This window comes from Melospiza georgiana, chromosome 3, assembly GCF_028018845.1.
Source record: "Melospiza georgiana isolate bMelGeo1 chromosome 3, bMelGeo1.pri, whole genome shotgun sequence".
NCBI classification, from domain to species: Eukaryota; Metazoa; Chordata; class Aves; order Passeriformes; family Passerellidae; genus Melospiza; species Melospiza georgiana.
The window spans coordinates 71,266,869-71,555,226 of NC_080432.1; the positions used below are offsets into that span (position 1 = coordinate 71,266,869).

General features: G+C 38.8%; 1 protein-coding gene across 1 annotated transcript; it reads right to left on the reverse strand.

Moving 5' to 3' along the window:
- Window positions 1-27,958: 27,958 nt before the first annotated feature.
- On the reverse strand, window positions 27,959-149,790 carry EYA4 (EYA transcriptional coactivator and phosphatase 4). The gene is made up of 19 exons (XM_058019787.1): window positions 149,736-149,790; window positions 92,752-92,801; window positions 72,328-72,452; window positions 71,129-71,197; window positions 66,043-66,135; window positions 60,274-60,340; window positions 58,217-58,359; window positions 57,931-58,074; window positions 56,925-57,004; window positions 56,377-56,539; window positions 50,721-50,857; window positions 49,567-49,650; window positions 41,497-41,586; window positions 35,364-35,422; window positions 35,097-35,257; window positions 32,934-33,048; window positions 31,057-31,178; window positions 29,808-29,908; window positions 27,959-28,039 (listed from the first exon to the last, which is right to left on the reverse strand). The coding sequence occupies exons 1-19, from the start codon at window positions 149,775-149,777 to the stop codon at window positions 27,959-27,961; spliced, it is 1,926 nt and encodes a 641-aa protein (XP_057875770.1). The 5' UTR covers window positions 149,778-149,790.
- Between the last annotated feature and the right edge of the window lie 138,568 nt (window positions 149,791-288,358).

The window sequence follows — 288,358 nt, forward strand, 5'->3', positions numbered from 1 at the left end:
CTTACTTAGAGGAAAGCAGAACTGCTAAAGAGAGCGGCTGGGCAGGATTCATTTCCTTACTCCCAAAACCTATGGAGAGGGGAAACACATGCTACTCCAAACACTAAAGCTCTCCTAACAATATGGATCATTTGAGACTGAGGAGTGGAGCTGAAATGACAGAGATAGTTTGTGCCAGAAGTGCATTTTTTGTGAATGCTGAAATCCTGACATTCCTGGCTAGCCCAATATAAATATGGCCACCCAAGTGCTGTGCCATTACTTGAGTTCATCTGCAGAGTAGCTGTTATGTGGTTTCTTTGGCAGTCCAGTGATTCCTTGAACTGAAAGAGAACCATGGCCTCGTTCTCTGTGGCTGCTGTGTGGGGGCCAGCATTATGAAAAAACCCAAACATGCCATGACCCTGTGAGAGCACACGGGCCTGCACATCCTTGTCAGCGTGTGGCAATTCAGTGCTTGAAGATTTCCTGCACTGGAGCTGGCCTCTGTCCTCCCTGCCTGCAGGGCTACAGTGAGACCTGACCTGGGAACTGATTTCCCTGTCCTCCCTTCTAAAAGACAAACAATTTCTCACAAGTGTAACGAGAGGAAGAGGCAGCACATTTATATTAAGCTTGCACTTGGCTGGGTGTGTTTATGCTTTGTTTCTAAAGACTGGACTGGGCACATTAGTAACTAGGGCAGGACAAAGTTCAGTTTGTATGATGCCAAGAGGGCTGTGGGGGAAGATGACCTGGAGGCTGATACTGAGGCTCCTCCCTGGGAATTTTATTTTTTTAATATTTGCAGTTTGTCGTAATCTTGTCCCTCCCAAGGGAAATAATTTGCTCCACTCAGGACATTTCATAAGACCCAAAGAGAAGTTCTTACTTCGCTGAGAGACAACAGAGAGGAATAAACACAATATCCCATAACAGCAAAGAAAATGTCATAAATTTCTGTTTGGATCCGAGGTAGGAATTTTTCCAGAGAAAGAGGAAGCCTCCTCTCTATTAAGATCTGGCAAAAGAAAATGGCAACCTCCTTCTTTGAAATGAAAAGAAAAAAGCGGCAGAAATGAAGTGGAACTCATGGGCTCTGGCCCTCCTTCAGGTGCTTGCCTAAGCTTTTCACACTACTTGGGAGTATTTTAGTCTCTTCTGCCATAATATAGGAGTCAAATATCAGCCCACACTGTTTTTATGGTTAATGGATTGTACTGCTGCACTGTCAAACCTCAGGGGTTTATTAAACACAAGCCAGTGTGGGAACAGGGGAGTGAAGGGAATTTCACTGTTTCAGCCTAGTGAAAAGGCAATATTTAAAGATTATCAAAAGTATTTAGAAATGTATTAATAATTTAGAAATTCATATTTTTAGACCCAAATTCATTAACCTGAAAGGCTCATTGTATCTTTGACACTAAACCCCTATAGGGATTTAAAAAAAAAAGGAATTAACTGTAGTTTAGGAGTCAGGACTGCAGCATGGCATTCAGAGGTACAATTCACCCTTTGTGATTAGGGCTGACACTTCTGAGCTGCTTCGGCACAAATTAACTCTGCTACTCAGCCAGCACGTACGTGGGGTGGAGGCAGATGACACCTCAACTTAAAGCCCCCACAGGCAAGATGAAATGCTAGCAGGGAGCCAGGGCTTCTGTCCATTCTCACAGCTTCCCTGGATGGAGCAGGGCCAGCTTTTCCAACCTCTGACTACCTTCTTCAGTCCAATCCCATGGCATTTTCTCTTTGTTCGGTGCTGTGCTGCAGCCTTGAGATAATGGAGAGGTTGCCAGAGAGAACAGGGCCAGCTCAGGACCTGCTTTGTTCTCCAGCACCAAAAAATTCACTGCCCAGGGTCCTTCCAGCACACTGATCTCCAAGAGGGCCATGTTGTCCAATGGCAGGGTGTCAGGACTTAACTGCAGGTTGCTTTTGGACTTCTGAGGCTCCTGCTCACCACCTAGTCATCAACAAAGTCTGGCCTAATCTGAGCCCCTCAGTGATGTTTTCACCTCCAAGATCCCAGTCAATGTAGAAAATGTTCTTGCCCCCAAAAGAGATGAACACGAGCATGTCAAAAATATCACATCTATGCAAGCAGGCATGCAGGTATGTAAGGATGTGTATAAACTTTCCCTTTGAGAGCTGTGCTGGGGATGGAAAAGTTTGCAGGCCCTGCAATGGAGCAGTGCCGTCAGGCGAGAGAAAAATAGGAAAGTACAGCAGCTGCAAATCCTCATACAACATCTCACTTAAAATGTCATGTGTGCTACTTGGTTTAAATTGTCACCCCTCCAGCAACCACAAACAATGCAGAAACAGCAGATGTGTTTTCTATTTAGAATTAAACAGTTTATTTCAACCACTGTCATTGTTACAGAGGGAAAATAAATAAATATCCATGTTAATGTAAACTTCAAAAGGTACTTTCTGGCATGAATGGCTATTCTGAATCCAGATTTCACTGAGAAAACTAGGATTTGACCATAGATTTATATTTAATTTTTTTAAATTATTTTTCTAATAGGGATGCTGGCAGCTCAGCACGTAGTAAAACTTAGACTGGTCAAAAAGATTTTTTGGCCAGATATAGCATCCAATAAGTCATGTCATTTGGACTTAATGGTCCAGAAAATTTAAGTAAACATCATAAATGTCTTTTGTTATTAAACTTTCCATTGAAACATTTTGTTTAACTCTTTCTTAATGGAGAGTAAAGATGACATTTGGGGCATATATTTACCCACATGATAATCCAAGAGTCACCTCATTGAAATTAAAAGATTGGCCATATTCTCAACCTAGTTAAGCACTCAGCAATTAAAATGATAGCTGGTGTGAGCATGTTTTCCAGAGAAGTTAAACTAATGATGAATTTGACCTTTAGAGGTCAAGGTCAATCTTAGTTTTATAGTTCTATCCCTACTTGTAGGGGCAAGAAGCATCTGAAGCAAGAGTGACCATATGAATATTATTACATTTTTGTTTTTAAGAGGAGACACTCTTTGTAAGGGCTGTTGCTGAGTAATGTGGTTGGGATAGGCGTTAGGAAAATACAGTCGTTTTGTACAAAAAGCAAAAGTACAGTTTCATTTAATCATCAATGCCCTCTTACATCAATGCTTACATTTAGGACACAAAAACAAAGCAGAACTCTGTCTAGTTGTGAATATATTTTGTCTAAATGAAGCTTGATTTGTTTCCACAACCCAAAGAAGGTTCCAAAGCTGAGTATCACTGTGTTCCTCTGTGTGTGACACGGCCTTCACCAATACCTTTCTTGTGTTTGATTTGCAGCCAATATTTTAGGACCTCACCAGCCAGCTTGTTTCCAGATTTTGTATTTTCACAAAGAGTTTTTTGTCTTTAGGCAACCAGAACCGCAAATGTTCCTGCTACTCCTCCCGACTGAAACGGGCAATAGAGGGGCACGTGTGACCAGCAGTCAGCTGCAAAGCTTTAACTTCCAGTAGTAGATTCGCTTCTCACTTCTCTGAGCAATTGCCCCTAAAATTGAGATTAAATTGCCTCCCTTTATTACTTGAATATACTAGTCAATAGAATTTCTGTGTATGAGGTACAAACACTTTATCTTCTCATCTGCCTCTGTTAGCTATCCTGAGGAGAGGTAACATGCATGTAGGCAAGGGCAGAGCTGATTTCAAGGAAGGAAGCACACTTCTGATCTCATCACTGCTCACTGAAGTTAAATCTGCAAAAATTAGTGAAATCTCTTGGAATTAAAACATCAAGGCTTGGCTGTGCTTTGGGCATCTCTGTTAGTGATTTTCTGTCAACCCAGCCAATTTGTCTGTCTTAAATCCTTTTCTGGTTTATGTGACCTGAATATAGATCAGAAAGAGTTTTCTGAACATGGTATTGCACCTGAACAGTTCTGCTGAAGCAAAAGATCTGGATCAAGATTCCTGAATAATCCATGGGCAGACAATTTCAATGTGCAATAACAGTATCTACGGGAGGAATTACACAGAAAAAGGTAATATTTAGTTTCTGCCTTGCATTTCTACCAAGCTAATTTTGAAGTGTAAATGATCCCACAGAGATTACGTATTTGCCCAGAGGACGAAATACACTCCTTTATTTTAAGACTGAACAGCACAATTGAAGAAACGTAATAAAAATGGAATGGATACAAATCTGTTACTAAATGGAACTGAGGAGCTTAATTAAGTGCATCACTGAACAACAAAGGCCTTTGGTTCTTAACACCACCTTAACTGTTCTTACTCATAAGCATCCATAAAATCTTCTAGCAGTTGTATTGTATGTTTGCACAGGTATCTGTTTGTTTCTATATTAATATTATTCTGCCTTCCAGCATTTACTGGGGTAAAGTTTGAGTGAAGGCTTGTGGGGAAAATTACGGTTAAAGAGGCAATGTATTTTTTATATGCTTCTGCACAATTTAAAATTGATTTGCAGCAGCCCAGACACTTGAGCAGATAAATCTGAAGCCAGTATAATTTCCTTATTCTTTGCTTTTTTTTTCATTAATCCTTATATGAGATCATTTTAGCTCTTCACTCTTTAGGGATCTTGAAGTCAGACCAAGGAAACTTCCAAAGCAATATGAAGTTCATACTAAAACAATTCTATCAGACAGAAAAGCCAAATGCTAATGTTATCTACATGTCAGAGAATATGGATAAGTTCTTACAGCATTTCTTTGGCAAAATGGATTTGCTTCCTTACTGCGGAAGTCATGCTATTGCTATTAGTCTCAACAGAAACAAAACCAGATTCTGACTCAACTGTTTCTGTTTCATAAAGGGAAAAAAATGCCTTTTAAGAGCTAGAGAATAAGGAAATGCAAATATCTGATTTGATTCTTTTCCTCTTTGTGAGCTGCCTGGGAAAACAGATTATTTGCTGAGACTATTTTATTTTCTTAGCTTGTTTGCTACATTGAATTCTGCAATTATTTATGCCTTTTCTAGAGATACTTTGGCATATTTAACTGTGCAACAACATTTATTCTAATGGAGATCTTGCCAAAGTTTGGCTGTCTTTATTCAATGAATAATTCTGAGAGTCCTATTTCCAAGGTCAACACAATTCAATATGCTGTACTTGAATATTCTGTGATATCAAATAAAACATTTAATATTGCTTTTACATCCTTTTCTCAGTGAACATGGATGGTGGCAAATTTATTCAGCAGAAGAAAAATCATGACTGTAAAACTGGCCAATCTGAAGTTTATTCAGTTTTTTTTTTTGGTGTGTGTAGTAAAGCAAACTAATTGGTAGTAGGTCTGTAGTTTCAGACTTACTGAGCTTCTGTCTCAATACAGGGTACTTGCCTCTATGCAAGTCAACCATAGTTTGTTGAAATCATGCCAAATAGATAAAGGTATCTGTGAGGCAGACTTAGGGGGTAAGACAACTTTATTCAATGTAATCTTTCTTTTTATTTTATTTTAATAACTTTATCATTATTTTAAGACAGATATAAGTATTAGGATCCCCCAAGTGCCTTCTTCAAAGTGTTTTTCTCTGTGAGTGACTGTATTAAAATAAGGGCAAGAACTGCTTTCACCACTGCAGTGTTATTTCTCAGGAATCAGAGGATGAAACCTTTACTTTCCACCTGGGAAGACAGGATCTTCACCCTCACACCAATACTGAAATAACTGCTTAAAATTCTGGTTTCTTCAGAATCCTGAACTTGGAATCTTGACTCATGTTGCCGCCTCATTCCTAATTTCAGCCTTCTGTATCTTCTTTTAGGGACTGTAAACATCCTTTCCTGGCAGAGCTGACAACAGCCATCACACCCCTCACTTGCTTCTCATATCAACAGGAACTCTGCTCAAGAACAGAAATTTCCCTTACATTGAAATGGGTGCCCAGACAAGGCAGAGAGAGCAGAGCCCTCTGCACCTCCTAGGAATGAGGCAAGATAGCAGGTGTTCAGAAGCAAAGGTCACAACTTATACTGAATATCTACTACCTCCTCTTAAAAAATAGAGAACATGATTTGGTTCTGATTTCTTTTATAGACAATTTTAAGTCAATTTAACCAGACATCTTAAGATATCTTTTTCTTCAGCTGATGATGGGAAACAAAAGTTTCATGATCATTTCTGTCTAGCCACATGCCCCTATCACAATAAAATATCGGCTTTGCAATGGAGGAAAATGCACCTTTGTGATACAAGAGAAGAAAAGTTAAAGGAGATGAAAGTAGGAATGAGGAGGAAAGAATGAAAAGACTTCAATGGTTAACATTTTAAAAATGTTCAGTGTAGGAGGTGAAAACAAGGGACGATGCATATGATGATGGCACTTGTCATCCTATAAATAAGGTTATGAAATGGTTTTGTTATCAAATGATCAAATTAATTAGACCCCAGTGTAATACAGTGATACTTTTGGGATGGTTGTATTCTGTGATTATGGCAGGTCAGGGTCATTAAGAACCCCAAGGCAACACCTATATTTTCCTGAGAATTTCTTTCACTAATGGGCAAACTGTATTATGGCTGCTTAAGTTGAAAATAAAAGAAGTATTGTCAAGACTGAACTATTGCATCTTTCAAAATAAGGCTTAGCCATGCTCCAATGTCTTTCAAAATATGAATGGGAAGGGAAGGAAGCTCTAGGTGTGAACAGTATAAAAAAAGCTGCCTCAGACAGATATCAGTCAAGAAAGAAGAATTGCCCTCTCGGTCTGTCTTTCTGGTGGCTGCTGTGGGTAATTGGGGTTTTTTTCTGACATTAACTTCTTGTAGTTTGCTCTAGGGCTTTCTCATTGATTTGTTGTACCCAAGCTTTTCAGTTATTTAGATATATATGTAAGTACTGCAGCAGGAGAGTTCTGTTTTACTCAGCTTACTCCATGGTCTGACTGAGCTTTGTTTCTCAGCACCTGGCAAGCCATCATCACTCCAGGAAACATTAGCAACATCCACATCAGTCATGACAGATTAGGCACAGTGTTAGGATGGTGTTCATTGTGTCTTGTTTTTCAGGAAGGTTGGCCTCAAACTGAGCTTAGAAATACATGCAATTAATGAGCATGACAACACAGTGAAGCATTTAGTCTGGCTGGCCTGACTGGATTATTTCCTTAATGAAATTAATATTTTGGGTTTTGTTGCCATTTTCACCCATTCCATTCAGACTATGACCATGTGACTTATTGTATTTTTGATTGGCATTGTGCAACAGACTGTGGGGGCACAGCTATCTCTGAACCAAGTCAAAGTAGGCAGTGACTTCTTTTGGACATTATCCAGGTATGAAAAATGCTGTCCTTGCTATTAGCATAAAGATGCTCTCATCAGAGCTAGTAAAATCTTGAAAGAGTGAAAGAAGTGTTAACTCCCAACTTGATACCTCTTCAGCTTTAAGATAGAGCACTCTATCTGGGGTGAAAGACCTGTTCAATGTCATGGCTTCAGAGCTTACTGGAACCTGTTTAGCTTTTTAAAAGCTCAGGGAAAAATACTGTTGCATTGCAAAGTAGACCACTGAGGGACAAAAAAATGATAAGATGAACCTCAGACTTGGAAGACTGATCTCCCACACATCAATTAATTTCCATATGTTATTTTTCATTTCATCGTTTCTTTATATACATAATGTTGAACACTAAGTAGAATCATTATTTAAAAATGAAGTAAACCAATTACATTTTTTACTTTGCACACAGTTATTTCTGCAAGAAAGACTTATTTCTCTGTGCATATGAAATACAAATAACCTTTCCATCTGGGTAAAACAGTCAGGGACAAGAGATCCTTGAGTTGGCATGTAAAACGAAAAGGAAGGGGAGAGAAGCCAGAGGAAGTAGTCCGGTATTGTTTAGTCACAGCAGCAGCAGCCATCCCACAGGAAGCATCTCTAGCCAAATGGGAGAGGGGTGGTCCCCCTTCCAATGCTCTGACCCTTGCAGTGCTGCAGACCTGTCTGCAAGGTGTTGGAGCCAAGGAATATGCTGCTCAGGAAAGCCTGAGACATTGGAGCAGAGCAGTGAATCACAAACTGCGACTGCATTTGCACGGGGCAGCGAAATCCGGCAGGCTTGGTGCTGTCTTGGAGGGGACTGACACGATGCAGATGGGCAGCAAGTAAACAGCTTCCAAAAGCCTGATCTCAGCCAGCACTGCAAATTTCACTGCTCCTTTAGCTCACAAGGACTTCTTCATTGCAGCCTTCCTTCTGATTCACTCAGATACCATATGCCAATCAAACAAAGAATCTCTGCTTGTCGCTTACTAACACAGCCCATGTTAGACACAACAGTCAGCCAGATACAGATGTGTGCTCCCAACAAAACTAGACCATGGGCTTTGCCCCGCACTCAGAAGGAGGAGGATTCTTCAGTAATGTAATAGGGACAAACTAAAACTGTGTTTGGTTTTTAAAAAGAAAGCAAAATTATGCAGATGTAGAATTTTGTGAGACCAGATGGATTATATCTGGAAGTGTTTATCATTTTTAATGTTTTGTAGCCAGATGTTGATGCACAGGCATTGCTGGTTGCAGCCATAGGAAGCTGTGTTAGAAGGACACTCTCTAACCTTTGTTAAGAAATTACAATGTTTTGATCCAGTTAAGATCAACTATTAGTACAGAATTAGCCAACCGCTGCTGTAAACTGTTAAAAAAATAGGAAACAGATGCACAATAGAAAGAAAGCTATCAGCCAGAGCATTCCTGATCTTTTTATAAAATGTAAACTTAAATACTTTGTGTCCTTTAATGAACTGCTATAGAACAACTTTAGTAGTCAAAACATTTCACAGGATTACACAAATGCAATTTGTCATTTATTAATATTTCCACAGAAGTGATATCCCTGGGGAAAAGGGCACAGAGGTGGCACATGCCAGGTGATAAATGTAAAGTGTTTCTGTGGCTAGAACTCTACACAGATCTGATACTGGTAAGACTGATGGAATTTTGATTGTAGGAAAGCAGCAGCTTTTATCCCTCAAGTAGACTGTGTCTGTGTCTGCGGGGCAAGGAGCAGCCATATCTACATTATGTGGCAAATCTACAAATGTTAACAAGTATAGGTTAATTGATCATGTTTGCAAGAAGGATGACTGAAGCAGTGCTCAGAAATTGCAAATAGAGTAGAGATTTTTCTGTGGAAGCCCACACTGCTGCTACATTGAAGAATTAACTCTGCTTTTCAATTTTTTTTTTCACTTGTTGCACAACTGAGTGATCTGATGCTGAGAATGGTGATGAGTGGCAGGCCTATGCTAGTGCAATGTCTGCTGTCCTCCTCAGAGCTGTGACTTCTGTGTCAGAGGAAGAATGGAGATGGATGAAGATCCTGAAGTAAGAAAATCATCTGAGTTCCCCAGGTCTTCCATTCTTTCTGTAAAAGGGGATTATAAAGCTGTTTATCTCCTGCATCTTTTTCAATTTAACATAAACAAATAACGATAATTATTTTCTAGATGTTTTGAAATTTAGTCTAGTCAAACCAGAATTCTTTCCTTCAAACCACTTCATGCAGATAGACTTGATACTTTGAGCGAATTGAACAGCTGGACCTTCATGGGGAAAACACAAGCAAGTTAAAAACGGAAAAAATGGAAAAAGAATGGAAGGTATTTCTTAATGTGTTCTGGAAACCAAGTCAGAAGGATCCCTACTTACAGCAGGGCTCTTTTGCAAAACATTTCTGCAGAGACATTCAAATTGCTGCCTGTCTTGCCCATTTTCTTGCATAGCTCTTGGAGCAAAGCAGTGAATCACAAACTGTGATTGCATTTGCACAGGGTAGCAATCCTGCAGGCTTGGTGCTGTCTTTGAGAGGACTGACACTGTTCTGCCCATGCTCTTGCAGACTGGGGAACAGCTGCAGACAAGGCAATCTGATCTACATAGGACCCCTAGGTGTCCTTCATCATCTGAATGGCTCTTGGAGAAAGGTAAACTCAACAGTCATAGGTATGACTGCACATGGTATAAAGTGATTTCAGATAGATTTAGAATAAATACCAGTAGAGGGAAGTTCAGAATAAGATTATTTGTTCTCTTTCTTGGCACATAGGCTCGGTTACCACACTCCTGGGTAATTTGCACCTTAGGCAAGTAGTCCCAAGGTAATTCAAGCCACCATCCCACAGCAGAACCATGGAAGGGACTGACCATCCATGGACCATACACGTAATGGAGGGGGTCTCACAATCATCCTCTTGTTGTGAATTGTCCCAGTTGATTCACATTTTAAAAATGCAGTTTCTCAAACAGAGTAGAAGTAGTTTGTTAAAAACATCAGACTCAATTACTGCCCAACAAAAATAACACTCTCCAAGCTCTCCTCCCCATTTAGCATGGTCTCCAATGTTTATCAAATGAATTTAGCACAACCACAAACTGGTTTTTTTTCCTTTGTCTTTTTCCCAGATTAAATGTGATTTTCACATGGAGCTAAGGGAAGGGATACCTCCTTTGCATATATTTTAGCAACCAAATAGTTTAGTCTTTTGTTCACAAACAAGCTGCTGCTTCTCTTCTCCCTGTCCTTGCTTTTGGAGGCTATCCCAGATCTCAGCTCATGCTAACCAGAGCTATATTACATCTGGCACTGTCCCTGTGATTGCTTAGGCAGCTGGAACAAGTTAGATTGCATTGTTTCCTATGACTTCCCCTTCCTTGCATATCAGTTGCCATTACTCCATCCCTGCTGGAGCACTTTTCCATGTATGTTCTCTCCTTCTGTTCTATGCAAACTGCCAGAAGTTTTCACAGTTTCTTCATTTCCACTGTGAAGCACAGCGAAGACCAAACACCCAAAAGCAGATGCTAAGGAAAATGTAGCATAGGCTTCTGACCAAAGCAATACAGATTGCAACTAATGCTGCTGTCCTATGGCATTTCCCTGTTCAAGAAGTTCCCTACACTTCTCTTCCCTGAGGGAGGACAACATGAGATGCTTTTCAATCATTCTTTTTTTTTTTTTTTAGTTTACAATTCTGGACACTTCCAGTGGCCTAAACCCCAGGTCATGTAAAACAGCAGTGATGTTAGCAGGAAGGTTTTGGCAGGCAATACTTTGCAAGGGGAAGCTCTGTGAGACTGTTACATACACAAGGTGCTTATTCTCTTGAGAGTGCTGATATGAAGCTGTATCCATGTAACTCCAGCCTGGGTAAGCCATCTTCTCTGTCCTCCTGGAGAGCTGGAATGAATCAGACATGGATCAATTTCCATGGTAAGACACAGTCACCAATTCATATTTCCCTTGTGCTGTCATTTACAGCTTGATCCCTCCCAGCCAGGTGTGGCTGCAGGTCAGAGACTGAGCCTCTGCCCAGGTGAGCTTTGTAGCTGGTGCTGCCATGGTTCAAGTTATTGTTTCTCTGTGACAATGTCATTGTCTAAAAGCCATTTCATCACTCCAAATCATATCTCTGGACTATCCTTCATGCCACATGTTGTTTTCTCCTAGTTGCCCCATGAGCTGTGGGTTGGAATTTATATTTTCTAATGGCAATCATGTATGGTTACAAAAGAAAGAAGGCATTGCATTTGACATAGCATGGGTAATGTGGAAGACATATACATTTTTATATAAAGTACAGATACAGTCTAGCCATTAATTTCTGGTCCAGCTCTGGATTACTATTGTTTATTTGTTAAGTGCCAACTATGTGCTCAGAGCTGTGGAAGACTCAAAATGAAGACAATCCCAGCCTTAAAAACTTGGATCTGACATTCTCCAAAAGTCAAAAGAGGGTTTAGATCAGGTGTTCCAGTTCAGGCTCATCCTCATTATGAAGTGGTGCTGAAAAAATCCAGATGCTTAATAAAGAATTACTGCATTTTCTTGTAAAAATGTAACATTTATTGTAAATGACTACTTCTTCTAATGAATATTTTGGAAGTGACGTTCATATAGAGAAACTATAAACTGCAATAAATTGCATAGGGGTTGCCTGATGTTTCTGGAGACTAAAAAAAAATGGAAACTCTTGGCCAAGATGATGAAAAACTTTCAGACAAGCAAGGGAGTGAGTGCCGACATGGTGTAATCTTAGGCATCCATTAAGGACTTTAGGCTATATTATCTGGGTAAGTGCTGGACAGACATGGAGTGAGGTACCAGAGCCTGTTACAGCAAATGAGTGTTAAGACTGTGAGAACAGCAAAACTCATATGTTGATATACACTGGTATGAACTGAGGATGCTTCTTTTTCTAGCCATTATTCCTGGGGGAAATAATATCTATGAGAAGGGTGACCTACCTTTTCTTGAAGTGGGTAGGTGGAGTGCAGAGGAAGGCCAGAGGAAGGAAGGGGTTAACTTTCTGGTGGGTATGGCTGGGTTAGCACTGAGTTCTTTGCCCGAAGCACATCAATCCTGTGTACTGCATTGCTCATGTGTGAGATGAAATACTGAGCCATAAAAAAGTGGCACAAAATGTGTTTGTGTGTGTGCATAGCTTTTACCTTCCCCTAAGCCTGCACCTCTGTTCCTGTGGGACTGTGGGCCTCAAACACCTTGCATTTAACATGGAAAACACTCTCAGTAGTTGACAGGAGGTACACACTTTTCACATGTGTAACCTGCTTTAACTAGAAGCAAAGCCCTAGGCATTCTAGCCTTAAACAATTTAGTCCTCATTACTACTCCCATGACAAATAAATCCAGCTAACACAATTTAAAGCCCAGGGAAAGTTCCAATTGATTATCAGAACTTTCAAATCAAACTATAACCAGCTAGAGAAATATTTAAAATTTTAAAAATAATTATTAATTTTAAAAAGCTTTCTTTTTTTATGTCAGGGAAGAAAGCAAACACCTGTTCTTGGTAATTTTATTCCATGTTTGGGTGAACATTTTGTTCAGATTATTTTTCCTCCTGTATTTCCTTCTCTCCTCATCTCCCCAAACTGGTCACCTCTGATGTTGCATTAACATAACTCTGTGTGGAAAAATCACATTCCACTGCAGATGTCTCTAGCCCGAAGCAGGGTGAGTGACACACCTGTGTACTGGACCTACTGCGTTGTTTAGCACGATAATAAATGAGTGGATGTGATTTGTTCAAGGAATGTGTACAATTACAGGCAAATACTGTAAACCATTGCAAAGCCTTTCCACCGGGATAGATCCTCCTGTCTTTACTCAGACAATATTCCCACCACTTTCCTGTCTAAACACAACCTTATTTGCAGTTCAGGTTTATCGTAGGCAGTCGGGAGGGAGAGGAAAAGGAGAGAGGTGTTTGCTAGGGTTTGTATGCTGGGAAGCGGCTCTAAGTGGAGCTAAAGAGTGGAATGACCCCTGGTGCTTTTGCTGGGAATTGCTGCCCTTAGGTTAGCGCGGAGCTGCATTTCCAGCGGCGTCCCGCAGACGGTCCCGTGCGCTGGAGCAGCGGCTCAGGGCACAGCGGCTGAACGCGTTTCCTTCCCCAGCTCTGTCTCCCAGGCTCGGCTTGCTTCAGTGGGAATGCTATTCGTAATAGCTGAACCTAAAGGTGCATGAATTTCTGCTGATTTCCAGCACGTTTTAGTGTCTTTTTGGAGTGGAAAATCACGCTGTTGCTTCCTTCAAGTGCATTCTCCTTCGGGAAGGTGGAACAGGTGCAGTGGGAGGATGGGCAGGGCACACGCGATTTACTGATGCCTGCCTACCATGCTGCTAATGACGGTGCCAGGAATGCCTGTGACAACCGCTCAGTTCCCAGCTCCAGGCACTTCTCCGCGCCTCCCCGGCTCCCGCTGCATTCGGGCTTATCCCGCTGTGCCGCCTCCGTCTCGCTTCCCTCGCTCCAGCTCCGCTCCCATGCCAGGGCCCGGAGCGGGGCTCCTGCTGCCGCCTGCGGACGGCTCTGCGAACCCGCCCTGGAGCAGAGCCTGAGCCAGCCCCGGGTCCCCGGGCAGCTCATCCCGCGCTGCTTTCCCCGCAGCATCCCCGGGGAGGCGGGGTCGGGGCGCTGCCTCAGCCGGCCCCGGGAGATGGCAGTGTCTCCCCGCCGGCTGCAGCCGGAGCCGACACGGCTGCGGCAGCACGAACCCGGCCGCGGCGAGCGATCGTCCGGTTCTGCCCCGCAACACCCTCAGCTCCGCGTTTGCACAACCCCTTCCAGGTAAGATGAAGGGGAAACTCGATGGCTGGAGGCTGGGGAGCAGCAGTGGGACCAGCCTGGGGCATCCTGAGTCGTGGCGATCCGCCTGCGCTTTGCCGGGCAATGGAGCATCTCTCCCGCTTCTCCAGCGCCAGACTGCCTGCACACCCCGTGCCGCTCCCGGCTCCTCACACTTCGGGAACGGGACCTACACAGGCCACAAAGTAGGCTGAAATGACTCTGTGCTGGTGACACAGAGGAATGAAAAGCTGCCTCAAAGCAGCAGCATCTGCTTGGGATCAACCCATGTAGAAAAAAATAAAAAGAAACTGCAAACATTAATAGGCTTCGCTATCCTAGGCAAGAAAATCACATCACTGTTCGCCTGCCACCTATGATGGTTCATCTCTGCTACCAGGGGCAGGGTGACAGGAGAAATAACTCATGTTTTTCTGGGGGGGTTCGGTGTGAAGCGGATGGATAAGGGAGGCTGACATTGTCCATCTCAGCACTAGCCCATGGCTGGAGAAGACAACTGATTTCAACGTCACAGAAATTCAGATACTAATACCCCTAGTACTCAGCTCATACCCCAAGGGCTGCTACAAAAAAATGACTGTAGGGATGTCAAGCTCTGATCTGTACCAACCCCTAGCCCTGTCCCAACTCCACTCTTTGCTTTTCCCATCCCAGTTTCATCTCCATAGCATTTTGTGCACCTGAATTCAATTTGGCAATAAAAGGGGGCCACATTTCCCAAAATCCTCTCCTCCATTAACTGGTCCATGTCACTTCTCCTCCCCTGCACACGCCCAAGGGTGAAAAGTGGGGACTCACAGGGTGCAAGTGAGTGGGTCCCTGGTTTATATTTTCTTGAAGAATGGTAACAACAACAGGTTTTTGAAAAGATTTTTCCTTCCTTCCTGAAATATGTTTCAAAGGCAAGAAACTAATCTCTGGATTTTTCTTCTTTTATCATGTCCTTTACTCCTCTGAAACATTTCTAGACTCTTAGTTGGTCAGAGCATGGTGCTGATAATGCCAAGGTTGTAGGTTTGATCCTTGTATGGGCCATGAACTGAGGAGCTTGACTCAGTGATCCTTCTGGGTCCCTCCCCACTCAGAATATTCTGTGATTCCACAGATAGTCCAAGTCACCTCTGAGAAACAGAATTGGCATTTTTCTGACTGATAACAGTAAGGTTCCTATCTGAAGCTACTAGTCCGCCCAGAAAGTGAGCGCGTGCATTAGTCTGTGCTTTCACTATTATTTGTTTGATGTCTGAGCAGGCAAAGCATTTCACAAAATTCTGTGCTGGAGCAACATGATAATAAGATCAATTCTCCTTCCAAAACAAAAAGTTATAATCTGTTTTCCATTTGTGTCAATGTGTTCGTGTCAGAGACTGCACAGTGGTGAGGCCAGAGGATCTAGGGACTTATAAAACATTTATCCAAAACTTTTATGGATGTCTTCTGTCAAGACATTTGTTTTATCATTTTATATTATTTGTCAAGAAATTTGCTTTATCCTACAAGTACAAATTTTATTCACCGTTTCAGAACACCTAGGTATCTGCTACTACCAATAATTTTCAGTCAACTTCCAGAATAAAATGGAAAGTGGAAAAATGTAGGAACAACTGTGAATTTTGTAAAGTAACCTCAGAAGTGTTGCTATTGAAACATTGCATCTGACTTGGTTTGCTATTCTTTCCACCAATTTTACCAAAATGATGAGTAGTAAAGACTTCAAGAAGTCACTATAGCTAGAAACCTTTGGAGAAGGAGGCATTCAGTACTATCCTATTTTTCAGGAAACACCTCAGTATATCTGTCCTCCCATGTCTCTTCAGCCCAACAGATGCTCTTGATCAATTGAATTGAAGATTGCTGAAAGATGCACTAGCACTGGCAAAGTCCTTTGGAGACCATCAGCTGCTGTGAATAATGCTATGAATAAGCATATTTAAATGGCTGAGGTCCAAGGAATTTGAGAATACCAGATACCTATGAGATTGTCCTGCCAGCTCTATTTCACGTGTTTCTTCTAGAATGAACCAATACAGAGAAAATGTGCGACCCCAAACAGGTGCATAAAAACAGGCAGGGCCACAGCTTCTTAAGGTTGCTGACAATCTGTTTTGCACAAAGTCTCTCTGCAGGAGGAGCATGGGAATGCTTGCTCTTTTTCTTAAGCCAGGGAGAGTGCAGGAACATTTTGCAGATAGCTGAATTACCCGCTCTCAGTATGCTATGACCTCAGTAGAAAGGAAACTCATTCATGGAAAATACTGTGTTTTAATCTTGGCTTCTTGAAAATCCGGTCCTGGCTCCAGGGAGATTATGGAATGTCTCCTGGCATTGTCTCTGTGGCCAACTCATTGCCTTGTTAAGCACAGGGTGCTAAAGTTGCAGAGATCCCAGTCTGCCCATCTATCTCTGCCTGTTCTAGCGCTGAGAGCTGGAAAAGCCACACACACTGCACTGCAAACTCTTTGGAGCACACTCCTGCCATCTCTGAAGGCTCTCTTCTGTAGGCAGCAACAGGTCTGGTCTGGTTTGCTGATAAATTATGCAATTTGTCTGAGACACAAATTTGGCTTACAGTGGAAGCATTTGCCTGGCCGAGAGGCATACTGTATCAACAAATGCACTTACTGGATTGTCTGCCATCCCTGAAGTCATCGTCTTGCAGCCGAGGCCAAATGTTACACTGCACGTCTTCCTCATCTCTCAAACAAATCACAAGACTGCTTACACAACTCTGAGAAACTTTCACTGCAGACAGCATGCTGTAGAGTTGACACTTGGGTAATGTTACATATGTGTAATCTCAGTTTATTGGATGACCAGCAGCTTTAGAGATAGCAATTCCAGGAGGTTTTCTCAAGTAACTCTCAGACACTTGCTACCTCTCAGTTAATGGGTCAAGCAGCACAATCTTCTTTCCAAATGGCCTCCAAAACATTACTGCCACATTCTAGGGTGATGTCTGAGTAGTCCTAAAGGTGTACTAATCCTGAGACTAAATTGATCTTTACTTGCTTGCCAAGCCCCATGCAGCCACACACTCACTCCCCTCCAGCTGGACTGGGGAGAGAATCAGAAGGGTTAAAGCTGGAGAACTCATGGGGTCAGATAAAGACTGGATAATATGATAAGCAAAAGCTATTTACACAAGCAAAGCAAAACAAAGCATCAATTCCCTGCTTCCCATGGGCAGGCAGGTGCTCAGCCATCTCCAGGAGAGCAGGGCCCCATCACCTGCAATGGTTACTTGGGAAGACAAACTCCATCACTCCAAATGTCCCTCCTTCCTCCTTCTTCTCCTAACATTATATACTGAGCATGATGTGATATGGTCTGGAATATCCCTGTGGTCAGTTTGGGTCCCCTGTCCTGGCTTTTTTACTTCCAATTTCCCATATATCTCCAGCCCCCTGGCCAGTTTGGCAGTACAAAGGAGAAAGAAAAGACCCTGGCTCTGTGTGAGCCCTGCTCAGCAATAGCAAAAACATCTCTGTATTATCAACCCTGTCTTCAGCACAAATCCAAACCAGCCCCATATCTGCTACTGAGAAAAAAAAAAATACCCCAACCAAAACCAGCACATCTCTTGACCAGTAAACTTGCTGAATCTTTTTGAAAAGATTATTCTTTGGCATCCCTCAATCTCAGACTGCAAGTGCCATCATAAGAAAGCTGAAAATCTGTCTAAATACCTGGACTCAATGTTCTGTGTTGACTGGAAGCAGCTAGCACACTCATCAATAGAATGAAACGTTTAACATTGGTTTTAAAGCAATAATCCCAAAATAATGCAAATATTTGATTATAATTAAGATAATTTTTAATGCACAATAGTTACAAAGCAGACTAGCAAGTGCATTAGGAACTAGTCTGAAAATCAATTCTAAAAATGCTGTATAAACAGAGATACTCCATCAGGAAATGTTGAGAAAGGGTGAAATATCTAAATGTTTATTTCCTCTATCTTAGGCATCTTTGCTGAATGCACAGCTATACACTACAGAATATTCAAGAAAATTAATCACATGAAAGGTGGGAGTAGGAAGAAGGGACCAGGAAAAATGCACTGCCATTGCCAAGTACGATTACCCTTTTCTGATATGCTGTTTGACACAAGTAGACAGTCTAGATCTCCAGGATGGTTGGTCTAATCAGATCTGATATGGACAATTGCAGGGGAGAGAGGGTTATCTGAAGAAATGATTGCAAGCAGGCAAGTGGAGAGCAACCTTTCCCACAGCTTTGGAACTCCTATTTGTGCTCCAAGCATCTGCTTACATCTGTAGAAAATAAGGCAGTTGTCTTTCCTTTGGTCAGCCTTATTACACTGAAGAAAGAAGTCAAACACAAATAATGGTATGTAGCTTTTCCAAACCAGGCATTAGTGTTACAGAGCACTAAGCTGCTGTGAAAGGGGAAGTAGCTGATCAGCCATGGAATTGTGAGCTGGACCATGAGAAAAGCTCTGCATTGGGGAGTAATCTACGTGCTGAAAACCACCGAGGAAATCTGGATTAAGTACAAAGGCGGAGAAACAGGAAAGAAACATATCAGCCAGGATTACATTAGAGAGTCTGCTGTGTTATTCAGTTTGATTTTCCCAACAAAGCAAATATCAACATGTTTGTTTTGTATTTTATTGTTCTAATAAATCCAACATTGTGACAAGAGTTCTGACTTCTTCTATTCATTATGCTATCCTGAAATCCACAATGATAAAAACTCTGAACACACCACCCACCCCTCTGGATGACAGAACATCATGGAGACAGATTGTCAGTTTACTGCTGTGAGAGTCAAGAAAGACTTCCAGTTACAAGGCTGGAAGTATAATGTGATGATTTATCAGGACAATATTTTTCTTGTAATGCATCCCAATATTGAAATCCATGGTTACCAGAGATAAAGAGGTTCACCCTCTCTTAATTCAGAAATACGCCAAAACAATGTCATCCACTTCTTTATGCACCTCATCTTATTAAAACCATTTAAAAGGAACTGTTGTCCCAGAGCCCAGTGGCTGCTTTCTATAGCCAGATGTTTTGTTCTGTGGTGTTATTGTATCACCACAGAGGTCACTGCTATTGCATCACTGCAGAGAGCACTACCACAGAGTCTACATAGCAGAGACAAGATTCCTTTACTAATCCCAGCGGTCAATTTGAGTGCTGAGTGTCTGTAGATTTGCATACTTGAATGAAGGACCTGCTGGCTCTGATATCTACAGGTGCAAGAAAATATGTTTAAACTCACAACTACCACTGGAATTACAGGGAAGATTGAAAATCAGTGAAGATAGCCAGCTGAAGAAAGTAAGGAACCACATGTTCTCCAGATATTTTCCAGCATAAAACCATACAGTAGTGTCTGATTGTTGTTCAACAGGGGTGGGGACAAAAGAAAGCTACAATTTAAAGATTTATATGCTCTACCCTCCTCTATGGAAGTGCTTGAAATAGTTAAAAATTCAGTATCTCCTTCTGCTTATATGTAAGGAGTGTTATTTCCTCTTAAAATCCAGAACCCTTTCATTATAGACTTACACCAATCTCTGCGCATGGAGCAGAATGGAAAATTTCAACAAGAATTAATGAAGTCTCACAGGGCACTGGCCAGAGAATAATAGATACAGGATTTATCAACAGCTAAGGACAAAGAGTTGAGATTCATTTCAGGTGTATGATTCATATCCTGCCATGATGTGTCAACAAAAATCGCTTAGTGCCCCAGTTACCTGTATGTTAGAACAAAGTAACAGCATCTTTCCACTCAATAGGCAAGTTGGGAACTGCTCCTGTCTCCCCCAGAGCTCTCAGCTGGGCTTGCTCAGTGCTAGAACATCGCAGCCCCCGGTGGGGTGTGGTGGGACAAGTGGCATGAATGGGATTTACCTGAGAAGCAGCAGGGGGATGCAGCAGGATTACCCACCTGCCACTGGGTTTCCTATGCTCCATCCCCACTGCCACATGCCCAGGGAATGACTCTTTCCCTTCACGTGCCCCACTGCAGCAGTTGCCAGCAGCCAAGGGGGAGGCTGTGCAATATGTGATTTATGGTGAATTTGCACTTACTCTTGCATGGCACTGAAGCACACAGACTCCACAGCGTTTTGTGAGGAGATTGCTGGGTGATGAATAGGCTGAGAAAGGCCAGGCAAACAGTATTATTGTAACACCACATAAATATGGGTTTTTTTCCTTTAACACTAAAACACCTGATTTCCTTTAGCATTGTAAACACATCACTTTATTAGGTCTAGGAGAGCTGATGAATTTAAAGTAATTTTCAGCAAAAAAGTGGCAGCCTCTCTACTTTTTAGATAGAGGTAAAGGAAAGAAATGTTTATAATGAAAACATTATGAAGCAACAAAAAGGACAGGAGAAATCTGTTGTCTGCACTGAAGTTTATTATGGACAAGAGCCACCCAGGTGGTATTAGTGGAAAATTGTTAGAAAAAAGGAGAAAGACAGGACATAATCTCCTTTAAACAGTTGGGACAGTCTCAGTGTTTTGTAGATAATAAATTTAGCTTTCAGGAGGAAGTTAAAATATGCTGCATTTACTAGTTTTCAAGAATGAAAATGAATACATTAATTATGTACAATGTTACCGTCTGCTAAATGAGGCAATTTTGGCCAGGGCTTGGCAATTTCTTTGCAGACACAAAGTTTAACCCAAGGCTTTTCAACCATAAAATTACTGCCCTGTAAAAGGACAGATAAATGTCTAAGCAAGTGCCTCATTACTGTCAGAGCAATGATTTATTGTTTCATTTTACTGTTGTGTTTTCCTGGTTATTAGAGTGAAGGTTGAGTCAGCCTTTCAATTATAAGTAAACTTCCTTTGAGGAACTGCAGTTGAACCATAGAAGAAAACTCACTTGTAAGCATTTAGGTAAGAGGAAAAACAAAAACACTGGCAAGTGCTTGGATACCTTTTGGGGTGAGCAGTTCTTGACCTCTTGAGGCCCCAAATTAGCTGTTTCTTTTCCTCTGTGAATAGATGCCTCCCAGCTAGGATACCTGCTCCACTAAGAACCATCTTGGTTTAGGGAGGATATAGAAGCAACTCAGAATCACCAAAGCCCTGGGAGCTGAACTCTTTGCTCCCTGGGGGCTACACCCAGATGTGAGGCTGCCTCTGGGGCCATTGCCTCTCCCCAGTGGGATGGTGGCAGGCAAGGTTGTGGGGGGCAAGGTGAGGGGCCAGGTGAGTGGAGTGAGTGTCTCCCTGAGAAGGGACCTGTGCAGAACTGGCTGCTTCCTCTTTCAGCTGGTTATGGGGGTCAGGCGGCTACAGTGCATCTCTTTTGGCCACCAGGCAGTTCCATGTTGAACATTAATTACTGTGCTCCTCACCAAGACTATCCAGAGCTTGCAATAAATTCATTTTAGCTCACAGTGAGTAACTGGAGAGGTTGGGCTTTTCCCTCCATCAGCTGCCATGCATCAGTGGTCTGTGGTGATTATTGAGACTTGGACTGCATTTCATAAATCAGTGTGTATATGCCATTTGACTGGAACAGCCCTCCACACTTGGCTCCATTTTTCTGCCTCTCCCATTATTTTTCCTCCCTGTTTTGTTTTGCTTTTAAACATGAGTGATCATGAGGCACAGCTCTCATTAAGGGTTTCTGGTTTGCATGAGCTGCAGAGGTATAACACATGCTCCAGTCATGGCTTGTACCATAAAACCAAACGAAACAAAAAACTTTGCATGTGAGAAAGATATTGAGTTTGCTCCATTATCCAGGAGGCTCACAATACTACACATGATCTCCTTATGCTTTTTAATTTTTTTCTTTTTTTCTCTTATCTTTCCTCTTCCCCCCCCCACCCTGATTTTAGAAACATTACTCTTCACGATTGGACCAAATTAGAACCGTTTTGAGTCAAAAAAAGCTAAAAACCAAGACCAAGTTGAAAGCACAGAATAGGAGCTTGATATGTCAGCTGAGAGTCACAGGCACCAGACTCCTGCAATGGCTCAGACTGTTTTTCTGGCTGATGTGGTGGGCCCTTGATTCACTCTTTCTCTAAATATGACTAGAAATGTTCCATTCATTGACATTGGTGTGTGCACTCCCAAAACACATTTTGGTTTCAATGAGTCAACAATTTCTAATATTTTCCAAATAGCTCCAGTTGTTTCTGTTTTTTTTATGTAGAAAAAGTGTGTGCTTCCTGGTGAAGAGCACAGTAGTGTAGTAGTGTAGGAAACATGAATCACTTTCCATTTGCCTCTCTGCTGCACTTCTCATAGACACTATGAGAAAGGCAGAAAAATGGAATCTAATAAAGCTCCATTCTAGCCCGACTCCTTCATATAATTCCTATCAATCCTGTCCTTCATACCCTTCTGCTCTCATGCTTCATGTTCACTGAATTATGTGAATTTCTAATAGCCTAATTTCTAATATGTAAATTTCTAAAATGTTTAGATAGACGTCTGATCTCTAAATTATCCACGAAATTTGAGAAACATTTTTTTTGTGTACCAAAGGAGTTTCTTTGCTTGTCCACTTAAAAAATTGATTTCTGAAAATTTCTGGTGTTTTCTTCTCTTCTATCATTACTTCCCAACCTGAAAAACAAATTCTTCATTTTTTTATTAGTTATTTCAAGTTAGATATTCAGTCCTTTGAAAATTAGATCTTGAAATTTGTAGAGAAACTAACATGGAAAAACAAACTCGTGATGTTTTGATTTTCTCAGAATTACTTCTACTCCCTGGGCTTTTGGAAAATCAAAAAAGTTCAACTTATAAACATTTCCAAAATGTTTCAGAATCCATTATTTGAGAAAATTAATCAAGCAAGTCAACCCTAAAGTGCATTTTTCTGGAGGAGTTTCATAGATAATGGATAATGATGAAGAATCATTTTTGCACCCAAATGAGGAAGAGTCCACCCATAAATGTTCTCAGTATGATATTTTTGCTTTAGTTCATCACTGTGAACATCATGTGCAGGGTACAATGATAGCCATTTGGAGCACTGAGTTTCTCAGCAACGAGAAATGAAGGTAATGTTGTGCTATCACCCAATTTCTGACTACCTTTTATCTCACTCTTCTCAAACGTTACTGAATGAATGGTTCTTCTCTGGAGTCACATGCAAACCCATTTGGGAGACACTGTAAAACTGCTTACTATGGGTTTGTCTGCTCAGTAGATGACATTTCTTTGTATTTTGTCCACTTGATTTTTGACAGATCTTCCTTTTTGTTCTTAAAACAGAAAAGGCAGCAGATGGACAGACAGAACAGCTGTGTTTGTAAGAGACATGCTTTAATCTCACCCCATGCAAAGAAGTCCACTACTTACAAGCTGCTTCTTGTGGCTGAATCACTGTGGCTACCAAGGTTCTGCCACATGGTTCCCAAGATTGCAATGTCACATCTAAGTGTGCTGGCAATTCTGTGATCCCACTTTGGCCTCTGCTAGCAGACTGTGGAGAGGCTGACTCAAAATGAAATACAGCAACTCACTAAAATAATAAAGTACTGCTCTCAAAAACATTTAGAGTTTCACGAGGGCGATCTTCAACTGGACAGGCTACTTGCTCCTCAGTAGCCCAGTCTGTCTCCTGAACAACCCATGACCATAAAGGTATTAGCATAACATTAGTGAGTGAATGACATGGGGATTTAGATGCATACACTGCATGTCTATATCATCAAATTGTTTTTTCCTGTGTTTGGTCTCAAGGACACTGCAAGAGCTGCTAATTGTCTCTCAGGCTGCATGTGGAGCAGCAAGGCACAACCCACAGGTGAGCCAGTGTCTACCAGACCCATACATGGGCTCAGAGCTTCTCCAGGCATGAGCGACAAGGGCAGCGTGGATGTCAGAGTCCCAGCTCACACTGGGCTCCTGTAAGAGACACTGCATCTTTCAACCACAAACCAAACAACTTACAACATTGTATAGTGCAGAAAATGACACTTCCATGTGTGTTTATTGAGAAATAGTAAAGATGTACATAATTTTACAAGCTTTTAATTTTAATTTACATTTTTTCTTAAATTAGGTAGGCCCTAATAAACTATAATCTGCTAATACATGACAGAGACCCTTGGCTTCAAATCTCCAAAATGCTGCTATTGCTGGGATTTTGGCTAATGTCGCTTCAGCTCCTCTTCAGAGATAATAAATACCATATTCATTTACAGCATATGCCAGGTGTCAATCCTATAAAGCAGAGATGACTTTTGAACTGAAACCCTGGATCTGGATACAACTTCACTGCTAAAACCTAGTCTTCCTATCGTGGGTCAAGCCTATATTCTCCACAAACTGTGCAGTTCTGATGGGATGCAAGATTTCATCTGCCCCAAGATGAAGAGTGCTTGTATAGAGGACTTTGATTTGGCCTCATCTCCCTTGTCAATGCTTACACAGGAACACACTCTGCATCTGCTTCAGAGGCAAACACTGCTGCTCACACTGGATTTGGATGGGAACAGATCTGGGAGCTAGCTGCTACCTATATCTTTGTGCACCATATCCACAGGCATCTAAAAATATGTGTAATTTTTAGGTTTTTCTGCCCTCTTTTACTGAACTGCACAGAGTTATGTCTAAGATACTATCCCATGACTGTAATCACACAATATTTGTATTTTGCAAGCTGACCACTCAAATGCCTAATGAACATTCAGGTTCTGTATTGAGAACTGCTAGAGGCATTTATTCTGTTTCATTTGCCCAAAATACTTGCAAATGGGGGCTTATGCTCAATCTTGTTGTTGAGGAGAGGCTGAAGGGAAGGTAGTTTCTGATTAATATGCTTCTGAATTAAAATGCACTCAATGTCAAAGTGACCAACCTTCAGTTTAATCTTCTTAGGCCCATCTGGAACAGTCTGGTGTGCCTGTTTCTGCCTTGGTTATTTTCTCCTCTGTATTGTTCATGCAGGAAAATATATCAGACTAATTTCTCTCTACAAGACAGGCATGTACTACACAATTTTATTTAAAGATAAATAGCAAATTTTGCTTAGCAAGAGGGTATTCATTCTCTGAAATTTTGTTTTAGGGTTTTGGTATTGCAAAGCCTTTTGAGCTACATCCTTGAATTTTTTTTGGATACGTGTTTGTGTGGATTACTTGTTTTAACAATTAACTCCTGCTATGGTGGCACATAGAACCTTGTCATGCTCTGTAAAAGTTCCATCCTTTTGCCTCCATCTCCTCTCTAGAAGTCCATATATTAATTGAGCCATATCTGCCACAGAAAGCTAAGCACAACTCCAAAGAAGGCACTGCAAACCTTTAATAAGAACCAACGGCTGTTGCTGGGCTACTTTTTGTTCTTTCATTTGATTAGGAAAAGAACACTGAAAAGCTGAACAAATAACTTGAGAAATAATATTACTTCATGCATTTAAATAACAATATGACATGTCAAAAAAAAAAAAAAAAAAAAAAGAAGAAGAGAAAAAAGCTAGTTAACCAAACAAATTTTTTGTTTCATCACATCTTTTACATTGAGATTTTTATGTAATGCTGGAACTTGAGAATAGGTTAAAATTCTTTTGCATTCCAGTAGAAACACTTTTTTTCCCACCTGAAAAACTGAAAAAGCTGTACTACACATTTTTATGAAATGTATTTCCAGGTACTGAAAATACAAAGAAGGTATGCATAATTATTTTTGTTTTGGACACACAAATCTATCACCCAAATATCTACCTAGTCTACAGTGATATGTGGTGAGTCTCATGTGATGGCTTTAAACAGCCCAGTGATAAAAAATTATTGTTAGTTTGTTGTGTGGTGACTTGTATATCCAGTTCCAACACAGCAATGAAATTTGTTTTTATGAATTTATAGAGGAGTTTCACCTTGGACTCATAGCGGCTCTGGGCTTTCACCTACCAAGTAACTTTGTTAAAAACCTCAACAAAGTTTAAATGAGCAAAGTTACTGCCTGGTAGCTATGGCCTGTGATGGCTTCAGAGCACAAAGACAGAGGATTTTCACCTCAGTGCTGACTAATGTGCTCGTGCAGGCATCCTGGAGTTTGCCTTTAACATCTTCTCTGGCAAATACCTCTTCACACAGTCAGTGCACATTCAGCCTCAGGTGTCTCCACATACAGCGTTAAAATTTGAAAAAGTAGTTTCCACCTTCTGCCATGAGAGATGAGCCACTTGCTGCTATTGCAGAGTGCTCAAGCTGCACATGGAACATTAAGGGCCCTATGTGCAATATGGATCTTGCTCATTTTCCATATGGCAGCACGTTCAAAACTTGCAAGGTAATTGCTGCTGTACAGACCATAACTTTCAATAGAAATTATGGAAGTTAAGGTGATATATTTCTCAATGTTTCTTCATGAAAATCACCTCCTTATCCTCTCCTCAGATGCCTGACATGCTATTGAAATTTCTGATACAAAAACATTTAGGGTTGTCCCTGTGTAATTGTGTCGAGCAATCAAAAATGTATGAGAAAAATCATGCTGACTCAAAACAAAATACACAAAAATGTGGAACAGAATGGAAAAGCTACCAAAGTGCTGTTTTCTTTACCAAAGTGGATTATTCTCCTGAAGTGGCCAATGCCATCAAGCCAGCAATTTCAGCAGCTTGTGTTGATCCTGAATATGCTAAATGTAGCATCATTTCCACATCTGACAAATAAGAGCTTCTTTAGTAATTTTTAATTCCTAATGAACTTGTGTTTTATTCCCCATCTGGGATTAACTCCACATTTTCACCTTCCAGTAATGCCACCTGAACATTTTGTCTGCTGGGTGGAACTTTGCTCTGCTATACACAGCAGATGCACTCACTATATGGCTTTCAGTGGACTCGGTAATTAATGAATATGGCTCTTAGTTCTCTTGCTGGAGAATCAAGAAATGATGCTGAAGGTGTTAAACACTATTTATTCTTTTACCTTTCCAAGTAGCGGTCCCCAGTATCAACCTCCCAATATTTTCTTAACTTTTCTCAAAAAATCAGTGGAATTATTCAGAATCCAAATAAAAACACAAACTTTCCTTTATTATTTTTTCTTACTGCAACAAATACTTAAATTCTTTGGTGCAGCCCTGCTCTTTGATTTCTTTGAATTTCAAATTTGGTCATGTCAAAAATTATCACAAAGGTTTTTTTGTTTATCTACAGAGTTTTTAACCAAAATTACATTATAACACACAAACACAGTCTTCTCTTTAAGGCACAACACATCATATGCACATTCTGTTTGCCAAACTTATAAAAGAGACAATATTATATAACCCTTTCCCTCCCCTACCCCCACCCCAAAAAAAAAAAGAAAGAAAAATTGCATCCACTTCCAAAATCAGCTGCTAATAAAGTCACAGTAAATTATTTTCATCAATAATTTACACAAATTACACGTCTAGACAGGATTGTCATTATACAGTCTGAGTGCATTCCAATTCAGATTTTTTGGGTTAGGTAGGCTAAAGTCTGGTTCAAACCTCAGTGCTGAGAATATATCCCATTTTGAGGAATGTTGTTGAACACCACCTTGTTGGCTGGAAAATGCGTTTTGGTGCTTTGCCAGTTCGAGTCCTTTGTTCACTCCTGTCAGGGCTCACTTGGTGTGTACCAGCAACCTCCACAGTTTCAATTCATTTAAAAACGTTGCATATATAAGACCATAGAGCTTTCTTACGTAGCACTAATGCTTTAACTCCATTCAGCAATCTGAATTCTTCAGTTTGGAATTTTGAATTCCAAATATTTCTTCCCTTCTTAAGACAATTCATATGTGTAAAGCCAGAGGCATTGAATCACACATAAAAATTCAGTGTACTTGAAATATGAATACATATATATATATATATGTATGTATATATATATATGTATATATATAAGGATCACCAGCTTTAGAACACAGTTACAAATACTCTAGTTCCAGTGCTTGATGGAGAGCCAAGAGGTCCGAATGACTGGATATCCTCCAGAAAGGCATGTTGTGCTGTGTTTGTTAGAGGAGGGAAAAGGTCAGGAAAGATGAACTCTGTGACACAGGGAGGCACACAACGATATGACACACAAGGACAATTAGATATTACCAGCTCCTATCTTACACCACTGTGTTTCTGGATTGATTTTTGCTGTTCAAGTACTGACGAAAGTCAGACCAAAATAGATCTGAGCTTAGCAGATCAAGTGAAGTTAAAATAATTAGATGATAGCCTTTCTTAATAGTTTCTTTGGAAAATGCCTGTTACTTAGTAAGAGCTACTTGCTTGTTGTTAGCACGCAAGCCCATACAAAGGAGCATCAACTGGAAGTCATTTGATGCTCCATTTATTTGACTGCAAAATACTGACTAATCATTTAAAGGACTATACCACTTCCATCAAAAGATGTTTCTCACTCAACACTTCAAAATAGAGCTGAATTAGATTTTTTTCTCCATCCAGGCAGAAAAAGAAATATCTTTGGATAAGAAAATAACACATTTCTAGTTTAAGAAAAGATAATTTGTATTGCAGAAAGCATCATTGTCTGTGAGAGATGCAGGTACACACAGTATTCTCTTTCAGTAATTCATCAGAACAGAGAAAAACAACATACCTCCATGGTGTGTTTAGATCTATTTGAAATGTGCTATATTCATCCATCTCTCTGAATTCTACATCTATCCATGCAATATAGCCAATGTTAAGGAAAAAGCATGCCCAATCAGAAAGCCCACAATCCAACCACCACTGTTTAGCAAAAATTATAAAGGACCCATCACCAGTACTGTACCTATATTAAGGAACCATTTGGAATGAGCATTTTGATTATTTCCATTTTGTTTCCACTCCAACTACAATGCTAAGATAGTGCTTAATTTTGCTACATCTAGCACAACAAAATTTACATAACTGGTCCTGTACAGACATTGTGAGGAAAAAATTCAATTTCTGCACACTTCCATGGGTTATATTGGGAAGTACAGCACAAATTACTAATTTGATGTTTCTGAACATTAAAAACTTCTTTGCTGAAATTAGACTTGAATCATCATGAGGAAACTAGGAAACAGTTCTTTTTTGGAAACACAGATTTGATGCACAATCTCTACATTGTGTTCTTTTTCCTTTAGCAGATATGTCTTTCTTGAAGCAAATTACATTTTTATTATATTTGCCCCAGTAAACTATGGATCTTTATCTATCTTAGCAAAAAAAATTGCACAGTCCTTTAGATGTTTCCACATTCTCTGTAACACTTCTCTTGAAACATTCCCAATTTCAGCATTTTAAGAAAAACACACCCCCAACCATAATATCATATCATAACCCTTTCTATCTGTTCTGTCTTTTAATTTGCTTGAAGTTTGTCAGACATTTTTTTTCTGCATTATTTTTCCATCTGTTTAAAAAATAATTTATTTGTTTTGGGTTTTTTTTTCTTTCCAAAGTGAAGCAAAGCAAATGCTAGAATCCAAATGGTTCATTTTACTCTAAATGCTGATCTCATCATGCTCTTGTTGGTTTGCATCTGTGGACTGAAATTATTTGTCATTTTGTGCAACACTGACAGAAATGCAAACAGAAAGGCTTGCATTAGTAGCTATGTATCACACCAACATTTCAGAAGACAGGTTACCTTTTTTGCTGCCTGTTCTTCTTCTACACCATCCCCAATTACAACATACACTACTTTTCTGCCAAACCTTTGCATTATTCGTTCAAAGCAACTTTCTTTTCCTGGAAGATAAATGAGATAAGAGTTCAGAGTGAAGTTACCTGATTAGCTGCATGTTCCTCATCTCGGCCATCTCCAATCACAACATAAGTTATGTTAGTGCCAAATCTGGACACTATACGCTCAAAACAGCTCTCTTTGCCTGAAAAACAATGCACTGTTTATTCAAACTATCAAGTGAGTTATGGTGAAGCCTTACAGAGGGTTTTTGCAGTGGTAAGACATTGCTACTACTACTTTTAAGTTCCCAACCTTGGGATTTAGAGCCAAATTTGGTAAGAAGCAATGTATTCCCTTAATAACACATTTCAGGTAAAACTAGGTCTCTTAATCATTACAGGAAAGCCACTAAGATGAAGGAATTAGCAGCACTGTAAAAATGAATAGGTTAGCAAATGAATAATTGAATTTAAATATTTCCTTATGATTGTAATAATATTCTTACAAGGAAAGTAGAAATTTTAATTCTAATGTATCTGCAACAATGAATGATGTAGTAATGAAAAAACGTAATTAAATGATGACTGAGGTAATAGTTCTGCCTGCCACTGCTAGAATATGCACTGCTTTTTCCCTTGTGAAAATAATTTATGAAACATATTGCAATGCTTTTGTCAATGAAGTGACGCATTCCATGCTATAAAGGTTGTCATGGATATAGATATGAAGCATTCCTGAACTGATGATTGGTAAAATTTGCAAAATTATCAGTCACTGTATGCTGCATCACATTTCACAGGGATGCCTGCTTTTCTTGGTTTACAGTTTTGCATGCAATTTCCGTAAGCCATACATTTCCAAGTCATAATGCACAAAAGGGACACAGCTGTGAACAGAATGGGGAAGAGCCCTTTTGTTATCCAGCAGCACAGGTTCTGTCAGAAACAGCTGCCATTCCCAGCACTGACATACCATGGCTCAGGAAAAGGTTTGTGAAGCTTGGCCTGGCTTGCATAGAGCTGAAGGTCAGAGCAGAGGCTAATTTAACAGAATATCTTCTCAGATTTGAATTCACAAAAAACTTATCTTCATTCTTTTCTGCAAGTTTTTTGTTTTCTGGACCATACTGAGGCTTTTAATCAGCATCTCTACTCCTTTAAGCATCACTGAAAATAAGGTGAATTTGGAATTCTTTGACATAAACACATCTGAACACATGCAACGCCTAAATCTTGTAACTAAAACTGCTAAGTGTCAGTGAAGTGTTTTGGAATACATCCATTACTGGGGGAAAAAAAAGGTAATGCATTGTAGTGGATGAAAGAATGGATGAAAGAATATCTTTCTTACCTATTTTGGTTGCACTGTATATATTTTCAATAGGAAAAGCTCCACCTAAGCTGTATAGTAGAACTTTTGCAAGTGCTGGGATAAGCTGGGTTGTTGTTACCAACACATTCACACAATTACTCCTAAAATGAGAGAAACAGTTTAAGTTTAAATAGTTTTAAAACAGGACCCAAATGTTGATGAGGTGAACCAGCTGTGGAGAGCATATTAAGGATCCCTCAATATTTACTTCCATTCACACAGTAGAGCTGCTCAGCACCATCACTTACAGAAAATGTACATAAAACCCCTAGTGAAAGCCTTTAAAATTATGTAGGCCCGATTTGTAGGAAATATTCCACACTGGCTTATAAAGAATCAGGTCTTTGAAGAGGGGTCTAGTAAAATACAGATATTTAATATAGATAAATACAGATATTTAAGACCATCAACAACCTCCAAAACAAGTTATTTGAATGCTTTGAAAGCGTAATTTTCATGCTGGCAATTAATTGTCAGCAGCTACCAGCAAAATAAAAGAGTCTAGATAATATAGAAACATAATTTGTTACTCTTTTATCTATCTTTTATCTAGACTTTTCTCCACAATGGCATTGCTTTCTTCAAGTTTCAAGAGTAAGAATATCTCTGAAGAGAGGGAGAGATAAGAATGATCATGTAAATAAGCTAGCACTGAGTGGTGAGGATGGAAACTTGAATGGAGAAGTTGTGCAGGCCAGAGAACTCAGAGCTGAGCTACTTCAGGCCCTCACAGGCTGGAACATGACCATGATGTGGACATGGAGCTGAAAGTAAATGCTTGTGAGCTTTCCTCCTGGCATTTCCACAAATTCCAAGCAAGACCCCAGGCTGCTAATTTCACCTTTATGTATCTCAATTTCCTGTTATAACATATCAGGAATGTTTAGCTGACTCACAGGTAGCTTCTGAAGGTTTACAGTTGTACAGTTACTTGAAGACATGACAAAAGACTATTGTTTAACAATCCTGAGTGAAGGATAACAGTCTTCCAGACTCGTCCACCAATGCTCAACTGCAAAAGTCTCTCTGAAGAGTAACAATTCAGAAAGAAATGCAGAGCTAAACACAACAGCTCACACAAATTTGTTACTTTTTTCCTCCTGAAGTGCTTCACACATTGTTAAATAAACAATTAAGAGATAAGCATATTGTAAAAGTTGTTATGTTGAAATTGTTTTTGTGTCTTTCCAAGTTTGTTCTTTCCACTTGACACTAAGTCTTTTTCCAGACATGATCAGAAAGCAAGATGACTTAATGTTGCTCTTTTTTGTGGTTTGAAACTAGGTTTTTTTAGGATTTCTGGTAAGATACACATTGCATTGCTTACTAAGCAGCAGCAGGGTTCACAGTTTTATTGTTTCAGAGGAACAATACGTTTTATGTTTCAATATTGGGAACTCAGACTTTTAGTCAAAAGTGATTTTTGCTCTTGTGAAAACTTAAGATTTATACTAAGATAAACTGGTTTGCTTGGAAGGACAGAAGAAAAATGTCCTTATGTTACGGTATCTGTACAGTATTTAGGTAGCACTGCAAATAGGCACAAACACTGAAGGACAGAACAGAGAGCTGTGGAGTTCAGAGAATGCTGTCCACAAGGCAATAAATTAAAAGCTGCTACAGAATTCTACAATACACTTTAAATGTACACACATTTGAGATGACATTTCATACTATCTTCAGTAAATGCTGGAATCAGGATAAATTAAACCACTTTCCACTTTTTCTGTGTCCTACTCAAAAGTCATAGTAGACCTGTTCTGTTCTTTAAAGGCACTAATTTATTGTAATCTAAAATGTAAAAAATATCCATTACATGTCTAGAAACTTTTTTTACAGCAGACTCAGATACATACCTTGTGCTGATAATTGATAACGATTTAAGTGCATTTGTAAGCCAGGAGTCTGTCAGAGCTTCAATCTCTGCTCTTAATTGCAACCATGCATCTCTTTTAGCGGGACCCAGGAGTCCTTTAATGTAAGAAAAATGAGAAAAAATAGAATTAAATTCTATATCAGATGGGGTTTATGGTCATTGTTTCTATTTTAAATTCCACTACAACTTGAAAAAAATATCACATAGAAAATCTATTGTCTTCAACGACCAGGAAATTGTAGATTTTATTTGTACTTCACCATAGTAAGGAATGTCAGATAGTATTTTAGATAATAATAATAATTAGTTGCATTTCTTTATGTATCAGGCTGCATATCAAAGTATTCCTTTCAGAAAGACATATTTTTAAACCAGCTCTTCCCACATACCTTATTCTGAAATTATCAGAGGCAGTGAAAAGGAGATCCATGTCATTGGGTGAAGATGGTCACCAAAGAAGATACTTTAGAATAAACTGTTTAAAACTGCCCTACTTATGACTCTGCAGATAGTACACATACAAAAATACATTTGTTTGCTGATGGCATGCTCTTTCTGTCCTGTTGTAATTGGCTCCTTTTACAGCATTTAGAGCCTGAAATGGCTGCACATCTTATGTTCTCATATCTCAGTTGGTTCTTAAAAGATGGTCCTCAAAAATCTCTTTTTGGGTATAAATTGTCAGACGTTGAAAAATACCCAGCCTATTGAATGTTGAGACATGAATTTGCTGGAACCAATGTATTTTAAATGTAGATTTGGAAGAGCAGGGAAATAGGCTTCCTGAACTTTAGTATCCCTCTTCTCTTTCACACCCTGCAAGTGATGATGACTGTCTTGAAAAATCAGAAGTGAAATAATCTAAAAATAAATGGATTGATCTTGCCTTCTGATAATTTCTAGCAGCTCTTTTGAAATAAACAAATACAGATAAGCTACAAAAATCATTAAAAAGGCTAAGATGTGGAGGATGACTGAAGAAACCTGCCCATTAAGGATGGCTTATATTTCAGATGCAGGATATGTGGGAGACAATAAAAACCTTAATCCAGTGCACCACATTTCTGCACTCTATTTGCAATGTTTTGTTCCTCTCAGTGTGTTTCCCTGTGCTATGCTCTTGGACTTGTTCTCTAATCACTGTTAAAGGTTTTATGAAATGCAGCAGCTTCAGAATCTTAGATGCATCAGGAGATAAAAGAAAACCCAGTAAACTTTTGGTTAACACTGTTTCAAGAATTATTAATATGTAACAACTCTATTCACAACACCAATGAAAGGCAAAGTAGGGCAAGTGAAAGTCAGCCCTCTACTACCACACTTTGGTCGTATCGCTTCACCCTGTGGTGAGGAAAGACCGAACTTCTGAGAGTGAAAATACGTGACTGTAGCAATTATTGAAGACTTTTAAGTATTCTCTGTTCCCACAGTCTATTGTTGAGGGGGTCAGCTGGCACATTTCCCTCCCCAGAAGAAGGTTGGCTGTCTCTGCAAGGCACACAGGACTATCCAGGACAGATTCTTTTGGCTCTGCTGCCTGATTGCCTACAATTTACTGGTGCAGACATATGTGAGTCCATGAATTAAAACAGTAACAGCAAAGTTCTTGTCCCAAATGAGATTTGGACTGATTGGAGACAAAATTGCATAAGCTCCAGAGTCAACAAAAGGGGCTATTGGCATGGCAGTGATAGAATTCTCTTGCATCCACTGGTGAAAACAGACTAGCAGGTACCCAGCAGAAATTTTAGGCAACAGTGTTGTTATCAACCAGATCATGAAAATGTAGGATGGAAATGGCCATCCACAACCAATTTGTGCTGTGAAACTATACAATATCTTTCTTAGAACAACAGCAAATCTGAAGTAGTCTAAGTGGTTCAACAAATCAGCTGGCTCTGAGGGAGGAAAATGGGCTCTGTGGAAGCTAACTGGGAGCTTGCTTTGTTTCCCCAACTGCATTTGGCCTGCAGAAGAGCATGTGGCTTTGCCTTTACAGTCAGTAGCTTTCAACAGCCATTGGTTCAGTCATATCACTCTCCATTCCCTCTGTGGCTTCCCAGGCTCCTTCCCTGGGTGCAGCTCATCACCATGCAGCTTAGACTGATCAGCATTCAAAGCTGGTTTTGCTAATTGAACTCACCTCCTATGTTGTTCTTGTAAGTATTATACAACTCTTTTACTCTTCTGTAACGGAAAGCCAGCTTCCTCATCCAGTCAACCCCTCCTCTTACACCTGTTGGCAGACAAAGGTTTGCACTACTTGCAGCTGCATGGAAGCCATCAGTTGCAAAACTGTAGGTACTGCAAACACCCAAAATACAGTAAAAATAAATACAATGTATTCCTGTAAATGCTCAAATTATTTCATCTTTAAAAAAGATAATAAAAAAATATTTCTGTATCTTACCTTAGGTCTTGTCCATTATCATCTGAAGAAACATCATCTATATGAACTTGATCACATTCCTGTTAGAAAGCAAACAAACCCAAATGACAAATCCATCTTATGAGAGAGTGCAATCACCCTTCCTGGAAGTGTCTAAAAGTTGTGTGGATGTGGCACTTGGGGACACGGTTTAGTGGCGAGCACGGTGGGCTGGGCTAAGGGTTGGACGAGGGGATATTAGAGGTATTTTCCAACCCGAACCACTCTGTGCTCACCGCAGGCTCAGTACAGAAGAAAGGAGCAGTGCAGGCACTGGCTGCACCAGGAGGTGGCAGCCTGTGCACACCCACAGTTTCCTACTGCCATCACTTTTAAACTTCTTCAACTTCTACCCAGTATGAATCACTAAACAGACCTTTAAAAAAAAAAAACAATATGCAATTTTTGGGGTGATTTTTAGGAGTAAAATTTTCTGAATTGTAAAGCCACCAAAATTATAAGTCTCATTTACAGCCTTCCTAGTATGCCAATACTTGAAAATCACATAAACCTTATTTTCCCACTCCCTCAAAGCAATTGATAGTGAACCTCAACAGGAGTAAAACTTATGTTAAGTAGTTTGGACACTTATCAGGTTCTTATTTTAATTTATGTGAGTGCCTTTGGCTGGAAAATCACATATAATCAGCAATCCTACAGAACTTGATTATTTCCTGGCTTTGGAAGGGATGGAAAGAATTTGAGGGAACTGAGGGACATTGGAAATATGAATTCCCCTCCAAGACAGCCTCATAATTGGGCAGCTATCAAATCTCCTTATCTGCACAGTGGTTAGAGCACAAAGATAAGAAACTGTGGTGATAAAAAGTACACATATAAGCTAAGCTATCATGCATTATATAATTGCTTTCAATAGTTGCTGGAACTAACATCTTAACCCAAAGACACACCTGAAATTCAGTGTCCATTTAAGTCAGCCCTTAATTCAGGCTCTCTGTGACATGCATGGGTATGTCCTTCTAGGTTTCCAGTCTTTGCCTCGTTACAGTGGTAAATTGTACAGATAAAGGATAAATCTGAACAGAGGAATGATTTCCAAATGTGTAAGACACAAGTTCCTAGAGTGTGAATTTAGGGAATTATCATTTCATCTTTCTACTTTGTTTGCTTTGCAATGAGCAAAAGCTTAAGAGACTTCTACTCGCATGAACTAGGCTGTTTCAAGAGGCAATTATGTATAAAACAAATACCTATAATTCAATTTTCAAATACATAATTTCATTGCATCATACAAGCAATCATAATCTAAAATATTGGGCCAAAGCTAAAAGAAAGAGTTACCAAGCTCTCCTTATGTGGCTTATTCCATTAAGATAGGATAATAGAGCTGTGTTCAAGGAACAGGAATGAAGCATTCTTTCCTTCACTGGAGGAATAAATTGTTTTAAGTCAGTCTGAGGAGATTATCTTGAGCTGTAGAATATTTTTAAGAAGCTATTTTTGGATGTAAATAGCAGATGAAGAGAGAAAATAAAGGGAATGTGGCAGCTGAAATAAAAGATTATTTTCTTTATCTTTATTCATCATTTATACTCCAGGAAAAAAATGGAACTATGCTTCACCCAGTGTAGGATAGGAACTCAAAAATCAGAAAAAAAGCCTATGGGAAAAATTCTGACTCTGTATTTTGCAACATCTGGGCGATATCTGGCTTCCTAATCACATTCACAGATTTCCTTGGAACTTGTAAAAGTATTAAGTTTAAAAGTTTAAAATCTTGTGGATATGAAGGTATACTAATTAAATGAAAAGCATACAAAAGCCTTGATGGATCAGGAGTGTCTGTTGATGTTTAGGTTTTGTTAAGCCTTTCAGCTACATTGTTCCAGCCTTGAAAATTCTAGGTAAATGTTCTGCTGATAATTTCATTATTAAGTTAAATATGAGTGGGCGGCAAAGGCTCAACTGTTTAATTTTTTTTTGTCTCACAGTTGGTTCATTGTGGTTCTGTGACTGACTCTGGAAACAGGATGAAGGGACCATGCAGTTTTCTGATTACTCATCCCCTTGTCTCTGCAAGAAGGTTGTTAGTATAGGAGTTAACTTAAAGTTATATAGGAGATCAAACCCAACAGCATTCTCCAACTTCCTCTTTATCCCCCTTCCTTTTCTCCTCTGGATCTATGGGTCATCTCCTCTGTACACGCTGACAATACACATTTTCTGACCATCAAACAAGCTCATGTGCCCATCACTCTTTTTTTTTTTTTTTACTTTGTTTTCTTGTTTACTTATCTACTTCAACTAAAATGTTTACCTTTTACAAATTCACTTACATTGTGTGGAAAAACCTTGCTATTAAAACAAAAAAAAAAAGCAGATCGTTTGAGCAGATTTGAGATAGTTCTCTACTTTTCTCAAAAGAAACAGGAAACTGGTGGCACAGCACTACATCTGAGTTTGCCTTTAAATGACACTAAAGAGTTATGGGAAAGAAAGCAAGCTCTTTGTCAACTTAAATATTAAGGTAAAATAATTTTCACATCAGCTACAGTACTGGTTAAGCTCAAGTCACAGTGGCTGTCAGTGCAATGTCAGAACTAAGAAACAGAAAAATACATTTCCTGTTAGAGCAAATGCAGGAAAGTAATCTAAGTACAGTATCTAGCTTTTGTTTGAAGCAATACTAATTAAAATTATATCTGAATGCAGCCAATTCTTTGCAGCAATTTTTAGAGCCTGAAAATTTAAGAGTAAAGAATAAATACATCATCCATAAAACTTATCGTCTTGGACCAGACAATTCCTTCATTATCCAGTAAAAGCACTGACTTACCAGGCTGAACACAAAACTGCACTATGCTTTCTTAGGCTATACCGAAAAGCCCTTTTAATATATATGCTTCAGTCTCTCTTAAAACTAGTCTTACCTGCCTCCCAAATTTTGAGAGTTACCTAAATCTTATTTTTAATTTCTAATTTCTATTTCTAGTGAGAAAAAAAAAAAAGGACAAAATCTCCTTTAAAGTATGATAGGATAATGATGAAAATTGAAATATAATTCAGTTTGTTTGAAATGAATACTCTTTCTATTCATTGACCTGAGAGTGGAGAGGAATAATTGGAAGATTCATGTCTGAATTACTACTTGCAATTTGGAGAAATTGTTTTTTTGGTGTGCATAATACGCCTTACCTAGTATGTATTTACCTATTATACATTTCTAAATGCTGTCTTAGAATTAATACTGAGATATGAAGAAAACCTCAGTTTTATTCCTTACCTGGCTGAAAAGAGAATGCCTTAGTTTGGCCATTATTATAAATCTGAGTCCCATCCCTAAGCATTGTTTAGGCACATGAACTTTCTGGAACACCAGACTCCTATTTTCATGGCAAAACACCAACTGCCCTCCCGAGTGGAACTTCTCAAGCTAACTAAAATTTATACCCTGAGAATGCAGTAGCTGGAGAAGAGCCTAGCCTGAAATAAAAGTGCAGCTTGGCTGATTAGAACATGGGTTACTGGGTCAGCAGGGAGTGTCTCAGCAGATCGGAATTCCTGCATCAGCAGTCGCTGCAGCGACACGGATTTGCATAGAAGAAGGAAAACTTTCTTTTTGCATGTGATAACTTCAATAACTTGGTTATTATTCCTAGAACCTGCCATGCAGTGTTTGTAAGCAAGAAAGACAGGAAAAAAAGAAAGTTTAGAGATGTAGGGACTGGAGTAAATATCACAGGTACACAGGTTCAGTAGTACTTCACAGTTGTCACGTCCAGAGCCACGAGGTTAACTGTGGGCTGAAGATGAAAGCAAGACAGAAGGCGTGGGACCTGAGGGCTCACCACTGAAAAAGTGACAAGATGAACGGATAAGCAATCTGTCTGCCTAGGAAATAAAGGCCTGTCTCATTTCCTCCAGTGAGAACTGAAGGTCTCATGTCTTGATGGCCACGATCATCAGCAACTCAGCACTCAATTCTGCTCCCCTGGGGGAGGACAGAGAGAGGAAGACAGAGAAAGAGAGATGGGGAGAGGAGGGGAGATGAGGGAGAGAACCAAGTCAGACTGTGGGAATTCTCAGAATTCATTACACTTTCATGCAGATGCACTTTAATATTCAGTAATGGCCATGTGCTCGGCAAACAGATTTAAAGAGACATGTTTATCCATCAGCATAATAAAGGCTGCCTCTACATGCTTGGGCACTTTATCTTTTTTGCTAAGAAGATAGAAAATTCCTGGTCTTCTCACACACAGAGAAATGTATGCGTACAACTCATTTCAGCACATGAACTTTGGAATTTTGGTAATTTTGTAAGAGAGTTGGTTTTGAGGCCAAGATGAATTCTGAGCCATAAAGTACAAAATTTCTTGTAGAAATTGAGATTATTAAATATATATATAAATTGCTTTTAATCAAATCAAACTGATTGATTTACGAGACTCTCTGAGACAGTTCCCAAGTACTATTTTTTTATTCATCTAAAGCTGGGAACTGTTCAAGCTCTGGAATGAGCTGGCATATGAGTTTTTGGACAGGGGTATTAAAACCATCCTATGAAGATTAGCCAAAGGGTAATGATCCACCTATGACAGCTGAACTTATGAATCTACAGACAAAATAAATAATGAGAGAAAGGAATGAAGTTTCAGTGGCCATAAGTAAGAATAAAGAAGTCTGGAAGGAGGGCAAAGCTCCATTTTGCTGAACTCTTCTGCTTGAACTCAGCACAACATTGAAGAACAGATTCTACAGAAAGGCTTAAATTTCATTCATGCCACATAAACTCTGAACATGCAGGAGCAAAGGTCTGCTAAAAAGAAATTTAAGAAATGTTTTGAAAAATTTATTTGGAATCTCTCCCTGGTACAGGGCACCAGGAGACATTCACTGAATGTACTTGCATTGTCAAGAGAGGCCTCGATAACTGCAATAAAGCACACACTGAGAAAGGCATGTCCAGGGCTTTACTTGCTTTGGTTTCTGCTGCTGCAAGGAGGAAGTGCAGGTCAGGTGTGGAGTGAAGTAGATTCCAGTTTCTTGACTTAAAAAGAGCTAAGAATCAATGAGATCTGCAGGGGATGATGAAGACAACCACAAACTGGTACCTTCTGGTTTTCTTACTACCTACTTGATGAAGGGACAAAAGACAAAATTTACATCCCAGTGGATGGAAAAATTTTACTTATCTTTATTTTGTCTATTCAGTCACCAGACACCTTTCTCTGGGATTCAAAATAAAACCTTGAAGTCTTCCAGCTCCCATTCGTGGCAAGTATCTGTCCATGGAAGGAAGTCTGGGATCTACTCTCAGTATGAAAACAACCATTTTAGACCAGCAGAACGTCTGAAAAACCCCTGGGTTAATTTGAAAACTGTTTTTCACCCCGTGCCTTGACACACATGGTTGTAGGCTGTCACTGTCTATGTTAATAGATCTGGGTTCTTAAGAGTGAAATAAGAAGCCTGTGAAGCTCAGCTACAAGCCTGCTCCCAGACCACTGTCCCTGTGAGAGTCCATCCATGTCCTTTGACAGGTGAGCTGCCCACCTGCCAGAGGGCACTTCCTAGGTCTCCTTCTGACCAATTGCCAAATTATATTCCCTGGGTAGATTGTGACAATACATTGATTGCCTGGTTACCTTGGGAAGAGAAATCACTGATCAGAACATCTATCACAGTCCCAGCTCTCTGATGCTGCTTTCTTTGAGGTAAATGAAGAATATTCTACATTTCAACAAGTAACACAGCCCTGTAGCCAAAAGGCTGCCTAAGAGAAGAACATCTCTTCTGGTCAGATGAGGGCACCCATTGAAAGCAAATGAACATGGAGAACTTCAAGAGAAGAACGTGAGGCATACATGTTGCCATCCTGGAGATGACAGCAGACAGCTTTTCACACATGGAAACCAAAAAAGACGGACAAAGAAAGGAATGGGTACTTTGCAGATTCTCTCTCACTGAGTTTCACAGAAGGACTCTGGGGGCACCAGAAGTCAGTGCCACTGGATAACCTCTCTCTGATCAGAGTATGACAAACCCAAAAACTACACAGGCAGAAATGTCGCACATAATAAACACTAATGCACAACAAAGCCACTAAGTTAAAAATCAGGAATACTGGTGCTAGCATTCCTTTGATTCTTACCTCTAAATCATTAAAAAATAAATGTGTGTCAGCAAGATTAAAAATCATTTCTTCCATTCGTAGTCCAAGGGTCACTGCCATGGGTGGATCCTTAAAAAACAAAAAAACAAGATCAGCTATTACATACTTCTAACTTATATAAGAATTACTTTAAAAAATTATGTATATAAAGTGTTTTGAAAAATTAACACTGTTAGAAATTTCCCTGAAATCCTTTCAGTAATAAGCTATTTTAATATAATGCTGCAATAAGACACTGCTAAACCTCTGTCTGTGAGAAAATTCAGAGAGCTGTGGATGTTGAAAAATCAAATGTTTTAAAGCTGAGCAATTTGCAAACTGGCTGAACTGACAGGAAAACATCTGGTGGCCATAAACGTACACATAAATATAAACATAAAGAAGTATAAAGAAGACTGGAAATAGGGATGGCACTTTTCATAAAACATGTATGCAGGAACATATTTTTCTGGGAAAAGCATATATAAGTTTGTTGTTTGCTACAGATCCCTTCATTGCTGGTGAAACACAGAAACACTGTCCCTGGATAAGATTAATTCAAATTGTTGCATTTGTTTGTAGGTCGTCTTTCACACTCTCAAATTGCTCTGCCTCCGCAAGACACCACAAATCTCCTGATCTGCAATAACACTGTCTGAGAGCATTAAGCATACAGCTAAGGCAAGGTAATGAATTCAAATTTTCTGGGTTTGCTAGGAGAGAGGTAAAGCAGATTTGTGTTACCTTCCAGTTGGTTTAGAGCAATGGTCCTGGTGCTTTGCTGACACCTAGTAATTAGTTTGATTGTTGCCCTAATCATCTGCCTGAGCTTGTGGGGTGCCGTTAACTTCTTAATGCTTAACACAACTGCAGTGGACTTTTAAAACACATGCGGTCCTCTTCTCATCAAAATATGATAAAAATATTTCATAATTAAATCTCTGACTGACATGAGCAAATTTTCAGAATCCCTTCTTAAATACTTTGAGATTTAAAGTCTAAATATTTACCAGCATGTAGCAACAAAATCTCACAAAACCTCAAATGATCATTTGTTAGCATTAGGATGAAAGACTTCCCAACCAGGATCAGACACTCACTATTCCAGGGCTTTGCAATGACGGAATAAAAGATGGCTTTTGCATTCAAGCACTTAATAACTAATGGTAAAATCTGAAACACTGACATACTTTGACTCTTTCTCATGGAAAAGGCATACTTGAAGGGGAGAATAGTGTTCAAGAAGTTGTAACGATCCAATGTTATACCCAATTCTCTGGCAGTGAAAGGAAATATTTTTATGTAGATCCTTGAACGTATCTAGAGTACCTTTCAGAAGCCAAAAACAAATGCAAGAACAGAATTTTATCCATTCTGTCTTCTGTAGTAATGATAAATGGATTTGAAAGTCACATGGTTGAAGTCAGCACCAAGTGCAAAGGTCAGATTTCCAAGAGGATGATTAAGGAACACCATTAAGAGATTAGCAAAATTCATGTTAGGCACTGACAACACAAATCTCTAAAATACCCAGGACTCACGAGATTCCTCATCAAGCCATACCACTTTTATCAAAATGTCATCACATATAAACACGTGTTTGTCTCTTTCATTTGCATTTTCTGTGCATTGTAAATAGAAATCTTTTCTCTCTAGATACAATATAACAGAGAGTATTTGCAATACACTTTTTTACTCCTATCCCACGAACACTAAAGTATGTGTAGAATTTTATGCACAGGTGGAAACTCATTATTATTTATATAAGCTATTCACTGGAGTGCTTCCAAAGCTGGAATCTCAGACATTTAATTCTCAGCCTCTTTTTTACCCCTTCCTGGGCAGAAGCAGACTTGAATGCAGAAATTTCCTATAACGTTTTCCGTTATAATTCAATTTGTTTTTACAGAAACTACCAGCTATGTATGACAATTTCCTGCCTTGCCTGGTATAGGCGAAAAATGTAAATGTGACAAAGCTCTTATGATTTTCTTATTAACAGTGCTTTAGTAACCAGTTATGCCTGACTATTACTATTAAAATTATATTTCCTACATTCCTGTTTTGACAAAGGCATGAGAAGGCTATTTCTAGGTATGGTATGTAAAATAAAATAAAGCAAAGCAAAGGGAATTCATTTCAGCTTAGCATAAAATCACTCTGGGATCTCCCTGTACAACCTCTGCTAGAGAGAATTGCTGGAATTGAATTCTCAAGATATGAAAAATTCTTCCCTTAATAAATTGGCCAAAATTTTACACTGCAACTGTTTAACAAGAATTAAAAATTATGTTCCATCCAGCTCTTGCCAGGTTAAGTTCTTTCCTTCACATAAAAAATAGACAAGAAAGCAGATTTTTAAGGGTCTTGTGGCTTTATAGTGTTTGCACAATATGGAGGAACATGGCAATCATAATTTTACTGTCTTTCAGCCTGAAGCAGAAGTTACAGACTGATTCAAGTGGCACAAAGGACTGTGTGTTGAAAAGAAAGCAAGAAACTTGCAGTTGGTACAGAACTTAGCACAGCAAACTGAAAAACTTAGTAAGAGGCAGACTGAAATTTCGTCAAAATTGTATTTTGTGCTACTCTGCACAAGCACACACAATAGAGGAAAAAAAGATTAATAAAAAATCTGGAAGTTTTCACCAGATAATTCACAGAACAAAGAACAACTCTTTGGCCCACAGAGGTATGATGTTAGCCAGATATCATTAGTGTGCAGAAGAATCAAGACCAGCTACAAAACTTTTATACACCTAAATACAAATTACTTTAGTTATGTTAAGATGAAGGCACTGAACTGGAGCCAGACTGTCTGTCTGTGGACTTCTGTACCAGACTGGTCCATCCATTGGAATGCCTCCTGGGAGACTAGATAAAAATATCCTGGGAGGACCAATACTTAAATGTTTTGATCAAGTGGAGAGTAACTGGAATAAAGCCCCAAAAGCTCAGTGTCCATTAGTGGAAGAAATGTATTTAATACTGTTTTGGAATGTCAGGTTTCAGCACATGCTCAAAATAATTTCATTTCTTAGGAAAAAATCTGCAAACACCAAAGTGACTTTAATAAAACCTTGGAAAATGAAGAGATAAACAGACTGCTAGGCAGATTCACTGTGACAGGAATTTGCATGCATGAAGCCTTAAAAATAAACAAGAAAACAAGCAAAATTTTAAGAAGTTATTTTCAATGGATGGCAGTCCTGCACAGACTTAAAACAAAACTGACCTTGGGAAAAAGCAGAAACGCTAACATTAAGTACCAATATTTTAGATTAAAGAGACTTCTCTATGTTATGTAGGTTCTTAGATCTAAGTTCAGCCCTCACTCTCTCATAGGGGACACTTGTCCCAGGAGAAATTCATGTGGGTGGTGATGGAGGAAGAGAACACATCTCTTCTTGGTAAGCGTAGCTGGCGGCTGATGAAGGAAAACTCACGTACTCCATAGGGAGTTTCTGTTCCATGCTCTCTAGAAGGCAGTAGGAAAATCAACTCAGAGGTCTCAGACAAGGAGGGAGTGAATGGAGAGGATAACTGGAGGTGATGAGAGATACACTATTAATACAAGTGGACAAGATAATATTTAGGAGTGAATTTGGGAATGCCATTATGGATGTTAATGGTGACAAAGCTTTTGTGTTTAATGAGCAGACAAGCAGACAGTGAGCAGTAAAAAGCTTCTGAGCCCTTTCCAGAGAAGTGCACAAGGTTAATGAGGCTTCCCTGACAACTTTCTGTCATTTGCAATGTTACAAAAAAATGGCCAAATATGATCATCAAGTGTGGATTTGTTTTGATTTTTGCATTTGGAAATCACATTCTCCATCTTCTAAGCTCACAAAGTAATTTTATTCTTCTTCTAAACAGTTGCACTTTGAGTCACAGCATTAATCTGGGAATCCTTGCCCTCTGGACTGACCTGGGAGAAATGAATAAAATATAAATGCTTGGAGCTAGAAAAAGTCCAGCTTAATCATCCTTCAATCAGCAAGAATAACTGGAATGTGATGGAGCAAAGAATACATACTGTTCACAGGGAATAAGAATGTACCTCATAAACTTTTAAGAGATGATGACATCTCCTAACAGATGTCCTGTCACATCCATAAATGCTCACTTAAGAGCTCAGCATTGTAGAAAACCTTATCTGTCAACTGGTGCTCAGCTGCAAAAACCATCATCATCCACACAAGTCATAATGTAACAGCTCCAATGCCAATGTTCACAATTTGCTACTGCAGTAAGTAATTTAAAATAGAAGTGTACTGGTTTAATAAAGTACAATGCAGATGAGCAAATGAATGGAAAAGTGAGAGGTGATCTTACTGCTGGAAGGCAGCACAGCTTTCCTGAAACCTAACACAGGTGTAGTGTAGTTTTTATTCTCCTTCTATGTTAGCCCAGTAGAATAACCAATATACCAAAAGCCAGAGAGAAACAGCCACAGGTAGACAACAGCAAGGCATGGAATATTCTCCTGGAAAAGCTCTATATTTTAAATGCAGAAGTGATACTTTGGCCAAATTCTGGACAAATCTCTCCCATTTCAGTTGAGTTTAAAGCAATACTCTACAGGCACTCAGATAAGCAGCAGCAATTTGTCCCATTTTTAAAGAGATGCTTACAGTAGCATCCTTCAGCAAATCACTAATTCTGTTTTAACATGGTTATTATAAAATTTTGACATCAAATAATTATCCTAGAAATTTTTGACATCATTCCATGCAAAGTGCTGAACAAGTATATACTAAGTAGAGTGTCCATTCTCAGCTTCATAAATCCTTAGGCATAAGTCAGAAATCTGCTATTCTCTTGACAAATACACAATCTGAAACTTGCCTACTGGATCCAGGCCTTCCAAATAATCTCTGCCAATGAAAGCCCTCCTTGCCTAAGGAGATGCTGGTTTGACTTGCCTTTTTCTCTTCTACTCCAACCACTAGTTAAGCTGTAGAAATCTTTTGAAAGTGTTTATTTCCAGGTACAACTGCAGCTCTCAAGTGCTCCTGCACTCACATGTGGATCCCTATGCCGGGCCATAATATGCTGCACCTCCTCTCACTGCATCCCTGTGCAGCCTGAACTGCAGCAAAACAGAGAGATTAAAAGACTAATTTCTGATTTTTTTTTTTTTCACCCAGTACTCAAAAAACCAGGAATAAGCTGGTGAAAACAAGGAATGAAAGTTTTTATGTCAATGAGTACATGAGAAAGAACTGAAGGCGAATATCCTTGCCTGTTTGTGTATGCCCACTAGCTCTAAACTCAGCATCTCACTCCTTCCAAGGATGAAGTGGAACACTTGGTATAAGAAGTTGCCTTTCCTTAAAGCAATGTTTGCTTTAACGACACATTATTCTCATGTAAAAAAATTAAAATGGGAGAAGGGGAAAATTTGGCTTGTCCTGCCAGGTTTTTTTTGGTGTAGTTTCTCTTTTTTTGTGAGTACCTTGACTATTTTATACAAAATGGGCTCATGAAATATATGTGGAAGAAAATGCTATTCACAGCTGAGCATCTGCGTGACTTTAGATGCCTTTACTTTTTAAAATCAGACAACAAATCATCACAGTTAAATAATTTACTATCTTCACCATTTTACACTACCCTGTTTCTTTTTTCATTGCTGGGCAACAATTTTATACCACCTTTCAGAGACAAACTGTTCCCTAAAAAATTTCAAATACTTATGTGATAACAAGACTTCTGCTGACAACCTCACAATTCTTGGGGCATTTACTCTCATAGCAACCCAATTCTCAAAACAATCCCATCTTCAGTCTGGATTAAGACCTTGTATACAGATGGAAATCATATGCAGAAAATATAAGGACTATGTGTGCTAAAAATGTCATGTACCAGAGCTTAGTGAAGTCTTTCTGTGAGATCTTTCACTTCTCCCATTTCTAACCTCTTAGGCACTTAGGCTGAGACACATCCCACCTTAAATTTAGGCAACTCTACAAGGACATGCAAAAGCTAAAGCCTATCCATTATAAACTCTTCCTGTATTCCCTTTCCTACTGCTCTAGCTCTCTTGCAGTCAACAATATTTATATTTGACTTGCACTGGTAATAACTCATCACACAAGTTCTATGTAAATATGGCAATGGCAGTCACTGGAGGAAGGAAAAAGTCTACTATTTTCATTTTATAGGGTCTGGAAATAACCTACTTGAGTGGATGTCACCTATCAGTATCAGAAAAAAAAAGAGAAAGAGAGAAAAAGAAAAAGAGGATTTTACTTAAGAATTCTGTAATTCTGCACCCTTTGCTTCATTGCCATCCATGGCATTTGACATTTGTTTACTGATGTTGATCTCAGCAGTATAACTACATTAATTTCACTAAGCCTTGAGACGCTTTTGGTTTATATAAGACTTTATCTGCTGTCAGTACTACTATCTGTTAGTATGCCATTACTAATTTACCCAGAGAAATTACATTTCTGTTGCTGTTTCCAAGACAGTTTTCAAAGTTATCCACAGATGTTTTGTGAACTACAAAATGTGCTCTGATTTTTAAAACTATGTGTTACAGTTGATTACAGAAACATCCAAAGGGCACAATCAAAAAAGACTGAAAGGAATAACTTCATCTGAAAAAAAACTTTATCACTGTGACAATTTAGCAAGTCCTGTGGTAGTCTATGGGCTACTCTCAAAGTGATACAAAAGTTCATGTTCAGCTAGGTTTCTCTCTTGTTTTGATAACTACTAATTGGAAATGGTTCTGACAAAGTCACTGTTGTTACAAGGTCTGAAAAAGAGCAGAAGAGGATTTTTTGACAGAGTACTGAAAAGTGCACAGATCTGGCACTGGGAAGCTGCAAAGCAAGGAAGGCTGACTTTTATAAGACATGAGTACCTATCATTATCTTAGCATTCCAGAAATTCAGATTTTGCGCTTGGCCTGTGGCTTTTCCTGTTAACTTTCTTTTTTAATAACCAAAAAAGGTTGATTGCATGGAAGACTGGCCCCTTTCTGGTTACAATGAACAGGTTCTGGCTTTGGACGTTTCTAACCCACTAGTAGGGGAGGGGGTTGTGAAAAGCCTTTCTGTAATGTACTGTTTCTCACATTCTTTTCTCAAACATCTGATTCTGGATGGAATAAAGATGCTGAAAACATGCTAAACAAGCCCCACATCTGAGACAACATGATTTTGTTCTTAAAAAGAAATACCTTTGCATTAATTTCACTTGAACAGCACAGCACAGAAAAAACAATATATGTACATACTGACATCCCCTCTGTCCATTCCTCCTTCCACATTTTTTTTAAATTTTTTTTGTTTTATCCAGGCCCTTAGCTCTACCTCTCCCATTAGTCTGCTCCTGTTGCTACACACCAGACCCTTCTCACCTTGTCCAAGCAGCCATTCCCTGGACTCCCAGCACCAGCTCCAGAGCTCCTGCAGTCTGACACTGCCTCTCCTCGCCTCCCTCACTCCTCTTCCTGCTCTCCCACTCACTGCTCTGTGACAGGAACTCCTTTTGGACTCATTGGAGGGGAGAGGATGCTTAAAACTACCTGGGAGAGGGTTTCACTCCCCAGCATTACTCACCCCAGAAGCAGCCAAGGGAACCAAAAATTCAGTGAAAAAGGTGGGGAGTCAAAGAAAAACATCTGCAGCTTGGCATTGAAGTAAGTCAGACTCTTACTCATCCTATTCATAAATTTCCTGGTAAATTCACCCACCAGCCCAGTTTATTCTTTCTTCCTCTACTGTTCCAGATATTGTCAGTTTTTTCCATTTGTTCACTTCATCTATTATCTCCCTGAAATGTCTCTTCCAGCACATGTCAGGAACCTCATCCTTGTTCCTCTATAAATTCTCCTCTTATTTGCAGCATCTGCTTCAGCCCTGCCTCATGTATTGCACTTAGGGGCTTTGTCTCATTCCTCTCCTAGACTTCTTCACATTAACCCTCTGAAAATGGGGTTTACTGTACACTTTACCTCTAACTTCATCCATAAAGAACACAGAGGTGAAAAACATGTACATAGTCAGGCCAGATAGCTGCAGTGAATTGCCACAAAATTCACAGCTCACATACCTTGCCATACTTCTGTGCATAGGATCCTGTAAGCAGCGAATGAAAAACTATGATTGTTTCATCCAAATCCCAAACAAATACACGCTGAAAGCAGAATAGAGGAAAATATTATTGAACAAATAACATCACAGTCCCACCACCACACCACCCAGGGAGACTAAAAGTCAACTGAGTCTAGAAGTTGAACTAAGTACTTATTAACTGAGCAGGTTGTCTCTGAAAATCAGCAATAACAGTGTATCATGCATTGTAAAAAGTCAAAAGGCAGTAACTTTTTAACTCTTCAACTATGTCTTATTTGTTCTCTAAAAAGCTTTTCACAAAAGCTCTGTAATACAGATTTCAGAAATGTGATTGGGGGTCAAACATAATTGTTATGGAAAACAGAACTCTCAGATATTTCTCTGCAAGTCTTACTGATTCAAGATTCTTCTTATTTCTACTGTGTAACTAAAATCTTGGGTAAAAGTGCTCTTTGCCACTGCCATATAGAATTTAAATAATACTGAAGGATAAACCAGTTTATTTTAACTCAGTTTCATTCACACAATTTTGCTTGTTTTGATTCTCACTGGTAAAAATAATGAAGAAAAAAGCCCAACCAACCAAAAGGAACCCTGAAATGTAAGAAGTGTAAGAAGTTAGTGTTTTCACTGGAAAAATTAAATCCACTCTGCTTCCTCCTGCTGCTCCTGCCACTGCAAGGCACAGCCATAACTTCACTGAGGTAAGCCGCCTCACTGAGATCTGCTGATAGAACTTACAAACACAAGCACAAACTGGTGCCTAAGTATTTCAAAGGCTATGGCCAGGTGATCCTGGATATTCCATTGTGTCCATAAATACATGTAATTAAGCGGAGAGATACAGTTGAGATTTCCTGTTTCAAAAACTAAAAGAAAATGTGACACTTTTGAGTACAGGCTTGTGGTTCTATTGCACAAGAAAGTGACAGATATGTAATGCAGAACAGTAAAGTCTCACTGTGCATGCAGATTAAAGCAGCTACTACTCTCTGTTACATTCAGTTAGCAAGACTGAGTCCATAATGTCTTTAAAATGCTTTAAGCTATTTTCACAGCTGCAGCATTCAGAATTTACACTTCATCAGAAGAAACTTCCACATTAACATTCATCAGTTACCACAGACATACCTCCAAGTCACTGTCCGGAGGGGGTGATGGATTATTCTTCCGCCCTCTACCCCGAGACTTTGACCCAGAACTCCTACATGTTCTCTCATCAAGATCTTTGATTGGCGTGGAGGGGCTCTGCACTGTGTCAAACTCTCCTGTAGAGGTAACCATTCATGCCAAAATTAGCGCTGGATTTTTAAATAATCAACTTTTTTCACTCAAAGTTCAACATGTCTGTATGCCAATGACAAGAGACATGTAAAAACATTGTATAAAAAGAATGATAATGGGGCTTGTCTTATGTAGATGGGATCAGTAGATGCCACACACACGCTTTTGGATTTACCCACAAAACACTATAAAACCTCAGCAGAACAAGACAAAAATTAAAATGACACATACACATGTGCATATACACAAATACATGAGCCTAGGCAAAATATCAATATATCCAAGACAGCGGTATTTTAGAAGTCATACTAATGGTTTCTCAAAACATGAAATGCTTTTTAATTAAAGCAGTTAATTTCCCATGTTTTCAGTTCAGCTAGACTTATTTCCAAGTCCTGCTTTACTTTTACCAGAACACACTTTGGCACTAATCCATGATCCAGAACAGCCAGGCAGCCTCCAGCTTCATGTCCTCCTTCCATGTCACTTGCTCATTAGTAAAGTTCACTTTTTCCCTTCACCATACCTCAGCCCATAAATTGTCAGAGGAAAGTCATAATATTAAATGCAATATTCCAGTTAGTACCTGAAAGAGCATGAAGTAGTACTTGCTGTGTTCTGATTGTCTTTCTCTAAGCATGAGGCACTGTGGGCTGTCACAGAGATGTGCTGGGAGGGCCTTTGGCCTGGTATGGCATAGCTCATCTTAACCGCACTCAAGTCCATCCCTGAATTACTCATTTAATGAAGCTTAGCATCTTCAGCTTTCAAAACTTCTAGCAGTAAATGCAGTTTGGCTAGGTTCCCAAGTGCTAAATGACAAAAAAACCTCCTTCTTAATTTATCCTATTAATAATGATTTGATTTTTCTCCAGAAGAGGAGGAAAGGGTACAGCTTTGATCTGACATTTAGTACAGATTTTGATTCAAGAGCATCCTTGAGCTGCCTGTAATTGAGCATTCCTGGGCCACAGGTAATATTTGTTAAAAGTGCTCATGATGGCAACTATGCAGAATAAATTAACACTTGGTACAAATATTTCCCAAAAGTCATCTATTTGCATCTGTTTTTGAGTTGGAATCTAATTTTTTTTTTTTTCATTTTTACTAAAGAGCATCACTGAGTGTCCAGCAGGTGAAGGAGACTGATTTTTCTTCTCTCTTCTGAACTTGCAAGACTACATCTGGAAAAATGTACAATTTTGGGTCCCCAAGTAGAAGAGTGATATTGTCAAACTGGAGTTAGTCCAGGTGAGGGTCACCATGACAGTGAAGGGGGCTGAGCATTAGTAAAAGAGGTTAAATGACTTTTCATAGAGATATGCAGAGAAAGGACAAGACACACGGGCAGAAATCCCTAAAGAATGGGGAGAGTAGACAGTTCTTGTTGACTACTCATTTCTATTCCTGGCATGGTGTTGATGTCAGCAAGGTCACAGCAGGCAGTGAAGCAATCAATAAGGATCACATTATCTTGGCTCTTCCCCATAAGAACAGCAAAATGTACTTGGGTAATTACAAATGTACAAGAAGCATCCAAATCAGAATCCCTGTGCAGCAAAAACCTACAATGGCTCCAAAATAAGTTCTGAGCGTGCAAGAGCTCTGTGCAAAAATAGTTCCCTAGGTTTTTCTGATCGAGTAGAAAAAATGTACAAAACCAAACCCCCAGGAAGAAAAAGCAAAAACTAAGAAAGTGAAGATGAATGTTTACATTCTTACCACAAAAATCTTCTTATTTATAACACTTCAACACATTACAACAAAATCAAGACTCATTTCCACAGTAATGTATTCAAACATCTGTTCTCAATGACTGTGTTTATTCTAATCTAGCAAAAATAAAATATAAAAAAAACCTCCTCTTCTAAATCTTCTCTGAAATTACCCAACAACTGAAGTAAATAAATCAAATTTTCATTTAGCATTAGCCATTACCAGTTGCTCTAGGCTTCTGCTTGGGACAATGCTGTACAGGATTGCATAATTATCTATTAATCAGTACTGTAACTAATCGCTGTTCCTTGTAAAATCTAGATATTTAAAGCCAACTTTATTTCATTACACTAATCTCTAAATCAGAATGAGCAGCTGTCTCTTACTTGAATGCAAGGTATGCATCTATTTTAGAACTGCAGAAGTCAGTGGTGCTTGTTTTTTTAAACAACTGTAGGCTTAATTGCTTGATTTGCTTTTTACCTACAGCAGTCTAAAGGAGAAACTGCACTTTTCTTATCCTCTGTTTGCTTTAGAAATGAGGTCAATGCTGACAAAATGAAAACTTATTAAAAATTCAGCTCTGTAACATAAAAGAATGTGAGAAATTCTGATACCAAAGAGTATTGAAAACATTAACATCATGAAGAGCTCCTACTGCAGCTTATGATAGACAGAATTTTCATTACAATGCTTGAAATTTTTTAGCTTTCTCAATATTCATCACATGCCTAATAAATATACCTCATAGCCTCTTCCCACTGGGACTGTGAGCAGTGCCAGTGATCCAAGAGAACAGGAGGAAAATGTTAAAACCAGAATATTGAATGACCTCTTTATCACAGATGTTCTTACACATCCAATACACTTGTCCAATATGAAGCTTTTCATGCTGTGGAGACCTTGCAGCAGCTCCCAATAGAGGACAAGGAATTACAGCACCAAGTTACAAAGGGAATTACACATTACAAATGGAGGTGGTCTTTCATATCTAGGACATTGTTTCCCACCTCCAGTTCAATGATGTGAACATCCCCTCCTCTTTGTCAAAACATGGTTCTATGACTTAAGAAGGAAAAAAAGAGTTTGTGCAGTCTGAATAAAAACCTAATGCTGTCTCCCAGAGAAGCTGTGAAGGGTGACTTCCATGTGGGTACCAAATTAAGCTTTGCTGCATCCCAGTAATGGAATGGAAGTTAATATCCTGTGGAGATTTGCCTCCCCTGACCCTGGATATAGGATAGCAAGGTCCCTTCACAGGAAGCTTTTATCCAGGTCTACATTATCTGCTAGAGTTTTATTTGCCCCAGATTAAATGTACTCATGTATTCATCAAATACACTCAAGTGTACTTACGTCCTGAGACCTCACCTCCCAGCCCATCTGAGCTATCCCTATCCTTGTTTGAGATGAAGTGCCCTGGGGGACACCTATTTATCTAACAAATAGTCTGTGGTAATGAGTGCATTTTGAAAAATCTTAATATAAGGCAGGCTCAATGCAAGCTCAGAAGAGAAGTCCCTGGTTTAAGGAGCTGAGCATTACACAAATGTGGAATGGATGAATTTCTGAGCCCCTTCATACTTTCCTTATGGATTGACTTTTGTTACATATCCTTACCAGACAGAGCAGCCAGAAGACAGGTCCAACATTACAGGCCTGCTTTTTCATTTTTTTCTGAATTGTAGTGTGTTATTGCTTGTCATGAATAGCAGAAAGAGTAAAGTTTATTTCAATTTTCATCTCACTTTCTTTACACAGTCAATAAATAAAATCGTAGCTGGTATTAACTCTTGATCCGATGGGGATTTATTATGCAAATGAGAAATCCTGTATGTGCAGATAGTACTAGAGGTTTTGATTAGATATTTGAATTAACAACTAGTAGAGATGCCAGAAGACTTAAGTGCCTTGCTGTGTTTAGTCTCAGGTTTTTGTTGGAGTAAGTCTTAAGGACTTGTTTGACAGCAAGTGGACATGGTGAGTGCTAAAGAACTGCAGTATGATCTATGATATCTGAAATTATCTCCCAGACACTGCCCCTCACCGATGGAAATTTATTTTTACTGTGACACAGAAGGGCACAGGCATGTCATGCATTCACAAAGTGGGTGTTTCACTCTCAGCAGAGGGACACGATTGCTGCAACCCTTCACAGACATAAGGAGCAGATGGGGGTGGATTTGTTAAACTCAGATGCTCAACCTACTTAACAAGAGAACAAGTTCATATGCTTAAACAATCCACAACCAAGAAAACCCTTTACTGTTTCACAGATGTGAAGCCTTCAATACTTTTCCAACATGTACAAACTATTTAAGATTCCTTTTTTTTTTGCCAATTCTATTTAATACTAATGGTACTCGTAAAAATACATGATACATTTACACAGTGTTTCTAGAAAACAGATACCTAGGGGAGAAACAACATGGGAAACTGTCTGATTTTTCTCAAAAAAGAATATGAAGGAATAACAAAGCAGCAAGTGAAAATGCATAGGACATACACAGTCATCATACATGTAACTTGTGAGTATACTCCATATTCTTCTAAAATTTCTTTGCATATGATTTGTGTCTATTATAGATATCCTCCACCTGTTGAAATTTCCCTTGATTTCACATTACCTTTAGGTTCTTCCTAGATTTGCATTCTGAAACTACTGAATAACATTGCACTTTTCATCAAAACTCATCGGAATATGTATCTCCAAGTCTTCCATATCCATATCCATATCCATATCCATATCCATATCCATATCCATATCCATATCCATATCCATATCCATATCCCATCCCAAACATACACCGACAAACATATGCACTGTTACATCTTAAAAATCAGCCTGAGGAAAACATCTGATAGGAAAACTTTCAACTAATTTAGTTAAAATTCCAGTATTTTTAGCAAATTTAAGCAATTCATATTATGTGCGAGCCCTTGCTTATACTTTTCTATGCAGTGTTACCTTTCCTTTGTACAAATTCATTACAATAATACATTAGTCTTTCTACTGTATTTTTCAATAAGTTGTTAGGAAGATCTATGCAATAAGGTGATTTTGTGACTAAAGCACAAATTCCTCCCCTATTCAGAGCCTAATCCAAAAGCCAGTTTCTTAGACTTTTTAGAAATGGCAGACACTGCCCACACTGCATGAGTGAAGCTGGTGCCCTTGAAAGAGACTGCTCTGAGAGTGCTGAAGAAAAATTAAAAACTGCCACTACCCTCCAGGGATGTCCTAGGAATGCAAGCAGCAGGCTACTGTGCTGTGGTGGCTGTGCACAAGAGGGCAGGGCTGGGCAGGCAAAGGGAGCTGCCTCATGTCTCCAGATAATGCTCTCCTTGCAAATTCAACTATTCCAATACAATTTTTCTTTGTGGTGCTAATAACTAATTTCTTTATTCTTGGTTACTTAAATTAGTGAATTAGCAAGCATGCCTTGTACAAATTTGAACACATGTGCTTTTAAGTGAAAAATGGTATCTTGCTTTAAATTCTTCCCAGCAATAATTCAGAATGTGTAGGTGGAAACAGCACTGTTCTACTACCAGTGATACAGACAACCATCTCAGTCTGCAAAAAGCTTTCTTTAATTAGCAAACAAACTGGACAGGTTTCCTAACTAACCAGTAAAATAGCTTATTTTGGGTGGTTTACATGACAAAGTTTTCTGAAAGGTGCGAACATAAATATCAATATCCATGCAAACTGAATATGGAAATCTTTATACAAACAGCAAATAAAATACAAAATAACTGTTTTCACCTGAATGTAGATCTGTACCTGGTTGACTAGTCAAGCCAGGGAGAGAGTCCTGTAATTGGTAAGTTGATGATGATGAAGTGCCATCAGCCGTGTTGTTTGAGGTCATATATGCACCATATGTTGATGCTGAGTAATACTGTGCATACTGATTTTGGCCAAAAGCTGTGTATGAAGAATAATCCTGAAACAGCAGATGCAGCAGAGCACTCCATTAAGTACAGTAATGAGTGAATTCTTTCCCATTAAATATTTCTAAGCGTACAGTCATGTGACTTTTGCTAGTGTTTTGAAGGCTTCATTTAGTATTTTTTTTTAATTCAAAAATATTTAGTGTATTTTAATTTAAAGATATTTACTGAAAGACTACAGGGAAGCTGCTGAAATATTTAAGTGCTAAAATAGGTAACTAGGCTTCCAGTAAGAGTTTGATCATTTTCCACAGAAAATAGCATTAAACCACAGTGAGTCTCATTGAACATAACAGATCTAAATTAAAGTAACATGCTATCTCTGGAGTTATAGAAGTAATTTTGTAACTGGCAAAATAAAAATGGTTATATTCATACCTGTTGTGAACTACTGAAGTTTGTAGAATTTGAAACAGAATTGTTTGAATAAATAGTGGACGATGGTGTGAAACTAGAACCTAAAATTAAGAAATATAATTAACTCTGAGGACTTGTTTGTGAATCAAAATAAAACTCTAATTAGAATATTCCATGTTAAGATATAGATTAAACAGAACAAAAAAGCCACTTGTATTTTCCACTAGAAGTATAAAGCATTGTAATGAAAGTTCAAAAGAAATTAAATACTACTTTCACACACACAGGCATACGTTCCTCTCCACACCATGCAAGAAAGGTATCAGCAGTAAGTCATCTCACCAATTTAGAAAGATTTTTCAGTTTATTGCATTCTCACCTCTCCTCAAATACTGTTTTTCTCTTTTGCCTTCATTTCTAATACTTTAGTGCTATGTTTGCAAAACCAGAACCTTTTCAAACCTTTTGCAAACCTTTTCTGGTTTGCAAAACCAGAACCGGGCATTTTTAATCAATCTGTAATGAGGCATGTCCTTGTTTTCAACATAAATCAGATGATTCATATTGCAGTTTGTAATATGCAGAAGATTACCCATTGTATAAGAAGTTTAAAAATGATTCAAATAAAATAGGTTATCAGTGACCAGAGGGTAATCAATGAATTATTAACTGAATAGCAAATGAAAGAATAAATATCAATTAAGGAGAAATTCTAAAAAATTATGTTAATCCAAGGAGAAACAAGTATCAAATTATGTCAGGAACATTATGCATCAAATTATACTCAGGAACATAAAAAAACAAGGAGAAGAGATTTTTATAGATTAGTAAATATAAAAAGTGCTTCCAGTCCTGCCACTAAAAAAATTAGTGCATTTCACTCCATTGAAAAATCCAAAAGAAGGCTCGAGTAGGGACTGCATTCCATGCCCCGATCTGAAGTAACAGATGATCAAAATGACAACACAGATGCCTATTAGCACTGGGAAGGAATAGTTAGCTTTAAATTTTAGAGGTGGCTACTCACCTGGCATCTGGTAGGAGTAGGGTGTTTGGCCTGGCTGTGGGGTGGAAAACCCTGGGCTGTAACTGAGGCACCCGCTCTGCAGAGGAGATTGGGTCTGCGAGAGCCCACTTTCCGTCTTGATGCCTGGCAACATTACACCCAAATCTGTGTAAGAAATTAATTTTCAACTGATTCTTTAAAATATTTTTGTTACGGTTGGGAAAACAAAAAAAGAGAAAGCAAAACTGGCATTGCAGTCGGCACTGCTTTTATTAGTAGGCAAGGTGAATAAGAAGTGGTTGAATACCGTAGGTGGGCAGGCTGTAGGGCTGTCCTGTCTGTGAGTAGGCCGTGTACACCGCGGGCTGCTGCATTCCCGAATACTGCGCTTGGCCGGCGTAGGCAGACATTGTTTGAGCTGCTGGTGTAGAAAGAATGTGCGGATAGGGCCTAAATATCAGGAAAAATAGCATTACTGTGGCAACAAATACTTTGTATGTTGATTCAAGCAATAAAGTAAAGAAAAAGGTTTAAAGATGTCCAAAGGCAGTTCATTATTCTGCCAACTGCTCCTCTTCTGGGATTTATTCCATCCCCCACTGGAATAAGCTGAAAGACACTCTGTCCCACATTGCCCAAGGAACAGTGAATATTTTATGCTGTCCCATCACTACAATTTAATTCTTAAGATACTGTGTCCACTTTTAGGTGGGCTGTGCCGTTGCTACGTGTCTTTATATGGATTTAACATCTTTCAGTCAAAATCAGAACGCTTCAATTAAAAAAGCCTCCCCAGGTTTTTAATTCAGTGGAGGGAAACTTGGACTAGAAGAATAGAGGAAAAACAGAGGTGAATGTTGAAGCTAGTACATTATATCATCTGTGTAGGTTCTGCTTCAACAGACATGTAGCCTCTAGCTTCAATGGGCGATGGATCCTACCCATGGAGAGCAGCATAAAAAATACTGACACCAGTACTTTGGTAACCAGATGGGCTTTAAATGTTTGGAAAATATGGGCTAGGAAAATAGAATGGAAATAAAAATGGTCTTTTATTTGTGAACACTGAGGTTTTATAGAGAGATTGAATAAAATCAAGTTTAAATTTTTTGCCCTCCAGAGTTGCAAAAATATACAGAGAAACATTTTTCTTGGATTGTTTTGTAAGTCAAGTAAGACTTTATGGACCAAGAGTTGAATAAACACACTCTGCAGAATTACGCTAACTGAAACCTGGCCATTAAAAGCCATGACTAAATTTCAGATTCCAATTTTTAATTTTTTTTCCTTCTAATTAATTCAGTAGAGTTGGCAGCATTTACTATCAGAAAAGGATTACTCATTAATTTAGATGCCAAAAAATTGTAACAGTAGATTGAAAATTCTATTAAACCTTGTAATATATTTGGCCAAAAGAACCTAATACAGTTTGCCAAAACCTGTTCAAATTGGAATGATGGTTCTTACTTCAGGCACCTACTTTCTGTATTAATAAATTTTGGCTACTATCATAAGATTGCAAATTTATTTTAAAAAAACTTGAAAGAGCTTAATTAGCTCTTGAATCTTTAGATTCAATGTTTTCTCTGTACCAAAGTCACACTGATAGCTGTATCAAATAAACGGAAACAAACAGATGGCATACTGGAATCAAGAACCCTTGTGCACAGGACGAGCAAACTAATATACTGCCAACTGCAGCAGTTTCATACATCTTTCGTGCTTCTTCCTAAAGTTCTCACTCCTACATTTGTGTGATTGCCCAAGAGTCAGTTTCCCCCATCAAAAAAAAAAAAGGCACGAAGAAATTTTTTATTTCTAACAACATCCGTTGGCTTAAAAATAATAAGATTAAAAGCTAATCCAATTTATTTGATTTTTAAATCTTATGATATCGGAGAGGGACAAGGAAAGGGTGGTTCATGATTGTGGAATGTTTGGAAGCGTTTGGCAATGCTGGCCTTGGACGGGTCAGGGACAGGGTTAACCCCCAGTATGCAACTTGTGGATGCAATTGTGATTTCTATATATAAACTGACTTCTCCAAAATATATCTGTATATATTCCCTGCACATGCTGTTAATATGCTGATGTCTGAGAATGCAACAGTCTGATTATTTTACTTCTGTTGAGCACTGATATTCAAGGGTGTTTCTTGTGCAGCAACACTGCACAAAGCAGAATCTTACTCTGTAGACACATGAGGAAAAAAAAGTTGGAGAGGGAGCCAGTACCGGAGCCAGTACCGTGGCTTAAGAATTTTCCTTTTTCTCTGTTTCTCCTGCTGAACACTTGTTTGCAACAAACCACAAAACTGCCCACAGCCAAGGTCTATGAAAGACTAGAAGAGGTGCAGACACTAACTTGGAGGGATATATCTGTGGAGAGTACTGGTGCGCTGATCTGGGACTGTAGCCACTACTTGTTATTACTGCAAAACAGAAAACAAGAGTACAGCAGTTAGAAACACCATGAGACCCACACAGCCACACAGTGTGAACTAAAGCAGGAACATTAACAGAGAAGCCTATTGAAATGGACAGCTTTTCAAGGAAGCAGATGTCACCAGTACCACAACATTAAAAAAAAGTAAAAATTAAAAACTTCCAAATCTTTTGCTGTTGTGCAGAACTCTTTAGTTAGCATGGGTGTGTCATGCTTTCTCAGCTTGACTAACATTTCTGAGTATATTGCAGAGGCATGTATTTCATACATCACCACACACTGTAGATCTTTCAAATTTGCAAGTTGTATTAAAAGGGGTAGTTAAAAACAATCTTGGGATCTAACATATTTCATGGGATTGAAGTAACATACACATACCTTTATAGTCTCACATTAACAAAAGTTCAATTTTGGAAAATCATGTTTTATATGGTTGTGACTAATGTTAGTTAGCTTAGGTGATGGAAGATACTGGATTGAGCACTGGAAAGCAACTACCATTCTTTAAAAAGAGCACAAGTAGAATATAACCCCTAAAACCAGCATTTTTATTTTAAAGTATGTATAAACAGTCCTGTTCAGTAGCCATCCAAATTGTGTGTATCTATACTATTCACAGCTGCATTCTCCAAGAAAGCTAACAGAACAATAGTCATAACCCATTAAAATATCATCCAGAAGCAGCGCTCACACTGGATTAATTCCAAGTGTTTGGAAGTTTCCCTTTCCTTTAGCCATCTGTCTTGACTAAGACAGATGTATTCCAAATATATGTACTCTAAAGTGTTGAACCAATCCCTTCAGAGCAAATCCATACTGGGCAAACATACTGAGTGTCTTTATTAGGCCATCTGCTGTTCATTCACTTTTCAAAAGATTAAAGTAGTACACAATGAAGCACTGGAATTTCTTTAGTCTAATCAATCATAGTTGTACTTCAAAGTGTACCCTCTTCCTGAGTTACTCATAATGGTAGTAGAAATGAACATTCTGAATTTTATAAGTGACAAATAGGTTTAGGTTCCTAACTATTCTATGAAACATGATACATTTCTACATCCAGCCCTAATTAATGTCTCTCAGATCTACTGCTTTGAACACACAGAGAACTTCATATTTTTAAAGATAGTTTAAATGCATTTAGAATGTATAGAACTTAAAAGGAAAATACAGTAGAAGAAAAACAATTAACTTCTTTTTAAAATGTTCAGTTAAATATGGCTTGAAAGTAAAGAATTGGACAATGACTTTTAAAATATGTGCCATTAGATTTCATAAAAGAGTTGCTGTTTGAAAAGATATTGAGGGTTTGCCTGTAATGGAGATCTGCTAAATTTCATTTTGTGCGGATATTATTTTTGAGGGTTTTTTTGAGAATGCTTTTCCCTGGTTTAGAGCAATCTGCTACATGTGCAGGCAGCTATTCCGAGAGTCAGACAAACCTATAGCTGTTTCTATCAATGTAACTGGTTCATAGAACTCCAAAGAATGCTCTTGGTTATTTCAGGGTTGATGAGTAATTAATCTTCCCTGTTGTAGCTCTGTGACCTTTCTAAAGACAAGCAATAGCAGCAGAGTGACCTTGGTGGTTCTCAGGGCAAGGAACTTTTGTGATCCATTATCGGCTTATCAGATCATTTTAGCCATACTGCTTCACTTTTTGTCTCATCATTTGCTGGATGAGAGCTCAATCAATTAATCACTTTGCTTAAAGCACATTAACCATGCCACTCCACCTTACGTAAACTACAAAAAAAAATTAATTACTATTAATTTAAATAATTTCAGCTATCAGAACCTAATCATTTTCAGCAAAAACTGTCCTGCCTGCCTTTTCATTCTTTCTGCATATACCTTATTTTTAAAATTCAGACAAGAAAATAAAATACTTTTGGAATGTCTCTGGTTTTAAATTTCCTTGTTTTTATTCCCAGTTTTCCCTGATTATCCAGTTGTAAGGAAGAGAAAGAGGCAAGACTAAAAAAATCCATTCTTTTCACTGTTTATGTGTAGCTTGTCCCTGCAATTTGTCCACTACAAACTGAGATGTTTGAGAAACATTTCAGGGTGTGAGGCCTATCAGAAGAGAACACTGTGACCGAGTGGAGCCTGCAGACCACACCTGTATCTCACAGATGAAACTGCTAATTCTAAGGGTTATCAAACTTCAACAGCTTTGGCTGCTAGATACCCTCCTGACATCCCTTGTCTGAGGACTGCTGGCAGTGGAGGAGATGATGGAGTCAGGTTCCCCTGGGTTTTGTGGTGCTTTATACAGGCATTATATGAACGGGGCTAAATGCTCTTTTGTGGTGCTTATATTAAAAACCAAACCAAAACAAAAGGAAACGAAATTGTTTCTTTGAAAAACTCAAATATTCTTAGGACTTCAGTACTTGAAATTACCAGAGGAATGCCCTTCAGGGCAGGTGTAAGACCCTTGATCTCTCCAGTTCCCATTAATGTTGTTTCACAGAGGGGGCAAGCTGACAGCCAGCTCTTACCAGTCACTCTCTTAGTTCAAATGGCCAAGGTGGTTGTGGAGGACTTAAATGACCACTAGCTGTTTTAATAGCATGTGTTGGGTTCAGTATATTAATATGGGCTGGAGTTTTGTACATTTTCATTACATATTTGGAAAATTCTGTGCAAAAAGGTTAGGTTAAAAGGACCTCATTTAAGTAACATCACAATCTCTATGCACAAGGGAACCAAATGTAGGTCAAACAGCAGTGACATTCCCTAAGTTCACCTTCACAGCCTTCAGAAATTGTTTTCTATACCTATAAACTGTATTCTATACCCTGTGTGCAATAAATACTAAGTAAAAACAATGAGAGCATCAAATACCTCTCTCTCCACTCCACTAAAATGATAAAACAGTTCTCAAATTAATCCACAGTTGTAAGCAATATATACACAGTATTACAGTACAGCAGCTGCAACAAATTCTCAGTGCATGAAACTCTCAGTTAAGGGCTGTGCACCTCTCCCAGTCCTGTGAATGCCCACCCCACTGGGAACGTGCTGCACAATCACAGGGCTGCAAACTGAGGACACTAATTACCAACAGCTGCTCTTTGAAGAACAAGGAGGAGGAGGAGGAAGAGGGGTGCACAATGGGACTGCTCACCTGGCTAACCCATGCCCAGAGGCACAGCATCTCCCAGGGGCAGCTCTCCAGCACAGGGGAACAGGGCCCTGAGCATGAGCTGCAACACATGGGCTGGAGCCCTGAACAGGGGCTTCCCAATCCCAGGAGAGCTGCCACTCTAAATTCAAGAGATCTATGTGCTTTATCTTTTCAATCAACAGTTCACAGAATCAGTTTTCTGTGGAGTCTAATCTGTCTCTCCTGTCCTGGACCTGACACAATCTGCTTGACCATCACTTACAGTGATCATTAGGGACAGAGATGGCTGCTTCACACCCCACATGGCTTATTGAGCCTTCTGCTCAGCTCCAGGACAGGTCACATGTTTTGACTGCTCTTGGAGCAGGGAAATCAATCTAAATGGGTAGAGTGTTTGAAGGAGAGGATTTCTGCATGGCAGACTCTCAAATGCATCTCAGCACCAGGAGTTCTCTTTTCACCGATGCCTCATTTCATAAAATACAGAGAAGTGCTGGCATCATGACTTTGCCATGGTTGGGAGTAACACATATATGTCCCTCATTTTCAGGAAAAAGACAAACTGTTCAGTGTTGGGCTTTGCTATGCATTCTTTCAGTCACAGGTGGCTCATTTGAAACATCATCTGTCTACTAGTCAGCATTTACTGGTTTTGGCAACCCACTAAACTTCCCAACTAATCAGTTAGGCTGAAAACTCAGAGAAATCCTGGTGTTGCTGAGTTTTTACCACTCTTTAGCACTTCTCCCATAAAATTAGAGGAAAAAAAAATTGTCTGATTTTGTAGTACAAGTAAAAGGCAAGCACAGAAGTAACACATTCAATCTTTAGGAAAGGCTGAGTGCATTATCAGGACAGCTCTGCATCTCACTCTGATGATGAAGACTGCACATCACCCAGACAGGCAGACTATTGATTTCCCACTGAGAATGACTGTACTCATTTACTGCTTGAGTTTGTGCACTAAACTGAGAATCAGGTTCGTATTTCTTTTGAGTACGCAGGTGGCTAACAGGCAAAAAAGGATTATGCAAGGCTCAAATTCCTGCCTTTTTTTTTAATCTTTTTTTTTTTTTGAGGCACCAACTTTCTAAACATGCAAAGTGTAGAGATCTCAAGACTTCTTTTGAAGTCAGTGGAAGCTGATGGGTGAGTGGCACCTGGGGAAATCAAGCTGTTACTCAGTTATCTAAACCTGAGCTGAAGGCTGCAATTCTTGGCACTCCGATGTTGCCTTAGCCATAGAATAAAACTCAACTGCCTTAAATACATGGCAGAAGCTGATAAAACTCCACCAACAATGAAAAAATCATATATAGAGTTGGATATTTTATGATTTGTAATCATTACTAATAAAATTTTAGCATTGAGTGAAAACAGAGCAAAAAAGAAAAGCTAAATTTTTGCCCAGACTATTTAATTTTTATGGAAGTTTTTAGTCTTTATGCTGAGGTTCCTGTCAGTATAATTATAATGAAAATAAAAATGAGGACATTTTTCTAATCAGAAATAGTAAATACTTTAAATCCCACAAAATACCTTTTCTTCAGACATTAAATTAGTTATAAATACTTTTCTGAATAATTAACTTTTGGTTTCAACTGATGGCTAAAAGACAATTCCAAAACCTGATTAAAAAAAATTAATTACACAGAAACATAGTGATTTCCAAAATATTTTATATAGGGCTTGACTACCTAAGTCTACCCAAGTAACAATAGCATCAGTGTGGCGTGTGATTCGTGGCTTTAGTGTTTCATTTCAGTCAGGCCATTACTGAACTCGTATTTCCAGATGCAAAACTTACCCTCCTTCCTCTCCTCTTTAATATTATTATTAGCAGGATGCAACTGAATTATTAGAAGGCTGATTATCTGTACCTTTCCACAGTTCATAACATTTTAATAATTTATAGGAATCGACTTAAATCACTGTTGGTTTGAATTTTTTGAGAAGTAATTGAAGCCTATGATTATTTAGAGTAAAACAATTTTCTTGGAAAGAAAGTAGCTCATCCCAGTGGAAAGAGACGGACATGGCAATCTGATCAGTGTTTAAAGTAACACACTGCTAATAGCAGTAAAAGGATTAGCACTGAGGCATAAACCTTAAGATTTGAAACTGCTCAAATTAGCATGGCTGTTACAAATACAATCCCATTTTTTTTCCTAATATAATACGAGACTAACGCTGAGAAAAAGGATCTACAGTACCATAATAACAGTATTATTTTGAGACTTTTGCAAACAGCAGTGGTCTAAGGCATCATCATTAGGCATTCTTTAAGATCACACCTCACATAAATTGCTGAGTTGCATTTACAAAAATGAAAAATCTATTATTATTATTATTATTATTATTATTATTATTATTATTAATAATAATAATAATAATAATAATAATAATAATAATAATAATAATAATAATAATAAAAATACTATAATATTTTATAGTAGCTTTGTAAAGATTGCTTCCATGCAAATGTTCACTAGTGATGGCAATTAAATGCTGCATTAATGTGCATCTAACAAAAAGTCATTTTATTATGGCTTTACCTGACCCAGTAAAAGTGTCAAGCGATGCATCTCCAGTTGTTGTTGCTGTTTCACTGTTGTTCATGGGTTCTGTTTTGACTGCAAGAAGAGACACTACATAGGAGAATAAGTAGACATGAGATTTTACTTCTAGATTCATACTGGAGTCCTCATGCCAGTCTCACTAGTGGTAGTCCAGCTCAAACAAGCCCACGTGCAACAGCTTCCACCTTTGCTCTGGCACCATACTGAGACAATTGACAGGAATCTGACAGGAATGCCCATTTATCTGCACAGCCCTGTACCTGTGCATTCATCCAGCTATTGGTTTTGGCAACTGGAATATCTCTGGGGGAGATTTCACCATAAATTTGATTGATTCTAACAATATCCTAAGAGTAGCATAGAGGAAGGAAACATTAACTGTCAAGGGATGTAGAAACATTAACTGTCAAGGGATGTAGCACATAATAGAAATAGTTTTGCAAGTAAAACAATTATAATATGGTTTCATGATAATACAAAAGGAAATTACTTTCACAGTGCCAGTATGTTGCCTTTTTCCTTCCCCTTTTACAGAGTCTGTGGGGGTCTTTTTGAGCTAGGCCACCAACAAGCAATTTTTCATAACTGAAGAGAGAAGTTTTAAAGGAAAAAAAGCCAAAGAATGAGAGTAGGACACAAATGACAGTCATGACAAGTCAGCTTCTTAATCAGAGGTTATCAAACAGTTTAGTCTACTCTGAACCCAAATTTATTTCTTGGGGATCATCGTGCAGTCTTACCATCCAAGCTGTAACTGAAAGCACAAAAAGCACCACCAAAGCAATACAGATTTCTGTAATTAAGTATGTTACCTGGACAGAACATTTGGCATGGATTTTTGTAATGGAATTTGGGAATCATCCATCCAGCTGGTGTTGTAAGAAACAGCAATAGAGAATGTGCTGCAGCTCCTATTAGCCTGTCTGACTGGCAAATGTGGAAGCCTCAAAATTTTAATGCAATTTCTTCATGAAGGGCTGTGAATGAACACTCATCACGTGTTTCTGGATATCACAGGTTGGTGCCCAGGGCCACAGAGTGAAGAGGCAATGAAGACCTGCACAAGCAACCACCACAGCTGCCTGCCAGGTGTCCAAACTGCGAGGGCACAGCCTGGGATTTGTGAAGAAGCCTTTGCTGTGACAGGCAGCCTGGCAGAGCCCCCCAGCAGGTCTAACACAGGCCAGGGAGAGGCGTTCTCTGCCAGCTCGTTACCTGACGCCTCTGAGAGGCCTCAGCTAAGCTGACCAAAGCTCTCATCTGTCAACATCACTGCCGCCACGTTTGACTGCACTGGCAACAGCACGGGAAAGGGGGGAATTTCATGTCCTGAGCTGGCAATGTATTTAAAAACTGTGGCACAGATTCAAGTCACCTAAATCAAGCGTATAAAAAGTGCCCACTAATCTCCCTTTATGTTTAGATGAGACAGAGAGGTATTTCCAGGGGTTGATTCCAAGTATGGCCTGAGCTGCCCTCAAGCTCGCCGTCCCTCATACAGTCTGCAGAGGAAAAGGCTGTGCAGGAGATAAATAAAGGACTTTGTTTCCTCACAGGTAAAATGTCCAGAACAACACCTACAGACCCACTCTGCTATTCTGCCAGGGGTCTGTGAGCACTGTGAATTGTTCATTAGAAATTGCACAGCTACCAGTAAAGCTGCCTGTGACAAGCCCTGTGTGAGCTACCTCTCCTACAAATTGAGATTCCATGTCCAGTCACACTGCCTAATGGATCTTATTCAGGAAGTCACATGGGATGCTGCTGATGCCTACAACTGTACAAGTGACCTGGGCTGAAGTCAGAGGGACACCAGTTTGGATCAAGCAGGACAAATTGGGATGCATTTTTCTCTGTGACTGCTGGAGTGCCCTGCAGCATTACTGGTGCACCAGTGCCAAACAAACCAAGTAGCCCCTTCTGGTTTCAGCCATACAGTTGCATCTTTCCATCTACTGTCTCAGATTAAAAAATTTTTGCATGTGTGTCTTTTGAATGTAAACTTCTTTTCATTATTGCTTCTCTTTCATAAAACTACCATAAATAGTAGTTAAAACTACTAAATAGTCTCCCTGCAAGCAGTGGGATATTAATTCAATATGGAATCATTAGGGAAGAATTTCAGCCACATTTTTGCAAGCTGTCATGCACTCCTCATTTTGCTAGCTATTATCTTTTCAATTAAAAAAAAAATAAGCTGTGACAAAACCAACCCAAAATGAAAAAAAGTAATTCTTAAGAGCAACAGAGTAATGAGTCATTCCCATTTCTATAATTATTTGAGAAGGATGTGATTTTATTTTCATCATATCAATAAAACACATATAAAGAGGGTTCAAGGGCCATTTGTCACAAAATTATGGTCTCCATTAAACTTCTCAGTCATGTGGAACATGAATGGTTGCCTGAAGTATCAAAAGTATGTAAATTAATTTATTTGCTGATTAGTACATACAGATACCTCTATGTACTTCTGCAAAGTCTGGACATCTACCTACATGAAAAAAAAAGTACTTTTTAGCACTTTTATCTCTTTCTGCTTAATAAGAAGGTATTTCACTATTGTACATAGTCAGCTACAAATGTTCAGTACTGCATCCAAGAAGACAGTATGTGTTTAACTGTTATATTTAACAAAAATGTCAGTCATGAATTGAAATGTTTACTTTAGAATTGTGTCTAGTTCTGGTTAATGCCAGCTGCGCTGCACTGCCATCAGCATGAATAGACACAATCTTTTTTCTTTCCCTGTCAAGAAAATAATCTAATACAAAAGAAACTCTCCTGTATTTAACTTGAGGAAAAACATTATATTGGCACTGAATTTTGCTGGAAAATACCTATAGAAGTTGTTTTTATATGTGCTTGACTTTAAACAGTTCTACTTTTTTGCATTCAGGTTTCATGACAGCCAGGAATTCATCAAGGTCCTTTCTCAGTGTAGCTGGAAATTTTTACTATTACCTATTTTTTTTATGCTTTATGTCATTAAATAAAGAAGGGAAAAAGCACAAAGCTAACTAAGGAAAAAGAAAATATTCTAACATCACTTTAAGAGTACTAATTTTTTTTGTTTGTTTTATGTATTGAAAGGGTGAAAATAAAATGAAAAGCAACCTCTAACTGGAAATACATTTGAGTGCTGCTAGCAGTGAAGACTGTCCATGTTCTGCTTTCAGATGGGATAGAGCAAGCAGCTGTGTGCTGCTTACTTACCAGCTGGGCTTAGACCATGACAACACAGGGACAGAGCAGAGCTACAAACATCATCAGGTGCTGGGGCACGTGGTGTACAAGGAGCCCCAAGAAGCTGGGCTTGTTCTGTCCTAGGAAGAGGAGGCTGAGGGGAGAGCTAATTGCTGCCTGCAGCTATCTGATGGGAAGGTGCAAAGATGACAAAGAACAAAGGCACGCTCACCTCAAAAGGTGCCCTGGGAAACAACAGGTGGGAACAGATACAAGCTGCACTAAGGGGAAAATGCAATTAGATGTAGGAGGAAAATTCAATGCTGCCTTGAGCGACACGATCTAACAGTGATGTTGGCTCTGCTCTGAGCAGTTCTTGGCCCAAATGGCCTCCAGGGATCTCATCCAAACTTCATTATTTTAAGGCTAACTCAGAATACAGCTCCCAACAAGCAAAAGCTTCTACAACAGACCTTGATGAAAGGACTTAGCAGATCAAAATGACTGCTATTCTGCCGACCCCTTTTTTTATTTTCTCTAAAGCATTCCTCTATGTTAAGAACTGAAAATGAATGCAGAGTTTTAGGGGCAAGAGGGGCTAATACTATGCATGAAGGAGGACAAGAAAGAATGTTGCAGTGTGATGAGAAGTTGCAGCAATCAAATCTGATTTTAAAAGCTCATGTAAAACAATAAACCACATAGCTCATCACAGGAATGATTTTCCTCTTTCTTTCAGCAGGCCTTAAGAGCTTCTTGGGAATATACTCAAGAACAAGTACAATTCTGAATATTCTACTGCCTATGGAAAATCAGATTTAATACAAGTAACACACTGTATTTCCTCGCTACTAATAATTAGCACTTAAATTGTTACCTTCCACATTTACCTGAACATGCTGAACAGCTAAAAGAGGAGACAGCCCAAGTTATCTCAGTCTTCCTTAAACTTAAAATCTTGTCATTCAGCAGCAGCATTCACATGGAACAACTTATTCTAGTGCAAATGATTTTTGTGCTCAAGAAAACTTTTTTTTGGTAAATTTTCTTTGCATATATGTTTTACAAATGGCAAGTTGATTCTGACGGATTTTTTAAAACAACAAGTTTTTTGAAATCTTCCTAACTTTAGTCCAAACCTGTACAATTTAAGCATTTTTGTAATGACTTGTAGAGAAACATAGTGATGCATGTTTACATCTATGATTAATCCCATATGTACTGTAATGATGTCACATATAGAGTTATTATTAATCCTTACAACTTCTGACAATTAATAATACATGTCAGGAAAACTCATAAGTGAAAACAACAGCTTGGAAAATTTGGCCAAAATTTTGCAAAGTGGCAAGTTACATGTGGCAGCACATTAGACATAAGCTTTGATTAATAATGAAAGCCTTAGTAGGAGTAAGAACAATACTGTCAACCTTGACTTGTGCTCAGGTAATCATGCAACGTTTTACTTAAAAACAAAAGAAAAGCAAATGGGCATTCTGTGAAAATTCCATCTGTCTGATTTCCACCAATGCTGACTACTGGCACTTCCCAGCAATGCTGAACACCACAAGGCAATCCCAGTCACTCAGAGCATGTAGACAGCTAAGCTAATTATAAGCGGGTTAAATTCTCCTTGCTCATCAAATGACTTTCAGAGCATTGTAAGATAACTGCTCATAGCAACTTCCTAACAGTTTTCTGGCTGTGGGAAAAGCCTTTGAGAAAGGGTAGGAAAAAATGCTCGGGGTGAGGGGGAACCCCATGAGAACTGAGTTCAAACTGCATAAGAGAAGACCAGAGAAAATGGAGAGAGATGTCACACAGCAGCCATGGGGACACACCACACACGCATGCACTGTACCAGGCTCTCTCATACTTGTTGCAGAGGAGGGAGTACTGCAACTCAGCAACCAGTCTGCAGTATTTAACACAGTCATGTTGTCTCCTGAGAACAGCAATGGTACAACAGTTCATTCTCCCAATGCCTGTTCAGTGTAAATGAATAGTCTTCAAGGCAAAGCAGTGTTTTGGCACTTTAAGTCAAGCCTTTTAACAGAACTGTATTGGTTTTATGGGTATTATTTTAACTGGTTTATTTATGCACATTGTATAATAGAGAGGCATCCAGTTACTAGTGTTCTTTAATAGCATGCTGGAAGTTTTCTCCTCTCTTTATGCTGGAATAAGGATTCTGTTTAAAAATATGGTTCAGCCCTTCTTTGCAGAGCTCAGTTGCCCTCCCAGGCACATCCACTTGTTATTGACATTGACAGACTTTTATTTAAATAGAGTAAGTGAATAAAATGCTGTACCTTGTGGCCAGAAAGAACAAGCCAAAAAATTTTTCTTAGTACCAAATGCTAAAACAGACAGTAATGTATAAACTGTAAAGAAGGAACTCTAGTTTGACTCATCTCCATGGTGTCATTTTCATGGACTGCACCTCAGAATGTGGCCCCCAGCCTCCCACTGCTATGGTAGAATTGGTTATCTGAAACCATTGGAATATCTGTATTGTAGCTGTATGGCAGTGTTACAGCATCACCTACAGCATTAATGACCAGTTGCTGCTGAGGAAAACAAACAATCCCTTTATTGCAAACTTTCATTACCTCCCAAGAAGTGAAATTCATCAGCAAAAAAACCCTCCATGTTTCCTAAGTCTAATTGTGATGCACTTCTCTTGATAATGATTTTAATTTAACATAAATGCAGTAACTCAGGGTATAAGAGTAAATTATTACTCATCAAGGAAATATGACACAGAAAATATAATTCATTTTTAAGTTACTAACAGGTATAAGCAAACACGAAACACTGTACTCAAATCAACCATTCAAAATTTTCCTTATTTCATCTTTGCACCTTGTTTCAGTTCTGCCTCTTACTTTAGCTGGTGCAAATCAAAGAAGTGATGAAGGAATTAGAAATTTACACTTGTATGACTGCCAATTTTTCATCATTCTTGCTGGATTTATAAATGGGTATACAGTAATTTTTGAAACTATGGTAAAAAATGCATATGACTATAAACTTGGCAAAACTTTCTGTGTGCCAGCTGTGTCTTATACTTACCTCCTGTTCCATTTGTTGTGACTGATGTGCTACTGAGATTAGATTTATCCAATTTGGAACTACCTGCTGCATCACTACTTCCAACAAGATTATGAGGACTGGCTAGATCCTGCATTTCCATAGACCTGTTAAAAAACAAGATGACAGTATTAATGCATTGTGACAGTATCTAAAATATTCTGCTTTTTCTATAATAACTTTTTTTTTTTTTTTTTTAATATGGAGGGTTTGCAAAGCATCCAGGCTAACAAATCAGTGCAGGTTCCTTTGACACCTTTGCTTTTTACCAAACCTAGGAAAGTAGTTAACAGCAACATTGCCACTATTTTCCACTTTTCCTTTAGATATTATGAAGTGACATGGGCTTATGAAACTTCCCCTGAAACACACCACAGAGTTTGTGCATAAGAAAGCCAAAACAGGAACTTCTGCCTCTCATTATCTTTATTCCAACCACCAGCAGTTACTGCATCCACACTGAATTACAGGAACAGCCCATATAAGTGAATGAACAGAACTTTTGTGCACATCTGGAAAATTCTTCACTCCTACATATATACATATTCTTCTTGGATCTCTTGATACTTGTTTTCTTGTGCGTAATTTCTGGGAAGCTTGCAAAATTTCAGGTGGATTTAGGCTGCCATGAATTGCAGCCTCACAGTTACACTGGGGGCCTGTAGATGGCTTTCATGCAGTGACAACAGATCTGCCTTTCTCAGACAAAGACAGAGCAGACAAGGAACACTTCTTGTTAGACCGGTAATTGCAATCCAATTTGCAGTCTGTGCTCGCCCACTCCTTCTTCATTTATATATTAATTACACAGATTTTTTTTCCCCCAGAGAAACAATTTTCCTATATATGTGCAAAGTTGCCAGCCCATGTGTAACAAGAGAATGATCTACCATATGTGTACTCCAAAGGCCAACAGAAAGATTGACTTACAGAGGATGTGAAAACCCTATTACATGGTAGAAGGCTGAGATGCAGAGGAAAGAGATCAACACTTGGAATGGTTCAGTAACAACAGCTCCCAGGCATTCATATTCTGACCAGGACAATCAATGGCAAATCATTAAGGGCAATACTCAATATCTTAAGAATTTATTTCAAGTTTCACTTTGAAACTGCCTATCTTCTGTGCTTCACAGATCCTGCTCTGTGGAAACCCAAACAAAACCCTACTACCTTTCCATCAAATACGGGTCTGCTGGCTGAAACTGGAATTTTTCCCCTCCAGAAAATGAAATTATCTGGCTTTTATACTCCAAATTCTGCTGATCTCCTGGATGATTTAATCCCTCACATTACATTAATTTAACCCACGACAGAGCTTTCATGTCTTGAATATATTTGAGAAAATGTAGGAAATACTATATCTCAACTGGGAAAATAAATGGAAGCTTTACCCAAAGCCACATGAAGCAAAGAATCCCATTTACTCAAGTAAATGAAGAATTCCATTTACTCAAGTAAAGGACTAAAAGTCAACAATGAGATGCTCTGGCTAAGTCATTGGTAGGGTAGCCTGCCCAGCAGCACTCTGGATGAGCAGGGAAACACTGGTATTGCTGCTGGCCATGCATCAGCAGGTAAGGATTTTACAGCCATATTCAAGGAAATGAAAAGGCACAAGCTGAGATTTGAACTGCACTGAACACAATTTCTTCATCTAATTGTATATACATTTCTACATCTCTGTCAGCAATGCATTTTATTTGTTGTCTACTGGAAATGTGATCAGTTAGATGAAATAAAATGAACTCAGGTTGTTTACAAGTCTGCCAGATTTTGTTTGGCGGTTTCTGTACAAGTAAAGCAGCTAAAGGTTAAAAAAAGTCTATGAGTTTCCATCTTGTATGTATTTAAGGGAGCAGAAGAATGCTACACAAAATAAACAATGCGTGTTTCATCCCATACACAGCGTAATGCTCCCCACGTGTTCACTCGGCAGTTTTAAATATCATGATTTCCTGTTGAAGTATGATCAGCACACAGATACCTAATGAGCAATTCTAGCTTAGAAAGTTCACACATGTGTTTTTCCCCTTGGTTTGCATGAAAGTTACAACAATTCCTTTTCTGACGGGCACACATCATTGCCACAGATGCAAACACTTCAGCAGCATTTTAGAAGCAAAATCACTGGTTCACCTACCTAGTCTTTTTAAGAAGTATCCATTTTCAGCACTTTTCACAGTCAAATGAATGAGGTTTTCTTAATCAAATCAGATCTTTTTTTATCAGAAAATTTTTCTTGGCAAAGAATATAAACAATCAAATTTTGTAAAATGAATACTTTTTGTTCCAAACAAGCACAAAAGCTTCTGTGCAGAGAAGTATTTTTATCATCCTAACTTATTTTCTGTAACAAAAAAGACATCCCATCCACAGACATGGCAAGTTAATTAACTAAAAGTATTTTTAAATAGTGCCTTCACAAATAGACATTTTTTCTGCTGGAGTAAAAGACATCTTGTACTTATTGGTACTCTATTCAGAATAAAAAGGATATCCAAACCAATAAAATTTTCACAAAACCATGTGTATACATTGTATTATCCTGGGTGCTCCATCCTGTGTGAACAAGTACAGGGATTACTTTAATATATCCCTATGTGATTTATTTACAGAAGTGCACATGTTGCCTTCTGTGTAACACATATAATTCAATTCTCTTTTCTGGATATATTTAGTTTACCTTTAGCCTAAAGACTTCTCAGGAAGATGTAACAGACTTAGTAAACTCTTATCTTCCAGTGAATGGAGGATTCAGGAAAAATGCTTAGTAAAATGGACAAAATAATTCCAACATCTTGAATTCATTTTGTCAAACTAAATGTTTATCAGAGTCCTGCTTTCACTGACTTAATCAGAAGCAGGTTCAGGTTCAGTATGTGCTTTCCTGCACTAAAAAAAAGTTTAAAAGAAATCTCTGAAGAAGTAATTAATACTTCTGAGTTTATGCAGCTATTTATTAAAGACTGCTTTGTAGTAAATGCACTGTGTTCCAGTTTAGGTGGAATAAAGTTTATTGTTAAAGGTGCTTAAAAAACTACACTGTACAATGTTATTTTATATATTTTGTTTCACTGCCACGCATATAACTGAGCTTCCATTTTATCCCTCCTGCAATATCTCAAACTGCTATTTTAGAATAATTAAGTAAAATTCTACATTTTATAAAAAGATGCATTTTGCCAGGAAATGGATTGGATAAGAATAAGTTTTAATTATCTCTTGACTGTTTGAAGAAGATTTGCATTATTCCCAGCTTCTGAGCAAAAACCTGAAACCTGGCAAGGCAGTTTTGTCTTTTATTCTGCTTTGGCTGTGCTTAAAGTCTTTGAAAGTTGGTATTTGCACATGCTTAGTGGATCATTTCAGAGGCTTACTGGAAAAGTCTCTAAAATATTCCATTTCACAGATCAGTCTCCCAGATCTCAGTGGGCTTTAACTCCAATCTGTAGACAATTCTACCCAACTGAAGAAGGTTTAAGAATCTGTGTGGGGATTCTGAGCCTTCCCCGTCAGAGCATATTCTGTTCCCCAGCTTGACGTTACATCTTTTCAAGGGTTTCAAGCCTATGCTCAGAAGTGGATAAAGGAACAGCATCCAAAGAGACAAATTCCACCCTCTTCTGTCCCGTTTTTACAAGTGTGGATGAACAGAACTTGTGCCCACCCCAGACCACCCAACCTTGCCCAGAAGGTGTAAGCAGGACTAATGATGATTGGGCCACGTGACAACTGCATCTCTCTATTTCTGTGCAACTTTCTCTTGTGTTGTTTTAAAGGCAAAAAGCCCAAGCCTTGCTTCTATAGTTGTTTTAAAAATTCCTCTTTTTTCCCTCCCTTCATTACAATCACATATTCATTTGCGCACTGCAGACATAAAATTTATTTTCAGAAAATGTGGGTTGGTATTACCATGTTATCCATCTGCATTTCCAGTTTAACTATTATTAAGGTGGACTTGGAGCTGGGTCCCTCCACAGCTTGTAACTCCATTAATTATTTTTTAATCCTACAAGTAGAACATATTTATATAATTTTCTTGAAAGAGGTGATGTTTTAAAATGTAAACTTTTTGCTTCATAATTGAGTTCAAACTTTTTTTACCAAAAAGATCAAAAGTATGAAATAATTTATCAAGGATTTATAAAAGAATAAATATTCTAACATGAAAACAAAGTACTTCAAATCCCGGCCCAACCAGAACATTTTACAAATACCATTTCCTTTGTGTAGAATTTGAAGCAAATCCAAATTAGAGGAGAACCGAAAGAAGGACTAGATGGAGCCTATTTAAAATTGAATAATTTAATTTAGTTTGTAAATAATCATAGCAAAAATTTTTAAAATATTTAAAATTCTTTGCTAGGAAATTCACCATATACATCTCTTTAGTAGAATCTCATGAAACTCCACAGAGGCAAAAATGCATATTATTGTTTTTATTACTACTACTACTACTATTATTATTACTATTATTTTTAGGTTAGCTTCACCCCTGTTTTTCTAGTATGCCTCCTGTTGTAACACAAATTCTTAAATACTCCATAGTTTCTCACAGAAACGTGGAATCTTGTCCATTTAAGTTATCAGCTACCCTGGAGGTTCTGAAATTAAGCAAACTTTCCCTTTATTTCAAACTAAATTTTAGTGCAATAGGAAAGTTGGATAACAGAACTGTTCAAACTTGGCTAAATCTGTTTCCTACTGGTATCAGCTCAGCTCTCAGAGCAACTACACTGTTTTGAAGACAAGTAGATTAATTTTTTTTCCATTTCCTACATGGATTCTTTTAGGCAGAGCTTTCAGCCATGTTCTGAACAGGACAAGTGAGCTCATCTCTCTTTAACAAGCAGTCTGAACTAGATAATAAAAGCCTTTATTCTGACAAAAACAATCAAAATGGATGCACATTCACAAATGTCATTTGTCCAATCTACATAAAATCCTCAACAAAGTTTAAAACAATCAATAATTTAGATAACACCACAATTATAAAGGCTTTTTTTTCCACTGTTTTGGGGTTTTGGTTTTGTTTGTTTGGTGTGTTTTTTTGGTTTTTGTTTTCTTTTAAATTACATTCATAATTAGACCAGATATTTTTCATGTTTACTTGCACCTACAAGAACTGTAAATAATGCAACTAAAAAGAAGTTACATCAACCCTTCAAAGGCTACAGAGGGCAACAAGAAGGAAGGTGAAGAGAGAAAGATTCTGGATGATGGACAGGTTTCCAGAGAATATACAGTTGTATACAAATTCACGTACACTGACACACAGACACATCCAACCTTATAATAATTCTTTGGTGCTCAATCTACACAAAAACATGTGTTTAAGTGTATACACAACAAAAAACTTCCCAACACCTTTCCACAGAAGATCTCCACCAATAATGCAGCACAACACACAGACAAAAAAGTCTCCTCAAGTGAGTAATATTTCCAATCATTTCATCAACCCCAAAATAAAAGTCAATATTTTCTTTTCCAGATGCTTTTGCACTGTTTAAGGCAGTATTTTTCAATTTTTTTGTCAGTGTAAAAGGTAAGGAAGGAAGAGCACAACCAATGAAATAAATCTATTCCATTGAGACAACTACCCCTCTTGTTTTCCCTGGCTCATCAAACCCATCTATAGATCTTAAGCTTAGTAGATGGTCAAAATAGCAGAACTTTTGCTATTTTAGGCACAATATCCCAAAAGCTGCTCCTCCAACACACAGGTTCTGAAAACCTGCCAGATTTAAAAACAAATAATAGTACTGGACACTAGCAAGACCTCCTTCTTGCTCTCCTTGAGGCCTCCTTTCTTAACTTGTAAAGCAATACAGTGCTAAGAAGCAGTAAAATAATGTCATGTTATATTGATAAAGCTAGCAAATGCTCCTCAGAGTTTTATTTTATTATTTTTTTTTTTTTTAGCAATACAGAAAACAAGTGCTTACCTTTCTGCAATCATTTGGGGATAGGAGGTGGATTACAGCTGTATAATTTCTGTTTCTTATGTGTTTGGAAGTACAGTGCCAACATTCTTATTAAAAAATAATGGAAAGAGGCAAAAGTAAAGTCACATTCATATTCCAAGAATAAAAATACTTCCATCAATCTACAACCAATGTCAGACAGAGGGTATCAAATAGAGGGAACCTTAGCAAAACAAAGAATTAAAACATCCAAGTCTTTCTACCATGTTAAGGAATACCACATAGGTAATAAAAAAATAAAAATATCACAAGGTTGAGCTTTGCAAAACTGTAAGTATGAAGTAAGAGCTGTACTAGACTCTCTGTGGACTACTCATTACAAGTTTGAATATCACCATGCAGCTTCCCAGCACACGAGTTCAAGCTCACAGGAAAAGAACCCATATCCAGATATTGCAATAACTGCACTGTGGAGAGGAACAATAATTTGAGAATTCAAAGTGCCTGATTTTGTTTAAGAGCTTTTTCAATCTCGAATAAACTGCCTGTCTTACAGAGGATGGGACTCCTTAGGTAATTCTTTGGGGTATAAAAGGGCACAAGTTGTGATTGTATCTCGGTTCTGCTTTCCTGCCTGTTGTTCTTCACCTGGCTATTCAAACCTCATACGAGGAGAAAAAACCCTCCTGCAGACAGTATTGCTTTACAGGAGCTGTCTGACAGGCAGGCAGTGTCAGTGCCTGGGATGCCCTTGATGCAGAGGGCTCAGCTGAGAAAGTGGGTGAGCAGGTTTCCTGACAAAGGCCGGCATTGTCGCTTGCCCCCTTGCACCATTCACAGCTAAAGAAAAAGACATTTCTTTTAACAGCACTGCAGCATCTTCCCCACCCCCCATTCCCATTTTCCCAGTTAAGCTTTTGCTATCACCCTCCCTTTTGTGACCCTGTGCCACCTTGAGCTTCTCCGTGCTTCCTAACGATTAAGTGTCAGATATTTTTTGTCTTTATTAAATCTATGCTTCCCTCTTTTCTCACCGTAGGAGCAATTGCCAAAGGTTGAAGATTTTGTTAATCTAGTTATGGCTATTGCTTTAGTAATAAGCTGATGATAATTTTTTTACTGAAAACGATATATGTATTTTTTCTTTCTGACTCTAGTGAGAAGATATGACTAAATACTGTGAAAGATAATTGCTTAAAAATTCAAGCTTATTTTAGTCAGAAAGAAAAACTGGTATTTTCTTCTTGTGCCTGAAAGTGAGAAGTTTAGCTTTTTCTCTTATGATGATTAAACACACCAATTAATTTAGACAGCTTGGATTGTTGTGCTACATAATTGCAGAAACTATTATTTGCTTAAAATCCAGTAACTGCATGGCTCCCCTTGTTTCTGATTGACTGAGACATTTTATTTCAGTTTAATGTCATTTAATGTGGTTTCCAGAAAACCACAGAAAACTGTCTATTCTAGTGCAGTTCAATCGGCCACAAATCCACATTACAATAATTTTTCACTGCTTTCTGACTTTTATTGGGAATGAATCTCATTTCCCTGTCACAATGTCATTTCCCTGTCACAATTAAAAGACAATGCAAAATTAATTTGGATTTCCACATTTTTGGATAAAACACAAAATACCTAGGAGTCATTTCTGGACTCTTCTATTGGACATGTAACTGACTTCTCCAAAGCCAACAACGATTAAAATAAATAAATAAAAATCAAGACATATCCGGGGGAGTGGAACTTATTAAGTTATTTACCACGGCATAAACTTCCAGCTCACATGCTCTATGCTCAGGAGATTGTTCAATTACAAAACACAGATTCAGAGTAGGGAAATAGGCAGGCTGACACCAAAAAAGTAAGTAACAGGAGGTGCTTTTTTTCCATATGCTCCTATTCCACATCATGTCTCCACTCTCAAGTTTAAAATAGGTTTGAGTTGATGAAAGCAAATGATAGTTTTATATGGGAAACTGTTCCATTCTGATATAATAGACTAATGTACACACAAAAGGCAAAGCTATGCTGAACAATACCTTCTGGCCAGCTGGATCCCAGCCTTTCAGATATCTTTTCTGGGCTATCCTAATGTGACAGCCACAGTTTTGATGGGATACAATTTTAGCTCAGGGTTTACACTCCAATCACTGGAGGAAGTATCTGGAAAGAGGCAATGTGGTGTCTGAATAGATAATTCCCATCTTCTCAAGGAAAAAGGCAGCTGGTTAGAGAAAACCACTCCTGGAGCCAGAGAGAGAACATCTAAACCAGTGAGTGTCAGGGGCCTGAAGGAATGGCAGAATGAGGGGCTGGGTGGTCAACTCTTTGATTCCATGTAGAGACCATCCCAAGCCTGAGCATGTGAACAGAAAACACACAAAGATACACAGGCAGCTGCTACTTAACAAAAACAAACCAACAAAAAACCACCCCAAACAAACAAAACAAAACATTAAAGTAGGTTTTGAAGTCCTTATATGAGTATTTAAGTAAATCAAAAGTGATAATGACAGCACAGTTCCATGGGGAGCTGTCAAGTATCCAACTTACATGAAATATAAACTACCAGTTTACAGATACATAAGATCTAAATGCAAGTCTTTGGATCCAGGGCCACATTTTCAAAGATTAATTCACCCAACAGCTTCTGATCACTTCCAGATGTGACAGGCACTTGGAAATGCTGTGGTTCTGACAACATGATGTGCTATGTCATAAACAAGTAACAAACACTTCTGTGGAGATGGCTGGAATGCAAACAGCAAGCCTGTGGCCTTCCCCCCTGTGCCACTACTTCTGTACAAGTGCTCAGAGTCACATCTGAAAAATCTGCTGGAAATTACAGACTCCCTTCCACATCTCTGACAGGTGGACATAAGGCACAGGTAACAAAGCCAGTGACTGAAGATCTCACCAAGTCCTTCTTTGGTGGTTTTGAGTCTGATTTGAGTCTGTTTCTCATATATACAGAGGAATGTGGAGATGATCAGCTCTGCCAATTACTCGTCTGTTGCTAATCTGTCCTTTGTAAAACACAGCCTTCAAAATGACACTGCTTATTGCAGTCATAATATTATGAATTTAAATATAATAATGTCAACTGTATTCATGTCAGACAATATTTAAGCAAATATAAAATTGGGAAATCAGAGATGAATGGCTGGGAATTTTGCTGTTGGCTTCAGTGGAGCCTGGACAGCATGATGTAAGTGTGAACTCATATTTTCATTAAAAAAAAGAGCAACAGGTGGGTTGTGTCTGACTCACCCTAAATTGAGATGTCTGTTATATTTCAAACTAGTTATTGTAACATGGTTCTTCTTCAGCAGGGAATGCCCAAAGAAAAAAAACGTCTTTCAGGTGTGCTGTATGAAGAGTGACCATACTGCACTTGAATGTAATTTCTTTAGCCACCAGTACAGGGGCCTGGCAAGAACTTCATCAGCTTCCAGAAAGGATGAGTTATGATGACAGATTAGGCAGAATACAGGGGTTGCCAAAAACTTGTAGTTTTCATGCTCTATTCATATTTTAATGCAAACATTCTGAAACTTCTCTTGGTAAATGCAATATACAGAGAATTACTGGCAAGCAGTCTTAACGTGGGAAACATTAACACATCTCACTTTTAACAGTGAAGTTCCCCTTATAAGTTAAACCTGATCTGAATCTTGGCTCCCAAGACAAATATTCTGTAGTTTACCTCATGTGGAGCACATTATGTTTGGCTCCAAAACAGTTTGTGTCAAAAGCAATTATTTCTGTTCTCTAATCGCAGTCCCAACAATGAGTTTGGTTTAGAATATAAAACAAATATATGCAACTTGCTGACTGCCTGATGCCTTAACTGCTTCAGCATCTGACCACTGTAAGGAGTAGCTGGGCACAGCCATTCTGGATGGCAAGGTACACTAGGTGTGCTGCACACACATCCCTGTCATTTTTCCCAGGATGACCCTATTAGGAAGAACCTAAAAGAATTTTACATAACTAATTACACTCAAAACAAATTCCATTATCTTAAGCAAGAGACAGAAAATGATGCTCTGTTAAATGCACCAATGCTGGCTGTTCTTTGCAACTGATATAAAATGACTACACTTCATTTTGCTTTGCTGTTTGATTTCCCCAAGTTATTTTATAATTTGAAACTTAAAGCATACACACCTTTTTCATTTGGGGTGAAGTAGGTGATTTTTCTAAGAGTCAATAAATACGTGTCGCTGAGAACTCTGGGGCACAGTTCCCTTCCCCTGAATTATCCCCTTGGGCCACAAGAAGGGGCAGGTAGCAGCTGCAAATCTGTAACACCTCCATTTCCAGCTCAGCCTGCATGCTGATAAGCCAGCTCCCAGGCCAGGGCATACCTGGAGTGGCACAGAGCCACAGGAGTGGGGCACTGGCAGAGGCACCACTGCAGCCCTCGCTGCCCCAGCGCACACACAGCAGCAACCCTGGGAACCAGCCTCTCTGCTGGCTACCTTCCCTTAGAGCTCCCTCTGTTCAAAACATGGCTTACACCAAATGGCTGGACCTCACCAAGGCTTCTGGCATAATGCTTAGCCTTTTAAAATCATTGGATGTCCACCTCTGTCCAGGTACTGAGGGAAAAACAAGGTAAAGGAAACAAGCCCTGCAGCGCTGTTGGTTATGTCCACCCACCTCCACACCTTGGATGCAAGATTGTAACTTTACTGCGTTTAGCACTGGTTCCCCAAGAACCTGGTTTGCGAGACAGGGCAGAGTGTGAGATGTTCATAATAACAGGACTGCTTTTTAGAATACATTTATTCTTGTTTCTCAGCAAATATTAAAATATTGCTGTTGGGAAACACGGTATAATAATGAAATGCTAAGAGGGATGAAAGTGCTTCTCTGGTACTATTTTGAGAAAGTCATGAAAAGCACTACATCTTTGAGAGCACAGGGGTTTATTTTCTATTTAATTTAATCTACATAATTAGAAGGAAAATAAGACATAAGCCTGAAATAACATAGGAATAAAACATGATCTTATGTCTAGTCACCTGCCAATTACTTCTACACTGAAAAGCAAATAAAATCCCAAAACCCTTAAAAATTAAAGTGACAGAGATTTAGTTGTAAATTGAAACAGAACTTAAACGGAATTCACCAAACAGGATGTCCTCCCTCTCTGCCCTCTTCTGCACTCGGGCCACACAATAAATAATTCTGTTAAAAAGTTGATCTGTGGAATTGCTTTATTTATTTGGGCACTGCATGTGCGTTTCTCCATAGCTCTGCCAAACATACCTTCCCACAGACTTGTTGCTACAGTCCTGGGCCTCTCTTAAATGGCAGACACAAATCCCCAGTGAATTAGATTGAGACCATCATGCTAATTTTCACATTTAACCAAAACCAGATTTAAACTTATGTTTTCAAAGGTGGATGGCTAGTGGAAGGCAAGTATATTTCATGCTTTTAAGAGGAGGTAAAGTTACTTCTGCACTACAAATGACATTAAGAAATTCCCAAAGAAATGTGACAATAATACAAACTCAGAACACAGTAAATTATATCACTTGGCAGCTAAACTGGAGAGCTAAGTCCAGAATTGCCAACAAAACTCAAGACACACATTTGGATATATGGAAAGCTTTGCAATGACTAACAGAAAGGAGCCTACACATGCATCTTGTGAGACCTATAAAGAACCTTATCAGTTTGGGGTTTTTTTTAATAAAAGTGTTCAAAAGGAGAAGATAGAACAGACAGACCATCTGCAATGTAACCACATAAAAGACCCCTGGGCAAATCCAAACCCATTAGCAGAAGTGCTTGACAAATCTGCCAAAGAGCCAGATGCTGCTTATGGAGGAGCCTCTTTCCCTCCTTGTCATCTGGGCCCTCTGACTTCTGTTCCCAGAGGAGAACAACACGACTGGGGCTCAGACTAAGCTGAGTGTGGAGGGAGCTGAGGTACAGAACTGCTCTCTGATAAGGCTGTCTTAACATAAGGAGGGGAAGCAAAGCCTAAAATATTACAGCAGGCTTAACATGCATTTGTGTAATGTGTGGAAGACGCAGATGGTAGGAAAAAAGAAAGCAAACTTGCAGTTACCTTATTTACATGTGGTCTCAATCAACTTATTTGCATGCGGTCTCTTTTTATCTGGATTTTTTTTGTTCATTCTTGTCCTTAGCTGTGATAGAGTTAATTTCTTCTCAGTAGCTGTTTCAGCGCTGTTTTGGATTCAGCATGAGAATGTTTTGGTTTGGGTAAGTCGCGTTTATCCTAAGTCAGGGACCTTTTTCTTTTGTGTCTCATGCTCTGCCAGTGAGCAGGTATGCAAAAAAGGCTGGGAGGGAGCATAGCTGGGTGACCTGAATGGGCCAAAGGGATATTCCACACATGGAATACCATGGAGGAGTTATCCAGAAGTGGGGATTATCTGGGTACTGGGACAGGATCTGGCATTAGTCAGCAAACAGTGAGGAACTCTATTGTGCATAATTTGTTTGGTGTTGTTGTTGTTATTATTATTATTATTATTATTATTTACTATGATTAGATATTTTACTTTCTTTCAATTAGTACACAGTTTTATCTCAAGCTACAAGTTTTACATTTGATTCTTCTCCCCATTCCACTGGGGTGGGTGCGTGGAGGGTGAAGTTGCGTGGAGCTTGGTTGCTTGCTGGGCATAAACCATGACAATTCTATTTTTATTTCCTACTTATTTTTTCTCTAATGACTGATCAGGGCCTAGTAGGATGGTAAAGAGGTAAATTCTGGTATGGTAAATATGAGCATGGCATAATAACTGAGTGGTGTTAGTTAACTGCTTACTGAGTACATGGGATGGCCGACAACATTTAAAATGGGAAACATCTAGCCAAGAAATTACACTTATAAATATCTGAGAAAAAATGTGATTCATGTAAAAAGCAAACCAATCTCAGAACAGGAGATTTAGATCTCAGTGGGCATTTTCTTTTTATTGTCTACATTCTTCTCAGAATTTTTTCAGCTATATTTGAAGTGCAAAGTAGGTGGAATCAAATACTTTTACTATTCAGGCTCAACAATGGTAAAATATATTTAGAGTATACAAGAGGTCAAAGAAGTTGGAACAGAGTCTGAATTAGCTCTTCTGTGTACTGCTGTAATGTGATACGACAGAGCAAAAAATAGACCACAGGAGAAAGAAACAGAGCTCCTTCTCATTGTTATTACATGTGCTACACACGTAAGAAGAACAAACACGCTTATTTTACGGCTCGAAATCCAGTTAAAATTTTAGGATAAGGCTCTAAGAGACTACTGGATCAAGCAAAAACATTTGTAGGTGTAATCCTAGGTTATCTTCTTTCACTCAAAACCAGTATTTACCCTAAGATATTCCTGCAGATTCAACAATTATAAAAGTTTGATGGATACATTAATTAATCCAGAAATCCTGCTCTCTTTAGCAAACTCAAAAATCACAAGGCACTTTGATCTTCAAAATCTCTACATTACTTCCACTAACATTTCTGTTAGAATCTTGTTTATCCATTTTTTCAATGTAGTGATAAAAACAAACAAACAAAATCCCCAAAACCAAACAATACCCCAAAACTAAACACAAACAGACAAAAAAATCCCTTAGGTTTTGTTTCCTTCCAAAGTCTGACCCATCACTGATTCAGGTTAATGGAGATCTTAACAGTGACATGATCTGGCTTGGGATCACAGGGATAAATTATTTTTAATATCACAGAAAACATGTTATGCCCAATATTAACAAAAAACCCCAGGAATTTTTAACACACATGAAATATAAAAAAATACATTACTTTTATTGTTATAAGCCACAGGGATCTGTTAATATAAACCATTAAAATACTTGCCTGTGATGTCATCAGTTACCATGTATTTGCACTCTAAATAGATTGTTGTAATTTCTGTAAACATATCATATACATTTTTAGAACTCCTTGGGGGTTTGATCCAGAGCCAACAAAACCTGATGGGCAGACAGTGACCAGCTTCAACAGGCCTTGGGTAATCAGAAGACTGATATTTTTAAATTTAAAGAATGAGAACATCAGTGCTCAGAAGGCAGAGAGACACCACACAGACTGATCTAAAACAAAAGGGAGACTTGCATTGCCTGAAAACTACATGCCTGAAAATAAAACTCACGTAGCAAGGCACTACTCCTTGCAGAAACTGTGGTGCAATTGTCATGGTTGCTGTGTATCGCTCGGTTACACGTATGTGAAGAACCATCTCCCAAACACTTTGATTGATTCCAACTGCCTAAGTGGCATGCAGACTAAATGAGTGCACAAAACTCTAATAAGTACCAGATTTGTATAAAACATTCTCCTCAAGCTAAGTCTGTGTGTCCCAGAATGTAGTCTTTATGAGAAATCTTATTCCACAATGAAGTTATTTTAAAATTGGAAAATTGTTGTATGTTTTTTGTCAGTCACTGTCTTGACTGAGTAGTTTGGACTTGATCCTGCCAAACATTTCTCTTAGGTGAAGTGCTTGTAACTGTAGTGGCCTCACTGACATGAATGTTATACTCTGGCATATACCATGCCTCTTGTTGACTAGATTTTCTTCTGGTCTCCAAAATTACTTGTGACAATCTTTCAATTTAATTATTCTCTCTTTTCATAGAAAATTTGTTTTGCTGTTTCTCCTTATAGCCTGCTCCAAGTCCAAGAAATACCAGAAGCCAGTCAAAAAGTCTTTTTTCCTGGCTGAAGATGAATCTTATTTTTGCAGGTATTCCCTTCTGGAACTGACCAGCTATGCAAAATGCTTAATCTGTAAAATTGAAAGAAGGCTTTCATTGCCTTTGGTCAAATTGTGTATCTAGCTGGTCTTACAATAAATCAGCAGAGCAACAGGTGATTGCTGGTGGAGTCTGCATGGTTTCCCAGGGGAAGAGGGATGCAGTAAGGTGTCAAAAGAAAGAAGTTCAAATAAATGACATTTCATAAGTGCCTACCTTACATGTCTACTTCAGGATGAGAGGAATCTCACCTTCAAAGTCTAAAACAGAGTTCTCTCAATAACTAATTTTCTCAAATTAAGCCCATTTATCATGTCATAATGATCTACAGATTATTCAATATGGGATACAGTGGAGCTACACTTCTGACTCACAAAAGCATTATCCTCTGGTCAAGACAAGCTACATATGGTTCACAAGACAACAAACACCTTCTAAAAAATCTTCTAAGACATGGATGGGAAGAAAATTAAGGACCCTAATGTATTTAAACAACACATATGAAATCTAGGTAGACTGGTTTGCTCATTTTTACTGTGCAACAAATACTATGTATTTTTTTAAATTATAATTGCTGAAACTTCAATCACAATTTCCATAGCTATTGCTGGCTTTTCTTGCTCAGCAGCTCAATTGCAACTCCTCTTTACTATGTAACAATAATGATATTCATCTCTTAAACTGCAAATGAATGAGAAGGTACTGCTAATCCCACTCTACTAGTAATGCGTATGCAGCTGGTCAGCTGCTTTCAAAGTCATGGAAAAGGCATGAAATCTTCATCACAGAAGGTGCCTGTAAAGCTTGGATTTGGGCTCAGGAGTTATAGGGTTAGATCTGGTAAATATGGGCCAGCCAATGCCTGACTGAAAGAATGAACTATCACTGTGATCATTCTGAGATAAGACTGTTAAGGTCTTGTTGAGGGAATTAGTTGGTGGAAGAAATTTCAGGTGTATTTTAGTTGAAACCAACGAGAATGAAACATGATGATCTGGTTGTTTGGAATAAGATACAGAAGATACGTGTTACTTTTATTTTTATGGGTATCTAAGTGTATGAATGGTTACAGAAACACTGTTTGGTAATGCACACATGCAGCATTAGCATAGCTCAGATCCAGTGATCATAGTGAACATTGAATCCACAACAGTGAGCCCAAACTGCACAGGAAATAAACTTTGGTCAAGAGAAGTGAATGGGAAAATTGTGGTAGTTCTCACTGACATTCAATATCATCTATTTACTGGTGAATGCATTAATGACAATAATTGTCTCTGGATGTGTATGTGCACTCTGTATCCTGAGCAATTAAAAACCATGAGTAGGTATCAAAATGAGACTAGTGAGAAAATGTGAAAGCCTACTTCTCATTCAAAAGTTTTAAAAAAGACTTTTAAGATGAAACAGAAACAGGAATTCATATCTTTTAAATCTTACTTTGTGGTGCACATAGAAGTGTGGGTGTTGAAAAACAGAACAGCAATCATCTGATGAACAGCTGCAATCCATGCTAGCAACCTCACTGAAGCCCATACTGAACTGAAATACTGGAGGCCTTTTTAAACACATAAAAATCCCCGTGCACTTTTTTGGATAACTGCTTTATCTGGCAACTTGATCTGTGCATATGATTCATAATTCATCAGTGATCATCAAAACCCCATCTAACTGGCATCAATGCAGTAACTGTAGTGCCCCTGATTTACACTCTTCTTACAGCATCTGATAAAGTTTTAAATGGAAGGATTTACTAAAGACTAGCTTAATTTCCTTTTACTTTGCTTTTAGATAATTTTTTTAAATGTGTAAAGGAAAAGCCAGGAAGAATGGATATTACTGGATATTACTGGAAATACTGGATACACAGATTTGTAGTAAAAATCAAGCAATAAAGTGGAGGGTTTCCTGCTCTATGGGGCTTAATTTTAACTTACTAATACAAAAATCCATTGCCCTTCTGTACATACACAAGTAATGTATTTTTGACACTATGTATCCTAATTATTCCTAAGTTGATTTGTCAGCTAACTTTTATCCCTAACTTACGAAACTACTCATCAAAACCTTCAAGTTTTCCCTTTCTTCCTACAGACAGCTTCATCAAAACATAAATATCATAGCTTAAAGAAGGAAAGTATGTGAAATATTCAGCCATTTTCCTTTACCCTTCCAGGAAAAAAAGAAACTGTGTTTAAATTGTCAGGAAAATCTTCATTCTGCTGCAGTCTTCCATCCTCCAGATGGTAAAAAACCATTATTTTTTTCCTACAATCAGTGAACTTTGAGGAAGCAATAGAAGACCCTGCTGATTTTCCATTTGCAATGACTTCCACTCCCTCATTTCATTTCTCTCCTCCCTATTTAATTTTATGGCCCAGAAAAAACAATACTTACTCTCATGCCTCAATTCCTGATGTGACTTTCATCTTACAGTGGAATCTCTGGCAGGCCTGGTGGTATCAGAAGGAGGATTTGGGGATAGAAGAGATGCATTCATCAAGCAGACTGCTATGTCAAAGAGAGATACTGCTGTGGGATGTGTGGCCAAATAGAATATGCTGTTGTTGAGTGTGAGCAGGAGTCTCAGACTTCATATTTAGCATTTTACCAGACTTCAGAATAACACATACTCTAGTATTTCCACAGGTCATATAGTATGAGGTTTTAAATGTAGCTTACAGGTTTCAGGGCAACAAAATTTTTCCTTATTAGAATTAAAATGCCTTTTTTATTGCTTAAGTAAAAAGGAAGGTTGTTGACAATTGCAAAGAAGTTAACTTTCAAGCACTGCACTAGACTTCAGCAATTTTTGTATGACATTGAATTTCACAAAGGAGCTGTTGAGCACACTCAGGATTGATACCATTTTAAAGTCACCTGTCAAAAAAGAAAATTAAGAGCAACGTATGTCTGTAGGCTCTGAAGACAGGAACTTCTCTCCCTAACCTTGCTAGTGAAATTGATACAGGGCCAGCATGTCAGAATTGTCCAACAAGCTGCTCTTGCCTGATCCAGACTTGTGGTGGAACAGTTGGCAAGTCCCAATTATTCACTGCCTCTGTGTCACACACCAAAATCCCTAGAAAGCATTGCATTTTGCATTACTAGATAACTATCCAGGGTTGCAGGGTGAATTTGACTTTTACTACAGAATTATAAAGAAAGAATGCCATAATATTGATACAGTCACAACACCACTACTGTAAGGTATAAAAGGTATATATATATATATATATTTACCACCACCTAGGTATAAAAGGAAGTATTCAGAACCCCTTCATAGGGACTTGATTAAAAAACTCACAAAAAACTATGACAGAATTTTTAAGACAAAGTTGTTTGTGAATTAAAATATCTGTCAATGATGAGTCATATGTTTCCTTTTGTGTTTACAGTTCACCTATTCACCATAACTTCAATTCTTAACTAAAGACCCCTCTCCCTCTGTGCAATTTACCTGTCTGTTAAGACAAGAAGCACTTTCTCTAAATAAATGCTGGGAAGGTTGATTTTTATTGCATGTATAGCTGGTCACTTGTGGAAAGCATTTTTTAACATGCTGCTTAGGTTAGTATATCCCTTAAAAATTTAGTAGTCACATCTGCAGTTTGACTGCTTCTTTCTAAAAGACAAACCCAGGCCAAGCAAGACAAAGAATCTGCTGATACACACATGTCACTCCAAGAATTCTCCTGACAAAGTTCCCACACCCAATTTAATTACTTCCCTACTGTAAAAACACTTTCCATCTGCATTTATTGTAATAGTTTCAAATCCAAAACTAACAGACTATAAAGCTAGCTAAATAAATGAATGATATTGGCCTTAGGTCCCAAGCCAGGAGCTATTCTGTAAGGCTGTGTGTCTCCAGCATTCATTTTTATGCTGATGTTTCATTTTATGTGCAGTGTTTTCACTTAAGCCTTGTTTAGAGAAGAATTACCTTGCTCCAGGCTCTGAAGTGTGATGTGCCACGCAGAGCCCTCTAGTGCTGCTCCAGCCCAAGGTCTGTCAGAGATTCCCCTCTAAGACCAAAAGTCACATTGCAACCAAAAAATCCCACTTCAGGCTGTATACACAGCACTGCATATGCTCAGGCTTGGAACATTAATTTCAACTCTGTCTGATATAATCTCCAACTGAGGCTGCAGAGCTCAAAATGAAAAGTGTTTCTGTTTGAAAACAGACGTCAAAAAATGAAACTACCAGATTAACTATTTGTAACATGGGTTCTCTTGCACATTCAGGAGGAAAAAAAAGTATCTTGTTCCTCAGACACAGCATAAAGAATTTAATTATAGCTTGTAAGAAATTTCCTGATATGCAGAGATAGTAACAGTACATTGCATTCAGGGTCCTCAGGTTTGTAGCAGTTTGTTTTCATCACTCTTTGATGAAATAACATCAGACTGGAATTCATAGATTTTAAAGGCTTGAGATACAATAGTCTCATTTGGCAATCACAACGCTTAAAACTACACACTTGTATATGAGTGTTATGCTATGCTGGGATTCTCCATGGTGTCAAAATAGTCAGAAAGAACTTGACTTTTATAACAAATTTTAATCCAAAGCACAGCAGATAAGTTTTTCACTTATAAGTTGTGAGTACTGAAGGGCAAAGCAGGTTTCCACTGAAGTCCTGGTCAAAACTGCTAGTGACTATGCTGAAAGTATATTTGGACATTGAAGTATCTCTTACCTTTTCAGCTCTAATCAAACTAAATGAAAATACATATTAATAACAGACATGAGCTAATCAAAGAAATTCAGATGGTGCACAGTGCAGCTCAAGGCACATACTATAATGGCCTTGGATGCTGCAGGTGACCCCCAGAGGATCCTCCTGCAATAATTAAGGAACATAGTTAAGATATAGGTAAGGATGGGTTTGGGGTACAAACCTTGAATTATTTAACTTTTCTGCAATGTTAGTGAAATGTCAGGTTTATTTTGTTGCTCTCCCCTCACAACGAAAGCTTCTGAGCTTTCATGACACTGAAATAGTCTTCTATACAGAAGCAAGGCAAAGACACGGAGTACTCACTAAATATTGAAGAAAACTATCCTCCAGTTTACTAACCACAGGAAGACACACATCTAAAACAGCTAGCTACTACTTCACTTGCTCAAAAATATCCATACAGGTACATGCATGTGTGAAGCATGGAAGTAAAATCTGTTTCCTTTTTCCCATGTACATGATATTGGAAACGACTGTGCTGGAAAGGAATGTATGGCTTTTTTCCAGCTTATGAACACAGCATGTTTTTCATATGTGAAAACAAAATGAAGTTTTGGTAAGGGCAAATCTTCCCAAATAAATAGTTAGTTTTCCACATTGGAAATAAAATATATTTTCAATAAACTTCAAGACTCAGATATGTAGAAATAGGATAACTGAAGAAAGTGAGATCTGTGCACACAGATTTCCCTACACTGTTTAATAGTTGGAATTTTTTTTTTTAGTTGAATGTGACCATTCAGTGCTACGCCATCATTTAAAGTCAACAACCCAGACTCTAGGCTGCATCTTTGACCGGGAAAAGGGAAAAATCCCTTTTCTAGAGTGAAAACCATTACAACTGATCCAACCACTCGTTCTTTGCAAAATAGAACTCCATGGCTCTGGTGCCACAAATCCACGGCACAGCTCAGCCTCGCTCTCCGCCACCGCACCGCAGTCAGTCGGCGTCGGCCCTCCAGCACCATACCTGGGATTCTGCGGCTCTGAACCATCGGACTCTGGACACGGCTTCTTCACCTGCAGGAGCAAAGCAGCGCTGGTTACTCTCACGTGAAACACAACTTCCTCTTGCTCCCCCCCCCATTCCAGCAGAACTTAAAGCGGATCCTGCTCTGCTCACCGGGATCTCTATAAAATATTTCCCGCACTTTACAGCAGCGGTTTGCTGTACTAAACAGTGTGTTTCATTATTATCCCATGAACAGCTGCCAACTGCACTTCCCCGGGCTCCATTAGTGGGTTAAATGTTCAGCTAAAATAGCTTGGGGAGTAGTCTTAACTAGGAACAAAGAAACCAAAGAACCAGGTTCCCCACTTTGAAATGAGAAAGCCATACTGTTCTCAGCTTGGCAAGAAATGTTTCCCCAATTGATACTGCTTCTGTTTCCTGCTAAAGCTCAAAATAATAAACACCAGGTTCTGGGGCAAAGCGCACCATTAGTTAAATAATTCATATGGTATTTTTAATTTTGTGAATCTGCTAACTGTGTGTTAACTATATTTTCCTTTTGTATCAATGAATACATGCACTGTTTTCACTCATATTTGCAATACATAAGTACATAAAAGGAATTTTAGCTTCCAATTTGATCTCCGCACTACACTGCTGTAGGCTGATTGGAGGTGATAAAATCCATCACTGTCAAAAAAACCTAGAATACTGTTCTCCTGCAGACTAGGTATCTCCTTGGGATCTTCATGATTTCCAGCAAAAATTTAATTGTACCTTCTGGTAATCTAAATTACTTGCATTTTCAGCAGAGGAAAAAACATTTTGCTCACTAGCTTGCTAATGTAAAATCCAGGGCTCTGTGGGAGGTTTCGAAGTTCCAGTTTTAAAGCCACCTAGAAATATCATTCACTGAGGCTCACTTGGTGTGAGAGACACAATAAAAATACCCACTCCCTTTACAACCAGCAAGTTCAATGACAAGTTTCAGGATACCTTGCATCAAGAAACTCTTCTATACTTTTTTGCTACTTTAAAAATATTTCAGGTGAAAAAAAAAATGACTTTGACTCACTTCTATTGAAGTTATTGACAAATGACAGAACACTCACCAGGCCCAACAGAAAAAAGGATTTGACTAATGCTAAATATTATATGTATATATAAGTTACGTCAGCTGAATGCCATGGAACATAACTCAAAGAGATGAGCCACTAATAGAGCATGAGACACAGTCAGGGCTCACACAAACCCAAACCTCACAGGCAGTATTTCATAAACATTCAGATGCAAACATCATTGCTATAGTTTTATGTTAACCACATTGTTATTAAAGTAGCGTAACATCTGAAGTACATTAAAATACTACAGATATATAAGCGTATGACCATCTGCCATGAAAAATGCCTTCAGAGTGCATTATATACAAACATGAGAAATAGTTATTCAGATTATTGTGTCTCCTGAGTGTGTCAGAGGGAACTGTTCAAAAAATATATTCAAAATCATTTAAGGACACTGAAATTACAACAGCCTCTCCTTGACAGGACGTGTTTAATTTCAGGAGCAGTTTGTCTCAACTGAGTTACAAAGGATTTGACCAGAAAAATAATATTTTCATTTAGCATATAAAATATAATTTAAAATTTTTGAAAACATAATGTATTTAGAGCTATAAAATACAATAATATAATTAAAATTATTAGAAAAAGAAGTATATGCCTAGTCGCTATATAGCATAAACCCTAGTAGATTTTCTTTTTCCATGTCCCTTTAGCATACTCACTGTCAGCATATTTTTATTATCTCCTTGCTCTTAAATTTACTGGATTTTATACATTCCTTTCCAATTTCTTTTCTGTTCTGTGATTGCCACCAGTAGCACTGTCTCTCACATTTGCACTGGGGCTCAGATCTCACTCCCCAAGACAGTTCAACCACTGACTTTAACCAGCTGCTGGAGAGTCTGTCACCCAGGCATCCCAACACCCTGTGGTGGGGAGTTACCACAGCAGCCCAAAGATAGCTCCAGCACACATTAACATAATCCAAGCACTTTTAATATACAGAATATATTAAGACCCCTGGTTTCCCTGGGCAGGGATGATGCAGTAATTCAGTACTCACAGATGAGTTTTCCTACCATAATTCACATGACTTCTACATTTTGTTTTGAACAACATTGCAAAGCAATCTAAATATCTGAAAGATTATGTTTTATCCATATAAATTAACATTAAATATTAAAAAAAAAAAAAAAACAAACAAAAAATTACCAACAAAAGCCCCAACTGATAAATTTCGATAAAAGTTGAAAGGTCACAGCAGAAAAGCCACTGATCAATTGTATCAAAAAGACTCACTTCCTGTGTGATGCAACAAACTTGGGGAGGAAAAAAAAAGTGAGTATTTTTTATTTAAGAATATTGCAATGAAAGCAAAATGCTTAAAAAGTGAGAGTATTTCAGATTTGTCACTTGGCATATAGATGATGCAGTTCATCCATGAACGCTATCTTAAGAAATGTGCAGAAGCACAGAGATTTGGCTTGTCCTCTGAGACTAAATGTAAACTTCATTGTGTATCTTTAGGTCCCTCCATGAGAAAAAAAAATTAATAAATAAAAATGTTATCTCTTAAAGGACGAACAGGCATGGGATTTTCTTTCAAGTGGCCATATGGAATCAACACTATTTCTGTTCAAGGCTACTCAAGTAGCAAAACAAATTCTGTTATTCATAAAATTATGCCACCCTTGAAGGTGAACAGAAAATCACTGTGAAAATGTCTGATCAAAGACTAAATATTGTTCCCTTTGTCTTCAGCTGCACTGTTTTACCTCTTAATCTGCCTTGCTGACTGTTTTCAAAATAATTAACTTTCACTAACACCACATTTATTTACATTCTCATGTGTTAAATGCTATAAAAAGAACCTTTTTCTTTACTCTTGCTCTGTTTTCCTTTCCCCCCTCTCTGTTTACACAGGTTTTCTCACCATTTTAGTTAAATGCATGTTGAGAATGATTCACAAGAGTAAGATTCCAGTTTCAGTTTGAATTCTGCTGAACTGCACTGAACTTTCCTACTCTGGTTGCCTGCTACAAAATGTTTGTAAAGTTTCAGCTAAAAACCTTCAAATACAAGTATTTGTGAAAACAGACTGCTGTGTTCATGTTTTGAATGTCACATCATTATGCTGCTGATTGGCTTCAGCACCTGAAAGTTGGAGGCAAAATCCCAAAACTGAAAGGGCAGGGAGAGAGTTACCAATACCCAGAAATGATAATTTCTGTGAAATGGTGTCCACATTTATTTCAGTTTGTAAGATTCTAAAAGGCCTGTTGGTGAACTCCTGCTGCAGTCCGGCTCCTCAATTTCTGAAGACTCTATCTGCATTGAATAATCTCCATCTCAAAGATGCTGGTGCTGAACAAGCCTTAGGATTACTTCAGAGTGCCAGGAGAACCCCATGCTGTCGGGAAATTTGACATTATCAAAACTCTCCCTCTTTGCTTAGCTCTACCCCCACTGTGCAGTGCCCTGGGTTCAGGGTGCCCAGGCAGTACCCTGAAAGAAAAAAACCCCTGTAGACTCAAATGAGGAGAAGAAAAACAGGGAGAAAAACCCCAAAAAACCAAACAGGGAGAGGGAACAGAAATCAGGGCACAAAAGAAGAATGGGCTCCCCATGGTGACAAAACTAGAGGAGAGCAGAAGCCAAGTGAAAAAAAAATGTGACAGATGTAGGGGTGTGGACAGCAGAAGAACACTGGGATTGGCTGAGATGGAACACCACAGTTTGCTCTCCTCTCTTCTAGATTTGGGCCTAACACTACAAATACAAGCCTAAGCACTCATCAGATACCTGTGAAACTCATTACAAAAGTCATGAGTGACCAGTCTGCCCAGAGCAATGGACTAGTTCTGCTACTCCAACTGTACAGAAGACCTAATTAATGATCCAAGCTGGGAAAATACACTTTGCACTTAGATGATTGTGTATAAATGTTACTTTTATGTAGAAAAATGAAAGTCTCACTTGGCTTAAACTTTTATTAAAAATCAAAGTTTTATTAAAAATCAAAATTGTATACAATTTCTACCTTCACCTGATTTGGTTCATCAGAATTCAAATATGAGCACTGTTAAAAGTGTCTGATAATCTGAGGTCACTGTGAAAAAGATATGCATTTATTAGGCAGCAAAAAACTGCAATAAAGGTATATGATAAATATTTACATGATGAAGGATTTTCTATTAATTGGGCTTTGGATGGTTCATGTTTAACAAAGATAGAGTGAGGAACATTAAAAGAAAAATCTAACTATGCATTCACTGGAAAAAAAGACACCCCCTGGAAAGCCTAGGATGTCAGGTAACAAGATCTGCACCATAACGTGCAAGAAGCTGAATTTCCACAGGCCATATTAATTCTGGCATTTCCTTGCTTCTGATGTTTTTCTTTGCAACATTAACATCTTTTAACATGGTTTTATTGGACCCCATTACACTAAATGTTAAACCATGAAATGGTCCTGCTCTATGAGGTGTTCTCACACACATACACACACTGGTGGTATTAAACTCGTAATGTAACACAGGTGAGAAATCCCTTCTAACACTTACAGCTGAAAAATCTTGCCACATCAGCACTAAATTATTCTGGCAATGAATTTGCTGAGTTCCCTCATCTACTGCACCAGTTATGGCCTTGTGGATCCCTCCTAAATCAGTAGGGATGTAACAGGGCTGAGTAGAGCCTGCAATACTTGGGAGGAAGCAGCTATGCATGGTGGAGCCGTGGAGATTCTAACATCAAGGAGACAAGAATGAAGAAAAGTACTTTTTGCAGACCCAAGGACAACCTCAAATCACATCTTTGTGCTTCCTCAGCCTGTGTGATTGCTCTGGGGTATGGGCAGAGCAAGTGCACTTCGACTGCCTGGATGGTTCCCTACAGCAAATTACTCTGGAGGGAGTTGACCCATCTCTGCTCGCTCTCCAGGGAAGGGACTATGTCTGTAGAACAACTCCAGGAGAGGATGGCACAGGCAGGAAACAACTCGATGGGAATACCAGGTAGAAGAATATGACTCAGGATATTGACACTGTCATGAGTATGAATAGTAAAGTAATTCTCCTCTGATGTTTTTTAGATGCTGACTTTGATAGTGTTTACATGGAGTTGTATAACCGTCTTGACAACAAAAAAACCTTAATGGAGACTGTCTTTACAATGCCTTTGTACACATCATTTGCCAAAGATTTCTTTTGCTGCCATGATGTCATTGATACCACAAAACAAATAATGTCATTTGCTTGACCAACAAAAAACAGGGCAAGGTTTTGCTTACAGATACAGCTCTGGGACTGAGTCACAAATTGTAGCCATGCAGAAAATCTATGTGTTTTCAATTTAATTTAAGAAAACCCACAACAGAACAACAAATATTCTTGAAAGTGAAGCAGTTTTTGATGGCTGAATTCAAACAATACTCCAACTATGTACGTCCTGTGAAGACAAAATCTCTGCAAAATCAAACATATGCTGAGTAGACCTAGAGAAACATATGAAAAGAATTCTAAATAATCCCAAATTCTGAACTGATTTTTTCACAGCAATTCACTATTCTGCCGCACTTCCATAAACCTAGTGACAATATTAAAATTATATAAACTTTATATTAAAATACATTTTAAATGGAATTAAAATCCATATGGAAATGTAAATGAAAATGTAAGACTACACAGTTGTGCACAAGCAAATTTTAATTACATTTCTGGTGTAGTTAAAAACCCAAACACTGATGCTACTGTTGAATGCAAGAACTTGAAGCAATAGAAAATTTATTTTTTCCCCCTATCTTTCACAGTGCCAAGACTGTACATAGCTGTATTTTACTTGAATCACACCCTGAAGTAGGTTTGTCATATTTCAGCAGATCTGAAAACAAGAATTCTGACAATGGAAGAATGAGTAAAAATATGCTACATAAATTGATTTAAAATTCACTGTTCAAGGAGTTTTTCGGTTGTTGGTTTGGTTTTTCTTAATAAAAGTCTATATGAGCTAGCTCTCTAGTGGAAACAACATGTCTGCTCACCACCTAAACTATGTTTAGCTATTCAGTGGTCTCTTCTCTTTTCTTAGTAATGAAATCATTCGTTATGCCATCAACTACAATTGACAACTCTAATCAAAACAAGATTAAGGTTTGATTTTTTTAAAAGAAAGTATAGTGCAAATTATTTAAAAGTTTTGAGTATGAAAGCAGACTGCGATGCTGACCTTTGCATTTTATGTAACATAGTAGAGGAGACTTCATATTCAAAGACATCAGATATGTTTCCATGCCTCTAAGGGGTGAGAGCAAGGTATGGGAACAAGAAAAGTCAGTGCTGTTCCACCATCACTTCTGTTTGCCATGCAAAACTTTCCTGAGATAGATTTGTTCTTGATGAAATGCATCATGAAATTACAGTAGTCACTCTGGCCAGAACCACTTGGAGATGTACACCTAACTTCCAAGGAATACTAATCCAGAAGGGATATATTTAGTATTAAATACCTACAATTCAGGCATCTAAATCAGGCTTGTCACATAGGCTTGTCACATAAGGGCTTCCTTTACATCAAACAGAAAGATACAGATTTATTTCACTTAGTCATCCATTTCAGGCAGAGGGGAATTACACCAAATTAACTGTGACTAATGGCTTCTACTCTCCACTTACCTGCTGAAACGCAGGTACTTGGGAAACACTGAGGAAAATAAATAGAGCTGCAAAAGAGAGAGGAACAAAGCCTGTGTGCCTCATTACATCCTCCATGAAGTCTTCTTTGTTGGCAACACTGATTATAACAATGGAGAGGGATGTCTCCCATGGAAGTTACATGCTTTAGAGCCTCAGCTCCTTTGAACCAGTCACTGAACTTAATAATTTTAAGAAGGAGATATGTCTTAAAAAGCGTTCAGTAATCTTAAATGTTTCCACTTCTTGAGATGACAATCTTCATGACTCTCACAATGTTTTGGGTTTTCTATACAAATTGCTGATGAGAACAGTATGGACAAACCAGGAACCAGTCCATGGACAGCCCAAAGAGCTGCAAAGAGGCACTGCATTTCATTTAGGTCTTATTTTACCAGGCTGGAATGATGAGCAGTGACACACTAGAGCTCTTGCTGGTGTGCACATTACATACACATTGAAGTTAATTGGAATTTAATCAATCCAGGTAAAGGCATTTTTCATATTTCCAATGAGACTATAATGCTCTTTTTTTTGGGCACACTTTACAGTCTTACCATTGACACAAGCCTTTGTAAAGCATAAATCAGAAAGCTTTATATAAATAATACATAAAACTCTGTTTCTATTGAGAAGTTTTAGAGAATGAAGGTATATTAAGGTGACATGATTGATAAAATCTGAGACAACTTTAACTCCTCAAGTTTCTTATTCATATGCTATCGTTGGGGACTAAACATTCCTTCCTTGGTAATTTCTTGCTTGTGGAAAGGTTTCCTATGTGTTTGTTTTTGCAACATGACTAATGGGTTCAAACAGTCCAGAGCTCTAAGCGTTTTTAAAATCCTTTATACCTGCAAACATTTTTAAAACACATTTTAAACTGCCCTTGGCACAAGTGCACTAAAAATATCAGAGGGTGTAACAGCGTAACAGTCAAGTCATAATTTAAGCGATTGGAACCTGTAAAGTACTAACTTGTACATTTTGAAAAGCATTTATGCATGCACTGTGGGAAAAACTGGCATTCTCTTTTTCTTTTTGTTTGTTTGTGTACAATAAAAGAAGGAAATAAGCCTTCCCTTAAATGGTGGGTCAGGCAGGGCAAATGCCATACTACAATGGCACTTTTTGTTTCAGCCTGAGTTACCTAATAGCTCAGAGCTCACAAAATGCTTTTCCCTGCAGCTGGGAGGGTGGGCCTGGCTCCCTTTGAAAAAGAAAAGAAAAAAAAGAATGAAAAGAGGGAGAGGAGAGGAGAGGAGAGGAGAGGAGAGGAGAGGAGAGGAGAGGAGAGGAGAGGAGAGGAGAGGAGAGGAGAGGAGAGGAGAGGAGAGGAGAGGAGAGGAGAGGAGAGGAGAGGAGAGGAGAGGAGAGGAGAGGAGAGGAGAGGAGAGGAGAGGAGAGGAGAGGAGAGGAGAGGAGAGGAGAGGAGAGGAGAGGAGAGGAGAGGAGAGGAGAGGAGAGGAGAGGAGAGGAGAGGAGAGGAGAGGAGAGGAGAGGAGAGGGAAGAAGGGAAGGAATTAGTTCCCCATTCAGGTCTTCCAAAGGCCAAAAGTTTGGAAACGCCACCAGCCTGGAGCTCATTTATCAACAAATTCAGATTAATGAAAAAATACTAATGCACTAACACTGGTTTCCCTCATTCTCTTTTCTTTCTCTCACATTATTTTCCTAGCTCTCTCCATCTGCCCCACCCCCATCACATCTTAAAAAATGCCCACACCAACCTAAATACAAACCTTTGGCTTTTTTTTTTTTTGCCTTTTCAAGTCAGCACTATATCTCAGTGAGGCTGAATCTGCAAGTATACCCTTGGTGTCTTTCTGGTATCTCCAAACTGGCAATAGCTAGAAGATAACACTCTTAATCTAGACATGGAAAATCCTTACTGCTTTTACTTCAGTTATGTTCCCATGATGTCCTCCAGTTTTGTTGCAATTGCAGAATTTTTATTTAAGTGTTTGCTTTTTAAATATCAGCATTCCCAAATACCATTGATCTCTTTTCAGGCAAAAAAACCCGAACATACTGAAATGCAGGGAAAGTTATGCTGTGCAGTGTTTTCTAGATTTCGCCTTGTGATTCCTCAGCTCCACAGAAATATTGTAAGCAAACTAGGTGCATCGAAGCTGCTTTGGAGGTACCATTTAGTATTCAAAGGAATACCAAGTCATCTCCTGTTATATGCATAAAATTCAGAATCTTCTCAGAAAACCTGAACTTATTTTCTTTCCTCCTGTTTTTCAAAACCAACCAGGGCCAACAAATGCAAAGAAAAAAAGAGTAAACTTTGAAGCTGAAATTTAAAGCAATGAAAGTCAGGAAGTTCAAAAGTTAATGGCTGTGTTAACTTGGCCAGGTTGCAAATAGATCATGCAAATACTTCCAGCTATTTTGTTAAAGGCCTATAGTACTGTGCCATAAAGCATAATAAAACATGCTGTTTTCTTTTCAAGTGGAAACCAACTTGTATGAGGAACAGTACAGTGTATTTCTACTGCTAATGCTGGCTTCTCCACCACCAGTCAAGTATCTCTGCCTCAAGGCACATTTCTGTTCTGACAATGCTGGTGTCTCATTGGAATCCAGCTTCCCCTTAGCTCACCCAAGAGCTTACGTACTGACTCGCGCAGGAACAAAGGACAACTTCTCTCCTGACTCGTTTGCCTCACCAGAAAATAATCTGTCTTTCCCCTTGAGATCAAAGAACACTTGTCACAATTTTTCCATCCCTCACTTAGATGAAATTTAAACAAATGGCCTTGTCGATCATCTTCTCCTTTCTGTACTTCACTATCCTGGTTTTTACCAAGGAGCATATTGATACCCCAGTGCAGTAAACAACATGATCTCACATCTCTCAAATACTCATCCCCACTACAGATGACTAAATACATACATGTAAAATATTCTGATTTAGCAAAGAATTTATTTTACTATCCTTGCACTCTTTTGTTTGTCTTCTGTGTTTTAATATACATATTGCAATGTGCTAAGGTTAAAGGAGATCAGCCCCCAGAAATGGTGTCTTATTCTTGCTCAAATATGTTGTGTTTCTTAGCTGCATTGAGAGCTAACCCACCAACGCTAGGTCAGTGTTAAGTAAGCAAGGTCTAAAAAACCATCAGTTTCACTATCCTCTCTGTCTTGGAGAAGCATACTCATCAGCTGCATTCTTCATCCCAGAGTTAAAAGGACTTTAAAGGATTTAAGGACAAGGATTGTGGTTTTGAACTATATTCAAAAAGCTCAGGAAGAGAAAAACAGCTCTAATGTGTTCACCATGCCCTTACTTGATGCGACCTTTGTACTAATTAGTTTTCAAGCACTGAAGTCTTCATAGAAGTACAACCTGTTTAAGAATGAATGAATACCTGACTCAGATCCTGGTCTGACAGAATGGGATGGAATAGTTTGGGCACACTGAAAGCATTGTATATGGATTCAGGTACATGACAACTTGATTTATTGGCAATCCAGAGTTCCTAGCTTGAGGTTTGAATTATTCCAGACAACATGGTAAGCTCTTCCTATGAGCTCTTCCAAATTTAGCCACTTGTTCAGTCGTGCCAATTTTGCTCAGATACTTTTCAGCCAACTTTTCTTCACTTTTCTTCACTTCACCCAAGCTGTATGAGCCAGATGTAGCGGTAGAAGAGCAGTTATTACCTGCAGTGTCTGCCAGCATAATCCACCCTGTGTGACCTGTCTATCATACATATGCCATACAAAATCAGAGGTAACATTGCACAGCTCCTTCAGAAAAGGAGAGAAACTACTGCAGATTTTCAGTACACTTCTCAGTGTGCAGCTAGTAAGAAGGATTCAAGTCACTTCTGTATTTTTTGGATCCTTCTTCATCTCTCAGGAGAGACAACCAAATTCAATTGAGTGTTTAAGTGACACAAAGTACCAAAACAATGAGAAAATGAAACTGAGCATTATTCACAGACAGTTAAGAAGATCTGACTTCTTCATTATCTAAACATTGATAATTTTTATCAGTAAAAATACCTGTTATTCACTGTGCTCCTTCACAACTCTGAAAGGCAAGAGCACGTTTGTGCTGGGTGCGTATGCAGAGACCCGAAGATGCAAAGAGGCCCTTTGTGACCAAGTGCAGTGACTGCAGAGTGAGATCCAGTTCTGCCAAATTCTGCACAGCTTCAGCAACAGCTGCCTGAGGTGCTGCTGTATTCACTCCTCCAGCAAAAGGCATTCCCTGAGCAGAGGGGTTGTCAACCTTAGGACAAGCCCACAAAGATTTAAGCTTAGGCCTAAATCAGATGGGGGTGGTTTGGCCTGTTACTGTCAGTGCAACAATTCAGAATAACGAAGGTGGGTCTGAATACACCTTAGTAGCACAGGAGGCTCAATTAATGCCAAGAAGCAACAGGTGGACAGAGCAATAAGACAGGTTGGAAGGAGATGAACAAGGTAATATGAGCAGGTAACATGAACATGATTTTAGCCCAGCACCTGTCTACCTATTAACAGCTGGCAGAGTCCTGTAGGCATTGTGGAAGATGGGAATTATGTTAAAACAGTACTAAAATAAAATAAAACTGGAAAAAAGCCTACCACAAAGCCCCAACAATAAAAAGGGTTCTGCTCTTCTGCAGTAGCTCTTCTCCTGGTAGTAGATCAAAGGTATTCAGCTATAAAGATCTGACTTTTCCACAGATAATATCTATAAATCTGATCATGATCAAATAATTTGGTCTATGAAAACAGCCCAAGCTGAAGTCATCATCTAAGTATACAACACTAGTATTTTTGCACAATGCACTGAGGCTATTCCAATTAAAACCACCTGCTTTAAATGCATGCAAATGACTATGCTACAAATAATTTTAAAAAATGTGTTCAAAGCTTTTGAAAAAAGTGGAAGAAGAAGGTAATAAGTGCACACCATAGCTTAATTAGAGAATTACCAAGTAAATCTCCTGTACCCTAACAGTGAACAGCTGTGCTTTTTCCTAGCTTCATACATTTCTGAAGCTAATTTTTTTAGAATTTTAGCAACAACTTCTAGCAGCTGTTCTTAAAATTATAAACTACATCAGACAACTAAGAATTTCAGTCGCCTATTCGTCTCATAATAAGGATGCAAAGGATTATTTGTATTCCAAACTACTTGACGGTGAAAATTAAATAATCAGGTTTTTGTGGTCCAGATATTATCCAACTGGTGAAAAAATAATTTTTTAGAGGTCAGATAAAAGGACACACTGCTGCCGTGTAAAATCTCACAAGCACTGGATATAAACTAAAGACCTATTCACATGCATTTGTATCATCAGGGAACCAAATTTACTTTGTTTTTGGTTACTTTAATTTTCAGTGCTTCTGGAACATGTCAGTAAAACTGAAGAAAATGCTGCTCTTCTTCGTTTTTGCCCTTTTTTTTTTAAGGGATATAAGGAAAAGAATAATAATTTAGCAAAGGCAAACTACAGAAAAAATCCTTTCTACTAAACACAGGAAAATATACTGCACATACTGTGCACTATAGCTACTATTTGCTATTAAGCATCACAGAAGCAAACTCCTATGTAGTGAGACCACTTTTTATACATTTGATTTAGATTTGATTATTCAAATATTAATGAACATTTACAATTCAATTTTTACATTACAATTTAAAACCCTGTTAATATTGAAGGGTTAAAATGTCATTCAGAGAAATTAATCATAAAAGGATAAATGATTAATAGCATCTATACTCAGGAATACAACATGCATTTGGTTGTATAATAGTAACGACAACACCCACAATTAGAAATCACAGTAAGAATATTTAATTTTGGTTTTGCCACTTGCATTATGCTGTAGTTCTTAGCACTAGTCAGAATAGCTTATTTACAGCATAAAGTATGTAAATAAATCTCAAACTATCAGCTAATAATATATTTTTCCTTATTAGCCAAGGGGGACAACGTCAGAGGCAATACAGCTCTTAAAATACTGCCACAAGAAGGAACCACTTGACAGATCACATTTCAGCTCACATGTAGGCCAATTTTGTCTCTTTTTTCAGGTTTGAAAATTTCACTGGTAATATCTCACTATAGATCTTTAGTGTATCTAAAGAGATTTTCTTTTATTATTATTATTTTTAATACTGCTATATTAAAATTCATAATTAGAAAATATTTGAAAGAATGTTTTAATTTTAAAGGTGTTTTATATACAAAATAGTTGAACTAGTTTTCCAGAAGCAATCAATTAACTTGTCGGGGTTTGTTTTTCCAAATTCATACCATTTTGTTTATATTTGCTGTCCTCCAGTAAATTCTTTAGCCCGCAGGCAATTACTTGGAATAAGGAATTCTTCCAATTTATTTTGGATGGTTTTATATACCCATCTCAAGTATTAAAGAAAAAAACCTCTTTATTTTAGGAAAATATAACAACCAAGATTCCCTAAACCCTCAAAGCTTTCAAAACAAAAATAAAGAGACAGTTCATAGTGATGGATGAATTTCACGTACCCAGGGCAATGCCCAGGAGTTACAATAAGATACAATAAAGTACATTTTTAATGCATCTGCAGCCATTCTTCCCACAAGACTCTCTGCATTCACCCCTGTTGCAGACAAGTGAGCAAGCGTCCTTTGTCTCCTTTGGCTCAACATGCCAAATCTCCTGCATCTTTCGACTGTCCTCCCTTCTCTCCTGTCTCCCCAGTCTGATCCTGGAATGTTTTGGCCATGAGGTTAAGAAAGATTCCCCCATTTATCACAACCTGCCAAGCACAACAGGGTCACAGTCCCAGCCCCAGTGCTATCACTTTGCTAATCCAGCCGCGGCACAGGCACGAAACTTCAAAGATATTTTGCCACGGGCAAAATTTAGTCCTTATTTGCTTTAAAATCCAAGTATCAATCAAGTTAAACTGTGCTTCAGTGGAGCTAACAGTTTGAATGTTCAGAGCAACATGGACATTTGGTTCTTAGCTGTGGCTCTAATTGAATGCAGAGCTCACCTGGGATAGCAGTATAAATACGTCAAGAACAGCAAAAATCTCATAATGGGACAAATTCATTTTATCCACAAGAACACCCTTGTTGAAAAGAATTGTTCAGTCATTCATGTAAACACACAAAAGCAACTTCTGGTGCATATAATAACTTCTGTGTGCAAATAAATACTAATAATACACACAGAATCTCTGTTTATGTTAAATCACTTCAGATTATTTTGCCTTCCAAAGGTTTTACTATGAGTTATGCCAGATGAGCAGCCAAACTTATGTGATTATAAGGGTAATTTAATGACTTATAAGTCATGACTTATCCCTGAAATTAATGTGAAGAACAATTACAGATTTACTATGAGAACAAGAAAGGAATTTTCTTCAATATCTAGGAAGCAAATCACCAATTAAATCAGCCTAGGTAAAATAATATGTGAATTTTACTATCCTGGGATTCTGCCTGGGATTTCTGTTCAACCTAATGCAAACAATACAATAATTATATTTTTTAAATCAATCCAGGTTCTTCTTCAATGTGTATTTTTAACTGTATCCTTCTGGGGCTAAAAAGGGATCCATCTTAAAATCAGCTTTTAAAAAATCTTCACCTTTTCTGCAGATATTTACTTATAATTGAATACTGTTTAATTATGTATTAATTCAGAGCAATGAATGAATATTGCAAAGAGAAATAAACCACACAGATATTATCTTTCCTGTTAAGCTATTACTGAAATGTATATTATTTCTTTTTTCCAGCAATATGATTGATAATATCTTTAATAAAGTAAAACATAAAAGGAAGCAAGTAGCATATTAGCTACAGCATTAAATTCTGCAAATTGCTTACACACTTTTTGTATATAAATTTAATACAGCCATGTCTCCCTTTATTTAAAAATACTGAAACAACATGTTAGGTTTTTAATCCCTTGCTAATAACATTTACTAAGTAAGTTTTACAATTCAAAGCTTAAAAGTGAACAAAGTGCTAATTATTTCCTCTATTCTCCCAAAGCAAATGCAAATTCAATAAAATTTACAAAAAAAAAAAAAAAAAAAAAAAAAAAACCAAAAAAAAAACAGAGAAAAAATATAAAAATGATAGGTAAGCATGTGAACAAGACAGTATGCAGTGTGGGTTTTCATCTGCTTCTTCTATTTAACAGTATGTTCAGACATTTCACTAACCACATTCTGTTAAAGAAAATAACCTTGACTTCTCATTTCTGTAACAGATGAATTAGCTTCCTCGTGTGTGCACTCTGACATGCATATATATGTGCGTGCGTGATCGTACGAACATACAAACATACAGATGTTTTCCAAAGCCAAATTCAAGTTCTTTTGCTTGATATTATCCACATTCACACAAGGTTGCTGCTATTTGATTTGTTATACCATTTAACAAGATATACCTTTTTAAATCTCAAATTATATTGGAAAAATGCTTTGACAAGAACTATTTTTTAATTCAAGAATTTAAAACATTACTTGGTTTATATACCCTTTTCAAATTTACATTTGATTTACTTTAGAAGAAATTGTAATGGCACAAAAGTTACTGAGACAGTCGAAAGCTGCTTAGCTGGAATGTATTTCAGAAAACAGTGAACAGACCAAGAAAAGAAAGATGTAACTGGATCCTGCTGCTTGCTGCTTACCAGACCACAGGCACAAAAACTGAAGAACTTACTGGCTGTAAGAATTTATATTTTTCTTCCAGAGAGGTTCCCTACCTACTACAGATGCCTAAGGCTGTAAATGCCTGTTTACAGCTGAACCAAACTGCCTTGCTCTTTCTTTCCTGGGACTTTGCTTGCTGCTCCAGGATAATAAAGCAGCACTCCCAGAGTGAGCCCTGGCTGAGTTTCCCTGAATGAAGGAGACATTTAAGGAGCAGCAATCCCCATGCCAGCTCCCACCGTGGCCTCCGCACCACTGCTCTTGCTGCTGCGCGGACCCCACGGCAGGGAACAGCATCTGCGTACAACAGCAGCACATGCACATGGGTTCCCTGAAAAACGCTTCAATCAAAATTTATTCACAAAAAACCTGGTCTGTTCAATCAAAAAGTGCATTAAAAATAATAGATGACATTATAGAGACAGCAAACTTTGGAGGAGATAGGACGGATGCTTTAACATCTTTACACTTCAGCATTATTTGTTCCAAATGCATGTCTAATCAATTTATAGATTAAACAAATGGATTTTAATTAAGTATTAGGAAAATCAATTTATTTTGTTGTATCCGCAGTTCTTGTAGTTTAGAGATAATTAATTTGAATTCAGCTTATATCTAGACACCTGTCTCAGCCTACTGGCCTTTAGGTGTCTCTTATAAATATGTTATCGAATAACACACCAAGGAAATGCTCACAGATTTACAAATCGTGATATTTGCAGCACATTATAGAATGACACTATTTATTTCTTACACTACTTATCAAGTGGTAAACTGTAGTAAACAATAGCTGCTCCTGAAAGAACCTGATGAATCCAGTCCTATGACCTATCTAAACTCGTGCACTCTAGAGCCATGAATAAATACCTTGTTCCAAAACCAAGTTTGAAACTGTTACTACAGAAATTAAAATCAAATCTCCTTTTCAGAACAAAATCTGAATGGGAATTAATATTAATTTTATATTTCCCATTTTATCATTAAACAACATTTACATCAATATTGCAAATTAAAATCCATCATAATCTTACCTTAGTAGTCTCTGAAGAAAAGAAACCAAACAGAACCAGATACGCAAAGTCAGTTTCCAGGACAAAAAAAAAGGAGAGAATATCTGTTTTGTTTCACACGAATTAACTTCCACTGTAGAGCAGCCAAGGTGTGCAGGCAGGTTTTCAGGACCAAAAAGCTTTTGCATCAGTCAGCTAGGATTTTTTAAACTCGGGAAAACTGAAGACACTTTGTTCTTCCTTGAACTGTCATGCCGAGCCTAGCACAGTCCAGTTACTTAAGTTAACTAGGAGGAGATCTAGATAGTAAACAAGCTTGGCTCTGTCCAATGGCTTTCCACACCCTCCTGTTTATAGTAAGATGACTTGCATTCAGAGGTCACCCCATCAACAGCTCCTGTCTTTCAGTGAGTATCTAATGCTCTGCATTTATCCCAAGGCCCTTTTAATGAAACCACCTTCCTGGTCCCTGCTCGCCTGCTGTCGCTATGACACATCTGCTCCTTATTGTGCAAAGCCCTATTAAGTGTTAAAATATACAGAAAAGTCATACCTGGGCATATATTCTGCAAGTAATTCAGGTATTTATAAGTGCTTACCTTGTCTGTGAATATTAGCAACAGAAAGTCTTTTTAAAGATCAAAGAATTTTGCCAGCAACATTCATCTTGCGAATAAAAGAAATTCAAGAAGAAGGAAGATGGATGTCATTGTTTGATCTGGATTTAAAACTTTTACAAATACTCCCCAGAAGGATAATGCATGTGCCTGTGCCAGATAATATTTACTTGAATATGTTAACATGCTGGAAACGAGAGATGAGGAGTGTCCTCGAGCTCTGCTGTAAAATGATACAGAGCCAAGAAAAACAAGGGTCAAGTGCCAGGACCCCAGTGAAAACACCAAGTCAGTTCTGGGCTGAAAGAATACATGGAACTGATGGTTCTTACAAAACACAGTACATCTGCAGCAGTGTAGAGCCTCCTAGCTCTCATTTTTTTAGGCATACAAGTGCTACTGGTTACAACAGGTTTGTGATCCAACTGGCAATTGCTTTCTTTATAGAGCACTGCAAACCAAAATAATAAACCACCTGAAAATTGCTTATCATTAAATTAACTGTATCTTAAAATGAGGACAAGGAAATTATGTTTATATTTTCCTTCAGGAGTCTTACAAAAATAAGAATTCCAAACTTCTACCAGTATTTTTCCTCACTCTCTAGACATCGGGCAGCATTAGGAATTTCAGCCTTGTTTCAGTGAGGATGTGAAACTGAAGATGGCACTCTCTCCCCATGCAAACACAATCCTGACTGCTGCACAGAAATGCTCTTGAGTGAAAGTTACACCTGTAGCACATTTTCGGCACCATTTTTTGTCACCACGGCAGCATCAAAATGACAGATAGCAGCTTGGCTCTGCTAAAGCTAATAAACCATGATTTATGAACTGGGCTAGAAAGCCATGTCAGTTCAGATTAGGATATTTGTGCCATCATTTGACAGGTTCCATGCTTTATTATTAGAATGGACTGTCAGGACTATAAGGGCCACTAATAAATACATCCACCCAGATTCCCTGATGCCTTTTTTTGTACCTAAAGTTACTAATGAAGTTTAAATATGAAAGTTTTTTTCATGTGGGATCTCGCTCAATTTTTATAAAATACTAGTGCTCAGAAATACAATATACTTCCTTAAACAGGTGCCTGTCAGCTGCTATAATCTCATGCACTGAAATCCACGTAATCCTCATTTTACTGCATTGTGTGGTATAATGAAGGCCCACCTCTGACAATGAAAACCCACTGAAGCATATTTAAAGTACTGGGGAGAACATAATCAGCTTTCAGATGTTGTTTTTGACATTAGCTTTGGACATAAACTTGTTCTTAACTGCTCAAACAACATATCAGATGTGGAAGGTGGCTAATCAAGACTGGTTGGTGGTTTTGGCATCAAAAGAAAGGAAACAAAGGAAAAAGCTATTGCAGAAAATGCTGCCAAAGAAGACTGAAAGCACCAGGATGTACATGAACAGGGGGCTCCAAGGCTCCAGTCCTACTCAATGAATTGCAGAGAGTCCTCAGAGCAGTGGAGAGTCATCACAGTTACAGAAAAGGAACAAAATTTGTCTCTTCCTCTCCCAGGCATCAGGCAGGCAAAAACCAGCCTGGGCTTGGACTCCACTAACAGTTAAGGAGCACACCACAACTCCCTCTGCCCACCTCTGTGTGCAGGAAGTCCTCACTCAGCAGCTTCAAACCAAAGCAGATCGTTTGCCACTCCCTGCCACCATTTCACCTCTGTGTTCCTGTCCTCTGTCACACACAAACACAAAGAAACAACTACCAGCCTTCCTCCTTTTTCCTTGGTACACAAGACAATTTTATGGTTTCTCAGGTCTGGATGCCTGGAGGCAAGGGACAGTCCCACACACTTGTAAAGGTGTTTATCACATAGCAGCAATAAAAAATTTCTATGCCAGAATTTGGTGCACAAACTAGTAGTGTCAAGAGATGACCAGAGAAAATCTACAGCATATGCTCCTTTGTCAGACTGACTGACAGGGAAACCACTGTCCCAACATCCCTGTGATGGATTAATTTCTCAGCAAACTGAGACTACTAAGAGGGAGATGTTTTTTATTGACACGTAAATCAGAAGCCTCTTCATGCTCTTTATTTACAAGATCATTCTAAGGACACAAATGTGGCATTTCTTACAAAACAAATGTAAGAAGGGAAAAGAGCACACATTAGCAAAGAAAAATTGCAGTCATTTCAGAAAATATGAAAGCATGAAATGTTAAGTATTTTGAATTTCTCAATTAGTTCTGCAACCAAAACTGCTTGGTTCAGAGCCACAGTAGTGAAAATTACTTCTGATATTTTTTTTTCCTGTTCTAAACTTTGTATTAGATGCTGTTGTTTACTGTTTGCCTGCAAAACAGAGAATACCAAACCAAAAAGAAAACCATATCAGCAAGCCTTTACATTTTAAGAAACGTCATGGACTGACATTGTCAAGTTGCAAGTAAGTTGCTTTTTTTCTATTCCTTCAGATTTCATCATAGGATGTGAAATACTTCCTAATGTACGTTGCAGGGAAAAACACACAGCAGCAGTGCATTTTGTGGCTATTGAGCAACCTTCTCTAATACATCCTGAGAATCACCACAATCACTTCAGGTTTTGAGTGATTCTATTTTTCAAGCAATAGAATGACAAAAATCACAAAAAGAAAGAATGTAAGTAGAGATACTTTTGAAGAAAGGGATGCCTCTGAGATTTTGGGTTGGTCAACAGTTTTGCAACTGAAGATCAGATTCACTGACATGTAGGTATGTTCCTGAATTCTTTAGTGGATCTTGCATTCAGAGGGTTTGAAGATGCTTTGATCAGGTGAGCTGCACCCCCCTCTGATTCTCCCCTCTCCGGGGTCTCTCCACATTTCCCTGGCTGGCTGGCTCTGGCAAGCCACCACAGGCACTGGGGGTGGGGAAATTTTAGCCACAGAATGGATAATGGTATAATAGCACCTCCAACATGCCCAGATTTTTCAAAAAAAACTAACTCAACTGCTTTCCTTGTTAGTTCATATTTTTAGTTCAAAGATAAATTATACATTCCCAGATCAAAACTACTGTGCTTTTTCAAGAAATTTAAAATAGATTTTAATTTACAACCCTCTCCAAGATGGCTTTATTGACTTGTAACTTTTGTTTTGTTTGTTTTATCTGAGCTGTATTTTTGGCAATTCCTCAGACTTTATGGAAAGAAAAACTACCATTTGAATTTCATTTCATGAGTGCCTCCCACCTGTTCCAGGACTTGTCTGTAAAATCAAGGGATCGAAACAGAATAATTCATATTCTAATACTTCTATGTATACATGATGCTGTATTTACTAGACTCTCCAGCCACCACTAAAGCTGTGTTACATTCTGCCTGGGCACTGACCAGCCTGAGGCTTCTAAGAACAAAGTCTGTAGTTCCATCACAGTTTCCCTCTCCTTGTTCACCTCAGCCTTGCAGAGACTCTTCTTGGATATAGAGAATAATAACAAAACAGTGGATACTAGATGGATTTAAGAACATGCACTTTTTTCATAACTGAAACTGCTATCAAAAACTAAAAACTCAGTAAATCGCAGAAAAGGGATTGAAAACAGATGGAAAGATCTGTGATTCTGTGATGCTAAATCTCAGTAAAATAATTGAAAAACTGATGAAAGCCAGCTAAATTTTAAGTTCAAAGGAAAAACAGACATCTGATCATATCAGATTTTCAGTGGTAACTGAAAAAGTTTATAAACATAAATAAACAGAAATTTATAAGAGCAACAAACTGTACATATTTACAAATAACATTCCTGAAAGAGCTTTTAAACACCACTTTTAAAATAACAGTTTAGAGATCTTTCTATTTTGTCTTCTGTTTTCTCAGCATCTGCAATTTCTGATTTATTTCTGCAGTCTTGCAATTCAGCCTTTAAGCCAAAATATCAAGCCTTTGACTTTAAACATTAATGACCAACAAAATAAAATTGTTGCAACTGCCAACAAACTATTTTGCCTCCATCTTCCACTTCCACTGGTCTCATTGAATCTTTTTCTAAAAATTGCTCATCTACGTGTCATTTACATCTACCATTTTAAGTGCCTGTGATATTAATTCTCATCTGAAATAAACAAATAAAAAATATCTGAGCTTTACAAAATGCATGTGAAGTTCAAGGTGCAGACTTTCTGAGAAGATTTTTCATGTAAATTCTCATTAGGGAAAGTTGATATATGACACCCTACCTCTCAAAGGCATCCAAGGGAAAAAAAATGGTAAGAGTATTCATTCAAACCCCTGCTAATTATTATGTGTTTTTATCATCCCATTTTTTTAGGATTACAATCAATATGAGTAGCATGTTCAGTGATCAGTGCTAGGTACAAATATGATCTCAACCCTGGAATCTTGAAGTTAGTTTTATTTATGGCTCTAGAGTCAACTCTAGTATAATCTTCCAAGTTTATTTTATGACCAAATAAAAAGTTTATTTAAGTAAGTACAGGAGAGACTGTATGTGAAAGTTCAGGAGTTTCAATTTTTGAAGTGGATCTCAAAAGCTGCAAGAGAAGGAAGAAGTTGAACCTTTAGAGATTTTGACTTGAACTCCTTGTCATCAGGCTCCATTTTCTCTCTTTTTAACCATAAAGTGTTCAAAGACACTGAGTGAGAGTGTCTGTGTGTCTGACTGCTCTCAGTCAAGCCTCCCGCTGTAGGCAACATCCAGTTTGAGTACACAAAACACAGTCCATCTGTATCTCTCTTCTTTCCACATGTGTACATGGTCTTCACCGCCTGCACTGAGCACCTCTTTCAGCTTTTCTTCTGCTTCTGTGACAGGACCAGCTCTCCTCTCTCAACCCCCCTCTCTCCATGCACAAGGGATTACTACAGTGAACACAGAATGAACCAAAAGGATGAATGTCTGAGCGAAGATGGGTTTTTCATATAAAACAAGAGCTGTATCCCTGCTTTAACTTACTGTTTATTTTGAAAGCTGGCTGGCACCTGCATGATTACCACGGACCTTCCCAACAGAAAGCTGGAGCAGTATCAGGTTGGAGACGCCCAACGCAGGGATTCCTATGCTGTGGTATGCAAACCACTTCAAGGTGGTACTTCTGTGCCGGGGCAGGGAAACGTGGGAGCAGCAGCAATAGATCCCGACCTTTGTGGGCACAGTGCTAGGACTCACACTGTTTATTTGTGCCTGGAGCAAAATCCAGTGCAGTAGGGGAAGTGCTTTTTGCATGATGGAAAAGATGGTGTTTAGGTTCTGACTTGGGAGACATGGGAATTAAGGAATGGCTGACTTTGAAAAAGATCCGCTATATGGCTCTTTCCTAGCAAATAAACTCTTTTAGGCCTTCTTCAGTTTAAAGGATTATTAAGTCAGCAGTTTTTACTGAAGGCACTTCCCTTGATATGTAAGTATGTATGAAGAATTCAATTTTCCTTTTTTAAAAAAGACAAACTTTCAATGAAACAAGGTAAAATTTATGCATGCACTAAAACTAAATTGGTAAAAATAATAAATATTTAAAAAAAAAAGAAGAAGAAAAAGATTGCCAGTAGACTAACTCTATTAAACACAACCAGAGAAAAGTTCTGGTTTTGAGTGAATGAAGCTTATGTTTCATAAATTTGGGGAAGCCAGTTACCTTCTATAAAGATATGATTTTTGCTGTACGCAAAACTTGAAGGGAGCCTTAAATAAAAAGTAGCAGCAAACCTGAGTTACATGGTGAAAATTCTTGGGTTTCTCCATCCCTGTGTCTGGACATTCCAGGGGGATATGTAGCTTACAAGTTGGTTAACTCAGCCTTTACTGGAAACAGCTTTTCTCAGGCAATTACCAAACACTGTCCTACCAATGTCCTTTAGCATTTTGAACAAAAGCTATATCAAAAATAAGACAAATAAATGTAACACTTTTGATACCACGTTTTTATAGCTTTTATGCGATATGTTACGAATGTTTTAATAAAGAATCCATACTCTGAAAATCCTGTTGAGCCTAATAACTATTGAGGTCTCAGTCTTTTCATATAAAGAGGCCAACAGCTGGTTTAAAAAAAAAATCCTCTGATACCACACAGCCATCTTTCTCCCATAGCTACAGATGACAATGTAACGTTTAGATATACATCTGATACTAAAATAATTTCTTAAAAGTGTAATTCTAACAATCTTTCACCAAATTGATAAATTTTCTATATCCTTTCTTTATCTGGGTAAGATGGTGCTGACAAATTTGTTCCCTTGAGTGTCTATGTCTTTTTACTCATCAGAGGAGGATTTGGACGGAAGTTTCTATTTTTGCCTTTGTTTGTGTTGGCAACTTTACCAATGGGAATTACAAAAAACTTCACAGCCTGGCAAAGGGAGGAAGTGACATCTCTATATCCCCAAATTATCCAAGCTTTCAGCAGCTTGCTCCTTTTCCTGCTGTGCTAAACTATAGCCTTTTATTCCCTTCTCTTCTAGTGGCAGCATACTGCTCAAGCAAAATACAATCCTCCCTCTCTTAAATTTTATTAACGTCACCCTTTGCGTTAAGCTGTTCCATGCTGAAGCCTGAGTTAATTTTTTTATCCCTAGGAAACAAAGGAAAACACAGGGTCATAATCTGTTCTTTAGAGGCATTCATCATTTTTTTTGGTGGAATGCACCCCAGTAATCAGGAGCAGAATGTGGATAGTTTTGCCAAAATATCATGGCATTAAACTGATCACTACAGTGTAGCAAGTAACTAACTTAGTGTTACTAGACATTACAAGCTTTTTAAATTTGTAAAACACCTAAGAATTCTACAGTCCTTCAGTATTTTTCAAACATACAGATTTGCAATTGGAAATACAATGGTATTAATGACCCCTTATGACAACACTCTCCGTGAATAATGCATCCATCTAAAATTATACATGATACAGCAGCAAAATTTGGCTCTTGCTGTGTTTGTTTGGTTTTGGTTTTTTTTACCTAGTATTTCTGTGTATAAAGAATTAACTTTCTGTGTATAAAGTTTTATTTCATTGCATCCAGTTTTCTTCTCACACACTTGCAATTCAGCTACAGTCAGTGGGGTTGCACTGTGGTGAGAACAAAATCTGGATCAGGATACAGATTTCAACACCACCCTCCTCAAAAATATAGTGTTTCAGAGTTTTTTCCCAACCACAACTTCAAAGGTGGATCATCTTACAAGTGACTAGAGCTGGAGAGCAAACATCCTCCATCATCATAACAAATCTCTCAGCATCAGCATTTGGAAGAACTACTTGTTTTACATCATCATCTTTATTTCTGGACACAAGTGCAGAAATGTAGATAAGTTGCTTTTATCTACTAGCTAGATCTGCACATATAAATGAAGAATAAAATATCACAAATCATACTATTTTGTAACATGATTCAGCAGCTTTAATGAAATCAGGTTTCTGTCAGTTCCATGAGAACTTACTTACACAGTGCTTCAAATAAAAAAAAAAAAAATCCCACAATGAGGGTTTTTTATTGTATAGTTTAAAATTTATATTGTCCTAAAACTTATAAACTGAGAATAAAATTTAGAGACTTCATTTTTTTTTAGTCTGCAGAGGAAGAAGTGAACTGAAACAAAAGAATGAACACACAAAATGAAAGAATAAAACCTAGCAAATTTTGCATGCAAAGAAAACTGTCCAAACTGGGAGGCAAGCACTAAACCCAAGTGGTTTATACAAGTAAAAAACATTGATAGTATTTCCTCGTAGTACCTGAAAGCAATTTCTCCTAACTTTGAAAGTAATGTGGTGATTCTGGTCATTGGCCCTAGAAGGAGAGTACAAATAAACCTTTTTCTTCTCCCTCAGACATCCATAACTGTATTTTGACAATTTTTAGGATACAAGGAAGTGGTTTGGAGATACACATTTAAGCAAATTATTTTTTAAAAATATTGCTTTGTATGTCAATACAAGTATTCAACATAATCTATTAAAAAGCATATACATTTGTGATTATCTCTTCACATGTGAGTTGTTTCACTAGCTTTAGTAAGTGTTTTATTCACACAGTGCAGTTAGACATATTTATAAATCACCACAAGAATGGAATCTGAATTGAAAAAGTGTTAAGTTTCTACCAGGAATTTCAATCTATTCTCCTATCCAGATTTGTAATACTTGTTTTCAACAAAAAAGACATGGCACCGTGCAAGTAAAATTAGCAAAGAGAATTAACTGCTCACATTTATTTCTAGATATGTACAAACACCTTGAGATATTACTAAAAAAGTACATAGTGGATGAACATATTACTTCAGAGATTTGAAACATTTCAAGAACACATATATTAATTCAAAATGAATCAGCTATAAATATCTTCAGTTTTAGCAAGAGTTCAAGGGAATATTAGAAAATACCAAAGAGTATTTCAAATAACTTAAGGTGCACAGCAGAGAGAGAAAAATATGCAACTTGGCAATGAAAATATGTAGCTAAAATAAAGCAGAACCACTTCACTACAAGAAAAATGGTATCACCTATTTAGAGTGGCTGACTGGGAAAAGCATGTATGCAAGGTTTATGGTGATTTGGCCCAAAACTCTGGACAGAGCAGGGCATAACCCTAACCAGTTCCCTGTGACTGGGTGTAACTGCAGCTCTGCTTTCTGTCTCTGCTGTGAATGCACAAATGCTGTATTAAAGCAAATGAGAGATAAAAGGAAAATTGAAACAACCTCCCAAGTGCATTTAAAAAAATTATATGAATGCCTGGCTATGCCTGCACATAAGGGCAGGGTAGGAAAACAGACAGTCCCAAGTGCAGTCCTCCTGCCCAGAATTCCTGTGTGAGAGTTTCAGGAGCAGGAACCACGGCCAACAGAAAAGGAATAGACCTATTTTTTTTTCCTCAGTGAGTGCTGCACTCCAGAGATGGCTGGGAGCTCAGTTTAGAAGACACAAGCTGTGATATCTCTGCCTTCAGTCTCTACTATGAATTAGATTACCAGATTAGATCTTTGTATAATACAGGATACAATGAAATACTTATGAAAGTGGATGTTAGTGATGATTTTTAAAGTAGATCCAAGGGTCAGCCCCTGGTCTGGTGAAGTTATAGAACAATCTGCCAGGACAAGAAGATCAAACTTACTTCTATAATATATGGATTTGTTGTTGTGAAATACAAATATTTCTATATGACCAAACCAAAACTATTTAGTATTTGTGAATGTTTTATTTTTCATGAAATAATTTCAGGCATAGAGACATCCATGTTCTCTAGTGGCAGTGAATTCCAAATCTTTATTATGTGTCAGTAGAAAAATATTCCTTTTTATTAGGCAGAAATGCATTTCAGTTTCTCTTCATACTCCCTATATTGTATCACTTGACCCACTGTCTCTATTGTAGTTATTATTGCATACACATTACTGCTCTCATCTGTCAACTATATCTGTCACAGTCCATAAAGGAGAGTTGGGAGTTTGAATATCTTTATTAATTTCCATTTCCCATATCTGAATTTTGTAATCCTTCCAAATCCTTAGCATGCTGAGCAAATAGAATTGAACACAAGGCATGGATTTTATTTTTTTTCTTTACTGGAAAAGAAACCAAACACTGTGAACCTAGCAGCTGATACTTTAGTTTTTAGTCAAACAAAATCTAAAGTTCTGGTTTCTATAATAAGATTTACTATACAGAAAAAGAGGCAGTGACAGCCACAGATTACTATGTTAGTTTTTTGAGCTCAGAGGGATGCATTGAGAGAGGAGCACAAACAGGACCTAGAGGTGCACTGAGTTTAAGAATAACCTAAGCACCAGCTTGAAGAGAAATTCTGAGGAGGAGGGAGACAAGTAGCTTGAAACAGCTACCACCCCAACAGAATCAAATAGAAATAAAAGCTGAAGGACTGTTTCAAAGAACAAATGTGTGAATGAACAATCAACCTTGAGCATTTGGAAAACGTTAACTCATGCCTTCCATTTGATACTACATGAAAAGATCATACAACTTCCTACTGCATGAAAAAAACTCTGTGTCTTGCTTTCTCTGAATCTTTATTGTATGTACCTCAGCACAGATAAGGATGAAATCGGGGGTCCTTAAAAGTTGAAGATGGAAAATTGAATTATTTATTACATCTCTGTTTTTCTAATAAAATATTACAGATTTTTAGATTACAGAATTTAATAAACAAATCAGCTGAGGAGTTCTTAATCAAAATTAAGGTAAACAGAAGCCATTTTCTGAAGGCCAGAAAGCAAATTCAGATGGTTAAGTCAACTCAAAGGGAATAAAAATGAGTGAATATGAACAAGAGCTGAAAATGGGTACTACAAAAATGTTACAGTCTGGAAGATTTTTTAAACTTATCTAGGAATTTTGGGCATTAAATCATAGGGTTTTGACATTTCAGTCATTAAAACAGTTTTCATAGTTGCTTCTTGGCTAAATAAAAGGACATACAACTAATTTAACCGACATGAAAGAATTAGAGCTGAAGAGTGACTTAAAAACCCCAAGGATGTCATATTTTGACAAAAGACAACTAAAATTCACTAACTTTGAGCATAAATCAGGATAACCATTATCAAAGAATGGCTTGAGTTGTAAGGACCCCAGCAAGCACCTAGCCCCTAACACGCTGCCATTGGTGGTTGGTATATTACGATATACAACAGGTTACAGAGAAGCATCTTTCAGATTTTGTCCTCATGTTTAAATTTTGCAAGGTTGGAAGGTTGTGAAGAGCTGCTTCATGAGCTCATTCATGTGCCACTCCAACTTTAAGCTGGTCTGAAAATCTACCAGGATAAGACTGAGGCACCAATATCACTCATACAAACTGCCCAAAGGAAGGGTGGATATGGCTATCTGGATATGGCAACTCTGTCTTGCTAAAGTGGTGGCCAGTTTCTTCAAAGGGCTATTAGAGTACTTGGAAAGGTAGCAGAAATAGTGAAAGGTATCAAAACATTCTAAAAGACTTGGGTCTAACATATGCAAAAACTGTCAGAGAAGCCACATTTCAAAGTACAGGCATTTTCTACCATTTAAATGTTTTGTATTCACTTTGTATGTTGAATTATATTTGTAATTACATGGTTCCATAGCAACAACAAAACTTACTACAATAGTGAATAGAGTGAGTGAATAGAATTTTTAAAAATTGCGTTAATGAGACATTATTAAACATATAAACAAAAACTTCCATTTTTAATCTCAGACACAAATAAAAAGAAAAATTCTACCTCAAGACTAAGAAGTAAATTAAAAATCTAACTACACACAATAATTGTGATTGCTTTGCAATTCATAATGGATAACACCATATCATTGGTTTTTTTCCAGAAAATATTTTGTTGTCATCTGCACAGAAATGAACCTTCCTAGAGACTTCCAATTTCAGTTTGAGAAGACTGACAGGAAGGCAAAGGAAATTAATTCCTTCTACCTCTAATGTAAAGGAATTCAATTAAGATATGCAAAAGCAGGAATTTTATTCCTTTTCCAATCCCTATAATGGACAAAAAATTAGAAGCTGAGCTTTACTGGTCAAAATAATATTTTGAAGGTTTCTGATACATGGATCTTCAAAGGCATTTAAGCAGGAAAAAAACCCCTAATTGTCAATTCAAACTCATTTTTTCAGAGATCAGCAATTAATTTAATTTGTAACATATGAAAATCTTCCTGTGTCTCTTTCAACACCTTTATGTATCCAAATGGCTTTGAAAATCTGTCTAAACATGATAATTAGTTCACTTAGTATCTGTCATTAATAATTCTCTTCTCTAATAAATCCTTTAGATTTGCATGAAAATATTTTTGTTATATATTCAAACTATTTACAACTGGCTTATTTTAATAAAAGAAATTAAATATTGTTTTCCTGCATTTGGGACCCTGATTTGCATCCAAACTTCAAATTTGATCCAAATAATTAGTTCAAATTTAGATTTCTACAAAATAACAAATGTAGTATCCTTGTTTTTAACAATATTTAAACTGAGAATCAGAGGTTGTGTAGGACTGCAAAATTAGTTCATTTTCAGGAGTCATGTGAGACAGGTACATATTTCTTGAATATATTGTCAAGGAGAAGGTTTCTAAGAAAAATCAAATTTTAAAATACTCATAAAAAGCAAGATAAAGTCTAGGGTTTTTTTCTAATGGGTGATTCAAACTGCAGTTAGACTTGCACTTTGACTAAAACCAGGCAATGCTGGGAAGCTGAATGACTTAATTCTACAAAGCCTTACACAAGAACAAGAAGATTAAATTTTTTAACATCTGATCTTCCACCACTGAAGTCAAGAGCAGATCTACCATGGATGTCATAGGCCAGATCCTGTCTTAACTCTTGGGATGGCAGAACAGGCCTTAAGACTGCTATGAGTGACTCTACAACCATCAAACAGGCAAAATTTATATCCATACTCATTCATGGACTGTAGATTACATCTTTATATGTATCATTTCTGAATTCAGGTTACTGAATATGTTTTAGCTTATAAAAATGTTGCTGATACAAGGTAGGGTGAGGAGAAAGGATAAGCAGGTAATGCAACTAAAAGAAGCACACATTAATAGGTTAGTTATCCATTCCTATGGTAACTTACACCTCCTTCTGGCTCTTTGGTATGTAAATTAAAGTGACTGAAACCAATTTACATTCACATGTATACAGCAGAAACTGGGTGGAAATCTAGATTGGCTGAACTTACAAATTCCAATTTCTTGGCAAGTTAGATATCTCACCTAAAATCTCCTTATCCATTTATACATTAGGAAATGTGGACAAACCAATTATGGAACAGACACAGACCCCGTGAGATCAAAAGCAGATCAGTATGCAAGTGTGATAAGCCTAATGAAAACATGGTTTCAAATAGCATATTTTATACTCAGTAGGAGCCAACTGGGACTACAGAACATGGAAAAAAAAGTAAACGGGTACGAGTCCAAACGCAGAGAGTTTAGGTCCACATCCTGTGGGGAGCAGGCACTTCTCAGCAGTTAAGAGAAGGCTAAGTTAACACCACGGGGACTGTTCTGACTTTGAGCCAAGGCAATTTTAGGGGACTGCACAGCGTTATGGCTGTCCTGCCCAAGAACACCAGAATGTTCTACAGAGCTGCACTCTTCCAAGTAGAAGGTGTCCCACTGGCCAAGGTTTAATTTTGCAACTTAACAATGATATTAAACATTTGTCCGGATCTCAGTATGTGCCTGACGAAAGAATAGGATAGGGTGTTAAATATATAACGACTAGCCAGTATTACTCTCAAATCTGTCATCTAGTGAATGCATCTAGGAGAAGCTGGACAGAAAACTACAACCTTTAAAATAAATCCACAGATCACTGAAATCTTGCAATAGTAGTTCTCCCTGGACACTGCGGATGAATTGGATCAGCAGACAGCTTTGCAAACACAGACACACTGGGTGTGGGTGCACACCCACCCTCCAAACTAGATTTTGCCAAGCCACCGTGCCAGAAGTGCGTTCTCTCTCTTCTGACTGGACAGTATTATTTCTATGTGCAGTTTGCTGAACAAAATAGTCTCCACAGCCTTTGGATAATGAATCCTTTAAATAAATCTAAGTTTTTGTGTGTGTGTGTGCATGTGTGAAACTGTGACTTCTTTGAATGTTCCCAGCCCTATATTATAATAATACTCAACTTGCTCCAAACCCTACAGCAGTTACTTGGAAGACTCCTCTAAGCATCAGTGAGCTTTGGATCAGCTTCTGGAAAACAAAGCCAACTTAAAGTTTGACTGTAATGCACACATGTATGCAGGAATCCACCAGATGCAGAAAATAAACCTGTCTGCTGACACACAGTGGTACATCCTGCATTTCAACAGAACACAGCGACACAAGGGCCAACTGGCCACTGAGTTCAGTGGCTCAGAACCAAGTGAAATGAGCCCCTCTAATGAAGCACAAGGTATTCTGTTTGAAGGCACATGCAGATCCCAAATGGATACACACTGTGCTAGCAGGGTGAGTCACACTGCATTCCTAAAACGTGTGATCTCCCTGCAGTCTGCTTGGGAGATTGCTATTGCATTGTGTTCCACGAGCTTCTCAGCCATCATCCAAATTAATGTAAACTTTTCTGCAGTCAACTCTGTTTAAGAATCCAAGTCGATTTGTTCAAGATACCAAAAAATATGCATTGAGCTGAACATCCTGCCTTCAGAAAATGTGTAAGAACAAGGAAATCACATAGTGATGTTTGCCCAAAATATTCTCCAGTCCTCTCACCTTCAAAAGTTAACTATTTAAACTGACACTTAAAAAGAGTAATTCTTTCCATTGTCACCCAATCTTTTTTGACCATTTCACTAATTTCCTAATCTTCAAATTAAAACTTTATCCATTTGAGAACCTACCCTCTCCTCCCAAACCTGCCAAATGTCCTCAGCAAACAGTTCCATGCAGAACACTTCTGTTTGCCTTTTGAAACTACATGAAAAACAGATCAGCCAGATATCCTTCACCTGAGAGGGATCTAAAACATCAGTGAGGCATGCAAACCTTTTAATTCTCTTCTGTACAATTCCATAGAAGAGGAATTGGGGGTGTGGGGGCAAGAGGAGAACTAAAATTCTTACTAGATGAAAACTTCATTCTGAATTATACCAAAATATACACTATATGTCATATATACTGAGAAATTTAGAAAATTTTAATTAAAAAAATCACAAAATCAATCTTCTTGTAGTTAAAAAAATAAAAATAATTTCATCAAGAGTTTGGCATGCTTCAAGTTTTGATGTTTTTTGTCAAATTTTTACGATTTACTTTTAAATGAGACAAAGAATTCTTTTAGGCTGAGATATGTTTCTTTCTTGAACTTGCATCTTACAAAATTTTCTGAATCGCATTGTGTACTCTATTTATTAAAAGCATAATATAATTATCCTGTATAATACTTTTAATTACTCCATATATTATAGATTCTACAGAACAAACAGGCCAAACATAACTGTATTTTGTCAACAATTATGTCCCCTTAGATTCTATGGAAAGCTGACAAAAAAGTGAAAACTGTCCTTCCCAAAATCCTTGGCACTTGAGAATACTATGGGATGCAGACAAGAAAATCTCTGGAATGCAAATGATTCCTGTTACAAATAATTTTCAACAGTCCCAAAATAAAAGGAAGTCATTTCAGTCTGTTATTTCTATCTATTTCTGCTCTTTCCACTGCTCCTTGCAATTGATAAGTCATCTTGAGGTCCAGCTGCTGTTATGGTACATTTATGTGAGTTTGGGAGGGAGGAAGAAACAAAGCCACCTTCTACCATGTACCTAGCAGTGCAAAGAATTTGATTACAAATCCCTTTATCCTTTCTAAAGAGCCACATACTTATCATGTGACCGTGCAGTTTTCTAGGAAGGCAAGGTTACATAAAGGTGGTACTAGAATTTGCTGCCTTCTCCAGTCAACTGCCAACAAAGCTGGGAAATTCTTTGGGGACAACTGTTGGGTGCCACTGAAGAATATGACAGTTACCTCAGCCTACAACTCGATGATCCTTGCAGGTCCCTTCCAACTGAGAACATTCTGTGATTCTGTATTTGCTCCTTTTCTCATCCAATGAGGCCCAAATGTGGGTTGTGCCATCAGGCTAATGGTAGCATACAAAAATTGCAGTCAAGAGCTGCTCTATATAGCAAGCTGTTACTTACACTCCTCAGCGTCAACAGCTCTTGTTCTAACTTTGGTCTTTTGATTCTTTCTGAAGCAAAATGATTTTTCAACAAGAGACAATGAAGGGAAACCAAATACTCATGAAATGCTGGAACTAAAACAAATGGCAGTTCCTTCAAAACAAATACAGATGGCAGGTAAGCCTAGCCCAGGAGACCAAAGAAGAGAACACTCTATGAGCAGCAAATAATCAGCTCGGGACTTGTGGAACCAGTTTGCAATTGGCAAGTGAGTGCACAGGGGTGTTCTGCTTGTTAATGGAGATAAAAGTAAAAGGTTCACTCCTCATGCAGGACTTGTGGAGTATTTCTGGCTGGTACCCTTAAAGACCATTTCTCCTACTCCATCCATACTTCCTTGATAAAATTCTGGTATGGCCAAGCACAGAAGTCCTTATAAACAGCATTCATAATACAAACACAAATGTAGTCCACAAGAAGATGGACAAGAAGGTGGGAGAAGTTGTGTACATGAGCACATGAATAAACATAGGTGTGACAGAACAGACTAGTCCAAAGCCTCACACAAAGCCTCAGTAAAATAAACCCACCCTGCCTACCTCTAAAATATACTTATGAAAATTAGGTACAGAAATAAGAGTTTATTTCTTGAAGAATGAAGGTGGCTGGTTATATAAGGATTGAATCAAATGAAATATTAAAAGAACAGTAACTCAACAGAAAGAGGACTAATATTCTGCCTTAAAATTTGAAACAGAAATCAAACTCAACAAAATAAACATTATGATAGCACAAAAACCCCCCATAACAGCTTCATGAAAAGCACTGCTCTTCTAAAGTAGGTCTTTTCTTAGAAACAGACCAGACACAGCTCCCATTTATTATTTATGGTGCCTTGTGTCCATGTCAGCTCCCGATTAATAATTAAAATTAATCTCATTAAGGCAGATTTCATTACAGGATAATTTAATTAAATGATGAATTGGCTCCCAGATGTCACCATTTCTGCCATCTTTTAAAAGATGCTGCTGATGACACAGATTTATAAGGGTTTAGTCCTAACCTGAAAAGCTACATTATGTGACAGATTTATAGCAATTTTCATAAGCAAAGCACACAGCATGAAATGTAATTCACATGAGGTGAGACAGGCACTTCCAAGTATAATAAAAGGTCTGTGGATCTCTCTGTGTGGCAGGAGGAAGTATAAGAAGGTCAGCTCCAAGTTTGTTCAAAGGAACTCTAACCTCAGTATTTGTGAGGATCCTACATATCAGTATTGTAAGCCCTTGTGCTCCCTTGTACCACAAAGCAGCTGAGCAGCAAATAAATCTATTTCAGATAGTTTAGTAGAAAATTACTCTAGATTTGCAAATTCAGTGTCTCAAGAACTGCAGCAAACAGATGATCAAAAACAAGAATTGTTACTGATAGCAGAGGAATATGAACCTGGCTGTATCCAACTTCCCACTACCTTTTTCATAATGCTTGCAGTTTTTCTCTTGATAATTAACTAAAATAATTTAAAATATTCTGATGGAATAGCAGCTGCTAGTGAATCAGCACAATCAGAACAGGCCTGATAATGAAGGTGTTTCATAAACCACAGAGCAAACAAAACAAAGAGCAAGTAGTGACACCAAATGCAGGTTCAAAACAGTGGAAAAGTGTTCTCTTTATTATTTCTCCAGTGTCCCATATGTCAAAGTGACAGTTTACATTCCAGAAAACCTCACAGAACTTTTTAGAAAGTCTTAGTGTAAGGAAAAATGAAGAAGCATGAAGCTGAATTACTGTGATGCACCACTCCAATATGTGCATTTTTGGGCCAGCAGTGCTACTTTTAGGCAACTGCACTTTCCTAAGGTATGACCAGCAGCCTGCTCTTCATCTGCTACATATTGCTACTCCACCAAAACACAATTTAGTACATGAAAAGCACCACATATGTTTAAGTTCATGATCACCAAACAATTTTTGAATATATCAGACAAAGAGAATAGGGCACAGAGAAGGCACAGTCACAGTCCCCACTTGAAGTAGTATTCTGTTCACACCAGAGTGCTCCAAAATAAAGGCGCAACTAATCCCACAGAACTGAAATATTTTGGTACTGATATGAAACCAACCAAAACACTTTGAATGCAGAAGCTGTACTTCCCTTGGGTGCCCCTGAACCATTCAAACCATCTGAACTCTGCCACAGGACTGCTGTTAACAAAGCCCTCAGCAGATACACCATCACTGCTCCTGTTTCTTATTGGGAATAAGGTAGTACTCACTCACTGGTGAGAGATCTGGCAGCTGTTTTGATCTCCAGACAATCTTACTGAACAGTCTGCTTGTTGTTACCAGAACTGTAACCAAGAGTTAAATCTAGAATATCCATTCCAGATTTTCAGAATTAAGTAGAATCTTGAGTCCTAATTAATTTTGGGCTCCATCTGCTATCCACAGAGGTAGAAAGACCAAGGCAGTCAGCATACTGCAATCATCTACCTGGTCAGGTGAAATGGGCCTGATTGTTAACCTCATAATTACCAGTTAAATCACTGATCCACCACTCTGTGGCTTGACTTCTTATCTATAACCCACCTGGCCCAGTAAGGTGCCTAGGGAAGACTGGCTTTTTTTTTTTTTTTTTTTTTTTTTTATGCTAGGATAGTGTATTCCAATAGAAAAGTAAAGAGACAGTTTGCAATAGATATAAACATATTTAAGCTTTCAGTCTGACTGATATGCAGCAAAAAATTTATCATGAAGGATGTTCAATTCTCATGTCCCAGAGGAATGAGAAAACCTCACAGATGGACACATATGCAGATATATCTCCCAAGGGCCTTAATATCCTATGCCCCATGAGGTCATAGTTGGAGTTGGGGAACAACACCAAGGATTATTGACTTAAACTCCTGGCCATGCGCAGAACCACACCAAGTGTGACACCATGTGCCTCAGAACATTGCCCAAGTGCTTCTCGAACTCTGTCAGGCTGGTGCTGTGACCACTTCCCTGGGGAGCCTGTTCAGTGCCCAAGCACCTTCTGGGAGAAGAACCTTCTGCTAATTTCCAACCTAAATCTTCCCTGACACAACTTCAGGCCATTCCCTTGGGCCCTGTCACTGGGCACCAGAGGAGAGATCAGTTCCAGCCCTCCTCTTCCCCTCACAAGGAAGCTGTAACTGCACTGAGGTTTCCCCTCAGTCTCCTCCAGGCTGAACAGACCAAGTGACCTCAGCCACTCCTCACATGGCTTCACCTCAAGGCCCTTCACCATCCTCATTGCCCTCCTTTGGAGCTTTCTTACGGCTTTTATGCAAAAGTGAGACAGGTAGTGAGTGGAGTAGTACGTGTCAACATCGAAAGTGTTAACATCTACTTAATAGGTGTTATTCTTCTTGATGTTGAATCTCTTATTCTGCATAAAGCCAGAAATGTCTTAAATTGAAAAACTGATAAAACTCTCTTGGTTTAGCTCCATGAAGCATCATGGAACGGTACATCTTCAGTATTCTTGCAAATATCATAGATTCTATTTTGTTCCTTATCAAAATTATGGAAAACATACAATTGTTCCTCCTTATTAAAAAAAAGTAAAAGGGAAATTACAGTACTACAAAGCAGCTTTGGAAACTGCTTTTATGCATATATATATATATATATATGATGTTCTAAATCATAAAATATCTGTATGAATTTTTAAAGCATTCATACAGAATGTTTTTTTTCAAATATTGCAGAAACAAACCTGTGTTCTACAAATCTGTTCTAACCTTTTCTTAGCATTTGCAAAATTAATGTATCAGTCCTTTAATGCCTTTAGACTAGATTCTCAGCAACAAAGTACTACCTAAAATGGGAAATACAGAAAATCACTGTTTAATTTTGTCAGTTCCATGTTTCCGCTGCATGTTGTAGCGTCTTCTTTTCCTATAGCTACATTTTAGTTATTCTGAAGGACTGGTTTCACTTACATTTTCATTTAACATCTCACCATCAAAAATTGTCAAATGTTAAGCATTATAATACATATAATATAATATGATAATATGTATCTCTTTATCAAATTTACAACTTCTCTGCTGAAAACACTAACCACAAAAAAAAAAAAAAAAAAAAAAAAGGGGGGGGGGAGGCAGATATGTCCTTGTTTTCTGAAATTCCATGGCTTTATTCCTCTGAAAAATGAGAGGGGAAAAAATCCCACTTAATTGTTCTTCTGGTTTCAATAATTTTATTGAAACTTTTACTAGTAGTTATTAGTAGTTTTATGGAAAAAAACATAACATTCCATTTCTGGGATTTTCACCACAATTAGAGTTGTTAAAGCAGTTAAAGCTGCTTCTTCATGTGTCCAGTTTCACACTCTATCTACCTTTCCACACATCTCAACAGGCAGGGCTCAGCACGTTGCTGCCAGCCTTTTAACTATCCCAGGCACCGGTGTGTACTCCTGCTTTGTACCACTGCTTGGTGCAGGCATGCCCAGTTCTTTCGAGAGGTAACTTCTCTAAAAAGTGTCATTGCAAAGGAGAAAAAATAAAGGCAAAACAAAACTGATATTCTGGATTGACACCAAACCCAGACAAAAAAAAAAAAATTAACCTGTTACAGAGCAGTTGAATACAGGTAACGCACAGAGAAGTGATTTTCTATATCTTATTGTGCTGTTAAGATAATGTAGTAGTGAGCAGACAAAATTATATTCATTCTTCTCTTTCTTGAAGAAGCCTTTGGCAACATGCTTTTGTACTCACCAGATTACACACCTGGTTTTTCTCTGGCACAGTAGGAAAAATAAATGAAAATGTGATGTATAGTTGCATGCACAGGGCTATGTCATCCTAGTTTCTTGAGAATTATCAAGTGCTCCCTGTGGTAACCTTACACTAAACTAAGAAAATATTTTGAGGTCTTATCATGGAGTTTTAAAGATGATGATACCTAAACACCAACCTAACTGCTGTTAAGTTAGGGGAAAGTACATTTATCCCATTTATTCAAGCCTGCATGAATTAATGATCTCTTTTGCCCACCATCTCTAGAACTCTGTACTAGTTTTTTAAGAAAGCAGTAACTACTAATCTATGTTATTGTAGATCAAAATGGGTCGACATCACTAGTATAATGATGTCTCAGAAATTACACTCTGGTCACTAAACTAAGGTGGAGCAGAGCTGAATTTGTTTTCTCCCTTACATACCTCATTCACTCTTGATTCTATGTCTACTTGTATTTTTCTGATGGAAAAGCCATTTCTCCAGCAAGGAATGACTGCAACTGAACACAAGCAGAAAGCATGCAAAGACCCAGGGAGAAGAACTACAGACCCCACAGCCACCTGCCTTCAAATCAGTAATTGCAATTGTTGCTGTGTCTTGCACAGAAACCATTTTATACTCCTCCCTACTAATAACAGAAAAATTCAAAGGAAGAGAGATGCCACATTTTAGACAACACACCTGAGTGATTTCTTGGACCAGTCAGACAAGGACAACAGCAGTTGATGCTTGGTACTTCAGGCTGATTTACTGGGAAAGATTTGGGTTTGTTAGGCGTCCCTGCCCTTATTCCCTTTAGAATCACAGAATTATTAGAATGGTTTGGGTTGGAAGGGACCTTAGAGAACACCTGGTTCCAACCCCACCTCCACAGGACCTCCCCCCGGCCGTTTGAGGCAAGAGAGCAGTGCTCACCACTGAGACAATGCTGTCACTGAAATGAGATATTTAACTCTTTTCCACTGCCAGAGTCACAAATTAGAAGGAACAGAGGTGGAAGAGGAAGAGCGAAAAGACTGGAAAGGACGGGGATGCACTTGCTTCTGTAATTCTGCTCAGTCTCTCAAAGCTCTGTTTAAAAAAGGAAAGCTTATTTCACCTCTCTGGAGTTTTCCATCTCCTATGGTATTGATTATGATTCCTTTTGATTTTGTCTCCCTGGGAATAATTATATTTCATACTATTTATAGTTATGGGACCACGACTAAAAATAGATGAATAGAATTGCCTTCATACAAATTCTTCTTTGAATTACTTTCCTGAAGTTTAGCAATTCTGCAAATAAATGAAATTATTTTAATACAAATTATATCTTCACAGAATTGTTCATATTACCTCAATTCAGCAGCAGACCAAGAAATTAGTAGATGTTGGTTTTGACATTCAGTGTTACAGAGAGAACACCGCTCTGTATCCACTGGATACAAAGTGAAACAATAATTAATTTACATTTTGGTGTAAATATTTTCCCCTCAGAGTAATATTTTCTTGCATCTATCTAATAGGAAAACCAGCATTTTCATTAACAGTCTTTCTATTACTTATTTAGAAATGTTCTGTGAAGACTCAGAAAACTTAATTATTAATGAAGAGTTGAAAATATGTTAGGGTGACACTGATGACCCAAATCTTGAAAAAGGACTGATATTTTTATTTTAGCATTTTCTAGTAAAATATATGCTGCCAAAAATATACCCTGCTTTCTAAGGATGAACTCACAGAGGAGTGAGCATGAAAATTTAACTCAAGAAGCATTGTTCTGAATTATCTTTTCTAAAAATGTAGTTTTGAGTCTGGTTCTTTCCATTAATCCCTTGCCCCTCTTACAGGAGTTAGGTGAATAGGTAAGGCTTTTTCCCATTTTCTGCTCAGCTGGGAAGTTAGGCAATGCTTCTCCATTACCACAGTCTCATTCTGAAGCTACTTTAATTCTTAATGCCTTAATCACTTGTGCTTATTAAATTATTTAAAATGTGCTCTGAACAACAAAGGAAAGAAGGACCTTCCTTTGCAGCTAATGAAGCAAAGGAAAGTTCTGGTTTCGCAAAACCTGTCAGGTTGAATGGGCAGCTGAGGAAAGATGCCCTTGAAAGGTTGTTTAGTGCCTTTTGCCTTATTTTTCTACTTACAGAAGAGGGAAATAAAAAAAAAAATAGGTGAAACAGAAGCCACAGAGGTGTTGTCTTGTAATAAATTTCTTCCTGAGAGGAAATCATTATTTTTCCTGGTTATGTTGACTTATAATGTCTCATGGTCCTCTTCATACTAAATAGCTCTTGCCCCTCAAGGGTTACAAAAATGAGGCTACTGCTGCAGTGTGACCACAGCACCTCATGCCCTAAAGGTTGAATAAGGAAACCATCTTCTCTACTGATACCTCCTCTTATAAAGCTGTAAAACAGGCAGCAGGTAGAAATACCATGAAAAGGGAGAAGTCCAAAGCCCTTTCTTTGCTACCTGGTACATGAGCTACAAACAGGGGTCTCTAGCAGAGGACAGGTTTAAATATGCCAAAAAAGGTTCCATGACCACACAGGGGTGGCAGATGGGCATGGCAGGAGGACCAGTGACAGCGCCAAGCCCTTGAACAGCCTGTGCTCCAGAGGGCTGCACAGCAGTGTCCAAACCCACTCATTAACAACTGCTGACCAGGGGAAGCACATAATCCATCTTACCTGCCAAAAAATGTGTTTAATGAGACTAACACAGAGGTGCTACCAGCCTTCATGGAGAAAGTCCCACATTACCACAGAGAACACGGGGACCTGAGAGGGGTGGTTTGGTCACTCAGAGTTTTTGTAGTCTTCCCCTCTGCTCCCACGCTAAGTTTTCCTTCTAAGACAACCTCTTTAACAAAGTTTATAGAGTATTAAACATTTTTCCATGACAAAAAAAAAAAACAACAAACCTTACAATGTTAAGATGTGTCTGCATAAGCAATGCAATAGATTGTAAACTATGCAACAGAAAGGCAGTTTGGAAGAAATTTTACAACTATGAAATGAGCATAACCTCACCAAGACTACAGAACAGCTTTACCAAAAAACAAAAATTTAAACAAATTACCAAAATAAAAAGCCAACTTTTTTTCCACTCATCTAAAGATCATTTTGGATATATGTACTTTGTAATATTCTATTACATTGGCAAGTAGAAAGAATATTATGTGTTCCGTGAATATGGAGGCAAATCTTCTTGATTATTTTGCATTTTTTCCATTAAATACTCAACAGAGACCTCAAAGGAAACAGTGGAACCCACCAGAATTCTCAGAAGTGACAAGTAACATACAAACTGCCGAGTTTATGTTATTTGAATAACCTCCCAAAACTAGACACCAAACAAATCTTGAAGCATATTTGAATTTCATGTATATATAACTACTTAAGAGTGGTAAATATAATAACATTTGCAATTTTGTGATTTGTGACCTTTTTTTTTTCCTGAGTAGAAAGGCAACAACACTAAATCAGCAATACATTATTACTGCACATTATAGAAATTATCAAGGGTGAAATCAAATTTATTGCAGCTGTAACACTTCCAAAAGAGAACAAGAATCTGGACCCGTGCCAAAGAACACACTTTGGGCAGTCAATCACATGATCTTCAAAATAACTAAATTAATTTTGCTGTAAAAAAACCCTAAGCTGTACTAAATACCAAAACTAAGGCTATGAAAGTGATTTCCAAATTGAGAATAAAGCTTTCTTTAATTTCTTTTAAGAATATCCATGGCATCTAGCTTTCTAGCATGAAATGCAAATATACTGTCTATCAATTACAACCTGTATTTATTCAAAACAAAGGGATTTAAATGATGAATACCATAAATATAAAGCCTGATTCAGCTCACAGATGAATGCACTTTATCAGGATCTGAAATAATCTAGAGGAGGAGGAGACTTCCAGAAAGCAGGAAAAGTAGAAAAAAACCTGGTTTGTCTTCTAATATCCACCCCCAGAATGTCCCAGGTGGGAGATTACAGCCCACATGCCAGTTACTCATGGGCTCCAATTCAGGAAAGCATACCTATTCAGGAAAGCACTTAATTAAGCACATGCTTATATGCTTTTCTGAATCAGATCCATAGTACCATAGGAAATGGGTATAACAGACATAAAATGCATGAGCAAAAGTAACTGGGAACTTAGCTCCAGAGCATAAGCTTTCATTTATGTACCTTTACATTTTTTAAGATATGATGCGCTGCTTAAAGCAGAACAGCTGAGCATACTGCTCAGCATACTTTAATGCTCTGTAAAACGCAGCATGGACAAAAGGAGACCTGAGTATAATCAGATCCCAGCACCCATTTGGTATCTTCACATACCTAATCCACTGCAGAAAAGTGCTGGAAAAGATGCAGAGCCCCTTTTGTTCATATTGTTTAATTTTCCAGCAGATGGACATCTTTGGGCATATTGATAAAATGGGGATAAACGGCTGGTGGCCAAAGAGCTGTTGGTCACACGGAGTGAATCTACTGGTGCACACCCAGTTAGAGCCAGCACAAACAGGGAGGCAAGGAAGGAGACAAGTCCAGATGTGTTGATCAAGCAACAGGGAAGATGTCAAGAACCACTTTCCTTTTTCACTAGCAGCAGTACAGAGCAAAAACTTTGCATTTTCCCTTCCTTTCAATCCTGCTGAGAAACCCAAAGCTGCAAAACAAGGTGGCCACCAGCAAGTGAAGTGGCTCAGCAGTTGCTCCAGGCAAAGCGGGAAGCTGACCAGGGACACACAAGGGGCCAGATGGATTAACAGCCACTGGCAAGGTCTGGAAAATTCCAAGTTTAGATATGCTGTCATATCTGAATGTGATTATAAACCAGCAGGAAAACCCTGTGGTCTGTACTGGGGAAACCCAAGTCTTAGAATGGTAATTATGCCTATATATGGGAATACCAGACCCCTCATTTAGTTTCAAATAACTCTTTTGCTAAAAAAGAATAACTTTTTCACCTAGTTCACACTGACTTTCTATGACTAAAAAAAAATTTAAAGCTGAATAAAAGTATGTAACAGCAGATCCATTCAAAACTTTACACTAAGAGCCACAAAGTTCAAAAATATGCTGCTGCCCACAAGAGCTTTGATCAAAGAGATAAAGAATCTCCTTCAAAGCAAGAGAAATATAATTTTAATAGATGCTGTAGTTTCATGCCTTGGAAATTTTTAGTAACATTGAAAAGCAGCAGAAATTTTATTAAGTATTGGATACTCTAAACTTTGTATTTCACAAACCAGAAGCTACACAAACTCTCACAATATTACTAACATGTTTTTGCAATCAGTCCATCTATTAAAATGCAGAGAGCTTTGTACAATTCAGTTGCAGTGTTATTAAGCATACTTATTCAAATCAATCTTGAAAGATTGAAAGCCATGGTAATGAGATATTATTTCTTAGTTACACTCACCAAATCATAACATCATGCAACTAAACCAACAGAACATTTTTTGAATGGGCAGCCTTCATGAACTGAGATCCTGATGGCCAACCCAGCCCTGCATAATGGAAAGGTGTGCATAACCTGAGCAGAATAGCAGGGCTGCAGATGTACCTCAGAGAGAGAAGCAAGGGTCTCTTCAAGTCACAGCAACACGACAAGCAGGTAGGACAGAAACAGCAGAGGGCTGAAAAGTCTGTGTACCAATTAATGCATTGCTACCACAGTCTGACTTAGAGTTTCCAAAGGCATTACTTATCATCGTGTCACAATCACTGAAGGATCTCTAAAGGATCACATATCCAGCCACAAACCCATGCAATCATGCAGCAGCTTCTTTACTGTGTGCTTTTAGTATGGCAAATAAGGACGCAGAAGTTCCTCTTCTCTGAATATGAAGACTATAGTATAACAGCTTCTCTGAGGATGTTTCCTTCTGTGGTGCTCAAAGCCCATCACATCCTACAGCCATACTAATTACAAATACTCTGGGTTGGATTTTTGCTTTTCTTCATTATTCTCTTCAACTCATTCTTTGCACCAATTATTTCTCTTACTAGCTAGAATTTACAGAAACATGCTAGGCACAGATGCTATTGCAGTGCAAAAAAGCTTGATTACATTTCAAAATATTCGCCATTTTTTCTCTCATCCTTAGGTTGAGTTTGCTCAAATGACAAATATTTCCATTAAGATCTACAAAACACTGGCACAAAAAGTGCACATACTTGCTAGTTCCACTGCATAATACAGTGAGGGATCTGTAGGGCTTGCTTTGGTTACCATGTATTCTGTTTCTTTCTTTACTGTTATTTTGATAGTCAAGAATTTTCTACTGAGTTAACAGATGCTTACTGGCTTATCAAAATTCAGTATTTAAAATATTAACATACTTCAGTATTTAAACAGTGACTTTTTTGTTGGAGATGTAACACGTTAAAACCAATTAATAAAAAAACTATCTTCAAACCATCTCTGCTAAATTTTATACATCAAAATATTTACATTGACAGCAAGTATGAAAAGTGTGTTTCTTTATATGGTACGGAGGTAGATAGGGATACAAAGATGGTTGAGTAGAGCAGACACATATTTTCCATGCTTTCTTATTATACCATGTAAACCAGAACCCTTTAATGCTAATTGTGCCACAATGATTTCCACTTCTCGGCACCAAAAAGGCTCGTCTTCTTTGCTACACACTATCCCTTCTGTGGGTTACTGAGCAGAGAAAGAGCAGCAGTAATCTCCTGTGCTCTAGTAAATACTGTCAATAGAATAGTGTGCATTAGTAGCTTCCTTCAGGCAGCTAAGAGAAGTACAAAAAGCAGAAAAAAGTTGAAGGATGGTTGCAAGCCCACATGACATCTACACCATCTACACCATTACTGCACTTTTTGTATTCACTTTTTATTAATGCAGAATAGCCCAGTCTGTTCCAGGAATGCAAGAATGATTTATCCCATCATTTGCTTTCCATGTGGAAGGCAGCTACAGCCTCTGTTAATTTCTAAGATGGATCTTTTCTCCCTTTTCCCCTTTAATCTGACATCATTAAGTCTCTGACTTACAGGGCATTATACCTTCACAGCATGTACCATATGATGTTAAATGGGAAGCCCTGGGAATAAAGCCAAGTTCCAGTGGAGTTCATGTATTCAAATTCACAAGCATACCTTAGTCTGGAATTGGGTAAATCACTCATTGGGCTCCTCTAATTTGAATGGAAGCATTTTCTTCTGGAAAAGCAGAAAAATCATACATGCAAACTTACCAGGTGACATTACTAACACTTATAAATGAAAAGACAGAGCAGTCCTTTCCCCCAGATGGACAAAGCTTACTGTAGACCAAGAAGTGGAAGAAAATGGCAGGAACTTGGTCTTTCTTGGTCTTCACATGACAGTAAACTCTCTATGTAGCCAAATACAAGGCCTCATGTCTGTAGTAGTATTTGTAAAAGAAAAGATTACTGCAGAGGTCTTTATCACCACATAAAACACCTTTCTTTACACAAATGTACAAAGAAACTTTCCCTTCCTGCTTTGCACTGTGGCATCTGTTGAAGACCATTTTCTGACCCCAAATTACAAGGGTAACTGTTTATGGTCCCCTGAGAAAGACACAAGGAAAGATATGAAAACAAACAAACAAACAAACAAAAAAACCCTAAAATAAAGATTAAGCAGCTGGATATTTTCTCTGCATATATTAATAGATTTGTGCCTCTAATGAGCTTCAAGATTTTTATAATGGTCTGATTGTCTGCGATACATTTTTGGTTAAGATTAAGCTCAAAAGCTACCACTGAGCAGCAGCAGAATGGCAGGGACTTATTCTCCCATTGTCTCCCAGCAACTAGTAGTAAAGGATAAGTGAATACTAGGAACAGACAAAGTTAGCTCCAAACATCAGACAGTGTTCCAATGGCCTCTCCTAGATGACATATATTCCATTTTTCAAGTATTCCTCAGTCATGGCACTTTGATGTTTTGCTACAGCAGAAGCACTGAAGAGTATAAAAAATGAAGAGCAAACACAGTGGCTTAGTGAAACCAGTATCCAAGGAGCCCTGTCTGTATTATTCACCCCAGCAGGCAGCATGGCTGCATTTTACTTTTCTACATTACTGTATATATTTGGTCAAAGTATCCTCACACTCATCATTTACTCAGTTGGTTATCTTTTTCCCCATGGATGCTATTTTCCATCTTTTGCTTTCTTTCAGCACTGAAAATTTGCAGGATAATCACCCATAACCCATGCATTCCTATATATACTCTCCACTGATGATTTCCTCTGTGAAAATGTAAATTTTCCAAGAGAACTGAGGTAAGTATTACAGATGTTGATATTTTTTCTTATCTTTTTCTGAAACCATGTTTTGAGCAAGTATAATTTCTGAGGACTGTGAAGCACTCAGCTGAAAATTTCAGATGTTTTGAAATGCTCCAGTGCTCCTGGTTGGGCACTGCATCACATATTGACTCAATACCTCAAGAACGTCCCTTGAGACTGCTGGAAATCACAGGACAGCAAGTTGGTCAGCTCCTGCTCTTGGCATATGCCAGATGGATTTCTGTAACTGGTGATTTTAAAGAAGCTGGGCTGCAGCTCTTTCCCAACCATCTGGCATCCTTTCTCTTCAGTGCACATCATGTTAGGTGAAACCAGACAGCAAGGAATATAGCACTGCCCCTGGGATAATTACATTTATTTCTCAGCTCCACACTCTTACAGGTAAGCATGCTGAATTTTGCAGCTTCAGCTTGATTTGCAGATCCACAATCAGGTCATATCTGCAGTAATGACTGAATATTATTGCAAGACCAGTTACAAATGGAACTCAATGTAGACATAAAATTTTACTGGGGGCTTTTTGACCTGCATGGTAGGCATGAGAAATTCATTCATCCATTAAGGACCATGTAGTACAAGTTTCCTGACCATTATAGTCTGGGCTTTATTATTATATATTTGAGCATGTTGACCACATCAAGATTTCCTTGTCTGAAAAAATACATAATTTCCCATACACCACAGAACATGAAAGCAGTAATTAGCACAATCTAAACATACTTTTTTTTTCTCCTACTCTTTTGAATTGCTGACATAAGCTTTTTGGATGGCAGCTCTGCTTGATACCCTACTGATGGGCTTTCAACAATAGGCAAATTTTACAGCTGCATAACTACGTTGGAATCAGGCTCTAGATTTGCATTCAATTTTTGTAGATGCAACTGGTTGAGTACAGCTGCATTGCTACAAAATTTTCCAAATGCCTGTATTCTAAGCAATTCTAAGTCTTCTTTCATCAATACAAAGGTATTTAGACAAAAATATAAAGCAGATCTATAGACTATCAACTGGAAACAAGTCACTTCTTCAAATTTATTATATTTGGTAGGATGTCTTGTTAAGCAATTATTCAGTTTTATTTATCACAGCTCAACACCAGGACTTTGTACAGAACTCTTTATATGGTTAATGTCCAAAACAGAAGATATCCAGCAGCATCAGAAAAGCAGATGAAGTGTTTTTGCAATACATCTGCTTCCATAGACATGTTTTAAAATAGAGTTTAATTACATGAACTGAGAGATTTTCAGTAAATAGTTCAGTATAAAGTTCTCAAAATGCTAGCTAATTCTACCCTGCTAAATTTAAAATTAGGTATTACTTCAATCTGGGAAGTTCAGGTCAATGTTAAGTCTTCATGTGTTTGCTTTTATCAAAATTGAGTATCGTTGAACCCTAGTACTAAGAAGAAAGAACTGAAGGGTTTATGAACAATCAGCCAATGGTGCATCACATAACTGCCCTTGATCCTAAAAGGACTATTTCCTCTACTTCTACTTTCAATTTGCAGTTATCTTCAGATTAAATCTATTATCTTGCAAGGAAAATGTATACTTTTCTTTCAATTAATTAAACTCTGCATTCCTTGACTTAAAAGCAAGTCATGCATGAAATGCAATATGGAATCAGCTTCTTGAAAGCCTATAATTTTCACTTGTGATGTCCCAAGGAGTATGGTTTAAATTATCATTTACTACAGTTACTAATAAGCATTCAATTTGAAACTACAAACTCACTCTTGCACCTTCAAAGCTATGGGATAAGGGGATAAAATTATTTTTATGAAACTTCTAGATGCAGGTGCTACACTACAGAGGCTACAAGTTAATCATCAGTTTTACACTGATGCAGTAAAAATCCACTAAAACTCATTATCAAAGCTGTTAACCTGGGCAATGAATTTGAGAACATGGTAGAAAAGCACTTAGACCACAGGATAAACAGCAGGATATCTGCATGTCCATAGCCCACCAAAGCTCCAGCACTATCTCAACCACTATTGCTACACGCAAGAAAAAGTACATACAGAAAGATGGATGGATGGATGGATGGATAGATAGATAGATAGATAGATGATAGATAGATAGATAGATAGATAGATAGATAGATAGATAGATAGATAGATAGATAGATAGATAGATAGTAGATAGATAGTAAGTAGATAGATAATGGAAGCTGATAACCAGTAGCCCAGGGTGTGTATTAGAAACTGATTAAATGCATGTGAAGGGAAACTGCAGCTGGATTCAAGGTCCTGAACACTTGTACCCCTGTATGCAGCATCTGACTGACTGTGCACAGCATTCACTCTTTCTGTGTGCTGTATTTCCCTGAGAACAGAGGCTCCTGTGTCCAGTGCAGTGAAGGCTGAGTGAATCTGGTTCACAAAATTAAAAGCCTCCTGGAATGGTCCATGGCAACCAGGGAAAGCAAGGGAAAGCAAGGGAAGCTCAGGTGCCCCTAAAGCATCAGGGCCTGTCAGGGTCAGGCTGTTTACATAAATGCAGTTAATAGTGGTTGGTGCAAAACAGAGAATATCAATATAACTAACCATTAACTACAGAAAACACTGCTCCCTCTGATGGTAAAACCCACTGGATGATAGAAATACTCCACCCATTTCATTACAGAATTATTTTAATTTCACTGTTTCAAAAATTGTCAAAATATCAAGTTAATTTCACAACTGAAAGAAAACAAATCAAAAAGGAGGAGAGGAAGTCACAGCCCATTCCACTCAAGCAAAGGCCTGAACTGCTGGGAAAGCAACATGCTGCATTCAAGGCACAGGCTGCTGGAAGAATTTTTACAGAGTAAGAATCTTTGAATGAATGGAAAAAAGAATAAGAAGAGGTTTTCCTAACTGTGAAGATCACCATTTAGTGAGAAGTTCTTTCTCACCCTTGATCCTATATGGGCAGGTAAATGCACAAATCCTATTTGCACAGAGTCAGTAAAAAGGATCCCTGAAAACAGTTAAAGCACAGATTACTGGACTTTGGACTACAAGCATGGTTTGACATTTTATTGGATGGAATTTAGTAACTACACTGCCCTGTCCAGCAACACCAGGCTCCCAGGCTGTGGGCTGTTACTGTGTGAATCCCCAAAAGGTCAGGTGGTGGCCCAGCACATTTCTCTGCAAGCCATAAGAAGTTCCACAGGGAAGGTGACTTCATGCCAAACTGAAACTTGAAAACCTGTACAATTTTTTTAACAGCATTGCTAACTGAAAAAGGATAAACATTCTTTTTCATTTCAGAAATAAGTGATGTTTTCTTTAGCTCCTTCCCTTGTAGACTTTGACTGAATCACATAAAGAAAAATTTCATGTGGCCCAGGACCAAAGACTAAAAATTTGAAGCCAAGTAAGGCTTCACAAAAACAGGAACAATAAAGACCTGTGCTACAAAAGATGCTCTTTTTCATGACAGAAATCCCATTAGTCACTGCTTCCAGTACCACAACCAAACAAAAAAAAACCCAAAAAGAATCAAAAAATCATGGTCAGCTAACATTCATTCCTCTGCTGTTAACACACACGAAAAAGAAAGGGAGAGATACGATAAACCAGATTTGCTGCCACATTTAAGAAGAGGTTTGTTCTAAGCCTTCCCTTAAACACACCTGGTTTCTTAGTTTCTCCCCTAGAGCTTGCCTTTGTAAGAGCAGCACTCCAACACAAACCTCTGGGTCTCCCAGATGCAAGCTGCTTCATAGCTGGGTTGGTGACCTCTTTAACTAAAGCACAACCACTGCTCAAGTCCAAGGGCTGACACAAGGCAAAGGATGCTGCCATGACAATATTCTCATAGATCATTAGGTGCTGCTTTCAAGAGCATGGAGGAGCATGAACAATTCTTAAAATAAATTATTTAACTAATAAATAAATAAATAAATAAACAACATGAGTTTCAAATTGCTATTCCAATGGGACCCTCTGGGAAAAATTCTGCCTTAAGTTATATTATGGCAAAACTATTTCCATTCACTGTAGCCAAAACATTTTTTTGATTTTAACATCTTCTTCGCATTGCTAAAGATTTAACCAAATATAAGAGAGGACAAGGATGTGAGTGTGGTTTAATGGTCTGCATGTGCCCAGTATGTTTAAGACATACTTTATAAAATAGGAAATTAGATTCTTTGCCTAGCATAATTTTATTATTTAAAAATTATTTCATATTTCTCCCTGTCATTCTTCTCTTTTTTAATACAAGTTGATTTGCAAGTCAACCACTTGGATATGTAGGTAGAGCTCCGATAAAAGCTACTATAAGGAGAAGAAAGAAACCATGACTGTTACATGATGCTGAATAAATATTAGCTGCAGCCACAAATCATTCAGATGTATTTGCTAGTAAAATATTTCTGAAATTATTGCCTTTATTTTGTACTGTATTTCCAAGTCTTTTCCAGAAAAGTATTTAAGCACATGCCTAACTTAAAGCACATGAAAAATCCCATTGATTTAAGTGGGCTTAATCACATCCCCTAAGTCCCACACATTCTTCAGTGCACTGCTGCATCTGGACTTTTTATAATAATCAAATGAGTAGAAACCTAATGTATGTTCAGTGTAAACTACACTTCTCATGTGAAAATGTAGACTTAGTTATTTAATAGGCATGAAGGCACTGGGCATTTAGCCTTGCAAAATGAAAAAGCTAGAGAAGATTGATTTACTGTCATTTTGTTGAATATTTTGCTTTCATTACAAAACCCTGACCCCTTTTTACTGAAGAAGAAAGTATTTCTGAACATGTTAACTTCACCTGGACACTGTCAAAATCAGAAGCCTAAGATGATGTACAATCTCTGTGCTAATGAAACTTGTATTTCCATTTGGCATTCACAAATATGTCAAATGTGGACACTTTTGGAAATTTTGTGAGTAATTCTAAGTTAAAATTAAATACTAAAATCAATTAGAAGTATAGTATTTATAAATGTGGTATTTTAAATGCTTGAACAAGTATCACATCCTACAAGCAAAATTTGTCTGCCAAACTTGGAATGTATCTGTCAGACTCTGATTTATTCTAAAAAAGCATCATTTATAGAGAGAGATAATACTTTTATTAGACTGACTCGCATGTTCCAAATTATGCATGTATGCCTGCACAGATACAAACCTTTTTTTAGGTGAACAGCTCCTTGTAGAAGAGTCAAAGAAGGTCTAGCTGGCCCTGTTTTCAGGCCTTGACAATTTTTTTCCACCTGCAAATTTTTGTTGTTATTTTTTCTAGTGGAGTTATCTGTTACAATACAATAGAAGTCACCTCTGTTATCCATATCACATCAGGGCTGTTACATCACCAGTAATAGAGAATTTCATGCTCCAGGAACCCTGGAGACCCTGTGCAGAAGATGGCATCTACCTTGAGAAAAGTTCATGTAGCTTATGGCAATGGCCATTTTCCCAAGTAGTTCTATCCCTAAAATTCTAGTCTGGGGCCTCTCTGGAGCCAGAAATACCATCCATAACAAACTATATAGTAGCTATGTGTCAGTCCTTGTCAGCAGTCCAAGGACAGTGTGTGACAGCAGAACATTTTCTTTTATTGGTTTTCCTTGTTATTAAATAAAGCCCATACAGTGTCTTTCCATTTAAACCTCTCATACTGGCACAGTAACATCTTCCAGGAGACAGGAAGAGAGCTGAACCAGAGGAAACATGACAGTGACAATGATAGGAGCATTTCTGTGCCAACCCCTCTTCTCATCCCATCTTGCAAGTTTACAAGCCATGGATATTATTCTGTAGAATTCTCTTGGATACATTTTTAAGAGATTGCTTACTTAGCTGTTAAAGCAATGTGCTGTCAAATTAGAATATTAATCAACTCAGAAAAAATGAATATTTCTATTACATGCATGTCCACAGTGAACATTTGTATCTTTCATGCCAAACTATTTCTCCAATGATACACAATTCACACCACACACAAGTCTACTCAGTTTATTCTGCATGTCAAAATGCATTAATTGCTTCTGAGTGCTGTCTCATTTGGTCTGTCCCATTTGGGAAATGACAGAAATAAAATATATATAAAACTACTACGTAGTTTGAAAAAAGTGCCTTCAAATTTAACAGTGGTGGATTTTTGTACAGAAATAACAGAATGCTGAGGTGATGCAGCACAAAGGAAAGAGCAAAAAAAAAGTGTGTGTTCATAGAAGTTGTTATGTCATATGTAAAAAGTCTTACAGCTGAGAGAGAACAACATTGATGTTTCTACCTCAAATTCCTATTAGATGAGAGACAAGGAATTATGGTATTGCATTTTATTCTTTATTTACTGTAATTCAAACTGGGTGACAATTTTGGATCCTCTATGGCACACCGCCTCTCTGTGCCAGTTACTGTGTCTGTAGAATGGAGGCAGTAAAATACCGAAACAATTCTCAATAATACTCTGAAATAAACCTTCAAAAAAGCAGTCTGCTTTTCTACTACTTTCTATTACAGCTGAGTTGAAGTTATGACATTTTTCTTCAATGACTGATTTTAATTAAAAGCAAATAATCACTCATCAAGAAAACTATTTTTTTCTTACTACATTCATAGTTTTTTTACTTCCCTATCTTAAATGTTCCTTGCTTTCATAACTGAAGTATTTGTGCATACTGCCATCATTTCATGACCAGCAGCTAGACCAGGTAACTTCCAGATAAGTCTTTCAAGCTACATCACTAACCTGAGAAGATGAATTGCCTGTAATATTCCAAGTCCTACTAATACTGATATAACAGAGATAGCAACCACAACATGCTTTGCTGCAATGCAGTACAGTGAAACAAAGCATTTTAAAATTCAGGTAAAGAGTTAAAACTAATTTTTATTTCTTTGCAATGAGCTCCAGCCAAAGTGCTAGCAGGCTGCCCACCCCAGATGTGGGGAAGATTAAATGGTGCAGGTACAGGGCTCATGCAACAGAGAAGTAGCTGCAGCTGAAAACTGATCTGCAAAGGGATCACATCTGACAGCTTCACACATTAAAACAAAACAAAAACGGGAAAACAACCCTGTCCAAAAAAGGTTGCCAAGGATCGTCCATCTGCAAGTGGGCCATACATGCAAGTAACAGATATAACAGTCTGTACAATCTGATAAAAAACAAATAACTTACCCAGGGCACAAGGGGGATGATTGTCCAAATGTCACAAAAATAAAAACCTGTTCACTCAGGTTTAGCTTCACATCTGCTAGTGTCCTGTCCTACAGCACTGCAACCTATTGTTTAATTCTAGGTTAAAATGAAGTAATCTAAATAAGCAGGCTGTTATATAAAAGGACCAGGGGATGAAATTACACCAGTTTCTAATAAGGCCCTTTGAAACCCTAAACTAGCAAGTTAGCAGCCAAATTGTTCTTCTTCTACTAATACAAACTGAACAGAAAGTGATGACTAAAAGAGACAAAATAAAGAATGTAAACTGGTAGTTCTCAAAATCCCAAGTCTGTCTGCTATACCAAAGCACGGCAGAGAAATATTTAGGTGCTAAAAAATTATAGTTTTATTTATCATCTCCAAGACCAGTCTGGAAGAACTTTTGTCTCTCTATTGCTAGACTCTTCATGAATACAAGATCTGTAAAATTTCCTTCTCTTCCATTTCAAAACAAACAGAACTTAAACATAGCTCCACCTGTCCATGTAAGACCAATTGGCTTTGTTTAAAGTATTCTTTCACTTGGTAAGTTGTAGTCTGCACCTGATGACAAACTTCACACCAGAAAATGAAAAGGATCATTTGGTTATTTTCTTCTATCTATGCTATACATGTCTTACTATTTTCCTCTTTTTCACTCAGAATTGAGCCTTCCCATAAATTGAAAGAAAATTCCACACACGGATGTACAAATATATTCTGCATCTGAACTGGAAAGGAAAAGAGAGTTATGAGCTTTTTTGGACACACACCCACCCTAGAAAGTACAGTAGCATGATATGCCCCATCCCAGACTGCTCCATGCCAGCCACAAGGATCCACTGGATCTCCACTGCACCTGATGGATCCCAGCTCACCTCTGCATCAGATAGTAAATTGCATCATTTTCCTGCTGGTCTTCAAAATAGAGCCATTCACCTATTCACTTGTGAGTAGAGACAGGAAAGCTAAAGTATAATAAATTCTATTCTGATTCTGACTCTTTTTCTCGCTAAATGATCATGATTAAGACTTGATTCCCCCACCTCTGCCAACAAGGGGAAGGCAGAGGAAAGGGGGCACAAGAGGTTTCCCAATACAGAGGCTCTACAGCACAACAATTAGACAAGTAGACTGACTTCTGGTCAAAAATAGGAAAAACAAATAAATTACTGACATAATGTGTATGTATATATCTATGTGTGTGTATATATATATTACATCTACTCAAGTTGGCATCTCAGAAAACAGCAGCTGCTCAATTCAGTCAAAAACAACTCTTCAGAGGCTCTGAGAACAGGGTAGCACAGATTCCTGAAGCAGTATGTGGTCATGCAGTCATTGTACTGAGACAAAAGGGAAATAACTTATTTCTCATGTGGCAACAGGGATGCTGTGAAATTGCTCTTAGGTATGATCATGTAAATTTCACCTAACTGATATAATTTCAGGACAGGAATCACACAACCAATCATTTCTTATTGGTGTATTTTTTTGAGTTAAAATAATAATAGTAATCTAAAACTTAGACTGAAGACTGTCAGAATAAAAGCTACACTACAGTATATCATGCTTCAGGATGATGATCTACTCTCAAAAGTTAGAATAATTTCCTTTCTTTAAATAAAAACCTGGAAATTATTCTTGTTCACTATACCAAGGAACTGTGCCTGGCTTCTTTACCCAAGGATGAAAGATTCTTTAACAGAATTCCCTGGGAAATTAATCCAATAAAGGAATCTTTCTCTACAGAAAACTCGACTGTCCATCAAACACACCATGCAAAAGCAAATACCTTCTAACCCATCCCAGCTGCAGAGAAAGGCAGTCTTTAAAGTAACCAAGGACTAAACTATTTGAAGCCAAGGCATCAGCACAAGTTTGAGCACAGGTCTCACATTCATGCTTATTCACACAATCTAATACACATGCACCAGAGGCTAGGTCCTTATGCTCCATGAATTTTTATGATCTAAATATTATGCATTTAACTCCCAAAAGAAATTTTGAGGCTGGCATGAAGTACTTGTGCTCCCTGAACACATCAAGACTTAGAAATCCTGCCTGATGGGCAGAAACTGCCCAGAGCTAACCAGTATAAAATGCATTAACCAGTACAAAACAGCACAGCTGCACTTCAAGCAGATACATCTGATACCTTAGAGTTTAAACCACCAAAGCCTCCTGCTTCCTGAGATCTCTAGCCCACAGACATGCCCTGTGGCTTTTAAGGAACTAAGCCAGAAATGCTATTTTCTTTTTTGAAAATTGGCTAAGAGAGGAGTTTAACCATGATGTAACAGTGAAATGGCTTTTGAAGTTGGGAAATGAAGGCTTAGTGCCTGCTCAAGGTAGACAGGCCTCACACAATTCCCAAGACAGTGCCCAAGCTCTAGGTGAGATTTTAGTCTCAGTGCCCACCTGGATAGAGGCAGTGATGAAATGGCTCTCCCACCCATTACCGTCAAGTTCTGACACTGTTAGTGAAGAATAAGAAGAATAAACTTGTCTGGAATCTTTACTTTCTGTGATACTAGCATAAAGACAGCAAACACCGCCTTCATAGGCAACACAGCACAGATTTCACCTCAATTTGCAATCTGCAGACCATTTTCACATGTAGCATAAAACCATGTAGGAATTATGAGAAATACTACAGAGATTATACTATGATGGGGTCATAAAATTGCTTCTAAAATATGTATTTATCAGGCATCCAGTGTTGCAAAAACATTTTAACTACTATGGAAAGATGTTTTTTCAGTAAGCTAAACTGGCTCATCTACCTCCTGTTAATAACCACACCATGAATACTCCACAGAAAAAGTGTTTCACAGACTACAAGAGATGAACTTCTGCCTAATCTTTTATGAACTTTATAAAACTTTATTAAATTATGAAGCCATGTAGCTTTTACAGGCTTGAAAGTTTTGCTTGGGAACACTTTAAATACATAAATATGTGCAGCTGTCCCAGGTAGTGTCACCATGGGGATTTAAGACACTGTTAAGACTTTCCAGTCCTGTACCATTTAAAATCAGTAATAAAACTCTAGTCCAAGATAAAGTCTCAGATAGGAGCTACCCAGCCAGGAGCAAAGTACTCCTTATTAAAGAAAATTACTGACATTTTAGAAACACTGCAATTCTTCCCACTTGTTTGCACTTATGTTACCCATAAAAGTCTCTAAAAAGATATATATATTCAGACTTTTCAAGTTTATTGCATGGATAACCTCCTTCAGCATGTCAGAAATAGAAATACTAAATCCCTTTGTTCATCTTTAGTACACTAAGTCCAAGCTGAGAATCGTAGGGATCATGGTACTGGCAAAATGTGTCCCTATTTAAGTAGTAAGAAACAGCAGAAAATTAAGACGCTGAAAAGCCCAATACATTGGATGGCAAGCCCAGATAGTTTTGAATTTGCTCAGAGCCTGCTGTCCCTTCAGAACTGTAGTCTGGTGGTGAGGAGATCTGAAGATGACATCCTTAAAGGCAAGGAAAAATAAGAAAGGAAAGGAGAAAAAATGTCCACCCCATTTTTCCCAGAAATGTTATCAGTGAAAAGAAGAATCTGTCTCTGACTTGGGATGGGAGATAGACTACCAATTCTCACAATCTCCTTGAAATCCAAGAGAATCCTGAAAAAAATTAGTGTTTGTCATCTGCCAGTCTGACCATTTGAAATATTTTGCTTCTGTTTTTGGTAACCCTTGATTTGGAAAAACTGACAGATCACTATGGACATACATTTTAATGCAATTATTTGAACAAGGCATACCACTGTGAACGTTTCTAACATTTTATTCTTCCAATGCAGCTTAATTATATCCCTCTAACAATTGTAGTTCAGCAAAATTTTACATAACAAAGATCTTGTTTCTTTCAACAGGGAAAAAAGATTAAAACCACTTTTACCATTTAATGTACAAACTAAAAGGTTTAAAACTAGGAACTCAGAAGATTTCCCCAGATCTTACTACAATTTTCAAATCCAAAGTAAAATCCTTTCACACAACTTGGTTGAACAGAGTTCAATTTATTCCATTCAATTTAGCAACATTTATACTTACTGACTGTTCACTTAGATCCTGGGAGTCTTCCATTGAGGTCATTCACCTTTCTTTTCCTCCACAAGCAGAAATTATCTTCCTTTCAATTTACAGCTCAGTAGTCTAAATTAAAAGAGAAGATTAAAAAACAACATGTTAATCTATGGTCCTCACTTCTAAGACAAATCTGCAATTAACAAACACCCTAACTGAGGTTATGGTTTCACTAAAACCTAAAGCAAAGTTCCCATATGAAGATTATTTTCATGTAAAGTGCTTCCTCACTTTCAGTATTACTCTTGGAACTATCTAAAATATACCAACAGAAACAGGGATTTTTCTTTGACTCCTTCAAGAGAAAAAATAGCTCTGAAAACAAATCAATAAAGAAGCTAAAATGTTGAATACAGGCAGCTGTTTAAGTAGTCAACAAATGATAACCCTTGAGAGAACATCTTAGAAAGATAGTTATAGAACAGAATTGCTTAATACACATTTAATGATAACCTCTTAGCCATTAAGTGTCTGACATAAAAACAGGTTATTATGCAATTATCAGCATGAAGTCCCCTCTCTAAGGTTCATTAAATTTCTTTAGGATTAAATTAAATACACAAAGTGGTTTGTAACAAGTGGCTCCCTACAAAGTGCTAAATGAGAGACATTATACTAATTATCTGCTATGTCTATACCTTCTCTAATAGGGTGGATCATTCTCATCAAATATGGAGGTCTTCAATAGGAAAATTCTATTTTCCAGTTCTGCCTGTGAATGATCATGGTAGCCCTAACTTTAAAGCCACACCATTATTTTACAACCTCCATTCTCAGAAAAGATCCATTTTGGAGTTAAGCAAATTTGCATCATTTAGAACAAAAAAAAAATGTGACAGAGATATTTAATATATGCAATAATCACATCATTAACCAAAACTCATGTTACATTAAAAAAAAACAATATGTAAACACATATATTAAGGAACCCAAACATCCGGGATTTGCTTATCAATATCACCTAGATTTGTTTATCAAGAAGGCACCACAAGGAATTGCCATGGACTGTGCTCAATAATATAAACATATTATTGATCTCTGTTTTAAATTCTGACCAGCAAGCACTAATAAACACAACCAAGGGTAAAACATGGACAGCTGTATTGGCATTTGCAGAGTATTTGAAAGGAACCTGACCCATGGAACCTATGTGGAACAAGCCACATATTCTCACCCACTGCCCTGCATTGCCCTGTGAATATCTCCTCTCTTCATCCCAAGTGCCACTTACTTGCCATACCTCCACTTAATCCCCAAAAGTAATTTTGTTTTGCATAGATATTTTCTAGAACACACAAAAATGCACAGCCTCAGTCTACCTTGCTTTCAAGTTTCACCTGGATTTTTCCTGACACCAAATGACACCCTCTTTCTTCCCTCTTGCCTAGGTTTCAAAATTATTTTCATTCACATTTCACTAATTTTTGCCATGATGTTACATAAGGAAAAGACAAATTTCAAGAAAATCATGTTGCATGTATTTCACCATATCATACAGTTGAAAATAATTCATGCTTTTCAAAATGATTTTAATATCCTCTCAGTTTCAGAGGGATCCAAGACATCAATGTCCTCCCTCACAATGCCTTCAGCAAAACTGTAATCACTTCCCATTACTTTTTGGTCAATGTGGGGCCCACACTCCTGTATTTGTAAATATCTTCTCCAGTCTTTGTTCAATGAAGCTAAAAGAGGAATTGAAGGGCTTCTTTAAAACACCCACTAGAGGCAATTTTCAGAAAGGAGCCTGCCATGAACTATGGATATTTTAAGAGAAAGCAGCTCTACATGGCATTGCCTGCAGCAGTCCCAATCAAAGGAGGCAACTGCAAACACAGTGATGATTCTGACTGATACTAAAATATTCCATTAATATCTTAAAATCTGCTTTGATTTAATTAAAAGTTTGTAGTGTGTTCATGTTATTGCACTGGTAAGATTGCTCTCAGAAAAAAATGGTCAAAATACAAAATTTGCAGCAAATTATTTGACCAGTTTCTAAGTATACTGACTGAAAAGTCAGTACCTGGCTTGCATTCAAACAGCAAATGCTCTAATTCTGTCAGTCAGGCACTGAAGGCGGCAGATTCTTCACTTTCTGTATAAAACCCAACTATAACTCAGCTACAGAGCTACACCAGAACAGACAGACCCATGTTTCTTTCCCTATTAATGGATGCTTAATCAAAGCACTCTGAGATCAACCAATGGATGTCACATTTTTCCAAAAATGAACCCAGTGTATCAAAATTTTAAATACACCATGATGACACAAATCCAATAGGAGTTTTACTACTAAGAACTGCCAATGATTCACCCACAGTATGTGTTGTGTTCCAAAATTCAGGTGGGTGTATTCACTGGAATGCATCATTAAATAAGCCACTTGTATTAGTCGCCTTCTAAAAAAGACCAACTTTCATGAATTTTAAAGTTACTTTACTGAATTTCAAGACAAAGACAAGCTTCTTTAAGTCTTTGTAGAAATACAAAATATGTTTCATACATCATTTGCACAAATGTGCTAAATTATAAGTTTCCAGGGCTCTGCTGTTCATCTTTACACTGCCTCAAAATTCAGAAGTCCTTACTGGAAATGGAGCTTTTTGAAATAAAATTCAGAAATAATATTTTATCAGTATTATTCTACCTATCAACAGCTAAATTGTGCTTCATTCTGAGCCCAGTTAAAGCAGCTGATTATAACCAACTGCTAACAGAAAGATTTTTATAATGGTAGTTATGCCAATTGCACTTAGACCAAATCCTTTAGGGTTTAGTTTTATAAATTTGTAAAAGGGGAGAAAAACCATTAGAGAAGTCAGTGATTTAAATAAGACCAACATTACTCCCTAATAAAGATATAAAATTAAAGGATAATAGTAACCTCGTGCTGTTTTATGAGGCAATAATCCAGTTACCAATTCAACCTTGTAGTTTATTCCATCAAGAGAACCAGATTAAAAACAGAGGGAGGGAGGGCACTTTTATCCCTACTATATTGGAAGTGTTTCTAACTGGGTTTAAATATTTTTAAAACTGTTGTTAAAAGTCTTAAACTCACAGACAAGCCAGAATGAAGAAAAATGCCTGTTTCTCCTCTTTACCCACTCCTTGCAGATGTGCAGATGTGGCTTTAAAACTGATGAAGTGTTTTATGCTCCCAGATAAAAATTTTACCTTTCTAAGAAATGTCTTAATTAGGAGGATTCCTGACTTTCCTCATCAACAAATGCATTTAAATTTAATTTTTTATTTATTTGTTTTTATCTGGGGGAATAAAACACTTCATCAAATTTAAACTGCGATTTCCAGGACTTGACCATGAGGAGAAACATGTGTTTCCTTCCAGAGATACACACATAAGTTAAAGAAAATAAACTGCTTGAGGATCTGCTGCACACTGCTTTATAAATGACTGAAAATGTAATGCAATTTCATTTTCTATGGGATGTCTGCTATGATCCTGGGCTGCAACTTCCACAAGCTCAAGATAGAATGTGAAGCTTGGGGAGCCACAGGTAAAAACCAGCCTTAAAACACTTGAAGTTTCCCAAGAGTATCTCAGAGGCTGCCTCAGGCCCCCCAGTTGGCCAGATGGGGATATGGATCTCCAAGAAGAATCCATCACATGGAAGAGGAGTTTGGCCATCAGACAAAAAACCTCCCCCATTTCCCTTCAACACAAAAACTTGGGAAGAAAAGTCCTCTCTTCAGCCACTAGGAATTGGTCTTCTGAAATGAAATTCAGGGGCAGGGGGAGCGTTGTCCTCAATTTCTACCACATTTTTTCACATTACAATAGTCTTGGACACATTGTCACATTCTTTTTATTCTGTTTTGTCTAAAGAATACCTACTTCTACTGAGATTATATCACGTGATGCTCCCTAGTTCTTCCGAGGCTGTATCATGTGATGCTCTGGCAATATAGTTCAGAAATTTCATGTTCCCAGGCAAATATACTATACTGTTTTACACATTTTAAAACGTGTTGGTAATGAGCCTAGCAGAAGAATGCTGCTGTGGTTTACACAATGCATTCAGCTACAAAAAAGAACCAATTTCTGTCACAGCCACAGGTTGGGAGTCAAAATGTTAAGAGAGCAGCAGTTACAAATGGAGCAATTTCTTATTTTCTAGTGCTCAACTTCAGCAATCTGTGATAGTACTTAGTGCTGATAGCTGCCACTGAATCAATGCAGGATGTGAACCAGTAAGTGAGGACGGGCTCCAGAGCCCAAACTCTCACAGTCCCTCGGACAAGTCTCACTTTGGGTTTGCACCACTCCTACAGAACATCTGAGTAGAATAAAGCACATTCAAGAGAGTGTGAAAGATTAGGCAAGGCAGGTAATGGGAAAATTGCTTTAGAATCAGTACAAGAAACTAGTGTATACGCACTGCAATCTCATTAAATTAGATTATTTCATGCTAATTGTTTCCCATGGAACCTGTTTCTTTTAAGGAACAGGGGAAAAGGAATGGGCAGTAACAAACAGGCACTATCTAATATTCAGTAATTTCCTACCTAAGAAAACATCCTTCTGGTTGTCTGTATGTCTATCTCAGAAAGTCTCATGTGAAACAGATAAAATATAAATGTGAAAAAGATAAAATATACTTGATAAAGTATCTTGAAAAAGATAATATATACTTTTAATTTCCCAAATTAAAAGGAAACCAAATGCTGATTTATTAGAACTTCAACTTTGTCAGCCAAACAAAGCCATCCTGACAGTATGACCTTTTCAGGGACACATATTCTTCCCTGAGGAAAACAGGCAGGTCAACAGAAATATATTCAGAATTTTAAAATTATTTTAATTCTCAAATTTTACTTTTCTTATTCCAGAAGGATTCTTGATGAAAGCAGAAATGGCTCAGGAATTTTGCATGTGTCTTTACGTTTAGCTGAGGCCCTTCCATTAGCTGACGTATACTATCTGATAGCAATATGAGCCTCGTGAAAAGCACCTATTTTATTACAGAAACAAATCTTGCTCCATAGTCTAGAGAATTAATGAGAATATTGTCTTTTCCTTCCTCTTCTTCTAATACTTTTTTCCCCTTCCTTGGGCCTCCTCTGTAGAGGGTTAAATATGGCTGTCTTTGGATCAGTTTGATTTCAGTCCACTTTTAGCTTTCTGAGAATGAGAATTTTACACTCAGAGAAGTTTTAGAGTGTTCTGGAAGCATTTGTAGCACATCCAGTTCCCACTTCTATGTTAGTGACTTCCAAAAAATTGAGCACCTTCCTCACCCGGAGCCTTTGGTATGCGGTGGAGAGGACAGCAAGCTATAACATCATGTACCACCAATTTTAGCTCCAGGCATTTTCAGCAAGCCCTGATGGAATGGAATAGTCTTCCCTGGGTTTTGTGTTCTGCTGAGCACCTGCCTACATTGATTTGCATTTGAAGATGCATTGCTTAAACAGAGAAGGTAGATTTCTCCTTATTTGGGATAATTTTAATTATGCTGGGATTTCACAGAACAATTAATGCAATGTAACACAGATGAATACCCTATTTTTGCCACATGCATTGTTGTGAACAGGGAAGGAATACAGGAGGAATTTCCAGGATGAGCTGAAAAGCAAATGTATCCACCCAGCTGCTTTCTCCACAAATAGCCCTCATTTTCACAGTAAATACCTGGGTGACAGTGTATGGATTACTTGGAGGGGGCTGCACAGGACACCCTTTAGGATCCATTCAGTGTCCTCATCCCAGCACATATCCAGCATGGATGTGCATTAGAACATGCATATGTTTAAGCTGGGTATATGGTATATATTCTAATGTATATAGAAAGTGTGCTTCTGAAATTAATAAGCCTCAAGGTGTGATGTCAGACATTACTAGATTTAGAGTCTTGCTACAATCCCTGCTGTAGATGAAATAGTATTTGTTCCTGCTAACACAACATTTATTTTCAGATCTTGGGTTAGGATGCATGTTAAGAACAGGCATGGGATCTTCAACATCCACCACACATTTACAGTTCTGAGCTTGTCTAGTTTCCTTTTACCTTCTCCTTCTCCTGAAAAAAAAAATTTTACTGTGACATAGCTTGTTATTTCCATCTTCTTTTCTGAGCATGTGAATTCATGCCAGACATTAAATTCAGTAATCAAAGCGGACACAATTCATGCCACCAAACTGCAACACTGAAAACTCCTCAAAATTCAAACCAAATTTTTGACTTTCATGCAAGACACTATACATTTGTTAGACACAGTCTTGCAAACTCTGCATGGTCTTCAATGAATATTTGTATAATTGTCAGTTTAGTGTAATTTGCTTCCTTGACCTGATTTTGCTGAAGAGTGGCATTGCATGTGTAGAATTTGTGGGCATTTTATTTAAAAAATTAAGATGGTATTGCCACTCTACATCAGGTACTTCCGACGTAGAAACAAGTCATAGCACAAAAAAACCATCTGATACCAAAAGCTGGCACCAAAACAAAAAAAGCAGAGCAACACAGACGATGATATCCCCGCATCAGTTAGGTATGTGAACCAGGTAAGAAACAGAAGGGGTCTGTGACAGATCTGCCTGCTGGTTCTACCATCATACAACAACAAATAAAAAAGGGGAAACAAAAAGACTTCCTGGCAAATGGCAAACAACTGCAAGCACTGGATCTCATTTACTTTAGTTTTGTAAAAGAACATGTTGGTGCAGCGTTTGTCTTTCGCAGCTCTGGGTTCCAAATTTACAGGTACCCAAATATGACTAAAACTGATTCCCCTACTCTTCCTACCCCTCCCATCCCATACCTGTGTAATGAATAACTTTGAGAATTTCAGAATACAGAATTTTAACCCCAACAATACTTCCCTTATCCTTGCAACATACAACACACTGAAATTACTAAAATTGAGATGAGAGCTACAACTCCACTGATGCTTGGGGGCTTCCCAGCTGTGAGACCTCTTCACTCTTGCTTAGATAAGGCATGCAGCTACACAGACTTCATCTATCTCATTCCAAATTAATCAATTACAGAATTTTCCACAGAGAAATGAATAAAACAAATGCTGATACAGTTTCTGGCCTCAATTTATAAACAAATCTAATCTAGAATCCCACAGTGTTCCCCTAAAAATAAAGAGAAAAGAAAGGTGGTTCCCAGGGAAAAGAAACAAAACCCAAACAAGTAATGCAAAGATGCCACAGATAGAAGCATACCCTTTTAAATTTTCTAATTAAAATTTTTGTTTTATTTTCCTACTAGTGGGCCATTTCAATGTTTTAAACAACTAGATTTTTTTAGGGAGAAAGATTTTGGTTATTACTAGACAGAGCATTTTGCTGAACTTCTCAGATAATTTTCTTCTCCTTTTTTTTTTTTGTAGAAAATAGCTGTGAACAAACCAAAGAAAACATTTTAATTATTTATAAACAAGCCATTGAAACAGAGAGAGAAAGTCTATACTTGGTTAGCTAGAATATTTAAAGACACACTGTCAACTTGAAAATATTAATTATTTCTTATTCCCTCTCCCTAAACCACATGTCTAATCTATGTTTTACACGTAAAAAACCCTCAAAAACCCTGTGACACAAAATAAGCATAAAATAACAATAAAGGTTATTTCTAGAACAGAAATGTTTTAGAATTTAGGAGAACCTAAAAATTAGCATATCCACAAGGTAAAACCAAACTGCCGTTTTACAAGGCTGAAAAACTTAATGCAAAGAATCCAGCCACATGGTATCATGAAAGCTGTGACAGCATCATACCTATTCATCCTACCTGCTTTGAAAATCATACCACACTTTGAGGAGTGTATTCAGCAGCATGAGGATGCAATCAGAGTTACTGTAGAAGTTCAAATTACTTGCTAGGCATACTAGAAACATCCTGATGAAGAAGGAAGTTTACAGCATGCCCATCCTTTTTAGGTGTGAGAGTCATTGCTCAGCAGCTGCTATCCCTGTTACTGCCAAGTGTCTCACATGAACTTCTTGAATGGAACATTTTGAAATGTCAGAAAGAAATACAAAGTAAACTCACTGAAAAGAAACTTGGGTATTTTGGTTCCGGTTTGGTAGAAGAAATGAAATGTTTTTCTTAACTAAAGTTGACAGTAACTCCTAAATACCGCATTTTAGAAACTGCTATTTCTTCATTCCATGAACAGTGGAAAACAAATAGTGTGAATGCAGAACTGTCCCAGAATACAGAACTCCTTCTGGTGCCAGCATGCTGCTCGGGTGCTTTCTGACAGAACAGAAAAATTATTACTCACCAAAACTAACACTGCTGCACCCCAGCCATCAAGTCAAACTGAAACCATCAGAACACAATGACAAAGTATAACATTTTCTATGTACCACCTTTGTCCAGCACAAAGAAAATGCAAAACCCCATACCAAATGTCCTGTGTAATCTACATTTTTATGCTGCTGATCCTCACATGAGCTGCCTCCATTCATTTCGGCTCCTGGCCCATCAGCAGTCCCCACAGGCAACTGAAATGTTGTGGCATCCACAGAACAGCTTGCAATCCTACAGGCAAATCTCTTTTACTATGAGCCAGCAGTAAGTATGCCACACACAAAGTAATTGTAAAAAACAGGTATTCTCAAATTTTAATGAAAACAACTACTTTGACAATGCATCCTTTACCACATTTCCTCATTTACATATTTATTAGCTGTGATCAAACTATGTTACATTCTCCTTTGATCAACTAAAATTTGTTAATTCCCTAGAAGAAACATCTTCCAATGTTTAATTACTCCTCTGTTCTTAAATCTGAAACCTCCAATTTTATAAAGCTTTCTAAAGCTAAGAAAGCATATAGCTTTACATTAGTAGATGCACCCATATTACCTATACAGCTAATGTAACCCCTCTTACTCTGCTGAGTACTTAGTTTAAGTTTCTGCTCCTTTTTTTGGCTGCAATACTATCATTATAATTTTCTATGGCTTCCATTTGTTATTTGTTTTTTTTTTTTAATAAACTGCTGGCATGTAGTGAAGTGCATACTGTTTGCTTGCTTTCAGTTTGCTCAATGAGCCAGCTATTCTCATCAATCTGCTCTCGTCACTATTTACCCATTCCTCAGTCTTTGTAGTAGCAGTACTTTAGGCATTACAGTCTAACAACAGAAGTATAAGGAAGTTTGTAAGAAGAAAAATATCTTTTATTATGTCAGCAATTGTTCTAATCAAGGGTATTACTTCTTGTAGAGCTTACTAATCTTGGTGTCACTGGTAAAATAATAAATAGGTTTTGATTTGATGATTGCCCCCTGAAAAACCCTTTGTAATAACACGCTTTTTAAAGACTCATTAACAAGTAACTATTTGTGAAATCTATGCTTTAGTTTGCCGTTTAATCCATTTCATTTGTGCCAAGTTGATTTTGTATCCCTCAACTTTATTAATCAAAAAGTCATGTCAACTCAAGACAGACTTACAGAACTTTATTACATCACTACACTTATCTTTGGAAATCAAACTTGTACTCACATCAAAAATAATATCACTGGTTTGGCTTGCCTGAGTGTTCATAAACCCATGATGCGGTACAGTATGCATATTTCAGTGTTATATGGGAACAACATAAAAAAAGGCATTTGGAACGCGATAGCCTGTAAGTTAATACTTTGTGACAGTGGAGACTAATAAAAAATAGTTGCCATAAATTAAGCACTTGTCTACAGTGACAGCTATGTAATGGCCACTTCTGAGAAATTATTGCACTTCTTTCCCCAGGAATAGTGATAAAAGAATGCAGCCTGTCACGAGCGCTGCAGCCCTTGGCAGTGACGTCCCACTTCTAGAGGAGTTATGCTCCGCCCGTTCCCTGCAAGCCCAGCTTTTGGACGCAGTGCAAAGATCTGGAAAAGTTCTGTCGTCTGGTATCACGTCTGAACTTCCTTCAAGAAAATCACAGCTGTCCCCTCCAAAGGCCCCAGTACATTCCCTATTGTTTTAACTTGCACGTCTATCTGCCAATTATTTGCAGCTACTTTGATTTTAGTCAATAATCCCTGCATCAACACAACCTTTTGATTAAAGATCAAGGGATGATTTTTGTAGACAATGTTTTCATTCTGAAAAATTCCACCTATCCCACAGACTTGACCCTGCACTTCAGTTAATAGAAGTGGCAGATTAGGTAACGGAGACTGTGGTTCTGCAGCTATTTCTGCAGCACCGCTGCCAGGCTCAGCAGCTCGGGTGCTGCCACTCATTCCGACCTTTGCCTCACTGCCAGCACAGCTGTTTGTGAACCACAGCGAGAGTGGATCCAACTTAAACGAGCGGCCAGCAGAGGCGGGCTGAGGGGCTGCTTTAGAAGTGCTGCCACCAAATGTGAAACCAGGGCTTCACGCTTTTCTGTCCTCTGCCGCAGGAAACTTCCGCAGATGGAGGTAGGACTTCAGATGAGGTTACTGCTATTGATGCTTATATGAACAAATACCCCTGTGTAATGATGCAAAAACAGAGCAAAATGCTGGATCTGTTCCTACAGACCTTAAAATCAAACTATTTCAGACTTAGTTCTGATTTGACAGCATCAAGCAAGCTGTTGTTCCAATCCTGGACTTCCTTCAAAAAACTGGGCAGTTTCACAACTACCAGGGAGCAAACTCTTCTATTTCATTTGTTTCATGCCAAAAATTTGACTGCTCATCTAGCTCTTGAAGAAATCAGACTATCATTTAGTCAGAAAATTGGAAAACAAGCTGAAACATAGCTAACTAGATACCAGAAATGACTAGGGAACACATCATCTAGCCATTTCAGCTGAAACACCTCATATTGCAGGTTACTCCCAGACATACTGCTGCACAGTGAGCACACGATTCAGATTATACATTGAACACAAAAATTGCTTCTCTGAAGGTGCAGTTAACTGAAAAAAAAATTAATTTGATCATTATATTACGTCCATCTACCATGCCTGATTAGAATAAGCATAAAAATGGGTTGGCTGAGTGGAAAATTACTTTCATCTTCCTATTTGGAAAACCTATCATAGTTTAAATCTTGCCTTGGGGTAACAAATGTTATTTTCAAGACCCTATCCCAGAATATAATCACTGCATTTGCAAAAACTTCTACATCATTCAGCCCTATTAGTTCTCAACTTACCAGTTCTCTGTGCTAAGAGGACCAGAACAGAAATGCTAGGTTGAGTCTGAATTGCATTGCTAGAACTTGGCGAGGAAATGTGCATAACCTCCCCGAGCTGTGCCTGGTTTTGTGAGACCACATCTATGCTGGGACACTCAGGAAGAGCTGGAAGAAAGACCTCATATGCAGCATGATGTCAGGATGAACAAACTGAAGTGTACAGAAGCTGGTTTAGCTGCTCTCTCTTGGGAATAAGGTAAACTTCATTTTCTGTGATGTTCTGGGAATATACTACAGTGAATAAAAAGTAGCATCCAGATGGGATTTAATATGGACTTCATGCCTTTCATTGAATAGGCTTGGATTTCATGAAATGTCCCTGAACAAGCAAAACGTAATTACTCATTTCTTTGAGCAACAATATTGCCTTAATAGAATTAAAAAAAAATACAGACAATTAGCAATATTTCTAACCGCATCATTTTCAAAAGTACAGTTACTGTAAAAGGCCTTTCTGTGGTCATGTATAAAATGAACCAAAAAAAAAGTTCGAACATAGGAGTATGAAAATGCCTTGAAAGGAAGAAAAAAAATACAATTTGGGCATTTCCACTTTACTCTCTTTTTTATTTTCCTAAGTATTTCAGGATCACTTCTCTGTGTATGTATATATATATCACACATATAATGTATATTGCAATACCCCACCAAAAGAGCAGACTGAACTAAGAATAGAGGACTAGATACTCATCTGGCATAATGTGAGACCACTCCAGTAATTTCAGCATTCCTACTCCAATTTGCAACAGCTAAGGATCTGGCACAAAACATCAAGTTAAGTTTCCAATTACCTCATGCACCAGCATTGATTTCAATAGTTATATACACACAGTCATAGAGGAGAATTATTTGAAAAATTGCGAACTCAGCTCTGTGTTTCTTTTACTTTTATGGTCTAAATCAGACCTTCCATGGTATTTTAATGTAGGTTTTTGTGGTTTAATTATATATATGTCAAGAGTAGACTAGTTACTTGTTGATCTACCCAATTAAAAAAAAAAAAAAGGCAGCAGTAATTTTTCACTGCTGAGAATGTGAGCTTATACTGGGTCACATCACAATAGTATTTCATTTTAATGCTGCCAAAACATCTAGCGCATATTAACTAAATCACGTAACTAATAAGTTAACATCTATCCAAAAAAAATCAGTCTTTGTGTGAATATTTTTCAGGTTGCCTTGGGACGTCTTTTCTGTAATTTTCTGCTCCAAATTAGTCAAATTTTGTATAGCCTGGCACAACCCTAGTGCAAAGAGAGTATTCAGTCAGCCCAGGCAGACTGAGTTCTTTAGAGACAGCATTTAAATTACATCCAACAGAACTGCCCTCTGCTGCAGTTCTACAGACAGCTGCTCAGTGAAAAGTCACTGTAATAGTATTTATTTAGTTAGTTCTAGGAAAAAGACACAGATCTCCAAATTAATTTACGCATAGAAATCCTCCAAACTAATTATTTTCAAATCCATAGTAACTGCAGCCTAACTCAAACTTTAGTGTCTACTACCCAAGTCTAACAGCCTAAAACCAAAAAAGTCTGACTGGCTTATGGAGTGAGAAGCTCTGAAGATAATCACCAGTCATTATAATCTTCCCTTGGAGAAACAAGTTAAATTTTAACAAATTGAAAATAAAATGCTTAAACTTTAGTATTCCTCAGACAGCCATTAGCATTTGACATTTTGCTCAAAAGCCTAATGACTAGCCTATACAATCCTGTGACTGAGACTGCCCAGTGATACATTTCAATATAGGATAATCAATCATCAAAGTAATTTTCACTGTTTAACGTTAAAACGAAAAGGCAGCCAGTTATTCAACACATTTTTCGGGCTTGGAGATAAAAAGAAGAAAATTCTTTAAAATAGCTTTTGCCTTTAAGGTCCTATATTACAGGCATACCAAAAGCAATCCTTCTGGCAGCATTGCAAACTACAATATAGACTAAAAATGTGAGTTTTACTGCCTTTTCAAATAGATTTTATTATTTATTTGACATATGAGCGCTCTTCTTATCTGAGCTTTTGCATTGCAAAATGCGTCCAAGTTCCTTTAACCACTTGTGATTTAATGACAGATTTAATAACACTGCAACACAGAAATGTGGAATTGGCCAAAAATTATTTCATAAAAATCTGATTTCTGTACAGCAACGTCTAAAATGTCACCTAATACATACAAGTACCTCAGAAAGTTTTTAATACATATTGTAAAGCCTGAGGCTTTGATAGGTAAAATATCTACTGACTTTAAAAGACGATAATTTATTTTTAATAACCATTTTTATTTAATTTTTCAAAGAGAAGCAGTTTATACCTTCAGTAGAACCATGCCCTGAAATCTCAGGGGTGATAAAAAGGCCATGCCAAAGCTGAAAGGTTTCGAATATCAAACTATACTATTATGTCAGGGTCAGCAAGATCAATTAGCGCTTTTCAATGACAGAAAAAGGTTAAGTTGGACACACATTCACACAATATTTAAATCCAATAAAGAAAAATAGCACTTATTAGGTGTACTTATAAACCTCTCAATCAATGACTGAATATCAACACTTTTCTTCCAGTTGCATGCCATAAATGCTGGGATTTTTTAACACAAATGTCAGGAAGATTAAAGATATATCAGATAGCAGAAATACTACTGGATTCTCATGTACAAAGAAAAAAGCAAAGACATCTGAGTGTTGCTGCTACCAGACTTGGTTTAGTGGTGAACTTCCAAAAAGCTTTAAAAATACTTGATCAACTTGACATATGTCTGTCAGTCTGATGTCCCTGTGCTTGCATTTTTCCTGCAAACACTGACAGTACCAAAAATGAAAGCTAGTGAGCAAGTATTCCTATGCTCAACTAAAAAACAAACCTAATCCCACCCCCCAACTGGAAAATACTGTAAATAATCTGTAAATTAACTCATCCAAAAATTTGGAAAAAAGCAACTGTGCACCTTCTGCAACTAACAGCCAGAAACATGCACACCAGGAAGCGAGGAAACTTACATTTCAGTTCTTAGTATCACAAGAATACTCACTGGAAGCACAGGTATGTTAGAAGTTAATTCGACACCTGTTAATTCAAGTGTTGCCATCATAAACATAGCTTGAGCAAAGTAGCTGGTTATGATATCAAGTAAAGCCAGCATAAAATCACAATAAAAATCCAGGAGATTAAGAAAACCTAACGAAAAAGTACACTGTGTTGAAATCAGTGATTTAGATTGATATTGCACTGAGTAAAAGCAATGCAAGATTACTTTTTCTCAACGATATATTTCAAAATGTCTCTTTTTTAAGCCCGTTTCTTCAAGGAGCGATTTGAAATATTTACTACCAGACAGTACCTAATTTTAGGTTTTAAGTGCTTTAACAGCTCTATGAAATATGATCAGCAGCTGCAATATAGAAGTATGCTGAATAAACGCTCCTTATAAAAAGGGAGACCTGCTTTATTCTGAGTTCATAAAATCCCTACTTTCAAGAAGGAAAAAGATAACACAGAAAAAATTGAATAGTTGTGTCCTAGAATGTTCAACAGAAATTCCAGGAACTTCTTTTTTCTTTCTGTGGTAAGTTGCGTATTTAAGAGGGTAAAATGCTTTTTAAATTTTAACACTGGAGGATTGCACAAAACATCATCCAATACCACCAATTCATCAAGGAAACACACAGGTACCTTCCCCTCACCAAATGCCAATGTTTAACATTAATTCTAGGATTTGCATAAAGTTTAAAGAGTTGCATAAAGTTTAAAGAGTTAAACTTTAACACTTGCATCAGATGCTAAAAATATGCCACATGATACTATCTATAGCTGTATTTCTACAGTTGCCTTGTTTGAAATATTTTAACTGGGAACTGCAACTAAGAACCCCCCAGTGCCCTACTCAATACACTGATTGTTTAGGGTTTATTTCTTCCATTGGCATTATCCACACAGAATAAATTTATACTGCAAAGTATTGTGAAGCCATTAATAAATACAAATCCAGAAAGAGTAACCTTCAACTAAATTTATTATCAGTACCACCACATACATGTAACAATTAATAAGTGCATACAAATTATCTGAACAAAGATACATAAAAGTTTCGTCAACATACTCCACTTTCATTTCTATTAAATCTGGTTGAAGAACATTTGGTAACATAAATACTGCACTTATAAAAAAAAAAAAAAAAGGCAAAAAGACCTGTTTCAGACATAGCCCAGCTAATGTTAGATGTCAAACAGAGAAAGAATCACCAGGAAGAGAGATAAATGTCAGTCTATATTTCCACTTTACTCAAAGTATGATATATATTGCAAGTATGCAAGCGTTTGTTATTCGGCAGCATTTTCAGAAATGCTAGGGGAAGAGTCAAACCCGCAGCAATTTTACGAAACTTCTTTTGAGTGTTAGGGAAATGAAACAAAGATACGGCCTGAGCTTTATTGCAAAGTATATGCTTCTAACATCAAACTCCGAGGTCAGACCAGAAAATCTATCTGCCAAACAGAAAAGAGACCTTCTTCGCATAACTCCCTCTAAATCTAAACTGCTGATTAGTTTACCTTAGATACGCTTTCTAGTCTCCGCAAATGAAACGCGCAAAACAAAACTCAGAAAACTGCAAATGCTCGTTCCTTACTGTTCTAGCATGACTTCATACTTAAACTGGAACCGGCCAGGTCGCTCCCTTGTCTGGTTCAGCGTGCGTCCCAGGGTTTTGGTGACCACCAGCTATTTCCCACCGCCACGGGCGAAGCGAGCGCGTCCCTCCGTGCGCTCGGCTGCCAGCCCTGCCCGCGGCTACGGAGCCGGCGGCACCGCGCCTGCTTGGCTCGGAGCGCCACTTTCATAAATGTAAATGAAACTTTAGATGCCAACTACCGATTGGCAGCGGCGATGCCGTGGGATCCCGCTCTCCCTTGCCGGCGGAAGGCGCCGCGGGGCTGCTCCCCGGGCAGCCCTGTGTCCGGCCGGGCACGGCGCGGAGCCCCCGCGGCTCGGCGAGAACCGCCGTGTGAAACGCAGCCGGCGGCTCTCCGCGGGTATCTGACTTTGGAAGTGTCTGTAATGACAACAGGAGAAGGAGATTAATGGCTAAGAGCCCGCTGGTTTTGAACACGGAGAATCCTGTTACCTCCTCGCGGATCAAGTACGCGCACACACCCGCACACACACACACACACACACATGAACACATAAGGCTTACCCACGTGGAAACGCTTTCTAACCAAAACACAAGTCCCCGCATCGCCGGGGTAAAAGGCGGCGGGACCCCCACGCCGGGGCTTCCCCGTGCCCCGTCCGCCGGCGGAGCGGAGACCGCGGCGGGGGCGGGGGCGCGGTGGGACGACCCGAAAACGCAACGTTTTGTCTTTAAACCACAAGAAAAACAAGCCGGGGCGGGGGAGGGGAAGGGCAAGAGACATCCCCCAGGGAGAGGAAACGGAGAGGAACAAAAACAACGGGCAGCCCTGTCCCCGCTCCCTTCGGACACTCGAAAAAGTGGCCGCCGGAGCCCCCGCGACGGCTGCCGGCTCGGAGGCAGAGGCAAGCAGTGGGAAGCAGCCTGCCCCGTCCGCCGGCACCCCGAGCGCGGCACGCTCGCAGCGCTCCGCCCCGGGGCAGGGGGCAGCGGAGACCCCCGGGCGCGGCCGGGGCAGCGCGGGGCGGAGGGCGGGCGGCGGAGCCGAGCGGAACCGGGCGGAACCGAGAGGAACCGGGCGGCTCCTCTGCCGCTGCCGCCCGTGCCCCCGTCGGCGTCCCGGCCGGGATGCCTTGCCCCCACGCTGCCCGGACTCTCGCTGGAGGAGCGCGGGTTTCGGGAAGGGACTGCCATCCCTACGTGTTTTCATGCCGCTCTGTCCGGAGGGTACGCCGCCATCAGAGATGTTGTTTCCTCACAGCCTCCGGCCAAGCCGCCGCTGGCCCCGCCGCCGGCCCTCGCAAGGGCAGGCTGTCGGCAGGGCGAGTTGGCGGCCGGCAGAGCCCCGGTGCCGAGCCCGGGGGCGGCAGAGCTCCGGTGCCCAGCCCGGGGACGGCAGAGCTCCGGTGCCCAGCCCGGGGGTGGCAGGGCCCCGGTGCCCAGTCTGGGCGGGCCCGCAGCCCCCAGCCGATCGCGGGGCGCAGCCCCGGCCCCCCGTTTCCGCCGCACCGGGAGTGGGCGGGAGGCGCAAGCGGGGAACAATGCGACGGCAGCCGTCGCGGCTTGCTCCTGTCTTGGGGCTTACCCCAGCAGCCTCCCAGAGAAGAGCGATGAGGGCTAAACAGCAGGGAACATCACCTGGACTGAGGCAGTAAGGCCGGCCGGGCGTGGAAAAAGTCGCCCCGTCCGCACGGAAAACCAGTTTGGTTTTTTTGCAGTTAAACTCGCGTGGGGCCGGGGTAAAAGCTCGTCTCTAACCCGCGATGGACGGCTCCGCTGCTCCCTCCCATCACATTTGTTTTACAGCAACTTTGTTGTTGTTGCTGCTGCTGTCATCGAACCGACATGAAAACAGTGCTGAATAAACGCTAAATACAAGGAGACGCACACACCCCCTCCACGGACACATGCACATGCGACAGGGAACCCGTTTCCTCCACCTCCGAGCAGAAGGGGTGGGAGGGAGATGCAAGGACGGGGAAGTCAGAGACACTCACCTTCTCGCTGCCGGGATATGCCGCTGCCTTTATTTTAGGGCCGCTCCTTATTTATTTATTCTCGTACCTTCTCCGAGCCAAGGCTCCCCTTTTGCACTGTTCCTCTGGCCAAAACAGAACATCCCCCCTGCAAGTCGTCCCCCCCACCCCTTTCTCCACACACAAATAAAGAGCAACTCGGAGCAAAACGGGAGGGGAAATTCGGGGCGGGGGGGGGGGGGGTGATGTGGGTGGAGGAGGAGGCTGGTACGGGAGAAGTCAAACACTCCTCGCACTTCAGTGAGTGCAACTAGTTGCCTCTCACGCACAGGAACGTAAAAAGTTTTCCCTGGCAAGGGACGGGACTTCCCTAAGAAAAGGTAACCCCCTCCCGCCCTCCCGCCCCAAAAGGCCGTCCCGGAGCGCGGAGGTGAGGGGCGAGGGGCCGGCAGCCAGCGCAGCCCCGGGGCGCCGCTCCGCACTTGTGCCGGGAGCGCCGCAGGGGCTGCTCCCCGGGCCGGCCCCTCTCGGCACGGCCGCCCCGCTGCCCACCGCTCTGCCCCGCTCAGCCCACGGCAGCCCCGCTGCCCGCCCGCTCTGCCCCGCTCAGCCCACGGCAGCCCCGCTGCCCGCCCGCTCTGCCCCGCTCAGCCCACGGCAGCCCCGCTGCCCGCCCGCTCTGCCCCGCTCAGCCCACGGCAGCCCCGCTGCCCGCCCGCTCTGCCCCGCTCAGCCCACGGCCGCCCCGCTGCCCGCCCGCTCTGCCCCGCTCGGCTGCCGGCACTGCCCTGCCCCGGCTCCGAACACCGCGGCGGGCACGGACCGCCGGCTGAGCCGGCCACCAGGCAATTCCAAAGTGTCCCTCCCGCGGTCCCCGGCCTCACGGCCCGCCCGGGGCCTGGACCTTTTGCCTTTGCTACTCCCTGACATCTGCAGTTAGTAGTGATGGGAGCAAAGGAGGGGGTCCTGAAGGGTAAGATTGATTAATGTTAATCTGCTGGAGTACAGGTAGTGAAGTCCACACTTCATTTTTCCCCTTTGTTTTTTCTAGAAGAAGCCAACACTATAAAGTAATCCTGAGTTTCAATGATCAAGTATGATCAAATGCCACACGACAGGACTGGTTGGCATACCCTTTTATAGGATACATTTGTCTCCTTTCTCTCAAGCTGGTCAGCGTGGATGAAGGCAAAGTCCTTTCCTGCTCTGAAACTGAACACTCTTCTCTGCAAGAAATTCAGCAGCTGCATTTGGTCCTCTTTGCTCCATTGTGTGGGGAAGCGGAAGAAAATCCCTAATTGCTTAGTCACATTACATACTCTTACCCTTCACCTTGTATTATCTTCTGACTATAGTTTCACTGAGTGGATTGAGTGGCTGTTGTTCAACCAGATGCATAACCCTCCTTCTGTCAAGTTAACTTCACTCTCCAAAGGGTCTAAGTAAAAGTTTTAAAAGAGGAGGCAAAAGTTAGGCCCTGTATTTGGAGAGAGATGTGAGAGAAAAGTCTTGGGCTTCAAAAGTCATGAATGTTAGAAGCTTTTGAGGTCAGCAAGTCACCAAAAAGGAGAGGGAAAAAGGTATGGATTTGTGAAAATTCTTTCCTACCTGCCTTTTCTTTGCATTTGGTGATACTATTTAAAGCTATTTAACTTACTCAAGCCTATGAATTTCTTAATTTGCATTCAATGAATTCTATCAACATGGTCATCTTTCTCCTAAAGAATTTTGGATTTCAGATGACTGAATCTTGATGAAAACAAGTCTATAAAAACCCTGTATTTGCTGTCTTGGAAGACTCGCCACTCAGAGAGCAGACTTGGAAAACTCTTTTGACCTACACAAATACAGCTAGAAAAACTTTTAAACTAAAAAAGCATCCAAAAGCCAGCCTTCAAATTGACATAGTGTAGGACAAGCCAGAAATAGGAAATTAATTTTGAAAATAAGAGTTTAGAGAGTAATTGGAAGGGGAGAAAACTCAGATTTGTAGGAATAATTATGATTGACAGCCTTGCCATAAACTAAGTTGTGACTAATGCCAGCACCCATCTTGCTAAAAGGCTCCTTCTGCAGGGAAAACATTCTAACAACTCCTTCCTTTCCAGGGGACTTCAGTGAGTGGCAGCTCGGTGGTCTGTTGTGAGGTACTCCAACATGGTAATGAAGGTTTTGTGAAGTCTGGTTTCCTTCCACTTCAATGAAGTGAATTCCTGTTGTGGGGAACAGCCCTGCAGTAACATTGGTCGTTTAAATGGACATATCACTTTAAAGCCAGCTCTTAACCATTTGTTGCATTCCCTGTTAAAATGTACAGCTGACTTGAAAAGATTATCTGTATCTTTGTTCAGTTTAACTTTCTTCAAATTGGGGAGGTGTGGGAGGCCTGCAGTGCTGGTACATGGTATGGTCCCAAGGCAAATCTCCCAGTAAGGAGCCTGGTCTTGATGCCATCAAGCGCTGTTTTGCTGTTGGTTTTGGTGAGGGTGGGCAGGGTCACACCAAAACTGAGCATCGCTTGTACTGAAGGAAGTCCTACAGAAACTGATCTCATAATCAGACAATTTTTTGCAAAGTTTTATTGTAAGTATGACTCACAGGCAGTAATTAAAGGGTGATTTTTGGTTAAATCAATGTGTTTAGGCCGAAGTAAATTCCCATGAGCTCTGTGGAAGTGATTTCAGAAGGTGGCAAATCCGAAATGTAGTAAAATACATTGATTCACATAAATGACTCTGTATGACCATAGAGAAGGTCATGCTAGAAATAGTCCTAACAGAGCCCAAGGAAGGGCTGCAGGATCCACTTTTACACCAGAATAGAAGAATAATGCCTTATCCATTTAAAGCAACATGGGAATGTAAGTAGGCAGGATGTAATTATCTAGACTGGTGTTTGGCCAGGCACTCCTACACTGGCAAAAACTGCCATGGGGTGTTTAATGCCCACAAGTGCTCAGTATCCTTGGTTTTACCTCTTAATTAAAGACAGCACTTGTGATCATATTCTTTCTGCTGGTTCAATACTGTGTCAGCAGAAGAATGCCACACTGCGCAAATACCATTTCATAGAGTAACATGGAATTTCCTTGGAAGTCTTCCATGCAAATACTACAGACCCAACCCTACTTACCTTGTGAAATCTAGTGAGGTTACAGCCATAAGCAGTGTGGCCCCAGAGAATCATGTTTGCATATGTTCCTAAAAACAATATGGGGTTTGGAATATTTATAAATAATTTTAAAATTAAACCAATATTCTTTTGCATTGCATCTCAGCGACAACAAGGTTGTGTTGCTGTTTAAGCAAAGGAATTATGGTAAAGTTATTCTGAGAAAAGCTAATGACAGAGAGACACTATTTTGGCAATGGATCATTATTATGATTTAAGTGCCTACGATGTCCTGCATCCAGATGAGGTACCTGTTGCAAATTTTCTTTTGCAAAAGCAGGGCTTTGAAACATGGTTTCTTATTTTCAGGTTCAAGTATGAAATCCAAAAGCATGTTAATTAGGCAAAGAGTGTTGATCTATATACTTAAGGTTATTATTGGTGCTTCATGGCTTTATAGTCATAAAAAGAAAGAATGAATGGGGGTTCTTTTGACCTGGTTATCAGATTTCAGGTTTAAAAAGAAGGTGACCCACCCTTTTCAGTAATTCGACATGCAGGGTTCAGCTGTGGGTTCAAAAACAGGTTATAACTGGCTAGTCATTGTGATCTTGAAATGCCAACTGTGCCTTTAAGTATGTTATATAACCTATTTTTTGGTTTCAGTTTTCAGGTATGCCATCATTTCAGTGATACTTAGATTTTCATATATTTTTAAATACAAACAAATCTGACCTCAATCATAAGGTTCCGTGGCTCCAAATAGCTGAGCTTTTCTAATATTTTATTTTGAGTGCCTACGTTCAATACTTCATCACAGAGATATGTGCTGCAGACAGTGCCAAATACGGTGCCAGGGATGTCCTCAATTATCTTCAGGGCCTACCAGGAGAGGGCTCTGTTCTGCACACCGTGCACAGCCAAAGGCCCCACTGAAATTAGTGCAAGTTTTGTCTCTAAAGCTTGCTTCAAAGGAAGCTGGCTAAGTGCAAAGAAAAATCTGCATTGTTTCAGCTGCCTGTGCAGGTGGAATGAGGTGTGCTCGATAATCTTAATTTGTGCCATTTCACCAGGATCTTTTTTTCTTTCCTGGGAGACAACCATTCTTCTTCCTGCAATATACCTTTCCATCATGTTTCATAGAAGTTTCATGAAGGTTCATTTAAGTGATCTACGGAGCTGACCCCGGGAAAACGTTGGGCCATACGTTTTTGTTTGATGATCCATGTGTTCCCTGACCACTGTGGGATAGAAAAACTGTGTCTGCACTGATCAGGGCTAGCACACAGATCTGTTAGCCTACTTCTTGTCACAGTTTTGTTCTCACCAGTTTATATTCTCTTTAAAAATGCCCTGGTCCAGTTCAGATTGTGGTGTGGGTCAAGGACCATTCTGGTTCTTTGTCTAGGCCAGGCATCCATCCTGTGCTGGAGAATAAAGAGCAGATAATGAGGGTTTTTGCCTTACAGAAACGCTGCTCTGACAGATGGCCTTAGGTCAGAAGAGCAATCTTCAGAAAATTTCCTTGTGCAGATGTAGCCTCAAAGTCACTCTTAAACTTGTTCCAGAGACAACATCGTGTCAGGTTGTTGGGGAGGCAAAAGAAATGTCAGGGCTGGCATTACCTCACCTCCAGAGCCTCTGGCACGGTGGGAGGGTGTGCCCCACATCCATCCGTGTTTATTCTGGCTGTAGAAACTTGTTTCAGATTTCATTTCATTACAAATAAAATGAAGAGCAATCCTTGGATGATTTGTAAAAATGTGAACATTTTAAGCTGTACCATTAAATGTTTATGCTGCTGCTTAGTGTAATTCCTTGAATTTGTTTTCTTAATCAGTTTTATTTTACATGTACTTTCTTCACTTCTGATTACTTCTAGGAATTTCCACCATCTTTTAAAACTTCTCTGTAGTTATTTTCATCCATTTACAAGATTCTTCAATGGAATAATTCCGAGATAGCCACCATAATATTACTAAAAATCTATTTAAAGCAGCTTCAAAATCTGTGGGATGTAAAACTTGGCATATTGAAAATGGTTTTTGATTACATATATAGGTAGCAGAAACCAGAGACTTCATTTTACTGTCACTGATCAGAAATGGTCTGGGTAAGTCAGTATTTGTGTGTGTTAGTCAACTTTCAGGCATGTTGAGGTTTCCAGTGAAACCAATAGCGAAACATTCATCAGTGTCCTTGTCAGCAGGATAGAGCTTGTTATGCAATAAACTCAAATACAGATTCATACCAAGATCTTTTTACTACACTGTAACATCGTGTTGTTGCTGTATTGCATGATAATATAATAACGTATAGTCGGCAAGGAATGATTTGCCAAAATTTTTTAACATGTTTTATAGAAGTAAAAATGTTGTTGCCAAATGACGCTACAAATGACAGCACATATTGCCATTACACTAAAAATAATTCTGTTACTTCCAGAAGCATGATTGCAACTCTCCTAATAGCGTAAGATTAAATGAAGCTCAGGCAATTTCACTCATTTATTTGCAGGTGGTGGCAACAGAGAAAGGAAACAGGGAAAAACTATAAAATGAAAAGCAGAGATTAAAAAAAAAATTATGTCAAAGAGTATTTTCAGAAAACCTGTTTTATTTCAAAGTACAAGTTCCTTTCTCCAGTTAAAATGTTTTGTTCAAAGACTTCAGACATTTCTGAACGTGTAAGTTACAGCTCCAGAATAATCTATAAGCATTTATGGATTTAAACTGCTAGCTTAGTTGCAGCACTATCAGAATGGTAGTAGGCAGAAAGCCAGGCATAGCATTTAGGGGTAATTACCCTTCCTTTATAGCAAGTACTGCAATGTTTTCTTGCATTGGGATACTCTTGACCAGACTCTTTAGGTGTCGGTTTCTGTGAGCGCCTCATCCTGAATCTCAGATATATAAATTAAAAATAAAGTGGTTATTTTAAGGGCATTTAAACAGAAGTTGTAGGTCTGTTTTGTACATGTCTGTTAGTTAATCCTGAGGTTACACTTCTTATTAAATCATTCTTTATGCAGTGAAATCCTAACATACCCAGCAAGAGGAAAGTTTGTTTTGTCCTGGAGTGAAGTAATAAGTGTACTCTGAATGGATCAGTAATGTTCACGGTTTCTGCATTCTTCCAATGGGTCTAGTCTGTTTATGTAAAATATTAGTAGTTATTAATGTGATTATCATATTTACATTTGGTTACCTATTAACATTTACTCATCATTTATATATTCTGCTGGGAGGTCCTTACTGCACTTGGTAAATGCAGAGGTAGGCACGGTCTCTGCCCTGGGGATCCTACCAGCTAGCCCCATGTAACCCACACAAAAGAAGTTACTAATATAATTTCCTCTGTCATGGCAATCCACTGGTTGAAGTTGATGTAAAGAAGCACTTCACTTCTAGAATTAACTGGAACATGCCTTGATGTATATCTGTAGGTTTTGTGGGAGCATTTTTACTGTACTGGACTGCACAGATGAGGGGACAGTCTTTCAGCAGAGAAGTGGCTGATTGTTCAATGCACTTTCTGAAACCACCAGCTCCTAATTCTAAGCCAGATAAGAAGATGCTTATATGAAACTAGGTAAGGCCATAATAACTTTGTTTCAGCTAACATAACAATGTTGATAAATCCAGAGTTGTGAGAGTTACCTGAGCAGCACTTTTTCCCAAATTGGACGAGCAGAGATTATTTGCCTTCTCAGTCTTTGGGGTAAAAGAGCTTGCCAGACAGACGGCTGTGGGTGATTGAGTATTGATGCAATGGTACATGCACACCTTTCCCACCTTTAGTTTGCTTTTGGGCAACAGCAACAGTTCTGGGACAGGAAAAGGATGTTTTTAACAACAGTCTCCAAAGCAGTCCTGAGTAGCTTAAAACAGGAGGCAGAGGGTCATCGAGGTAAATGTGTTCTCTCAAACCTTTATCCTTCCTCACCCTTCCCATTATATTTTTCTTTTCCTAATAACAAATACTTAGCATTTTTTAAGCAATTAAAACCAAATGGGGTAGGTTTTGCCGCAGCTCTTAAGTTGTTCTGAGACCTACAAGTGTCTCCTTCAGCTCTGGTTTCAGAACATCTTTGCTACTACAGTGAAAAAGAGAGAGTGGAGGAAATGGACACTAGGGAAGTGGACCTCAGATGAGAACAAAGCAGTTAGTGTAAATCTGCACTCCTTGCCCTATAGCACACCACCTCATTAAAAGGCATGCAAAGTTCTCTTCCTCACCTTTTCCATTAGCTGACTACACTTGGGACCGACTGTGAATGTGAGTGCTTTATTAGCATTTGAATGACCTGTACTCCTGTGTAAATGCGACTGAAGATCGAACTTCATGGTAAAAAAGGAAACAAGAAAAACAGGAACACATATCCTAAAAGACCTATGTTTCATTTTCACTGCCCCATATCCTGTTCTGGGAGAACTTTTCTTCACTTCTGACTTTATAAAAGCATATATATCCTAAGATTTTTTTTTTTTAAATACACATTTTCGTTATTCACACTTTTGAAGCTTTGAGAGGGATCTGCTTAAAGGACCTAAGTTCTGGGCAAAGTTTTGTTCTGGAAACAATTATTTTTGTTGAGAACTATTGATGAGGTGATTACCTAAGAATTCAGTAGGAAATTGAAGAGGAGGCAATTTCTGTATTTTGAAAGATCATCAATAACAAGTGAAAACAAGTCAGGTTTCTTCATGGATTGTTTACACAAGAGTAGTTGTTGATAAATGAGCTTCAGATTAGAGGTACATAGTGTGCAAAGTGTAATAACAGTTTTACTGCTCAGAGCTTGTAAAGACTGAATAATTTATAGGCAATTTACTCAACCTTAGCAGACAAATAGTAAATCCTTGTTGCAGTCCTCCTCATCATGTATCCTATTAATAATATTATCCTTTATTTTTAAGTTATCAATTTTCCTTAAGTTTTGTTTTTGAAAACAGGCAACACCTTTTAAATTAATTGCACTGTATTATGAATGGAATTTAGTATTACTGACTTGGGGGTGGGAATTAATAAATACTTTCATATCTTAGGTAATATAAACCACAGTTAAAGATGCTCAGATGTATGGTATCATGGCATTGCTCTTAGAGAGTAAGGGTTAAGATATGGCAGTACCATGGTTGGCAGCAAGAGGAGATGCTATTTCAGTTGTGTAAACATGCAGTTAGTTATGCAAAGTCAGAGATGAATTTACTTTGATGAATTGGTAAGAAGGAGGGCAACCAATGCTGGAGCCCTTTCTTCATCCACCTGGTTCCAGATGATGGGACAGAGATGTTTTCTCTCATTCCTTCCTGGAACCTTCGCTTCTGAAGATGAATGCTAAGAGCATCTATGTCAGAGTGCTGGGAGAAAATCAGGAATGTTCTTGTATCAGATTTGCTTTCACCTGTTCAAAAGTTCCAAAAAGTCTTGCTGTGATGAAAGAGGAGGAGGAATAGACTTTCAGGAGGAATAGATTAAGAGAGGGCAAGTGAGGTAGTAAGCTTGCTCAGGTATCTAGAACCCTTTTTATTTGTCCTGTTTGGTATCATGCATACAGCTCTAAATGAAATATAATGAGAAACATGATTTCTAAAAGTGAGCAGTACTGCTGAAGTAATTAATACTTTCTTAAAGGAAGGATTTATTACAAAAAGGGGTTTATTTCAGCAATTATTGTCAAGTAGAACAATCTGGAGAAGAAAAGCAATATTCCCCTGACATACCTGCTAGTTACATACTAGTTACATAGACATACCTATAGAAGGGGTAGATTTTCCCCATCAGAAAAAATAATTTTCTCAGTCTCATTAAGTAGAAATGTGGTGAGGGTTTCTCCCCTATTGTCACTAGTATTAGGATGAAAATTAGAGTAAGAAAAAGTGATCTTCATAATTTTAATTCTGTGAAGTACTTGGCAATTTACATTCTTGCAGATTTTAATGACGGAGAAACAGGCCTAAAGGAGAACACTAAAAGATATCTTTGGTGGGACTTGCTCTGAATTCTGCTGAGGTTCTGTAGTATTTGCAGCCTGTATTATTATCTGCAAGAAATGCCCATGGAAGAAGAAATTGCAGTCTTGTAGCAGCTGAGTTTGGTGAAATTTATAATGCTGACATAACAAGGTGTTGACATTGGCCCATGCTTATTCCCCTTGTAATCGCCTTCTCTTTGAAGTGACTCAGTATGTATCATGTTTGTATTGCAAATATCACACCTGCAGTTTGTACACAAATGCTTGAGAGATTTATAGACCTTATTACATTTAATTCTCTAAATTATATTTGTATTTCAGTTTAATTAGAACTTTATGTCAGTTTAGCAAGATTATTCAATAGCTTAGTAATACTTCACATTTAGTAGGATTTCCTTTGAGATTAAGGCACCATTCCTTATACCCTAATTTAGTCTCTTGAGTACAGCCAGTTCATTTTCTGTCTTTTTTCTCTGATTTTTTTTTATTTTAGTTTTTGACATCTTCCACTCACATTGTAACATAATTCCATTAGTACTTCCATAATGTAGAAGCTGCATTTAATTAAAGGAATATTTAACAGTTCTTAGATATTTCCCTGACAATTATACATCAGTGATGTAAAGTGTATCCCTTGTAATATGCATAAATATTTCTATCATTATTTTATGGAAAACAGGGAAATAAGGCAAGAATGATTATTTTCAGGAAACTACAAAACCTGAATTTGCAAACCTTGCAGAGGTCCAGAGCTTTGGTTATCCAGGTACTGCATGTCATGAGGTTGTAAACAAATCCTCTGTTTACAGAAGAGGCAGGTGGTGAATGCTGTCAACAAGACTTCTTACACCTCCACGGGAATTTTAAGTTAGTAATTGCCCTACTTCTTGGGCTAGTGGTAAATGTTAAGTGTATGTAGTAAGTGTGTCAAAAGTCAAGAAAAGAGAAAAAAGAAAGCCATGGATGTGTAAAAAATAAATCTTTCAGATATCAACAGGTTTAGTGGCTATTTCTTGTAAAGCAGTGATTCTAGTTCTTAAAGTCTATACTGCACTGAGAAAGGCTATATTTGATTTCTATATGTAGGATAAATATATTCAATACATCCTCAAATATTCTTATTGAAGCTGAGCATTTTCCCCATTAGAGTTGTCCTCAACAGACTGATTAAAAACCATTTTTAAACCAGGAACTACTAATTCTTGGTGTGGAAAAAAATTCTTGAAAACATACAATTCTAAATCTTCATTTGAACTATTTTTTTGTCTGGTAAAATAAAAATTTGTAATTTTATGAACACCAAATGTCCAAGGTGTTTTTCAGCCTCTGTAAAATTCTTGATTTTGTTTTTATGAAACAGAAAAGTTGTTTTACTACTAAGGCTGTTCAGCCTCTTGCTTTCTTTCTTTTTCCATCATCACAACACCTCTATTTTGCCCTTCAGCACAAAAAGCACTTTAATTTCCATCCATGCTCTGAAAAGTCTAACTGGAAAAGAGTTTTATAAATTCTTGTGCTTAACCTTCTTTTTTTCCCTTCTATCAGAGATATTAAAAAGTACAACTAATAAAGTCACGATGAATTTTTAAAATATTAATAAACCCCATTTTTCTCACTTACTTTTCACTTAAATGTAGAAAAGTAGTGCCATCTTTAAACAAGTGAGAGTTCAGAAGTGTTGCTTGTCACCGTTGAGGGTGTAAAGATTTGTAAATGTAAAGAAGCTTGAAGTCTGCAAAGAACTTTCCTGTGGAAGCCTAAAGAGCATACACTAGCCAAAGTCTTCTATTTAACAGCCTCTGGTAATATTTTCACATATATAAACTCACTGTTCACTTCATGTATTGCCATTATTTCTCAGAAAAACAGATGAAACATGAAGGCTAATGCAAGGCAAGGAGGTGATCCAAGACAACCAGCACAGCCTCACTTATGGATGAGTCATGCCTACCCACAGGGGCTGGTGTTGGAACTAAATGGTCTTCACGGTCCCTTCCAGCATATGCCATTCTAGGATTCATGATGCTAAAGACAAAGGATTCGTTTAATAAGGAAAAATGAGGGAGGCAGGCTCTCTAAAGTAATAGTATAGAAGAAATTATACTGTGGCTCTGAAAGGGCTTTGATATTAAACTACATCTCAATCGCTTCCACAATGTAAAGAGAGTGGTCCTTGGATTGGATTGAGTTTGAGTATAAACAAAAAATGCATGGGATTAAACAATGGAATTATCCTAAGAACTTTTCTATGTGTTTCTTCACCTGTTAAGCAATTGGATAAAAATTCTGCATAAACAGTGCCCTCAGTGTTCTGAAATTAGAGCACTTTCATCTCATATGGCAGAGGTCCTTGAGTAAGAACCTGAGATTCTGTCCCTGGTGGCAGCCACTACCACCAGGCCCCAAGATTCAGGAGGGTTATATTTAGTAGAAGTTTTGGCAAAAACAGGAGATCTGAAAAGGTTTGATACCTTTTTTGCAGTGAGGTGCAGAGCTACTGCCCTGACAACCATGATGAGATGGCCAGTCATCTTTTGCCAGCTATTTGGAGAAGAGGGCACTCTGGACTTAAAAAGCAACAGAGGAGTATACAACTGGGAGGTGAGCAAACACTGATCAGTAAGACAGTCTGATATTCTACCAAAACTCAGGCCAGACAATTCAATAGCTTGAATTATATTAGTTCTTGTTCAGTAAACAGTCCTCTAGGTTTAAGTGAATCTCCTCAGACTGTCTTACAGAAGCAAAGCAGAATCTGGTGCAGGAGAGAATTTCTTTTAAATCTCCACTTTATTGCAAAATCCTTATCTTCTTGAAATGTGTTAACACCACAGGACTACATTTATATTAAAGGAAACTTTATGCCATGATGGAACTCTGAAAACAAACTTCAAAGATGTATCCATAAAGTTGAAAATATTCACCACAGATGGACTGCTTTTCTCTCTTTCTAATAAACAAGTCTAAAACTGCTTTGAAAGGAGATAGATTTCACATTGTAAAAAGCACTGAAATTATGAAGACAAGTGCTAGAGAAGATGTTTGGCAATTTCTATAGCATATACTTGCAGAAGGTCCTAGCACAGAAGGGAGACTGAGGAACATTTCACAAAATGCTTATTTTTTAAGTTTTCCTAATACTGATGAAACCTGAATTAATGGGAGAAACTTAATACTTTAAAGAGTGGGTTTTTCCCCATGGCATATGATCCATAATGCTTAGAAATTAAACAACCAAAGCAGGAATCATTTATCCAATCATCCAAGCAATCATCCAAGAAAAGGAATTAGAGTAACATAGAGCTCTGAAAAAAGAAATCAAAACCCCACCGGAAACACAGGATAGGAAGTCCTGGGCCATTTGACAAAAATTGAAGGCAGAATTACCATTGACTGCTGCTGGATCAGAATTTCACTCAGCATGAACTTAGAGTAAGCAAAACTGAATGATGTACATGCTAGGTAGGCCAAGACACTGTAATTTACACTGGAGAAAGTGCCAGGCCATTGATACTTTGGAATATGTACAGTGCAAATACCATTTGTATTTTAGTTAACATAGATCCCTGCACAAATTACATGAACAGTGAAATTGAAGGCAAGTGAAACTAAAGATAGAACTGCAGCAAAACATCTCCATGAATCCTTTCTGCAGTCTAGGTTTTTATAATCTCAATAGTAAGAGACACATCAAAGTCCATTATTATAGTGGTCTATCTTAAATATACCTCCATGGCTGGAGAATTGTAGGCAGACCACTTAGAAGACTAGTGCTCAGAAAAGAGGATGAAACCACTCAGTTTTGTCTTCCCAAATGAGATCTCTTTGAGGAAGATCACCTTAACAAAAAGGATCTCCACTTCACCAGTCTTAGAATGGTAATTAAGATAGCCCACAGAAGCTACTGATTTTGTAAGAACAAGTGCTAAAAGTGAGTAACAGCTTAACCTAAAATCTCCACTGGGGCAACTGTCAGTTCTGCCATTCCTATTCAAGGAAAAACTGTTTTCACAGGGTTGGAAAAAATATAAGGGTATAAGAAGCCTTAGGCATAAATATGGTATTGTAACGTGGAAATATCTTAGCATTCATTAACACCAAAACTACAAAATCATAGCATATATTGCTTTGTTGCACAGAAATCCACCATCAATATAAAAATCCACCCCATATATAAAATGGGGTTTGAACACACTGCTGTATAAAGAAACCTAATAATGGAATATGTTTGCTACAAGTTTATATACCATGACCAATAGACAAGTGACACAAGAATGGAACTAATAAAAATGTGCCAGTTTACTTCTTTTCCTCTCCTATTTTTGCCAGATTTTACCTGCATTTTATCTACTTGCAGAGCTGTACTGCAAATATTTTCTGCGTGAGTAATTGCAAATTGTCAGGATTTGCAGGCTAAGAAGTTTTGGCTAAGAGCTGTTGGGAGGGGTAGGCTTGGCTTTGGATCCCATGAGCTATACCATGCAGTCTTTTGTCTTAGTATATATCTTAAGCTCTGAGGCTTCCTCTTTTTTTCAACAGATCTGCCTATCCTGCTCTCTAACATTTGCTTCTCTAGTGTAAATACATCATGTGAGCACACACAGTGTTAGCCTGTGACTTTATGGAGCAGAAATCAGAAAGAGGGGTTTTAAAAACAAAATCACCATGAAGTACTTACCATCTATTAGAGAGACACACATGGTGAACATTCCGCTGCGTTCCAGTACGAGTGTTATATCTTGAAAACAATCACACTAATAGGAAGCCCTGTTAAAATATTTTCCCACCACACAACCCTCCAGCCGGAGACTGTTTCAGGCAATGGTTTCACTTTTTAGCAATTATATTCTTAGCAGTCCCATTGTTCTAAACTAGTCCCACAGATATCTAATTTTTAGTGGGATAACACACACTATTATAACATATCAGAATTTTTAACCAGAAAATTTCCCTCCAACTTTACAGACTTAAGGGCGCTGTGTCACCATATGTGGTTTCTTGCATATTTCTGACTACTGTATTCTAGAACTAAACAAACTTTGTCACACCAGCCCTATCCGTGACAGATTTTCACTGCCTGGGAGTGTTTATGGACAAGAAATAAGCAGTCTGTTTTAACTCATCAGAAAGTGAGCCTAATGAATAGGCTTAAAGCCTCATCTGTTTACTAGTATTTTATTATTTGTTAAATTTGTTAAACTGTCTCATGGTCAGTGCCATTCTCACCACTGTACTTAGCTAATGGCCTGTCAACGTTTCCAGTAGAAACTCTTTTTGAGAAGTCAGTGGCTTAGCTGAAAATTTGCAATAGTGGTGCCGACCTAGAATACTAGCTCCCAGATGTGGTTTGAATATTTTTATTAGAATTTTAATATGAATGCATGCATATGATTGCTAGTGAGGAATGTTAATGGTCTTATTTAAACCAGACAGTCATTGTACAAGTTTCAGCTCCCTATGATTTAGTCGGTGCACCTTGGGCTTCAGAGGCAACCTGTATTATTTCAGTTTCCACGTTCTTTGAAATGTGGAGTACCTCAAATCAAAAAGCCAGGGTTGTGCTATCTGTTTGAAACTGGGCCCAAGTATGCTCACAAGGGCCATGAGCACTGCAATGGGCTGGTTCAGACAGCACTGCCAAACTCGCAGCCATTGGGGACTTCCTGATGTTTGTCAGTCCTGTCCCAGTGTCATGCGGTGTGCAACATGATCTGCTTCTTGCTGAGTGCAAACTCCAAAGTGGCGTCATGAGCCCTCTGGGGAACACAGACATCATCCTTTTTATTAAGGACCTGGCTGGGACCCATCACATATACTGCCCACTTCTTATTTAAGAAGAAATATCTCTGTGCTTTTTTTCTTGCCTCTTCCCTTAAAAATTAAGTACCGTCATCACTTCTGAATACTTTCCTCCAACTACCAAAACCAGAGCCAGCCAGGAAACTTCTTCAACTTTTATAGGCTCAGAAATATTTAGTAAAATAATGAACTGCAGCCACACTGGTCCAGTCTGACTGGTGGACTGTACAGGCCTATAACAGCACATTCATCACAAAGCAGAGCCAGCTTATACTAGCAGGATCCTTTGACATCCCTTCCCCAGGTTAATCTGCATCCAGGTTAATCTGCCTCATGGATTTTCAGTATGAACAAGTGGTTTTGAAACTACTGGTTTTCATGAAGCTGCAGGAAAAGCAGCTGTCCTAGGGATACCATGATTTGCTCCTCAAGCATGCCCCTGGCACAATCCAAGCATGAGCTAACATAGATCCAGCAGAGGTTAACATAGCCCATGAAGGATCTAGAAAATGTGTAAGAGGAGGGCTGAGGGAGCTGGATTTGTTTAGTTCTTCTCAAGAAGAGGAAGCTCGGGGGGGCCTTATTGCTCTCTACACCTCCCTGAAAGGAGTTTACCGTGAAGTGAGGGTTGGTTTTTCCTGCTAGAGCACCAGAGGAAATGGCCTTAGACAGGGGAGGTTCATATTAGATATTAGAAATTTTCACTGTTAGGCACTAGAATAGGCTGCCCAGCTGGAGATGCTTTAGAGGTGTCTGGATCTGTCTCTGGTTGATGTGGCTTAGTGGTTTAGGGGTTACAGTGGCAGTGCTGGGTTGACAGTTGGACTGGATGGTCTTAAAGGTTTCTTTCGACCTTGATGATTCTATGATTTTGGTCGTTCTAAATATGTGGCTTTTGCTGATGTGAGGATTGCAAAATGAGTAGTTAATTTCATTCAACTGGAAAAACCATGGCTTAGTAAAACAGTGTTCCTATAAAGGTGCAGTGACACCTCAACTTTTTTCTTTGGAAAACAGTAAAATTAGTAAGGCCACTGCTTAATTTTATAATGTTTGAGCCCTGATTCTGGTTCCAAGATCAAAGAGATGACAAAAGCTTAGGCAGGAGTAAGGTAGCAACAGGTGATGTTAGAAACAAGAATCACATGTGGATTCTTCAGGTACTCCTTGTCACATCAAGTGAAAGGGAAGATTCATGATGCTGGTTTGGAATTTACCTTTATCAAGACCTCTTTAAGTACCGGGTCTCATCTAGGCAGTATGTCTCTACTATGGCAACTTTTATCTTCAAGAAGCCTTTTATCTTCACCATGACCCTATTTCCCAAGTGTAGATAGGAAGCAAATCATAGCTGAAAGCCAGACAGGGATGTAAGGAACATGGGTCTTGAAGCTGGAGGGATTCTCTCATGTTGCTCTCTGATTTCATGATATACAGATGATTTAAAAAGTAGAAGCTGTTATACAGCCCAACAAAAAAAAGTCTGGATTGGAAGGAAACTAAAGGAAATGAAAGAAAAAGAGGATCAGTTTAAAAGGCTAACTGAATAAATACAAATATTGTATTTATAGAATAGAATAACTGCAGTTAGACCTTCAACTTTAGCTCTCAGAAGAGAGAAGTTGAAGTGCTACATCATGCCAGGCTTGCTTGGACACCTTTGCTGTTTGGGAGAGCCACAGAGGAGCAGCTGCATTCTTACCCTGAAAAGCAGGGCAGCCACATGCTCTCTGTGAGAGGTTGTGCAATACTCTGACAGCAAGCGTTGGGAGCCCATTCGAGTTATGGGCCCACATTTTGTCATCCTGTTTCACAGGCTATAAATAAACATGTAACTGATCCTTCTTCACAGAACAAACTAGATGCCTTCTGGTGTCAGCTTGAAGTTAGGAATTAGTTTCTCATTTTCTTTGCAAATATTCAAGAGTACTTGACCAAATTCAGTTAGTAAGGGAATTGCCATTTATTTCCTTACTAGGGAAATAATAAATGAATAATGGAGCTAAATCATGATTTCACAGGCTCTTTTACAATACATTTCTAATCTTTATCTTTGCTTATTCATGAATTCAAGATGTTAATTCCTATTCAATTGTGGCTTTTCAAATCTTAGTACTTTTTTGTTGTGCTTAACTTCATGCAAGGCATTTTCTTCAAGAGCCTTGGACTTTGGCACAGTCTAAAGTAGTTGGAAACAGATCTCCTTCCAGGAACACAAGAGAAAATCCAGTTGGTTTAAATGGAGATGACTGGTGGTATGCTTCATGTTGTTGATGTCCAGTGATATTTAGTGATGTTCAGAGTAAAGAGAAGTACTAGATACCTACTGCATGTAGTAGGAAAAAGAATTAGGAAGAGCAAATGTGTAAAATTTAAATGCACTGAAGTTGAAACCCATGTATTTTTATATGTAAAGGATATTTGTCCTTGGAACAAATTCCCTGAGGAAATAAAACCTGCACCATGTCTTTGCGTCTTTCTAAACAAGTCTCAATGCTGTAGTGAAAAGCGTTATTTTGCTCATGAATTACAGCTATATGTAATTACATAATTAGGATAGGTACATTCTTTTGGGGTCATCATCCATCATTTTCCCTTCTAGATTTAAAATCTATAAATCTTGCACATTTGTGATAACATGGATGATAATAACAAAAATAATTTGATGTTTTAGTGAATGGTTAGATTCCTGTGAGAACAAAATATTTAATACTACTGAGAGGTTTGGTTTTGTTTCATTTTATTTGAGGCACCCTTTTATCTCATTAAACTTGTTTAGTAAAAGAAAAAGGGTGCCTTTTTAATGCTTTTATGTTAGTTACTCAACTAGCATTTCTCCACAACTTTCTGAGTAGGTTGGGCATAATTTAGGTTGAAATGATAATGAATTACTCGGTGTAGAATATACCAAGCAGACTCTTTCTGTAGAGGAGGGAAGGTTTTACATCTGGATTTGTACCACAAGGATTTGGGACATGCAGTGCAAGCACAGTGAAGTACTAGTGGGAGTTGCAATGTAAAGTGAAGTTCTGGGCCCCCAGAGCTCTGAACAACCAAAGACTATTCTAAAGAAGATTTCCATGTCAGATCTGAAGATCAGTCACCAACACAATGCTTCTCAGGGGACAAAGCACACATAAAATAGGTATGAAATGGAGTGTTCTTCTCCCTTTACAAGAATACTGGGAGCCTTGTTTCAGGGTATGTGAGAATTTAGTTGTAAGCTTTGATCAGAATCCACTCCATGCCTTAACAACAACCCTGTTAACCAGCATTATTGCTGCTCTTTCTGTTATAGTGAACAATTACAGCAGGTCTGGAAAGAAAAGTAAGGGAAAACAAACAATCAAGTTTATCAGTCTGTTTTATTTTATCTATTTCAGTATAATTGCTACTACAATGTACATACTCTGAGCAGTATATAAAATATTTTAATGACCAGGACAGGGAGTTACTAGCTAAAGGACAATTAAGCGGTTACCTGCTAAGTTGCCTGTTACACATTTACATCTGGAGGGAAATTGTACTCTAAAGGCAAGCCTGCAAAGGGCTCCTTGGCAGCACAGGGTGGTGCTCTGCCTAATCTCAAGCATCCTCAGGCCAAAGCATAAAAAGCAACTTTGGCCTTGTAATTCTTTCCACGGCAGTGCCCGCCTGCCTGAGGGCCTGGAGGAATGCACAGCAGGTGGCACAATGAGCAGGGACCATGATGTGTGGTGGGTGTCAGGGCTTTCCAGGGCTCAGATGCTATACCCTGGCTGCAGGGCAGCAGGACTGGTGGTGTCCCCTCCTGGAGTGAGGTACCTGGAAAAGGTATCTTCTTTCTTTTTCTGACAACCAAGGATTAGTTGTTTAATCCTTTCTGAAGATTTCATAGGAGGAGTTGATGGTACTCCTTATATTTCAGGAATTCCCCAATCTGGAAATATATGGGAAAGTGCAAGAAACAGGATATTTGCCCTCAGAGCTGTGCTTGTGTAGCTGTGCCTCTTTTTAACATCTGTCACTGCTCAGGTGCCCCCAAAGGCTTTGCACAGTCACGTTCAGAGGCTACATGCAGCAGAATCTGCTGCAGGCTTGACAAAATGCACATGCAGAGATCCACAATGTCTGACGTTTAGCATGTCAGAAGCTTCTCAGATATTTCAGAATGTGCATTAATCTTTGTGCAGTGCAATAGTTTGAGGCTTAAATCAAAGTACAACAGAGTGAAGTGACAGTCCTGATGGAACATTTACGCTGAGTGGACAGCTGTGAAGAGGAAGAGAAGAGGACAAGCACCTAGAAGTTGATGCCAAAGTATCTCTGTGAAACTTCCCTATCTTGCTCCATAATCTAGTACACACTGTAAAAATTATATGTGGAATAAAGTGGAATACCTAAAGAGGCATTTCAATAAGTACAGTCTTAGACCTGATAACTATCATGCATGTCATTCCTTCTTTATCTTGTCTGAAGTCACCTAATGGCTTCAGTGCTTCCCACTCTGGGTTCAGTATTTTCTTTTTCGTCCTCAAGAAGATGTTACAACAGCCCATCTAGAGGCCGGGAGAGAAAAATAAATATTTTAATATACTGGCCTAAATAAAGGAAAAGTTTGAGTACAATCAGACATGTTGGCAGACCACCTGAGATAAGAAAGGAAACCTTGGTTTCCAATATTACTACTAGTGATGGCTTCATTTGAAAGCCTGGAGTTGTGTTAAGAGGAGGGAATTCATATTCCAGGGCAAACAGTAGCCTTGTGTATGCAATAGGCAGATAAAGGATAGAACTAAAGTTGCATAAATATTGTAACCACTACTAATCTCTTTGGTGGTCATAGTTTTGCTGGGCTTGAATATTTAACGCTATTAAAGAACAGCCTACCAGAGCATATCTCATTTGAGAACTCAGTGAGGCTGTGACTAATTTGCAAATCCCATCGAGTGTCATGAATAAGAAAAATAGCAACCTGCTCAGTCCTGTAAAAAAGGTTCCTGGGCATATCCAACAGCAGATTTTTGGCTGTTTAGAAATTTTTAAATAAAACATCCAAATAGGATTGGGCAAAAACTGAGAAGGAGGTTAAAAATCTCTCTGACAGGTTCTTCATGACTGTAGCTCTGAAGTGGACCCATGACATCACCTATGAATTTCTCACATCTATGCATAGACCTGAAAGCTGGGCATGTTTAGATCTGAGTTTTTCACTGAATAAAAATGGTAAGTTTGAAGCTTCCATACCCATTCCAAATAAAATTGGGAGAGTTTTTGAATGCATTAATTCTGTTTAGTAAATATTTAACCAGGCTTACTAGTTCTGGGCATTGAAAAAATCAGGGTTCAAACAAAATCACAAAGTTCCTTTAAAAACCCTAACAAGTAATGAGATCCATTGACTGTTAGTTTTTGAGGGTTTTTTTTCCCCAGCAATTTAGTTTACACCAGAAAATTCATGGTGAAGAAAGAGAAGCTGAAAACTCACAGTGTTTATTAAAAAAAATTTAAAATAATCCTTTCAAATGTGCATGATATTAGGGCTTAGGTTCCTGGAAGAACTGTTTGAATACAATACAAATAGGAAAGCAGAACTATTTTTTGTGTCCTAAAGGTTAACTCTTTTTCAAGGGAAAACAAAAGGATGCTATGAAAGCAGGTAGGGTTGGTATTGCTGTGCTGGGGGAATGGAATTGGTATTGCTGTGCTGATGCCAGTGATGGAAGAAATGCCCCTGAATCAGACAAGAAGGTAGGCATAGCTTTTCTCTCTTTCCTGTACTCTGAGGCAGCCAAACTCTCTGTTTTCACAGGCAGAGGATTGCACAGAACTGCCTGTCTTGACTTCCTTAACCAAGTGTCATCTCAGGCTAGGAATCCATACCATAGAAAGTTCCTTGAGTGCTTCCCTGCTTATACTGGGGCTTTGCAGTATCCCAAATCAGCCAAAACCTGCAAGGTACAGGCTGGCCTTGAGTGTTGTACTCCAAATAGCACACAACAGTTCTTTCAGAAGGGACATCCTCCCTTCCCTAACTCTGTGTCATTCCTTCTGCTATTAATGGGAGCTGCTAAAGAGGGAGGATAAATCTCAGAAAACAGTGACCACAGCGTGACGCATGTCCTTACTTAAGCAGTTAGGCAAATGCACTCTGCTTTTTCTCTCTTCAAGGGCCACAGGACAGCTGAGGGACATTATTATTTCCCAGGGAAATCAGAAGTGAATCCAAAGGTCCAACAAATATTTTCTTTTCACTCTTTACTTGTTTCATTCCAGTGAATTTTTAGTTCAATGTCTCTAAAATACAGAAAGGAAAAGTACTCCTGCTATTCTTGCTATTACAAATTGCCAGTGATGTGAAGTTGAAGTGTAAGCCATACTGGGAGTCACAAGCATCATGAATTCTCACCTGTCATAAAAGAACACAGTGTTTTTTAAGTTTCAGGGAACAGATGAGATATTTTCAAAACTTTATGTTTTTTTATCCCACAGGGAGATATTCAGGGGAATGGAAACTCTCAATTTGAACAGCAGTTCAGTACAATATTTTGGGGATCTCTTGGGTCCAAAATTTGATTTCCTAGTCAAAATTAGAGAGAAAGTGAAGGATATGGTGAAAAGAGAGAGGATATGATGAATAGAAACCCCAGAATAGCAAAAAGCAACTGAATCAGAGACAGAGAAAGTAGTTGTCTAAAGAGTCAGCAAAAGTTAGTGTTTACATTGACAAAAATAAAAATGATTCCTCCTGTAATTGCCTCTTTTATGCATCTTAAGCATCCAAAACTGTAATGACAAGTCACTTTTGATTGTCTTTTCCTTTACATAATGTTATGAATAGAGTTTCAGAGAATCTTGAATTCATGACAAGAACATTAATGAAAACTTCACAAGTTTCATGGTACAGGAACCATGTTTCCTGCCCTACTTTATGTGGCAGGTGTTTAATTTTTGAATTAAAAATTTATTGCAGCTTCATAGTCCGCAGTATGGATTTTTTTCGAATATTAAATCCAAATATTTCCTATCAAAAAAAAAAGCAAAGTGAGCCTTATCAGACACCAGGATGGTCATGATTATGATTGTCAGGATCCTCAAAATTAATTACAATTTCAAGCTGTGACAGAGCCTAAAATAGCAAGAGCTGCTGGCGATCCAAAAATCACTCACAGCATGTCCAAGCTAGTATTTGGCAGAGAGCATATGCAACTTAAAAAAAGAACATAACCCTTTAGGCCCATGCAAGCAATTAAGCTTTTTGTGGAAATGTCAGGCCATAAGTATGAAAAGACCTTTCAATTGTTTATGCTCAACTTTCCTCTAATTAGTGAGAACTGATTTTAATTTTTGCCCCTTCGTTTTTCAAATAAGACCAGATGGGCTTAAGTTTGGAGGGCAGCTGTTCTGTTCAAAACAAAATAAAGAAAAAAAGGGAGATGGTTCTTGCCAAGTCAGACTCCATGATTCTTACAGTGAGGGGGTACAAGTAAATGCCAATCAGCTTAGCAGCATTGAGAGATACGTAAGGAACTTAGCCTGAGAGCCCTGCTGACGACGTAAAACAAGAAGACATTTCCAGAAGTGTCTGTCAAACAAAGTATAAAAATAATCAGAGGCTGTTGGCACAAGTTACTGTGACTCTAGCTGATGTTCAAGTGGATGAAATTTAACAGCACTTTGATAACTTTAATTTCATTCTTGCAGTGCTTCTTGCTAATGTTCTAAATGCAGTGATCAGTGAGGTAAAAATAAACTGTATGACCATGTTTTATCAGAGCCACCATAAAAACTAATGGGACTGATTCTTCTTTCATTGTAAAAGCTGTTAATCCCTGCTGTCCTATTAACCTGTGCTTTCTCTGTCACCGTCCACAGCTCTTTCATATGGAAGACAGTGACTTAGTACTCCTCTGTCTCCATCCAGTTTTCCTGCACCTCTGAGCCTAAAACAACACACTTTAAGTCTTGAGAGTGATGACCCTAACACTGAATAACTACAAAATAGGTCAGTAGAATGCAGAGCAAATGTCACCTACTGAGTAGGCAAAACCACACATGTTGCTCCTGGAATCTTGCCTTGGCTTGAATTCTCTAGAAGAATGCTAAGCCAGTCTCCTGACTTTCTAGGCTTCAATATGTAAATTGAGACCAGTATTTATCCAAGCATTGGAGAATGAGGAGCTTGCACTAAATGGTAGTTGTTTAAAATCCTTAGGTAAGAGACTAATTCTATAAATGCTATGATATTGAGAATCCATTTATAAGAGGAAATACGTAACACAATGTCTGTCAAAAATCTTTATGCAGTTCTGCTAAAAAAGAGCCAAAATGTAGGATCTCATTTACATTTTTTGGTGATTTATCATCAAATGTTATTGTGTTATTTGGAGTTCTTTCTAGAATTTAGATGAGTTAATTTGTTCATTTTCCCTCTGTTTTCCCTTACATCTGTGGCAGGTCTTATCTGTTTGAGTTAAAAGCTTTTTGCAGCAAGGACTATTGCAATGTGCCTGTGGTACCTAATGAGTTAATCATATTTTGGCCTTGTTGGCTCTGCCTTAACACATAGTGCTAAAAATTAATCAATTTAGTGCTTAGATTTACAACTGCGGTTTGATGGAAAGTTAGAGTCCTGGAGACAACTGATATCCTCTTGCACTGGCAGAGCCTGCAGAAAAGTGCTCCTCTCAGTAGGTCAAAGCAAGGAAAAAAATAGTGAGGGAATGTGTGTGGTGGCAGTGCTCCTGCAATACAAAGCTGAGACAGAAGCATACATCTCCACGAAACAAGTAATAAATGAGCACTAAGAATATCAAATAGATCCCCTTTGTTCCATGTGTTGATAGCAGTCATTTGAACACAGCCTCTAAGTGCTACCTTTTTCTTCAACTCCCACTGAATTTTGTTCCTTGTTCTGATTTCTTTCTCTCACCTGGTGTACCTTTATTTTTTATATATGAGAAAGCTGAGTAATAAAAGCAATCCAGGACACATACATCAATATTTTGCTGATGACACAAAAGGAGGGAAACACTGAGTTTTTGTTCATATCACTACTAAAACTGCAAAGTGATGGGATCATCAGGATTCTCCCTATAACTTGGCAGCTGGGGATGGATTATACTTCAAGGCATCTTATGAGACTGGAGTGTCGGGATGATGAACCCTTTAGTCCTGTGACAACTAAACACAACAATATTCAGCACTCACATTGGCACAGAGGATGACTTGATCTCAGAGGTTATTAATTTGCCCTAAAAATCCAAGGAAATACGAGTTCATAACAGTGATAAGAAGCTGGCCAGTTGAAAGAGTAAACTGGTTGTTGTCTTGAATGAAAGAATTGATGGCAGGGCTGTGTTTGAAATACCACAGCCAGTGAAATATCATAGAGTAAAAGCATGACTTGTTCTTGTGGCAGCTATGGCTGTGAGTGCTGTCTGGAGAGTCTCTTCATTCATGCTTACATTTAAAGTATAGGAGGCAGTAGCACAAGCTGAGATCCGTTCTGCCAGCTTCATCGCCAGGAGTTTGGATCTGTTCTGGAAAACATGTCTCAAAATTCTTGGGGAGGTGTTAAAGCACTGGCTGTGGAGCATCTTCACTCTTTCTGGTAAGGGTCAAATCTAGGAATGAAAGAGAGTATTCAGTCTGCCTTCCTTCTTGGCTTGTCTGCAGAGCCTTCAAAAGAAGGGTGCACAAACAAAAGTCCATTTCACATGTATTGGTGAGAAACAACTGGATGGCAATGACTTCCACTCCTTCACACCAGTCCAGCCTGAGTCTGACACAGCAAGCCCAAAACAGAAACCTCTGTATCTCATTACCAAAACTCTGAACCATCCAACTCATTTGACTTCTCATTGTATAGATTATAAATAACTTGATTCCAGACATTTCCAGGTGGTGCAACAGAGCGAAGGCCACCACATAGGAGTGTGTGCTTGAATCAAGGCCTGTATGTGAAAGTTTGCTTTCAATTTGTATGTCTCGTGGGTTATGTTGGAGGTCACCTGCCAGAGGTGGTATTTTGCTGTCTTTTCAATGCATGTTGGCTGTTTTTTGACTATGGAACTGTGTTTCCCTTAGGCTTCAGAGGGAAAATATGGTACACCATCCCCAGGATTAGGAAAGCCAGAGGGCTAAGCAATAGCATACAAATGCCAAGGAGCTGACTTTGATGTCGTGGTTAAGGCTCCACAGGAATTCCAAGGCCAAATCCCATGGATCCTGCTGCTGGCACGCAGAGGAAGCTTTCCCTCTGGCTTCCTCGCTGCTCTCAACCTCTCTTGCAGAAGCAGAACAGGCAGCAAGGTTGTGGGGCTGCCCTTGGCTCCTGGCCAGCACCTGCATACTGAGCCCTGGGCAGGAGGTGACCAACTGCAAAAGGCTGGCTAAAGCTGCTCCCAGGAGAGCTAACATATTCCTCACCGTGAGCTCTCACTCCCAGGAGAGCAGTGGTGTCACTGCTTAGTGCATTTGTTCATCATCTCACTAGCAGCCTCCACATTCAGCATGTCCTGTGCTCCTGCTATGGCAGCTGCACCAGTTGATCTACTTTGCCTTGCTCATTACCTTGTCTATAGTTATGTCTAAGGCAATGGATGCTGGTGGGTGGGATAGCTCCCAAAGCCATCTTTCCTATTTACAAGACCTGCAATCTTTCCAAGGCACTTTTCTTTGCAATTTCTTTCATAGCAAGCTTACATCAAATTTGCCGTCGGGGGTTTCGATATTCTGTGCTCTCAGCATGCAACAGAATGGCTTAGGAGACTGCTTTCTTTGTTGGAATCAAGAAGAATTACATTTTATTTTGTATTATATTCATGCAGCAATGGAAACAAATGTTGTGGTAGTGGTTTATATCATTTACATGAAAAACACATCGTTCCTATGGAAGCTACCTAGATGCCCAATAAAGACAGAGGGATTCAGGTATCCAGTTGGTAATGGCTAAATTATAGCAATGGTCAACAGTGTGTCTGCCTTCTGTACCAGTAGTAATGTACCTAGAGGACATGACTAAGATTAGAACATGAGAAAAAATCATACAGACAATTAATACAGATGCACCCCAAGTGTTGCAGTATTAGCAGAGCAAGTCTTGCTTAGGAAGGCTTCTAACAATTACGAACAATTCTTTAGAAAAGAACCACAGTTTACATATGCAGTCAGTTGCTTTCTAATTGCTACAGCAGGCTACCACTGGGAAGAACAAAGGAAATATTTAGCACATCGTAAATTCTTCTGCAGCCCTGCCGAGTGGCTGGAGTTCAGATTACAAGTTTATAACCAACATTTGAGAGCAATTTCTCCTCCACTTTGAGAAAGTGGGTGGGGAAGCTGTTCAACACTTTCTTCAAATGCCTGAAGTAATGTGTGCCTGAAAGAAATGCGGGTTCAAAATTCTCTTCCACTTGTCTTTTGATTCAGGCTTGTAATGTACTGTTATATATTTAAATGCTAAAAAAAAAAAAAACCCTTTGCTAAAAACCAGATGAATTTGCCACTGTTGTTCCTGTTGCTATAACTATTATCTTCCAACTTGAGTGCTATTGTGGGTGACTTGCTGGTATCTTGCTGATCAGTATTTGCTCCCTTCAACGCTTGGAGTCTTGCAAATGGTGCAGGGGGATGTGTGCTGGTAACTGGAGAGGAGGTATTAGTCTCCTCGAGTCGGTGCTTAATCATGTCCATGTCTTGTGAATGAGGTGTTGAGGCTCTGACAATTGTAAAGATTTCATGATTTAGCAGAAAATAACCTGGTGCCCCGGCCAAGACAACACCCCCCTTAATTTGAATGGTAGGTGAATTCAGATGTTGCATAAGCTTCTCCTGGCTTCGCAGGGATAGAATATTCTCCATTTAATATTAGTAATGAGAAATATTACTGTCTACTCGGCAGCTGCCAGTAACGTACAAGAGGTGTAAGCAAGGGAATCTGCTGTGTTACTCAGTTTGGAGCAGTCTCAGTGTTAACCCACTTCAGTTCAGTTTTCTGAACTTCTCTTTAAATAAAAAATTGTCTTAGAATTTATGTTAGATGTTTGTCTACATCATCTACATGATATGCTAGCTTTTTTTTTTTTTTTTGGTAGGGTTTGTCAATAATGCAGTATGTCAGCCAGCATTACAACCCACGTGTATTTACTTCCTGCCTCCCCAGTTGATTTAAAAATGCAGCACACTTGGAGCTGAAAAATTCAGACTCCCACATGTCTGTAGTCAAATTAGAAAAGAAAATTTAAAAAATGAGGGATTAAGTGCAGCTCTCGAAAACGACTTTTTAGTGTACAGGTAGTATATTTACATGTAATGTAATTTTGTCAGGATGTCATTGAAAGCAGAAAATGGCAAAAAAAAAAAAAAAACAAAGCAAAAAAAAAAAAAACCAAAAAAACAAAGCAAAAAAACTCTATTGGAAGTCCTCCACCAACCTCTAAGTAGATAACTGAAATTATACTGTATTTATGAAGCCCACTCTCAGTCACAACTTTCTGGGGATGTATTCCTGTGTGAATGAGAGCAGTTGACAGTCTAATAACACTCAACTCTATAGAAGATACAGAAAAAGATATAAAAGCCACTGGTTTAGTATGGTCTGGCACTATTACTGTTACTCCATGACAATTAAGTAAAATTAGGTAAACTTTTAAAAATAGTTTAGTGGCAGGAGACACAGCAAAGTTAGTGTCATTAAAGGAAAAATCCCAGTGCTTGGCCATTGTGGGGAGACTTAAAAGCTTGAAGCAGCAATACGATGGAATGGCTGAGGTGCTCTGTGGAAGTCTGTTTCTATTTATGTCTTTCTATCATCAGCTTTGCACTCTCCACCCCCACACACATTACTTCTCTTCCACTGAATAAATAGAATATTTCACCCATGAATAACAATCTTCTTTCACTAACCTAAAAGTGCCACACAATGCCTTCACACCTGCAGCATTTACAAACTGCAGGTCCTTTGGTCATGAAAGGAACTTAATAAGCACTTCACAGCTGAGATGGCTGCAGGTTAGAAGCAAAATGTTTGGTGAAACCTGAATTTTATCATTGCAAACCATGTAATTTTGCCAGCCTTTGCTCCTACAGCCCATGGTCACAGCAAAACTATTTCCGTGACAGTAAAGCTATCTAGAGGGCATATTGTAAATGCATTTACTTTTATAGTTTGTTGCCAGTTTGGTAATCCCTGTTTAAAAAAAATTGTGGAAGTGATTTTAAAGGTTAAAGGAATATGCAGACTACAGGACTGGACATGGAGGGGCTGCCCCCACCTTCTGCTGTTAAATGAAATGACAGATGGGTGAGACCTTATGTCATGAACATAAATGGTACTTCAGCAATTGATGTTATTGCCACTCTTTTTTCCATTCATGCTTCATCAGAAATTTTTTCTCTCCTTTTCTGTCTCTCCTCACTATTTACTTGTTTTGAAGTACTTGAGTCTCCAGTGGGAGACCTAAGCCTGCAAGCACTTGATGTATGGGGAATAATGGGGTTTTACTATGTGTTAACATTATGGTATCTACTTCCCTGAATAAGGCAAGCAAGTTCAGGCTGTGCTGATGACCTGCTTTTGCTGGTCTTGTCTATTCTAGCATTTCTACCTGAATTTAATCAAAAGCAAATTGTGAGTCTCACGAAAAACAAGATTACATTTGCTCCTTTTATTACTTTCAAGTAGTGACACAGGACAGCAGCAGAGCCACTCAAAGGCTCTTAGATATCTTTGTTTCATTTCCTCAGACAACTCTAAATTTCTTCTTAGTCTATTCCATTTTTTGTAGCTGTGGCCATATTTTGCAGAGTTGTAAGGTGTATGGCTGAGGGGCAGGGAGCCTTAGAGAGGAAAAGATGGGTCTGGATTAAGAGATGTTAAACACTCTTGAGGGCTCTGTGTCTGTGTTGATCATCTCCCATTAGACATAGAAATTGACGCCCAACAGATTAAAACTGAGCAGGGAAAATGTGCAAATAACAAGGGTGGCTCTGCAAGTGTGTGAAGGTATGCAGGGGCACACAAAATGGAGAATATATATAATAAGTAACTGATAGAATAGATATCCTCAAGTGTTTGGATTTACATCCACAGCCACACAATATTTAAGTCTGCGTAAAATGTACATTGCTTTGGGAAAATAATTGTGTACTTGGGCTTTCTGGCACACTCTGCTAGCTAACTCTTGTGGGCACCAGCAGCCCTTGATATTTTCCTCTGAGGAGATGTGGTGCAACGCCAGTATGAGACATAAACCAGTCAATTTATGCAAAGAGACGAAGCACAGCCCCAAGAGTTGCAAAAGTCTTGTGCAGGAAGAGAGTTTATCTCCTCTGGGCTCTAGCAGAGCTTGCAAAGGTACATGTGCTGATGAGAGTCTGGGAAAGCCTTGCAACTGGCTAATGGGTCAAATGTTTTCATGTCACACGGGACTTTTTGAAGCACTGGATCTTAAGTGATCATGTAGCTTTCAGAAGCTTGAAGTCACCACTGTCTGCATGTCAGCCCACTTTTGCTGTTGCCACTGCTCCAAAACAAAGCTCATATTAAATGCTTTGAGTCTTGGCATAACATAGATCCCCCAAACCACATTTATCCCATGACCAGTGATGAGTGTGCAGTCCTATTGTTAGAAGCAAACCACTTCAAAACACCAAAACATATGTTTTACACATATTTTCAACCATTTTCTTTGTGAACAGCAAAATATTTTTTTTAACTTTTTTTTTTTCCAAAGTTTTTAAGATCTCCACAGCAAGATCTTGGTTAGTTTTTCTCTTAGACATGAGTATCTTTTAGACATGTAAGTGTGTTTTGACATCAGTTCTTTTTCTTGCCAGGCCTAGAAGTTCTGGGTGCAATGTGCTCCCTGAATTAGTTATGATGTCACTAACACCTAAAACCAGGCATTTTTCTGTCCTGATTTAGGTGTTAATGACATCATCATTTGCTACAGTGGAAACAAACACCTAAAATTTAAGCCTGGGTATGTAAATGGAGGAGTAGCTGGTTTTTGAAATACTTTGCTTTAAAATGTAGTATTTAGTCTAGACACAGATTCTGTTAATGATTTGGGATCACAAATGTTCCATGTACAGGAGAATTGCTGCTAACCTTTAAGAGAAAAGAAAAAATATTTGAGGTTATAAAATGTTTTTACATACCTGAAAACAAGAACTGCTTCTCAAATAAATAGGAGCATAGTTAACTGACTCATAGGGCAGAGTAATCTGATCTGCTTTATTAAACTTTATCAGGGAAATATGAATCAAAATCACCTGAAAATCTTTAAAATTTTAACTATGACCTCTGAAACAAATGGAGTTATGGCAAGAGAAAAAGCATGAAAAAAGTCTAATTGGGTTCTATGCCAAAAAAGTTATGTTTCCAAAATGCTCAGGTAAAGTTTAACCCAATCTTCCACTTGATCTGTGTTACCACAGTAGCTTTGGAAATATCTTACACTAATTTTAAAATGCCTTGTATTAACAATGATGCAACTTGTCAAATTTGTGCAGAAAAGTAAAGCTATGTGTTTGCATAGTTTTTAATGGATTTATTAACAAAAATACTTCAGTCATTTTGAGTTCATCTGCGTACTAGGCACAATCCAGTACTGATCCCAATAAAAAGCCCAAAACAACTAGATGATACCAGTTCAAGGGCAGACCATCTCTGCAGCACTTGCTGCCAAAGGAGCAAGTAGCCCATCAGGATTCTAGAGTGGAAAAGCAGCTGGTTTCATCAGGGAAAGCAAAACTGTAGGCCCCAAACACTACTCCTTCTCAGATGACCTAAATAGGATTATGGTGGTTTAAGTGCAAAAATCTGGGCTTTCATTTCATGTGACAGGGCTATTATGTCTACTTTGATCACAGATTTCTAAAAGAGTTTTTAAGGAGATTAAAGGCAATTCCATAATCTACAGTAGAACACACAGTGAGTTGGGTACTGTCCTCACATGGATGCTGCTTTTGCCTATCTCTTGGTTCCTCTGCTGAGTCTGCTAACTTATCCAAGATGAGTTTAATGTAATATACATTCACAAACCTCTCTCAGGATGGAAGCCAACAACCTGATGTATAAAGAGTCAGGAAGTGGTAAACAGGAGTTAAAATCCTCTGAGATATAGCCAGGAAGTGAACCTTGGTCACACATCTCTTTGGTCAGAGCTCAGACCACAGTATTAGAGTACTAAGGGACCATGAGAGAGGTTGGAACCCTCCCCCAGCTATTCTAAAGAACTTCAGGAAGTGCTACTATGTTTTATGGTTACTGTTCCTTACTGCCGTGCTTCAGGGGTGACTTTGTGCAATGTATTTTAATGAGCCCCTCAAGGAATTTACCAGAGAGTTCCTGGATGCCAGGCAGGCTGAAGTGTGAAGGTGGAAGTGAGCAGCTTAGCTTTGTTTACTAAAAATGAGACATTTTCTGCTTTTAGACAGAACAGTTTTCAAGTTGCTGAGGCATCTTTTGAGTTGCCAGCTATGATGCCTCAAGGAGTAACTCAGGGAGTTTTCAGTATCCCATCATTGTATGCAGCTCTGTGCATTTTTGCCTAAGTCTCTGTTTAAGTCTCCAATCCATTATGTGGGTAAGCACAGATTGAGAAAACACCACTGGTTGAACATAAACCTCTTTTTAGTAGTGCTTATTTTACCTTGGTGCAAAGTGACACCTACTGTCCCTCTACATTTGTATTATTATCTGGAATTTATTTGTGATGGGTTTGTTGTTTTGTCTAACAGTAGAGCCTAAAATTGTGCAGAAGCGTCTTGAAAATAAAAAATAAAGACAAGACCATCTCAAAAACATCTGTGTACATTAGCCATTAGTATTACTATTGTTCTTGGATATCCTCACAGCAACTGCATGCCTTAAAGGTTCTGGAAATTGATTGATTGTTCCCAAACTACTACATAGTTTTAGTTGATTAACCACATATATTTTTTTGCCAATATGTCTGGCTACCTTTTAGAAGTTACTGCGTTGCTGGCCATATTACAGAAACAGATTTTTTAGGGATTGGAATCAGATTTGGCAGTAAAGGGTTCAGTTGCAAATTCATAGGTGATCTTAAAATTTCATTTGACATAAAAGAAAGCTCTTTGCAATGGAAAAATAAGAGCCTGGATTCTATTTAAAATGACATCTCCACTTGCAATTTTTTTTTTTTTTTTGTAAGCTTTAGCATAATCTCTCTCAGGGACAGTGCTTACTGAAATTTTTGGTATTTTTCTTGATCATTTGAGATCATCTTCCTAGGAACAATGTAACATCCTGTCTTTTGAAAAGCAGAAAAAAAATCTGTTCAAAACGGCTTCTTAATAAAAGGTCTTTTGTCCTTTTTTTCGGCTTTTTCAGTTTTTAACAAGTTGTTTGTGTATCTCAATGGTTTGAAAAGACAGATGTATTTTATGTAATCTTCCATGTAAGCTTTTTTCATTTTACTTATAAACTACTTTACCATATTTTAAGATGCAGTTATGCTTTCATGGAAAAGTCACAAAAAAAAAATGTGAGCAGTCTTTTGTTGCCCACCATGAACTTCCAGATAAAGTGTGTATAAATTGCAGTAAGTAATAAAATCCCAACTTATAAATAAGCCACAATTTTATTGTAGAAATAGCAATTAAAACTGTGTTGTTCTGTTTTATTTTTACTCTAGGACTGTAATATATGAGTTTCATTTGGGTAACAGTTAAATGGTTAACAGCACACTCTCTGTTTTGCTCCAAGGGCAGCTCTGTGTATGAAGCTGGAGACCTCAGACTGCCCGGAGATACGATGATGATGAACGGCCTCCTCGTAGGGAAGGGCTTCCAGAGCCTACCAGGAATGGCTGCAGCCCAGGCACTGCAAACTTGTAAGGAACAATGAAAGGCAGAGATGCCAAAACTGTCAACCTGGTAACAGATTAAATAATTTAGGCCAGATGCCAGGCCGTAGATCATGGATTTCTTCTTCCTGAAGCAGAGGTTGACCAAAATGGTGCCCCATGTTTTCATCTTTGTAAGCCTCTCCTCAGTTTACCATCAGATATGTTTTTAACTCTTACAGTTCTGACATGGTTGGGGCACAGAGCCTTAACTGCATTTTGAGCCTTAGTCTGAAAGCAAACAAAAGACAAAGCCATTGGTTTGGTGGTTTGAACAGATGTGAAAATGTGTGCCTTGTCTGTTGATTTGGAGCACCAATAAATTTGACAGCTGTTTGACCTGTGGCAGAGATCCCAAATGTGACTTGAAAATCACCAGTGTTACTTGGCATTTCTTCTCTGAAATAAGCTTTTCATACCAGAGAAGGATCTGTGCTGTTTTGACTTGAAATGGAAGCAGTATCCATAAATATCCTAAGTATATGCTTAAAAAACTCCATGTATACCTACTCCTGGTTGGGAAAAATCAAAGTCTGGTGTCTGTAAAGCTCCTAAAGCAAAACACAGAGCAAACCAAGGAATACAACGTTGTTGTTTGTATTCTCCCTGGTGGCTGTGGTTAGAAGTTGGGAGTTGTTTCCGATTTTGCTGACTCTTCCTCTGTGCAAATCCTGCTCTAGCTTGCATTCTTTATTTTTCAATTGGAAGTAGTGAAATCACTCAGCCATAACTGACAGGCTTCTGTCTGTATTGGGCTCAGTTTTGATTTCACCATCATCATCCTCTAGGCCGGGAAGGGAAGGGAAGGGAAGGGAAGGGAAGGGAAGGGAAGGGAAGGGAAGGGAAGGGAAGGGAAGGAGCAGTTTCAATTATCTAATTAGGGGCTTAATTTATCCTAGTGTTATTTTTATTTAATTTAAGCTCATATAATTTGCTGAAAACTCTTCACAATTATCCTATTGTGTTGATTTCAATACAGTCATATGAAAGGGCTGAATTTTGTACAGTATTCTACAGTATCCAGTACACAAAAGCAGAACTAATTTGAAAACAAATAAATTAAGGAAGTCTACAGTTAATATATATTTATAGAAGCATTCTTCTTTATTTAGCAAAATTGTTTTCAGTTAGAACAACTCTTTTCTGCTTATGCTTTTTGGAAGCAATCCTAAGTTTTCAAACCATCTCCTAGCTATAAGGAAGCTGTTGAGAAAAAGAGCAAGGCAGTGGACTATACTATAGAGAGATAAATTCTTAAATACCCACCACATTATAAGTATCTAATGAAAACATCACATAGTATGCAGTCAAAAGATCTCTATGATTCTCTGGCACATGAATTAAAAGATATATTGGTATGCTATAAAATGCTACATGAAATACCTTGTACGGTTCTATCCTTTAAACACATAAAGATATTTTATAGTTCAAAGCATTCTGACCGCATAGGACATTTCACATAGATACTATTAAGTTAGCAAAGTGATATTGTTTTAATGTGCACTTACTGCACATTAAAACATTTTTTTTGTTGACTAGGAGATGCAAAGATGAGATTCTGCTTTTGACTCTTCAATTTTTCCATGTTCCCATTAGTGTAGCTTAAGAAGAACGTCTTAGTTTTCTGTGTTCTAGTGATAATGAAAACTGCTCATGATATTTCAAGTAAAATAAAATAGTTGTGGTCTTTTCTTTATTTCTACTGTAATTGTGAGAAACGGACAAATTTAATAAAAGCAGTTCTGCAGAAAAGCAGTTTGCATCTTCATGATGATATTTTCAGTTTTCTTCACTCTAGTTTAAAGTTCTTGTAAAAAGAAAAATGTCTGTTTAGTACTAAAATATGACTTCTATTCAATTAAGTTTTCCCCGGGGCTAATCTTGGATGTTCAATATGGATCTAGGGAAGGGAACCCCACCTGGAGGAAACTGGGCAAGCTTTCCTAGCACAGACTGGAACTCTGGAATATAGCAAGGCCACACATTATGTTCACATCCCTTAACTGACACTTAATTCCACAGGGCTATGATAGAGAAGAAAAGCAGAAATACACCTTCTTTTACTGGTCATGCCTTCAGAGACATGAGATGGTAGCAAGTTTCTCAGTTTCTAATCTTAATCTGACTGTCCAGATGTGATCCTACTCTTGTCCCCAAGCCACACAGTCATGACAGTGATGCATGGTGCCTGAAATGGGAATCTCTGCCACAGCCTTCAGCCTGTAATGAGAGGATAAACTGCGGACATGATGCATAACTGGAAGTGGTAACCATCTTTCTATTTGTTTATCCATCATTATGGAAATATCTGAACTATTTTGACTTCCTTAGATGAAAATATTAATTGATTGGTTGCTCATTTAATGTCTTAGTGACAGAGTCAAAATTTGGGATTGGGGATTATTTTTGTGGTGGTGGGGTTTTTGCAGGGAGAGGGAATCTAAGGAAAAAAGCTGAAAAAGCATCAAACCACAGCTTCCAGAAGATTTGAGGGCAAAATTAGGAGGGACGTTGCAATAAAAATGAGAATTATGCTGCAAAACAGTGAATCCATTATTCTTCTTAAACACAGAAGATTCAGTAAAAATGCCTAGAGACCACTAGAGCTGTAAAATTCTATCAGGATATGTTATTGACTCAGGACATGTTACTGTATCAGGATATGTTATTGACTGCTATACTTGGTCACATGCTAATCAGACTATGGGTGTTTTAAGCCCATTTATAGTTTAATTTATGACAAATTGCACTGCTTGTATGGTATTTTAAGGTGTCACAGACAGTTTGGATGTATTCCAAAAAGCAAGCTATGTTTTTTCTTTCTCTAAGAATCAAGCAATGCACTTTTCTTCCCTCGATGAAAGATCCTGGCTCAACAGACTGAGCTGCCTCACAAAATATATATATGTCTGAAATACAAGAAGCTCGCACTGACAAAGAAAAAGCCAAAAATAAAATAAAGGCAGCTAGCTTGATGACAAGCTGGCATGTTCAAATTTGAGGCTCAAATTCAATGTGAATCACAACCATGTGAATCTTACTCTGTTTCAGAATTGAAGCAGAACTCAGATCCTGCAAACAGAACTATGTGGCCTTGATTTACACATGTGTGTGGAGACTTGCTCCAGTCCACGGGGTCACTTGCTCATGTGCAGACCTACATGTGGACTGGATTATCTAGGTAATGCCATGGAAAAGCTTTCTGATTATTTTTTTTTCTTTCCCCCTTCTGGTGACTTACCATTGTTATACTTCCTTCTTTTGGAAAGGCTACCAACAGGAAGGACTGTTAGATATTGTTAAAAAACTGTTCCAATGAAAATAAAAGCTGGATAGATTTTTAAGCAATACTACAAGAACTATATTTACAGCCCTTTAAAAGTGCCTAATTGTTTCTAAAGATGTGAGAGAAGGTTGTCAGTAGGAACAGGTCATCCATAGTTTCCATGTCTGACTGCACTGGAAGCTGGGGGGAGTAGGCAAGGAGAGGGAGAGGTAGAAACAGATTGTAATAATAAAGCCACACAATAGCATTACACATAGAATTGAACATCATTAAATAAGGATTGCCCAAATTCCTACCTGCAAATGCTTATTCTGGTGTTTGTTACACTTCCAAGTGTGAAAGAAAAGCCACAAACATTTATCATGATTGTCAGTAAGGGCCCCTTCCACACCTCTCCCATGCTCTCTGCTCCTTTCTCTGCATTTCAGAGCTGTCAACATGCAGGCTTGCTCAGGCCTCCATTAGTGTGTTACAGGATTGTTTTACATGGACTGCCTAAGAAGAAACTGCTTGATTTGAGTAGGGAGGGAAGGGCTTTGAGGAGGTGGGAGCAGTCTGAGCTCTGGCAGCACCCATGACATCTTCCCTGAGCTCATTCCCAGTGAATTCCCTCAGCACACACTGAGCCCTTCACTGCAGCAACCTCCACCAGACACTGCCACCTCAGGGAATGTCACACTCCAGCAGTGAGGAGTGTGCTGGAGTGGTCCTGAGCTGCTGAAGTTACTCTGCACCGAATTCAAAGATCCCTTTTTCTCCAAATGTGAGAATAGTGTCTTACCTCTTAAAAAAAAAAAAAAACTAGCAAAATTATTAGCAAAAAATTTTGCTATTTTTTATATGATTATTTCATGTTCATATCTTCCTACCACAGTCTTTCTTTGCTCTTTTTTCTTGGGATTCAGTCCCTTTTCACTGTCTTATTTTATCCCTCTTACAGGTTATCAAGGCTTGTTCAGTGACCATTCTTATGTTTTCCTTCATTTTATCATATACTTCAATATATAGTACGGTTCTCTCAGAGTCCATCAGCAGGGGGAGTGCTTTAGGAATAAAATTATTAATCCTCATTATTTTTAACCCTAATTGCAGGCATTTGTGCAAAGAAAGAGCCTTTTGGACATCTGAAAATTATGCACTAGTGAAGGTAGGTTTTTATATCATATGAACACAGTGGTGAGACTAACCCTGGAGGGAAAAGGGAGGCATGTGGAAAGGATTTTAGGAGCAAGCAGGGATGCTGAGGACTCATTCAAACCCTGTCTCATGGAAAGGAAATGCAAAAGAAACCCAGAAGTGAAAGTGCATTTGTCTTCTCCATTATTTCTGGGGAGCAAGTTTCCCTGGTTTCCCATCTCTCTCCTGAGTGGCGGCCATGAGGAGCTGTGGTGTGTCCCAGTGACCCACACTCTGGCCCACAGCTGGAGCTCCCCATGGTGCCAGGCATTAACCCAGCACCTCCAGGGCCACCCTGCCCCATCCTGCTGTGCATGCCCTCATGGGGGACCCTGCAGCCACACAACCCTGGCCAAAACCAGATCTCCAGCATAGCAAAGCTCAGCCCAGCACTTGGTGAGTGAAGGAGCTTCTGCCAGCAGCACCATGTGCTGGGGGATATAGTGTTGCCATAAAATCTCCTACATAAATCCCACAAATCTTTAGGGGGCCTTCTAGTTTTTCCTGAGCCATTGCAGTGCAGTGCCAATAGTATGGCATCTCCTACTTATGTATTTCAGTTTCCAGCTCCATCAGTTCAATGGAAATGCAATGTGGGTGCTACTTTGAGACTGAATTCTTTGTAGCACCTATGAATGAAGGAAGGAGGTAATTAATGCTTAACCAGGTTGGGTTTTTTTGTGATGGAGCTAGGAGAGGAAGCGTGTGGTTAGGATTATAAAGGGCTAATGACATGACAGTTTTCAGACACTGCCAAACTGAACTCCATTCACAGCTAGGCATGAAGTGATTTATTTTATTTTAACCACTAGGAATGTATGTCTCCAATCAATTTTTAATTTTGAATAGATTATTTCACTCACTATTTGCCATTCCTGGTATTTAATTTATGCTGTTTCACTGCCATTGACTTTGTTTGGCAATTGTACAAATAAAAAGTGCATCTTCATCCTCCTGTGCGCTTTGTGTCACCACCACACAATAGCAGGCACTGTCCACATTTTGAAGGAGGTCTAATGCAAAAATTGGCTTTAAGAGTAGCCAGTATTTCAGCGACTGAAATGGATATCTCCTACATGCACAAAGACAACTAAATGAGCTGTCCTAGAGTTAAGTAATTTTTTGTAGCTGTCAGTGACTTATCTGTTTAGGATTTCGGCAGTTAACCCTGACCTTTGTTGTGGTTTCCTTTCAATATCTGACCTTGGATTTTATTATGACTGGTGCTTTTATATTTGATAGTTACAGCATTTTCTTCTAATAGCTGTGTAGACATTCTTGCATGTATACAGATATATGCCTAAATCGTTAATAATTGTATTTTATTTCCCACCTCTGCTCAGCTTTCTGTAATATTTTAAAGTGTACTAGAGTACACTTCAAGTATTTTCAAAAGCCCCTTAACCTATGCAGATAAGCATGAAATGTCTGTGTGTCACCTCCAGCTCTGATTCTGACTTGTACTGTGCTCTTAGAGGAAAGCAAACTGCTAGTTATATATTACATTCTTTATTTTTCAAGGAGGACTCACAGATATCTGTGTATTTAAACTCCTTCACTGCTAGTGTTACACAATTAGGGAAGTTTTGCTATAATTTCCCTTTCCATGCTGGGAATTTGTAGGTGTTGTCTCCTGTCTACCTTTATATGACCTCGGTGAAGAAAGAAAATTCAAAATGTCAGAGTCAACACAAACTCATGAAGAAATCTACTACAGAACTGCCAGCCCACCAATGAAGTTTGGTTCAGATCAAATGGAATAGTATTATACAGGTCTGGCTATTGGAAAATGTTCCCAGGTGCTGTAAAATGGTATCACAATGCTTCCAATTCTGAGCTTAGGAAGAAGAGTTTCACCATTTTGCACACAGATTTGTGGAGGATGGCTACTGGGGCTTCTCCCTAATTCCTATTTATACAGATAAATCATGTACTTTTCTGGGACTCTTATCCTTAATTCCTTCTAGAGATTTCTTGTATTGAGTAGCACTAAGTGTGCAAGAACTTAAGGTATAGGAGGTTTGATAATCAGAAATTTAAGTGGGATGGGTGAAATATTTTTTTGTGTCTTGCTTTACCTTCCTTCCCTCTAAAGAGAATCCAAGTCTATCCAAGCTTGTATGTTCATATTCCTCTTCAAAGGAAATGTAGAGTGAGACAGACACAAGTCTCTTCTCTACAGAATTTCTAACCTTGTAAAATATTGAATCCCCAAGAGACTGCTCTGATCGCTGTGTCAACACACATTGGCAACAGTATGGCATAAAGAGGTTCACATTTAGAAATGTTTTGGAAATCATTCATTTTGATGACTCCCTGCTTCTTATTTTCTTTCTAGATTCATTTTATCATGTTTGTATTTTTCTCCTAATGCAATATTTCATCTCCGTATTTTCCAAAATGACCCCACCCTACTCTGAGAGATCCCAAAACAAAGAGAAATTGGTAAAGGAAGGCCTGAATTTTTCATGTAACTTTTGAAAGAATTTCAGTCCTTTGTTTCAATGCTGCTGAAAGCTCAGGATTAAAAAAAAAAAAAAAAAAAACCAAAACAAAACAAAATTAAAAAAAAAAAAAAAAGGAAAAAGAAATAGTCTAAGAGGACAAAACCTCCTTCCCTTTGACACAGGGGAGCCATAGTGATACCACATTGCTGTAATTATCTGGGTAGAGGCTAAATAAAAGTGCAGGAGTGATTTCAAAATCAGGTGTACCCCTAGACAAGTTGTGCGGGCATGAAATCAGAGAATTAACTGACAATATTCACAACCCAGTTTTACCCTAAAATGCATGCGGAGGCCACCTCTGATGCAGCCAGTCTAGCAAACCCAGGAGTCAGCAGTCATGTCTGGAGTCCCTGGGGCCACAGGCTGGAGTTTGGTTCTGTCTCTTGGTTCTGTGTCACAGAGTTACCTTTGCCCAAGCAGGCCTGGTGATATTCATTCCCCTGCAGGAATATTGAATATTATCAGTTTAAACATGCTTTTATGGTTAATAAGTACTCTTCATGCTGGTGGTAAGGGCCCCCCAGGGCCTGAAAAAGATCATTCTTTGTTTTAAAAGAATCTCATAAAGGTAGGTTGGTCGTTGTGATCACATAGACAGATGTGTGCTGTCCAAGCTCTGCCTACCCCCTGCAGCCCACAGCATGTCCAATAATCTGAAGCTCACTAATCATCAGGGTGTCACTTCAGGTCACAGTGCTGCAGGCTGAGCCCGGGTGCACAGCAGAGCCCCTGCACGCCCTGAAGTCCCACAGATCTGCTCTGCTCAGTGCAGGCAGAAGGCTGACCCTGAAAGTCTCTGTGCATTTTAGGGCAGCTCTGAGGGAACCTCCACAACTCCAAGGATGACACCCTTTACCCCTATTTATTTTGTCCCCCTTACCTGAAAGGTTCACATTGGCTGCTCCGTTTAGAAGTTTTTGCTGTCGTTTTTAACTTGTGCTGTTTAGAAAAGTGTTAAGTTTTCAAAGTAAAACTCACCAGGGTTCTGGAAATCAGATGCAAAGTGTTTAGGCATCAAATAGCCCAGAGACCTCTACATAAAGGGAACACAACAGTGCATATTTTCCCATCTTGCTATAATTCCACTGAGCCTCTGCTCTGAGACTCCTTTGTTTTACCTTTCCAGTCTTTGCAGTTAAAAATTTCCCAGTGTCAAAACTGCTGAATTCCTCCATCATCTCTTCCAGCTCTTCACTGCCTAAATCTTTCCCACTGAGATAATTGATTCACCAGCTACAATAATCTTCTGTTTGCTTTTTGCTTATAAGTATCCAGGTTCATCTTTGTCTGCCTGACAAACCTGGTACTTCTCATGCCTCTAAGAATACATCTTCCCTCTTAGATCTAAACTACTCAGGAATACTCTTCCCTTTTCCCTGCTCTTCAATCCAGCTTTGCCCAGCCACAGAGAACTGACCCTTTCTCTTTGCTCTCTATTTGATTACCTCTTGTTTTCAGAGTCCTAAGCAGATTTCTGTAACCAGCAGTTGTTTCTCTACTATTCTTGCCAGCAACTCTCATATTAATTTTCCTCTTCCAGCAATCTTCACAAGAAGTAATTTGTGCATGGCCAGTGACAAGTGGACTTTGGTTGGTGTTTTAAAAAAATCTCAGAAAATGCTTCATTGAAGTAACTCTTTCAGTCATTCTGCTTACTTCTGAATGACTGTTTTTGAGCTGAGGTGTGCACAGGAAAGTGCTTTTGTTATTTGCTGTAATATTTTATAAGAAATTGTTATGCAGCTTGGAAAGTGGTGACACTAAATCCTTTTGTAATGCAAGGCCACTGCAAGGAATGCTCTACTCATGGTTAGGCAGACACGTGGGTTGAACTCAACAAGGAATTTGGCTAAAAAAGCTCACTGCTGACACATCTGCTTTATCCATCTATTGTGAAGGGAAGAACAGGCAAGAGAAGTTGGGAAGACAAATCATAAAAAACCCCAACATCTCAAATTATTATTTTAAATTATCTGTGTTGATGTGAATGTAGAAGAAGATTAGCTGACTCTCTGGAATTACAACACCAAAATGACAGTGATATATGAGATGAAAAATGCTCCCTAATACACAGAGACACTATTCCTTCTTCTGCTGTGGTACTGTGTGCAACAGAGATGCATCCAAGATTTGGCTTCCAAAGCTGAGCCAGAAAGTACTTTATTTTTTATTCTTTCACTGCTTGATTCATAGGCAGGCAATGGAGTATTTTCTCCAGCCTGGAGCTCATTTGAAAACAGACAGCTATTTTTTTGCATTGCATGTCACTTCAGATGTCTAAAAATATCTCTTTCAAATGTAGTGCTCTTAAACATAAACCGTTCCATTTAAAAACAACAATAAAGAAGTTCTAGATCCACTTGCTAAAAAAGCACTAGAAATGCAGTGTTAAAAATAGATTTTTTTCTGAATTGAATAAAAAATACATCTTAAAAGCAAACCAGAGTAAATTATTTTAACTTACATTTAGAGCAAGGAAATCAGAAATATTTGCCATGTGCCATCTTACTTCTGAGAGTATTCATGGGTTTTGTTCAATTCACACTTTATAAGAGGCTCTTTGTAGGATGCTGTTGACAAGAGCAGTGATTTCTTCCAATGAGAGCTCATGTTATGGGAAATATACAGTGTAAAGTGAGTAGACAAGGATGTCAGTTGAAGCTCTTCAGACCTGTAATCCTTGATATTCCAATTGACTACATTTTGGCATCTAGGAAATCTGGTTAAAGCTCTTGCTGATCAAATCTCCCAGTATATTTCCCTTAAGAGTTACACCTGCAAGAGAGGCTTTATAATGCAAGGTTTCAGGAAGCTCATGAAGATTTGCTCCCAAGCCTGTTGAAGCCAGGTGGGTTTGCACAGGCTTTGGATCAGCCTGTCCACTGGGTAGAAGGAATGTTTCATAAATGGATGACTTTATGGTTGGTCAGGACCTTGATCTGACTACTTAACCTCATAGTGCTAGATCACACGCCCATGTCAGTTCCTCTGGACACCTCCAGCTCTAGTGACAGCTCACATTTTCCTGTTTGATCCACCAAATGGGTGAGCCAAATAGAAGAGAAGAAATAGGGAGAAGAAAATCAGTCACTTATGCAAATCCTTAGGCAACTTTGCATTGAAAGTTAGTTTGGGATTGTGCTGGTTTTGGCTGGGGTAGCATTAACTTTCTTCCCAGTGGTGAGTAAGAGGCTGTGTTTTGGATTTGTGCTGGATTGAAGAGGGTTGAAGAGATATTTTTTTTATTGCTGAGCAGGGCTTACACAGAGCCAAGGCCTTTTCTGCTTTTTGTACTGCCATGATGGCGAGGGGGTGGGGGATGCACAGGAGGCCAGGAGGAGACACAGCTGGAACAGGTGACCTAAACTGACCAAAGGGATATTCCAGACCATATGGAATGCTCAGTATAGAAAGCGGGGACAAGAAGGAGAAAGGAGGGACATTTGGAATGATGGTGTTTGTCTTCCCAAATCACTGTTACGTGTGATGCAGCCCTGCCCTCCTGGAGATGGCTGAACACCTGCCTGCCCAAGGGAAGCAGGGAATTAATGCCTTGTTTTGCTCTGCTTGTTTGCATGGCTTTTGCTTTTTTCATTAAATTGTCTTTATCTGATCTCATAGGTTATCCAGCTTTTATTCTTCTGATTCTCTCCCCAGTCCAGGAGTGATCCAGGTGAAGGAGTGGTAAAGTGGCTGCATGGCTCTCGGAGTGCCAAGAGGCAGCAAGATGGCAGTGAGAGCTGGACATCATTAAAAACAACATCTCTGTGAGCAGAAGCTCCACTTCCTGGCTGAAGCTCAAGGTGCTGAAAAACTGGGAGAGAAAAAAGGTTAACCTTAACACAACAACCCTTTAGATGTTTTATAAACAGGATAATAGGTACCTTGTTCTTCTAAGTGTTTATGTAGCCTTTGATATTCACTTACTTTCTTTTATCTGTTTGTGGGAAGAATTTACAATGATTTGCACATTTTCAGAACGCATAATCTCATTCGATCCCATCTAATGTAACTTTGTGAATTGCCTATACTCTTCTTACTCAATTATATATCTTCCTTTTGAAACCTATTTCAATTTTTACTTGCTCTATTAAAACCCACTTTGATTAAATTTTTGTTTCATTAAAATCTTTATTTCAAAGATAACACACTTTCTCTTAACATTTTTTTCCTACAGAACTCTTTTGTGACAATTCTGGGGAAGAAATACTATTTTCATGATTTCATTTTAATGTTTCTTTTGTCTTATTGTGCAAAACACAATCTTTCAGAATACATTAACACAATTTTGTCTAAGAAACAAATTACTAAAGTAATAATCTGAATATTGGTGCTTTGTCCATTTTTCACTTGACTTTTCTCAGTGGAAGAAGTGTTAGGGGCAAAGGCAATATGTTTCATCACATGTTTTTTACCATAAGCACGGTAATATTTTACAAGGTATCCATCAGAGTAATAGGGAAATTGAGCACCAGCCCTACTCCCACAAAACAAAGTGGTAAAACTTCCTTTGGAATTCATTGACATGTATGGCACATGCAAAAGTCTACCTCAATTTAAGAGAAAAAACCCCCACATTTGTTTGTTTGTTTTTATTTGTTCAGACCTGGGAGTGTGAAGCTATACATCCAGAGACCCTTCATTAGTAAAATGCAGCCATCTGATCTTGTCTGACAGATCTAAAAATTGCTAAGCTACTTTCATATGCAAAGGGAATCTGAGGTGCTCTTCTCATAATGTTCCTACAAACAATGATGCCATTTCAGCTAATGATTCTTCACAAGGTAATAAAAAAGCTGCATAGAACTGGATATTTAGATACACTAGAAACCATATTTTATTAGTTGTTTGGGCTTTTTTGTATCAAATGGTTAATAATATTTGGAGCAATAGAGAGAGACAACAGCCCTAAAAATCATTCTTGATCTCAGTTGAAAAAAACCCCAGATCACATATCACTAGCTTTCTTTTTATCTATTCAAATCTTTACCCTTGGAAGAGTACCTTTTTCTGACTTCTTGAGTCTTATCTTCAGGAAATGTTAATTCATTTGCACTTACATAGACTCTCCATTCAGTAAAATCACTGGGGAGCTGTTTGTCCTGTTGCAATTACTGTCATTCCTACTGGTTCTTGGATTTCAGTAGCGTGGTCACAGAGCTGAGAGTAAAACCATGGGCTCCATTTTTTAAGTCCTGGAGGCCATGCAGTTTAACCTGATAGAATGACTATAGCATGGACATCAGCTTGATATGTAACCTTGAAATCATTTCCAATCTCAGTTTGCACAGGGATGCATGGAATATATTTCAGCTCCTCCAGGAAAACAGGCTGTACCCACAGCAGTGCAGCCTGTTTACCTGGTGGCCATGCAGATCTAAATTAGAGCATTGATTCTCTCTGCAGCAGGGTTTAGTTCAATATGTATCTCTTGTATAGTACAGACACCAGAACAATAGCATGTGACGATCTGGTGGTGATCATCATCATTGTTATTGCCTTTAATCACAACTAAATTGTTCCAAAATCAAATGCAATGTGATCCAGTATGCATCCCTGTTTAAGCTGTGCTCATTACAGGGCCATTTTAAGAGCATTCAGATGGGTATAATTTCAATGGTTTTTTCCCCCCTAAAGTTTAGTATCTAAGTAAGTTTTAGAACAGACTTATTTCTCCATGCTGTCCTTTGTCCTGCAAGCATTATTTGGTAAAGGCTCCCATGTCTTCAGACTGGACAGTCTATTCCTGACCCATAAACAGGTGTTTCAACAACCTCCAAACTCTTATAAATCCTCGTTAAAGCACAGTGAATGGCATATGTGAACAATAATGCAGCCTTTGCCAGTTGTTAGGCAGCTCTCATTCCTTTAAATGATTTCCTAAGTGAAGATTTAATTTTTGAAATTCACCTTCAGTGTGTGTCATGTAGTCAACCTGGTGAATAGTTTATAAATAAAAAACAGTCATTATCATATTTATGGTCATGTGGCCTGACCAAAACTACTTGGAACTAATGTAATTTTTTCCTGGCTTTTATTAAGCAAACAATGAGCACGTTCACAGTATATCTATGAGTATACTATGAACTTCCCTGCCTCATTGAAATTAACTTTGCAGAATTATAATCAGATTTAATACACATGAATTTTAAAAATGTGTGTTCTCTAAACACAGGAAGGGGATTTGAGACAGGGTCAGGAGGAGCCATCACTGCTTCTTCCAAACTGAAACATCCTTGGTGAACTCAGAAACAAGTTGCTTCTGCCCACACCCAGTTCATCTTGTAGCAAGGCAACAGCAGAATCAGATCAGACAATGATCTTCTAAAGAAAATCCCCTATGTCTTCTTGTCTACCTGAGATGACTTCTATATAAAGATGTACTTAATTCAGAACACCAAACATCATAGATTTCATGCTATTTTGTCATAACAATAATCAATAATAGTAATTGTAATAATAATAAATAATAGTAATAGTAATAATATTTGAAATTTTGTCTTGATTGACATGATATGTACTGACATATTTTTTTAAATGAAGGCCTGCTTAATATTGCTGACTGTATCTGACTGGCAGGATATGTAGAATGTGCCTAACCTTAAGCAGCAATTTAGGTTTTTGAAATTGATCTTTTCTTCTTTACATTGAGTACATGACAGTACAAATCCACTGAGATTGTTTCACCGAATTCCTTTCACCCTGGACATGTTGAAGGCATATGTTTAGGCTTCTTTAGTCTAGCTCCTAAGAAAGATGTTGTAGAGACAGAGATTTGTTGATCAAATATACATTTAGGCATTATAAAAAATGATGATGGGGTCTTTTTATGGAAAAACAGCACTTTTCTTACCTTAAAATATTAATCTTGGAACAGTTGTTAAGAAAAAACAAAGTCATGGATAGAAATTATGTTTCCCCCTCCATGCTGCAGCTGCAGTCCCATACTGCTTCATGTGAGAAGCGGACGCTGACAATACTCCATAGATGTGTGCAGGAAAGTACCATATGAGTACACAGCAAACCCAGAAAATCAGGGGAAAGAGAAGAGAAGAGAAGAGAAGAGAAGAGAAGAGAAGAGAAGAGAAGAGAAGAGAAGAGAAGAGAAGAGAAGAGAAGAGAAGAGAAGAGAAGAGAAGAGAAGAGAAGAGAAGAGAAGAGAAGAGAAGAGAAGAGAAGAGAAGAGAAGAGAAGAGAAGAGAGAGAAGAGAAGAGAAGAAGAATGACCCATCTCACCATTCTCCTCTCTTCTTTAGTGCCATATTTTGTAGCTACTAAATGAAAGCAACTGGAGGATATGTTAACAGGCATGCAGCTGTAACCCCCACAGAGCTTTAAAACATGCTGCATCAGAGCAACTTAACTTTATTTTGGGAGGTTATGGGATAAGTCAGAACCTGATCTCCATTACAGTTAGATTCCAGAGATATGATCTATTTCAGTGAGGGCTCAGAGTGGCCATATAATTGGAAGTGGGTGAAAATCCACCTGGATTTGGCGCTTCAGACATGCCTAATTAGAATTCTTTAAAAGCTGTAATGATTTTTAGAGGACTCAGGAGACATTAATAGTGTCTTGATTCTGTAATATGTTTGTTCCTGGAAATAGCATATGGGTTCTTCTTTACATGTTCTATGTGCCTCTCAGTTTCAGAAGGACAACTAAAAAATTCAAAGAAAAACCAGAATAGACTGCATTAAATTGCTGAATTTCTTCTTTGGAAAATGATAAGAAAGAACATATAGATATTCATAGTGGAGAATCATTGGTAGCAAAAGGTCTGTCTTGCCAGACTGGAATGTGGAAAATATAGTTCAGGTTCATTTCTGCCCTGGACCTTCTATGTAGTTGCAGGTTTTATTTCTGCCCTGGACCTTCTAAGCAATTGACTGTCTCAAGCAAGACATCAGGATCCAGATCCATCTCACCCGACTTTGCTGTCTAGAATGGTGTCGCGGTTTAAGCCCAATCCTAACCAAGACCTGCACAGCTGCTCACTCACTCCTCCACCAGCTGGACTGAAGAGAATCAGAAGGGTAAAAGCTGACAAACCTATGGGATCAGATAAGGCAGAAGAAAGCATGAAGAAAGCAAAAGCCATGCAAACAAGCAAAGCAAAACAAGGCATTAATTCCCTGTTTCCCGTGGGCAGGCAGGTGTTCAGCCATCTCCAGGAGGGCAGGGCTGCATCACACGTAACAATGACTTGGGAAGACAAACACCATCACCTCCCTTCTCCCTTTTGCCCCACTTTCTATACTGAGCATTCCATATGTTCTGGAATATCCCTTTGGTCAGCTTGGGTCACCTGTCCCAGCTGTGTGTCCTCCCAACCTCTCATGCATTAGTACAAAAAGCAGAAAAGGCCTTGGCTCTGTGCAAGCCCTGTTCAGCAAAAAAACAAAAAAAGACAAAAAAAACCAAAAAAAAACCCAAAAAAAACCCCAAAACAAAACAAACAAACAAACAAAAACAAAAACAAAAACAAAACAAAAAACAAAAACAAAAAAAAAAACAAAAACAAAAAAAAAAAAAAAAAAAAAAAACAAAAAAAACAACCAACAACATTTCTATGTTATCAACACTGTATTCAGGACAAATCCAAAACACACCCCCATACTATGAAGAAAATTAACTCTAGTCTGGCCAAAACCAGCACAAAAGGGAATTTCTTCCTCAGGTTAGTTATTGTACCTACTCATACATTCTGTTGCTCTGCAACTAGAAGAAATTTCACTGCCATTTCTAGATTCTTCATGGACTGTATCTCATCTAGCTGTATGCCTTTGATATTCTGTGTAGGTGCTAATTTTCTCCCAGTCTCCTTCCAAGACAAGCCCTGAGCATGAATGAATGTAGAGCTTTGCCTCAGGGTCTGCTCCATGCAGTAAGTATTTGGTTGCACACCAGCAGCCTCTGTTATTTCTGTAGGCATGATTACAAAAGAGCTGTCTTAGACTAAATACCCAAATTTGAGATGGCTGATATTAGACATGATGAATTCTAACACTGCATCTCTACATGCTTCTCACACTGACAAACAGGACTAAAAATAACGTTTTGTCTGCCTCAAATTATTAGCATTTAACTGTGACCTTTTAGTGCTCCTGTGTTAGAAATGTGTGGTTCTATGTAAACACATTAATACTAATTTACATATATGAATCACAGAATCATAGAATGGTTTGGAAGGCACCTCTGAAGGTGACCTGTTCCAGCTCCTCTGCTCAGGCAGGGCCACCTGCAGTTGGCTGCCCAAGAGAGTGTTCAGATGGATTTTCGAGTTACTGCTGTCAATTTTTCTATTACTGGTTAATCACAGTGATTTATATTTTATATCAATGTAACATAAATAAATTTAATATAAATTAATTTAATATTTAAGTTTCCACAATTGAAAAAAGAGGTAGAACAACTTAAGCTAAGAATGTTCATTTTTGAAAGAAAAAAGGAATTTTTTTTTGCTAAACACAGCAAATAGAGAATTGGTCAGGGTACAGATAACAGACTTGAATTCCATTATGACATTGCTCAGCCAGCTCCTTCATTAGTACTTAAAATCTCTTCATCTGTCCTAATTTCTTTCATATGAGCAGCCTTTTGCTATTTTTTTGTGCAGTGCAGTGGATTAGCCTTTCTGTGACAGTGTTTTGACACTATTTTCAGGATGGCTGATGGGGGATAAAAGATCTAGGACAATTGACACAAATTTACTCTGTAGTTTGCTGGTACCCTTCTGAGTGTGCTTACAGCACGCTGGTTGCTGTCTTGGTTAAATGCAGTACAAACCATTCTCCACAGGTCATTGCAGCACTGAGACAGGTGTTCCAGGCACTGTGTTAATTAACTGCCACTGATATCTCTGCGAAGTTGCGTGCTTCTGGTTACTGAAATGATTAACACAGGGAAATCTGTAGGAATCCTCACACATTTTGAGAGATGAGCAGAAACCTCATTAGCAGAGCACTGATTTCCCATGAGAGTTAGTGGGTGAGAGATGCACTGAACAACTGGCAGTTTTATTTTGGGAAGAAGATCATATTTTTCCCAGTGTGGTTCAGCATCTAATGGACAGTCACATATTTTTATTCCCCTGAAATCTACCAAATCTGGGAATCTGGAGCTACTTATGTGTCTCTTTCTAAGCAGCTCATGTGTGCAAACACAAAATGAATGTAACATTTCTTGCTGAGTAGTCAAAAAAGAGTGGGGCAAAAAATAAAAGAGTGGCATACCCACACCACCACCACTTCACTGCTCCCCCAAGATTCAGATTCCAGCTTGGCCAGAGATGAAATTGATAGCTCTGCAGGAGGAATGTGGGAATAATGGGCTATGGACACTGTGAATGAATTATGCACTGCAGGCACGGGGCTCCTCAGAGCATCACTGTCCGAAATTTTATTTTTATGTGACACATATTTAGAAAATTGAGAAGGGCCTTGGAAAGTTGGGACAGCTGGTGAGCGCGTGCGGGGTGCCGGGGAATGCCGGGGCCCTGCCAAGCTGATCTCCAGTGCTGATCTGCCAGCCCACCACCCCAGGAGCAGCCCCCCGCCGCCACCAGGGCCGGACAGATGCTGTGGAAAGGCTGGCATTAAGTGCCTTTTACAGGATATTAAACCAGCATCCTAATTAGTGAAAAAAATGAATTGTCACTGACATTCTGTCGGCCCACTTGGAGCCCTCTCTGCTGCTTTCTGCAGTCTGGTAACCATTACGTACAAGAGATCAATATTCCTCTCAGTGCTGGAATTTAGGTAATGATTTCCAATAAAACCTATTTCAGACTGTTCTGACTAGAGGACAGGGACAAGTCACAAAACATAAGGCAAGTAAAGCCTTTATTTTCTCCCTTTTATTTTCTTGTCTTTTCTTCCCTTCCCTCCTTTTTTTTTTTTTTTTTTAAATACTTGAATAATGGAAGTAAGATCTAGCGATAAGACACAAGCATGCACACAAAAAGGAGGCATTTTGGTCCAGGCCAATCTGCTTAGCTAATGGCTGTAAACTGACACCGGTAATGAAATAAAAATGTCTCGGTGCAAGTGCACGGCTGTGCAATTGCTACCAACACCCACCCTGGCAGCCCCGGAGATGGGTGCTGGGGAACATGCCCTTCCCCAGCATCACATTTTTCACTTCTCCCTGTTTTGCAGCAAATAAGAGGTATGTTTCCAAAATGGAACTAATAAACCACAATTTTGTGCGGCAGCAATCTGATGTCTTTAGACATGGTGAACAGTTCCAGCTCACAGGAATTGTAATTGACACTCCAGGTGCTTAGCACTTCTGAAAATCAGGTTTCTAGTACAATTCCTATTATTTTTTTTTTTCTGATTTGAAAGCTTGGTTTGTTGTTTTTTTCTCTCTTTCTTCTGGTCTTTGAGAAAGAATCTGAAGGGTGTAAGAAGATGACTGGTACTTGAGAAATGAAATTTCTGATCTATTATCTGTTAGTGAAGGAAATAATTTGCTGAGGTGAGATAGATAGAGATGTACACATATATCTTCCATGTTGTCATAGTTTTATTTTTTTGCCTTTGGCCTCAGTGTACTGCCTAGTTTCTTTGTGTCCTGCAGTGCAGATTTCAGACAGAGGAAAGCCCCTGTCCAAGTGTGCTAAGACTGGACTGCTGTGGTTAAAATGGTTTCCCCTGGATCTCCCTCACAGCTTGCAGTTGTCTGATTTCAATCAGTGGCAGTTCTCTCCACATGTCCAGCCATCAATCTTCTGCTCCTGGATGAGTGTGTCACAGCATGGTGCGTGTTCCAGTTAAAAAATAGCTTGCACTGCAGCTCTGCCTCCTCAGTCATTGATAAGTATGTCTTTGATATTTTTATTAAAAAAGAAAGAAAACACATTAAGATATATGTTTCTAGAGGAAAAAAAAAAGAAAGGAAAAAAAAAAGAAAACCCAAAGGCCACTGAAACCCTGAAGGCTGTAGGAACAGCAAGAAGCAAGGAGGGAGTTTGGGTTTATGGGATTGTGATAAAGGTATTACTTGGTAAGTTACAATTAATGTAAAAGTTGAGGATTTCAACCTTTATTGCTTTCCACCCTGCACTCCTACAGTGATAAAAGTTCTCTGGACATTGTTTGAGTCTCCAGTGTTCATCTACCTCACACTCTTTCCTTCCCCCACAGTGAATAATAATTGCTATTTGAAAACACACCTACTCAGGGATAGAGGGGATTTTGTACAAAAACTAAGCCAAGAGCGTCATGGTCCCTTGCACTCAGTTTTGGACCTCCTGGAAAGGGAAATAAGTGACTGCTTCTCTGTTTAAAATAATCTTTTAAATTACAAGCCTGTCTGCCAGTCCCCTAGGCCAGTTTCCCTCTGTGTGGCTGAGGGACATGGTCAGAAGCATCCAGAAGTTGCCCAATAGAGGATGGTGTGACCTGTCGTCGCACAAGTGTCCTTAGCCAAACTAAAATTACCTTCTAAAAAAACTGAAGCTACAGGAGGTCTGCATAATAATTCTGCTCAACAAAGCGCTTTTCCATGACAGACCTCAAAGCACTTCATATAAGAAGGTAAGATTATTATTCTTAGGTTTTTTAAATGGAAAACTCAGTCTCAAGGAGAAAAAGCAAATTGTGCAAGGAGGTGAGTGACTTAAAGGACTATAAAACTCCTTTCTCTCAAGTGTCAGGGTTGTATTTAGAAGGTGCTCTACTAAATATCTCAACCAGAAATGAGCTTTTACTGTTCATATATTGATGGTGATGATCTTCACCAGTTAAAGAGGGATTGCATAAATAGTCTTGAGTCAGTCAGGCTCAAGCCTGTTTTTCACATATGATGTAAGAGTCCATTTCATTTTGTGTGCCAATTGTTCTAATTTAGAAAGAAAATGAAAGGCAGCCAGCTGGGAAATAATCACATTTAAGAAAGGCAATTAAAAATGAACCAATTGGGACATAACTATTTCTTAAGCTAAAATTAATGCCTCAGTTCTACATTGTCACATTGTCTCTTTTCGATCAGCAATCTGCAGTGAAATCAATTGAATCTTTAATCTCCACATTTTCTTAAGAGTCCTTCTCAGTGATATGAACTGAAGTCCCTAAATCTGGAAAACTCACCCACAATCACCCAATTCACTTTCTCATGGAAAGCCATGTGATGAAAGCCAAAGGAAATAGTTACTGTTAAAGTGGAATATGTTAAAGCAGAATAACTAAGTTCAGAATGAAAAATTTGCCACCAATATTATTAATTCATAAGAAAGATTTTTTTATGGTCTATTTTACTTTTCATTGTGCATTTCTTTGGCTCATTCTTTCAATAGGCTTGACCACTCAATTTTATTCCTATTCAAAGAACATAGCAAATGTTATTCTCTCTTCCTCCCATCTGGTAGGCAATGCATCTCAATAAATAATGATTAAATGTAGCATAAATTTGTTAATCAATGGGACTGAGTTCTTAAAAAATACATAGAAGAAAATATAAAGTCATTGCAAATGACACCAAAATTGGAAAATATGTGTAATGATGAAGAGATACCAGCACTGCACAGGAATAAGAGCTGATTTGTGTGTTGGCCTCACCTGTATCACTGTTACATGCCACATGAAATGCTGGCCTTCATTAAAAGACCTCTCATTAAGAATGAAAAATACAGATTGTTTTTACAGAATGGTTGACAGTCCACAAAGGACCTGACTCAGGAAAGGATTTGGTGGTTTTGCTGTACAAACAGAGGAACAAGAGGTCCCAGGGCAGCAGAGAGGCTGAGCCAGCAAATGCTGTCCTGGATGTACATATGGGAGGAGACTATCAGATAGAAACAAAGGAGCTTTACTACTGGGAAATACTGAAACTAGTAAGATTATTATTGGGGTAGCTCTCTCCCCTTTTGAGTGGAGGCATTTAAATAGGATGTTGGCTATTTGAAAAATGTTCGGAAGAGATTTTCAAACAAAGCTTCAGTCACAGAAGCAAGAGGAAAAAAGCATCTTAATTTAATCATTGAGAAGTTCTGATTAAGATTTGAATGATGACAGTCTGATGATACTTCTGTAGAAAGAAAATGGGAGAATCTTTTTAATTAAAAAGAAAAGGTTATTATGGATAGAAGCTGGATCTCATCAAATTTAGGTCAGCATTCAAGGACAGAGCTATTTTTAATGAAGGTTCTTCACAGCCTAAAAAAAATAATTCTTATCTTGGAATACAATGTATTCTCTCCCCTGTGAAGTTCTTAGATCAAAGTTGCCTGTCTTTCAGAAAGCACAGCTACAGTTCAGGCAGCAGAGATGGATTTCATACTGGGAACGCTTTGCAAAATTCTTTGGTCCTGTATTCCACAGGAGGTCAGACTGCCTGACTATTATGATTCTTCCTGACTTAAAATGCTATCAATCTGTGAAATACGAAGTTTAAGTCTCACTCTAAATCATTTTGCTTTCACTTGACTTCAGTGAAGCCATTTAACATGGTTGAAATTAAGCATACACTCAAATGTTTGGCTGAGCACAGGGGGACTTGCCCTCTTCGAACTGACCACGTGCCAAAGTGCTTTGTTGAAACTGTGCCACAAGTCTTTGTATGTCATCAAAGGTGCAAATGAGAAAAGCTCTGACATTTGTTTCTTTCATAGCTTTGAGTTCAGAAACTACTCTTTTGTTACATATTTTGTCCATGTAAATCCTTGTGTAATGTACAACAGAGCTGTCAAATGGAACTCCCTCTTCCTGGCCTGTTTTGCTGCTCTAGGATTCAAGAAGTCTGAATATTACCTGAAACCTCACATGTCACCCCAGGTACATTCGAGGGTTGTATGGACAATTTCTGTGACAGTGGGAGGCAAGACAACAAGACACTCCTTTGGGAGACAGGATCAGTTCTGCCTACCCATGTGAACAAAATATTAACAAAGCTACAGCTTTTATTGGTCTAAACTATGAGAGGCTGAATCACATAAAATTGTTGGCACTTGCCATGACTGTAAGGGACTTTTCTATGAGAAGTAGTAGTTAGCATTTCAGGCACTAAAGTGATAGTGTTGTAATATCCTTGTTAACACACTTCGGCTCTTCAAGGATTTCCTGCATAAGGAATTAAGAGGATCCAAAAATATATTTAATGTAAGCACTTCATGACCTAAAAAAAAGCTAAACAAAACCTAAATTAGACATTCTTTTTCAGTATGTATTATGTTTTTCCACTTAGGTAGCAATATTTTTAATTTTGGAGTTAAAAATCCCCTCACCCTATATTTTCATTTTTAAAAGGCAAAAAATTCAAAAATTCTGTGATAAATTTTCCTGTGCTCTTTAAAGGGCAACTCACTTTTCAGAAATATATGTTGATGCATATTAGTAAAGTCATGAATTTCACATTAAAAGCAAATAAATCACCAATTAAAAGCAATCAAATGGTTTGTATTGAAAGACTTACTATAACATAAAAATGAAATACAGACTGTGAAATACTGTGGGAAGTGCTTATAAAGTTCATTATCACTTTTCATATTTTCAGCAATTTCAAAAGCCAGAGAGAATGTGCATACTTATATTTTATCTCTTTCATTTTGCTTTTTAGTACCTGCCAGGCAACTTCATCCATAAGGCTGAACTATAGGTGCATTCCAAGTAATTTAGTTATTCATGTGAGTTACAGTATGAAGCAGTTGATTCCTTGTTAGGTTGAATGGCTAACATGAGTGTTTGTAGCTTTGATTTACACCTTGCAAATTGTATTATTTATAGCAGTTTTACCCTGAAGTGGCTGGTTAACAGAGTTCAGCAAAAGTTAAAATGACTTGAGTCTAATATTAGATCATGCATGCTGTGCAGTGCTGACTTGTGCTTCTGGACAGCTTGGTTCCATGCTTACAAACCAGACCACAAGGAAGTGCAAGCCAGAATTCAGCCCCAGCTAAAGTAACCCACAAACATCTCATTAAATCATTCCACACACAACACTGAAAGCTGGAAACATGGCTACTCGCTTGCATTTTCCAGCTCCCTGCACAACTTTAGCTCTGAAACTGTTTTCCATGAAAGAAGGTGATGGCACATTGTGTCTTTGAAATCCAGGTTAAACAGATTCACAAAAACGTAAGAGCAGGGAATACTTGACTAGAGTCAAGTACAGTCAGCTTTAAAGTTTAGGGCCTCTTTGAACTAATACCACATCACCGACCCAACTTTAGAGTACAACCCCACAAACAACTGAAAGGAGACCAAGAAAGTTGGATACTGGAATACTACAGAAATTCCTAAAAGGGAGAAGTTTTATGCCAACAATACTCTTAAAGGCGATCTAGTCAGCCTTTCTGCTCAGCAGATCATTTTCCGGTTTGACCCAACCTTTTTACTGTGGCCTGCAGATCCATCTCAGCATAGAAGGCCACAAAAATTGTCTTTTGGGCATCAGACCCTTTTTCCGTGGATATTCACAGTGGCAATTTTACTCCTGTATATAGTACAGTAATGAATAAGAACAATGCCCTTTTATCCTGAAGGGAATGGTGCTTCTTTGGCATATTTTGCATATTACCAAGCTACTGGGCATACATTCCCAGAAAGTTCTAATGTCAGAGCTACGACATCTAAAGGGCCACATTAAAGAGATCCAAAATCAGCCCAGTCTTTTTATATAAAGAGCAGTAAAAGCTCTCCAACTTAACCTAATAAATTACTGTTATAAAAACAGTTTTATATAATGTGCAGAAGTCTAAGAAAAACTGTTTTAATGGTTATAGAAAAGGAGAGATTTGCAAATCTGTGAATATAAGTTAATGCTATGCATTCTTCAAGTAAAGGGAAAAAAAGAGGGACTAAAATTTGCCAAAGTAAAATGTAAAATAATGGAGCCTCAGTTTTATTTTCATCAGGTTAGCTACCCAAAAATGAAAAGGCTGTTCTACAGAGTTCTTTTTAAAAGTTGGGTTAATTTAACTTTGGAAGTCAATTGTTAGGAATCAAGTGTGGCGCCTGCACTTTCTGTGACCAGCTGAAGGACATGAGAACAGATAATGACTAAGCTGAACTCTTGTGAATAATTCACCACATACACAACATTTTGACTATGTTGCAGTCAGTGAAGTTTTAGTCAATGACTCAAATAAGGTCCAGATTTCAGTCACTTTTCTTTTTGATTTCACAGAGCTTCTTACAACTTAGATGTAGTAATGCACAAGCACCTAGAAGTGTGATTTGTTCAACTTACTGCTGAAACTTGGAAAAAAAAAAGACTCCTGAAGTCAGACATTAGATTAAGACAGAATAATAGATTCAGAAATAAACCTATGAAATAACAAAAAAAAAGGAGGTGAAAATTAATAAGAATATGGCTTAAACCTAAATATGCGTGGTAAGTCACAGTGAATAGAAGGTGATTTTCTATGCCTAGACACTATAACACATGAAAATATAGAAATACTGCACATTGTTCTCTTGTTTTTACTTCTCCAGTGGAAAACAGCTTTAGTCTCCAGTGTTTTCCAAGCATTGTTCCATCTCCAGAGCAATGGTATGCTTTCTGTGAGAAGACCCAAAATGTCCGGTTTTGCGGAGGAAATGGAGCTAGCACCTCATACAGTCTCCAAACACTGGAACTAATTTGGATTTCTCTCCTCATTCATACAGTCAGTCTTCTTTCCCCACTCTGCTACACCTGTTTTCCTTTTCTACTGAAGTCATACAATGAACTGATGACTGAAGATTTTCCTATTCACAATCCTTGCAATTTCTTTCCAAGTCTGGGCACAGCATGATAGCTGCGTTTAACTTTATTTTGATTTTTGAGCCAAATTCAGAATAGTACCACCCTGTACAAGCCAATGAAGTCAGTGAAATTATACAAAGAGGAATTCAGTTCAGTATTACAAAGGCTTTAACTTATTTTCCCAGCCCACTATGAACACTAATTGCCTTGAAAGCTTTAATTTCATTTATAGTATCTGGCAATTTTAACTCTCTTTTCCCTTATTTTGACTGCTTTCTGTCTCCACCCATTGTGCAGTGATGCTTCACTTCCCAAATAATCTTCAGTGCTATTCAGTGCCTCCAACCTGATGGACATGTACAGGTTCATTAACTTGCTTACCTTACCAGCTCACTTCACTTTCCAATACTCCAGTTATCTCCAGGCATCTCACTGCACTCCCACAGCTGTGAATTCTCCTGTAATTCCCTGTGCCCTGGTTATAAACCACCAGGGTATCCTTAAAGAACCTCCCCAACTCCCTTAGCCAGTTTGAAACCCAAGGTGTCTCCCCTATGCCAAGCAATGATTTTTTAAATCACAATGCTTTCCTCCTGTCAGTTCTAGTGACCTAAACAATTTGTGCTTGTGCTTCCTGCTGAAGGCACTGAAGACTCATAGAGGGAGAATCCCAGCACGGCCAGGAAGCCCTGGTGTGCCTGGAGTTTCACATAGAAAATGCGGTGGGAGCTCAGCAAGGGGGAATGCTTTGCCCAAAAGGACATAGAACACAGTCTCTAGATGGAGTGAGGAAAGAAACCAAACCCAACAGCAGTGAAAACACACAATGGCTGAGAAGGAAAATAAAAATACAGGGAGGTGACATATCCCAGATGGTAATGACAGAGGCAGCCTTCTTTAGGCCAGGGTCCTCACTTCTAAACCTTAACTTCAGGTAGCAATAAATAAGATTTGCTTACATGTGACAAGAGAACAATCAAGACAAAAATCTCACAAGCCAAGCGCTTTGAGGCTGAATTTGTGCATGGATGGCAGTGAGCTGGGTCAGTGCCCCACACATTGCTGAGGAGTAAGGTAAGTGCTGAGGATGGGCTGAACACAGCACACACCACATCTGTTACTTGCCAAGGGATGGCTGCTGCATCTGTGGTTTTGCCACTGGTTCCTCAGAGCAAACACGTCCAGTACAATATTTCCCTGAGCAGCAGCTGCAAGGGGATCACTTAAAATTGCATAAAGCATTAATCTGAACTCCGAGACAAGTTTGGTACTGCACACTTGGATATAAGCCAAAGTGTTCTATGTAGTGAAGGGAAAGGGGGAAGGGAAGAAGAGAAAGAAAGGAAAAAAGAAAAGACAGTCTTGTCAGTGGTTTTAAGCTGCCACTTCTTTTTTTTCTTTAAATGGAAAAATTGTTACAAATGGGTTCTTCAACATATGTTATTAATTTCATTGCACTGGCTTCTTGCCAGTTAAGCATCAGTCCTGGTTTCTTTGCTTTCAGTTTTAACTTGTAAAACTCATGAGATCATTAACGAAAATGGACACAAACTTTTTTTCCTGCACACAAATGTTTTGGAGCAACTGAGTCTTCTGAATCCTTTTATTTAATAAAACTTCAGCTTCTTTTTTTATATATATATTTTTTTAATAGGGAGATGTGCTCCTCAGCAAAATGTGGTGTTTCTACTATAAACAAAGCAACATGTGAAGGACTTCAAACACATTTACTGGTACTGGCAGGAGTAACAAAATCAGAAACTTTTAAAAACACCCATAAATGTGAAGCAATGTTTCATAAAGCTACACTGCTATTTACTTTGGTCAATATATAATACGTGCAAGAGACCAAAACGATACTGAAAAATAACAATGAAAGAGACTGTGGTTGATAAAAATATCTACATATGGAAATGTTGATTGAATGTTATTAATGTTTGATTTGGCTTGCAGAGAACTGCAAAATTCACTTGAAGAAAGAATGCCATTCCATGGATTTCTGTGTGAAGCAGCATCTCCCACATTATGAGAACCATGCTTAATCCAGCATACACACTTGCTGTAGGTGTGGGCAGGGAACACGGGCTCATTTGATGAAAGAACTGTTTTATTTTGCAAGTGGAAACTGGCACTGATTCACCCCTGAGCCATGGAAACAGAGACTTGTAGCAGACATGAAAACAGTGGTCTTACTGGTCACCAAGGGTGATGATGCCACTTTGCTTTTTGCACCCCAAACACCTGCAATTTCCACAGCCTGCCCTCTTCCCAGCCAGCACAGGCTTTTTGTGAGGTCCTCTGCAACCACTGCTCCCAGTACCCACCTCCAGGGCTGAAGGCTGTGATTTGTGAGCTGGTATGTGAGAGGAGGAAAAAAGCTCTCTGAAAAGCTTGGTCCTGCTCTGCCTACTGCTTCCTATCTGCCATGTGCATGAGGCAAATGTTGTTGGGTGGTGGGTGCTGCCCAGGGCCTGGCAGAGGGAGTCAGCACCAATGTCCAGAACACTTTACACATTGTACATATTATTCATTATACCTGTAAAGAAACTGTCTCTCGGGAAAGGGAAAATAAATTTCACAACAGCAGGCATGGTCTCCATGTATTGTTACTATGTAAGACAAAATAACTCGTAAATAAATAAGTTAGTAACTACATCTTCCCATGCAGCAGAGCTACCAATATGCACAAATAACAAGGCTGGAGAAAGACATGCTCTTGTTACTTCTATCCTTGTCCTTAATTCCCCTCCTTCTCTCCTGTTGTTTGGTGCATGCTCCTATTACATCATGTCTAAAATTAGATTGCAGGATCAGGCTTTCTTGTGAAATATTTAGCACTACTTCCTTCAGACGAAACCAGGAATTCTACAGGAAAGGCCTTTTTACACAATTTTTTATGTCTTAGCCCAATCCTGCTGCTGCCAAATGAACTAATGTCTTTGCCTTGGCTTCAAAGAATCTTGGGCTGGGCCATGCAGCCAGAGACCACAACATGGCATACTCATTAGATAAAGGGAAACGTATGTCTGAGTGTATAAATAGCTGATCTGCCTGCTAGAGCAGATGAAATCGTGCTCAGAGATTTTTTTCCAATTAAAAAATTATGATTCGAGTGGAACCAAAGCCCTTCTCCTATGACCAAGCAGCCCTGCAAATTATACTAGAAAGAGATACAAGAATGCATCTTCCTCCTCTGAAGATGCAGAAGCCATGGCAGACAGATAAGGATGTGCAGATGTAATCCAATCTCCAGGGCTCTGTTACACACGGCTATGCAGGCCTAGACACAAATGTATGCACAGTTTCCAAGGAAGTTGCTGGCATATGGGCTTAGAAAGTACAGTTTAGCCAGGTAAAGGCTGCATATCACTACCTTAACTGCCTGTCTCTTCCAGCAAACTATTTTTCACAGCTTCTCTGTAGTTACGTTAAGATGTCTTATTCAGTGGAGAAGGATGAATAAGAAATTAAAACTGCTGCTTCAAGAGCTTATGCAATTTAAGCTCAACTCCATGGTTTACTCACAGAGTATGCTGTCCTGTATATTAAGTACTTGTGCTCCATATATAATTTTAAATTTTCCCCTTCCCTCAGATGATTGTAAGAACAAGTACTATAAACTGTAATGCTGCATTTTTAATAAATTCTTATTTTTACATAGTCTGTTCAGTTCCCCATTGCTTTTCTTTCACCATCAGGAATATTGATGGTCCTGAAGGTCCCCCAAAAAGTATATGGCCTCTACATCCCCTCAACTGATTAACACAAGGGCAGGCCATTTAATTGCTGCACCTGAACCTAAAATAAGGGTGTTGTTCTTTTCCTTTAGCTCGGATTGTCTTAAAATGTATCCATGAAGAAGCAGGTGTTTAGGTAAGGTCCAAATTTATGTTAATTGGTCAAGATTTACCTGATGTAATTTTAGACTTATGCAAATTGGCTGGTCGAGACTGTGCCTACATCAGCATTTTAGTTGCAGGCAGCAGCATGGTTTTGAAGTGAATCCTGTGAGCATGCAGTACTGATGCTGGGGGCTGAGCACCAAAACTGCTTTGTTCTCCTGGTCTGCTACTCTTGCAAGAGGATACTTCAATTTATTTCCTAATGCTGACAGAGCCCAGCTCTTAGCTGGCCATATCAAGCATCCTTTATGGGCAGTAGAAAGAAATAAGAGGCAAATAATCTGTTTTATGTGAGAGAGGGATCTCAGGACAAGATGAATGCGAAGGACCATGAAGCAGCTTCTCTGGTGGCTCAAGTGAAGAGGGTCAATCTCTGCCCCACGTGTACAATTCTGCACACACTCTGCAACAGGTGAGGAGCTAGCTCCAGACCATGTGGAACACAGAAAGAGCTTTGGGGCAGCCCTGTGTGACAGGAGGGGACCTGACCCTCAGGAGAATGTGCTCAGCATCTCATCCTTGGACTCCATCTACAACTCTGGTACAAGCTAGGGGCAGGACTTGTTGAACTGAATGCACCTAGGAAAAGAAAGTTGTTCCCAGTTTCTAGCATTATAAAGGTTCTGCCAGTTCCTGACATCTCTTGCCAACTTGACACTTGTAAGCCTCAGAGGAAGGACCGTGCTATTGTCTCCAAGTTTGTTACAGCTCTTTACTTACGACGTAAGAAAAGGAAAATCGTCAAAGAAACAAGAATTTCATTGAATTAAGGGCATATAGAATGTAATGGCACCAACAGAACCTATTTCATAGAAGCTGTATAGAACCTACTCTATATGAACATCATCACAACATACAGGGTAAATTTCTGCTTTTCTTTTTCCTTTAAAGTTAACTGCCGTGTTTCAAATTGAGAGAAGTAGTTTTATAGTTTTGTTTATCCTATGATTAGTTATGTTCTTTTTGAGAACTTCTACATTATCCATTTTCTGGAGCTTTAAGGACTCACTGTGGCAGTTGCCAAATATGTAAACGTTGCAGCAATTACACTTTCATTGCCCATGAAAAATGGCCTTGTAAGATTTAGATGGCTGCAGTTCTTTGGTGCTGAAAGTAATTTTATAAAATCTGGAAAAGGATTTTTTGCTATCTTTTACTGTAGTAGAGGCTAATACACACTTGAAACATTAAAGTTTGATAGAAAAAGTTATGATGTATTTGATTGATTATTTTATCACAACATTCCTTTTCTGATTTCAAAGGAAGACTGAAGGCAACCAGAAATACACCAATGATTTTGTAGTATTTAAAAGATTTATTAGATAAAATATTTCACAAAGAAAATCTATTTGTCACATATGCTTGACTAATCTACTAAACAGGCATGACTTCAAAGGATACATAGGTGCAATAACACATTCACACAGAGCAAGTGGCAGGACTGGGATGTAACACTTTCAAATTTAAAGAAAGTGGCATAAACATATGCTGCAGAAAGGAAAAATATTTACATGCATGGCAAAAGGCAAAGTTAAATTAGTTTTTATTCTGGCTACACGTAGCTACATAGTGGTTTTTGCTATAAATTTTTAATAGATATGCTGCTCTGTCAAGATCAAACGTTTCTGAGTAACGTGCTGATTTAAAAAACATTTTGTTTCCAAAGTGATTGACAAGATACATGTGCTTTTGAGTTTTGCCACAAAAAGTCAGTTTTGATTTTATACTTTATATATTGGAATATAAAGATTAATATCTGAAATGAAAGGAATTTGATCCAAGGTAATGTCAATTTTTCCATTCATGGCAGTGAATAATCGGTGAAGAGCAACTTAACTAGTTTCAGACTCCCCTGACACTTAGGCTAGTAGACATTTTCATATTCCTCCTGCTCCCGCTGACATCTCTGGTTTATTTAGGTCTTCTGGAAAGCTTTTGTTGACATAGCGTGCTGTAAATGGCAGCTCGTTTTAATGCTTAAGGCCTGATGCTTTATCTGGCAAAATTACCCTGAATCATCTTGCCAGGGTTCTAGAACACAGCTTTTGGTTGGCTGCTTGATCAGATTAAAGCATTAATGTGCCTAACTGCCCCAGCTCCTGTGCATTAAGTCTTAATTATCTCTAGGCACTTTTATTTCACTGTTGGTTTATAGCAGGGTATTGTCCTGTACAGTTCTCCTTGTCTACACGTATAGTGGGTGTTTATTGTTTGTGGCAAGAAAATAAATAAAACACCCTCTTAGAATTAGAAAGCTGAAATGCAAAACATATAGACCAGTCAAGGAAATCCTACAATATGGCAACGATTAACCACAGCAGCAGCAAAACAAAGATGTTCTTATGTATTGGAATTAAATCAAAACTACCAGCAAACACTCCCAACAATCTTTTTCATAGGTTAGTAACGAAAACTACTAAATATACCATGTGTTAGATAGAGCTGATCGTCAACAACCAAGCAAATTTCATTTTCATGAAATCTGAAGTGACTTTATGTTGACTGCACGGCATACACGTGCACTCCTGAGGCCCTCTGGCAGGACTACACCATTGGATTTGCCTGGAATGCTGTGGTTTTGCAGTCCAGATGTATATGCTGGTGATGGCTTGGGGTTTTGGTTTTTTTGTTTCTTTTTTTATAATGAATGGGAATCATGGAAAGTAAAATAAATACTATGACTGCATGTAAAAAACACGGGTGGGATATTATAAATTAGGATAAGATTATTAAAATAAGAACAACATTTCTATGTACAGTTCTTTTAAATTATTACTTGAATATTTTCTATCTGAAAATGACTTAACAATTAAATCCTTCACAGAAATATGCTAATTACCATGAGATTTTGTTGAGAACAATTTGATCTTGTTGAAAACAGCTAGGTCAGTTCTGCAGTGTTCTGAGGGTTAAAAGATTCATCAACAGGATTGCTCAAAAGTTACTACACTGCAGCAAAAAATAAAATCAAGTCCAGGGTGAACCCATTATTCAGAATTTTATTTTCAACTCAATGTCACACTTGGTAGAAGAGAAGAAGCTGAATAATAAATGGACCCTTGGGTCAATGTGCCAAATGTTTTTACTTTAGAACATTTCAACCCTCAAAACTTTTCCATTTGTTCACGTGTGTAGGCACATCAGTAATTCTGACTTAGCTACAACCTTGACTACATGCAAACCCATGGATGTCTCATGGAAGGTTGTAAAAGTGTTTCCTGCTCCTCCAACTCTTAACACTGCTCTGCTTTCTGGTTGTGGTGAGCCTTGCCTTTGCAGATCAGAGATCTCCAAAGAATATTAGTCATGACTCTTCCTGGCCTTGCCAGAGGCAGAAAGTTCTGGAAAATTCAAAATGCTTTCCAGCTCTGTTTAACACATATCAGGAGTGCAGGTAGCTTTTCACTGAGCTTCAGAATATCTTCAGGTTTGTCTGGCATGGCTCCAGATGGTGCAGACTCCAGCAAGGAGGAGAGCAGCAGTCCATGGGAACAGCACAGCAACTCCACACCCGACCATGATATGGAGAGAAGATATGCTGTACAGAGCCCTTTCCTTTAGCATCTTGGAAATCCCACTGTTATTTTTGTACTATGTGCATTGATTTTCAAAACCTGTTTGAGCTAAATGTCTATACTTGTCTTTATTTAAAATAAAAACTGAGCACTCCTGTGTTCTCAGGTACATTCCCCAAAATTTACAGTCTCTGTCCCTTGTGGCTCTGGAGTCCCTGCTGACACCATAGGCTGTCTCTCGCACGTGCTCATTCCCTTTAGATGGTTTTTTCCTTGCTGACATCTGCCTCTGCTCCCTACTCTTCCCCACTGGGCAAAACTAAGAGCAGCAGAGGGTCTGGCTGGCTTGGGGAATCAGAAAGATGGAATCTTTCTGCAGCTTGATTCTTCTGGAGATCCCTCAGCTCCAAGTCCATGAGTGGTCCATAAGGGGTGTACCACAGGTCACAGAAGGAAACTGCCGTGGGACAAGAGTCCTTGTTGGGGACAGGTTGTCATGTTGTCACTCTCCTGCAGAGAAAGGACCTAGTTAAAGGAGTGAAAAGCTATCCCTGCTTGTAACACACTGTGGAATTTTCCACGAGTTTGATGCTGGGGTGCCAACACTGCTAGGTGTATTTGTAATAAAGCAGTTTACCTTGTAAGGTAGTGCAAATTTACTTGGGTGACTTAATCAGTCCCTCATCAGTATTTTGAATTCAATTCATTTAACTCCAGAGCTATTTAAATTGCAAAATCGGCGAGACAGTCCAGGCTGCAACTGTATGTGTTGTCAACCACATTGTTGTTGTTCAAAGGACCTTTGAATGAAAATTATATTTTTCATATGAGACAATATATTGGCTAAATTGCTTACTTTTTTGTTTGTTTGCTTTCAGTTAAAATTACTAAAATATGTATGAAGTGTGAGTGTGTTCAAACCAAAAGTGACGCAGGAAGAGTGTTCAGTAGGATCCATGGTCTTGAAGAACATATATTTGTGTCAGAAAATTTCATATGTACAACAAAGGAATAAATAAAGCCTTATATATACAGATAAACATACACACATATGTTTCTTCCGAGGGAATGTATGGAGCTGTAATGTAGCCAGAGGAGAACAATGAAAGTATGATGACAAATGTTTTTGGAGGGCAAATGTTTTTTGCATCTTCCCAGTCTTGGCAACATTTTGCTCTTTTTAAGGTGTAGGACTCAGTTTTTATCTAATGCTTCTGTCACTAGGCTCCTATTCAGGAGATTGCTGGCATAATTGCCATAATTGCCGTTATGTCATAATTAGTTTTGGAGAAACACAGTGAAGTTTTCAAATTTTTAGGTTGGCACCCCAGTGTCGGCCAGTGTGAGTGGCCACAAAGGGAGGCCATTTTCCATGGGAAAAAGAAGTCATTTCCCCCGGGTCTGGGTATCATCTCAGAGGTGATATTTGGTACTGAAAGGGCATGCTTGGTCCTAAGTGGTGGCAGCTTTAGTTTTGGATCAATCCAATGAGGTTTGCAAATTTTTAGGTTGGCACCCCACTTTTGCACTGAGTATCTTTGCGAATGAGTGACAAAAACATTAATAAGTTTTGTTGCAATATGAAAATGCAGAGGGTCAGATACAACCAGAAAGTTTTGCAACTGATTTTAAAAAATGCAATTCCCATCAGTCTGATTAAGTTATTCCATGAAATGGACAGTTTACCCCCTTTCTGACTGCACTATTTGTTGCTCACAAAGAGCTTTCGCAGTTGGTTTCTGAAGGCTGGAGCAGTGACTACAAAAAAGTTCCTTTTCTTTTGGTGCTTCTCTGCTCTCATGCAGCTGTTGTTTTAGCCTCCTGTACAAATAGGTTTGAAAAATAGTCACTTCCTTACATATAACTATTGGCACCATCTGGAATGACAGGGTAGGCACATTACAGTAAATGGTGTTTAGAAAGAAATGTTTTGAAAACAAAGAAAGCCACATAGGAAAACACTGACAAAACCATACAAAACCATACAAAAATGGGCTTATCTGTTTTGACTACTTGCTTTCTTTATGTTTTTGGATGTTTTCACAGAACACATGTGGCCCTCACTTCCAGGCATACAGTATGTAATTTCAGGGTTATCCAAATGGAGAGAATAGTCTGAAAAACTGTACTTATAATTAGATATGGAATACTTTTAACAGCTGGAGGGATTTCACACTTACAGCCCAATTTACAAAACTTTAGTCTTGGCACTGTTTCAACACTAGTACTGGAAGTAATAATTTTCCTGGCATTTTTTTGGCTCCTGAAATTATTTATGTCTATACATATATCATTGTAAAATAACACACACAAAAAGAAATTTCTACCTGGTTAGTGATAAACGAGATGCTTTAGAAGCAGTGTCAGAACGAAGTCAGAAAAAATTAATCCCACAAAAGGCCTATGCTTAAAAATTACAACTAATTTCCTGTTTATGAAAGGTCTTGTGAAAGTTTCTTGTGTCAATGAAAGTGTTTCAGACATTTTTTCTGATACTACAATGGAATCAATGTGTATGATATTTACAAAGAAAAAATATTATCATATAGCCTACACACCAAACACAGTAGCTAGGAAAGCAGATTTTTCAAGTGGGTGGCCAGATGTAATTTCTGAGGTGAGATCTAGTAGAAATGAGAAGAAGAATAACAACACAAGGAACAGATGAGTACACCTATCATTTTCATGTCTTCTATTGACTTTGTTTTAAGAGTAGAATAAAGGCTCTTCAGGCTCTGAATATATAACGAAATCCAAAGGATTTTTACATAGAGTTCTACTCTCTTTGCAGCCATGAAAGGAGGAGAATTTCACATCCTTCTCCTAAGGTTTGCAAAATAGGTTCATGGCTGCAGACTTCTAGGGTTCAGAGCTAGTCTCCTCCTGAAGGCTGTGAAGCAGGTACTTGAGAGAAGGGCCTTCTTGTGTTATAATGCAGGTATACAATTGTGCACTCAGGATTAGTCTGCTGGAAGTCACTCTGTGCATGGAAAAACAATGACTGGTTTTTTTTCTTCTTCTTCCTTTGGTTTTTGTTTGTTTGGGTTTTTTGGTTTTTACCTATTTTCCCAACTGCCTTACACCTCTGGTAACTCACACACTGGCTGCTATTTGGAGGAAGAGGGGCTCACTTCCTCCATCCTTTAGGAACTAGTTTTAAGCCTGTGGGACTCAGGCCTTCACCAAACATGACAATAACAGGCAAGGACTTGGTGAGTCACACACCTACCAAGAGGAGCCAGCATCACTGTCACTATCACACCAAGTAACAATCCCATGCTGAAATCTCTGTCTTCACCAAGCCTAGGTGGGCTTTGCACTGGCAGTGAGCAGCTGAGATGACTGGTATTCCCTTCAGCAGTGCTCCAGGATGCACACTGCCTGAAAATTTTTTATCCTCTAAGAGCTCTCCTTAAACTTTGACCTATGATGAAGTTTCACTAAGCTACTGCATCATGAACAAAAAATATTTTTCCTCCAACGGCACAAACATATTTCTGTTCTTCTCTCCATTCTATCTCTCTGCAAATAACTTAAATTTTGCAAAACTGAATGCCATAATTATTTAAAAAAACCCACAAATCTCCAAGCTATTCCAGTTTTCTCCTTTGTATTGACAAAAAATCTACTTCTACCATTAATCACCCCAAGAGCCATCCTAAATTCCACTTAATTACAGCAACAAACATGGGCTGTAAGCATTCAATAATACCTCAACTAGACAGGAAGGAAGACATAAGGACAAATTCCTCAAGGATCCATGTGTTTAATATATAGCATATATGTTAAGAATAGCATCTTTACACTGTGGCATGTTTCAAAAAACCCCAAACAATCTGGGTTTCAAAAAACCCCAAACAATCTAAAGGGAGTTGTCTTTGAATACATATTGATTACAGAAGAGTTTAATGACTGGAGAACAGCAACCATAAAAAAATCCATAGAAAGTTAATTTGGTAAAATAGATACAGGAACAAGAATTTCATTTGTTCACACCAAGTTCTGAAAAACTAAAGAAAAAAAAAAAGGGATATATTTATGACTCCATGCCTGTCACATTTGGATGCTTGAAACATTCATGTATCTGATTAAAAATCCTCCAAGTCTCTCCCCAGCCTCTTGATCGCGTGTGTAAAATCAAACACACAGATAAATCTTTGCCACTTTGGGTTGCAAGTGGCTATACTTCCTGTTCCACCCTGTATCTTACCATTTTAAGCTCTTTTCATGGGCCTTTCCAGGCATCATCTTAAAATGACATTTCTATCAAATCCAACAAGATTGAAAAGGAGTCTCCAAGGCTTGTAATCCTGCTATGACACCAGAAGTTAGGGGTCCCCTCATTTGTGTTCCTCCTAGTATCTGCCAGCCCAGGTGCCCAACCCAATCATGCCTCTGAGTGTTTGGAATGGAAAATTAGGCAAACCTCACACAGTTTTCCCACTGCTCAGCATGGACAACCTTGTTAACCTACTTAATCCTTTCTGTTTTATTTTAGCACCTATGAGCAGGGAGGTGAAATACAAGAGGTTCATGTGCCAAATATAAGATGTCAGCTGACAATTGTCTCTGCTAAGGAGCCAACAGCAGGAGCTGATGAGATCAAATGCCCTGAGGAAGTATGGTTCTAGTATTAATAAACACCTGTCTGGTATTACTGTACCTACTAGACTTCTCCCAACAAGATAATTGATTACCTAAACCTGGTAAAACAACCTGCTAAGTCCTATCACTGCTTGCATTGCAGGGTTAGACTGAATCAGTTCTAAAACTTGTGCTGGAGACCCTGCATTCTCCAGACATGGGCTTTTGTGTCAAGGCAAACTGGCAGATCCTGTCCCTCCCTGCAATCTGGATCCTGCAGGAAGTGCACCAGTGGAATCAAGGCTGATGGGGCACAGCTGGTGTCCTGCTGGGCAGCAGGGCATGAGGCCAGGGAGGTGCCTGGCACCAGGTGCTGGAAGGGCTCCTGCCATTTGCATGCATCATAGTCTGAGCTGGCCAGAGTGCTAAAACCCTGGAAATATCATGGACACGCTCCAGTTCCTGGGGAAAATTCACTGGGATTGCTTCAAACACATTATTTTTCAGGGTCAGGGCCTGATTCAGCTGTCTAGTCCATTTGGTATAAAGAGTATAACTCCCTCAACCTGGCTGCAGTCCCTGTGCTAACCCAGTGCTTCCAAAACAGGATGCCCTCCTGCTTTTATCTTGCTGTGTGGACAAACCCCAATTCAGTTACATAAATAATACTGGCCCACTGGAAGCAATCCAGCCATTAAACCTCTTGATTCAGAGTTTAAGCCTGAGATCAGGATGAGGCCTAATGCGTGTGGATCAGAGATTAGCCCACATCTGCCAACTGTGGTGTGCTGGCATCTGCTGAGCACCTGTCGGGGATCATGGCCAGACCCAACCCACAGATCCAGTGCAACAGTTCCTGCACTTGGGCAAGAGGAGGACATCATCAGATATGTATTTCTGAGATTGATTGGCCCCTAATTGTGAGGCATGCAGGCAGCCCAGCTGAAGACAGTAAGTTAGCAAAAGTAAGTGTGCCTGGCTCCTGCAGCCCACACGCAGGACTGGGGCTGCCAGAGGTGCAAAGCCTTGGCCCAGCTGTGCTGCACAACCATGCATGTCTGTGTGAGGGTGTCTGCGTAAAGTGTAAACAGGCTTTTGCCTTTGCCTAGTGTTCAGTCATTATCTCTGAGAAAGGCGTGAATGGGCATCTGTAGGAGTTGAAACTAGCAAAGGACGTAGGTTAAGGTCCAAGGAGAAAATTCCCATTTTTTTACTAGATCTCAGACTGTATCCATTATATCTATTCTGCCTGTCCCACTTAAATGAATGCCCTGTTAGCCTTTCCTCCTTCAGCTGCACACAGGAGTAGTGCAGTAGCACCAAGGCAGGATATTTATTAACACAGAACCAGTGTCCTTCATCTCCCCATGCACTCTCAGCATTTTGGTTGCAGGCACTTACACATACAATCTCCTAGGCTTCTTACTGCAGATTTAAGTGTACAAGAACTAGCTAGCTCCCCTTCATTTGTCACATAGTAGGCTGAACTTATTGTAATAACGTAGCTGTGATCTTCAGCAACTGCAATGGAATATTGTCTTGAGATCAATTTCCTTTTTCAATAAAGTCCTGATTTTGCCTCAGCATTTATGAAGTGGTGGGAGGCCGTTATCCGTTGAAATTATCTCTTTCATATACTATACCATAAAAATATGGCCCTCTATATGCAGTGTTATAAAGGTATTTGTGTGACTGACTGACTTTAACCACCCAAGAAGAGTAATAAGTTCAGTAATCCTCTGGAAAAATGTGTAGCCTGGAGTGTGTTATTGCAGCTAGTATTCAGTGCACTCTCCAAAAACAAATCACAAAACCAATTAGATTTATGCATTTACAATCCTTGATTGATACGGCCTTGACATAAATCACAGAGTTAGAAAAACACACTGCTGGATTAGCAAACCACATTGTAGTAGTGCGGCTTGCAATGTCATTTTGCTGAGATATTTACGGTACCAACACAATCAATGTCAGTCTCAAGGAAGTTACTCTTGTTACAGGGTGATACAAATAGAAGTGCACCTAAATTTTTGTGTGTGCTAAACAAACGCAGCCAGGTTATAACTTGGAAAGATATCTCGGGACAGATTCTTGGACTGGTGTCTTAGATCGGCCAGAGCAGTGACCTCTAAAATTTCACTTGAAGAAAAAAATGTTACCAGTGTGCCATAGGAGTAATGGAGAAATAGAGGAAAAACTCTCCTTAAAGTGTTTGGTTTCACAGAAATGGTGCTAGATGCAGAGGCCAGTGAGAGTCCTATCAGATTGCACTGTACATAACCAGATTTATTTGAAGTTTGGCCATGGTCCACATGGTTGTATGGTCAACTCAGCATCCAGGCATTGTTCTTTAGGAAACATTTCTGCACAGCACTGTGTTAGTTCTTCACACTGCAGCTCCTGTTGCCCACACTCCAATACCATTATTGTATCCCTGCATCTCTAAGAGACCAATCAGCAAGGGTGCAGACTGAAAGCCTTTCTGCACCCACAATTAAATATGGTGATGGCAAATTTGGGTGGGTAAATTTTTGTTAAGGACATCATACCTAGAGAGCAAACATTAACAAAGATACTGAGTGATGCAGTAGAGATCTTTCAAAATAATACTACCACTCTTATTATAGCTTGTGCCAACCCAAGCAGCAGTGATTCATATTAATCATCTAAGGTGGTGAAAGGACAGAAGGAAGGAGGGGAGCAGATGCAGTGTGCACTGGTTTCATAGTGTTTGGCAATTATATTAGAACATTTTAATTCTCATGTTGATCAAAGAAATCAGAGAACTCATGCTGACTGAGTCACCAGTTGTCCAGTAGTCAGAAGACTTTTGTATCAGTGGGCTGCTACTTTCAATTTCATCTGTTTTGACTCCTGGTTTTGATAGCAAATAAAGAGATGTCTGCATTGAGGGTGAATTAGACAGGGACTATGTGAGATAAGAGATTGGCCCTGTTTCCACCATTGTGGACTTCATCCAAAGAAGGAAAGATTATCACTACTAATCCAGCATGGGACTTTAAGATGGCCTGTCAGCTGAAACAGAAGAAATTGCAATCCAAACTCAAAATGCTAAAGGGAGATAATTAACATAGTTTGACTTTGACAGTGCCTGAGCAGGGGTTCTGCTAGAGATAGGCTTTTTAAACCTATCTGAAACTTTTCTTTTCTCACAATTTATGCTTTAGCAGCAGGAAAAAAAAATTTGGAATTTGGCCTGTAGTTTGAGGTAAACAATGCACTTTTCTGCCTTTCTTTTGCTTTTGCCAGAGTAAAAAACCCCAAGGAAGGGGAACGATCTTAGCAGCAGTATTTATTACTGAGTCAAATCTTTTGGCATTTGTATGCTTTGAGGACGGCCCCACAGCCAGCATAAAAAAAAATAGTGCCCTCAGAGTTGCATTGTATTGTTCTGCTGCTGATCCAGTTCAACAAGACTAGGAGAATAATAAAAACAGAGACTTGTGATTGTCAGGAATAGAAGAAAATTAGGGTTAAAAAATCCAGGCAAATAGGAGTTGACTTTGAAGTTTGTGTATTTTCTCAGCACTTGCTTGTTACAGAAGAAGCCTTGTGGATCATAGCTGAGTAGTTGAGAAGCTGAAGCATGGGATCAATTAATCTATGACCATACTTCAGGGAGTAGTTTATCAATGGGTTTATTTAGAAAACAAACTGGCAACTATTTCAAATTTCACTCATTCCCCTGAATCTGTGTGGAACAGGGAAACTTCAGCCCTCTCAGCTATTTTTACTCCCCTGGCTTTACTTCCCTGTAACATGTCAGTGTAATAAAAAGTGAGTACTTCATTCTTGCTGAAGGAGATATTCTTAATATGATTTGATAGTCCCAAAAGTTTTGTCTCCGAACTACTTTATTGTGTGAAAATTGTCTGGCTTGTAATAGGTGTGAGCAGCTGAACTGTGCATGGAGAAGATGCTCTGCATGGTGCCTGATCACCGGCACTCTGCTAGAGGATATGATCTGTCTTCATTCTCCATACAGATGTGCCTGAGGCTGCATTAAGAGAGCATTTCAGATCAGAATGAAATACAGCCATTTCCCATAAGGTAGCACAGGCAGAAAGATCCTCCAAAACAGTTTTTATCTCCCTTTTATTATAGAGGCTTGTCCTGTCTGCTCTAGCCAGATTCCATTTGCAGAACATTTTTACCTAATTGACAGTCCCCAGAGTAATTTCATTTGTCTCAGCAGCACCACCTCAGGAATTGTGAAGTAGCTCCCAAACTCTGTGGAGACTTAGGCCATGAGTCCCTCAGAAGCATGGGCTCTGGCAGCTTCCCCGAGAGCTACAAACACACCTTGTATCTGGCTGCACAACCAGTGCTTTCCATGGCTCGGGCCAGGTGTGGAGGAGTGGATCTCATGATCAGGGACATGGTGGCCCCTGAGCTGCCCCTGCATATGGGGCCTGACTGGGGTGTTTAGCATCCCATGGAGCAAAAGGGAATGGGAAAATTCTCCATGCTAAAGAAGGTGTGTAAAGCTAAGCAAGGATGCTGTGCAGGTTGTAATCACTGTGATATTCTTCAGAGCCATTCTTCTAGCCCAAGAACTGTGCTAGAAATAAATCTTGTGCGCACATACTGCTACAAAGTCCTGCTTTGCCCACTGCTGCTATACTGAGATGTTTTCTCTGGAGCTTTGATGGGAAGTATTTCCCATTTTGCTCACTATCTTTGAACCAATCTGAGGTCTATGGTCAGATATGTCTTAGACCGGGTTCATAAAGCTTACTTGGTTCTTTCAGAACTTGAAGAGATGCTACTACTGTGCACTCACACCAGGCTTCCCTACAAATACCTTGCTATGTCTACAAAGCAATTAGTTCCCATTTGCCTGTTCATGTAAAGGAAAGGTGCAGATGATAACACTGAAATCAGTCCTCAGGATTTGACTACCAATGGCTGACGCTTGGGGTGGGAAAAAAGTAAATAAATTAAACAATTGATCTTGAGGACATAAACTTTCATTGAGGGGCACTGCAGTGACCAGATGTAGGCACTTCACTGCTAGAGGAAGAATAAATTTCAGATAGGCTTTTATTACACATGAGGCAAATGGCTTTGCTTTCTCTGTTTAACACAAATACGTAAAGCTTGCCTTTGAACCACAATGCTACCACTCTCTTGGCAGCAATATTAAAGAGGTCCCCTTGTTTTGCTGGATATTAATACCAGGCTGCACTCTGAAATGTGATTTTAAAAATAGAAGGTTAATTGTTGCTGGGAAATTTTAATTGAGCCTGATTAAAGGAAGCAACAAAATATATTGACTTCTAAACCTCACTTCTTGTTTTAAGTGTGACCTGTAATGGACTCCCCAAAAAATCATTACATAATCCCTCTAAGCATTCCAGGTTTTTCATTTGAAATTCATTAAATGTTTGTGTGTCTGATTTTTGGGGGGTTTTCTGAAAAGTTTTATAGTCACAGCTGCACTAGTTATGGATAGGTTTATAGTGCCTTGCCCATCAACTGGCCCACATGTCCAGTCTAGTTTGTTTGATACCCTACCTTTCACAAGCATTCAGCAGTTCTGGAGGTGTTCTTATAAAGCTGCCAGTAAATGTACCAGCTGGACTCATTTATGTACACGAGCAGCCTCATTCCGGCTGCCTTACAAAGAGCCAGTGGCAGTAAATCTGTGTTCAGTCCATATATGTACTTTAGAATATTTTTTTACACTTCTGAAAAGAAAATAATAAACTATTTCTAAGCTTTCTAGTATGTTATATGCAGTCTTCAGAAGAACTTGGATACTCTGTGGTGAAAAAGCAACCTTCTGAGAGTCCCTATTTCTCTGCAGTAAATTCTTTATGCTGTGCAATTAAAGCTGTTAGAAAAGTCTGCTTTCTTAGAAGCACACTGGATGGATGGCAATTTTGTAGAAATTCATGTGAACAAATTGCTCATTATTTCCTTTTGTGACTTTTGCAGGTGCAACATGAATAAAGGACTTTTTGAAGGCTACAAACACCTTCTTCACATTGCCCAGGGAGGTTTAGTGGTAAACAAGGCTGTTTTAAAAAGTTCAGATGAGTGGCAGAATGAGAAGGAGCAGACAAGCCACCATGCAACTCAAATTTCAATAAAAGATAGTGCAGGTGAAAGAACTTCTAAAGAAAGGAAGAAAAACAAAAAGGAAATAATATTAAGAAACGGGTTTTTTTCATCATCTCCAGATTTATGCTGAGGTAGTCTCAGCATAATGAGAGAGGATGTCAAGAAAGGGAACTCCTTCTCCTTGACAACACTGGGTGACCTGCCAGCATCCTGCTCCTCAGAAGATAATCTTCTCTCTCTTTTCCGTCATTTTTCTAGATCTACTCACAGCTCTCCTGTGCTGTGTGTGAATGTCTCAGTGCTGACAGGGAAAGTTTTACTAATATTTACCAGTAGAGATTCCAGTCAATCACATCTGTGAGGCTTCTGGCTATGAGGAGGTTTACCTCAGCACTTCTAGTAAGAGCAAGGTCCCTATGATTTCTATTTCTTTAGGTTGACCAGAGCTTTTAGCCAACCTTTGAGAGTTTTTACCAAAGTTAGTTTTCAAAATAATTCTCAGATAGCATGTCTGCTGAACAGAATTTATATCTTCAGGGAACAGTGGACTTTCCTGCTGTGTTTTACAGCATGTACATGTCCTCTCCTGCCTTACAGACTGCTCTCTGTACCTTTTCCTATGACATAGGTTAAATGGGTTCAAGCTTCAGAGTGGAACACAACTGTTATCTTACCAAGATAGATATCATGGCTCTCTTTCTCCAGCCACAGTATTGTTGCAATAAAAAGATATTCATACATATTATCAGTATCTGCACTTTACTGCAGTCATTGGAAGTTTTTGTTGTTGGACAGTTAACTTTGTCTTCTTCCTCTCTAGTCTAGAACTGGTTTTAATGGCAACCACCAAGTAAAAATAAAATTATTTCCTCCTCTCTTTTGCAGTGGTACACTGCAAAATATAAGGAGCATTAAGTAATGGAACTCAGAATTTCCTAAAGCAACCTAATATTAATTTCTGTTTGGGGATGTATTTTTGATATTGTTAAGATATATTTTCTGCAAGCATCTTCCTTGTATTCTGGAAGCCCTCTCCAATGCTTCAGATTTCACTGTAATTAACAGTTACAGGGAGCAGTAGAAATACAGTGCTGTCACCCCATACAACCATATAGTCTTTCCTAACCCCACAGCTTGTAAATCATGGAAATTCATGCTCTAGGAAGCCTGGAGCCAAGCTGACCTGAGGGCACAGAGGCAGCCAGCTATGCTGCTGGCTACGTAGTTTGAGTCAGTGGCTAAGGCTGAGCATCTGCACTGATGTTTCTGCCTCATGGCTCCAGGCATCAGTTGCCTTCTGTTCAATCCTTGCATGTCAAGAGACAGAGTTCTTTCCCCCCCAGCTTTCCAAAGGAAAGGAAGACATGATTTTAATTTTTAAATAGCACCAGTCAGCCAGTATCAGTAAAAATTCTTTTTACCTGGTCCCTTCATCAAAAGGCAGGAGAGGTGACAGAAAGTTGCTCTCTGTTTCAATGTTTCATTTCCTCTCAGCAAGAGAAATTACTTGGCAACTGGTTTCACATTGTGGAGAATTCACAGCCTACACAGTTCTAAACCACTTCCAACATTACTTCTGACCTTTGGTTATTTACTACAGAGAATATCAATGGAGTCTCATTCTGTCTAGTTGATTTTAACATTAACCTCCTTTTATTTGTGAGAAATTGAAAAGTCTTGGCCTCAGGTGTGGAGCTAGACATTTCATATCTTCTTACTCATGCCATGTTGTTTGTGGACTAGATAGATTACTGTGGAGAAATGCAATTCAGACTTTATGTGTATGATATTAAGGGGGTGATGTCTAGACAGAGATTGGGCCTCTAGACATGTGTCTACTACAAGGATTGATAGAAAAATGAAATCTCTTAGTAAAGCCTTCCTAGAAAACCACATAAGCATTAATGGCTTTATTTACAGCACTAATATTTTAAGCATAAGATAATTGTGTCAGCCATTTAGAATAGCAAATGAGTCAGGACCTGATGCATGACTCCTACAAGCAAAGTCTTGTTGTGTTTTGGGGTGGGGGAGGTCTGCTTTTTAAAAAAATACCTCTTAATCTGTTTATGTCATTATCAGAAAGGTCATCAACTATGCCAAGTACTGATATCTTATTCCTAGTTTAACTGCAAATTCTAAATGCTTATGTGGTGTGCAGATTAGCTGCTGAAGAGCAGCCAGGAGTGGCAGGTGAACAGGGCAGAGGATATTAGAAGTGACTGAATTTTGGAAATGGGATGGCTTTCTTAAAATAGACCAACAACATGAGTCATAAAGAGATTTCAGGGAAACTCTAACTCCTACTGTTAGATAGTGAAAGGCTATTCCCAAGGCTGAACCCAGAAGACAGAGAGGTGTGAGTATTGAAAAAAATCAGTGGAATAGGCCGTGGGTTTAGACCTTTGACACTGCTGTGCTTTATGGAAATACTTGTGGAGATACAGTAAAACATATCCTATTGATTCACATGCCTCATGTTTGAGAGAAGAAATCCTGAACAGCTAAAGAAACTACCCTTTATTTCAACAGTTTTGTTTTGTGTGGAAGTGAGGACATTGAAAAAAGCTGATATTTGGAGAACCTGAAAAATGCTTTAAGCATGTGCTTTTATTTTGGAAATGTTGCAAGAATGTAACTGGAAGCTGCCTATCCAGAGGCCAGGTCTTACAAAAGGAAAACTATAAATATTTACAAAAGACTAATATGAGTAAAGTGACTCCCCTAAAAGCCCAATATGAATAGGATGCAAGAGGCAACTCTCTCTAAGGTCAGCATGACCTTAACTTAAATGTCAGTGCAGTAAAATTCATGGCTGACCTTTTCAGAAGGAGACATTGATTTGGGGTATATTCAGAGCATTACCTTGGTACCCAAAGTTTAGCACTGCAGCATGCAGCATTTGAAATCAGCAACTGCATTTGAATCTTGTTCTTATTCTTCGCTCACAAAATTCATTGCAACATCAGAACTGCTAGATTGCAGTCCATCATTATTACTGACTTGTTAACATTTCTCTCTGTAATGGATCTAAGGTTTATCAGTCACATAAGCTGGAAAACATTTTCATTTTTTGGCCTCTTGGCATGAAAATGCTCCCATTCTGGGATGAAAATGAAATGAAATCAGTCAAGGATCATAATATTTGCTCATCTGAAGTGAGAAATTAATGTTGAACTCTGGAGAAGTTCTTTAAAAGGTAGGGGTTTGCTCCATTTGTAGAACACATCTGCATCTGCTGAGGTATGGAGAGAGGGAAAGGGTCAACACTGATCATCCAGTCTCCCAGTACTACAAAACAGAGGTAGTACTGTCATGTTTGGCAGGTTAACAATTTAAAGATTTGCATGTCACTATATTTTTTCCGCTGTCACTTTGTTAATATGAGAGTACAAGAAAGCAAGAGAGGGCTCATTAATTATTTCATATACTTTGTAATAAGAAAATCCTTTTATTTTAACTTTTTATTTGCAAATATAAAGCTAACTGTATGGAAAAGGATTCCTTCTCTCCCTGCTGAGCAAGGAAGCAGTGAAATACATTGAGCCAGCTCTCTGAACCATGCTCAGTATGACTGGGAGTAGCCACGTATTGAGCCCTGTGGTTGGCAAACCAAGATGAGATTAGTCCATGAGTGCTTGCTCATGTGCTACTCTTCAGCTTTGTTGTCCAGAATATAGACCAGATTTTTCTGATGCAGAGGGTTACAATTCAAAGGCACTCTGGTATGCAGCATTCTCCCCAGTGCTCTGCTCTTTGTGAAAGATGGGCTGTCTGGGCTCAGCATTGCAGGTGACACTCCTATCTGCAGCCTTGTATTTTTAATGCCTAAATTAGTCTCTGAGACAAAGACATTGTCACACAATTGCCCATCACTGCCTCTAGGTCTTGGGTACCCCTAAACCTGGGAACAGGAACTGAAAGGACAGACAAGAAAGTGAATGCAATATTTGTGGCTTGTCAGCCTCACCCAAATCGGCTCTCACAGTGCAAGCACTGATGTGAATGAATTTTTTATATCACAAGCCAAAGAAAACCCCACCCAGAACAGTTCTTTGGCTTAGAAGCACAGGTACAGAGGTAAGAAAGAGTAACTAGCATTGCTACTGAAACTTCAGCCCAGAACCAGTGGGCACTTCCCAAAAATGCAGTTTCTTGGTTGGCTTAAAATGATCAAAGTGTGTTTTGCTGCTGGGAAGGGTGTTACTGCTATTTTGACTGCCTTTGCCCACATTCTTCCATAGCTTCCATGCAAATCTTTCTTCAACTTTTGCCATGTGAGACTGCACTGAGTTTTTATATCTCTAATTCTCAATCATGTCTTTGAAGATTTATAAATAAGATATTTAATCAAAATTTCTTATTTTAACGCTTCATGCCATGAATTACTGTATTCCATCTAATCTTCAGGAGGCTAATACATTGAAGAATATTAACATTAACTAGTAAGAATAAACAAAATATACCAGCTACAGTTTAACATTCAACTCAGCATATGGTAAAGTTTTTATTCACTGTGAAGAAAATACTCTTTGTTGTCTGGGTTCCAGCTTGAACACGTACATTTCTACATGCTGAAAATCATATATTTAGGTCAGAAGGAACCTCTGCTAATCTGGTCTAGCTGCCTTCTAAAAGAAGAACTGTGTCCTGCTCAGGGTTGTGTCCAGCCCTGTTCTGAGTATTTCCAAAAAGAGTATCCACAGCCTCTCTGGGCACCTGTCCCAGTGCCTGGACACCCTCATGGTGATATTTACTCTTGCTTTCATCTAATATCCCGTGCTGCAGCTTGTGCCCATTGCCTCCTAACCTTGCAGTGGTGCTCTTTCTGAGAACAGTCCGGGCCCATCTCCGTACTGCCCTTTGGGTGACTCCAGGCAGCATTTAGAGACCTGACCCTTCTCCAGGCTAGACTGCCTCAGGTCCTCACCCTCTCCTCACACATTCTGTGCCACAATTTACTCATCACACGTGTGATCAGCCGCAGACAAATGAAAAAATACCAGATGGTTTGTTTCTAGCCCTTGAATGACAGTTGACATGGAAGTAGACAAATGCTTTGGATGCAGGTTGAGCACTGCCAGACAGAGGCGCATGTGATTACTCAAAGGGCTGGTGTGTTTCAGAATATGTTACCCCAGTTCTCTTGCCTTCTGCTAACAAGATGCCTCTGCCCTTTGCTGCTGTCACCCCTCTCCACAGCAGCTCACAATGGCAGGAACAGATTTGTGCATGTGCTCATGTAAGAAGCATTTTTGAGAAATTTGGGGTGCATTGTGGCAGATACCAATGTGAATATGGGCAGAATGAGATGGAATAGCCACAAGACTGCTGGCAGTCTAAAGGTTTGCTGTGAACAAGCTAGCTATCTGGTCCTCTGTCTACAACCTCATTTAACCCCACTGCAACATTCCGTATTATAGAACTGGAAAATCCTGACCATCCTTCTAAGTGTTTTGCCTTTGACCTGTTGGCGAGTCTGATTTGATTAATTTTCAAATAAGGCCAGGTCTGCCTTACATGAGGAGCTAATATGATAACTAAACCTGTTTTCAGCACAAGGGTGCAAATATCTTTTTCGTTCTTCCTTCCAAGGACTCCATGCTGTAAAAGAGGCATTCCACATCAGTGTTCCAGGGGGTTCACTGGTAATGATCATGGCTGTGGATAAAAGACTTGTTGGCAACTGCTACTCTGTCACCCACTGTGTCATATCCAATATCTTACATTAAGGAGGCTTTAGGGGAAATAATAATAATTTTGAGGGGAAAAAAATGAATCGAAGTAGAGGTTTGGCAAAAATAAATGTTTTATCAGGAATAGCCCTTGCCAAACATAACATTTTCTCAGGAGCCAATCTTGGCAAAATGAATGTTTTATCAGGAGCAGAGGTTTGGAAAAAGTAACATTTTATCAGAATTGGAGCCTTAACAGAAAATGCCTTTTTATCAGACATGAGGACCATGGCAATTTAAGGAGAAAAGCTTGCTGAAAGTGGAGTTTTATAAGGAGTTTTGCTTGAGGAAAATAGTGTTGCATGAAGGGTAGGAACTTTCCAGAAATAATGGTTTTTTAGGGGAATTGGATGGATGAAAATAATGTTTTATCAAAAAGAAGGGGGGAGGTATGGATTTAGTGAAAGTGGTGTACTAACAGCTTCTGCCTTCCAATGTGGAAAGCTTTGCTCCTGCAAAAACATTATTTGCACACTGAGCACTTGCCCTAGCTAAAATGCTGGTTTTGACAAGCTGTGCTTCTGCTAAAATGTTATTTTTGGCAAGCTCACCTCTCAAAAAGATGTTTTTGAAAACTCTCTTCAGAGAGATGTGCAAATTGACTATAATACCTGCAGCAGAGCCAGGTACCTCTGTGAGCCAGCTTTTCATCTGTTTATTAGTTCTCCGTGGCCTCCCTTCTGCCTTTTGCTTTATGGTGATGATGTTGATGCACAGCACTTTGGATCCTGAAACACCATTCTGCTTCCAAATGTAGGCCTCCTCCATCATTTTGTTTCCCCCGGCTGCTCGCTGACTCAGAGTGGCTGACTCTTCTCCAAGTGTGTGTTATGCATCCTTTCCCACCGGGCCTCTCTCCCCACACCTGGAAGGCTGCTTATGCCTGGTTTCTGACTCCTCTCATCAGCATTTGACACCACTGAGGCTGAGATTTTCCTGAGTGCAATGAAGGACCCAGTGGCAAAAGCCACATGGGAAGGTCTTCATTGTCTCTTTTCCAGATTTAAGAGGACAATCACAAGAGGCTGATCATTTTTAAAATTCAATCTCACAAAAAGGGGCATGAGAGAGGAAGAAAGTGACAAGTTGAGTCACTTAGAACAGGTCCATATCATATCTCAGTCATGCTGTGAAATACATTCATCTGCTTCCCTGTGGAATTTTTGGCAAGTACCCAAGGCAGGAGTGCCCCATACGCGTTATTTGTGGGTAACATCCCCATGAAGGAACTGGGACCACACATGCATGTAGGACTGCAGCCTCTTAACAATTTGTTGTTTGAATATAAAAGATGAGATGGAGAACATCAATCACTATGACTAGATAGATGGGATTCTCTGTGGACATTGCCAGAATTTGTAGGGCACCATCAGAATCCCTCGCTGTTTATTTACAATGTTACTGAGCACCAGTGGGAAGTCATAAGAAAGGCTGACTCAGTAGCTATTTTTAAGAAAGGTGACAGGTGAGAGCTGGTTATCACAGGCCACTCTTGCCCAGCCTTCCAGGTACTGTAAGACACTTCCAGCAGGAATGAAATTGCTGACTTTGTTGAGAAGGGAACTGATTTCAACTTGGGCTCTTCTTTTAAGGCTGTAAGAGAAACCATCCTGTAAGGAAATGGTGAATAAAACCAAACAGGCATGTGTGATGAAGTATCCTAAGTACGACACTTCAAACAAGATTGAAAGCACATGACAAAACCCCATAGATCTGAACAAGAGGACTATATTTTTATTACTGTCATAAGGAATAATGCCCTCCAACATTTTCACAGGGCACGTTGGCCTTTAATCCAAGTCCTAATGAAGCGTTTCCTCTTACAAATATTGTAAATTAATGTTATTGCATTGCAGTGGCTGTGATTCATTGCAGCTGAAGTCCCTGTTCTATGAGAGACTTATTATTTGTACTATGCTCCCCTGATCCTTGAGTTACTGATTTTTTGTCACTGTATCCCCTGGTAAAGTGTTTTGCTGGTTTATACTTTGAGAGTTATTTGAGAGAGTTGGGATCGCCTCTTAATGGCAAGAGACTCAGGCAAAATCTGGCAGATCTCTGTAGCTAGATCTAGGTCTAGACTTTTAGAAGAAACCCTAGATATTTGAATCCATCTTTTGTGATTACCAGCAAATGGCAGAGAGGTTATCCACAAGGCAGGGTAAAGTGGATAATATCTCCTCTTGGTACTGAGTAGCAGGACAGCCTGGTGAGTTGATGGGTTATTGGCTGACTAGGATGGGTTTGGGAAAACTGCATCTGTAGTTTTCACTGACTACTGCATTTCACTTCAGGTTTAAATGAATCTCACAAGCTAAAAACATTCTTACCTGAATCGATTGACTAAATTTTGTTTTCAGCTTGAAACTCTAGGAAACCACTTTCATGGAAATCTATTTGTATATGGTTTCAACTAGAAGGAGTGAATGCTTTCCAGTTCATTGGACATTTTGCCCAGGTGACGTTAACCCAGATTTACAGCTGTGACATTTCTGCATGCCTGACCCTGCTGGAAAGATTGCCTTGGCTCTCCGGGGCTCCTCATTCATGGCCTACAAGTCCCGCTGTAGTACAGCATTCCCATGAGGGCTCTCCTGCAGTGCTGGGATGCTCTCTGCTTGCATTATACAGGTATAAGGTGGCTCTGAAGTAAAGTGCCCTGCCAATTTCAGTTTCAGCTCACTCCAAGCTAGAGTATCCATAGAGTGCACACTGCTCCCCTCCTTGGCTCTGCTCACAGCAGCGCTTACTCTGCACTGCCCTTAAACAGGCAAGAGAGCAACAGGTGCAGCATCCAGAGGGCATCTGTCCTGGATATTTTCTGCTGGGATTTTTGGTTATTATAAAATACTTATTAATAACATTGAGCTGTTGTTGTTTCCTTTTAATTTGATTTCCAGAAGATGATTTGCTATATGGTGAGTTTGATCTAGCCTTGTGCATGTATTGAGAGGGACAAGGACTGCTTGTTTCAGCTTACACAAATACTTCGCTTGAGCAGAACAAAAGTTGGACTGCTTAACCAAAAGCAAACAACAACAACAACAACAACAACAAAAAAAAAACCAAACAAAACAAAAAAAAAAAAAAAGGAAAACCCCAAAAAAAAAAAAAAAACCTAAACAAAAAAACCCCAGAAAAGTAAAAACAAAAAAAAAAAGTAATAGCATAAACCTAATTCCAGTGCCAAGTGGTTTCTGTCTGAAATTGTTCACAGGGCTTCTTCATGTAGAATCTCCTTGTGTGTCCCCAGCTGCACTCTTATCATAGTCTTCCAGGACACACTGTGACACAAGAACCCACAAGACCACCTCCCCATCAGAAATGACTCTCAGGCCAGTGCCATGTGTTTTTTATAGTAAGCTATGTCATTGACCCCAGGGGGACAAGGGCTTGACTCCTGGCTATTGAAATTACCATTACCAATGATCTCTGTCTAAATAGCTGCTGCATTTACAGCTAGGCAGAATATTTTAACAGCTGTGGCACAACTGAAGGGAGAACTCATAGTAGCATTTAAAGAAAAACTGTGAAGAAAAACTCAAACCTTGTATTTCCCAAACTCTTAGTTGTTGTAATAGCCCACAATGCAAACATCATCTTCAGTTCCCTTCCCTCACTCCGGCCTTGTCCTCCTTCCCCAAGAAAACCTCAACACAAGGAATATTCATGCCTTGTTTTCATTACCTATGTTTCTATCTCTGAAAGCAGTTGCAATGATACATTTAAACAGCTGATAGAGATCTTAGAGTGTAGCCTATAGCTTCAGAAAGCTTATTTTTCCCTCTTTTGTAAATCCTACTTTATTTCTGGTGGTTTGGTGGGGCTTTTTGTTTTGTTTGGTTGTTATTGTTTTGGTGTTGGGAGAACTGTATTTTGTTGATAGTAGTTTGGTTTAGTAATTTCTTTTTATTGTTTCATTTGGGTTTTTCTAAGGAGCTTTAATAAGGAGCCAGGAAACTCCTTCAAGAAGTGGCCTATCATCCTTTGAAAAAGTTCAAGCAGTTTTCAGGCCTAGGATGTACCAAACTGACTGTTGCACAGTATTTCTGTGATAACCATAGCATGATGTTTAGTAGAAAACATAGATCTGAGCAATACTTAATAAGTACATTTTTTGGTATGTAAAGCTGAGCTCATGGACTGGATGGTGTTTTCCCTTGAGCCCACTGCATGCAGCAGGGTTTGGTGTTCCTACTCTACAGTCTCACCTCTCCATGCTGAGTGCAGCCTTGCTGCACTGGGTGCAGAAAGGATGGCATTTTCCTCCGCTCCTTTGAATTTGCCTCTCTTTGGGGCTTTAAGCGAGACCATTAGAGTTATTGAACTTAGCATTTGGCAGTTTATATATGATAAAGGGGTTATTACACAGTGATCCCTGTATGTCTAGGTCAGCTGTGGCAATCAATCAATGGACACTTTGCCTTTGACAGCACATGCTTCCATAAAAAAATTCTCTGGCAGAGCCCTGTTAGCTAGTAATGACAGCGTAACCTCTGTCAAGTAATATACTTGATAAATTTTGCATGTGCTGTTGACTGACAGAAGCTCTGGCTTCCTGTCTGAGCAGCATACACAGGCTTCAAAGAGCACAGAAACTTCTTTCTTCTCCCCAAAAGGAGTGCCTAAAATCCATGCGGGTAGAGTCAGACCTTCCTCTGAGTGGGGAATAAAACAATGCTGCACAAGGGAGAGATGCTTTTATGCCTTTACAAAGCTAAACTTGTTCTTTCCCCTTTCCTTGCCTTTCCCTGTCATTCACAATTATCCGAGACTCGCCGGCTTCACACGCTCGGCCGTGCACAGCACCCTCCTGAGTGAAGGTCCAGGCTGAAGGGATAAGTCTCTCCAGCCTCTATCTCTGGGATCTGGCTGCTTGGCTGCCCTTTGTTTAGTCTGGGTGGAGGCAGTAATTGTGTGCAGCTGCAGCCCCTGCTTCCCCGCTTGCCTGGGATGGCTCCGGAGGTACAGCCACAATGGGTCCACGGAGGCACCCCGGGCTCTCTTAGCTCGCTGGTGCTCACCAGGATGTTGGGAGAGTCCAGCAGGGGCAGTGCCAGCCTCAGGGGCTGGGCCTGCCACTGGCAAGCCCAGCTTGCTGCTGCTGGCAGTGCAGGTACCCTAGGCATGCATGGCTCCTTCACCACACAGACCTCCACCAACATCTCTGCTGTTGCTGGGTGAAAGGGTCTGCTGGGCTCTCACCTGGCCATGCACAGGAGGCACAAGGGGATTTCTAGCCAGCCAAGTCGCTGGTGTCTTCTCACCATCATGTCCAGGCCACAGAGCACAGGAGTCTTCAACCTTTCCTCTTTTCATCTGCTCCTTCAATACCAGTTTACATTCCACTATAGATACCAATGGCTGTTTTTAGTGGGTTATGAAAAATTAAATTTACTCGTGAGCATGCAGAACTCACATGAAAGAGTCTTAAACCAATTTGCTACATCTGTTTGTTTTGGACAGAAGAGGTTTTCATCATTTGCTTCCACAGGAGCACAATCTGATTACATGGGATTAAGGCTGACATCCTAATCTCAAAAGCATCCATACATAAAGACCATCAAGCTGTGTGATCCCAGCTCCTGCACTTGGCTGTGTAAGGCAGGCCCATGAGGGAGGAGCCCACAGCAGCACCCCACTGTCACTATCCACATGGACTAATTGGAGTATTATTTAAAGGGTTTCCAATGCTCACTTGTCAACAGGTGTTCTTTAGGTTATACCAATCAAAACAACCCTGTATATGGAAAATGGTTTCTAAAATCAACATGTAGGCTGCAATAATAATGGCACAGTTTCTCTGAAATTGCAACATCAGTGAAAGCTGGCAGGAATGAGAAAATATAAACCTAGACCCCAACTTCATCTGTACTTGTGTTCAAACCATTGCATTTAGAAAATGCATTTCAGATAAACATTGCATTTAGATTAGCATTTTCTGCCTTTAAAATACTTTTCTAGTTTCCATGTAAAATATTTACTAATAGCATGAGGGATTCCTGTGGGACTTCCAAAGCCAAATGTGTACTGAAACAGAGTCTGAAAGACTGTCTAAACACGAATTTTCTATGTCTGTATTTTCAATTTGTTATGAACTTACTTTACGCTTTCAAGCCAAATGCAAAATGATGACACAGGTGGTTAAATAATACTCATCATCTATCTGTCATTCATTAGGTAAACGTCCACTACAGAACTTATGGTATAATAAATCTTTAAAATACATATCTGTTTTCTTTCTCTCCAACCTAGACTTGGAAACTATATCATAGATGTTGCATGGGCAGATTTTAATTTTAATTATGAACAGAAAAGAATATCTCCATGATTAATCAGCATAATGACAAACGCTAAACTTTGGAAATGTAAACAATATAGCAATTCAAACAAGCCTTAAAACTTCTGAGACACAGAAGATTTAAAGATGAATATTTCTTCTGGTGAGATACAGAAATCATGGTGAGATCATTTCATATGGTGAAATATGTGGTTGCACAGAAATAGTGCTTCATTTATTCACAATGGGAAATATAATTTTCAGTTAGAAAATTTAAAAATTAACATTTCAAAAATATGTTTTAGGACTACATTCATAATCAGTACATAAGTAATTTCTGATGCAGCCAGATCTGCTGAAAACACCCATTTCAATAATTTTCCTGCTATGTAAAGAGTGAGTTCAGTATGTACATATGATGATTAATTAGCTACATTCCAGCTGACTATTCATTCTGTGGAGTTTGAAATAGTGAGGAAGGATTGTTGTAGGTGGACTTAAACTTTCCTTTAATATAGAGTGTTGGGGACAAAATTCTGGATTTTTTCTAAAAAATGTACGAGCAGAATGAATATTTTGTCCCCTGTAATTAGAAGTTCACTGTTGAGTACACAATTCTCTCTCCTACTGCATTTAAAATCTTATAGAATAAATTCAATTCACTACGAAAATAGTCTTAAGTAACATCTTGAGGGAACTATAAGCTGTTCTTCCCCATCTTCCATCTGAAAATATGGTTGGAATATAGATTTAAGCAGGATGAAGGATTAAACAAACAAAAAAAATAATGAAAAGTGGAAATATACACACTCTGAAAAAGCATGGTCAATTATATTTTGCGTTGTATAAACTTCACCTAGTCTACGTGGGTTTTAACATACTTCCATGACTCTAAATAAGAAAACATCTTAAAACACAGCCCATGGGAAACCCAAGCTTGATTAGTTTTACCTTTTAGTACAGCCTGCAGAGTGTAAAACACAGCACATCAAAATTGAATTTGTCATCTCCAGACCCCACAAGAATTTTAGGAACTAAGTGGTTAGGAAGCATCCTGGTACTTCTCTTTGCTTTAATCATGGTAGAAGTTCCAATTTAAACATTCAGGAAATCTCCCTTATTTAAAGCAATCAACTCGTTGCTAACAGGGTCTGGCTTTACTGTGTTTAATTTTTTGGCATCATGCAAAATTTGATTGGTTACAGCCAATGTGTGAACAGGTCCTCCCCCTTCTCCCTGGGAAATGTAAAATATCCCCAGATCTTTGCTGCATCATTATCAACCCTGCACATCCTAGTATCGGCTCAAACCAGTGAGCTATTAGTGCAAAACCTCAATGAAAAATGCCCATAATAACTGATATAGCTAAGGCAAACTTTGTTGTCTAATAGCTGTGCTATATCTTTCAGCTGCAGAAACTTAGAATCCAGTTTTTTGCCTATTTATTTAACTTTCTTGATGGTTGAGTGTGCCTCGTCTCATGTGTTTAGCTGTATATCCACAACACTTTTCTAAGACTGCAGACTACTCTGGATGAAAGAAGAAAGCAGTCACCTTCCCTTCTCTGAGCTGTGGTGTTGGTATCCACAGAAATTAGGTTGCACGCTCAGAGAAAGAGCCTTTGGCAAGACAAGAGATGGCTATCAGGTCTAACATTTTAAGATAAGCATCAACAATGGACCCAAAATAAGATGTAACTCCAGCTAAAGACAATTGGTTAAATTCTAATAAGTAGAATTTAATATGCAACTTCCAGGCATATGTCATCTGATAAAGTGTCTACAGTCGAGTCTCACATAGAAGCCACAGAATTTTAGAAATCCAGAGAGATGATCCTTTGGACCAGTCTCCTCCAACTCTGAATTTCACATACAAGACCCAGGTCTGTGGATGTGAGTCCATCAGAGCTTGGGTGAGCTCATGCCAGAGGAGCTCACATTGAGGGTCAGGGAAGGGTGCCCTAAACCAGACAGGTTTGGACAACACCAAGCAGTAAAACAAGTTTGGGCTGTCCTCTGGGCATATTTTGCCACAGGACATGGAAAAAGGTAGTGCTACAACACACAGCTATTTCCAAAAGTGCAGAATCAGGCTGCCCATTAACTTTTGTGGACAGCTGTTTGGAGCAGCAAGTTCAATGTTTCACACAGGAAGCCACTGAGCTGCAGGCAGCAAAACTATGGCAATTTCATCTGTCCTCTTTCCTTCACGACACTTTTATTTTTAACAAGAAAAAGGATTTTTAAAGGTTTTTTTTTAAGCCATCCTCTATTGAATCCCCTGGAGAGAAAGGTAGTGGTAAGCAAACAGTGCTGCTGCTCACAGTGGCCACATTATGCTTCTGTGACACCTCTTCCTTGCTGAGTCTTACTCATGTGGCAGCAAGGTTCAGGCAACTTTTTCTTTTTTTGGTAGGATAGGATAATTAAACAGTTTTATTTTGTATCAAAATGTTTGAGTTTTTTTCCCCGCTTGTTTTGTTATGTTTTAATCTGACTTCCCTGATGCTGTCTAGGTAGTTGGAAAGATAGTCTCACAAGGTAGGAAAAGTGCTGGAGAACAGATTAGCTTAGAAGTATGCTAGTTTTCTGAAGCATACTGTTTCAATTTTATACAATTAACATTAATTAGAAGTGGTGCTTAAATGCTTGAGTACTTAGTGTTTGCAGGTATGGATTTCAGTGGGTGATGTACCAATATAAAATGCAACCATTTCCAGATTCATACACAGTTTCTAGTCCTTGCAAAGTCTGGAAAACTGTGACTTGTTTGATTCCCATTTGTGAGCACACTTACATCAGAAAGCTTAATGAGTGATAATCCTGAAGTACCCATCAGAAAGAAATTACTACATCTTCCTAAATATGTATGGATGCTTTAGAGACCAAATTTACTCCAATAACTTGTTGCAGTTCCCAAAAGTACTTCCAATATAGACTTTTTAATTAGGTATTTTCTTATATTTTTCCTCAACTTCATCCAGACGTCTAGATCCAGACACAAAACCTAGGATCAGAAACATGGAAGCTATTTGCATAAATCTTTGAAATACTTAAACTTATGTGTTTATCTCTGAAAGCTATGAAATCTTTCTTCTACAGATAGTAAAACTCTCACCTTTTAGTTGTACTGGGATTGTTACAAATGCCACAATGTATAAATGAATCAACATGATTAAAGTCAGCATAAAGCATTACCTGTAATATGGTAAATACTGTTGATTTATGCAAATGGTCAGATTGTAGACCCTATCTCAGGAAAAGCTTTCATATTTACTATTAGATTTATTTCTTCAGAGACACTGTCCCAATTTAAAACTGAGCCATCCTTGACACTTCTCTGAATGGGGAATCTGTGTTTATCTGATCACAACCAAAAAGCTGATGTGAAATAGCCAGAAACAGCCATTAGGCCTGTACTGAGGAGTTGATATTTCCTGGTTCAATCTGTGCTGCATTTCTCTCCTTGCAGCCATTCTCTTGCCTACAGCTGCGGTCTACCAAAATGGAAGCAGTATTTTATACCCTATTCTGGAGCGGCGATGAACCTCAACATAAAAACTCTTGCTATATGATTCTGCAGACCAGTGTTATATAAAAAATACAAAAATCAAGAACAACATGAATTTAGGTTCCTATTTGCAAGAGGGCTTATATTCTGCTTTCAACAATTTGGTAGCTTGCTATTCTGGATCAGCAGTTTTTAGCCTTTATCTCATATACCCAGTTGTGTCAAATTGAAGGGTGTGGATGTCATAGAAAAAACCCCAAATCTAAGCAGATATTGGAGACAGGATATGCACAGTATGAGGAATTAAACCTGTATGGAATGAAGATTTGCAGTGTGGTGTTTTCACAAAGAAATACATCCATGTTAACTAACTTGAATTCTAGAAAAATCTTGAGTCTTAATGAAAGCTGAAAAACCTTCATATTGTAAGGACAGAAATCTCTCAACACAAATTCCAATAATTTCAGTAATTATTGTATAAATCTGGATTAAAGTCTTTGAAATCAATGTGCTTACTTTATTGAACACAACTGTGGAAAAAATTGGCCCACTGAAAAAACGATGTTAATAAACATCTATCTAGGCAATTTTAAGATAAAATCAAGGTCTGAGATAGTAGATGCAATCTCTTTTGATTAATTCATAAGAAGAATCATAGTTCCAAACTTCCAGCTCAGATATTACATAGAAACTCTAGAATAATATTAAGAAATGTATTGCCAATAATCAAACTTTCAGAGAGTATTGTTCTTCAAGATCCATAGAGAATGGTAAATAATATTTTAAAATTATTTTGTCATATTCTTTGCTGTATTGAAAAAGTTGTTTTACTAGGCAAGCAGCAAGACATGATACCGAATATTTGTAGCTGACAATAATCCAGAAAAGAATGACCAAGTTGAGAAAAAGCTGAGAAAGGGTTAACACAGAGAAGATCTGAAAAGATCACAACATAGCTGAACACTGTTATGTCATTGGAAGGCCTACTGCAACACTTTTAGATATTTTCTGCCTTTCTAAGGTTTCCTTAAATACATATACATATATATATATATATATGTATATATATAAAAAAATATAAAAACTGATTTATTTACTGTGAGTTATGTAGTAAACATAATTGAAACACAAAACCACAAAAATTCATTTTAAACACAAAATAGAGTAAAATACTTTAAGCAATAATTTTTGTCATTTTTATTTAAGCCTTTAGGATAACAGCAGCTATTTCCTACTATACATTGCTGAATGTGTATTTGCTTGCTAAGAGAAGAGAGAGATTAGAAATTCTTAAGTAACTTAGTAGACTTGTAATCTAAGTAGCTAAGTAGACCTGTGGAATTTATTTCTCTATATATTATATCCCTGCTAGAATTAAATTTAAAAGTACCCTAATAAAATATACTTTTCCCTTTTTTCAGATCTGTTTTTTCCTTTAGTTTCACCCTGTTGTGGCACACTTTAAGCCAATTTTCATAGACCATGTTTAAGTTAATTGACCTTGTGGAATTTTCCACTGGCTTCAGGTTGTAGCACTCAACACCTCCAAAATGCAGGCTCTGAGGGTGTTCCCTGAATTAAGTAATCTTCAACAGTCAGGATGCAAGCTCCCTCATAGAAAAAGAGAGGATTTTAAATGGATTAAGTTCATGAGAAGAATCACCATCAGTGACCAAGTTTCTCAATTCCCTTATGTGTCAGTAACAGTAAAAAATCCTGAAATCCCAGGACACCAGAGAGTGAAGAATTTCTCTAAGGAGCTGCAGACCTTGTTGCTGGAAACACCATCAGAAACAAATGGGAGTTAGACAGGTTTGTGGAAGCAAGGCTGGGGTGGGCATTGCTTTGTAATAGAGAACAAATCCAGAAAGGGTTGTGTCCTGAACCTCTGGGGATGGCAATCCCACAGACACTTATGTTCCCCAAAATGTCTGTTCTGACACTGCTTTGGCCAGGCCATGAGGGCTGAGCTGTTTGGTTTTCCCTCTGTGTTGAATTCAGAAAGCAAAAAATCCAAAAGATGAGGACACCCGAAATATTTGTGTCAGATTTTTCTGAAGACTACCTTTGCCCAAGAGGTCCATATACTCATAATTCACTTTGTAGTAAGACAATCTTTATTAAGGTCAAAATAATGCTGGAAAAAAATATAAATCTTTCTCATAGTGAGGAATAATGTCAAGCAGGGGAATAAATATAAACTGACACATAAATTGCAATCACAATATGTATATAAAATCAGCAATGTAATATGATTTATGAGTACAGCCTGTGATCCAAGATGCTGGTAGGTCCAACAGGCACATATAATTATAATAAAGCCAGGTTTTACAGACTGGCCTATTTGGAAAACATATGTTATTATTAGGTTACTAGTGCATTCACTGGATGTAAATCAATCTCTTCACTCTATGTGCTGACAATGGCAGCTCTGGACATGATAAAATTTTATGATACTATAGCATCAGCACTCCCACCTGCAGTCTCCATTTATTATTTGTATGTTTGGGTTTTTCACCAAGACAGCTCCCAAAAATGGTAACTTTCTGCTGTCTCAGTGTAGCCTTCCCCTTCTTATACAGGCTTTTCCTTTAGGCCTCACTCTATTGATTCCTGCCCTTTTGCCTGTCATTAGCTCTCCCGCTATATCAGACAAAATCACAGTCAGGTTCCAAGGACTTTTACTCCTTTTTTCATTACTGGCCAGAGGGGTTATGAGGCTGTTAGCTGATGATGAAGCATACAGCCCTGCTCTTTTACTGCCATGACACCTGGAGCCCAAGGCAGGGCTGGATGGGGCTTTGAACAACCTGATTTAGTGGAAGGTGTCTCTGACCATGGCATATTCTATGTTAGGCTTGAGAATGGCTTTGGGAAACCCTGTGCCAACAGTCATCCAAGGCAATGATACCAATTATTTCTAAGAGGTTTTCTTTCAGCAGGGCACAAACACTCTACAAGAACTGAAGTTCAGCCTGTTCTGGCAATCTGTTTTGCCATGATAAATGTCCTTGGCTATCCTGAGTCATGAAGTTTTGGCAGGCGGGTTGTGCTAAGGTGTGGGAACTATGTGCACATCTCTTTGTGTCTCATTTTTAGAGGTTGAGTTTACAGGTGAACCACAAAACACATCAGTTAGAAAGATTAAGCAGTTTAGCTATCATTGCCTTCAATCTAATCTGAATTAAAGGTTTTTTAAATGGTTCTGAATTCTTGCAAGTGAAACAACTCTGTGTACAGTTCAGGGGATCAGTCATGTCACCAGTGTCGCTCCAGTGTGGCACGGAGGACAAATGAGACAAGAGAGCCTGCAGCAGCATCCAGGTAGTGATGAACAGGAGGAAGCTCTTGGGCTCGTACTCATGATTCTCAATGAGTTCATTGATTCAAACTGGAAAAGAAATAAATTTAAAAGGTCAGCCAGTGTTACTACTTTCTTTATTGTCCCATGTCTCTGGAGCTCTGTTATTGTCTTCATGTGTTACGGTGAATGAACTCAGTAAATGAATTATGTCATGCCCTAATTAGTGCTGCCAAAGAAGGCCACTTTAATTAAATTACAAGACAAAGACATAAAGGGGACACATCCTTCTCTAATTCAGAACAGTTATGAATTTCATTAGTAAAGTTTGGAATGGTTTACAATTCTTTGCTTTCATTTTGAAGTTCTGGACAATATCAAAAGTCAAATGTAAAAGCCGCTTTCTCATCCAAAGAGACCCTCATCTCAGCTTCCAATTGCACATCAAAAGATCCCATAATTTCCTCTCAAAAAAAATTAATGTCTTAGGTGTAGAAAGCATTCTTTCCCCTCCTTGTGCCCCCATAATCCCCTCACTGTCTGCTCTACTGCTGGTTTCACTGCCTTCCCTGTACCTGGACCAGCTAAGTAAGCCGGGCAGGACAAACTGCAGCAGCTTGATAAGTGACCTGTGAACTTCATCTGCTTTGTTTTGATCCTTTTAATTTTTTTTAGAGGCTGTAGTGCATCTCCATCATATTATTTTAGGAAAAGTGAGGGGGTTTTTTTGTATTTCCTCTAAAGTTTCACCAATAAAATATGTGAATGAAGCTGTAGATTGAGTGAGCTTGTAAAGAAAACCCTTACATGACCTCAAAAAACTTCATTTTCTCCTCCATTCCACCTTTTTTCTTGTTCCATCAAATAAAAGAATTCATTTCTTTCTTCCTTGTTCCTACTTTGGAGTGCTTTAGATTGTCTTTTTAAAGGACAGCAGTTTGTCATGTTCTGAAGGTTGCAGTTGGACTTAAGCAGCTTATCCTGCCAAATGAAATGTAAAGTGAAGATTTTTTCCATATTTTATATACTGTGATTTTGGTGGGAGGTTATTTTTTTGAAACAGTTCATAAAGTGACTATGTTGTGATCGGAAATTATTTCTAGAAGTCAACTAGTAGTTAATTTCTCCCTCCTGCTCTCATTTATATTTTCTTTATAAGTTTAGTGAAATCAATACTGCTGAAATAACATATTTTTGGCTTCACTAATAGGAACATAAGAACAAGTTAACTGAAGGTCAGTGAAGTTTCACTGTGTTACCCATGGTTCTGTCAATCTTTCTAGTCTTTGGGTTTCTTTTCATTTAATTTCATTCATATTTCATTGGGAATATTGTGATTTTCTTTACTTTATATTTAAATCTTTCAGCAAAACAAGCTGAAGGCACGGGTACAAAACTTTGAGTTCACTCTGAAAAAGGACATCTTGTTTCCATCTTTCTAATGATGATGACCTCACTCCTTTCTGTAGCTGAAAACCACATTTGTGCCTACCAATCAGTCACAGGCTTTAGGCCAAGTGTCACTCACATCTTCAGACTTTTACGCCACTAATGATCCCTAAAATCCCCTGGGGTTGCAATGTTTGCACCTTCACAAGTAGATAGCTAAGGAAAACTGAAGCAGGCGATGCCTGCTGAATTATTTTGGCATTTAAACTACTTTCCTGCCCTGAGAGTGCAGGCATATCAATTCCACTCAGGATAAAGTTAGTAATGAAGTCGTCAGCCTTGTGTCAGTGCACTGCACCAAGCTGTCAAAACTCTGTCTGGTGTGTCTTGCCCCTCTCTGTTTTCCTTTGTCACTGCTCCTTTTTGCCTTCCAGTTTCCTTTCCACTCTGATGCTCAAGGTAAAGGCTGCTTCAGAGACTCCAGCTGTGCTACTGAGAGGTTTAACATCATCACAGACATGGAACTGGATAAATAAAAACATGATCACACAACAGAGATAAAAAAGGGAAAACCTCTTGGAAGGTTTGTATGTGAGAGGGACAAAGGACTTGCACATTGTCCACGATTCTCATTTGGTCAAGACCCGGTCTAGACCAGGCATAGCCTCCTATGATGTTTTGTAGTGCACAAAGGCACAGATGAAACTATCACTACCAACACAATCTTAATTATTTTTTTTTTAAATGAAAAGTAGCACATTTGCATGCAATTTTCCCTAATCCTCTGTTATGGAATTCTAAGGAGCTAATTAAAATTAACAGGAAAAAAACAATAGAGTACCAAGATTTTTTTTTTAAATAGGAGGAATCTTAACTAAAGGAATTTTTGATCACTCTGGAGTAATTTAACAGCAGCAAAACCAATTCTGTTTGGTAATTTTTAGACTTGGAGTGTTACTGTGCTTTGGGAGATGGGAAGCAAAGGAAATGACAAAATCCTGTGCTTAAAATTATGCTAAAATAAGTGAGCAAGTATTGAAATGAGAAAGACTCATTTTCTACCTGCCATCTTCATTGTAACTTCCTAGATATTCTCTTCTGAGAGGGAAACAAAATCCACATGGTGGCTTACCATAGCAAAAAAAAAATTAAATTGACACAGACAGATACTTCGCTGTTTCCATTATATCATAAAATCAATTTAGAGCTGCTGCAACCCCCTTTGCCCAGGGAAGGATGTATTTCTCTGCAAGTCTTTTTTCCTAGCTTTATTAAACTGTGACTACTAGAATCATGCATGACCTGCAAAGGATATAGGGTCAGCTGGGTTACATCGATTTTGGTATGTGAACCAGCTGTCAAAAATGCAATAACAGTACACTCCTGGAGATTATGGAGCTGGAAAACCCCAACTTAGGCAAAGCACAGAGAGTGATTTTTCAAGGAGGTGTGTGCTGTCATCGACGTCGGAGAGCGAAGCAACTAAATTCCTTCAGTGGCTTTTGAAAACACACCTTGTAGCAGCAAGACACACACAACCTTCTTAATTTAGCCATTTCATTTAAAAATGTCAACTTTCCTAGGAAGCTTTTGACACCTTCAGATTGGTGAGTAACTGAGCCCTGGTACACAAATTCTTGGTGCTTTTCAGGTCACACCAAGCACTGTCTCTAAACTATTCAGAAGTGTGTGGTACTTCTGCCACTCTAATACTGTAACACAGCCAACATCTCACTGCTCGTTTACCCAAAGTGTGTGACAATTTGTGATGCATTTGTAAACTGTTTTTATCGATCACACAAACCCCATGTAATTAAATTAAGAAAATCCCTCCTTCATACTTAACAATTCAGTGTAGTAATAACCATAATAATTATAGCAAAGTGAAGAGTTCAGCAAAAATTAGGTGTGAAAATAGATAGTAGATGCATTAATTAGCCCAGAACAAGAAAGGCTTGTCAGTAGCAGATCATAAAATGTCAGCCATTCACCTTCATGGAGGGCAGTGCTCCAAGTGGGTGCTGGAGCTTCAAGATGACTTTTCAGAGTTCTCAGTGAGTCTTCGCAATTTGATTTTTGCTGCACATTAACCATTGTTTCAGAATGGGTGGTGTTACTTATACCCTAAATCACCCATTTGAAATGGGGCTTGAATTTCCTAATTTGCAATCTGCTTCACCAAGCAGTTGTTTTCTGACACTCTTCTTGCAAATACAGCAACAGTAAAGACACTGAACAGCATACCTTAAAGTGTTATGCAACCTCTATTAAAATCCTGATCCTTAGGGCAGTGCATTTTCTGTACACACACATGCATCTCACTAGCAGCTGTTCCCAACTCTACTGAAGTCTCTTATTTTCAGGTTCTTCCAACTGCTTTCCCATGCCTTTCTTTTTTTTCCCTACTGACAACCATGTCACATAAAAATGTTGTTAGATAAGCTTCTAATGGCTTTGAAATGTATCATAAAACAGCAAAAAACCAAAAAACTTTTCAGGAGACTGGCTTGTTTCGTATGTTAGTCTGGTATTTTATGAAATTATGAAAAAAAACTGACCATGAATCCTTGAATTTTAATGTGTGAATGACAAAATACAAACCTCTACAAGAAGAACATGATTTTTGAAAAAAATACTTCTGCTACAAAATGGAGATAGAAAACGGTGTGTAGGTAGAGGTGAGTATGACAAACTAAATTTTTAATACAAAAAATGTGCGTCTTTATCAGAGTATTCAGTTTAGAAACTGCATAAATTGATAAATGAACATTGTTGCCCATTAATGATTTTTTGCTACAAAAGCAGCAGCAGGAAGAAAATTACCAAGTACTTTACCAACATCAACATGTTAGAAATTTCAGGTCGTCCATTTGAGCAGCAATGAATTAATGATAATACAGCATAATTAGTCATACCAGCTACCTTGTAAATACCATGTAGAATCAATTGCTGGAAACTCTTTGGTAAATGCTATAGAAAAGAAATGTATTTGCAGAAATTAGACTGACTTACTGTTGGAAATACAAGCTACATTTGTAGGTATTCTTTGCAAAGGACCATTCAACCAGCTGTACCCTGTGCATATTCAATATTAGTATCTATCACTAATATGTACATATAACAATGAGGTGTACTCTGGGGAAAAATGAAGTTCTATAACATATTTGTCATTCATTTTTCTTTGTCAAAGTACTAAATGTGATTCATTCATTTTAAGGTGCTGCTCTTTGAGAGAAACTTTTGGATTATTTTAGCCTCTTTCCCAACAGTAGTGATATTCAGACCAGGATTTGTGAGGCTGTAAAAATTATCTATGGAAAGTAAATGTAATGGCAGATGAACTAATTTTACTGTGCAGAAATTCTGTATTTGAAGATTTTGAGTAAAGACCCAAATATCAGAAATCAGGTTGCTATTACTATATGAATAATATAGAAAACATATCCAGATCCTAGTGCTGTTTATCATGAAAAAGCAAGATAGATTTGAGAAACTCGAGATAGTTTCACCACAGAACAGTAGAGATTTTTTTCCAAGTACTTTCAAACATACGTTCCTCACAAACTGGATTATGCTTCTCTCACTCTTGTCTTATTCTTTCTCTTTGTTCTCTTTTCCATTATCACAGTATCTCCATTTTCTTTACTGTCATTTTCTCAGCATTTGTGATGTATTATCATCTCCCCTCATTGATCATCACCTGGATGTAGAGCACTTGTAGCATTTTAGGAATGTCCAAAGTTTCTTGCTGTAGGAATACTACCAGTTTCTTTCACCAAGAAAAAAACTTCAGGCCTTAACTCTGGATTTTGCTTCCAAGTCCTCCTGCCTTGTCACAGCTTTCAGCCGTGCAAATACCCATGGTAAATATTTCAGTAGTGCAAATACCTATTAGAAATACCACCATCACTATTCATAATGATAAAAGATTGAAGTCTTTAAATAGACATGTTTCAGACTGGCCTCCAAATTACATGTCTCTGACAATATTTTTCAGCAGACAGTAAATTCAGTGAAATACATGAAGTTTTGTTGCACAGTTTGAAGTTTAGCATCCAATTATGAGACTGCTTTTGGCCAAAAAATTGTGAGAAATACAGCGTGTTAAAACAATGAAAAGTTTTTTGCACAGGATTTCTATTTTCTGAATTCCCCCAATATTTAAAACAACCATCAAGGAAGAAAAAGAAAAATATTGCATTATCCTGGAAATGATACAGAGATGTACTGAAGAAAACTTTTGAGGTTTCTTATCTAAGTACTGTGATACACATGGCTGAGATACAGTCCCCAGGTTCCCAGTGGAGGCCTGATCTAGTGTCTGTGTGTATATCTCTTGCATCTGATTGCCTCAGCAGCAGGAATGTGTTGGTCTTCAAAGTTCCTGTGGGGAAGAGGAGTATTAGTGCCACTTTTTACAGAAGGGATGGTGGGGCAGAGAACACAGTGGCTCCTGGTTCACAAAATCTGCCAGTGATGGAAAATCATCAGTCCTTCCTTCCTTTCATTCCACACCATCTTCTCTGTGTTCCAGCAGAGGCATTTCATGCCACCATCAATCATATCCCAAAATGGAGAGGTTCCTGTGTTAAAAATGAAATATATTCTTCTTTTGTGGAGGGGAAGACAGCTTAAACAGACCTAGTACATGCATGCCCTGCCTTGTGTCTTGGTGTAGTGCCTCTGCTGAATTGTTGCTTTTGGAGGCAGGTCTGGATCTCCTTAGCACAGAAAATCCTGTGCTAAATCCTGTGTGAGACTCCAATATGATTTGTGCAAAGATGACTCTGATAAAGCAAGGAAGCTGCAGCTGCAGGTCCCAAACTTCAGGCAGTAAGTAATGGCTGCATTAGCCTTCCCTTCAGTGCTGAGCTGAGATTTACTCTAACTTAAAGTATAAGTTTCTAAAGCTACAAAGCATCCAGCAGTAGCCAGCAAAAATTTATTAAGCACATAGGTAATATGAGTAATCTTATTAACGTCCTTCCAGGACTAACTCTCATATTACTGAATTTACTCTCTGCCAATAATACTTAAACAAAGATCTTTAGCTGATCCATCTTTTATTTTGTTTGAAAAAATAAAATAAAATTTAAAAAATGCCCAAAGGACAAAGGGAAAATAGGAATTGTATAGGAATTATAGGAATTGTCACTGGTACAGTTTAAAAATAATTGAATGTGTAGCTGTGAGTATAGCCTACAATGTAAAGTAGCAGCAGGTATAATATTTCTTCTCTCCAGGGAAAAGAGAAGGGTGGGCTGGAATGAAGGCATTATATACCTGCCAGCATTTTGTTGGCGCGTACATATACAGAAACATCTTTTCCATCTTATTCTGAAACTGTGGGCATTTGGGAAGAGTGACTTGGCCATAAAGCAGCCCCCTGCAACAGCATGTCTTCAGAGTGGAGTTATTTTTTGACTCTTATTTCAGCTCTGCATTTTACTCCATTCGTCATGCCCACACACAGACTCCGATGCTGTCAGTCTCAGAAGGATGATGAAGTTGGAAAGAGAAGTTAGAGACAGCTTTCCACCTTCATTCAGTGGTCTCATTTTCCCTGTTTCCTGGTGAGGACCTAGTTCACAGGAATAGAGGTTTTTCAGAAACAGCTAGACCTTGTAAAGGCATCACATTTGTTCCTTGGCTGTTGGCAAGTGACCTTAAGCTAGAGGAGCCCTCTCCAAGGCCATGCCATGGTCATTACTACCCACTCTTTGTTGCTACAGATCCAGGTTATTTCATTATTATTTAATTGATAATTTCCTTGAAATTATTATGCTTGGGCTATGTAATTCAGCCATTCAAAGATGCTCAAGGTCTGAGACCAAGTGACTTGGACTTGAGACAACTCCACATACTGCAGAGATAAAGGACTAGGTGAGATGCCCTGTGAAGGATGAAATACCCAAGGGAGCACCAAGTTAATGAGGATTCATTAGCCCAAAATAGCTTGGCAGTCTGTATCCCTGCACTTCATCTCAGTAAAAGCTGGGACTCAAAGCTGGGGGTCAATATACGGCCTGACTCTGCAGCGAAGACATGCTTAATGGGGCTATTACATTTTCCACATAAGGGAAATCCACCACTATTTATATCCAGCTTAGTACTTCCAATCCAGGCAGAATACTTCTGAAACTACATCCACCCAATATTAATAGCATCTGTCTCGCAGATTAACTATCACATTATGTTTTTATTTAAACATCATCACTGAGCAATCACTCACTAAATTATTTAAAGGAAACAACAAAAAATTGTTTTAAGGTCACAAGAAGGATGTCAGTGAGCCAGTATTACTAAGCATTTTAAAACCTGGAAGATTTCATTTTAAGGAAGTGTAATAATGCCTTTCTTTGGCATATGTAATTCTATATTTTGTATTTATGAAGATGGACATTTCTGAAGTGTTTAATGAGCAGCAATATAGTTCCTCAGTTAAAATGCAGAGCCTTATACTATTTTTAATATTATCCAGTAAGTAACTCAGTGCCATATGCTTCTGTAGTTTGACTGCCAAAGAATTCCACAAGTTGCTCTGGAGGCTGCCTCCACAGCCCAGCCAAAACAATGTTTGTGGTACAGAGCTATTGATGTCCTACCAGTGTGGAACTTAAAATGGCCCCACAGAGGAGTTATGCAGAGGTTCTGCTAACTCCATTGAACAGGATGTGGCTTGGACCCATGTATGGAATCAGAGCAAAGCTTAAATACTAGACATGCTACACTGGAAAAAGACAGAACAATCTTGCAAACAGCGAGGTGCTTACTCCTCTGGGTTGCTAGATGACCTCTGCTCCCCAAAGCATAAGCCACATTCTTAACTTTCATGCACCATCTTAGGGTATATTAAATATTTTAGACTGTTTAGACTGGGAAATTGCAAGAGAGCTTGTCCACTTTTGAGTTCTGCCATGTCACTCTCATCTTGGCAGGTATAGGTGACTGAGCTAGAAATATATGCATGAAGGTTAGAGAATGGGAAAAGAAAAAAAGAAATTATCACCAACAACAAAGTGTGAACATGAACAGAAATCGAAGAGGTCTGTTGATTGTATACATACCTTTATTTTGTTGTCCTGTTGTGCATTATACTGGATATTTAGTACAACATTTACCCTGTTATATCCAGAATGCAAATCTTTACTTTTTAATTGCTTGTCATACTTGCTCAAGATTAAGCTCTCATTTTGCATTGACTGGATTGCTTCCATTAACTCTAACAAATAAACTTTAGTATTCCCCTCTTATTTTTTAACACCATGCAGAATAGTTCTGTTGCCTGGTAATCATGAGAATATGCAAAAACTTCCAGTCTTTTTATTCAGCATACAGGTACCCATTGATGACCCCAGCAATAATGGGAGCCCCAATAATCTAAAAACCAGACCCCAAAATGCATACTAGGGACTCCTTAAGGTGCAGTTCCCATGGTACTCTCATTCTGTGAGGACTGCAAAAATTAAGAGAGTCATTAGAACAAGAAATTGCTACATTCCTAGATCAGTTAATTTTGTTGTAGTAATGCTGATTTGATGGTAAAAATGTGATGTGATGAGGACTCTGAGCTCAAAACCTCATGGTGTTTTTCTGACTGCAACAGCTGGTCTGTAAAAAGACAGATACTCTCTGTAGACTTTGTTTTGCTAAATGAAGACAGACAAAACTATTTTCTCCCCTTTCCACAAAGCAGCTGAACCTCTTGTGCTTAATATGACAGAAAACAACAATTAAAATAAAATTTACCTCACACTTAGTCTGGCCATAGCCTATTCGGATATTTTCTATACAATTTAATATTTTCAGCCTAACAATAATAATGGTTGAGAAGGGACATAAATGGAAACAAAGGAGCAACAAATCTGAAACAGATGTTAGGAAGCACTCCCAGCACAGAAGAGCTGATGTGCTGAAAAGCTACCTGGGGGCAGGACATTAAAAGACACCTCTTAAGAAAGGCTGTGAGGAGGAGCAGAACAATGGAGGAAGGCTTGCTTCAGATACCTCCTTGTCCTCCACACCTCTCATGCCACCACCTCAGGGAATTCTGCTTTTTTACACAGTGCAATTCTGAGGCCCATTCAAACCTACTCCAAAACAGAAGCAAAAATGTGAGGGAGAAATTTTGAGTGAATTTCAGGTTAAAAGACTGAGAAGGAGTAAAATCCTTGTTGTGTTCTTTTGCCTCCAACAGAAATAAACGCGTTTTGCCTGGGCTGTGACTCTAAGGAGATTAAACCCCCCCCCCACCCCAGTATCCATCCATGACATTAGTACTTTGTTCATGAAACAGTTAATTTTCTCAGTCTGGAAGATGACAGGAAATTAATTTTAACCAGTGTTGATGACTATGTTGGTAGCTACAAAATTTATAGTGAACATTTTAGGAATGTCTCTAAAAACAACAAAATTATTACCTGTTTAATAGAGCACCCACTGTGATTAGCCCCACTGAGACTGCTAAGTTATCCTTTATGATTAGAATTTAAAGTATCCTGTAGAGTACTCTACAATCACTGGCATCATCCTTCAAAACTGGGAGAAAGACAGGCATAGCACAGGGGTAAATGAGTCAAAAGGTAACATGGATTTCTGTGTCAGAGACCTCAGCACTCAGTTCTCAATTCTCTCACTCAGTCCTCTGTTCCTGTACCCAGTCCTTGTCTGCCAGCCCCAGTTTGTTATGGTTACTTTGTCAAAGAGGATATTTGCATGTTTTTATGTCCTTTTAAAAGTGGACAGAAGCCCACAGGGGAATTCATTCCCTCAGGAAACCAGAGGGTCTGTACTGAGTGATTTCAGGGGAGAATTTTCAATTCTCCACACTCCTAAATCCTGTGGAGGCTCTGCAGAGCCTGTTTGATGATGCCCATGGGACATGTTCCAAGGACAGCAGTGATGAGGAACCAGGAGGTAAGCTCTGCATTGCTGAGTTAGTCTAAATGATGAAGCCTGAACTACACTGCAGCACCTGTGGCACTCAAATAGCTAAAAGGAATGTTCTCGATCATCATGATCAATTTAGCACTCAAGTAGCTAAAGCAGCAACGTTCTGGATCATCAGATCCAGAAGGCAAAACTCAGGCAGCTCCAATCTATTGGCATTTCTAAAGCATCAGGCTCTAGTCCACCCTCACAGGTAAGGACCAGGAAAGAATGGTACTTGTCTGGGATGTGGTTTTAAACTGTTCCTGTCCAAAATTGTTTTAGTATCTCTTCATGCCTTAATGGGACAGGAAAAATATACAGAACCACTCACCACCTTCTCCTTCAGGAAGACTTGTTGAGTGTGTCACCTGCCATTGATAAAGGGGTAACTCAAGGAAGAAGCTGATTTGACAATCAGAACTGGATATCACGTTTGCAATGACTACTTTCTGCCCAGTAGATGGGTGCATGTTTCCATTACAAACACATAAAGTTTGCTTTCTTTCTGACCCAGAAATACTTTTTCAAAAGTACAAAATTCTGTGCTACAGAAGAGATGAAGGACCAGAATTCAAAGCCAAAATATTCCATGTCCACTAGGAAACCCAGTTATTTTCTTGTTGAGCTCATGCCCCTTTAGAAAAGCATTTGCATTACTCACAAATCAACAAGAGCCAACATACTTAGAAATCAGAGTAGTTTTATCAAACCCTTCTGCATGTCCTTTCTTTTCGAGTGTCACTGCAATGACAATCCTTTGCAGCTGTCATGTGAGTGGATAACACAAATGATGCCTGGAAGGGATATGCTCTACTTATGAAATGGTAAATTTTTGGTGACAGGTAACACACATGTAGCGAGTCAAATAACAAGGGTTTGTTAAGGCAGGCTATGCACATACAGTTTGTAATCCCACTTCGATAACTAAATTCTGGATAACAAAATAAAAAAGCTAATTTCTAAAAGCAACTCACTTCTTATGAGGATAATTATTAATGTGTGTGTGCTGCTGGCGTTTTGGTGATGTGTGTTCAGACTGACTTCTTCCTACCCCTTTCAGACTCTTCCTTCTGGTAGCTCATGGTCCTTCTTTGAAATCTTGTACAAGTTCCTACAACTTTAGTGTTACCAGTTTTGTTTGAGAGTTTGTCTTCTGGGCCATCATATGCTGACTTGTGGGGTAGGAAGAGGTTAGCAGGCCACAGTTATATGTTTTTACTGTTGTCATAGTGTAGCCAGTTAATATCACAATCATCACATATTCTGCTCTTCAGGTCAATCTGTCCTGCTGTTTGGAGACACGCTTTGGTTGGGATATGCTGCTGCCTCCATCTGTCAGATGTTTTCCTGTCAAATCTCTTTGTGGTTTCACATGCTTTGCTTCCTCACCATATGGAGTACCTGCCAGGTGAGCCACTTAAGATTCTCATCTTGCTATTTTTCACCAAGAGCCTCCTGTTACACTGCCATTGCCTTGGACTTACGTTCACCATTTGTCCTTACTCTCAGCTACGTGTAGAAATTGAATCTGGCTGATTTCAGCATGTTCAACATGGCTACTTGATGGCTGAGCTAACTCACAGTACCATGGAATCATCTAGGTTGTAAAATTCCTCTAAGATCATCAAGTTCAACCATTTACTTAACACTGCTGTGTTCAACACTGAACCATGTCCTTAAATTCCAGATCCACACTTCTCTGGAACACTCCCAGGGATAATGATTCCATCACTTCCCTAGAAAGCCTGTTCCAATGCTTAATCACCCTTTCAGTGAAGGATGATTTTTTTTTTTTCTGATATTTTTTCTGATATCCAATCTAAACTTACCCTGGTGCAATTTGATACTGTTTCTTCTTGTCCTATCCCTCATTACTTGGGAGAGGCTGCGCCCCACCTGGATACAACCTTCTTTCCAGGGAGTTGTGGAGAGCAATAAGGCCCCCTCAAGCCTCCTTTTCCCCAGGCTAAATACCCACAGCTCCCTCAGCTGCTCCTCAAAAGACTTGTGCTCCACACCCTTCACCAGCTCCATTGCCCTTCTCTAATGCCTCAATGTCTTGCATGTAGTGAGGGGCCCAAAACTGAGGACAGAATTAGAGAAGCATCCTATTAGTCTCTGGGGGTGAACACTGGCTTTTCCCTGTTTTTCCATGGGGACTCAGGGAAAGCTGGCTTGTGATCAAACCAGAACTGGGCTTGGATGATCCTTGTGGGTCCCTTCCAGCTCAGGATATTCTGTGACTCTATGAAACTGCCCTTTCTGATGAGTTTTTAAGCAGTCAGTAATGTAGCATTACCCATTATGAAAAGCCTTTGGTTTCCTTACTCCGAGTCTCAGTTCCTTGTTTTACAGATAGTTTAACTTCCAGACACTGAAGTGGTAAGTGGCTATAAATCTATAAATGTGCAGCCCTTCCCCCTGAAAGTGAGCCATGAGGATCTGTGCAGGGCATGGCAGTCACTCTGAGAAATGGATATGGACAGAGGGATTTACCCCAAGATGGAATTATGTCCTCAATGCCAATAGACATAAGTTAAAGCTGTTGCTCCAGCACAGTTCATGCAAAGGTGTTAGAGAGAGGAAGAGCTGAATTCCACTGTCATAAAATATATGCATGTAGGCTAGATTGAAGGCCAGTTCTTTATAAAAAATAGTGAAAAACTGTGGAAGAAATGTGGAAAGCACAATGTATTCACAATGCTGAGGATGAATAAGCATCCCCAGAATTCCCTTGCCTTCACAGGGTACATAAATCAAGGTTGCAGTTTCAACCACAAATTAATTACTGGGTTTTTTATGTCCCAAACTCCATCAAGTTGCCTGTAAATATAGTGAGGGGGAGAGAAGGATGTGGGAATAACTGGGACACGCTCTAAATAAACAAACAAATAAGCAAGTCAATAAGATTACCAAAGTAAAAACAAATTAATGTGCAATGCCTCAAATCTGCTATCTTGAGCAGGTTGATCAGTGATCTCCAGTTTTTCATGTTTGGTGCCACATGGTGTATGTAAGCCATGACAAGACTCTGTGGAATCAGGGAAGCTGGAGTCTGGCTGGCATATGAAATCATTCCTGGAGTGCCACTGCCTGTGACATGAGGGATGGTTCCAATGTCTTTGCTTGCCTTCAGGACCTTTTTCTGACAGGTGCAGCAGATGAACTTCTCTCACAGCCTTCCTTGCAAGCATGAGACCAACCCTCTGCCAGTCCAGGCTGCCAGATGACAGAGGAAGGAGGCTTTGCTCATACCCACAGGACTCGAGGCATTCTTGTGAATGAGCAGCAGTGACCTCCTGTTCTGCAGAAGGAACGGCTGAATGCTCTGATTTGCTGTCACCGTGAGACCAGGAACATGAAAAGCACAAACTTCCCAGTCTTCCTCTGTCCTGATACATGAGCTCCAGCGTCCTCTGGGCTGAGAACCCTGAATTGCCAGGCAAAATGCTACAGCTGGGACTGAAAATTCATTGCACCTCTGGAGTCATTTATGTACCTTAAATTCTGCAGTGACCTGACTGATTCAAATAGCAGTGGAGGAATAGCTCCAGCTGAAATCGTGTCTCTCATGGGGAAGGCACAGGGGCTGCTGAGCCCGGTTTGCCAGGTCAGTGGGAGTCACAGCTCTGGTCTGAGGTGGGTGGCAGGGAGCCAGCACCAGCCTGCAGGACTGTCACTCCTCTGCTCACCACCAGTTCCCTTTGTCCCAGATGGAGGCAGAAATTGCTCCGATCTCTGAGAGCTAAGGCAGCTAAGGCAGAGAGCAGGCTTAGGTAGTGGTACGAGGAAATGCTACATAGTTCAGCTGCTTAAGAGTCTGAAATAAAAGGATCAAGGCTGGGTAAGGACAGACTATAGCGCTCCTCAAATCTGGTTTAATGAATGGTTTATCTGTTCCTCAATTTCTGCTAGTCCTGGAGTTGTGACTTAAAAAAAAATGTACAAATTGTTGACAACTATTTTGTCACTTGCTTTTTTGACAAAGACCTAAAACCAAGGAAATTTTTTTTGTAAAGAGGGGAAGAGGAAATACTGAAATTCATTAGGTGAGTTTTTTTCTTAAAAAATCACTTGCACCAGAAGCAGAAAAGGAAGGAAAACTGTCTACATTTCCCAGCTAGGAGTAATATCCATAATTACAGAAGAAATGTAGAAATAAGGGTTTGATTCTCAGCAGACTAAAACCCATTCTTGTAGTTGCAATCATAGGGAAATAATGCATATACACCTACACATACAAATCTTTCATCACAGCCTCAGCACATCTTGGATGTGAGAAACAACATTTGTTATTTAAATGTTTTGCAGCATTTTACAGATGTAGGGGCTTATTTTCCCCTGTCCTTCCTGAGAGTGTTCTGAAGTAAAATAATGGCTCATTATTTGGGCAGAAAAGCACTCCTGAAGAGTGTTTTCTTTGTTTTTGCTCATGAATTACTGATGAAAATGAATGGCTGACAAATTAAGTCACCCTGGTATTTGGGAGTAAAAAAAAAATGCCTTCAACTACAAGTTTAAGATCTGCTTACATGTCTTTAGAAAGGGTGTGGCTCCTCTCTACTGTTGTATACCAACCTTGGTTCAATCTTCATCACCTGCTTTTTTCCTTTATGGCTCGCCCACACTGAAAAAAGAATGACAGAAAAGGCAAAAATCTTGAGTGATCTGGTTAAAACTTTTTTTTCTTTAACTGTTTAAACACAGCTTCGTATCATAGTGTGGACTAGACCTAACCTGGTTGTAGCTTTGAGGCTACAACTGAAGGTCTTTTCTACAGTAAAATACTGAATTTATGCTTGATTCATACTATGGTAATAGCAGCTGCATTAACATATGTGGGTGTTGTTGTTTAAAGACCAAACAGGTTCAACTCATGTGCTAGATGCAAATTTTTGTAACACAAGCATAGAGCTTATGTCAAATACATACATATATATATATATATATATATATATATATATATATATAAAATATATATTCAAATATATGACAATTTTTGATGCTGATGGTATATATTTGCAGTTGGTTTCAGTAGGAGTCACTTTTTGAAGGACCACAAAGGAGCAATAGTGAGACCCTGAATTCACTTGAAGGTAAACTAATACCATACACACACATCTTTTTCTTCTCTTCCCTACTGCTGAAATTCAATAAATGACTCTTCATTAGCAGATATTATGAACTGTTACAAAGGATGCAATCCTCTGGCAAGAGTGGCAAGTGTGCAGTTGAGCCACCAAATAGCACTGAAGCAGGTAATTTCTAACAGAAGTGTGGATCAGTGGCAAACTGCTGTAACAAAGGATTTAACCTTTTGAATTGTATCTCTCTCCCTTCCCAAAAATGAGCATGAAATTTAAATGAACACAAATTCCCTGCTATTAATGACAAGAAAATTCTGAAAGTTTTTTGTTTTGTTTTTAGCCTTTGTATTTATCACAAGTTTATATTTCCCACAGTTAGATTTATTCCTTCTGCTATAAATAAAACACCATGGTAAAGCAAGGGGAAAAGAAAGAAAGAAAAAAGTTTCCTGGACTTCTCCTAGTATTCCCAGAGGACATCTCAGAATCAACTGGAAAGTTTCACAAGCTGTCCATGGACATCAGAGAGTAAAGGCTCGTTTGAGCTGTGGCTTTGGTGAGTCAATCTGCTCACACTTCATCAGGAGTGCCAGGGGATCCTGATAAAATGATAATGATGCTATGCACTGGGAAGAGGAGAACATAAATAAGCTACTTAATTCCATTTGTTTTAGAACTTCCTTATATCCATGTGCTTGAATCATATCACACCAGCCCACCCTTTGTACTCAGAGAGTTCTGCTGAATTGGATTAGGTAATATATTGAAAGCTGTATTTCTTGAAGTGCCTTTGGGTTTTGTGTGTATGTGTGTGTGTGTGCATTATTCCTCTGTGACTGTGTTTTTGTATATTCAGAAGACAATTAAAAGATGATTCTCTCAGTGACTTTGCTAGAAAGCAAGGTCATGCCCTGAGAGTCATTTACTATAAAAGATTGTGATGAATAGTGAAATTTAGGTGTAAAAATACTAGGTATATTATGGAAGAGATATTAATTACCATTTTATTTTGATGCAACAGAGAGCACTAAGTAAGCAGTCAGCAGGCAGAGCATGGCTCTGTGTTAAATCAAAGCTTTGTGGTAACTATTCTTTCCCACTGGAGAGGACACACAGACCACCACCAGCCCTCATGCTGCTCTGAGCTGCTGAGGAAGGGGCAGCACAGGACACATGACACATCTCTAAATGCACAGACTACTGATACAACTTGCTTCAGCTTCAGAGAAAGGTATTTTTTTGTCTTGCCTAGGATGATTAATATTGAAGGTAAAATCCCAAATAACCTGAAGAATACCACCCCAGGGCAAGATTGTGTCCTTCAGCACCACGAGCAATGTTCCTCTTAACAGGCATAGCATAGCAGATATGTTGTCCATACTTCTTACACTGAATAAGCAAGCTCATCATGGAATGCTTGTTTTTCTGAGATATCTGTTAAGTATCTGCTGTTCTTTCAGTACATGCTGGTGAACTAATAGTAGCAACTTTGATTTATTACTGGCAATAATAAACTCTTTATTACTGGCAACCAAGATGCTTCCATACAGTCAGGTGTGATACTGTGTACCTGATGGCTTATATACTAAATAAATATCTGCAGGGCCAATACCCTGGACATTGTTTATTGTTGTCATTTACTTGGCCCAAGTTTTTTTGTGTATTATTTCATAAACGCATAATATACAACTGCCCCCTGCATGGCTCTGGCCCGTGTCATTGCCACATCCTGGCAAGCTGCTCTTTCTTCCCATGCAGTGCATACCCAAGCAGTGTGGTCAGTGGGAGGGAGCAAGGGTCAGGCATATTGCCCATGGTCCATATACTTGTCCATATACTTGGCACTGACCTTGGGAAACAGAGGAAAGGGAAAAAAAATAGGAAGATTTTTTTTCTTTCTCACTCCCAGAAACCGTTCCATAATTGTGCAGTTGCTAGATCAGATGCAAAGAGGAATTTTTGAAAATGCGTTTGGGGATACCAGAAAATGGGGCCATTCTTTTTGGGTAGCAGCCCATAGTTAGATCAAATTATACTGATCATGAAACTGTATCCTCAGACAGGAACCCACAGCTGCAATTGCAGAGTCATGGAGTATGCGCAGAGCAACTGGAATATTCTGGAAATGCAACAGGGAAAATTCAGGAGTTCACAGCTGAGCATGTGCAAAGTGAAGTGACTCAAAGGTTTGAAAGTTGGCATCACTGTGGGAGGATTTTCTGAGGAAGCCTAAAATCAATGCTAAGGCAAAAAACTTTATCATGTTTCAAACTCTTCTTCCAAAGCATGGGACAATATAAACATCCAAAATAAATACATATTTTGCCTAAAGAATTAGGCAAATAAATTAAGAAAAAACTGAATTTGTTTCATTGCCACTTCCCAGGAACTCTGATCCTGATGTTATCTCTTGCACACAAAATTTTATCTGGAGCAATTCCATTTAGAAAACAGAAGGCTGTGGAGAGAAGTGGTAGCCTGTCTACCTGCTCCCAGGTTTCAGATGCCAACTGCCCCATCTGCTCTGGTTTCTGGTTACAACTGGCTCAGCACTCTCAAGCTCCTGGAGGCCAAGAACCTCGATGGGAATAGCACATTACCCTGACAAGTCCTTCCCTTCCCCTTCAGATGATGAGCCAAGACTCACAGCAAATCAGCTTTTGTCAGGCTTTACATTTATGGCAATTCCGTTTTTTCTCATCTTTTCTCTCAGTTCATCATGTCATGCATCTCCATTCATGATCTTCTAAGGCACTGGTCTAATACTATTTGATTATGACTATGTAGATCAATAGTGATGGAATCATAGAACTGTAGAATGTTTAGGCTGGGAAAAATCCTTTAAAATTATCGAGTCCAATGACAAACCTAACACTGCCAAGTCCACCAACAAGCCATGTCACCAAGTGCCACATCTGCAAGTCTTTTATATCTTTTAGATCACTCCAGGGATAGTGAGTGACTCAACCTCCCTGAACAGCCTGTATCAGTGTTTGAAAACCCTTTAAGTGAAGAATCTTTTCCTGTTATCCAATCTAAACTTCCCTTGGGACAATTTGAGACTCTTTATCTTGTCTTATTGTTTTCTACCTGGGAGAAGAGACCGACCCTCACCTGGCTACAGCACCTTTCAGATAGCTGTAGAGAGTGATAAAGTCTTCCTTGAGCCTCCTATTCTCCAGGCTAAACAACCCCAGCTCTCTGGGGTGCTCCTCACAGGACTTGTGCTCCAGACCCTTCACCACCTCCACTGTCCTTCTCATGACACTCTCCAGCACCTCAATGCCTTCCTCATGGAGAGGGGCCCAAAACTGGACACAGCACTCAAGGTGTGGCCTCACCAGCGCCAAGTACAGAGGGACAATGACTGCCTGATCCTGCTGGCCACACTATTGTTGATACAGGTCAAGATGCCATTGGCCTTCTTGGCATCCCAGGAGCACTGCTGGCTCGTGTTCCATGTGGTTTTCTGATAGGCAACTTTCCAGTCACTCTTCCCAACACCCAGACTCTCATATGTGTATTCACATAAGTACCATGGTACTTTTATAAATAACTAGGATCTTATCCTCTCACCTCTTGCTTAGTTCAAGGAAAACAAAAAGCAGATCTTTTAAAAGCTGTTTCTCACTGTAAGGGCTCTGTCCTGGTCATCACAGAACTCTGGAGCAACACACTGCAAGACACAAATCTAGATGAAAAAATATATGGACAGCAGGACTGAGGAATCAAATGTATTGCAAGAACAGTGTGAATAAATGCTATTTCTGCAGGCAACATAGCAGGTGAACTTGCCTTAATTAATGATAAATTAGAACTGAGGATTGAGCCAACATCAGTTGCAAAGTTCCTAAATAGACGAAAAAAATTTTAGAACAAAAAAACCACTCAAAATTCAGTGCTTGTTCTGCTGTTGGAATGATTAAAGACTGAAATAGAAGTGTGCCGACTTTAGGATGTCTGTAGGTACTGTTGGGATCTGAACACCCCAATGCTAAGTGTATCGAAATCCCATGGAGGTCTTTAATGGTTCAACACAGTCCACGTCTAGTACCCATAGTACTGGGCAAATTTAGCACTGGTATATTCCTAGTATGCAGGCTGAGGTTTCAAATTACTGACAAATCCTTCTGCTTCTTTAAATGTGGTATTAAAGGTACCTTAGAATTCTGAGAAATATCTCCCCTTTTTAGGTTTGTCCATTCATTATACTGTGCCAAGGTTTCTTAGGTAAACTTGATTGACAGACACCCATCTTTATCCTCTGCATGGCTGGAGGTCAGCACTGGTGGAAGGTAATGCTTTTTTAATTAGCTGCTAGGGTATTACATTTCCTTTGTGTGGATTGCCTGTTACATTCCCGTGAGTCACTATCTGAAGAGATGGTCTTTGCATTCACTGTTAAGCATAACACAGACAAGTGGAAAAGATTTTTACAGATTCATAGCAAGGATGTTCATAAAAAGTCTTGGATCTAGACAACCTCCAGGTTTTCCAGCAGTGAGTGTAAGAAAAGAAAACCAATAGAATTAAAATGATGACAGAACCAAATCCAAAGACAGTCTTTGCAGTCTGCACCAGGAATCAAATTGCTGGCCATAATTTGTGGCGGTCACCTAAGGAGTCATATCCTTCACAGATATGACTCCTCAGTTAGAATCAAAAGGATCAAAAAATTCTGTGCAGATAGGGACAAGAAATTATCTGTTCAAGATGACAGCAATCTGTAGAAAACCTTTGTGACTGTATTTATGTCCACCTAAAATCACCCTGTGGTAAAGGAGATGGTGGCAAGAACTCTAAAACTTTCCAACAATCCACTAATAATGTGCAGGTATTTGTTTGACCAAAACAGAGTACATGGCAATATTTATACAAGACTGTTTCTAATAAGCTTTCAGCAGACTAGAGGTGAAGGGAAATCCCAAAAGAAATTGAAAGACGGGGCTTCTATGCAGATTCCATGTAGGTGAGCAATACATTCTCCATGCTCCTAAAATTTATCAAGAGTAATTTGTCATCATACAAAGTAAAAATATGCAAAGTGCTGCTACCAGGAATGAGCTAGGCCTATGTTAAAAATTCTTGTGAGACTCCAAAACTCAGGGAGGTTTTCAGTCCACTGCAGTTTTAGGAGCAATAGCAGGTCACTAGGGTCACATAGTACTGAGAATACTCTTCAAAGTGGGGTTCACCAGAACCAGTTTACTTAATATATGAATGAATGCAACAGCAACATTTTTTGAAAAATGTCCCCTTTCTTTTCTGGTTGGAACTTCCACATAGAAATGTTATCATAACTAAGTACTTGCTCCTGGAACTAATTCAGTAAAGCTCTCTCTCAGGCAGGGACTCATTTACACTTAGATTATCCCAGTAATTCAGAAAAAGTGGAACAAAATCAGACCATACATTCTGTGCACATAAACAGTGAGATCTGGCCTCAGTCCAGGTGGTGTTATATCCCATAGCATGTAGAAGTATGGGCATAAGTTAGGAGTAAACATTCATAAATATCCTTCAATCTTCCCTTCAATAGGCTGACTCCATAAGTGTTTTCACTTAAACTGGAGAATTGCTATTTGGAATAACACTTCCAAGGATAATGCCCCAGTGAGAGGCAGAGGCATAGACTGATGATAAATTTTGCTTACACACAAATTAGTCTGTAAGTAAAGGAAAGGGCATTGCAGACAGGACTGGAAAGACTCTGAACTCTAGCTAGGTCCAGGGGGTCTCAGCCAGCTTGGTAGCTACCTTTGAAGAAGATGAAACAAAAACGTGTAGTAATGTCCAGAATAATCAAATAATGATGCAAATGGGATATTTTGAATCAAACATCCAAGTTGTTCAAATAAGTTTGTAAATTGCTCTGTTTCTCGGAGCATATTCTGTGTGAATATTGTCCTGTGTTATGTGTCCTGTAGGAAGAAATCTCTGTAAAACATTCCAAAGTTTTATCGGAAGCTGAATCTGTTGTCTCATATTTTCCTCTTTTTACACATGCACACACACAGAGTCGTAATCCTTATTAGTAGAATCTATGTGCATAATTCAGGGTAAACTTCACTGTTGTGTGTGTGCATACGATTATGGGAGAGGAAGACACAAGAGGGGGAAATAATATCTCTGGGTGATTGCTCAATATTTTAATAATATGGAGACTTTAGTTTTCAAAACATTAATTTATTACTTATGAAAAAGAAAAATATGAAGATAACTGTTACTTAATTATTTATTCTCTATTTTTAATAAGACATTTTAGAATTTTTAATTTCTTTTTTATGGTTTCAGAAGTTTATTTCATTGATTTTCCTACCACTCACCTTTCTAACCTGTCTGCTTTTGTACAGCACAATGAGAAGTAATATCAGTCATAGCAGTGGGCACTGATTTCTGGATATTTGGTTATCCTCAGTGTGCATGTACAGTGTTCAAAACATGGTGTTTTAAATATATAATACAGGTTTTTTTTGAAGATGAACATAGACTCCAAGACTGAAGGCAGCATGTCAGTGGTATGGCACTGGAATTTTTTTTAACCTATTCTTTCTGTAGGGATTCTAATTTTTGAGAGTAGAAAAAAGAAGTTGTCTTTACTTTTCCATCACATTTAATTGACTTTTATAAACTGCAGGAGTCTTGCTCAAGATCTATAAACAAATAGACTATTATGTTCCTCATTAGTTTGAAGAATAACTGGGTAAGTGGTAGCTGTCAGATATACAATAAGTGCCCCCCTCCTTTTTTTTGCTTATATAATAATCCCAGCATTCAAAAGACTAATCACTACACCCTGATCTACAAAGCATCTTATTTCCTTGTCAAATGTCTCTGCTGAGCTTAGCCATGCTTGTCAACTTCCCGGATCCCCCTTTCAATAACGGGTTTATTCTTAGCATCTTGCCAAAATGCATTCCTTGGGGTAAACCATGGAAGAGTGAAGTTCTAATTTCTTTATCTCAGCCAAGAAGAGGTTTCTGCTTGTGCTTATGGGAAAGGTCACAGGCAATTTTGGTTGCAGTTTCTCTTGAAAGAAGGAAGTATGTGCAGCTCATTGGGGGAGAGGAGAGGAGAGGAGAGGAGAGGAGAGGAGAGGAGAGGAGAGGAGAGGAGAGGAGAGGAGAGGAGAGGAGAGGAGAGGAGAGGAGAGGAGAGGAGAGGAGAGGAGAGGAGAGGAGAGGAGAGGAGAGGAGAGGAGAGGAGAGGAGAGGAGAGGAGAGGAGAGGAGAGGAGAGGAGAGGAGAGGAGAGGAGAGGAGAGGAGAGGAGAGGAGAGGAGAGGAGAGGAGAGGAGAGGAGAGGAGAGGAGAGGAGAGGAGAGGAGAGGAGAGGAGAGGAGAGGAGAGGAGAGGAGAGGAGAGGAGAGGAGAGGAGAGGAGAGGAGAGGAGAGGAGAGGAGAGGAGAGGAGAGGAGAGGAGAGGAGAGGAGAGGAGAGGAGGAAATAAGAATAAAAATTAGGAATAAAAATTATAAGAAGAAAAGCAAAATAAACAGAAAAAAGAAGAAATATAAAACCAGGGAAAAGAAGGAAGAGAACAGAAAATGGAAGAAATGAAAAGGAAAAAAATAAAAAGGAAAAAAGGAGAAAAGAAAAAATGAAAAAATGAAAAAAGAAAGAAAAGGAAAAAGGAGAAAAGGAGAAAAAGAGAAAAGGAGAAAAGGAGAAAAGGAGAAAAGGAGAAAAGGAGAAAAGGAGAAAAGGAGAAAAGGAGAAAAGGAGAAAAGGAGAAAAGGAAAAGGAAAAAAAAGAAAAATGAAAAGGAGCAATGAAATTGATGAAGGAGCTACATGAACTTCTATATTAGCACGAATGGCAGCTATAGTTCCTACAGAGTGCCAAACTGAATTTCAAAGATAGGAGCTGCACTGTCCTCTAACCCTTAGCCTTCCTGGTGCTTTTCTGGTCAAAGCTTAACTTCCCCATGTCTTCCCTGGGGAAGACCTCAGTGTACACTGACGTGCCCAGCTCACATCCAACACAAAGCAGAAGGCTAGGCAGCTACACATAAATGGCCATGGTTTATCTGTTCTTTGGATATACATGGCTTGCAGGTTCTGATGCAGCAAGAAGCACATGCCCCAGGTCTGTACTCATCAGCAAGTTTAAACAAATCTACATTGTACTGAATATGTCCCTGTGGAGCAAGCACTGAAAGTGAGCATTTATTTATTTTCTAAGCATTGACTAAGTGAATTAGGGATGGACTGTTAGATCCACTAGTGAGACTCTGACTTGTCCTTCACTGTAAAGGCTAGTAAACTTATTGATTTCACATTTTTGTCTATTTTGTTATGATGTTTCATTCATGCAAAAGCACTCATTTATTATATGTTCCTACATGCAGTAAATGACCCTGTAAAGAGAACAGCAATCAGAAGGAAAAGCTATAGCATTTCAATAGTGTTTCACCTCCTACTTGATGTCTGTCATGGTTTCACACAGTAATTGCTGCATCAGTTGAACAACCTGAAGCACAGCCCTTAGCAAAAAAAGTCTAAGATACCTTCCTTCCCCACAAATACACCTGCGGTACTTCCCAAGCCCACACTTTTCAGAGATATCGCAGCAAACACAGTGCAGGATCTCCCAGCTCTGACATGAAAAATATTATTTTCTCCAGGTGACAGATTTGAAAGACAAAGCATGTTGTGCTGCTGTATTTTTCTCTGGTCTCCAAGCTTGACTTTCATCATAATTTTTTATACTAAATTCCTATGCAGGTCTTGTATATTAGCTTACTGTATTAGAAACTATATTACTGACTTTCTCCACTGACAATAAAACAATCATTCTCTGCTTTAAACCCACCAAAGAAAAAGGAATTCTTTTCAATAAACCAAATAATCCTGGATTAGATTGGATCAGAACTTTGCCATTTTACTCAGCATGATTTAAAATTTTATTCACTGTATAACCAATTACCTACTTAAAAAATTAAGATGACAGGATTTTATAATCAGGGATTTGTAGTTTTCTACATGAAAATTACCCTCAAAACTTGATATTTTATTCTTCAGTAGGATGAGTCTAGCTGTATAGAGATCAAGGTAAAAAAAACAGGTTAATTCACAGTGTTTAGACTATGCATGTGTGGATAATGCTCCTGGCTGCCAATCCATTTTAAAAGGAGGAGACAAGACACAAAGGCTGCTTCACTGCTGTTGAGGTTGGACAAAAGAGTGGTACAGAGACAGAACAGCTCCTTCACAGCTAAAGACCATTCTCAATTCTCCCTCTCTCTCATTCTTATCTCCCTCTCAGGTTACTGCATTTTCTGTTCCCCTCATGCCATTGCAGTAGTGCTGAGGACAAGTGAGATAATGCTTGGCCCAAATCCAGGCAATCATTTTGGAGTAATTAGTTTAGGTACTGCACACCCAGCCCATACTTTTTTTTTTTTTTCAGGTAGGTATCAAGTTGCTCATATTACCTGATTACCTGCCTGCGTGTGGATGGCCAGCCCCAAGGTGCAGGTAAAGCTTGTCCCCAGGTAGCAAGTGAAGGTTTAATTGAATGCATCAGTTTGTTCTGGGAAATTTGGCTCTGCTGCAACCACTTATTTTTCCTCATGCTGCTGCATGCAATCCCCCTTTTGCAGCTCAGCCCTTTTGGAACTTTTAGCCCAAGAACATAGTCTGTGTTGTGATCACCTTGGAGCTGCTGTAAATTCTGGTGTTGCATTTTTTTGTTCCTCCATTTATTTGGAGAGCTGGGAAAGACCAGTGTACATTTTTAGGGCTGGGTAATTTTTGGTCTGAGAAACCCTGGGCGCAAGCAGCTGGGTGTACACTTTTCAGGTGGATGAGAGGGTTTTTATAGGTACACAAACTGCACATCCCCTCTCTTCCCACTGCTTTTACGGAAATTCACGGAAATTCAGCAGTTGTGGGTCAGAAACACACATTCAGATCACACATGAGAAATGCTGCATAGAGACAGAGGATGACTGACATTGGCATGCACTGTATGCTGATGGCCTCCTTGCTTGGGCAACATTTTTGCACCTTTTATTCTTTCCCTGTCCCATCCACTGATTCCTGATCAACCCTTTGCCATGCCTCCCCATTCACCCCTCTAGCCCAGGGTCTCTTTGACCCAAACTGCTTTCCTGAGTGCACCTTGAGCAGCAGGAATGTCTTGCCCATGGCTCTTTGCCTACACACCTGTTGCCTGACATGGGGACCCTCCAAAGGCCAGGGAGGAGCTATGTCTCCAACTTGTTCTCACCTCTTTGCTACAAATGTGAGAGGGTGCAGCTTTAGGCCAGCTGTGAAGGCAGCCTTGGGCTATGGATATATTTCCAACAGGAATTGGTGTGAGGTTGCTAACAGCTTCACAAAGACAAGAAAAGAGCTAAAGAACTGTTGGATGCTAAAGGCTTCCAGCCAATACTAGCCTGGATCAGATACAGATTGGCAGCCTTGAGGTGCATGGCTCCAATTTCCCATTACCAATTCCCCTGAGCTGCTCAGGCTCCCATGGTGAAAGCTCTAATTTAGGAGAGATCCTGTAGGTCTGCCTTGTTTTTTTCCTCTCTGCTTTGTTTCCAATTTTTAGCAGCAAGTCCATGAAGCCTTGCAGCCAGATGCCTACTGGCTCTCAGGTGAATGTCAGAATCCTGAGAATAGTTCAGCTCAAGACCCAAAGCTGCAGTCACTATTTAAATTCCTGGAAATCAGAGCAAATAACAGTATTCCAGTCCCATTTCACCTGGCTGATTAGCTTTGCAATCAGCGCATGAAAGAATTTGAACTCGGCAGCTACTCAGAACTCCGACTAGCATAACCCAGGCCACGGGAGTAAAACAGTGGAAAACAGTTACGTTCGTTTATACAACTGATTGCAAAGAAAATCGTCAAAAATATTTTCAGTTAGAATTTGATTAAAATTTGGACAAAGAGACTAAAGCTATTCTTGCAAGAAAAGGGAACTATGCGCATACAATGCTGTTCAAGAGGCATGTTGATAATTCAGTGTTACTTGATTTCTTTAGAAGAAGGCCAGATTCTGAGCTGGCATTAACAGACTATTTTCTTCAGAACTGGCAGAGCTGTGATGATTGCAACAGCTGAAAGTCTTGCTCTGCACTG

Coding starts and splice junctions, on each gene's coding strand:
- EYA4 (XM_058019787.1), bottom strand. CDS start 149,777: ATGACCTCAATGGAAGACTCCCAGGATCTAAGTGAACAGTCA. Junction 71,198..72,327: donor CACAACAAATGGAACAGGAG/GTAAGTATAAGA, acceptor TGCTGTTCTCAG/GAGACAACATGACTGTGTTA. Junction 56,540..56,924: donor ACTTCAGTAGTTCACAACAG/GTATGAATATAA, acceptor CTGCTGTTTCAG/GATTATTCTTCATACACAGC.